This window comes from Vulpes vulpes, chromosome 7 (assembly GCF_048418805.1).
Source record: "Vulpes vulpes isolate BD-2025 chromosome 7, VulVul3, whole genome shotgun sequence".
Lineage (NCBI taxonomy): Eukaryota > Metazoa > Chordata > Mammalia > Carnivora > Canidae > Vulpes > Vulpes vulpes.
This window is the reverse complement of record NC_132786.1, coordinates 13,538,515-13,825,981: the sequence shown is the minus strand read 5'-3', so window position 1 is coordinate 13,825,981 and position 287,467 is coordinate 13,538,515. Positions and strand designations below refer to the sequence as shown.

General features: G+C 40.9%; 1 protein-coding gene across 14 annotated transcripts; it reads left to right on the top strand.

Moving 5' to 3' along the window:
• The first annotated feature begins 98,448 nt into the window (after positions 1 to 98,448).
• Positions 98,449 to 287,040, top strand: CALD1 (caldesmon 1). Of its 14 annotated transcripts, none has more exons than XR_003233001.2 (16): positions 98,491 to 98,776; positions 151,027 to 151,065; positions 164,859 to 164,952; positions 185,180 to 185,289; positions 245,995 to 246,141; positions 250,836 to 251,280; positions 258,226 to 258,368; positions 265,019 to 265,283; positions 268,263 to 268,403; positions 273,752 to 273,795; positions 273,902 to 273,980; positions 275,928 to 276,065; positions 276,725 to 276,820; positions 280,113 to 280,226; positions 282,073 to 282,153; positions 284,694 to 287,040. XR_003233001.2 is itself a non-coding variant. In XM_025984494.2 (16 exons), the coding sequence occupies exons 4-16, from the start codon at positions 185,219 to 185,221 to the stop codon at positions 284,697 to 284,699; spliced, it is 1,734 nt and encodes a 577-aa protein (XP_025840279.2). In that variant the 5' UTR covers positions 98,491 to 98,776; positions 151,027 to 151,065; positions 164,859 to 164,952; positions 185,180 to 185,218; the 3' UTR covers positions 284,700 to 284,826. The 14 variants fall into 14 exon arrangements, 12 of the variants coding, with proteins under 12 accessions (XP_072619093.1, XP_025840277.2, XP_025840275.2 ...); XR_012002475.1 differs by having other exon boundaries at positions 284,691 to 287,040; XM_025984494.2 differs by lacking the exon at positions 280,113 to 280,226 and adding an exon at positions 253,184 to 253,258 and having other exon boundaries at positions 284,691 to 284,826.
• The last annotated feature ends 427 nt before the right edge of the window (positions 287,041 to 287,467 follow it).

Below are 287,467 nucleotides of genomic sequence, written 5' to 3'. Positions count from 1 at the left end.
CACCTTCCTTCATGTAGTTAGAGTTCTTCGTTTTCCTGGCCCCTCACTGCTTCTGACAGAATGGGCTAGGGGAAACAGTTTTACTAGACAGAGGTTGCATCCTCCCTGGTGTCATTTTTAATTCATTTTCTTGCTCTTGCAAGCAACAGTCTATTCAAAGTTCAGCTTTCCCATTACCTGGAAAGCCTTTCCTATGTTCTTCTTCCCTCAGAAACATACCAAGATTGCCTCAATGTTGCAGTTCCTGATTATGTTTCCTGCTTTTGGGTTTTGCATAATTGGATTTTCCAAGTTTTTGGCTGTTTGTGGTATTGAATCATGCCTTGCCTCACAATAGATCTGGCTGTGGCCTGAGAGTTTTCCACATTGGACTATGAAGGGAATTTAAAACACTGATTCCAAGGGGAAAAATGAAACATCCAAAATATAAGCTTATTTTAATCATTCAATCTTCCTCCTACGACAAAGTTAGTTGGCCAAATAATAGGCAGAAATGAAAGTCACTCTTTTTCCACAATTGGTAATGTTTTATTTGTTGGAGGATAATCCAGCTATATAGTCTAACCTTTAAGACACTGGGACCTTATGTTGCCAAAAAATTGTAAGTTCCCTTGACAATTTTCTAAAGGTAAGCTAGGGTGTCACTATCTCTTCCTACGTATAGACAGTAGAGCCACATACTTCTTACTTGCTTTTTATTTAAGTCGGAGCTGGCCATTTAAGCTTACATTTACTCTGATTTGACAGGAATACATTAAAAAAACTTTTTATTATAAAAATCATTATGGACACCTGGGTTGCTCAGTGGTTAGCATCCGCCTTTTGCTCAGATAGTGGTCGCAGGGTCCTGGGATCAAGTTCCACATCGGGCTCCCCGCAGGGAGTCTGCTTCTCCCTCTGCCTGTGTCTTTGCCTCTCTCTGTGTCTCTAATGAATAAATAAATAAAACCTTAAAAATAAATTAAAAATATAAAAATCTTTAAACATCCACAAAAGCAGAGAGTGTAAATAGCACAAAGAACACTCATGCCTGTCTATCACCCAACTGCCACCTCTGTCACCTGTGACCACTGTTAGGTGTATCTCCCCTCTCTCTACACCGGCCCCCACTGGATTTTTCTGAAATAAATGCCAAAGATTAAGCAGTATAGATTCTGAAAGGAAAACAGCTTAAATAGTCTGCACAGTTTAAATGGAAGCCATCAATAGTCTCTTCTGAACTTTGTCTTTTTTTTTTTTTTTTTTTTGGTGCTTTAGAGAAACCACATGGCAGCCTTTGCTAAGTTGTCCAGTTTGAATCTTGGCTAGTATATATTGTCTGTATTACCTCTGGTTGCTGTCTAGGGACCTGTTAGTCTGTTATGTGTGGTTTCTGCTGAATAATGTGGGATGATTTGGTGACTCTGGTGTTAAATTCAACTGTTTTAAAGATGAAAATGTTCCTGAGACTACTTTAAATAATTCTGAAGCCAATTCCATAGATTTAAGAAATGAGCACATTTGCTGATGTTCTTGTGAATCAGGTTACTCACTATGGGAGAAGGGAGATAGAACACAGAAACAGATAAAAAAGAATGCTCTTTTATTGGTTTTGAACTGGAGATATTTATATGAAGGGGTGTGTGTGTGTGTGTGTGTGTGTGTGTGTGTGTGTGTTTTCTCTCCCTAACACCACCTTTTCTCACCCTCAACTCCCCATCCTCTGAAAGGACCTAGATGCAAAACCCTAGTAATAATGAGGACACCTACTGTCCTGAGCTTGCTTTCTAATTACTATTCCACTGAACCAGGGATGTTTGGGAAAATGGTCGATTCCAGGTTTGGGACAGAAAATATAAAGAAGAAAATGCCCAGAGACTGATGGGACACAAAAATTGCCTTCAAGTGCCAAACTTGGGACAATTTGAGATTAAAGACAAGAGTGATGATGATCACGAATAATGAAACATTTGTCTTAGTCTGCTCAAGCTGCTGTAACAGACAAGGTGGCTTAAACAACAAACATTGGTCACAGTGCCAGAGACTGGGACGTCCGAGATCAAGGAACTAGCAGATTTGGTGCCTGATGAGGGTCCTCCTCAGATGTTTTCTTGACAGACGTCTTCTTGCTCTCATGTGGTGGAGAGAGGAGGGATTGGGGGTGGGTCTACCCTCAAGACCTCATGTAAATCTGAGTATGTCCCAAATACCTCCAGACACCATCACATTTGGGATGAGGGCCTCGATATTTGAACTTTAATTGGCTATTTTAATTAAAAGTTAAAAAGGACATTTGGGGCCTGGAGATTATAAGGTGATGTGTCATGTCTGTAATTCACTTCTGAATGGTCTGGCCAACACAAGGTCCCTATATATTTAGAGAGAGACAGGAAGCAAATGTAGTAAATGTTATAATTGATAAACCGAGGAAAGCATGTATAATTTTGTACTATTGTACTATTCTTCCAGCTTTTCTGTAGGTTTTGAAATTTTTCAAAATGAAACCAGGAACAATAAAGTGACAGGAGGAAAAAAATTGACAAAGAAGCAATTAAAACAGCCTACATGTAGTGACTGGATAAAGGTGCTTGATTTCTGTGCTGTTTTGCTCTTCTTGAAATCTCAGTCCTTGTTAGGTAAGAGAAGAACTTCTCAAGCCTGTATTGTCAAGAAACAAGTTGTACACTCATTTCATTTCAATTATGTTTGGCACTGCAGTTAGGCATTACACCGACAATTAGCTTTTCTGGTGATAGAGCAAATCAAGAGCAGGATTATGGTTGCCATTACTTTGTAGCTGAACAAATAGTAACTGGAATTTCTTTCTCTTGATGCAAAACCTTCTATTTTAATCTCCTTTACTGCCTTGGGGTGGCATTCCTTCTTACTGTCACCATTTGGCTCCTGAGCCGTATGTAACGTCTGGGCCTGTTTCCTTGAATGTTAACTCTGTGCAGCAGCCAGCTTGCAGGTGTTCCTTGTGTCATTCATCTCAGTGTCCCAGTCCCTGCCTGAGTCCATGTGACTCTGAAGCAGCCTTGGTTTCTACTGCTATTCCAAACGTCCTTCTACTAAGACTGATGAGGGTCAAAGGCCTGCAGTGACTGGTTCTCATTGCCCCAAACAAAAGGCAAATGGATTGTGTTGGCACTAAAGATTTGCCTTTTATTCATCTTGTTATTGGCCACATAAGCCTTCAGTCTAGTCTCACTTAAAAAGCAAGGTTCATGGAGTGCTTGGGTGGCTCAGTCGGTTAAATGTCTGTCTTCAGCTTCGATCATGATCCTGGGATCCTGGGATCAAGCCCTGAGTCACGCTCCCTGCTCCGCGGGGAGGTTGCTTTTCCATCTCCTGTCTCCCCACTCGTGCTCTCTGCCTCTCTCTGTCCTTCAGATAAATAAAATCTTTCAAAAAAAAAAAAACAACAACAAAAGACAAAAAAAACAACAACAACACAAGATTCACGAAAGGGAAGAAAGGAAGCTGTTTTCATGAAGGAAGCTCTACCCATCAAGCCAGTTTTATTGCTTAACCTGTTCATGGATTTCTCTGCAAAGCCAAGTGTTTAAAAATTTCAGCATATCCCACCATATGACATAAACACATCTTCAAAGAACCAGTGCCTAGTTTCCAGTCTGCAGAATATAGATGCCCAATGACAGTAATTGTAGCAACCGTTGGCCAAGATGTCAGGTGGTCACTTTCTCAATAAAGCAACTGCAGCTGAAGGAGTTAGCTTGCTGCAGAGTTCACTCAAGAATTTTTCATGAATTCACTCTAGATGCATAGCTACTGAAAAGGGAATGTCCACCAACAATACTGCCTTGCATCCACTTGAGAGGAAACTTCATTTTATGTAATGTTGACCTAGGTTGGGAATGAGAGGTGGAGTTTTTATTAGTGAAATGAACCGCATAAAACCTACCCTGTTAGTGATCGGATTCTTTGGAGTAATTGAAGCTGGACCCTGGAGCAGAGAGGACAAAGTCCATCACAAAGTTAATGTGCCCATTGGCCACTTGAATCGAGGTTACTTAATCCATTCTGACACTTGTCCTGTATAATATCCCTTGGAGTTCTCCAGGCAGTCACTAGCCATGGGTTAACTAGTGAGCATTTTAATTTCTGAAGCGCACTAGGATTCTCAACTGGATTGTAGGGAATGTGATTTGTACCTGGATTCCAGGTTCTCTCCCAGGAGTCTTGGTACTTCATAATCTTTGTTTTTTAATCCTTACGTAATCTTTATTTCTTCACCCAGACACTGGGGGTCAGTATTTATTCATAAATGCCTCTGGATTAGACTGCAAACCTAGTTCTGACAATTTACAAGAGGTCATGGCCAAAGTGGCCTTTCTTTCTTTGATTATGTAACTGTTGAGCTCCGCTGATGTAAACATAAAATGTAAATATAGACATCATGGATCCCCATGGGACTGTAACCTGGGAAAGAGGCAGACATAAATAAATATAAACTTAGATTTTCAATCTAAAATATAAACTAATACCAAATCCTTACTGGTTTCTGGAGTCCTGCTGGTGTCTGGTAACAGTGGTCCTACCAATGCACTCAGATACTCAGCCAGCATCCTGCCTGTTGCCCTTGACTTTCCTTCTGATCAATTACAGAGTCCTGTTGATTCTCTCTCCTGGTTCCTTTCAAATTCATTTCTATAGCCTCCGTGCTGAGGTCCTGGGTCACATCTCAGCTTTTCTCTCTTTAGATATTTCAAAAATTGATTTCCCTCCTTCTACTTTTATTCTCCAATCCTCTTCAAAAATTTCTTGGGTGACTTTTCAGAAGCTCTGCCACACAGAACTTGATGCACAGTTTCAGGGGCACCAACACATTTGTAAGGATCTGCCTTTGCCTTCATTGTCTCTCCATCATATGCTCATTGCCTGCCTAGTATCTGCTCATCCCTCAGGACTCTTAGGGTGCCTTAGAGTCTCTGACTTACCTATGCCAGACCTCACTTGTCCCCTTGTCCCTTCTCTTTGCTGGCAGGAGAACTGAATGAATCCAAAGTCTTCAGCCTCATGAAGCTGAGTGCCAGACAGGGTCATGCAAACTTACTCCCCCCACATTTCAAAAATATATCCTCCTTGAGTCCTGGACTATTCATTTTTATAGATTCTTTAAAGTATTTCTTGTCTAGCAGATATATGATCTTAATCTGTACAGTGCTCTGTGGCTGTCTTCCCACTATGTCAGTCCACACAAGCAGACGTGGAAACCCTGCTGCTGGTGGACAGAAAGCTCAGAGCATAATAATGGTGTGGAAACAGGCTAGTGATTTGTATTCTTGCTTTTTACTCAAATTATAGAGTTAAATGTAGCAGTATAAATATTTTGAAAATAAATAGAGAAGATTCCTTAATCCTACCATCCTGAGAACTATTTCATTTATTTCTTTCTACATGCATTTTTCATATAGATTTATTCTTACTTTACATTATATTTTTAAAATCGTAAGTATTTTTCCATGGTTCATGGGCTTCAAACAATCTAAATATATGGATAAATATTGTTCCATCATTTGGATAGAACTTAAATGTCCCAACAAGGAATAAAATTAGATGTTTTCACAATCCTGCTGTAATAAATAATTCTGTTTATATAACTTCCCTATAGGCCCATCTTAAATGTATGTGAGTTTCGGTACAAGAGCACAATGGCAGCCTGCATGCTACTTGTCTAAATATTTTAAAATACCAATCAAGCTAACAAACAGATAAAATGTTTTGTATGTTTTATATAACTTGACAAATATACCTTCAAAACAAAAAGTATTTTAATATATGTAAAGACATTTTATATGATTGAAAGCCAGCAAGCATTAAGAATGGTTCTGGAAATCTCTGGAAAGATTTAGTGTATACTAAACCCTGAATAACACAACATGTATGTCAATGTGTGCTCATGTGCATATGCATGTGTGTGTGCTAAGGCAGAAAGGGGTATTAAAGAAGTAGAGAAAAGCTAAGGTCAGGGTAGGCTTGGCACAGTAATGAGCCATCATTACATAAACATCATAGAATGGGATTAGAGAAGCAGACAGAAGCTACATTGGGCCATGGTGAGAGGGATGGAAGTATAGGGAAGGTCTTCCAAGCAGAAGAGTGGTCTAGTGTCCCAAGCCCTTCTGGCCACAAAGAGCTCCAGCCATTTGAGCATAGTCTCTCCAAGGCAACATTTTACATTCCACTGTTGTGAAATATGATCCTTATGAGAATTGTAAATCCTATCATCTTTAAAGAGAGATTAAGGCTCCCAAATGTATGACTCATTGAGAGAACTGAAGGGAGAAATGGACAGCAATACAATAATAGTAGGAGACTCTAATATCTCCCCTTCCATTATGATAGAACAACCAGAGAGAAGATCAGTAAGGAAACAGAGGACTTGAACCAAACAATGGGACCAACTGGACCTAAGAGACATATACAAAATACTGCACCCCAAAACAGCAGAATACACATTCAAGTGCACATAGAACATCCACCAAGACAGACCACATGTTAAGCCATAAACTATGGAACTAGGAATCAATAGCAGAAAGAAAACAGAAAAATAACATAGAATATGAAAATAAATTCACTTTAAACAATCAATGAGTCAAAGAAGAAATCACAAGGGAATTTAGAAGAAATCTGGAGATAAAATTAAAACAGCATGCTGAAACACATGGAATACAATAAAACCAGTACTAAGAAGAAAGTTTATAGTGACAAGTGCTTATATTAAAAAAGAAGAAAGATCTCAAATCAACAACCTAATTTTACATCTCAAGGACTACAAAAAGGAAGAGCAAACTAACCCAAAAGCTAGCAGAAAGAAGGAAATAATAAAGATTAGAGGACAGATAAATGGAATAGAAAATAGAAGCAATAGAAAAATTAACAGGGCAGCCCCGGTGGCTCAGCGGTTTAGCTCAGCCCAGGGCCTGATCCTGGAGACCTGGGATCGAGTCCCATGTTGGGCTCCCTGCATGGAGCCTGCTTCTCCCTCTGCCTGTGTCTCTGCCTCTCTCTCTGTGTGTCTCTCATGAATAAATAAGTAAAATCCTTTAAAAAAATTTTTTTAATTAAAAAAATTTAACAAAGCCAAGAATTGGTTTTTTGAAATTATCAACAAAATTGACAAATCCTTAGCTAGACTCAGAGAAAAAGAAATGAGACTCAAATAATAAAATTAGAAATGAAAGAAGGGACATTACAACTGATGTCATAGAAATAAAAAGGGTTAAACAGACTACCATGAACAATTATATGCCAATAAATTGGATAACCTAGAAGAAATTGATAAATTCCTGGAAGCATACAACCTACAAACACTGACTTGTAAGAAATTTTAGAAATTGGAATAGACTTATAACTAATAAAAAATTTGAAGCAGTACTCAAAAGCCTCCCAACAAAGAAAAGTCCAGGACCAGAGGCTTCACTGTAAAATTCTACGAAATATTTATTTAATTATAAAGATCTTATTTATTTATTTACTAATGAGAGACAGAGAGAGAGAGAGGCAGAGACACAGGCAGAGGGAGAAGCAGGGTCTCTGGGAGGAGGCTGATGTGGGTCTCAATCCCAGATCCCAGGATCATGCCCTGAGCCAAAGGCAGATGCTTAACCACTGAACCCCGCCAGGCATCCCTCTATCAAATATTTAAAGAATAATTAATACCAATACTTCTAAAACTTTTCCAAAGAATTGAAAATGAGGGAACATTTTCAAACTCATTCTATGAGACCAGCATTACTCTGATGCAAATAAATAAATAAATAAATAAATAAATAAATAAATAAATACCACCCAAATTGGAAATAAAAAAAAAGTAGAATTATATCTGTTTCACAGGTGACAAAATTTTATATGAGAAAAGTATAAAGATTCCACAAAAAATCTTGAAACAAGAAATTATTTTAACAGTTACAGGATACAAAATTACACAAAAATCAACTGTTTCTATACACTAACCATGACCCTTCTGGAAAGAAAATTAAGACAACAAACTCATTTACTATAACATCGAAAAGAATAAAGTACTTAGGGATAAACTTAACCAAGGAGATGAAAATCTTGTACAGAATACTATAAAACACTGCTCAAAGAAATTAAAGATATAAATGTATGGAAAGACATTGTATGTTCATGGATTAGAAGACTTAATGTAGTTAAAATATCCATATTATCCAAAGTTATCTACAGATTCAGTGCAATCCCTATCAAAATCCCAATGGCATTCTTTGCAGGAATAGAATAAAGTATCCTAAAAACAAATCTCAAGGGCCTCACAATAGCCAAAGCAATCTTGAAAAAGAACATAGTTGGAAGTCTCACACTGCCTGATTTCAAAACATACTACAGAGGAACAAGACTTTGTAGGACTGCTATAAAAACAGGTCTAGAGACCAATGAAACAGAATTGAGAGCCCAGAAATAAAGCTTTGCATAATATAGTCAAATGATTTTTGATAAAGATGTCAAAACTACACAGTGGGGAAAGGACAGTCTCTTAAATGATATTGGGAAAACTGGATATCCACATGCAAAAGAATTAAGTTGGACCTTAAATAAAAATTAAAAATTAAATCAAAGTGGTTTGAAAACCTATCCATAAGACCTAAAATATAAAACTCCTAAGAGAAAATGTAGGGAGAAAGGTTTAGGACATTGGATTTAGCAATGATTTCTTTGGTATGACACTAAAGGCACAGGGAATGAAAGCAAAAATACTAAATGGAACTATATCAAGTGTAAAAACTTCTGTGCATCAAAGGAAACACTCAACAGAGTGAAAAGGCAACCTATAGAGTGGGAGAAAATATTTGCAAACCATTTATATAAGAGGTTATATCCAGAATATGTAAGGAACTTCTACAACTCAACAACAGAAAACTCAATATAAAAATGGGCAAAGAACTTGAATAGACAGTTTCCAAAGAGAATACACAAATGGCCAACACACATATGAAAAGATGCTCTATATCACTAATTATAAGAAAAGTGCAAATCAGGGATGCCTGGGTGGCTCAGTCAGTTAAGCATCTGACTCTTGATTTTGGCTCCATATCCGGCTCCCTACTAGGTATGGAGCCTGCTTAATATTCTCTCTCTCCCTCTCACCCTGCTGCTCCACACTCTCCTTCTCCCCTCTTTTCTTTTTAATATTTTATTTCTTTATTCATGAGAGATACAGAGAGAGAGGCAGAGGGAGAAGCAGGCTCCTCAGGATCATGACCTGAGCCAAAGGCAGATGCTCAACCACTGAGCCCCCCAGTCGTCCCTCTTTCCCCCTCTCTTAAACAAAAAAGAGAAATGCAAATAAAAACTACATTGGGATATCACCTCATATCCATTGGAATGGCCACTATCAAAAGAACAAAAAATAACAAGTATTGGCAAGGATGCAGAGAACTCTTTGGCACTGTTGGTGGGGATGTAAAATGATGCAGCCATTGGGGGAAAAAGTATAGAAGTTCCTCAACAAATTGAAAACAGCATTACCATATGATCCAGAAATCCCACTTCTAGGTATATATCCCAGAGAATTCAAACCAGGATATTGATGAGATATTTATACACCTGTCAATTGCAACATTATTCACAACAATCAAGAGATGGAAGCAACCCAAATGTTCACTGATGAATGCATGAAGAAAAGTGATATAAACATACAATGGAATATTATGCAGACTTAAAAAGAAGGACATTCTGTTACACACTACAATATGAATGAACCTTGAGGACATTCTGCTAAGTAAAAAGAAGCCAGTTATTAAAAGACAAATACTGTATGATTCCACTCAAATCAAATATCCAAAGTAGTCAAAATCATACACGCAGAAGTTAGAAAGGTGATTGCCAAAGGCTAGGTGGGGAGGGAACTAGTATTTAACAGTCATAGAGTTTCAGTTTTGCAAGCTGAAAAGTTCCAGGGATCCTACTGCACAACAGTGTGAATATACTTAACTAAACTGTACACTTAAATATGGCTACATTGGTAAGTTCAATGTCCTATGTTTTTATCACGATATAAAAAGAAATTAAGAGAAAGACTTCACTTCTATTTTTTTAAAAGATTGATTTATTTTAGATAGAGAAGCATGAAGGTGGGGGAGGGGTAGAGGGAGATGGAGAGAATCTCAAGCAGATTCCCCACTAAGCAGGGAGCCCACTGCAGGACTCAATCCCACGACTCTGAGATCACGACCTGAGCTGAAATCAAGAGTGGGACGCTCAACCAACAGTCATCCAGGTGTCCCAAGACTTCTACACTTCTAAATGCACTACTTCTGGAAATGATGTCATGAGAAGCATCACAATGAAATGAAAATGATGACTATTTTTATGACTCTTAAAGTCATGCAAAAATACTGTATCTGAAATCTTGCTTTTAAATTTTATCATACACTTATCATGAATTACTCCCAAAGATGACTCTCTAATGCAAAGAAAGCCAGGTCTTAGATCATGTTAAATCCTCACAGCAATGCTATGAGGACGCATTTTCATCTTACAGAGGAGCCTCAGAAAAGCTGAGTAACCTGCCCAAAGTCACAAAGCTAGTATATAGCTGCAGCAGGATTCAAATCCAGGCCTCTCTAACTCCACAGCCCATGCTCTTAGCCACTATTCCATACTGCTTAGTTTGAAAGCAATTTTTTTGGTAAATTTATTTTTTATTGGTGTTCAATTTGCCAACATAAAGAATAACACCCAGTGCTCATCCCATCAAGTGCCCCCCTCAGTGCCAGTCCACCCAGCTGCCCTCACCCCCGCCCAGCGGCCCTTCCCCAACCCCTAGTTCGTTTCCCAGAGTTAGGAGTCTCTCATGTTCTGTCTCCCTTTCTGATACTTCCCACTCATTTTTTCTCCTTGAAAGCAATTTTTAATTTGAGATGTCCATTTTAAATTGGCCAAAGAATAAGATTGTCCAAGGAAGCTATAGTGAGTAAATTCCATTTACATTCTCTTATACACTAATATGGTGCCACATAAACAGAACACTGAGTGGAGCTAGAGAGCTTAGGTTATTCACGCAAAATTGAAATGTTTGCTTTTTTCAGTGAGAGAAATAGAGTTTGCTTTCCTTCTTTCCTTAAACCATCTGTGTTGATATTTGGGGAGTCCAGAGCTTGTGTATTAAAGCCTCTCTGGATTATATGAATACATACATAGGAATAGGTGAACCAAACATTTTATTTGCCAAAAAGGAAAACAGAGATCACGTCTTCTTCAGTGTGGGGTATGTAAAGCCACAGTGCTGCAACCTTAGAAAACTATGTGTCTGGACGCCTGGGTGGCTCACTGGTTGAGCGTCTGCCTTTGGCTCAGGTTGTGATTCTGGGGTCTTGGGATCGAGTCCCACATCGGGCTCCCTGTGGGGAGCCTGCTTCTCTCTCTGCCTATGTCTCTGCCTCTGTTTGTAAGGTCACTCAGCTGAGAATGACACCCAAAGCACAGAATGGGATGGCTCCAGCAAGGACTCCGATGCCCCTGCCACTGGGCACAGATGCTGTAGCTCCCAGTGATGACGTGGGACACTGAATGTTAGCACATCTGCTACTGTTATCTCAATAGGCAATGGTCTGAGGATTGCAAAAATGGCCATAAAGTCTTCTTTTCTCCTGTATCCATCCTTCCACGCTCCTTTACCATCAAACTTAGAATGATCTCCCACCTGATTCTGGGTTCAGCCAATGGGATGGCAGAGAAGTGACCCTAGCAGAGACTTGAGAAACCTGTGCACTCTGGAGCTGGTCTTCTTTTGGAACCCTGAAGCCACCACGTGAAGAAACCCAAGCTTACCCCCGGGATGATGGGATATACAGGCACAGTCACTCCACTCCTGCTACCTGAACCTACAGCTTGACAACCACCAGACATGTATTTTGAGGCCAACTCAGATCTTCCATCTATTAGGCAACTTGCCAGTTCACCATGGACGCATGAGTAAGCTCAGTGATGGCCAACTAAGCTGGCACAGACCACACAGTCTGGCCAACCCACAAAATCACTAGCTAAATAAATGGCGGTTATTAGAAGTCATTACGTTTGGGCTATCAGCAGCAAGTTACCTGATATTAGTTTACTAAATTCTTTCACATACCTTATCTCACTCTACTCTGCTCACAATTCTCTAAGGTGGGAGAAGCAGGTACATTGTCCACATGTTCCAACGGAGAGGAAATTGAGCCCACAGAAGCTTACTGATTTGCCAAATGTAAGACTGCCAGTAAATTAAAAAGATGGATTTAGAATAGAGGTTTCCTTGACCCCCTACTCAAAATATACACACCGACCATATTGTTTTGTTTGAAGCAAAGCAATAGTACAACATGGCTTCTGCTTAGCCAATGGTTCTGTTAACATATGCTTATGTCTGCTGATTATCATCTAAACTCTTAAAGTTCAAGAGGGGATCCCTCTGTCAAAATCTGTTCCATCAGTTAGCGACAACTCTCAAGTAGGCAGACTGGGCTGGAGTTTTCAGGTGATCACAGGAATAAGCAGGCAAATACCTCCTGTGAAGAGCATACTTTGAGGAAATCATTTTTTTTTAAATCAATATTTCTTAATCTCTGTGGATCTGCTAAGGTCTCCCACTTGCTGATAAATTCTTACAGAAGCCAATGTAGGTAAAAGGACTGAGCATGTTACAGGCAAAGATCTTAGGATGGAATCTTGGGCAGTACCAATAGGAAGGCAAGCTCTTGGTTCTGTTAAGGAGCTTAACTCAAGTTTGTCATTAGCTATGGTTCGAGGAGGAATGTGCATAACGTTATGAAGTAGGAATAATAAAATACTGTCGATGTTCATTAGCAGGGTTCACAAAAGCTTTCATGAGGGACACAGCACTGAAGCCGGGCTCTGAGGATTGCAGCAGAAGGATGGGAGGGTAGGGAGGTGAACGAGTCTGGCAGGAGGCTGGCTAGCTAGAGGGGTCTGAGAAAGTGGGAAGACCCAAATAGACTCAGGTAAGATTTAAGCAGGAATGACCAGAATAACCTTAACCTTGTTTCTCTGACTAGAAAAGAGACGTGGTTCAAAACGCACCAATTATAGGATTTGCTAGTGATCAGAATTCAATGAAACAGGTACTAGCTTATAGTCTAAAGAAGAAAGAAAGGGGCTAGTGTAGGGAAACCTAATGAATTTTGAGTATGTTGGGCTGGAGGTATCAGAGATAATCTTTATGGGCACGTCTGTGACTAGTGAAAACAGCCCTGGACCACAAAAGAGAAGCCATTGGGTTCAGCTCAGCTGTGATTCCTACCCTGTAGAGTTTTGTGAGAATGGAATAGGATAATATATCTACATGTCTAGCAGAGTGCTTGGCCACAGAAGAGAGTTTAAATTACCATTCAGCTCCTAGAATAAACAGTTTCCTTACCCACATTTTTCTTCTCCCTTGGCGATGGGGAAGCCTGACTTTGAATGTTTCCTAGGATCAGCCAAGACTACCTGAAAGACTTTTGCCAAGTACCCATCATCATGAATGGGTTGGGAACCCTGTTCTAGAGAAGACAGTATGGTGGTTTTTAAACAATTAAAAATAGGATCACAATATGATTCTGCAATTCTTACTTCTGAGCATATGGCCAAAATAATTGAAAGTAGGGTCCTGAAAAGATATTTGTACACCCATGTTCTTAGCAGGATTATTCAAAATAGCTAAAACATGGAAACAACCCAAATGTCAATTGACAGATGGATGGATAAACAAAATGTGGTATGCACATACAGTGCAGTGTTATCCAGCCCTAAGAAGGAAGGAAATCCTGACATATGTTACAATATGGATGAACTTTGAAGATCTTATGCCAAGTGAAATAAGCTAGTCACAAAAAGACAAATACTATATGATTCCACTTATATGAGAATTTAGAATAGTCAAAATCGTAGACACAGACAATAGAATAGTGTTTGCCAGGAGCTGGGGGAAATGGGGAGTTAACATTTAATGGGTACAGAGTTTCAGTTTTGGAGGTAGTTGGTGGGTGACGACACAGCACCACGTGAATGTACTTAATTCTACTGAACTGTGCAATTTAAAATGATTAAAAATACTAACTTTATATGTATTTTACCACAATAATTTTTTTTTTTCTGAAAAAAATCACATGGTCTGGAGAGCTTGGTAAAATATAGAATCCTGGGCCTCACCACCAGAGGTATAGGTTCCATAGCTCTGACGTGGGGGCTAAGATTTGAAATTTCTAACAAGCTTTCAGACAATGCTTGATGCTGCCCAAACCTGGCAGTACTTTGAATAGCACTGCCCTAGGGGAAAACAGTTTAACAATAAGGAAGGAATTTGAGTCACCAAATGATCTTATGTAACAGGGAAGACAGAAATCAACTCCCTTAAGTGTGAGCGTGAGTATGCCTTTTTGTCATCCAGCCTAGCTTCCATCCTAATTCAGTTGGTACTCAATAATTGCTTGTTGGGGCACCTGGGTGGTTCAGTCCGTTAAGCTTCTGCCTTCAGCTCAGGTCGTAATCCCAGGGTCCTGGGATTGAGCCCCACACCAGGCTCCCTGCCCAGTGAGGAGTCTGCTTCTGCCCTCCCCACCCCCACATCCCCTCCTCCACTTGTGCTCTCTCTCCCTCGCTTGCTCTGTCTCAAATAAACAAATAAAATCTTTCAAAATAATAACAATTGCTTGTTGGATGACTGAATAAGTGAACCACTGTGTTCACAGGGCAAAAAGTCACAGATTGGTCTGGGCTGCTTGGTTCTTCTGGATCCACTCCCCTCTCTTCCTACATGTGAGTTCCAGACTCATTCTGACAATGAATGGACTAAAGATGGATAGCTGGGGTGTGGCCAAGGGCAGCCGTGCTTCTCTGCAGGAAGACACTCCACGGTGAAAAACTCCTACTTCTTGGCTCCAAGGGCTGCTTGCTGCTGCACACACCCGGCCCTCTGCGCGGGACAGGTTGTTGCTGATCCCCTATGCCTCCAGCTGCCACCCCTTCCCACAGACAGTTGAAGGACAGCTTATCTCGCAGGGCATGATGGGTGCACAGACTTGCTGAAAGAGCTTGATTCCAAGTCCATGAGATGAAGAGACTAATGGGCAACGTCAGACTGGGGAGGCGCTGCTGTGGTGGGAAAGAATGCTGGTCGCGACCACTTCCTTCTCTTTATTCTGCATAGCAGTTAAATGCTGGCCTTGCCCGAATATCATGCTGAGACCTGGACCTCAGTAAGTCCAAAACACACACCCTTTTCAGAAATGTGTAATGTCATCACTTCTTGACCAAATGACTCCAACCACAGAGAGGCGCAAATTTTCCATTGGGATTCATTCTGCTGCTCCCTTTTGGTGAGTATGCTCTTTCCATCTTGCCTTTGAAACCCCAATTCATTATCTGAAATATAGGTTTTTAAAGTAAGCTTGTTATTAAACATACATATCTCGCCCCTGTCTTTCTCACTCCACTTTATGGATTTGAGAACTGGGACATAGAACAGCCGATGGCTTAGAAAAGCTAAATTCGCTTTTTATTTGGACCATGGACCATAATCTGGGCTTTGAAGTCTAAAGAGCTAGGATTACCGGCCCTCTCCCCAACCCTCAGTATGGCCAGACCCTGATGCAAAAAAGCCAGGAACCTCATTCCCCAAGCACAAGCAATCCAAGACTTCCAGTTTCTGGTTGCAGTTGAAGGCTAGTAAATTTGGAGAACAGAATGGAACTGTTTCTTGTACAGGCAAACAACTTGTAATCATTAAGAAGCATGAAGCTAATGAAAAGCAATTAGTCCAACGGCAAGTCTTGCCGTAAGTTTTATCCCCAAAGTGAACGCATGATACAGGCATGATTCTTGATTTCAGATAAAACAGAAAACATGGAGCTATTATTAAATACAAAGTAAAACGACATGAAAAAAAAAAATGCCAGGAGATAGAAGGAATGCAAGCAGGAGCCCTGGGGCGGAGGGAGGGAAGAGCTAGCTGGAGAAGGCGGATGTGTGGGGAGGGCCAGGGGTGAGGGGCACTGGGCCAAGTGGAGTCAGTCTCCTGGCTGGCGGCTGGTGATGCTGAGGGGCCAGGGGCAGAGCCAGCTCCCCTCCCCGCCCCCCCCCCCAGGAGTCCTGAGCTTGGGTCTCTGCAGCTCTGGCCAAGCCCCTCAGCCTCCCCACCCTGCTGCCCCTGCCACAGGGAGTCACATGGTGCCCTCCCCTTATGGAGCAAGAAATAAAGAATGACTCCTCATTTCCTGGAACACTTGAGACCACAGGGGAGTTGGCAGAGGCAGGGGAAAGTTAAGATTTTTGGTGAAATGGGGGGCAGGGTGAGAGGACACTGAAACTACCTATGTATCTCTCGCTACCGGACAGATTTCTGGCAAAATGCATGCTTTTGAGATAGCCTGTGGTTGAGAAATCAGCCAAGGATGCTTTAAGTTCTACTCATGGAACCAGACTGCCAGGGAGGGATTTCTTCCTTTGGGAAATCAGAATATAATTTGGCCTCAGGCCACCTTCAGTGTACCTTGAATGAATACCTAATATGATCACAAAATCTTTCCAACCACTAAGAAAAGGGGGTCTTCCCTTTTTTTTCCGACCCCAGATGCCTGAAATTCCTCTAACACGGGACAAAGAAGTCTTTATGAAATCATAAAAGATGACATTCTAAAAGTGAATACCACTAAGGAACAGAGCCTACCGAAGACGCTCATCGGCAGTGGAAAGGTAGAACACGGAGCAACAGGTGAAAATTATTGGCAGCAGATTTCCCGGTTTTGCTAGAAGGGGCCCTACAGAAGAGGAGGGGTTTATGTTGAAGAAAGACAGAGACTTTGTTAAGTTACTGAGCAGCTGATTGTACGAAGGGCTGGCCTTGTTTATCTTCAGATGGGGTGGAGGAGAGAGGCCTTTCAAGCTGGGAGTGAAGATATCCTTGTCTCATGGGGCTGTTGACAATAGATAATCTTTTGTGTGCTTTAGGGAGATTTGGACACTTTCTTCTTCATGTTCTCTGAAAAGCATTATTTGAGCCTTCCGTAGCAATGAGATATATGCGTACACGAGACAGTCGGTGGCACAGCACAGTGAGATGCAAAGGGCCTGGCCTGGAAGCCCAAGATTTGCCTTCTACCCCAGGCCGTTGCCACAAACTAACTAAATGACCTGTTACCAGTTACTTCATCTGCGATGCCTCTTCGTTTTCCCAGTTCGTGCCCTGGATCGGGGTTTCCTTCTTTCCAAATCAGGAGGCTTTCTTTGAAAGCAGAGAGCGGCTGCAGTGGAAGTAGAGGAGGGCTCCTAGAACCCTGCCCATCTGGCTCCCTACTTCCTGCCCCCCCAAACCCCGCCTGTGAGCCACCTCAACAGAATCCCCAATAGTTTGAACCACACTGCCTGAGATGGTGGCTCCTGTTTCCAGGAGCTTGTGAAAGAGTAGCTTCTGCTGGAGGAGTGTCACAGACCGGCTTGGAGAATCTGGCAATCCCGCTCTAGACTGAGATCCCATGGGATCCCATGAGCCTTGTTCTGCCCAGGGGCTGTGCCTGGGAGTCAGAGGGCCTTGAGATTCCCTCAAGAGGTAGATCACGTCTCTCTTAGCAGCACAGGCTGCCTGACTATATTGGAGGGTCTAGGAATTTCTTATTAACAATTCTCTTATTAAAACAGCTATACAAAAACAAACAAAAAATAAATAAATAAAAACAGCTCTACCAAAAACCCCAAAAAGCAAACAAACAAAAAACCCAACGCAGCTCTACCCATTGCATCTTCAATTAATGAGTATGTAATCTGCCTTCCAGTTCGGCTCCTCCTTACTCGCCCAGGCTATCTCTTGTCCTTTTTCATCTCTGCCATCCTGCTGGAGCCTGATGATAAATGTCCCATGTGTCATAGGTGACTTACATGGTTAGAATGACATACTCCTTGTCTTACCTGACAAAGTTATCATCCATCTGCACCCCACTCCCGGCAGACACAGAGAAAACGGAGGTCAGTGCTCTTGTCCTGAAAATTATGAAGCTGGAGGAAATTAGAAATGACACAAAAAAATAAGAAGCGATGGAACCAGTTCCTTACGTCTCCATGAAAATGAAAGGCATGTCCAAAGCCACATCGCATAGAGGAATCCCAGCAGATCCTTACGCCCTGGAGTGGGGGGGGAGAGAAGATGGTATTTGAGAAAACTTGCTCTGACAAAGAGATGGTAACGGGCTCAGGGCAGGGAAAACTCAAAGCAGGGAGATGGGTGGTTGCATGAACCCAGACCCTGGGTGCGGTGCAGATCAGTGCTAGGAATGAGGGCTCTCCCCTCTGAGAGCAGCACCAGGCAGTGGGAAGAACTTGGTCTGGGAGGGGAGCCTGGGAGACCTAAGAGCAGGGCTGCCACCTGTCCTGCCCTCAACCTCTCAATGAGAGGCTTTTAAAACGAGGGGTGGGCCCCCATAGTCTGTGAGGACCTCCCTGAACCATAGAGTCCCTGGCTGTTCCCCCTTCATTGGCCTTTGTGACCCAGGCATGTTTCCCTGCATTCTCTGCATGTATTTTAGCTTGCCCTTCCAGATCCTTCTAGACACTTCCCACGTTGATGGTTGAAAGTCATTAGAGCAGTCCCCAGTGGCTGAAAGTCCTACCTAGAAAAATTATGCAATAGTAACTAGCACTTGTGTGCAACTCGTTCTGGGCAAGTCTGGCTTCGTTGCTTTACATATTAACAACATAGGGAGTACATGCCATTATCATTCTGATGTTACAGGTCAGGAAACTGAGGAACAGAGCAGTTAAGTAAGCTGCTCAAGGTCACACAGCTGCAAAACCTAGGCAGTTTGGCTCTGGAGCCCATGGGTTGGTTAAAAAGCCTCCTTCACCAGCTCTCCCTCATAAAACATACAGTAATAGGAGTGATACAATAACATATATGGTAACTTCTTGACTATTCTGAACAAGAAGAGTTTTGAGCCCTTAAGAGCAAGCTGATGCCTCCAGGGGCTGGCAGGGGTGGGGGGCAGTCGGGACATCTCAGAGTGTGCTGGGGCTTTGGAGGATGGCACAGCTACTGTGTACATACATTGCTGCCCCTGTATCTGCTTCTCTCTGCAAATTAACAGCAACAAAGAAACATGCTCGTTCGCAGCTTTAAAAAGGAGCTCGGCAGCTACAGGAATCTGGAAATAATACGCTCTTAACTCAAAGGACTGATGCATTGGTTTAAAAGGGGTTGACTTTAAAGCTGGTATGTGAGTTTACTGGGGCCGTTGGCAGGGATGCTAACAATTTATGGAACGCATTTTTGGAAAGGATTAGGGGAAAAAGCATGTTGTATCTTACAAACCCCGAATGAGGCGTACAGCTCCAAGGGGTGAGCATTCAGGATCAAGCTCGCAGTGTGCATCGTTTTTGGGGGAATACGTTTGACTTCTCTCCTCTCCTTTTCTTTTGCAGGTCTTACCCAAAGGATCAGATTCAGGCCATACCGGATGTGCCCAAATCATTTCCATCTGATGTCTGGGATAGCCCGGGAGGCCTGGCCTCGAGGAGCAGTTCCCCGTGACCCCACGAGAACTGGTCAGTTGTTCCTGTGCAGGCTGGGCCCAGGCCCTGCTGGTTTTCTTCTGACAGCCGAGGCTTCCAATTGGGCTGCTGTTTACATTCTGCCTGTGGAGTAAACTGAGGGAAGAAAAGCCCTTCAAAAAAATTTAAAAAAAAAGAAAAAAGAAAAAAAATGAGTGAAAATATCAGTGAGGGTGACAAAGCATGAGAGACACCTAACTCTGGGAAATGAACAAGGGGTAGTGGAGGGGAGGTGGGCAGGGGGTTGGGGTGCCTGGGTGATGGGCACTGAAGGGGACACTTTGGCGCGATGAGCACTGGGTGTTATGCTAAATGTTGGCAAATTGAACTCCAATAAAAAAAAAATTAAAAAAAAAAAAAGAAAAGCCCTTCACTCCGGTTGTTTCCCTCCCAAAGTCTCCCTCCCCCCAGTATTGATGACGTGCTTCCTGCAAAGCAGAGGTCGTTTACACAGATGGGTAAACCAAGGCACAGAGCAGTAAGCTGCTGTTTGATTACTGTATAACAGAGGAAAGGACGTCTCTCCATCCGAAACTAAACCTGTGGAAGCTAAGCAAGTGGTTTTTTGTTTGTTTGTTTGTTTGTTTGTTTTTAAGAGAGTGTTAAATCAAAAGGAAAACACTAGACTTTGTAAAGAATCCCTCTGCCACTATTTCTGGGACTTCTGCTTGGACCCCACCTGCCTGGCCCCAGGGCTTCACTGCTCCCCAAGATACAGAGAGCCCTTTAGTTCCTTGTTCACCTCTGCATTAGTTAGGCACGATCAGACAACAGACACCTGGCAGAGAGGATTTCCAGCTGCTTCTGAAGGGCAGCAGTGTTCGCAGCAAGGATGGGGGCTGGACAAGCTAGTGTTTAACAGGGAGGCACTATCGACCCCGAAATGGGACAAGGAGCCGTGACTGCAGCCCCACGGCACCAGGCCAGGCCCACACAGGACCGCTGCCTCTGCTGGCTTGTGACATCACAGACGGTGGTTCTACCCCAGGAGGGGCCCTTACACATCCCTGGCATATAGCCCTCTAGGTTGTTTTTTAAAAAGGCTATTTTGGGGGGAATCCCCAGGTGACTCAGCAGTTTAGCGCCTGCCTTCCGCCCAGGTTGTGACCCTGAGGTTGCAGGATCGAGTCCCGCATCCCTCATCGGGCTCCCTGCATGGAGCCTGCTTCTCCCTCTGCCTGTGTGTCTCTGCCTCTCTCTCTCTCTCTCTGTCTCTCATGAATAAATAAATAAAATATTTTTTTAAAAAAAGGCTATTTTTTTAGGGCAGTTTTAGGTTCATAACAAAACTGAGAGGTGGGGCAGAGATTTCTCTTATACACCCTGTCCCCACGCATGCCCCCCATTATTTACATCATTCACCAAAGAGATATATTTGTTACCAAGAATGGACCTACCCTGACACGTCGTTATCACCTAAAGTCTAAGACCCAAAGTGTTAGGCTTTATTCTTGGTGTGGTGCATTCTATGGATTTGAACAATGTGTAATGACATATATCCATCAGTATAATATCACATGGAGTATTTCCACTGCCCACAAAATCTGTGCTCTGTGTAAACATCCCTCATTCCGTACCCCCCAAGCCCTGGCAACCACTGATCCTTTTACTATCTCCATAATTTTGTTCTTTCCAGAATGTCATATGGTTGGAATTCAAGTTGGCTTCTTTCACTCAGTCATATGCATGTAAGTTCCCTCCATGTCTTCTCATGGCTTGATAGCTCCTTTCTCTCTCTCTCTCTTTTTTTTATTGCTGAATAATATTCCACAGGCTGGATGCACCACAGTTTATTTGCCCATTCACCCACTGAAGGACATCTTGGTTGCTTCCAAGTCTTGGAGGTTATGAATGAAGCTGGTATAAACATCCATGTGCAGGTTTTTGTGGGGGCGTGTTTTCAACTCCTTTAGTTCAATATGGAGAAGAGTGGTTACTGGAGCACGTGGTGAGAGTGTAATTAATTTTACAAGACACTGAATGCCAAGCTGTCTTCCAGAGTGGCTGTACCATATTTTGCATTCCCAGCAGCGAAGAATGAGAGTTTCTGTAGCTCCACATCCTCACCAGCATCTGGTGGGGTCTGTTGTTCTGGATTTTGGTCAAATAGATGTATAGTGGCATCTCATTTGCATTTCCCTGATGTTATAAGCATCTTTCCATCCATATGCTTATTTGCCATCTGTATGTCTCCTTTGGTGAGGTGACTCTTTAGGTCTCTGGCTCACTTTTAAATTGGGTTGTTTGTTTTCTTATACTTGATTTTTAAAAGAGTCCTTTGTCTACTTTGGATAATATTTTGGATAATAGTCCTTTATCAGATGTGTCTTTTGCAAATATTTTCTCTCTGTCTGTGGCTTGTTTTCTAATGCTCTTGACAGGGTCTTTCACAGAGCAGAAGTTTTTTTTTTTTTTAATTTTAATGAAGTCTGGCTTATCAATGATTTCTTTTATGGGCTATGACTTTGTTGTTGTGTCTAAAAAGGCATTACCATTCCCAAGGTCATCTAGGTTTTCTCCTCTTTTATCTTCTAGGAGTTTTATAGTCTTGAATTTTACCTTTAGTTCTATGATCCATTTTAAGTGTAAGGAATTTTTATGAAGGCTGTAATGTCAGTGTCTTAGAGTCATTTTTTTGCATTGTGGCTGTTTGGTGGTTCCAGGACAATTTGCCAAAGAAACTGTCTTTGCTCCCTGTATTGCCTTTGCTCCTTCATCAAAGATCAGTTGACTATATTTATGGGGGCCTATTTCTGGTCTTTCTATACTATTCCACAGATCTATTTGTCTATTCTTTTCCCATTACCACCCTTTGGTATTGACTGCTGTAGCTTTATAGTAAGTCTTGACATTAAGTAGTATCAATCCTCCAACTTGGTTTTTCTTCAATATTATGTTGGCTCTTCTGGGTCTTTTACATCACCATATAAACTTTAAAATCAGTAATCATCCTTGCCTTGTACCTGATCTTAGTGGGAGAGCTTTAAGTTTTTCACTATTAGGTGTGATGTTAGCTGTAGGATTTTTGTAGATGGTATTCATCAAGTTGAAAAAAATCCTCTTTGTTACTAGTTTATTCAGAGTTTTTATCATGGATTGGGGTTGCGTTTTGTCAAATATATTTTCTAGTGCCAAATGTATTTTGGCAGTTTTCTTCTGCATCAATTGATGTGATTATATGATTTTTCTTTTTTAGTTCATCGAAGTGATAAGGTATTTTTAATAGAAAACTTTAATACTATGAAAAACATTACTTTTAAGAATAAAATATTTCCATCATCTCTGATTCTTTGTTCTTGCTATTCAGATGGAGAGACTTTTTTAAAAAGATTTTATTTATTTATACACGAAAGACACAGAGAGACAGGCAGACATAGGCAGAGGGAGAAGCAGGCTCCCTGGGATCATGCCCTGAGCCAAAGGCAGACACTCAACCACCGAGCCACCTAGGCATCCCTAGATTGAGAGACTTTATAGAGAGATGTTTGTTTTCATGTTACACAGAATAATCTACTTACTACATTTTCTAAAAATCAAATCACATGAAAAAACCATTTATTGAGCATCACTTATGTGCAAGATACAGGTGACAAGACATCATGTAGCAAATCCTTATAGTAGTATTTAAACTTTCTGCTTTGAAATCACTTTAGAGGCTTCAAAGGAGTTACAAAACTAGTTCAGAGGGTACTTTTATCCTGCTTTCCCCAGTGACAACATCATACACAACCATAATATTTATTGAAACTGGGTGAGAAAAAAATGGAAGCTTGGGAAGCCTGGGTGATTTGCCCAAAGGCACATGGTGAGTGAAGTAACTTGGTGTCCCCCAGCTGGCACAGTCCCCGGGGGCAGACAAAGTGTAGTTGGCCAAATCAAGGTTCTGTTTGAGTCTTATCTCTGTCACTGATGAACTGAGTGACTTCAGACAAATTCCTTAAATTTTGTTAGCAACAGCTTTCTTACACATACAACTGAGATAATAATAATAATAGCATCTAACTTAAGGGGTTTTTCTAGGTGAAGTTGTATGCAAAATGCTTGGGACAGTGCCTGACATATAATAAGAATCCACATTCATTGAAGGCTTTTCTGTTCCTGGCACTGATCTAGTGCTTTCCATGCTAAACTATTTGATCCCTATAACAACTCTAGAACATCTCACCACGACTATCTTCTAAATGAGGAAATGAGACACAAAGAGGTCATAGACCTAGTGACAAACAGGGCTGGGACTCAAAATTAGGCAGTGTCGGCTGAGATTTCATGCTTCCAGCCTCCCACAGTCAAGACTTAATGAGCAATTGCAATTCCAGCACAATGGCACCCACCTGGACTCTGGCTGGCTGCGCTGGCTTCTGTGAGCCAGTCACCGGTGCCACCTGTGTGTGAACTTGAAGCCAGGCACAGAAGCAATCCCAAGGCACTTATCATTGGGCCATCATAAGCTTAGTGGTTAATGAGCTACTGGACTCACTTCACTAAGTGCTTGGGCTTCAAAGGAGCTCCACAATCATCCAATCCAAGGATCCCTACATTTCCATTATCAGAAATGCCTTCATTACCTTCTTCCTTTTCTCCTCCTCTTGCGCTCCCTTTGTATCAAAAGATTTTGCCATCAAAATCAGATATTTATTAATGAGCTGGGCTATTTTTCCTCTTTAAAAAATGGATCAAAGATATGTGTGATTACCAAACTTGAGATACTGAGCAGCAAAGGGTAACCAATGTCATCATGCAGGGCTAATAAAATTCTGCCCTGAAGAAAACAAAATTTGACCTTTTAATGAGCCTACACAGGCTTAGCAGGCAGGGGTAGGACTTCAATGTGATTTTTAAGAGTATTGAAAATAGTCTGAGGACTCCTAAGGGTTTAGGAATCCCAGGGACTTAATCCAGTCCCAAAAGATCCTAAAGATTTCAGAAAATCCCCTATAAAATGTAAATAAACTTTGTTATGTGTGCTGTATGTTGGCCTCAATCCCTTTTTCGATACCTTAATCCCATTTTGATATTTACACAGGAATCTCTAAAATTTAAGGGTATCCAGTTGCATTAAAATATTTCTGTGCACATATGGTACCCAGGTGCAAAATAAATATAGAAATAATTATTTTAAAATAGCGGCATATAGTTTTTTTCCCCTTGGTCATCAATTTCTGTCTACCGACCCACATACTGTCAGCCTTTTTCCCTGTCCTAGCCAGCTTGCCATATTCACTTCTTTGCTATTGAGTTATAGTCCAAGAAACTCTTAGTAAACACGTACTGTATCAGTCAGGGTTCTCCAGAGAACAGAATCAATGGTGTGTGTGTGTGTGTGTGTGTGTGTGTGTTTGTGTATGTGTGTGTGTACGTATACACATACACAGAGTTAGAAATAGAAATAGATCTGTTTTAAGATATGAGTTTGCACAATTGGGGCAGGTGGTGGTGGACAAGTCCAACATTTGCAGGACAGGCTGGCAGGCTGGAAGTTCCGAGGACTGATGTTAGCAGCTTGAATCTGAAGGCATTCTGGAAGCAGAATTCCTTTCTTTTCCAGGGACTTCAGGCTTTTCTCAAGACCTTCAACTGATTGGATGAGGCCTGCCCACATCTGGCAAAAATGAAAAAAAAAAAAAAAGTGAGCCAAACAAAATTTTCCTTCCTCCCTTTTTCCAGGTGGCTCTTTCACCATGAACCTAAGTTGCCTCCTCCACATTAACATGAAATAGAAATAAGACCAAAGGAATGGTCGGCTACAACAATGAATGTTTTCAGTCCTAGATACGGAAATCGCCGTTTAAGTAAAATAATGCATATGGTGGGACATCTTGGTGGCTCAGTCAGTTAAGTGCTTTCGGCTCAGATCATCATCCCGGGGTCATGATTGGGCTCTCTGCTTAGCGGGGAGTCTGCTTCTCCCTTTCGCTCAGCCTCTTCCCCACTGCTCATGCTCTGTCTCTGTCTTTCTCTCAAACAAATAAATAAAATCTTAAAAGAAAAATAATGTATATAGCAAATTATGAAAAAAACTTTCAGAAAATAATTTTTACTCTCTTGAAATATTAGAAAAGCAGAAGAATAAAGATGCCCTATTCAAAAAGGTAAGCTTCATCAATAAAGAAGGAGAGGAAGGTACAGGATTGGAATGCTGGGAGGACAGGAGTCCACAGATGAGGATTCTGGCTCAGAGAGGCTATTTGTGTCATAAGGTCACACACCTAACGGGTAAAAGTAAGGGAAAAACATTATCCTGACAAGTGCTTGCTCCTCTACCTAATGTTGCCATTTAGATTTTTGGACACTGTTTATCCATTTTGGAAACTTAATCACCAACATAATGGAAATTTCTGGAATCTCTACAGCAAGAAATGAACCAATTTCAATTTTTCATTCACTTGTTTTGGTGGAACATGCAAGCTACTCGCCACCAGTCATCATTGCACGGTGTGATTGGAGAAGGGGATGAAAGAGATTTTTGTGCTCCGCCTCTCAGAAGAGGAAAACACCATGACACCCATACACATGGGTCTGGCTGAATTTTTTGGAGTTTTATGTGTGTTATGGGATTTGGGGCATGAAAAGAGGTAAAGGAATAATGAAAAGGAATGGATGCTTTCTGGAGACAAGAGCTCTGAGGTCAGACAACCGCACTGAACTCCGATCTATCTCTCTTCTGGTAGGATAGATACCATCGAGTGGTTACTTTTGTGAGAAAGAAAACTGTCCTAGCTAAAAAAGGAACATAACTAGTTTGTTGAACTAAATGAATCTTGTTCAGACTGAGTGTTGGCACCCGCACAAAGTTCATAAATTCAATCCTAATCTCCAATGTGATGGTAATAGGAGGTAGGACTTTGGAAGGTGATTAAGTCATGAAGGTGGAACCCTCATGAATGGGCTTCATGCCCTAATAAAAGAGACCCCAGAGAGCTTCTCACCCCTTCTGTCATGTGAGGACACAGCAAAGACACAGCCATCTATGAGCAGGAAGTGGGCTCTCACCAGAGCCTGAATTTGCTGGCAACTTGACCTTGGACTTTCCAGCCTCCAGAACTGTGAGAAATAAAATTTCTTTTTTCTAGCCTCCGAGTCTCTGCCACTTTTTGTAGTAGCCTGAACAGACGAAGACAACTCTTTGTGAAAGCATGTCGTAACAAGTCAACAAAGAATGGCCACACAGGAGATAGGCAAACAGCTGGATTATGCAGAAAGCTGGCATATTTACAATGCATTCTACTTCCAACTCTGCCTCCCTTTCCAATTGGAACACTCAAATTTTATCCATTTTTTAAATATAATGTCAAAGCAGAATTTTACCTGGACATGAGCGTAATGAAAGCACAAAGTAGGAACCATTCTTTCCTTTAGAGCAAATGCCTTTAAAGGTTCTAGACAGACTCAGCATTTGACGCCGATCTTCCTAACTCCTTCCTTACCCACCTCATTACAGGATCAATATTAACATTTCAGATTGTATTGGGGTAGTAAACAGCTTGAGAAAATTTAAGGTGCAAGCTCTCTTTTCGCTTTTCCTTTTGAATAATTATGCTGAAATGCATCATGTTGCAGCCAGTGGTGGGGTCTGGGCCATGAATTAAGCCAAGCTCATTGGCCCATCCAGGTGTCCAAGCATTTAGCCCACATTCTCACCACTGAATTAGACATTAGAGGTCTAGAGTTCTGAGACTGGCTTAGAACAACCCTGTGCTTCAGGTGGCATAGCTCCCAGAACATTCCAAGAGGATGGGTGTTTCACTTGCACAAGGACAGATGTTAGGCCCAGGAAGATGAGAAGTCTCACTAGTGATTTCTCCTATGTGGCAGTCCACGTGCATCTCCTCTCCCATAGTCATCACCGAACATCATCGTGGAGACCCTTTAGCAGCTTTATGGAACCAGAACGGAAGAGATGATGGAAAATATGGACATTGCAGATGAGCTGGAATTGACTAGTTATTGGTGATGAAGGCATTGTCACCAGTAGGGACAGGGGGATACCTGCAAGAAATCGAACACTTTCTGTTTTATCAAGGAAACCCAGAGGCACCCCAGACAACCCAAGTGAGGAGCAAAATTATCAATACTTTGCTTGCAGCCGGATATCCGTGTGAGTCAGGAGGAGCTGGCTCACAGGAGTCGGGGAGATACTGTCTTCTTGTCTCGTCACCATGAGGTCACAGGGCCTCTCAAACTTGCTGTTGAATCCTTGAGTCCCCCTAAATCCTAGGGTGGACTCCTGGGTAGAAGGAGAGAGGGAGGAGCTCTGCACAGGGTCAGCTTTATCATGCACTGGGGGCCCCCTGCTGACTCTGGCCCTAGGCACAGCCACTCAGCAGTATTTCCTAAATGCCAGTATTTCTGTCATTGACAGAACACTGTTCCAGAACCCGAGAAGACTTACGAGGGCTATACATGGTCTCCCCATTCCTAAAGGTGAAAGTATGAATCAACACAAAACCAGTCAGGAGAAATGCAAGTACAAAGACATTGGCCATCAACTTCAGGTGCTCGGAGATCTCACAAACGCCCATGCCAGTCCCTCAGTGGGACACACTCCTGATCTTAGCACTGGGAAGCAGCCCCAGAAACGTCTCGAATAGTCCTCTCCCCAGTTTGCAGAGGAAGGAACAGTATCCAGCAAAGGGAAGCTCTCGGCCCAATGCGGCCAGGAGGAGACACAACTGGAAGCAGAACCAGGGTGCTGGGGCGGAGGGGGTTCCCCATCTGCCTCTTCTGGAGCATTCTAGAAAAGAATCAACTGATAGAAGCCAAGTCATCCAACAATTTGGGTTTGAATCCCCTCGCCCATGTAAGTGGTATTTCCAAAGTATCCAGATAACGTGTAGCATGGCCATTCTTTCTTTCCACAAACCGGCAGAAGAACAAAATTATAGGAGCAGCATGAGGATAGCTTTGCCCCCAGACTCTGCGTGTGTCTCCCCAACGTAGTCCTGCCAGCCTGCCTTCCACTCCTAGCACCGCTTTCTTAGTAAATCTCTGTGCTGTCAAACAACCTGGTTACAAGCCCAAGTGCTGGAGCCAGACTGCCTGGGTTCAAGTCCCACCATTACCGCTGCTGACTCTCTGACCTTGGCCAAGACCCTTCTGCTCTTTGTCCTTTCGTTTCCTTACCTGGAAAGACAGGACAGAGCAACAGGTTCTCTGGAAGGTGCCGCTTAGCCCTGATATGCTTGGCTTGTGCTTTTATGTATTTAAAAACTCAAGAAATGGTAAGTGTACCAATTAGAAGAGGGGATGGAGGTGGGCAGTGGTGGGAGAAAGTTCAAAGATCCTTCTCACTCAGCTGAAAATACGCTTCTCTTCCTTCTCTTTGCCTTGCTCTTGGGGTGTCCCTGCCGCAAAGGAAGAACACAAGGACTCTGAGCTATTGTCACAGAGGAAGACGGTATGGTCAGGACTTTGGCCAGGAGGCCGAGGTTATAGTGAATGGGCCATGAGGCAGTGACTGGCCAAGGGTTTGAAGAAGACTGGATGGGATGCCTGGGTGGCTCAGTGGTTGAGCACCTGCCTTCGGCCCAGGGCGTGATCCTGGGGTCTGAGGATCGAGTCCCACGTCAGGCTCCCTGCATGGAGCCTGCTTCTCCCTCCTCCTGTGTCTCTGCCTCTCTCTCTGTGTCTCTCATGAATAAATAAATAAAATCTTTGAAAAAAATTATTAAAAAAAAAAAGAAGACTGGATGTTCTGCCCCAGACTGGGAAGAGAGGGCATCGGCGAAGTGGAAGATCTGGCAAGTGCCAGCGGGGGTGGACTGAGTGATCACCAGTCTGGAAGCCATCTGCAGGGGAACTGGAACCCATGAACTGGAATCTCTGGAAATGGGGCCCAGGAATCTTAACAACACCTCAGGCCAATTTTAGTTCAGGTTCTATAACCGCTGATGTGGGGAGCGGTCTACTCCCTTGCCTACAAATGAGGAGGATCAACTATTATTTTTCCTGAAAGACAGAAGTCATTCAAAGCAGGGAAGTAGTTGGGTGCCAGTGTCGCTTCCTGTTTTAGGTCACCATGCTCAGGGAGCTGGCAAGGAAGCGTGAGGAAGAGTGTGGGCGAGAAAGAGCCAGACAGCTCTCCAGGCTTCAGGAAAGGTGGATTTGATTCCCTTTGGCCTCATGGCCCGGAATGTGGTAACCCTGGTACACACATGGCCTCGGTGTCACCGGGTGAGGAGAAAGTCTTCCTGAGAAGAGAAGCCCTGATTCTTCACAGGCCAAGGTTAAGATGCCTTGGACCAGCTTGTCCCAGAAGCAGCTGCCCCTTTACCTCCTGCTTCCCTGCCTCCCCAGCAGACTTCTAACCTCTCTCCAAAGCAGTTTCTCTGAGGTCAAGGACCAAGAACAAACTGCAGGGACGCCTGGGTGACTCAGTGGCTGAGCGTCGGCCTTCAGCTGACCCGGGATCCCGGCGTCCTGGGATCGAGCCCTGAGTCGGGCTCCAGGTAGGGAGCCTGCTTTCTCCCTCTGCCTGTGTCTCTGCCCCTTTCTGTGTCTCTCATGAATGAATAAATAAAATCTTAAAAAAAAAAAAAAAAGAACAAAGGGCAGATAAAAACATCTGTTTTCTTTGCAGCTGACTCATTCAAGGTCACCCCAGGGGCCAGGCAAACCACTGCATAAGGCAGGAATGGTTTGATTTGGGCCATGTATAAATTAGGAAGTGTGTAGAACTTAATGGAAAAAATAATAGTAGTTTTATTTGCAGAGCCAACAGACAAATTTGGCATTCTGTGTGCCTGGACTTTTAAATATTTACAACCCATGACCTACCAGAGCAATGTTTCTGCAGAGACCTTTTTGACAGAGCATCACAGACTTCAAAGGACCCTTTGCTGACTTTTTCTGCAAATTTATTCAGCAGCATTTTTGTAAATAATGGGTAAATTTTTCTCCATCACCTCAGTAAATACTGTCTGGGGACACTTTGAATGTTGCCAGGGACCCAGAGGCCTTGGGATGTACCCCAAATGCACGGTAACTACCCAGCGAAGAGTTCCCTTTGCTAATAAGCAGGTGGAGGTGCTAATGCCATTTAACACTAAGGACCCTTAGAACCTCCTCCCTGATGCATTTCACTTGACATGAGCCCCAGACATCCATTCTAGAAATGAGTCTTATCACACTGCAGTGAATGACCAGTGCCATGGGGACACGTTCAAGAATTTATGAAAGTAATATCATGCTTTTAATTATTGAGGATTGCTTTGCCAGACATCAGATTTCTTATCTGTGAATCTGGGCTGATAACACCCACTCAGAGAGCTGTCATGAGTACTGAATGAGGTAACGTGTGTGTCGAGCACCCAGTATTTTTTCTTGAACATGGAAAACTCATAAAATGTGAGAGCTATCATTTTTATTGTGCTTGGGGAGTGAAAACAAGTGACTTAGTTGAAGTGTGCACATCATTTTCCATGACCCAACATAGAGACCAATCAATGATCTTTGGGAATTAAAGGGTCACAAATTGTCTCCCTATCCAATGTGGACTTGGCAATTCTTTAAACCAAGCGACCAGCAAAAAAGAATGATTTTTAGGAATAGTTGCAAGAGATGGATTGGGGATGTAATCATGAAGTAGATATAAGTTGGAAGGAACACTTTTACCTGAAGCCAGAAGTTCTGCTTTGTTATTTCCCACCTATATGCTCTAGGCAAGTTACTTTAAAGCTCAGGGCCTTGGTTTCTTCATGCCATGGAAGAAAGATAAAGTATTGGGGATATTTTGAGGATGAATGGGAGAATATACAAATAGCATGATACGTGATATAATGCAAAGGGATATCCCTAACCTCTGAAAGTAATTTCACACAAAGCTTTCTGAAAATGTTTGGATGCGTGGAAGTTCATTGGGATAAGTTTTTGTCTTCACAGAGTAGACAGTTCTTATTTGATGCATTAGTCTTGGAATGTTAGTTAAAAACCTAGTCACATTATTGTAATTTGAAGGATTAACAAAACAGGCAACAATGTGACAAAGACTTTTGTGATTCCTAGCTTTTCCATGGCCATTTGCAAAGCACAGGAATGCTCTTGAGACTGAAATGAGGAAGGAGATAGAGATTTACATGGAAAGTACCATGACAGGCATCTGAAGTTCCTGTTGGATTAGGCTCTGATTAAAGAATGGAAAATATTTTTGCAATGAAAATTCTTGTCATTAGGCCAAACACCTTTGTTGGATTAGGTTCCTCTTGGGAGAGGCTGAAGCTCCCTCCTGGCCAAGGCACCTTATCTCTTTAGAGGCTGACGTTTCATCTGTAACCAATAATCTCAATATGGGTCTGTCTGAGCCCAGTATTTGTAGGGTTTGATTTTTGAAACAGATTCATGTAGGATTAAATGGCCCAGAAATAGTTAAATATCTAAATATCTTCAAAGTTGCCCTGTTTTTCAATCACAAAAGTTTAATATTTTGTACATTTTTACAAAACGTGTCTATTTGTAGAAATTTAGAAAATGCAAGAAAGCATAAGGAATAGAATAAAAATCACCAGTTATCAGACTTCATCATGAGCTTATCTTTTTAGTCTTTCTTCTATGTATCTACATGCACACACTCACCTACATTTATATGTTACGTATGTATCATATATGGAATACACACTCTTAAGGAACTCATATTTACAAACTGCTAGGAACTGGCTTTTTAATTTAGTTGATCATTTACCATGAACATTTAACATTGATGATGTACTGGATGATTGTAAGTGGTTGGAGAGTGGCCCATTGCAGTGGGGTTGGGTACAGTCTAGCCACAGGATTCAGGGAGCCCTTCACTAGGTCAGCACTTCTCTGCCTCTGTTGTGCTAGACGAATGTGTGTCCGGTGAGGACATGCCATGGGGACGCTAGCTGGCATCCTCTGCTATGCCCACCATCATGCTCCCTGTGCTTTCCCATTCGGTTCAGAAGAATAGGCAGTACCAGCCTCTGATCCCTGAGGGCCTTGACAATCTAGATCTGCATTCCTGGGTCTTAGTGTGCCGGCTTACCCTGCAGATTTTGGACTTACCAGCCTCTAATCACATGACCCAATTCCTAAAAATCTCTCTCAAAAGGAAAAAATATATATATACATCTTCTTGGTTTATTGATAATACATATACACATGCACACACACATATATGTATATATACGTATACGTGTATGTATGTATGTACGTGCATGCGTGCGTATGTGCGTATACCCTATTGATTCTCTGGGGAGCCCTAACTAATACAGGCTATTATGTAAAGTACAGGAAACAAAAAAAGGTAAAATGGAGGAGAATGTTCAGGTAAGGTCAGTGGAGGAGAGAGAGGGGAGATTATCAGATATATTCAGAGCAGGAGCCATGTGCTATTTATCTTTGTAGCATTCACACAGTCCCTGGTGTATTAGCAAATTAAAAAGAAGAAGCAAGAGAGGCAGGAAGGAGGAAGGGAGAGAAGGAAGAAGGAAAGAAAGAAGAAAGGAGAGTAGGCAGGAATGGGAAAAAGAGGAAAAAAGGGAAGCCCTAAGGAAGGCTCCAGGCTGCTCTTGTTGTCCTTCTCTCTCTTTAATCCTTGACCCAAAGTCCGAAGTGTTCCTTTTCCACAGGCTTTAAAATCAGTCAACAAGCACAAATCTCACGCCATTTCTTCCAGTTATCTTTTGCTACGTCAGACACCTCTATCACCTCTATCGCTTGGGGATCCAGCCAGCATTGTCTTCTCTTTAGAGTACTGAGTCTGGAATCTGTTTTGGTGCAACCACGGTGCTCTTTGGTGGTTCTACTTAATGCCTGCCTGGAACCTACACCAAACTGTCCACTTCCTCTCCAAACCAGACTTACCTGACCTAGGTCCCAGTCATTCTCCCCTGGAAAACAACAACAGTAGACAATTTCCTTTTGGCTGACGATGGGATTGGCTCCCAACATCCAGTTCCCCTGGGACGTGGAGAGGATTGTGAATGATACACTGTACGTGTGACAGAGCAGAGGCCTCCAGGCATGAGGTATTTCTCTGTGTTTTGTGGAGCAAGAGCTTCTGGAGATATTTACAGGTACTCTATGAAGAATTTTTCTTTTATTTGAATGAGTGTGGGAAACATGACATATTTTATCCTTCCTTGGAAATTTCCGAGAGATATTAGCATAGTAAAGGCTTGCTATCCATTGGGTGCCTGGGTGGCTCAGTCTGTTAAGGGTCTGCCTTTGGCTCAAGTCATGATCCCAGGGTCCTGAGATCGAGCCCCACACTGGGCTCCCTGCTTGGTGGGGAGCCTGCTTCTCCCTCTCCCTTTGCTGCTCCTCCATCTTGTGCTCTCTCTTTCTCTGTCAAATCAATCAATCAATCAATCAATCAATCAATCTTTAAAAAAAGAGTAAAGGCCTAATATCCTGCAGTAAAGACACTCATTGAATCTAGTTTAGCTTAGTTATAATCCCAGGTGGAAATTATTGTTCCCTATGGAATGGTGGTCCCCAGCACACTAGTTGAGAAAACACACACCCAAGCTCATGAGGTGGAAATGGAGAGATTTCAGATGACTCCATATAAGTGGAGAGAAGTGTCTTGAACTGGAGAGAGCTGGTTTGGAGGAATTTCCAGCTGCACAGTTACATGGATCTGCACAACCACAGAGATGGATATTCAATGTCTCCCTTCATCTCTCGATGGATTTTCCCTCTTCTGGCAAGTTCTTTCCAGTTCTTTTGGGTCACTCCTCTTCCAGGTCTCGGTCCACTTCTCACTCGGTGAAGATTCTGCGGAGATCTCACTCCATTGTAGCTGCTCCTTTCTCAGACCATCTCTTTGCTGCAGCTCCACATGCTGGTACCAGCTGTGGTTTCATGTTTGCCTAGTGAGGGGAGGGGGCTTCAGTTTTCTGATTGTTTGGCTCAGGTTCATCCCTGCATTGTCATATATTATCGATGGAGCAAGGCTAGGCCTTGCTGCAAGGATTCTGTAAGTATAGAACTCTAGCTTCGTTTTCAAATATATATACTTCCACTATTTAAAAAAGAAACTGTGATAATAAACACATTCTCTAATTTGACATGCACCAGATTTTAACATATTAGAGACCACCACTATGATGACTTGAACTGCTGGCTGAGCTCGGTTTACTTTAGACCTGGAAATAGCATTTCTCTTGATGTGTCTGTGTGTATATTTTAATATCTTATAGATATGCCTTTGAACAGAGCTTGTAGCTCTGCCCTGATCTGTTCCTGAATTCAGACCTGTGCGTGTCTCCTAGGGTAAATTATTGCAAGCGTGTACCCTCCGTTTACATGGTGGTGATCATGCTCCATTAAATGCTGGGCAAAGCTTGGGGGCATATGTGCAGCACATGCTCTCCTCATGGGGTGGAAATCAGTTGTGCAATAACAAGTGGACATGTAACACATTGCATTACGATAGTATCATATTATGGTGGTTTTAGTGAATTAAGTTTTCTGTGCTCCTGACCTTCACATTAATAAATGTTATACACATGTATATGAGAGATAACTTATATTTATATTTATATCCTCCCTTCATGGGATGAGATGATTATGCTTATAACAAGAAAAGAATCAAGATAATAAAGACAAGGCTGACCAGATGAAGCACCTGTCCAGAAAACAAAGGCCATGTGTGGAAAACTCTCTCATAACGTCTAGCAGACAAGAAGAATGGTAATAATTATTTGTTACTGGGGTTCACCTTTTATGGTTCTAAAAGTTACTGGATGTACTTCATGCAGTAAAAATTTGCAAAATAGTTCTATGACTCCTGCCAAGTTACAATGGTATCTTGAAACAGAATATAGTAAGAATAAAAATAAGACTATTGACATCTTACCTCTTACAGTCTTGAGATTACTGTTCCTAGAAAACTGAATATGAACTAAAATTAAATCTGACAATGAAAATTCACATGCAACATCATTCAAAGTAGATGTGCTCTATGAGAGAGAATGGAATGTTCCACCAGGGAAAACATTGTTAAATGTTCTGTTACTAACAACGCAACTGGCTACTATAAAAATTCAACCACATAAAAAAAACAAAAGAAAGAAAAGAAAAGAAAGAAAGAAAGAAAAGAAAAAGAAAAAAGTTCAACCACTATCATTGTCTGACAAGAGCATACTGTGGAATGCAAGAATTATCACCCAATGTACTTGATGAATTAATTCAGAGGTAGAGATTTTATAAAATCTTTATAGATTTAGTGAATGAGAATCTGCTTTGTTTGTCTTTGTGTTAGATGTTCACACAAATACGAAAAAGATTTATTACTTTTTAAAACTTTTGACATGTGCACAACAGAAGAAGAGATTTTTAGGTGTTTAGATCAGTTTTTAACACACCATCAAGTAAATTGGCAAAAATATAAGCTAGTTGTATGGACAGTATGAAAACAATGGCAGGGGAGAAAAGTCAGAAGGAATCGTTCATTTCGAAACCATTACCAGAGTTAATTCACACATTCACTGTACACTGAGTGGGTCTGCACCAGCCATTGGTAAGATGACAAATTCTTTCAAAACCGCATTGAAGATCAGCGTGCCTGGGTGGCTCAGTTGGTTGAGCACCCAATTCTTCATTTTGGCTTGGGTCATGGTCTCAGGGTCATGAGACTGAGCACCACAAGGGTTTCCATGCTCAGCACGGCATCTGCTTGAGATTCTCTCCCTCTCCTCTGCCTCTCCTCATGCAGATGCCATCTCTCTCTCTAAAGTAAAATAAATAAAATCTTTAAAAATACTACATTGAATAGTGCCATGTAAATTGTCAATTTTATTAATAAATATATTTATTTACATTGTAAACTTTCCTTTTTGATGGGAACACAATGAATAATAAATTCTGGAATTTACTTTTTTACACCAAAGATCCATCCAAAATGAGATAAAAAAAAAATCACCAGTGTTTATTTGTGATTATCGTTGTTGGTTAAAAAACTCTGTTACCATACTATCTCTAAAATATAACAAGGTTGGACTACTATAGTTTTAAAATATATATATGTATGATACATTTTATTTATTTTTATTTTTTCTTGAAGATTTTATTTATTTACTCATGAGACACACAGAGAGAGAGGCAGCGACATAGGCAGAGGGAGAAGCAGGCTCCATGCAGGGAGCCCAAAGCAGGACTTGACCCTGGGACCCTGGGATTGCTGTCTGAGCCAAAGGCAGACGCTCAACCACTGAGCCACCCAGGTGCCCCTAAATTTCATTTTCTAAAGCAGTTTTAGGTCTACAGAAAAACTGAGCAGAATGTACAAAAGTTCCCTCATACTCTTTCCTCTACCTGGCAACAACTTCCCCTTGGATTAACATGTTGCATTAGTGTGATGCACTTGTTAGAACCGATGAACCATCAATACTGATATACTACTAGCAATGACAGACCAGAGTTTATGTCAGGGCTTACACTTTGTGTTGCGCAAGTTCTGTGGGTTTTGACAAATGTATAATGTCACGTACCCATCGTTATCGTTACAGTGTCAAACAGAATAGTGTCATCGCTGTAAGGATCACTGCATTTTTAAGAAGCTGGAAGAGTCCAACTGAGAAATTAAAGTGACATTGTCGGAAGATCAATGGATAAAGAAGCTGTGGTCTCTGTATACAATGGAATATTCCTCAGCCATTAGAAACGACAAATACCCACCATTTGCTTCGATGTGGATGGAACTGGAGGGTATTATGCTGAGTGAAATAAGTCAATCGGAGGACAGACATTATATGGTCTCATTCATTTGGGGAATATAAAAAATAGTGACAGGGAATAAAGGGAAAGGAAAGAAAATGAGTGAAAATATCAGTGAGGGTGACAAAGCATGAGGCGCCTCACTCTGGGAAACGAACAAGGGCTAGTGGAAAGGGAGGTGGGGGGGTTGGGGTGACTGGGTGATGGGCACTGAGGGGGACACTTGACGGGATGAGCACTGGGTGTTATGCTAAATGTTGGCAAATTGAACTCCAATAAAAACAAATTTAAAAAAAATAAAGTGACATTGTTACCTTGCTCACAAGAGCAAATAAAGCACCAGCAACTAAGATGAAACACATTTAATTTCCACTCAGTTCATCTCATTCAATACATTTCATGCAGTACCAACTACATTTACCTGTTTGGGCCGTGAGAATGAAGAAAGAGGAAGGGAGAGAAATTGGTGGAGCAGAAGGAAGGTATGATATGGAGCATCAGCCAGCCCTGGAACGCAGCTTCTAACTCTGTCACTCACTGCCTGGGGCATTCTCCTGCCATCGCTGGCTCAGTTTCCTGGTCCTCAAGGTCCTCAAAGCGAGTGGTTTGATGCCCTGATGGCAAATGCGCTTCCAGCTCCAAGTGATAGAGGGTACATACAGACCAGGGCTAGTTTGTGTTCAGTGGGTTGAAAAACATTTTCTTGGAGCCTCAGGATTTCTTGTGCTGATTGCCTTTGGAGAATTTAAGAATTAAAAAGAAAAAAAAAGGCTAAGAAACTATAAATAGATTTCTATTTGGAATTTTACCAATATTGTCATTAAATGGCATGTTTGGGCTACAGCTAAAACAAAGAGAAAATAATAAAAACTCTGCTTATTTTTAGATGACAATCTGGAAGTGTGATTCTCCTCATCTCTCCTTCAGCATATGAACAAAGTCAATACAAGAGCATTTTTCTTGGAATACAAAAAAACCTCAATACTAAGTGTATGAATTCTCAGAGAAGGTGGGCCTTTTATCTGATGCCAATCTGTCTTTCTTCTTATTGACACAGAACCATACTAAAGTTGGTTAGTGGTAAGAAGCAGAAAAGTGGGAGAGTAGTTTTGCTTATAAAGTGCCTGTGGCTTTATTGTAAAATCCTAGGTTCTCAGCCTGAATACATTTTTAAAAAGTCTTCCACTTAGGGAAGAACACTCCATCCAAACGATTGGTGTGAATATTCACTATTAAAAATAGCTGACATTTATCTTAAGCCTGACATTGTTCTAAGCACTTTACATGGATCATAACATTTTACCCACTCCTCAATCTTATGAAGTAAACACTATTATAATCTCCATTTTGCTGAAGCAGAAGTAAAGCACAGAGAAGTTAAATAACTTGCCCAAGATAATTCTGTATGGTTATGTTGAGATTTTGAACTGAGTAGGCTGTCTCCTGAGCCTGGGTTCCTAACCACTCTACTATACTGCTATAAATTATGTATTTATATATTATGGGATAGGAAGGAAAATTTCATATAACAATTAACCTCAGATAGGAGCTAAGATAAGTGGCCAAATATAGTCTGTAACACCTGTTCTGTACTTAGGAATGTACGAATCTTACATTGTAGTGAATTACTGTTCAAAAGGTTGTTGGAATTAAAAGACTAATCTTCCATCCTTTAATATAGATTTGGTTACAATGCAGATGGACCTCACAGACTTGAACTTGCATCTGAACTTCAAATATACTGTCCATTTGCTGCTAGGATTATGCTAATGCTTCACAAACAATATGGTCTTGTTGGGAGACAATTCTCCAGGTCTCCAGGTCTCCTACATTTCCGGATGTCCTGCAAGAAAAGGCACTGACTTTCTTCTAGATTATCTATTCAAGGATGTTCATATGGCCTTGGAAGACAGAGATGGTGTTTTCTCCTGGAGCCAACAGAGGGCACACTTTACTGACCACTGTAAAAAGTTTGGGTTCCCTAAGCTCAGAGTTCCCCTCCTGTAGCCTGACTGTGTGTAGGTGTCCTCTGGCCCTCTCCATGTCACTCTATGGGGACTGTGATTTAGGAAACTGATACAAGAAAAATGCCAAAACATTTGACTACTGGTATGTCTATGAATAACGAAGTCCCTTGTCTCTGATCCAGGAGACTTGTGTCTTCACCCAGCATTCGTGCAACTCCACCATGCTAACTTGCTAGGGTAAAACCTCAGACCTTTCATAGTTATTGACACCTATATCTAGATTTTTTACATTATGAAGATGCCATCACCATTACCTAGATCAATAACACTTGTCAACTGGATCTCTGAGTTAAGCTGAACAAATGAATCACTTTTTAGCGAGAACCTACCAGAGGCTTTCCCTTGTGCTAGCCTCACAACAGCTCCATACAGTATAGACTATTATCTTCATTTTTCAAATGAGGAAATTGACATGTAGGAACATTAAATATTTCCTCTTACAACTAGTAAATGTTGGAACTGAGCTTGAAATGAGTCCAATATTCTTGCTGCCACTATTGCCTCTTGAAACATTTTAGCTATAGAAATGTTAATTTTCAAAATAAAGTATAAAGGCCACTGGGAAAGGAAAAATGATTGTTGAAAGAGAAAAATATGAGCTTTAAACTAGAAGGAAAGGGAGAGGAGAAGAAAAAGTGAGCATGAAAGAAAGTAGAAAGAAGAGAGACAGAAAGGATGAAAATTATGTTCAGATACCTTTTAGTGCAAATGGTGGAGTGAGGTCCCTAAAACAAGGGTTGGGGTTAGGAGAGGATTATGGGTCTGACTCAGAGGAATTGGTGTTGATCAGTGGAGAATCTCAAACCTAGCACTGAGAGTAGAGCCTGGAAGGAGCCAACAGTCAAGTAAGCAAGCTAATGGGGCATTCACCAGAGACAGAGAAGGAGATCAAGGTGTTGGTCACTGGAGAGAGCAGATAGGAGAGATTTCTCAAGGCACCGGATCATTGTGATGGGGGCAATCTTTTGTCACTATTGGGTGTCTGTCTGCTTTGTTTTGTTTGGACACCAACAGCCTTACTTGTGTGCAGAAGGAAACCATGGAGGACCCCAGTCTGATTTGGACAAAGGAACAGCAACCACCATTTGCCTTGGCTGGCCCTTAGGGGAGTGGACTCTATAAGACACTTGTTCAAAAGTCAAAATGTTTAGAGTCGATCCTCAAAGGTACCTGCAGTGAGTTGTTGTGCCCTTCTATTGATCTGTTTCAATTCAGTTGTGCTTTGAGCCACAAAGAACCTTGAAAATAATAAAGGTTGCTGCTTCTTTTTACCCCCACTTTGGGTAGTAACTAAAAACATGGTGTTAGCATGTAGCCTTGTAAGCATTGCATCCATACTTTGTTTTGTTCAGACCTACACTTTGCTCACTGACACTCTGCAAACATTTATCAGTGATGATGGCGACGTGCTGGTGAGCCCCCCGGTTCTTTGTTTCCTTGCAGGGCATGGTTCAAATAATTTGGGAAAGTTTCTCTTCTTCAGGGGGATGGGAGAGAATGATGAATGGCTCCCTTGTTCTGATGCATCATTCTGTCTCCTACATGGGAATAAATTGACAGCTGCTAATCTCTGTGTTTTCATGAGCCGCACCTTGCTCTCTCATAGGATAATTTACCGTTGTGGAAAATGTGTGCCCTAGAGGTGAAGCAGAGTTTCATATTTTTCATTAGGTTTGAGTCCTCATTAGTAACTCTTTTATAAAATAAACACTAGGCTCTGAAGAAACAAGGAACAAGAGCCCACTTCATACAAAGTACAATGATAAATGTCTCCTGTGGCCCTAGATTCCAACTCTTAACATCTGTGATCTCCCCATTTCCATGGCAACATAAAGTAAATAATAAAAATAGTCCAAATCCAGGAAAAGCACAGCAGGGAATGTCTGTCCTGAAAAACAAAACAAAACAAAACAAAACAAAACAAAACAAGTTCTTAATGTGCACTCACATACCAGCAAGAGGACCCATGTGAAACTTAGCAGTTGATCGATAGGAGAGCAACAGTGAGTGGATATTGCAGAGCGTGAAAACAAGCAGACAAAAAATGTCAGGTTGTTTGAAGAAGTGTTGTCTGCTTTCAATAGGAGGCCTGAAGGGAACATTGCTTCTTACATTCATGGGCTTGTACAGTATGGATTTTACATTTTGTCCAAATGTGTTTTGAATTATAAGCCTGTTATGCTACATGGTATTTAAAGGGAGCCATAGATTATAAAAGTAATAGTATCGAGCAAAGAGTTGGGAAGTGCTGGTTCCTTTCGTTTTTGCCACAGAGCTTCCTAGCAAAGCTGGGGTCTGCCAAATAGACCTCCTGGGTCTTCTCAACAGGGGACCTGCCCCTCAACACCAGGGAGCTGCTCACCGTGTGCCCCCACCCACCACTGGAGGGGGGCAAAATCGTGCCCTGGAGAGGCTCTGGAGGCCCCATGATTGGTGTGAAAGTGGCAAAGCAGCCCTCTGAGAGAGAAGAATGTGCCCTCAGGGGCACAACAAAACCCACAGGAACAGGGTATTTTCAAGAATGAGGGTTCTGAGTTAATTTAATATTCTAGTTAACTGTAACAACTAACGCTGTGATTTTGTTCCTTTCGACTCACTGAGCCTGGTATAGGTCATCTGCAAAAAAAAATAAATAAATAAAAATAAAATAAAATAAAATAAAAGAGAGAGAGAGAGAGAGAGGGGGACTTTATGACCCTGATGTCTCTGCCAGCCCTGGAATTCTGTAATTCTATGAATTGAGCACAAAGCATGATTTGTTTCAGCTTCTGTGGATAAAAACTTAGAATTTCTGGGTTTACTGAGCTACTGTAGCAAAAACTGTGCATTGAATACAACCAGATGGCAGTGCATGACTGTGTGATTGTGTGTGTGTGTGTGTGTGTGTGTGTGTGTGTGTGTGTATGGCAAGGGGAAGGTGAGGTCTTGAGCCAATCCCAGTGACTAGCTGTGTGAGCTTGGGTAAGTTACTCAACCTTTCTTGACCATGTCTCCATCCCTAATGGGGTTAATGAGTCTCATCTTATAGCATTGCTATAGGAACAATTATAAATGATCAATAAATGGCAACTATTATATTTTTATGGATTTTGGATCAGTTGTTGGAAGAGTATTATTTATTCGTTTATTTGAGAGAGTGAGACAGAGAGAGAGTGTGAAGGGGGTTGGGAAGGGAGAGGGAGAGAGAGAATCCAGGCAGGTTCCACGCCCAGGAAAAGAAAAAGAAAAAGAGGGTGGAGATGGAATAAAAAGTGGTAAAACAGCACTACATTAACCAAAATTGTTCAGCTGTACTCCATTTTTCAGAGAAAAATGGAAATAATCAGAGTAAAAAGCTGCTGTTAAAAAGTCAAAAGAAAAACCCCCATGGTGGATCTCCAGTATAGATTCACATACTTAGTGCCAAATGGAATCCCCATCACAAGGTCCTGAGGCTGCTTTCCATAAATCATACTAAACATGTGGCCCCACTACTGTAAAATTTTACTTGCATGATCAAAAATATTCTTCAAAGGCACATGGGTGGCTCAGTCCATTAAGTGTCCAACTCTTGATATGAGCTCAGGTCATGATCTCAGGGTCCTCAGATTGAGCCCTGCATTAGGCTCTGTGCTGGGTGTGGAGCCTGCTTAAGATTCTCTCTCTCCTTCTCCCTCTGCCCCTCCCCCCTTCTTGTGGGCAACTGCTCTCTCTCTCTCTCTCTCTCTAAAAAAAAAATTTAAAAATAAATAAAAATTGCAGACTCTAGTTCATTTTAAATCTCATACCGGATCTGTTTAGAGCAGTAGTTCTCCAGTGGGGGTGATTTTGCCTCCCAGGAGACATCTGATAATGTCTGGAGATATTTTTATTTGTCACAACTTGGGGGTGGTGTGGGGCATTGCTACTGGCATGTATCAGGTAGAGGCCAAGGAGGCTGCTGAACATTCCACAATGCAAAGAATTGCCCTAATCAAAATGTCATAGTGCCAGAGTCGAGAAACCCTAGTGTAGAGGTAGCCAGTTACACAAAATCATTTTGTAAATAGGGGGATCCTTTTGGCTTTAGTATCTTACTATTTATTAAGCCTGAGAAACATCTAAATCAAGGAGGCATTCAATGGGATTTGAAAACCTTTAAACTGAGCCGCTGTTATGAATCACAGAAGCATGTTTGCCTTTTGGACAAAAAAGATCTGTAGCCTTTTACGTGCCAAAAAAATGTGCTCCAGGTTTGCTATGCAGGGCAGGAGAATCTGTCCATAAAAGGGATGGACTTTGCTGCCCAGAGGGATTCCCTTCAAGGGTTTCCCTTGCAAGCCTGAAAAATCACTGGGAAAGGGCAAGACTGGCCAGCCTTCTAGTTCCAGCCCTCCCTGAGGCTGTGGGTGAGAGACCTAAAAAGGGTTTGTTTGGGAACCATCCTCTGTTCCTAAAATATGAAGATCAACCAGCTTAACTCTGAAAAGCCTCTACAGTGGGAACCTGGGTTTTATGTTCAGGGGAAGCTGAGAAGAAGCTGTCAGGGAGGGGAGAGCACCTGGATTCTGGTCAGGAAGACCGGGCTCCCAACTCCACCTCCTTTTGCTGGAGGAGAAAAGAAAATAATTAAAGTTACCACCCACCTACCATATGCCAGACTTAATGCTAGTCTCACATGCGCAGTATGATTCCACTGTATTTTTACATTTAACACTTTGGAGCAGCTTGGCTAAATCATACATAGTCAGTGGCTGGCTGAGTCACCCTAGATTTGTTTGACTGCAAAGCCCATGTTTTTTCCACCATAACACACTCAAATCCTCAAAGCCTCTTTGACCCTTGGTTTCTTGGCTTGTTAAATGGACGCAGTCAGACAACCTGAAAGGAATGGAATAATCTTTGATGCCTCTGGCAGGTAGTTGGCCCTGGCCTAAGGGGGACCTCAACTCGCCTCCTGTCCACTTCCCTCTCATCTTCTGTGGTTGGTGCTTCAAGGACATTTAAGCCATTGAATGGCCATTGCACCTGTTGGAGACATCAGTATGCTGAGATAAAGGTGCTGTGCCCAACTGGGGGACAGGCTTCTGCTTCCAGATCTCTTTGCGAGACCACAATCAACTCCCTTTGCCTAGGGAGTCTCAGAGGTGGGTACCTTCAACTCCCTCCCTTTTCTCTTCCACTTCTGGGGATGATGGAGTTAGGTGGCATAGGGCTTGCTCCTCAGAACTGGGAAGACCCCTGTCTCATTCCTCAGCCTGGCCCAGGCGCCTGTGTGGAAAGCCCAGGTTAGCTCCCTCTGTAGGCCTCAAAGCAAAGGCCTCTTTTCTTTCCACTGGGTGGAGCCTTTCCTTAATCCAACACTTTTCGGACCTCACTGCAGATATTGATGGAGCTAGACCTCCTCAGGGTTCTCTTCTATGGAACAAATGGAGGCTTCCACCGGTTTACCCTAGCTCCCTGGATTCTACGTTGCCTGTGGGATTGAAACTCTGCTGGGAACAGCATTACTTTGTCTGGTTCCATGATTTGTACACTTATCTCTCTCAGGAAGGCTTTCAAAAGTGGATGATTTAGGGCAGGATTCAGCTATTCCTCAGTTTCTAGACCAAATATGGCATTAACATCAGTCCCTTAATTCCGTGGTACTCCTATTGCTAAAAGTTGGTGCTTGACAAATGTTACCCCTCCCTTCGTCATGAACAGAGCCTGAGAGATCGTATCATTGAGGGTTTTTTGTTTTGTTTTTTTTTTTAAACTTAGGATCCCACTGGAATAGGTACTAAAGTGAACAGTACTCTCCCTAGTTAACAGCTCTCCAAAAGTTTTGGCCAGTGGAATAAAGCATGAGACAGAAGGAAGATAATTCTCTATGTGAAAAGGGAGGGGCACATTCATCATTATAGTGCGGTAGTGTTGTTGGTCAATTTTGAAGATTTGAGGGGGAACCTCAAGAATATTCTAGTTCTAAATCTGGTGGGCTAAATGAGTACAAAACCCTGGTTGGGCTGTGTGCTCCATGGTGGTTTGGAATCCCTGGAGAATAGCCGTGCCCACCAGCTGTGACTGTAGTGTGTGAACACTCTTGTTCACAAGCTCCAGAACCGTGAGTGAGCTTGGTGTCTATGGCTCTGGGTTCAGTCTCCCTTTTATCGTTTCCTGAGGGCTGTAAGTGAAGATCCTCTTTATGTCACGGCACAATGCCTATGAAGTGCTAGAGCTTGAGTTTTGGGATTGGTATACGTTCTCTGCAAGGGTAACAGTAAATGTGTTGGACTTTGGGTGCCACATGACCTCTGTCACAGCCGTTCATCTCGGCCACTAAGGCATGGAAGCAGCCACAGACAATACACATATGAGGGAAAGTAGCTGTGTTCTAATAAACCTGTACAGATGGACACTCACATTTGAATTTTGTATCATTTTCACTTGTCAAAAAAATACTCTTGATGTTTTTCTACTATGTAAAAAGGTAAAAATCACTCCTAGCTGTGAGCTGTACAAAACCAGGCGACCGACCGGCTTCATTTAGCCCACGGGTCAGAGCTTCAAGGCCCCCGAACTAGGAGTTAGAAGTCGTAAAACGCCACTAAGTAAGTGTTATTTATTGTGCTCAAAAATTTTGTTAGAAGTAAAAATAAATTACAGTGCTTGTTGATTTATGCAACACACATGCGTGCACACGCGCACCACACACATTTATTCCCATGGGAGATTGTGGATGTGACTACATACTGCTCTTGTGGTCTACTGGCATCATTCAGTGAAAATCTGTACCAGGGCCACCTGGGTGGCTCAGTGATTGAGCCCCCACAGGGAGCCTGCTTCTCCCTCTGCCTATGTCTCTGCCTTGCTCTCTGTGTCTTTCATGAATAAATAAATAAAAGCTTTAAAAAAGAAAACTGTATCAATTTTCAAATCATTCTACCAGAAAGGGCAAAACTAGAGGACACTATGACATTTCATAAATCACTTCTATTGAATAGGTACCGAACTACAGGCCCAAAGACATCTGAAACTATGATGGCTTGAACAAGGGAGAAATGCGTCTCTCTCCTTGCAAGCATTGTATGGACAGTGAGGGGCTGGTACTCAGGTCCCTCTACCTTGTTTCTCTATTGACCTTGGCTCTTACCTCTTAGCCCACGATGGCCCCTCCACCTCACAGAATCACATCCACATCCTAGCCAGCCAGAGGGGAGAAAGTGGAAGGGAAGGCACCTTCGGTTAGAGTTTTTAGTTATAAAAAACATGCTTTGATTTCCAGCCAAGATGGAGTAACAGACTAGATTTATAATCTCTCATCAGAAAACAAGAAAAACCAAAATGTTCTAAGTGATGGTTTTCAAGATAGTGAACATCAGGTGACAAAGTACAGGGATCCCTGAGAGACAGGAAACAAGTGAGGTGAGCCCTACAGCGGCGCTGGATGGGGAGGATCCAGAGTTGAGGATTGGGCTGGGAGTCCCCAGAAGTTAGGATGCAGAAGGTAGAGTATGGGAGAGGAGGATGCCTCATGGGGACAACTCTGGAGATCTGGGTTGGGTCCACCCCTCCCCACCCCACCCCACCCCACCCCTGCCCAGGTCTCATCTGAACCCTGATTACTTCACATGTGTGAGAAACCAGCCAAGTGCCGGGAAAGAATCACCTAAGTGTTTTAGAAGGATAATTCTCTAGAGCTCACAGTCAGGAACAGCTCCTCTACTCATTAGCCAGAGCAGAAAACCTTATAATTCATGGGGTATATCAGGATCCCTGGGTGGCGCAGCGGTTTGGCGCCTGCCTTTGGCCCAGGGCGCGATCCTGGAGACCCGGGATCGAATCCCACATCAAGCTCCCGGTGCATGGAGCCTGCTTCTCCCTCTGCCTGTGTCCTGCCTCTGTGTGTGTGTGTGTGTGTGTGTGGGTGTGTGTGACTATCATAAGTAAATAAAAAAAAAATTCATGGGATATAGGTAGACTCCTCATGGGCTTTTGCATCAGAATGAGGCAAAATGAGCCCTCGATTAAACACTGCTCGGGTGCCACCACAGCTTAAAATAAGACCTAAAAGGATCACATTGTTTCTAAGTGTAATGGGGTGAATGATGGCCCAAGGATACCAAGTCCTGATCCCTGGGGCCTATCAATGTTACCTGATTTCTAAAAAAGATCTTTACAGATGTGGTAACATTAAGAATCTTGAGATAAAGAGATCAACCTGGATTCTCCAAGTGGGCCCTAAATATCATCTCAGTGTCCTTGTAAGAAGGTGGCAAAGAGGGTGCCTGGGTGGCTCAGTTGGTTAAGCACCCAACTCTTGGTTTTGGCTCAGGTCACGATCTCAGGGTCATTAGATCAAGTCCTGCATCTGGCTCAATGTTTAGTGAGGAGTCTGCTTGAGGATTCTCTCCCCCTGCCCCTTTCCCTACTTGTGTGCTTGCTTTTTCTCTTTCTCTCTCTCTCTCTCTTAAATAAATAAATATCTAAAAAAAAAAAAAAAGAAGACGGGATCCCGGGATGGCTCAGTGGTTTAGCGCCTGCCTTTGGCTCAGGGCACAATCCTGGATCCCCGGGATCGAGTCCCACATCAGGCTCCCTACATGAGAGCCTCTCTCATGAATAAATAAATAAAATCTTTAAAAAAAGAAAACAAAAATAAAAATTAAAAAAAAGAAGAAGGAGGAGGCAAAGAGAGATTAGATTCACAAAGAGGAGAGAGCAATGGAAAGAAGACAGAGTCTACAATTGGACTGATCCAGCCATGGAATGTCAGGCGCCACCGCCATCAGAAGCTGAAAAGGCAAGAAAAGGATTCTGTTCTAGACCCCCTGGAGATAACCTGCTGACACTTTGGTTTCAGACTTTTGGCCCCCACAACTGTGAAGGAATAAATTCCTACAGTTTAAGCAACTAAATTTGAGATAATTTGTTACAGTGGCATCAGGAGATTAATATACCAAGTGGCTTAACCATATCCCAGAACAAAACTCAAGAACATTTATAGGAATACAAAATTATTCAGCACCCAACAAGATAAACTTCACAATGTTTAACATCCAATCAAAAAATGACCAGGCATGCAAAAAAGTTGGAAAAAAAAAAAAAACCCAACACATAATGAGAAGAAAAATCCATCAATTCAACTGACCCAGAAGAGACACAAATGAAACAACTAGCATCCACTCTTTCTTTTTAAATCAGGGCCTAGTGCTGCTGAGGATACAGCTAACTTCCAAGTTCTATTACCAAAAGACGAAATGGAGAGCATTGGCAGACAGCTGGCAGTCCCAGCCATCATAGTAAAAATCTTGCCTCACCAGTTGTATTAGTCAGGGTTTTATAGTTGCAAACAACTGAAACAGATGTGGTCGATTTAAGCAGAAAAAAGCATTTAATAAAAGGATATTGTGTATTTCACAGACTACAGAACCTGTCTTAGAAATCGAGCAGGAACAAATGAGGCCTGGCAGCAGTCAGGACCACAGCCAACATCTTGCTCCAGAGCCCATCTCGCGAGGATAATGTTGGAGGCCACAGCCTGTGCTCTGAAGTCCTGTCCCAGGTGAAACTGCTGCTTCTCAGCCTCTGCTGCCCCTAGGAAGTCAGCTTTGTTGACACTGCTGCTGCCAACTCCCAGCAAGGATACTCCTCACCTCTGCCTCTTTGTACCACGAGCTAACGGCTGTGTCGCATGCGTCCAACTGACAGTCTTGGTCATGGTCTGAGCTCTGAGTGCAAGAGAGGTTGGGAGAGTGGCTTCAGCTTTGTGATGGGAAGCAAGTTTTGCTTTGCATTAAGATGTATAGGGAAAGAAATCTCCAAACTAGGAAGTGCAAAATGTGAACAGCATGATGATGATGATGATGATGATGATGATGATGATGATGATAGTAATTGACAAGGGTCCATTCCATGACTTCAGATCTACCAAAGTTAGGGAGTCATGAGGGCAGGGCGAAGGGGAGATCTTAGCATTAGTGACCCATCTTGTACTCTTCAGGACCTAGTTTTGGCACGCAGCTAAGCTCTTCTTTCCTTTTATTCCTAAGAAATACCTTGTAGTCAGACATATTTGAGAATTATGAGGTCATTTGGGAATAAATTGTCTGTGTTATTAACTTCCTATTTCTGGTGATTTTCTTTACTAACACTTTTTTCCTTTATGGACATCCTATTGGCTACCAATTTTTGTGTCCAGGATGAGGAAAAATAAAATCTAAAAAGGGACTGAAAGGTAGTTATATGTACTCCTAGTGTAGGGAATGACTTTGACCCTGTTTGAGTCCTGACCAGCTTGCTTCCTGGATTAATTAAGTCTTTGATCTGTAATGATTTTTAAGCAGGCACCCTCATTCTCCTTGATTGAAAGGAAGTATTAGATTAGAGAATATCTGGCTGGAAAGGCCAGTGTTTTGGACAGCTGCATTAGTATGATTTAAGAGTAATGGAAGATCTCTGCATTGTCTCTATTGTTTTAATTCTTTGAAATTAATTCCTTGGACCTTTTCCACAAAGCTCTCATTAAAAATACAAAAACCATGTAAGTGAGAAGGCATAAAACAATTATCACTTTTAACACCTTTGAGGAGTGAGTTTTTCAAGTAGTAACTCAGACTTCTTTGGTACTACAGAGTGCTTCATGCACAGTTTAACTCATCATTCCTCATAAAAGCCCTGTCATAGGGTATTATTATTATTATTCCTTTTCTACAGATGAGTAAAGTGAGGGACAGAGAAGTCAAATAACTTGCCCAAGGTTGCACAGTTGCTAAGTGGCATAGCTGGGATTCAAACCCTCAGAATTGGTCTCCAATGCCCACCTGTTTAGCCTGTGTCCTTTGCTGCCTCTCACCTAGGGAGGAGCGACAGAAACAGGACATGGCAGGTAAATGCTGACGCAAGGGAGGAAGGAGCCCAGGTCCAGTGCATGGCACACAGCCCATGGAGGGCAGTCCTGAGTCCAGGTAGGAACTCTTCTAAAGGGACACGTAGGAAGGATTTGGAAGGCTGGTGCAGCATAAATCACCCCTTGGCCAAGGGCCTCCTTCTTCTTGGCTGGTGGACCTTAATCCTTGTGTGCAGACTGGTTCTGACTTTAGGGCTCTGAGGGACTTACCAATTACCTTCATACCTAATAAACCTGGCAGCCTCTGTCTGCCACCTTGAGAGCCAAGGATAAAGTGGAGGAAGAGGGGACAGTATTAAGGGATATGTGAGTGATCCTTAAGGAGATATGGAAAATTATTTGCTGCCTATGGGAAGCAAAGTCAGCAATATGTACCACAGTGAGGCAAGCTCCAGATGAGAGGAAATGAAAGCTATTGGTGCCACTGCTACATCTAGACGTCTGGGTGAAGGATCCAACAGGTGGATGGGAGCCTCTGGAAGGCGGGCTCTGTAGATTGTAAGCCCCAGAGCCTTCTTGCTGGAGAGAGGGATTCACAAAGCTCCACCTAAGCCTGAATAGTCACTGACATGAAGCCAGGAGGTTACCACGGCTGTTTCTGCTGGGGAATTTACTAGCCCTGAAGTAAAGGGTGAGTTTTAGTTCTGGGGGACCACCCTTTCCCAGAAAAGGCCAGAATCCAAACCAGGATTTAAATCTCATCCTGATTCTCTTTCTGTTCTCCCTCTTTGTCTCTCTCTCTCTCTTTCTCCAGCACCCACAGTGTCTGATTCTAAATATAACTCAAACACCAGAAACATTAGAAGATCCATAAGGAGAAGTAAAACAAAAGAGCATCAAGTAATCCTTCGGTTTTCCCAACAGAGCAGACAATGGTGGAGAAAGACAGAAATGCTTCTGTCAAATGCATCATGCCATGACTCTAACTTCCCAATTTTTTCATCATCAGAAGAGAGTCAGTCAGGTACTATCAGCAGAAACAGGCTTTACGAGTAGTAATGCAAGCATCGCGCCGTGATTTAAGCCTCTTAAAAAACTCAGACTTAGGGCACTTAGACTGATAACAGATTATATCTCAAAAGATGTCTCCTATCTGGCATCCTGTGTTTTGAAGAAACGCAGAAACTAGTAATGTGGGTTGGTCTATTTATAAGTTTTTGGCCTTATTCATCTTCTAGCATTAGAAAAAAATTAAAACATTGACTGGTTAATACCATAATTAGGAATAACACAAGTTACAAAATAGCAATGGAGACGGTAATTTTAGGATTAAAATAGACTTTTGGCTTTCATGAGTCATCAGATTTTGTATGTCAGACAGGCTGGCATTTGTGTGGGGGTGGGAGGGGAGGGAGTGAGGGTGGGGGGGTGGTGAGATTTCTGGATTTAGAGTGCAGAGACCCAAAGGAAAGCCTTTCTCTCTCTCTCTCTCTCTCTCTCTCTCTCTGTTGATGGGATTTACGTGATTTAAATTTATTTTATTAACATTTTACAGTAAGTGTGGGAAGTAAAGATAAGGATGGAGTAAGGGAAAGGAAGAGACGTATCTTTCAAGCTCCTTGAACTACTGGAGAATGTCCTAGAATAAGAAAGTTCAGTAAATGTCATCATGTCCCGATTACCACAGAGTGCTCAGGAGAGATATGTGATAGGGACCCGGCAGCTCTTTAGGACTGGCGGAAGTGATTGTGGACAGAGAATCAATCCTACATCATGCTTGGCATACGTGGAAGACTGTGCCATGCAGCTGCTACACAGTTGGGCAGATGAAAAATGGACTCTCCAGAATGTACTTCCTGGCACATGCGTTGGAACTTGCATGGCCCTTCTCTGGTATGTGTCTCTTCCTCTTTAGTAAGGAAGGGAGACCCTACAAACCATGCAGCAATGGTGACGCTGTTGGGCAAGACTCTTTTAGAAAAAAGAAAGATTGCTTTTTTATATTTGCCAGTGGTGATTGATTAGAAGTGACTTCTTTGACTTTGGGGCAGTAGCATTGTGTCCTGGTGATAACAGACTTTACACTCAACACTCTTAAAAGGCATTGGAGAGTGAAAATACGGTCTCTTTAGGACCGAGACTAGTAGGAAGGTTAATATGTGGATTCTGTCTAAGGGTAAGGGTACAAGAGAGCTAATTCTAAACCCACAAATGACCTGCCACAGATGAAGGGGACCTGGGCCTTTTCCATTCACACACAAATTCACCTTTCCTAGCTTATTACTGTGAAATCTAAGGTCAGTTTAATCACAGCTTGGGATACTATTATAGTGTTTCCACAATTAAAGTGAAAATCTACATTCTTAATAGTTTTTTCCCCCCTAATTAAATGGATTTGAATAAACCAAAAGCCTAAAATTTCGGGACTCTTTTCATTATTTTATTTATTGCCAGCAACTCTTAAAACTTTTACTGCCATTTTTTTTTAACTTACAAAATTGTAGGGTTTGAAATGGGTAGGGAGAAGTTATTACATGAATCACAGAAATATCAACATTTATCTAATTTCATCCATTGAGCAAAGACAGCTAAAAGGGGATAAGTTCTTTTAAGAAGAATCGAATATGTTTAAAGTGAAGAATACTACATCAGACTTCCCCCCGCCCCCCGAATTGAAAAAAAAAATAAAAAGATACAGGAATTGAACAGGATGGGAAGGAGAGTGTCCTTAAAACAAACACCTACCATTTGCGTAGCAGCTGTGCCAGAGTGGTGGCATGGATCACTGGTTTATCTTTGGCAGTGATCTCATGTTTCAGGTACCCAGAGTGAGATTATATAGCTGGGTAATGGCTAGGTAGAGAGAGTGGGTATAGATTTTCATGTCAATTCACAGCAAGTAACAATGATCACAGAGTCAGCATTTTAGTTTCTACATCCTCGGTACCTGAATCATCCACTGCGTGAAGCTTCAGCTTTAGGTGAGGAAGCTGGATTCTTCGATATCTCCTTTGTGATTACTCAAGGGCTACAGCTTGCTCCCTACCTAAGTGGTTTTCTTAGTAGAGAAAATACTCAATGCTAGATAGGAGACTGAAGCCTTGAAAACATATTACAGTGGTGGTAAGTGTTTTGGTTCAGGAATAAGCTCTTTAACATGTCAAATGCATATCCCCTCCCCCTTACACACACAGACACCTTTTAAAACTTTTTAAAAAGATTTTTATTTATTTATTCATGAGAGACACACAGAGAGAGAGAGAGGCAGAGACACAGGCAGAGGGAGAAGCGGGCTCCATGCAGGGAGCCTGACGAGGGACTTGATCCCGGGCCTCCAGGATTAGGCCCCAGGCCTAAGGCTAAACTGCTGAGCCCCCGGGCTATCCCCAGACACCTTTCAAAGACTATTTTTTTAAAAAAATTTTTTTATTTTTTTTATTTACTTATGATAGTCACAGAGAGAGGGAGAGAGAGAGAGAGAGGCAGAGACACAGGCAGAGGGAGAAGCGGGCTCCATGCACCGGGAGCCCGATGTGGGATTCGATCCCGTGTCTCTAGGATCACGCCCTGGGCCAAAGGCAGGCGCTAAACCGCTGCGCCACCCAGGGATCCCTAAAGACTATTTTTTTAAGGAGTCTCTACACCCAAGGTAGGGCTTGAACTCACAACCCGGAGACCAAGAGTTGCAAGCTCTACCAACTGAGCTAGCCCAGTGCCACTGCACATTATCCCCTTTTAAGCATTACATTAAAATTTTATTTTTATTTTTATTTATTTATTTGAGAGAAAGAGGAGAGAGAGAGCATGAGCAGGGTGAGGAGCACAGGGAGGAGCAGACTCCTGGCTGAGCAGAGAGCTGGATGCGGGCTCCATCCAGAGGTTCCTGGATCATACCTGAGCCAAAGGCAGACACTTAACCGACTGAGCCACCCCGGGGACCCTAAGCATTACTTTTTTTCTTTTTTAAGCAACAGAATTTTATTTTTTTGGCTCAAAGTAGTGCTTCCTTCTATACTTGATTTCTCAGTTTTTCTCAGTAAATATTACTGTCTCCTCTAACAGTCTTTGTTTTTCTTTTTTTTTTTTTCAGAATCATATGAACCTTTATTTTTTTAATAATAAATTTATTTTTTATTGGTGTTCAATTTGCCAACATATAGCATAACACCCAGTGCTCATCCCGTCAAGTGCCCCCCTTCAGTGCCTGTCAACCAATCACCCCCACCCCCCGCCCACCTCCCCTTCCACCACCCCTAGTTCATTTCCCAGAGTTAGGAGTCTTCCATGTTCTGTCTCCCTTTCTGCTATTTCCCACTTATTTTTTCTCTTTTCCCTTTTATTCCCTTTCACTATTATTTATATTCCCCAAATGAATGAGAGCATACACTGTTTATCCTTCTCCGATTGACTTACTTCCCTCAGCATAATACCCTCCAGTTCCATCCACGTTGAAGCAAATGGTGGGTATTTGCCGTTTTAATGGCTGAGTAATATTCCATTGTATACATAAACCACATCTTTATCCATTCATCTTTCGATGGACACCGAGGCTCCTTCCACAGTTTGGCTATTGTGGACATTGCTGCTGTAAACATCGGGTGCAGGCCTCCCAGTGTTTCACTGCATCTGTATCTTTGGGGTAAATCCCCAGCAGTGCAATTGCTGGGTCATAGGGCAGGTCTATTTTTAACTCTTTGAGGCACCTCCACACAGTTTTCCAGAGTGGCTGCACCAGTTCACATTCCCACCAGCAGTGTAAGAGGGTTCCCTTTTCTCCACATCCTCTCCAACACTTGTGGTTTCCTGCCTTGTTAATTTTCCCCATTCTCACTGGTGTGAGGTGGTATCTCATTGTGGTTTTGATTTGTATTTCCCTGATGACAAGTGATGCGGAGCATTTTCTCATGTGCATGTTGGCCATGTCCATGTCTTCCTCTGTGAGATTTCTCTTCATGTCTTTTGCCCATTTCATGATTGGATTGTTTGTTTCTTTGGTGTTGAGTTTAAGAAGTTCTTTATAGATCTTGGAAACTAGCCCTTTATCTGATAGGTCATTTGCAAATATCTTCTCCCATTCTGTAGGTTGTCTTTTAGTTGTGTTGACTGTATCCCTTGCTGTGCAAAAGTTCTTGTCTTGATGAAGCCCCAGTAGTTCCTTTTTGCTTTTGTTTCTTTTGCCTTTGTGGATGGATCTTGCAAGAAGTTTCTGTGGCCACGTTCAAAAAGGGTGTTGCCTGTGTTCTCCTCTAGGATTTTGATGGACTCTTGTCTCACATTTAGATCTTCCATCCATTTTGAGTTTATCTTTGTGTCTGGTGCAAGAGAGTGGTCTAGTTTCATTCTTCTGCATGTGGATGTCCAATTTGCCCAGCACCATTTATTGAAGAGACTGTCTTTCTTCCAATGGATAGTCTTTCCTCCTTTATCGAATATTAGTTGACCATAAACCTAACCAAAGAGGTAAATGATCTATACCCTAAAAACTATAGAACACTTCTGAAAGAAATTGAGGAGGACACAAAGAGATGGAAAAATATTCCATGCTCATGGATTGGCAGAATTAATATTGTGAAAATGTCAATGCTACCCAGGGCAATTTACATGTTTAATGCAATCCCTATCAAAATACCATGGACTTTCTTCAGATGGGGGCAGCACAATGCCAGATTTCAGGTTGTACTACAAAGCTGTGCTCATCAAGACAGTGTGGTCCTGGCACAAAAACAGACACATAGGTCAATGGAACAGAAGAGAGCATCCAGAAGTGGATCCAACAGTCTTTCAAGACTTCCCCCTACCTGGGAGGTTTCCTTAGAGGCTTTCTTAGAAGCCTCCTCCTTCTCCTCCTCCGAACAGGCCAGGGGACGAGGCTTTGGGGGCTGCAGACCTGAGCATTCCAGGCGGGCACAGATAAGCTGGCCTGGGAAGCGGATTCAGACCCGCAATGCCGAATCCACGGTGCTGAGCCGCGCACGCTGCCTCCCAGCGGTTTCCCACCGGCGGCTACCTCAACCCCGAGGCCAGGGGCACGGGGGGCGCCCAGGCACACCTGAGGCTTGCGGGCCGTCTCGGGCATCGGCGTTCCCGAGACCCCTCCCCATCCCGGCCGGCCCCACGCGTGCCCTCAGCCCCACGGTGCTGCCCGCCAGCTCGGCAAACTTGGACCTGTGCGCTCGTCCCCTGACCCGGTGGCTGGGCACTCAGACTGCGAGCTGATGTCGCTGCACGCCGAGGTCACACGTCTGCTTTGGCCATGGCCACCTGGGCAGTGGCCTGCCACTCCATAATGATTTCTTTAAAGGTCACTAGCTGGACACCAAATGCAGTGTTTTTGCCTAATGGTTTTATGTGATTGACCCTATGGCGCACCCTACTCACCTCCCCATGCCTGTGAAAATCTCACCTCCTTAGGCTTCCCGGAGAATAATTTCTCATGTCTCCTTTTATCCCTGTGTCTCATCTTCTTTTCCAGCTTGAAATGTAGGTTTCCCCTCAGAACCTGCCCTTGGCCCTCTACTTCATTCTCACTTCTTTCTTTTTTTTAACTGTTATTTTCATTTTTTAAAAAATATTTTGTCTAAATTCAATTTGCCAGCATATTGCCTAACACCCAGTGTTCATCCCATCAAGGGCCCTCCTTAGTGCCCGCCACCCAGTTACCCCATCCCCCTCCACCCTCACTTCTGTAAGGCCTCTTGGTGAACCCGTTCAGTCTTGTGGCTTTAATTCTTCCTTGATTGTGACTCATTTCTGAAACCGCGTCTTCATCCTGGCCACCTCCTCGCTGGAAGCTCTACACGTGTGTTCTACCTATGTGTTGCTTTTAACACTCAAATCTCAATCGTTATTTTCTTTCCTGAACATTTATTCCTCCCATTTCTGTTAAGATCTTTCTCATTGCACCAGCTCAAAACCTTGATAGAATCTTTAATTCTCCCCCTTTCTTTTGTCCCACATCTGATGAGTAGTCAGGTTCTATTAATTTTGTTAGAAACACAGATCTTTTGTGTTCATCCTTTCCTTTTTATTCCTAATACCCTCTAGTTCAAAATCTGACTTCCTCCTGCTTCCTGTCTTCCCCTCCTGAGCTGAACCTTATGCCCCCACACACCACTACCATAGAGATCCCTGAAGCACACAGCTAAGCTGGTTATTTCTCTGCTCAACCACTCAGGGGTTGCCTAAGGCCTAAAGCATAAAGACTCAAATGCACATAATACATATAGGATCCTCTACCTCTAACTTCAAACTACCTCTCCACTTTTATTTCCCATGAGTTTTTTACCCTTCAACCAGTTTTTTTTTTTTACTTTATCCACCAGTATACAATCACATGCCGTAGTTTTACACCCAACACCCAACAGCAAGAGACAAAAACTCTAACTCAAAAATGATTTAATGTCCTTATTTATTGATGATTTAGTTGATAACTAATTCATTGATTGGATTATATACTGTGTATAAAAAATTATAACAAGCTCTGAAGTAGGATGCCCCCCAAAAGGTCTCCACTGTGATTCTGCTACTTTGTAATTCTCTTGAGGGACATGAGTTCTCCTTTGCTAAGGATCTCTACTTTGGAACTCACACCGCACTGATCACAGTGTGCTTTGTATTATAATTACCTGTTACCTGTCTTATCCCTGCTGGGATTGGCGAGGCCCCAATAAATTGCACCCTTCTCCCCACTTGAGAGGGACAAGTGGCAGATAAGATCAAAACAATACTTTATTATTGAAAAAACTGGTTCTGAAAAAAGGTGCCTTGTTGTGCTCCAACAATAGGCTTCCTAAGACATGAAACACAAGAATTTGACAGACTCCTCTGCAGTCAGGGGTAGGGTTAGAGGATCCCAGGCTCCTGCAGTGGGCGGGACAGCAGCACACACACATACTTGTCAGCTTTGTAAGGTCCATCCGGGCAACTGGCTCCCTTCCAAGGACTCTTCTATGCCATGCAGGGAGTCAAAATGCTCTCTGATAAAACTGTGAATTTCTTGACATCAATGACTATATTTTGTATACATGTTGTAGGTGACATACTGGATGCTTAATATGTCAGGTAATTAAATTATATACCATAATTATGACATACAAGCTATGTAATTATTATATATCATTGAATCCATACATTATTATATAATAAATCGGATACAGTGTTATACCATGGATTTAGAACATATTATGCAGTTATTTATATTAACAAGTATTAAAATTTAAGAGGCTGCTGATCTGCAACAGTGACATTACCAGAGACTTATAGAGGGGAAGCTGGTTAATACACAGGAAAACAAATAATTCTTGGGCCTGCAAAGCCTGAGGAGAGGCACATACAGAAAATGAACACACTTCTAGTTCCTTTGTATATCCAGGGGTAATGATCAAATGAAACATTGTTTCCTATAAATAATTATTTCTAAAAGCCATATCAAAGCTGCTAGATTTTAATTTCTTTTTTAAAAATTCATGAGAAAACTTACTCATTTTGTTCTTCAAGAGTGAATCATTTTGTACCACCCAGACACTTCAGATGATGCCAGCCATCTGGACACATAGAAAATTAGTGTTTGAGAGTCACTGTTTTCAATTTTCATTAAGATATTTGGTGTCTAGTAGATGCAGCACAAGTGTTTCTCTTTGAAGTGCCTTAGTATTGATGTATCACCTCCTCATAGCACGTAATTCAAAATTTATACACATTAGTTCATTTGGAGGGGTCTTGCTAGAAAAATATATAATAAACTCCATTCAGGATATTTGAATAACTGAGTTTGGGTGAGTGAAATATTGACATAAACCTTAGAACTTAAACTTGGATAGTAATACCATATATGAATATTATCTGGTGAGTGTGTGTGTGTATCATGCAGGACACTTATTTGGATAACTGTCAAACACTCCTAAAGGAATGGTATTTCTCTCTCTCTCTCTCTCTCTCTCTCTCTCTCTCTCTGTGTGTGTGTGTGTGTGTGTGTGTGTGTGTGTGTAGGTGGAGCTTTGTGCTCTTAGGGGAAATAAATGTATACACTTATTCTAAGTACTATGGGGTCTCTATGATTGCTCCTGGGACTTAGTTTAACACGTTATCCTATAACCATAAGGGACTTGAAAGTTGAATTTGAAATTTTTTGTAAAATGTTGTGGCTATCTGAGATAGTTAAGGGAAGTAGAGATATATAACAAGCCCCTCAGAGGAAACCACTGAATAAAAAGGGATGTCAGTTGAGACAAGGCAGCATTTGTGGACATTGTGCTGCTTCCCTAGTCTGGCAGTGTGTGGTACCTGGGGGAGAGTGAACTTCTAGCTGGGAGAGTGCTGCCTGCAGACCTGGAAGCTCACTGTAGTCTTCTGAAAAAGCTCAGTGCCCTGGTGGCTCCTGAGATCACAGCTGAGGTCCATGTTATAAGGGGTCTGATAGAGTCCTGGAGAGTAACCTAGGAGAAATATCTCGGGGACACTGATGAGTGCCCTAGGGGAAGCTGGTGAGAATGCTACTAAAAGGAAAAAAAAATCCACAAAGACACTGACTAGAAATCTAGAAAAGCTACTCATACCTCAAAACCTAGGAAGGAGAGGAATGACCAGATACAGTGTCATTTTTTTTTTTTTAAAACAGTCCTTTTTGAGGGGCTTTTGGCCTCCTGGATATAGTGCTTTCCACAGGAAATGTAATGTAAGTTTTTGTCCTCTCTGTGCCTCGTGGAAGAAAAGGAGTGAAGGCAGAGGACACTTTCTGCTCTAAGTACCATCTCCACCAAAGGACAAACATTATATGGTCTCATTGATTTGGGCAATATAAAAATCAGTGAAAAGGAATAAAGGAGAAAGGAGAGAAAATGAGTGAAAATATCAGTGAGGGTGATAAAACATGGGAGACACCTAACAAGGGAAATGAACAAGGGGTAGTGGAAAGGGAGGTGGGCGGGGAGTTGGGGGTGACTGGGTGATGGGCACTGAGGGGGGCACTTGGCGGGATGAACACTGGGTGTTACGCTATATGTTGGCAAATCAAACTCCAATAAAAAAATTTTTTTAAAAAGAAATTCAGGTTAAAAAAATAAAAAATAACCATCTCCACCAACATCAAAAGCCCAAACCAAATATCTCCCTTAAATGGAGAGAATAATAACTGGATTATATCTGGAGCAGATAGATGAGGTCCCCAAATCTCTTAATGGAGGGCAGAAGATCAGTGACAACCTATGAAGGGAGTCTCAAATTCTGGTTTAGAATGTGACCCAGCCAAAGAAGATAGCGCATTTATGTACTTAGAGCTCTTTGTACAGATATGCATGTACATGTGGAGGTAGAGCTATAGATGAATGCACACCCCTGGGTGCACACCCCGGCTCCTGCCACTGCCCTCATGCTACTCCACGTCCTGTCTACTCCCAGACGGATCCTTGCAGGGTGGAGCCACTAAGAAACAGGATCCCTCCCTTGCGTTTCATTCATCACTCTTCAAAGAGCAATTTCTATCTCAAACAGGGACCAAGTGAGTGCCGCTCACCATCCCTTAGAGAACAAAGCTAAACAATACATTGTCTAGCCTGTGGCGACTGATTCAGCTAATGACGACTGTGTCAAGATGGCCTTAACTCCTTAGAGAACTACCACTGGTGGTGTTCGATGGTACACTACATCACCACCAAAAAAGATGGCCCTTGGCAAATTTTTATATATGGTACCCAGGATTCATTTATACATACATAATGTTTATACACTTTTATAAATATATAAATATAAATATTTATATATATTTATATATATATAACTATGTTGTATATCTTTATACATATATATATACACATACCACATCTTGAGGATTTTTTCATCAAATTACAATAACTATAATAATTACACTATAAATAAATATCTTTTGTTTATAAATATATCCTAATAAAGCATAAATATATTTTAAGTATATATTATAAATGTATAAAATATATACAAAATATAAATAAATATGTAACATTGAAAGATTATAGATAAATTGTAATTACAAATAATTATAAATTATATATAATATAACTTATATACATATAAGTATGTTATAAATAACAAATATATAATATAAATAAACTATATTATAAATAATATAAATATGTTATAATATATATTTTAAATAATATATGTTTTAAAATATATAAATGCATTTGTATATAAGTATATTTTATATATATATATATATGTTGCTTCATTGTGAGGATTTATTTTTTCATCAAATTAGAAAATTCTCACCATTACTTTTTCCAGTATTGCCTCAGCCCCATTCTTTCTCCTTCATGTCTAGAAATCCTTTTAGACTTAATTGAACCTTCTCATGCTAGCTTTTCTATCTTAATCTCCCTTCCAAATTTTCTATCTTGTTATTTCTCTGGGATCCTCGTTCACAAATTTTTCTTCAGACATGTCTAATCTACTGTTTAGTCTGCCCACTGAGTTTTTAATTTCAGTAACTATTTCTAAAATTACTATTTCATCTTCAAAAAAAAAACTTTTTTTTTGTCATGGCACCCTGTGGTTTTCTTTCTTTTTGAAGTGTTTTTATTCTAAACATGCCTTTTTAAATATTCTTTTAGATTGTTGTAGTAGCTCCATTCTCTTGGTGGTGGGAGTGATAGTGGTGAATTCCTACTGATTCTTGCCCATGATGGATTTGTCCCTTCAGTATTGTGCCATTTCTTTTATTGTGAGCTCATCTCGTGTGGGGCTTGCTTATTTTTGTGAAACTAACTGTATTCTGGACCATGGAATGTCTCTCTAGAGTGTTTTTGCAATTGCTTCTGCCAGGCACTCCCAAAATATTACTAGCCAGGGACCAGTTTTTACATTAATTTCTTGGCTTGAAAGTTTCTGGGCCATTCCAATAGGGAAATTTTAAAAACCAAATTCATGTGTAGACCGGGTCCAGGGTTTCATATTCTCAGGAAAGACTTTTTTCCACAAAGAGAGACAAATGAATTTCTGTGTCCTCTTACTGTGCTGGTTGGGGAATTTAGAGGGATGGTGGCAGGGAGGGGTCAGTATTTTCCCCAATGGGTTCGGGCCTACAAGGGTCTTGGCTTCGTATAATAGTCTCATCCCTACCCCCATTTTGTGAAGGATCAAGGCCTGATCTCCTGTGGTCATTAAAATCCAAGTCCTAAGGGTTACGAAGATGTGTGACTCACTCCAATTCTGAGGGCAAATGGAACATCACTTTACATGTTGACTTACTTGGTTTCAGTCTTTGTCCTTCTGTGATTTTCCTTTCTTTCCTATGATCTTGAATTTGCTTTTAAAATATTTTTTTGTTGGGGCACCTGGGTGGTACAGTCGATGAAGTGTCTGATTCTTGGTTTTGGCTGAGGTCATGATCTCAGCGTCATGAGATTGAGCTCCACATGGGGCTTCACACTCAGTGCAGAGACTGCTTGAGATTCTTTCCCTCTCCCTTTCCCCACTGCCCCTCCCCTCACTCGTTTGTGTGTGTGTGTGTGTGTGTGTGTCCCCATTCTCTCTCTCTCGAATAAATAAGTAAAATCTTAACTGTTTTTTTGTTGCATTTTATCCTGCCATTTACTTGAATAAATAAGTAAAATCTTAACATTTTTTTTGTTGCAAATATCCAGCATATTTGAAGGGACAGTTTTCAAGTTATGTTAGCATGCCATATTATCAGAATTAGAAGTCCTTTCATTTATGCTTTATTTTTTCCCCCTGCTACAGCCCCTATGACTTATGCAAAGACTCCTGTTTTAGCTCTTTCTTGCATTTTCCTCTGAGTTGTCTAGGATACCATCTCTCAGATACATCTTTCTAACATACGACTTTGACCATGTGATTTTCTGGCTTAGTGACTGTTCATAGCCTCCCTGTTCCCTGTGGAATAAAGTTTAAATTCTCTGTCCTTGCATTTAAGGTCATCTATAATCCAGCCTCTAATTAAATATATTTTCTACTGGCTTTAGTAATGTTTTTGATTTTTCTCTGTTGAACAGTTCAGTGTACTTTTTAAAAAATTAGGTAAGTTCTATATGGTATATAAAACTATCAGATGGATCCTCAACTACAGGACAAGTATTTTTATCTGTTTTAGTGTGGGTTGGATTAATTCCTACTTCACCCCAAATCTTACCATGTGTCCTGACCTCAATAGGCACTTACACCTGCTTCTGAAATTTAACTAGAGAGGAGACATTGGTGAATTGGACTTTAAGCCATAGAAAAAAACAACTGGGGCAGAACTTTACCTTGTATGGTTTTAGAGATTGTCTCTTTTCTACTGCGTGCAATAAGGGAAAACCGCAGAGGAGATCAAACATAGAATGTGAGGCAGCCTGGGTGGCTCAGCGGATCGGCCACCCAGGGCATGATCCTGGAGACCTGGGATCGAGTCCCACATCAGGCTCCCTGCAGGGAGCCTGCTTCTCCCTCTGCCTGTGTCTCTGCACCCCCCCCCCCGCCCCCATGTGTCTCTCATGAATAAATAAATAAAATCTTTTAAAAAAACATAGAATGTGACATAAATGGCACAACTTTGTAGAAATATGAGTAAAATTTATACTCTCTATTTTGTATAATGACTTTTAGCTTTCAAAGCATTTTTATAGCCACAGCCCGTTTGATCTTTACAACAGCCTGTATGGTAGTTAGAGAAAATTTGGAAATAAGTAAAGTCCAGAAAAGTTATTCATATACTCACTCAATGATTGAACAAATACTTATTGTGCCACCTATGTGCCAGGCACTGGGCTAGGGCTGGATGAAATGTGCTAAGACAGTACTTCATAGACCAAGAAATCTTACAGTTTTGTTACTCAGTAAATGATGGACTTGAAATTAGAATCAAACTCTTACAGGTCCTGATCCATCAAACCTCCTTCTGGCAGGTTTATCCCCATACTTGACCTGAAATAGAATGTATATTCACCTAAATTATGTTTGCTGTCTCTTTTAGAGCTAGGTTTAGTGTTCCTCTTACTGATTTCCTCTTTTTGCTGGGCACATAATTAGACTACACTTCCCAGCCTACCATGGAGGTGGAGGTGATCATAGGACTGAGTTCTAACCAGTGACATATTCAGAGGTGACGTACAATACTCCATGCCTGGACCATGTGACATATTCAGAGGTGAATATGGAGTGCAGAAACACTCCACCTGTAATTGTCTCTATTTTTTTTTCCTTTAGCAGTTAAATGCAGAGGTTTCCAAGGACCAAGAAAAGAGTGAAGTCGTAGACAGAAGAAACTAGGTCTCCAGAATGACACAGTAGGCAGCCTGTCAATCAGGAGCACTTCATGTGACTTCATGTGAGAAATAAACTTCTGTTGCCTTAAGGCAACTTGGATTTGGTAGTTTGTTTTGTTTTGTTTTAACATCAGATAGCATATCCTAACAAGTACACCCTTCAAATTAAAGCCTAAAATGGGACCCTAAGAGTGGTAACCAAATGGCATAACTTTGAAGTGATCTATTAAACTAGACCTCCTAGGTTCTTTATCGGTAACGTGGATGTAGATATCGACATTCTCATCAAGTGTAAAGGAGATTCCAGCACTCCAGGACATTTTAAAATTTAAAAATGATATTCAACAATGTTATAGATGCAGTGTATCTTGCTGTCAGCAAGGCTTCTCTGGGTAGTCACTTTTTAATAAAAGTGACATAGGGGTACTACTCAATGAATTCAAAGCTGCTTAAACAGATCTCATATGATTAGTGGATGCATTCAAGTAAGCAGAGGGTTCTGCAATTGAAATATTGGGCTATTCTCTTACACTTGTTTTGGTCCACATTTTTATCAGTGTTTTGCATGAGGATGTAGCAGGTATGCTGATCAAATGTGCTGGTGACACAAGTCTGGAGGGGATAGAAATAAGATATAAGATAGTTGACAGAATCAAGACTCAAAATTATCTTGACATGCTGCAATGCCCGGCCAAAACTAACAACATGAAATGTAATAAGGATAAATGCAAAGTCTTTTTTTTAGGTCCCAAAATGAATTATAGGAATACAGGCTGGAGAACATGTAACTTGGCGGCAGTTGATGTAAAAAGGCCCTGGGGGTCTTATTTGACCAAAAGCTTGATTTGAGCCAACACTGTGATATGGCTCCGCAAACTGAGCTGCATTAATGGAAGCATTGTGTGATCATCATGAGACACATTAGGCTCTGCACTCCTTGGATGAAATCTGGGGTATTATTTTTAAAATCTGTGTATGTTGGCACAGGGACAAACTGGAGACTACACAGAGGAGGTGGTGAGGATGGTGAATAAGATGTCTCCTCCCTCTGCATCCATAGCATACTGCTGGCGACCTTCTTGGTGTTTGTGTTGTTCCTCTGGCCTTCTACTACAATCTTTCTCATCTACTGACCGCATACCCCATTAAAAAAAGGGATAAATAGGGGCACCTGGGTGGCTCAGCGTTTGAGCATCTGCCTTTGGCTCAGGTCAAGATCAAGATCCTGGGGTCCTGAGATTGAGTCCTGCATCAGGCTCCCCGCAGGGAAGTCTGCTTCTCCCTCTGTCTATGTCTCTGCCTCTCTCTCTCTGTGTTGCTCATGAATAAATAAATAAAATCTTTTAAAAAATGGGATAATAACAACAATAACAATAATGATAGTACCAACAGTGGTTACAGGTAATATTGATTGAGTTCTTCCCATGTGCAATCACTCCTTTGAATGCTTTACATGTATGGTCTTTTTCAACCTTCGTGGCAGCCCCATGAAATGGATTCTACTAGTCTCCCCATTGTATATTGAACTAGGTATAGTGGGGTTAAGTTCTTTAGTAAGTGGTGGGATTAGGACCCATACTCAGGCAATTTGACTCGAGGACTGGTGCTCTTAACCATATGCTGTCCTATAAAGCTCTGAAACTCCCCAACCTCAAGCATTCAGTTCAGATGGGGGAGACGAGAGTGGCACATAGAAACCAAGTTACAGCGACAACCAAAGAGGGGAAGAGCTCCTCCCTGATTCGTACTGGGGATTTGTCTAGTGCTCATTGCATAGAAGAGAAATAGACTCATGAGGTTTTAATATGCCTATAGTAGTAGTCACATGAATAATAATCTTACATAATTACGGTCAGTTTTTAGTTTCCAAAAGCATTTTATTTATTTTACAATAAATTGACATCTAAATGTATAATAAATATTATGTTAAGTATAACATATTTAAATATATAATAAATTGACATTACATATAATTGACATATAATATTATATTAGTTTCAGGTGTCAAAAGCATTTTTAAAAAGCTTAATATCCTTTAATCTTCTTAATGCCTTGTGAAGCAAGAACAGCAAGCTTAGAATGAGGAAATAAACCCAGAAAGGTTACATCTGTCCATCCATCCACATATTTATTCCACTAATATTTATAAAGTGTCCATTATGTTCTAGGCACTGCAGCAAGAACACAAGAGCTTTGTAAAGCGGATGTTATCTTTATCTTATAGGTAAGGAAATGGAAGTCCTGAAGACTACACTAGCATTGGTGCCCTCTCACACATACACTCACACACACATGCACACACATGATAGATGTATGATATATGTCTGGGCCCCACATTATATATTTTTCTTTCAAAGGACAGAATTGGAGCAGTCACTTGCTACCTCATCGTTAAATTTCACAGTCCTGTGTGCTAGAAAGGAGCTTCCACAATATCCAATTGGTAGTTGAATTCTTGGTTCCCATGATGAGACTCTAACCATGATATAGGTAGGTTATGTGAAACAATCAAAGTGACATTCACGCAAAAGGGAGTCATTACTAATAGTAGGAATGAAAATAGAAATAAACACCTATCAGAAAATGAAATCATCCTTGGAGAGTGCTTTGAGATCTTTGGGGAAATTTGGTTGGGGTGGGGGAGCATGCTGGGACACCTTTCCTCTGTGGGTTCCAGACATTCCAGGCTCCCAGCCTCCCAGCTATGGAATGTCCTGGAATGTGTTTGAAACAGTGTGGGCTGTGGAGCCTGGGAGCAGAAGGGCTCTGCTAGGAGGGGCTGGTCTGGCCCACCGGGGATCTCTGGTGTGGTTCAGCAGCCCCCAGGGCTGGGAGGGGAAGAAAGTAAAAGGAAATACAGAACTTGTCACTGCAGGCCTCCCAGAGAGCAGAGGTCAGCCTGGAGCTAAAAGAAGATAGCAGTTGCTCTGTCCTGTCTTATAAGTATCCACAGTGTCAGCATCATTTCCAGCAGAGGCTATCCAAAATGCCTCCCTCACCCCTGTGGGTACTGAGAGTTAAAAACAAAGTGTCACCCATCCTTCTTTCTTGGAAATGGGCATCTTCTCTCTGAGCAGTTTTCTATTTCTTCAAGGTGAGGATTGAAGAGAGATCATGGGACCCAGGCAAGGAAGGGTAAAGAGTGCTGGTAATGGAAGGAGAGGCAAAGGGTTTGGTTCTCTGTCCCTGGACGTTCCTGGGGACGCTCCTGCCTACCTCTCTGCCCCAGTTTGTACAGACACAAAGGCCAGCCTCTCCACAGCAGCCTTTTAAAGTGAGTCAATAAAAGAGGAGGGTTGGTATACTTATCAGGGGAAAGCTTTCTGTTTCTCTCCCACGGAGGCCTTAGAGATTTCTACATTTCCCAGCACTTCCCAGAAGCGAGCATGGGGGAAGGAAAATTAATGCTTGGAGTGCAGTTGGCAGAGGCCTGAGATCAACCCCCTTGGGCCTGGCTTGGTGCCTCTATGGAGAAGCATCTTTAACTTTCGTTGCCAGAGGGTGTTTTGCTTCTAGTGGGGGGAGGAGGAGATGGAGGAAATAAAAGAACAAAAATGAAAAACAAAGAATTCCTGAAGGTCCGATAAGCGGTTCAACTATGCACCAAAACATAAATATTTGGCCAAATTAGTTACTCCAAATGCTTCATATTTCTAAAATTGAACCACAGTTTTGTTTTACTTTGAAGTTTTTCAGCTCTTGACAATCCTGTGCAAATCTAAGGGGCATGAGGATTGGAGTTCATTTCCTTCTCTGAGATCCCAGCAAATACTTAGTTGTTTCTTCTTCTTCTTCTTCTTCTTCTTCTTCTTCTTCTTCTTCTTCTTCTTCTTCTTCTTCTTTCTTCTTCTTCTTCTTCCTTCTTCTTCTTCTTCTTCTTCTTCTTCTTCTTCTTCTTCTTCTTCTTCTTCTCCTTCTCCTTCTCCTTCTTCTTCTTTCCTTCCTTCCTTCCTTCTTTCTTTCTTTCTTTTTCTTTTTTTTCCTCTTTTTTCCTCTTCCTCTTCCTCTTCCTCTTCCTCAATGCATGGTAAAATGATGTTGCTGTTTTTTGGTCATCTCTTTCCAAATGGAGATGTTCTCTGGGTAGTCACTCAAGTCAGCCATTTTATCAGTGAGCAAGCAACAAGCAACATGTGCTGCAAAATATTAGATTGGAATGGAACAGAAAGGCTCTAATGGTTATTAACATATCTGCATCCTAGGATCTGAGGTAGTACTATTACTGCTACCTAATTTCTGTTTGCTTTGTGTTGAATTCACCTTTCAAGATTTGCATGATGCCAGTCTTAGAGCTTCTCACAAATACAGTTCTCAAATCTAATTCATTTATGCATGGAAGAAATCTTTTGTTCCCTTGGGCAGAAGAATTAATGTCTATAAAACTGAGTATTTTATGTGATCCTCAAGCAGTTGGTTAATTTCCTCAATGCAGTCCTCTAACAAATTCTGAGAAAAACAGCCAATCAGATCAGTTGTTTGCTGTCACTTAAAAAACAAATGGAACATATTAAGGTCTAGAAAACAGAGGACCCTCTTTTCCTTTAGCACCCGTGTTTGAGGGTATTAAATTAAAGAAGGAGGTCATTAGACAGAGGGGACTTTAATACCTTAGTAGCCTATATAAGCAAACCTAAAACCTAAGCTTGCAGTGCTTCAAGGTTAAGAAATCAAAACCTAAGGACAATCCATCAAAAGTGAGGCTTTCCCAGATAAAGGAACTCTGTAAGCTGTAGACACCCTAGTAATTTCCATGCTTTGCTTCTGCCTTTTCTCTATAAAGTCTCCGCCAGGGCTCCTATAGGTGCTGGAGTGCTCTTAACTACTTTTGGGTTCACACAGCCTACTATGAATCCATTTTCGCTCAAATGAAGTCTTAGAAATCTAATATGCCTCAGTTAATTTTTTTAAAAGATTTTATTTATTTGTTTGTTTGTTTATTTATCTGAGAGAGAGAGAGAGAAAGAGAGACAGAAAGAGCACAGGCCTTAGGGGGAGAGGGAGAGGGAGAGAATCTCAGAGACTCCACACTGAGTGCAGAGCCTGATGTGGGGCTCAATCTCATGACCCTGAGATCATGACTTGAGCCAAAATCAAGAGTCAGAGACTCAGCCGAATGAGCCATCCAGGTGTCCCTGCCTCAGTTTATCATTTAACAAGGGAAGGTCAAGGATCTTGGCCAATGGGAAACTTTTCTTCTACTAGCAGTTAATTGTACTTCATAGTAATGAGAACTGTTTTCATTAAAGCACACAGAACTGTCACTTTCTAGGCAAAGTGGCTGAGGAGATACTAAAGTTTGCTCTTAACCTGGAAATATTTTACCTAATTTCCAGGAAACAAGTACAGGGACTGCCCCAGATGTTTCTGATGGGAGTCAGTGTGTAGCTTAGGGTTCATGTTAGTTATATAACGGAGAAAATTAGAGGCCTTGCATCTTTAGACTTGGCTTTAATTATTCTCTCCTACCAGGAACTATTTGCGGGGGGGGAGGGGTGCAGATGAGAGAGAGAGAACAAGATCAATTGCATAATTTTATCTAAGAAACGTTGGATACATTGAAAGCACAGAAGGTTCATCTACGTATGCAGACATCACCTGCATTACTCTGAAACTAGGCAAAATAAAAGTAAGCCAGTCCAGATGAGGTCCTGGGTGGCTCAGTCAGGTAAGTGTCCTGACTATTGATTTGAGCTCAGGTCATGATCTCAGGGTCATGAGTTCAAGTCCTGGGCCCAGCTCCAAGCTGGGTATGGAACCTACTTAAGATTCTCTCTCACCTTCTGCATGCCCCACCTGCACTCCCTACCTCCACACTCAGGCACACTATTTCTCTGAAAAAAATAATAAATATTTTTTTTTTTTAGAGTAAGCCAATCCAAATGAGCTCAGAGGTACAAGATTCTTCAGGAAACATTACCTGTTAGTCTTCCACTCACTACAACATCCTTTCCCTTCCGAAGCCTGTGAAGGCCCTTTTCTCTTTGCTCTTGAAAGGGCAGTTGAAATGCCTCTTTCTCCAGGAAGCCTTTCTTGGAGAAAAGAAGCGACACTTCTCCCCTTCTCTGGACTCTCACAGAACCTTTCTTGTAGCTTTTTACAGCACTTAACTTAGTTGGACCACATATCATAGGGTTTTATGTTCACATCTTATCCCCTCTACCTATCTCATCTGATTTATAAATTTCTGAGAGAGAAGATCTGTGATATATTTTACTTTTCACCTACACATTATTTAGCACAATATGTTGTACCTTACAGGGCACAGTAAATGTGGGTTTATTAATAAAATGAATACATCCAGAGCAGCTCTACTGCACAGCAGTAACCTGCAACCTAATGTTCTTACAAGTGAGGATTAAAAAACAAACAAACAAACAAACAAAACTAAAGGCTTCACTGGTTAAGTTAGTTAAATATTCTCTATCAAAACTGGGTCCCAGGCATCTTAAATTTGGTGAGAATGGACTGAGCACTTTAGGGTGTAATAGTTTAAGTAAACATTTTTCTTTTTCTTTTTGTCTTTCTTGGGAACAGATGACACTTTGCTGGACAAAAATGAAAAATATCTGGGTGGGAGAAATAGGGTGTGGCCAGTGAAGCCTGAATTCTGTTACTGGATTTAGTTGAAAATACCAAGCTGTGCTCAAGAACTCTGCATTAAATGGAAAGACTTCAAGGGTGCCTGCCGTGAAGACTGGAGTTGGGAAGATTTGGGAGCTGAGAGTCAAGCAGAACAAAAGGTACTTATTTTAAATCAAAACATATGCAAGGTGAGAAGAGCTTAACCTAAATCCTAAGGGCAGTTGCCACTCAGCTCCCACACCTTAGACCTATCTTCTCTGATAAATTTTACCCAGTTACATTAAAGGGAGCATAGGGGGATTGTTGCTATTGTTTTGTCATCCCTTAGAAGTAGCAATTTAAAATACACTTGATCTCCTGTAGTGTTCTAGAAGTTATGCCTTTCATCTCCAATTGTTATATATAATACCTCGAGTGAGGTGATTTTTAAAATTTTTTTAAATTTTATTTAAAAATATTTTTTATTGGAGTTCAATTTGCTAACATATAGCATAACACCCAGTGCTCATCCCGCCAAGTGTCCCCCCTCAGTGCCCATCACCCAGTCACCCCAACCCCCTGCCCACCTCCCCTTCCACTACCCTATGTTCATTTCCCAGAGTTAGGCATCTCTCATGTTTTGTCACCCTCGAGTGAGGTAATTTTGTTTTGCTTTGTTTTTTTGTAAGGTGGCCTTGATATTGTGGAATGGGTAGATGGAGAACAAGTGGTGGAAGAATTAGAAGAAGAAAGGAAATAGGAAAGACAATTCCTGTCCTTTTTGCTCCATGTCCAAGAGGTTTGGAAGACGTTGGAGCCTTTTTGTTGTGGTGATGGTGGAATTTATTGTTCAGTTTGTGATATATTGTGCCATCTGTCATGGTTGTTGGGTTTGATGAAGCAACTGCTGTTAGTTCGGGATAACTGGAGAGAATCGGTGGGCAGTCAGTGGAAAGAGCCTGATTGGGCTGGAATCTCCAGCAATGGCACCTTCAGGGCTCAGAGCTTGAATTCTGTCATGTGAATATTACTGCAGTTTGGACTCTCTAGGAAGGAGGAAGCTGGTGAGAAATAATAACTGAATAATTGGAGATTGGTCTCATGAGGTGAGAGAGATGTAAAGAGAAAAGAGATTTGTTTATTTCTCCTCACAAATACAAAGAAATGCCTGTCAGCCCTGGGACTGATAATGGAAATGACACAAGGGTGCAGAGCAGGGAATGGGACTTTCAAGGGACAAGTCCAGAAGAGCAAGATAAATAAATGGCAGTTGTGGAATGAATCTAGCCTCAGAGGATTTCTGGAAGCAGAAGGTCAAGATACCTCTGTGGTCAGGAACTCAGGTGGTCGCTGTGACATTGTGAAGGAATTCTGTTTGGCCAACTCTAGAGGGGTGCTTTTCAAAGTTCTGGAAGACAGCAGGAAAGTTCAGTGGTGCCTGAGCGCTGGGAACCCTGGGGTCATGATGGGTACTGCCTCTCAGAGTCCTGAGACCTAATGGTCACAAGAGTGGACACCTCTCCAATCTCTGACTTCCTCTGCCAGGTTTCTACTCATTGATGATTCAGCCTCAGTCCTAAATCCCCCAATAAAATGACACTTACCCCTTTACCGTCCTCTTCAAACATCTGGCCTTTCCTTGATCTTCTTGATTAGGAAATTCCTTTTAAGACCCCACTGGTTGCCCTGGACACTTTTTTGCTATTTTCTGCTCATTTAAAACTTTCAAATTCCCAATATTTTCTCTATGAGTTCACTTCTGTTCAGGAGACAATACCACTACTGGTTACTTGAACAGAGAGAATTTAATAGATTAACAAATATGTTAATGAAATATAGAGCTGTTAACAAGGTCAATGAAAGGGTAAAAGGAGAACTGGAAGATATCATGGAGGAAACCACAACCGGAAGCAGCTACCACCCATAGACCCATAGGATTGAAAGAACAAAGGGAAGCAGCTGGGAGTGTTAAAATTGAGAATTTAAGGGAGGGCTCCAACAGAGCTGAAATTCAGATTTCTGAGGAGAAGGGGCTGCTTGGCTGATGGTGGAGTCTCTGGGCTTAGAGGAGCAGCCTCAGGAGACCTGGATTTTTTAAAAAGATTTATTTATTTATTTTAGATTTGGGGAGACAGAGGGAGAGAGAATCCCAAGCAGACTCCCAGCTGAGCTTGGAGCCCAAAGCAGGAATCCATCCCGGGACCCTGAGATCACGACCTGAGCCAAAATCAAGAGTCTGAGGCTTAACCCACTGAGCCACCCAGGTGCCATGGGAGACCTGGATTTTTGAGGAGAGAGTTCAGATAGGAGTCTTGGAGGTTTGGGTGGAGGCTTGATAGGGCATCTGTTGGAAAAACTGCAAACTAGATTCAGCTGCCACTTCAGGAAGGCTGTTGCTGGAATGGCCTCAGGACCAGCTAGTGGATATGAAAAAGCAAGCCTCTTCTCTTTCTTCATTCAGTCCTGTGGTCTCCCTCTGGCGCCCCTAGTTGGCAGTGGAGCAGGAAGCCATGGGTCCAAGCAGAAATGTGCTGTGCAGAGTCATAGCCCTAGCATCACAAAGCTCAAGAGGGAAGCGTGGATCTGGAGGTGAGTAAAACCTTAACCAGCACACTCTCCTTCTAGATGGTTGGGAAAACACCTGGTTCTTTCCTATTAGAACCACGTATTATTGTTGACAGCTAGAATTGTGTTTGAAGCCTTTCCAGGGACCTTTTCTTGTGGGGGAGAGCCATGCCTTTCTTCCCTGGACTTTAAAAAATTCTGCCTTCTTAAAGTCTCAGGTATATGCTTGATGATGCTTATCCTTTCATTCTTAGCTATTAAAAGAAAAAAACATCAACTTCCACTTTCTTCTGAAAGGTGAAGACAAGTCAAGAACATGTCTACCCCTCCTATACATATATTCAACAAACAATTCTAGGTCTTGCTCCTGTACTAGTTTTATCTGACAGAGATCGGTAATTTTATCTTTCTGACCAGGTGGCCTCAGCAATCAGACAACGAAAAGACATTAAAGGCATTCAAATTGGCAAAGAAGTCAAACTCTCCCTCTTCGCCGATGACATGATACTCTACATAGAAAACCCAAAAGCCTCTACCCCAAGATTGCTAGAACTCATACAGCAGTTTGGCAGCGTGGCAGGATACAAAATCAATGCCCAGAAATCAATGGCATTTCTATACACTAACAATGAGACTGAAGAAAGAGAAATTAAGGAGTCAGTCCCATTGACAATTGCACCCAAAAGCATAAGATACCTAGGAATAAACCTAACCAAAGAGGTAAAGGATCTATACCCTAAAAACTATAGAACACGTCTGAAAGAAATTGAGGAAGACACAAAGAGATGGAAAAATATTCCATGCTCATGGATTGGCAGAATTAATATTGTGAAAATGTCAATGTTACCCAGGGCAATATACACGTTTAATGCAATCCCTATCAAAATACCATGGACTTTCTTCAGAGAGTTAGAACAAATTATTTTAAGATTTGTGTGGAATCAGCCAGGGGAATTTTAAAAAAGAAAACCATAGCTGGGGGCATCACAATGCCAGATTTCAGGTTGTACTACAAAGCTGTTGGTCATCAAGACAGTGTGGTACTGGCACAAAAACAGACACATAGATCAATGGAACAGAATAGAGAACCCAGAAGTAGACCCTGAACTTTATGGTCAACTAATATTCGATAAAGGAGGAAAGACTGTCCACTGGAAGAAAGACAGTCTCTTCAATAAATGGTGCTGGGAAAATTGGACATCCACATGCAGAATAAAGAAACTGGATCATTCTCTTACACCAGACAGCAAGATAAACTCAAAATGGATGAAAGATCTAAATGTGAGACAAGATTCCATCAAAATCCTAGAGGAGAACACAGGCAACACCCTTTTTGAACTCGGCCACAGTAACTTCTTGCAAGATACATCCACGAAGGCAAAAGAAACAAAAGCAAAAATGAACTATTGGGACTTCATCAAGATAAGAAGCTTTTGCACAGCAAAGGATACAGTCAACAAAACTAAAAGACAACCTACAGAATGGGAGAAGATATTTGCAAAGGACGTATCAGATAAAGGGCTAGTGTCCAAGATCTATAAAGAACTTATTAAACTCAACACCAAAGAAACAAACAATCCAATCATGAAATGGGCAAAAGACATGAAGATAAATCTCACAGAGGAAGACATAGACATGGCCAACATGCACATGAGAAAATGCTCTGCATCACCTGCCATCGGGGAAATACAAATCAAAACCACAATGAGATACCACCTCACACCATTGAGAATGGGGAAAATTAACAAGGCAGGAAACCACAAATGTTGGAGAGGATGCGGAGAAAAGGGAACCCTCTTACACTGTTGGTGGGAACGTGAACTGGTGCAGCCACTCTGGAAAACTGTGTGGAGGTTCCTCAAAGAGTTAAAAATAGACTTGCCCTACCACCCAGCAATTGCACTGCTGGGGATTTACCCAAAAGATACAGATGCAATGAAACGCCGGGACACCAGCACCCCGATGTTTCTAGCAGCAATGTCCACAATAGCCAAACTGTGGAAGGAGCCTCGGTGTCCATTGAAAGATGATGGATAAAGAAGATGTGGTTTATGTACACAATGGAATATTCCTCAGCCATTAGAAACGAGAAATACCCACCATTTGCTTCAATGTGGATGAACTGGAGGGTATTATGCTGAGGGAAGTAAGTCAATTGGAGAAGGACAAACATTATATGTTCTCATTCATTTGGGAAATCTAAATAATAGTGAAAGGGAATAGAAGGGAAGGGAGAAGAAATGTGTGGGCAATATCAGAAAAGGAGACAGAACATAAAGACTCCTAACTCTGGGAAACGACCTAGGGGTGGTGGAAGGGGAGGAGGGCAGGGGGTGGGGGTGAATGGGTGACGGGCACTGAGGGGGGCACTTGACGGGATGAGCACTGGGTGTTATTCTGTATGTTGGTAAATTGAACACCAATAAAAAATAAATTTATTTAAAAAAAAAAAGTACCACTCAGTCTCACCTTATTATAAGGCTGTTGTTTAAGAAGAGGATATACTCTTCTATTGTTGTATTTCAATCTGACATCTCTTTCCATCATGTCTCAAAGATCACATGAGGGTATAATCCTAAACTTACTTTGTTTACAACATGTGCTAGACAGTTTAGGGAGACAATATGGTGTCATGTGGGCTCAGGACCAGATTGCTTTTGTCTAAAATCAAGTTTTCCTACTTCCCAGCTATGCATGTCCTTGCACAAGTTACTTAGCTTTTGTAAGCCTCATTTTCTTCTTCTGTAAAATGGAACTCACAGTAGTGCCTACTTTATAGGATTATTCTTCAGTCTAAAAGCCATACACACATAGTCAGTGCTCAGTTGATGACAGCTATTATTGGCATAAAGATTCTGAGGCTCTAAGTATTATTTCCATCTCCCATCTCCCTTCCAGTATTTTTGGGGTATAAAACACCTGGCACTTTTCATATTTTTATTCATTTCATCTTGCTGTCCTCTAAAGGTGCCACTTTCATAGGTTTATCAAAGTGATTGTCTCCTTTTCCTTCTTTATTTAAAGGCTTTCAAGGAGGTCATTTAGATTCTGATTGAATATCCTTCCTATTCATCCCAGTGCCAAAAACCATGGTTCTGTCTTTTTAATCTCATGTTTCATTATCATCTTGTTATTGGGACACTCACCTCACGGATCTTCCTTTCTTGGTCATAGTCTTGACTGTCAGTAGGGAAAAGTATAAGTCCGTCATCTCTGCTATTGACTCCTTTGATTCCTTGCCCAAGGCCTCATAGTTTCTATTCAGATAATGTCATTCATGAAGCATTTTAAGCTTAGGCTGTGCTGGGAGGAGATTTCCAGGAGCAAGTTAATAGGAATCGTCAAGTGGCAGAGGAATCAGAGAAGCAGACCTGAGAGCTTAAGGGAATAGCCTTCAAGAGCTTGGTGATCCATCTTGGGTATGTGACTTGGATAGAATGCTTATTTCAGACAGGTTAAGTAGGATGTCTTGGGCCTGTCAGGAAATGAAGCTATCTGCAGAATGCCAAAGAAATATTCTATTTAGTCAAAATAACCAAATAATTTCCAAGTTAATTTATTTTTCATTTGGTGTTTGCATTTGCACATCCAGCCCAAGACTCTCAAAGGAATAAATTATTATTTCAGCATGTAAAGGTTTAGTTTCTTCTCTTGGGAGAAGAACACCATCCAAATTATAAAAGTAAAACTGTATATTATACAGTGATACCTTCATAAATCTACTTCCATGAGCCAGAAAAAAGGCATCAGGAGTGGGGAATTTCATATGTGTCCATGCATGTACAGAGTGCAGGCTCTGGAAGATAAAAGTGTCAAGAATGCATAACTGCTGCTGAGTGATTATGCAACTTATATTTCTGCCAATAAATTTCGAGCCTGATTTATGTCAGATCAGACTATAAATCCAGTGTTTGCACCAATTATCAAAAATGCATTTTACAATCTTGAATAATTATTTTCAAAGAGAAAATAAACAGTGGAATGTCATGTTGGGTCTATGCTGCGAACTCTTTTGAAGGTTGGGGTGGGGTGGGGAATCTGTCTGAAAAGACTCAGCCTGAAAAGAAACTTTGTAATTTAAGGGTCCAGAAGTTGTGATGACTTTATGAACTTTGGACCTGAGCTCTCCTGTGAGAAAATAATGAGAGAAGCCATCTTAATTATTCTAGGAAAAAATGGGTGTAGCCTCTCATTTACTAAAGTAATGGGATAAAATTATTCTGTAGGGAATGAATTCCCAGGTTCTGCACCCTGTATGCCTCTCCCCTATGCCAGGTACCAATACCTAGTCTAAATTTGTAGAACCTGGACAGTGCAGCTCAGTGCTGAGAAGTAGTCTGGGGAGCTTTGTCTGGCTCTACCCAAGAAATCTTAATTTAATTGGGCTGGGGTGTCACCTAGGCATTGCTAGTTTTTGTTTTGTTTTGTTTTTTGTTTTTTTTCTAAAGCACACCTGGAGAGAAACATTGGCCCAGGTTGACTGTCCTGGGAGTGGCTTCTGCTTCATGGTAACAATAGCAAAGTCCATTGACAGGGATGTGAAACAGAACTACAGTGGAAGCTCTTCCCCAGTTGTTGTCCTATCTCCTCCATGCTCCTCATTCTCCTGCCTTGCAGCCCTTGCTCTTGACTGTAGCTTGTCTTCTATCTGTTGCCTATGATTTCATGCTTCTAATTCCCAGGTACCTACTAGTCCCTCCCCTGCCTGCTCTGCCTCTGGAAATTTGTGTTTTCTTTCTGAGTGTTGGTCCACTCTGTTGCAAACTCTGGCCTCCTGATTTCCCAGCCACCTGTGCAAGCCCCGCTTGCTGCACTGACTGGAGGCAGGTGTCTGACTCAGCTCTCTCAGTCGGTGCAGGAGGATGAGACCTCTCCACAGGTAGTCCCTAAATATATTTGTTCAGCTTGTGACTTCCGAGGGATGGGATGAGGTCCAGGCCCATCCATCTAGATAGTAGTCTTCTTCTTTTAGGAGACAACAATAGTGTGATCCTGGATAAGGACAGCCTGGGTTTGAATCCTGGGCAGGGAAATCACAACAGGAAGAGGAAAAAAAAAAAAAAAGCCTAGGTGGTTAGGAGCCAGGTTCCTAAGCATGAGGCTGGGACATGGAAAGGAGGAACATTATAAAAGGAAGCAAGGAAAGAAATGAATGACGAGTAACAGAGTCTTCTTTAGGTTAGTAAATGTTAGTGTGAGTTACTGTAGCTTGGACAACTGCCACTGTCATTTAAAAAATTCTGAAATATGTCTTCTTTGTGGTTTTTAAATAGTATCCTTGTCTCAAGGCACAGATTTACACAATGGAAGTGTAAATTTTTTAATGTCAAGAAACTAATACATATATTTTTAACAATTCAACATTAGGAATAAACTAAGACCCACCATTGACTTCCATGCCCAATCCCAGTTGACTCTCAGAAGCACGTCTATTAACAGAGATGTAGGCCTTCTAGTGCTTTTACATACAAAAAATATATATAATATTTCTATATTATATAATATATAACATATATTTCTATATAAAATAAAATATGCATTTTAAATTTAAGTAGATATTATTGTAATCACACTTCACCTAGGACTGCAAGAGACTATCATTTCACCATACTCTAATTGGTACTGATAATCACACCACCATGGTTCATTATTGTTCCAGTATGTGTTTACTTGATTACAAGGGAGATTGAACATCTTTGTATATGTTTACTGTTACTTGGACTTTCTCCCCCATGAATCCACTTCTCATATCGTTTGCCCACTTGTCCATTGGGTGACTTATCGATCTTTTCTTTTTATTGATATGGGAATGCTTTATATATGATGGATTTTGATCAAGGCAACTTCAGGGACACTACTTATTGTAGTCTACTTGCATGGCTCCCCCTGCTGGTGTGCAGTACACAACCTGTGCTTCCATTCCTGGTGGTTCTTAATCTTTTGTTTGTGATGAATTGTGTAAATATTTTATCTGTAATCTGTCTCTGTATTTTAATTTTGCTTGTGTTATTTTTCATAGTAGCTAAATCATTTAATTTTCATCATATCTATCAGTCTTTAACTTTGTGTTGTTTGCCTTCTTGGTTTTGTTTAAAATGATCTTTCTTACCTAAGGTAATAAAACATTTTTCTCTATTTCCTCTGATTGTTCTCATAGTTTTGTAATGCTTATGTCTTTAATGTATCTGAAAACTATTAGTGAGTGATGTGAAATAGGGATTTTTTTTTCTAATTTCTTTCCTAATGGACAATCAAAAGTCCCAACAAATTATTGAATGGCTATCCTTTACCCCTATCTAAAAATACTACCATTATTATATACTTTTCCCCCTACATTCATGAATCTATTTTGGGGTTCTGAATTCTGAATATAATAAAATGATATTTGAAAAACTATTTAGCTACACTAGTCAGGTGTAATCACTATCAATAAATAAAGGGTTGATACTGAAACAAAAATATACTGTATATTGATTTTAATCCATAGATTAAGACTTGATGTTATGGTAAATTTGGTATAGATTATATGGAGTTCTTCTGAAAGGAAGTTCAGTCAATCACAGCAGCTTGTTTGTCATCTTTATAAAGCTCCACATTGAAGAGTTCCATCTAGAAACTCATATAGTTAGAACTGGTGGATCTTATGTGGTTATTGGACACAAGATCCTGGTGCCCACTTAAATGACCAACTTGTTTTATTTCTTCCTAAATATTATGCTTGACTTGAAAACTCTTAACTTGATTTAACCACATACATAGTGAACTAATAAAAAGTAATTCATAGATCTTTTCACTTTAAATGAACTGATCATTGCAACAAAAGTGCTGAGATATTATAAATACAAGAGCTTTTGCATGGGCCATTAGAACCTTAAAAACAGGATACATCTGATAGCACAGTCTGACAAAGAGTAGGCACTGAATAAATATTTGGAGGAGGAATGAAGCTCATACCTAGCTTCACTTTAAGAGCATCCTTTATGCTTTCTTTTTTCTAGGCACTTTACTGATGTGCTTCATTCAGAATGGCTATTTTGTTCTTACTGCTTTATGACATATGACATTAGCTTTATTAACCAGAAAACTCCAAGTCAATTTAATTCTTTTCTTTGGGATTTATTAAAGCCCAAGACTTAATTATTTGGTTACTCGTTAAAAAAAAAAAGCAACCTGAAATATAAATCTTATTATCTATATTTGCTTTCCACATGGACCAAAGAATGAATACTACACTTGCTTTATTCTCCTTTCTCTCCAGGTAGCACTATCTATGTAGAATAGAATGTGAAGGTCTCTGGAGTTGTGTGGTACAAAGTGCTATCCTCCTTCCATCCCGGGCTCTGCCTATATTTTTCTAATCAGAGCCACTTGGCTCTGACAACCCTGCTATCTGCTGGCTTGTGGACACATAGACTGTAGCTCTGTGTCCCTTGAAGACCCCGTTTCACATACTGCAAAGATTATTTGTGAAAATAGCCCAGACTTTTAGCAGTTTCCAGCTCTAAGTTGTTATCAGAGCTTTTCTTAAGAGTTCAAATTGTATCCTTTGTGACTATTTTTTCGACTATGGTAAAAACTCCTTTAGAATGACTATATAGAATGGTAGCTTCTACTCACACAAGCCTTAGTACTACTGACTCTGCATGAGCATTTTGATGACAACAGATGGTTTGCATCTGAAGTCAAACTTACGGCACAGATTCTGTTCAGTGTACAAGCATGGGATACATTTACCCACCAAGAAACTTCCCATGAGTATATTGTGCATGCTGGTGTTTTTTTTTTTAATTTTTAAATTTATTTATGATAGTCACACAGGGAGAGAGAGAGAGAGGCAGAGACACAGGCAGAGGGAGAAGCAGGCTCCATGCACCGGAAGCCCGATGTGGGATTCTATCCCGGGTCTCCAGGATCGCGCCCTGGGCCAAAGGCAGGCGCCAAACCGCTGTGCCACCCAGGGATCCCCATGCTGGTGTTTTTGAGTGATACTGACTTATTCAGACTGTGGTGTGCAGCTCTTTTTTTTCTTTTTTCTTTAGAGAGAGGGAGAGAGAGAGAGAGAGAGAGAGAGAAGTGGGGAGGGCCAGAGAAAGAGGGAGAGAGAGAATCTTAAGTGGGCTTCATGGCAAGCACAGAGCCCAGTACGGGGCTCGACCCCGCAACCCTGAGGCATGACCTGAGCAAAACTCAAGAGTTGGATGCTTAAGCAACTTGCCACCCAGGTGCTCCACTCTTTTCTTTTCTTTTTTTTCTTAAAGCATGCATGAGATAATGTAAAGTCAAAGTCAAAAGTCCTTGACATATAGATTCTTAGAACTGAAAATGCTTTAGAGATCTTCTGGTCTAATCATCTGAATTTAGAATTGGGATGACTTCCTTGCTGATTTGATTATCTATACTATATAACTATATTAATAATCATAGGGAATAAGTGAAAATTAATGTACACGTAAACTTTAAATGGAGTGATCATTTGGGATAAGAGTCCAAATATATCTATAAACACGTAAGTTTGCTCTCTTTAAAAAGGAATCCATAGCACCTATTGTGCATGTGTGTATGTGTGTGCAGTTAGAAGAATGGAAGGTGAAGAGGTTACTGATTACCACCCCGTCAGCTGATAGGAATAGTTAAAATGCGGAGCAGTTTCTAGCTACCCATGGAAATCTAGCTGACTGCTTCTTTCACTTCAAAGTCTGTTTTATTTTGTGAAACACTTTCTTATCACATTTATTTATTATTCCTCAAAGGGATGCTGGGAAGGAGACTGCCTTTATTACTATTCTCATGTTGACATGTGAGAAAACCAAGTTCACACAGAGCTTAACATTCTCTTCCTGGAAATATATACTTAAAATAACCTCCACGATCAAGTTGGCTCTGCCACTCAGCTCAGCACCCTCTTCTGCTCCCTTCTCTTCCGGTCCTAGGGCCTTTCACATACATGAAACTGATGTCACATGGAAGTTCCCCAAATCAAGGGTTGTGCAGAAATCCCTGTGGGACAGTGGATAAGGCATACGCTCATGTGGCTGGAAATACATGCACACAGAATGATACCTCTACACTTGGGAAGAAGACATGCAATACAATTAAAAGGACAGAACGGTTGCCTATGTTGGGGAGGAATGAAAAAGGGGGATGCTCTGGAAACAACAACAAGAAGTTTTGTTTTCACTTCTCCCCACCTGCACTGCTTGCCCCAACCCAGCTTTCCAAAAAATATCTTCTGCCAACATTTAAGAAAAACTTTAGTGTTTTCCTCTCTGCACACAGTGGAATTTTACCAATTTCTTTGGAATGACAAGTATCAGACAAAGTTTGTGGCTGGTGAGATCACTGTTTCATAATCCAGCAAGAGTCAAGATCTCATAGAAAGATAATTTGCAGCAGATTAATTTAAAGTTAAAGAAAAATGAAGCTGGTAGTCAGGAGGCCGCTGGGGTTTTAATCTCCATCCTATATTGATAATCACTCAAGGCTAAGTACCTCTTAACAGTTTATAAAGCATGTTCACATTTATTAATCTATTTGATCTTCACATCAGCTCCTCAAGGACACTGTTTTACAAATGAGAAAATGAAAACTCACAGAACTTAAGTGATGTATAAAGGTTGCTTTACCTGTAATCTGTATTCTTTCTGTGTTCTGAAGGCAGGTTCTTAACCTGTCTCACTCCCCATAAGTGAATATTATAATTTGTCAGCCATATGGGGGTGTGTGAGGGGAAAGTGGTGATAATGGGGGTGACATAGTTCCTTGGAAAAGAGTGCTAAGTAAACAAATACATAATAATAAATAAAATGATTTATTTTATAAATTATTTAATGCCTTAAATAATGACTTTATAATTAAGGCATTAAATGTATTAACACATAATAGGTGTATTAAATATATTAATACTGTATGAAATGAAGATATAAATTATATGTATAGATAGATATCATTATTTATATGTTTAGTTTGTTATTTATTCTTACTTCTGAAATATCCACAACCAGGTCTCTGCAGTTTATGAACTGACTTAAATGGATGGTATTTAGCAGAGCCTGTGAACACCCACAATGAATCCTCACCATCAGACACCCTTCTCTGTGAGTTTCCCCAGGAAAGTAATACGTACAGAATTCAGGGTCAGGCAAAGGATCATTTCATTTGGCCTGGCTACACTACAATTGATCTACAATTGAATCTTGAATCTTATGGCTCCGTTGAGGAAGAAAGACTAGTCCAAAGCCCACCAGCCAGAAAAAGGAAAAGGAAGTTGAAGAAAGGAGTGACCAGGTGCTCTCCCGGGCATACTCCCCTCTCCTTAATTCTCTAGCCTGGTAGAGGTAGAGCACATGACCCTAAATACATCTGCTCTAAGGCTTTATTTAGCCCCTAGCACTTGGAAGATGTAGCCCAATCAGTTTCCTTGAACTTGACCAACCTCTCGCATCGGTTTCCTTATCTCCTAGCTAATTTAAGTTTCCAAAGTAAGAAGAATCCCCAAATTTGGGGATGCTATCAGGAAATCGAAATTCTCAAAAATTCCTTTACTCATTCCATAACATTTTGTGTTAGGCACTATACCAGGTTCTGGGATACAGAGTTGAGTATTTGCTTAGATATACACACACAGAGACATACTGTGAATACTCAATTTAAATGAAAACTTCCCAGAAGTTATCCATTTAACAGAGTGATTAAGAGATACAGAGGTGACCTTTCTTATTTTAAAATATTTTATTTATTTATTACAGAGAGAGAGAGAGAGAGAACACACGAGCCCTGGGGGAGAGGCAGAGGGCGAAGCAGACTCTCCACTGAGCCGGGATCCTGACGTGAGGCTCTACCCCTGAGATCATGACCTGAGCCAAAGGCATATGCTTAGCTGACTGAGCCACCCAGGTGCCCAGAGGTGATCCTCCTAAGGAGATAATTTCTAAGGATGTGGATTCATATAGAATACCAGGAGGTATCTGGTTAAAATAATATATAAACAAGATCTATAACCTGAAAGAAGGCAATGTCCTGACAGGCAAAGAGAAACCTGATGCTTTAGAGTTTTAAGAAGGAGAATATGCCAGGGTTCCTCCATAACTGATTTAGGAGCAGTTCTCCCAGAACTGGGGTCTAATTCTCCAGACACAAATATTCCTGAAGAAAGTCAGTTTATCAGCCACCACTGGAATCATCCCTCCAAATTGGTCAGCTTCTTGGGTTTTGGGTCAGAGCTTCTCTCTAAAACCTCCTATCATGTCTTAAGGGGAGCTGCCTACTGGACAGGAGTTTTGGTTCAAATGGCAGTCTTAGTTTTTTTGCCTGAGGATATATATCCCACTTCAAGTTAATAAGTTGGCACTCTAATTTCTACCTCAACTCAGGCCATACTCATTTGTTCATTATTTTTGTTATGGCTATTACTACCCCGCCTCCCAAAACAATCATATGAACCAAGTGTCCCCAAAAGTCCATACATGGGTAGTTCTGTTTGAGGTATGCCTGGTATTCATAGGCACGTGGGAGGGCTGTAGTCCTTCCCCTCCCCCAGCCACCTGCACCTCTTAATTAGGGTAACAGCAACAAGATTCCAGGGTTCCTGGCCCAGACCCAAATCCACACTCACCATTCCCCAGGCACTGACTTGAATTCTCAGTTTTAGTACTGAGTTTGTATACAGTTGAACATAAATAGTTTTTGTCAAAGCATCTTAATATTTTATTTGTTCGTATTTTTAAATTCTGGCCCAAGAAGGCAGTGTTAAGAGAAAGAACAGGATAAATGGGCATAATATTTGGCCCATAATTTTAAGATATGGCCTCTATTTCTCAAAGTTCTGTCTGTCTTGTTTACCACTATGTCAGTTGGACCAAATAGAATTGACGACACATAGCTGGCACTCAAGAAATATTTGTTAATTATTAATTAACTATTAATTAAACAATTAGCCACTAACCAATCAATCTAGAATACACACACACACACACACACACACACACACACACACACACACACATATATATATCAAATAATTCAAGTCAGTAATTGATAAAAAGGAAATGAAAGGGTCTGACAGCAGATTCTGTATGTAGTCCAAGAAGGGTTATTGAATGAAAGCTGAGATTTTTGGGATGGCATTTAGGTGCATGTGGAGCTGGTGCCAAGTGAATGGAAAGGCCTAGATCATTGTGAAGGTATAGAAGCCCATGACTGAGGTCAGGGTGGGCAGAAGGTATGCCCTGGATGACAGTGGGACAGGGAGGGGGAGTGGGTTTGTGTTGAGAATCTAACAGAGGCAAGAAGAGGGGGGATTGTAGATACTGATAAAATACTAAGCCAAGTTTTGACTTCATTTGGTAATAGGATGATACTGAAGATTTCCAAGCAAAGGAATTCATGATGAAAGCAAGAGGTCAGGGCTAAATATATTTTTTTATTTTTCATATCAGAAGAGGTCATTATTGTAGAGATGAGAACAGATGAGATTTTTTTTTTAAAACCCCATTAAGACAAAAATGATCTCTCCCTCCTCGGTTGCCTAGTGTGACCTCCTCTGTATAGGATTTTATGACAACACCTGCCCCACTTCACTGCCTTTATGTGAGTACCAGCAAGAGGCAAGGACCTTTTACAGGAAGGGAGCTACAGTGTCTTATACGATGTCACTGTATGCCTAAGACTGGGAAAAGCTTCAGGATGGCAAAGGTGCTTTGTAAAAGTTTGTTCCATCCCTAAACGAGCAGTTAGTTCACAAAGCAACTCCACTGACATCTTATCTCATTTAATTCCTACATCTGCCTGGTGAATTAGGGGGTATTTTTCTCTAAAAGAGAGATCAGGCCTGAGCACGTGGATGTCCACACTGAGGGAAAAGAGCAAGAGGAAGGCCCAAACAGGCCAGAGAACTAAGACAACAGGCCAGTCACCAGTGGCAGGAGCTACCAAAGATAAAGGCAGAACCCAGAGGAGGTAAGGGATGCCAGGGAGGACTGCAAATGGATCTAGCTGCTGAGAAGTCACAGGCAGAACCTCCAAAAGAGGGAGGGGACTGAAGTCAAGATGTTTGGGGTCCAATAAGTGAGGTCATGGAAGAAGCTGGAATGGTGGGGGCTGCATCGTAAACTCATCATTTGGAGAAATTTGACACTGAAAGAAAACACAGTGAAGCTAGAAGAAACTAGTGTGTTAGAGGTGATTTCCCCCGAGCACTGGGTGTGTTTATAGACAGAGGGCAGGGAGCGATGTGAAGAGGGCACAAGGGAGCATGACGTGGGTTGAAGCTGAGTGACACAGGTTGAAGACTCAGAAAGAGGAGCCTCGTGGGGGGGGGGGCGCGCTGCAGAGGGGGCTCAGGTCTCATGTGCCCTCTCTCTGTGAGACAAAGAGAGCAAACCTCTAGCAGAGCTTGATGAGTGCTCGGATGCATGTGTTACACAGTTAGTTTGCTTGTTCCAAACAGCCATCTTTCCCTGTGTATTACTAGACTCCGCTATCTCTGAAAATAGGTTTTCTTTGTTTCTCTCTCTCTTTTTGGATCTTAAAAATATCTGCTCCCCCCACCCCCCTGGAAGAAATCACTGCCTCTCAGATGACATTCCGCTGGGCCAAAGCTACAAAACCTCACCCAAAATAGATCAAATATTTTAAATGTTTTCTTATTTGCACCCCTCGCAAGTATGTCTGCAATGCAAAGCCAATTATGAGATTGGCTTTTTTTCCCCCTGAAATGAGAGAAGGATATGCTTTCTGGTTGGGAGGGGACACCAGGTCTCACCACATGGTCTTGGTTGGATTAGACAGCCTTCATTAAGCATGAGACAGGAAGAGGAAACACACACAGCTGGGTAAACACATGCAGAGCAAGGGGGTCTCTCCCAGCACTTGCCATTTGGGAGTCCATCTTGTGCACATTCCTGCACTTCCCCTTTACAATGGCAGTTCTTTAAAGTCATGTGTGATGTTTTTTACAAGATTGTAAAAGGCACAGAGCCTAACAGTAAGCTTTGCAGGTAATGCATGTTAGGAGGTTGATTGAATGAATGAACTAACAAGCGAATGAATGAACGTAACTGTCTGAGAAAAATGCAGTTATGGCTCTGAGTGACTCATACCCACTGGAGACCAAGAGGGATTTCTCATGGATGGAACCATCTTACTTTCTCTGAGGGTAGAGCAGAAACCATAGAGACATCCAGTTATCTTCCCTAGCTCAAGAAATAGGGAGACAGTGATCTCATTAGGGAGACTGGAGGAATTGGCCAGTCCTGTTCAGCAGAAGTGGGAGAAGGTTACACTTGTCTCATCCACACTGGGTCTTCCTGGATCACACACCCTCTTCCCATTTCGTCAGATCTTCACTCTTATCTCAGACAACCAATGCCCTTCTTCTTCCACCTGGCATCCCAAGAGACCAGCCCCTCCTCCCTCCCTTTGTGCCCATTAAAATGGATCAGAACTGGCCATCATTTTATCCGAACCCTATTCATAAGACAGTTGGCATTAATGCGCTAAATTAGGCTATGGCTTAGGGTTTTAGCCCTTCAAGAGTAACTATGGGTTCTGCTATGTCAAAGCCTTAATACAAAGTTGTGATTAACTTGAGAACATCACGTTCAGGGCTAGTCAGACTGGTCCTGAGTGAGGGACACCACTGCCCTGGGGACAAAAAGAGCAGTAGCCTTCCCCAGTGTCACATGGGTAACCAGATGGTAGTGCCATGGGAGAGAATTCTCATTTATACAGCAGTTTCTTAAAAAAAAAAAGAAAAAAGAGAAAGAAAAGTCTAAGGAGAGATAATATACAACCTGTGTACATATCTGCAGAATCAACACATGTAATAATTATGTCATCATTACTCGAGGTCTTCTTTAACACACTGCAGATAAATTCCAAGTTCCTTGATTTTGTGACCAGTGTCATTCTATGTTCTTATGGGCAACTATGTTGAATTTGGAGTGGTTCTAGCCTACTGTTATACCTGCAGCCATAAATAATTTGTATGAATGCAATCATTTCTGCGGCCACTTGCTTTTCCCCCACACACAATATGTTTTTGAGACCTAAGTACATCTAATTCATTCATTTTAGCTACTCCTAGTTTTCCATCCTCTACCATAGTTCATGTACCCTGTCTCCTGCTGATTGCTAGTGGCATTTTTGTGGTACTGCACTGGCAGCTAATACTCTGATGAGCTGCCTTTCACATGTCTCCTTGTTAAAGAATGTGAGTTTCCCAAGAGGATACACCTAAAAGTGAGATTGTTGGACAAAGAAGCCATATGCTAAACATCACTGCCAAATCACTCTACAAAGTGAATGTGCCAATTTGCTTGCTGATCCCAAATGCGTAGGAATTTCTTTCTGTACATTACCAACATCATTTAGTTTTATAAGATTAAATATTCTATTCTTTACCAATTTGTTGGCTGTGAGCTGGTGTCAATGTCTTAACTTTCATTTTCCTGATTACTTAAATGGTTGAACATCATCATTTCAAGGATTTTGGCCTTTGTGTTTTCTCTTCTGTGGATGATAGATCCTATTCCCATTTTTTATTGTGTTCTCTCTCTCTCTCTCTCTTCCCCTCAGTTGATTTATAGGCATTCTTTGATATTCTAGACTTTGTTTTATTTTTTTAAAAGATTTAATTTACTTATTTGAGTGAGAGAGAGCAAGCAAGGGCACAAGCTAGTGGGAGAGGGAGAAGCAGACTCCCCACTGAGCAGGAAGCCCGAAGTGGGGCTTGAGCCCAGGACCCTGATCTTGACCCGAGCCAAGGCAGAGGCTTAACTGACTGAACCTCACAGGTGCCCTGATATTCTAGATTCTAATCCTTATACAGTGCACATCTTCTCTGGGATCATCTTTTCACTTTGTATATGGTGACTTTTGTTGAATAGAAGTTTTTACATCTTAAAATAACCAAACTTTCTTTAGTTACCTTAATTTCTTTAGTTTAATTCTCACTCAATATATGCAAATATTATTCACATTTTTCTTGGAAAAACTGCTACAAAGTCTCAGTGACTTACAACAAACATTTATTTCTTATGCCTTTTGTCTAAAGCTTGGGTAAGTAGCAACTCTGCTGGTCCCGGCTGAGCTCAATGGCCCAGCGCACTTCCCCGTGTCTCCTCATTGTGGATCTCAAGCTGAAGAGCAGACACGATCTGGGGTATATTGTTTTCCTGTGCTGCTGTAACAAATTACCACAAACAGGGTGGCTTAACACAACGGAAATGTATTATCCCAGTCTTCTGGAGGCCAGGAGTCCAAAATCAATGTGTTGACAGGGTTGCTGGCTTTTTCTGGCGGCTCTGGGGGAGAATCTGTTCTATGCCTCTGTCCTAGCTTCTGGTGGTCACTGGCAAACCTTAGCATTCCTTGGTTTGTAGCTGCATTACTCCAGTCTCTGCCTCTGTCCTCACATCCCATCTACTCTGTGTCTCGAATCTCCCTCTACTTTTTTCTTACAAGGATATGCGCCACTGGATTTAGGTCCCACCTAAATAATCCAGTGTGGTCTCATCTTGAGATCCTTAACTGAATTACATCTTCAAAGACCCTCATTTCCAAACAAGATCTCATTGACAGGTTCTGGATGAATGGTGGGGGGTGGGGAGTGGAGCACCATTTAACCCACTCCGTGGGGCTTGTTGTCAAAGGGCAGACACTCAGGGGTGAAAACACAACATGTGATGCCTCATAAAGCTTCCACTCTGAGGGGAGGAGAAAAGCCTCCACTCTGAACAGGCTCATCATCACTTCTGGTACATCCCATCATTCAAAGCAAATCACAGGCCAAGTTCTCCTACAGGGAGCATTGCAAAGAAGACAGTGTTTAATCCCATTAAAAGAGGAAGTGATTAATTGGCTACAATAATCCAATCTATCACGAATTACACTTATTTTTTATTTTTTAAAAAGATTTTATTCATTTGAGAGAGAGAGAGAGAGAGAGCAAGCACAAGCGGGTGTAGGGCCAGAGGGAGAAGGACAAGTAGACTCCCCAATGATCCCAGTTCCAAATGCAGGGCTCCATCCCAGGACCCTGAGATCATGACCTGAGCCAAAGTCAGACACATCACTGACTGAGCCACCAGGTGCCCCTACCTTACTTTTAGGGTCAAATAATATTATGTGGCTTTTAACAAAAAGTAGTAACCATCCATCCCGCCCATTCTTCTAACTGACCCCTGCCTCCCCAAGCAATGGCTCTTAATTTTTTTCTCAGTCTCTCTTTCTAGGCTTTAAATGTTGGGTGTCACGTTCTACAACCTGCTCTTCACTGTTTGCAATCTTCCAGGTAACTTGGTTCTAGTTTCAAACATGACCTATAAATGGATGACTCTCCAATGTATACTTCAAGCCTCATCCTCTCCCCTGAACGTCAGATTTGTGTATCCCGCAATCTACCTGCACTCCCACTTAGCTGTGTTTGGTCATCTGAATATGCCTCAATTATGTCTAACGTGATTCCCACACCTCCTTGCAAATGGGCGCTTCCCGCAGTGGTCTCCATTTCATTAAATAACACCACCACTCACTCAGCGATTCGGCCCATAAAAGGAGACAGCCTTGATTCCTCCCTTTCTCTCTCATCCCTCATCCAAACCAGCACTGAGTCCGGACATATCCAAAATTCAGTACTTTCTCACAGTCCCCTGACCACACCTGCCCTGGTCCAGGCCAGCAGCTCCTGCCTGTAAGGAGGCTACATTTTCCCACAGCTTCTACGCTTGTAGTCTCACTGCTTTTTCCACACAGGACAGCCAGAGTGATTTTTTTTTCTTTTCTGCTCAACACCTCCCAGTGACATTCCATGTCATTTAGAACCAAACCCAAAGTCCTTACCATGGCTTGAAGGCTCTAAGTGATCAGATCTGCTGGTAGCCATCACTCTTGCCCAATTACTCTGTGATCTTTCTTATCCTTTAGTATGCACCTGCTGTATTCTTTTTAAAAAGATTTTTTATTTATTCATTCATGAAAGACAGAGAGAGAGAGAGTCAGAGACACAGGCAGAGGGAGAAGCAGGCTCCATGCAGGGAGCCTGATGTGGGACTCGATCCTGGGTCTCCAGGATCACGCCCTGGGCCAAAGGCAGGCACTAAACTGCTGAGCCATCCAGGGATTCCCGCCCCCCCCCCCCCCCCATTTTTTTAAAAAAGATTTTTTATTTATTCATTCATGAGAGACAGAGAGAGAGAGAGATGCACCTGCTATATTCTTGCTGTTTCCTCATATCATCATTCCACTGCTTGCTCCTTCATTTTATTCATCTCCCCATTGAAAACTTCTTTATAGAGGACTTCCCTGATTTTTTCTACTCCTTTATAATTTCTTTATAGCACTTTCTACTGCCTGACATTAATATATTTATTAGTTAGTGTGTTTATCTGTCTCCCTCCATCAAAATGTGCTTTGTTCACAATGCCTTGAACAGGCCCTGGCATGTGGTAGACACTCAATAAATACTTGCTCATTGAATGAATGAAATGCTTTTTTTTTTTTTAGAGGGAGGAAGGTGGTATTTGTTTTTATACCCCTAAATAATAATGCTAAATCTACTGTTTATTAAAATTGCAATAGTAGACATTAACTCTTGATTTCCTGCTAAACAAAATGAAAGCTTAGTGCTCTTATCCACTATCATCCTACTAACATGTTCTTGCTCGTTATCCTCTGAATCTAATTACATCATTGTTTTGGTGAAATCAATATGTTGTATTTACATTAATATGACTGTAAATTTTTCTCACAGTTGAACACTGTAGTGTAAAACGATCACTTTTCCTTTCTCATACAAACATCTTGTTTTTCCTGAAATTATAATGACCTCAATTTCACATTTATTTATTTTCTGTATACCTATCACAAATGCTTTCCCAGAGAAAATATTAGGTAATCTGTCTACCTGACTTTCCTGAAACCATCCTTCCTACAGCTTTCTGCTCCAGTCTCTACTGGTTGCTTTCTTGACCAGCTGTTGTCCTAGAATTTTCTTTCACTGTCATCATGGGACCACCCTTCACTTCTGTCATGGGTTTGTACTCTATTTTCTGATCCTTATCTTCTGTCTTGGTTTCTAATTTCAACCTCAATACTTTTCCCCCTTTGGGTGGAGGGTATAACCTCAAGAGCTTGATAACTTCAGAATTAAATATATCTTCATTCATTGTACTAGATGCCAAGTGGGCCCTTTGGATTTGGAAACTTGTGTCCTTTAGTTTTGGGAAATTTAAATGTTTTATTTCTTTGATAATTTCCTCCTCACAATTTTCTCTTTCCTCTTTTTCTGGAACACTCAGATGTTGGGTTTTTGATTGATTCTCTGATGTTACTTTCTCTCCTTTTTTTTGTCTTGTCTTTTTCTTCTAATTTTCTAGAAGAATTTTAAGATTTTATTTATTTATTTGAGAGAGAGGAGAGAGAGTGCAAGTGGGTGGGGGGAGGAGGGAGAAGCAGACTTCTCACTGAGCAGGGAGCACGATGTGGGGCTCCATCCCAGGGCCCTGAGATCATGACCCAAGCTGAAGTAAGATGCTTAACCAGCTGAGCCACCCAGGTGTCCCTGGAAGATTTTTTTTTAAACCTTTTCTTCTATTTCTTAAATTGAATCTTTATAACTTTCCACCGTAGTACTTCTCATTTACAAGACTTTTTTGTTTTGTTTTGTTTTGTTTTGTTTTTTTCTTCTCTGCAAGTGCCTTTTTAAAGCATCTTTCTTTTATGTGTTGGCTCCAGTATCTTTTCTTACCTCCCTGAGAATAGTCATTAGTTTTCTTGAAGTTTTCTTCTGTTTCTCACCTTACCTCTTTTTCCTGAGTTCCTTTTTCTGTTGTTCAAGTCTCCCTTTCAGAGCCTCTCCTTAACTTGATGTTCATATTTAAGAGTGAGGTGCTAAACAGCCCAGTGGGAGTTCCTGTGCATAAGTTCACTAAAGAGCCTTGGGCAATGAGCCAGGTATTTCAGGGGTCTCTCAGTCTCTGTGCCTTTGGTTCTTTTTCCCATGGGCATGCCAGTCTCCCCGGAGTGGAATCCACCAATTTCCTTTATGCAGAGTTCAGACCTGATTGTTTGTGTCCTGAGAGCCCCAGAGAGCGAGGAGACTGGGGGTACTCCAGTATTCACCAAGTAGATTTTCATTTAAATTTTGTTTTCAGGGAGTGCCTGGGTGGCTCAGTTGGTTAGGCATCTGCCTTTGGCTAAGGTCATGATCTCAGGGTCCTGGGATCCACCCTCCCATTGGCCTCCCTGCTCATTAGGGAGTTTGTTTCTCCATTCTGCCCCTCACCCCACTTGTGCACGCTCTCTCTCTTAAATGAATAAATAAAATCTTAAATATATAAATAAATAAATTTTGTTTTCAGTATGAAGCCTTTCCCCTGCCCATGGCTTTGCCTGATATTCTGAGAGCAGCACTTGTCTTCAGAGAATAAACTTCCAGCCTTTGTCTGATTGAAAGAGAAGTGTTCGCTAAGTTGCTTAGGGGGCTGGGGGGCTTCTAGAGCTGGGGTTTTAACTGTTCCATACTCAGATTTGCAACGATATTCTGCTTTCTGCTTCATCCTTCACTGTCAGAGATTCCTGGAGCTTCCAAATCCTGTTTTTCCTGGTTCTGAGGCTTGAGTTGGCTTCCTTCTCATCCACCGGCCTTCCACTCTCCACAGGGCCAGAGATCAGTTTCTTAGTTCTGCTAAGTCACTTACCAGCCATTCGTCCATTTTCCATATTCCAAAAGTTGGCTGACATCTAGAGCCTGTGTTGACTCCCTTCCAGTATTCTTTGCCTTGTAGGATTTATTGATGATTTTTTTATTTCTGTGCTATCATCTTGATGGGGTTTGGGAAACAGCAGAAGTAAATGAGTGTTGTGCACTCTGTCCCATCTAACCATCTCCTCAGAGTTTCCAGTCTTTTCATCTGAAGTTCTGTTTTTCGTGATTGAAGAATCCTTCCATACCCCATCATAAAAGTATTCACCTGCAATTTTCCCTAGTCATTTTAAAGTTTTGTTTTTCAGGTAATCTGGTTTCTTTTAGTGTGGAGTGGGAATTTTGAATCTAATTTTACTGTTTCTACATAATCCATGGAATCTTACCATTAATTGAAGAGCTCATCCTTTTCTCCTTGATATGCAGCGTCTCTATTATTATTTTAGAAGTTTCCATATATGCTTGGGGCTGTTTCTAGATTTTCCACTCTATTCTACTGGTCTATTTGCCTATTCCCAGGGCAATAACACTCATTTTAATTAGAATTGCTCTATAAAAACCTTAGTACTTATTTTTAGATCTTTACTTTTCCATATGAATTTTAGGATTGTTTTTGTCAAGTTCTACAAAGTATGTCATTAGAGATTTTATTTTTTTTTCATTAGATATTTTAGTTGGAATGCATAGGTTAATTCAAAGACAATTTATATCTTTATAATTTTGAGGTTTGCCATTGGTAAAAGTGACATATTTCACAATTTATGCAGGCCTTTTATGTCCTCAAATCCAGCTCTGTAATTTTCTTGCACTATTGTGTTACATTTATTCCCAAGTAATGCACACTTTTGTTATTAATATGAATCATCTATTTTCCATTATATTTTAAAATTAGAGACAGCTGGTTACAGGAACTCTGGAGTTTTGCATACGAACTTGATTCCAATAATCTTACTAAACTCCTTTATTAATTCTAATATCTTTGTGGATTCACTTGAACTTTTTTGCCACATGACCATATCATAGTAAATAAAGATCATATTAAAGCAAAAAAAAAAAAAAATCTAATTCCAACAGTTCTTCTTCCTCTTTTTTTTTTCTTTTTCTTTTTCTTTGTCTTGGTTAGGCCCTCCAGCCCATTTTTTAATTGTAAAAGAGATGGTAGGCATCCTTTCTTTTCATTGATTATAATGGGAGTACTTTTACCATTTCACCATTAAACTTGATGTTTGTGATAGCTTTCTGATAAAGGTCTCTTACTGTATGTTTAGAAAGATTCTGTTGCTGGTTTTTCAAGAGCTTTTTTTCCTATATGTAATTGCTAATTTCACCAAGTATTATTCTTTATTTATTGAGACTATCTTTCTCTCTTTTTTTTCTCTTTCAACTTTTAAACTGCTAACATTGAATAATATATCACTAGATTTTCAGATTTTGACCATCTCTGCATTGGCCTTGTCTTGTTTTACACTTGTTGGATTCGTGTGCTAATTGTTTGTATGTAGGTTCATAAATACACATAGTATAATTCTCTTCTTTTTGTGCTGTCCTCATTGTCCAGTTTTGGTATCAACATTTTACCGGTCTGATTTTATTGTTTTCTAAGCTTGAGTTTCTGGAAATACTTCGAGTAAAAGAAGATGTATGTGTGGACGGGGTAGATTTTGCTGCCTTTTAAAATATTCAAAAGTTCTGTTTTAGTCAATAAAACAAATATTTTAAGCTGGAAAAAAATGTATGTTCTTTATGGAACTAAATGAAGTGATTTTAATTTTGATTGAAAAAGGTGTAGCCTGCTTTTGCTCTTCCCAGTCTGACTCACAAGCAAAATTTAATTGCTCACTACTGATCTACATGATTGCAAATTCTCAGTTGGAACTGAAAAAATATAACGAATCATCCAGATGTTTCCAAATGTCTCTTTAGAGTTGTTATGGTTTGATTAGGTAGATATATCCTATGCTAGACAAGCTGTTCTTTATCTGGGATGGTCTAAGTGGGAAATATATTCCACAAAAAATTTCCTGTATAAATCTGGTGTATTTTTAGTGTTGTTTACAAATGACTTCTGGAAAAAGTAAATTCTATGAAAGTGAAGTTTCTCATGGCAGAGATGGGCAACATATATCTTTTTCTTTCTTTTTTTCTAATGAAATTTGTTAAATTATCCTTCCGAGGTTCTTCCACAGTGCCCATTTCTAAATACATAAAAAAGGCTAAATGGTTGCTCATCTACTATACCCCGAGTACGAGGTATTCTGAATTTATCTAGGGAAACATACTTCTCTTTTCTAAAGACAGAACCCAAAAATATTCAGCTATTTATCTTCTAAAAACCATGCAAAATGCATGTCCTTTCTATGTTTCCTGCTGATAATATTTTCCCCATTTGTAGTGCAACTTTTCTTTCCTCTGGAAAGCTGGTACTTATTTTATTCATAGATTGCAAATTATGCCCTGATGCTGTTTAACCAAAAGGCATTACTCACACAAGCGGGAAGAATGTGGCTTAGGATTGAATCAGCATTGGCCATGGAAAACAGTACATTAAAACAGGCCTCACTGAGTCACAGACCATACAGCCTAGAGATCATGGGCCTCAAGCATCTCTGGACACAGGTCATATCTTCACACAGATGTCACCAACTGAGTTGTTTTCAGAAGTCATTGATGTCTGCACTACAGCATCTCCAAACGCAGCAAGTTACCAGACTGTGAACTATTACTCTGTCTTTACAACCTGTCCAGATATGGGACATCCCCCGTGGCAAAACTGGTTGTGTTCCCAAAGCTTCTTTCCAAATCATTCATTTGGGATCAGAAAACATTTTCCCATAGGAACAATTTTATAAATGGTGGTGCTCCACCAATGCCTGGTTGAGCCACAGTGTCCTTGAAATGCTGCGTTGACTGTGCTATTCCCACCAGCCATTATTTATTCTGTTTCCCTGGCAAAGTGCATTCTGACTTCTAACTTGGGATGCCTGAAGCTTACCTCTCGCTCGCCCTGGCAGCCTTCTCTGTAGCTTTTTTTGGGCTGTGCTGCAGTAGCAGTTGGGAAGAGGGGATAGGCAGCCTTCCCAAGAAAGAGATGAGCATAGGGTTGGTACAGATGCTTCTGGGTAACTCACTAATGCTGGATGGCTGAAGGAGGAAACCACCCACATGGATCAATTCCCAAGTCAGTGTAAGGCACAAAGGGACTTTTTCCTAAGTAGAGATCATTAAGTCAGATCTTCATAAATAGGTAAAGGCTTATATGGTAAAACCTAAGGTTTTTGAAGACCAAGCTTATGGACTCGTAGTTAGCCAGGGGAAAACATTTCAAGTCTCCTTGGCCAGTGATGAAACAGTTTCCAAACACATAGCAATAATGAGACAGAAGTCTCCCACCTAGTTCCTGGCCTGACAAATAGTAACTGCACATAATGTGTTGTTGTTGTTGTTGTTGTTGTTGGATTAAATACTGATGGGCTAATTTAACCAGGAATTCTTTATCGAAAAGTACAAGACCACAGATTGTATGCGCATGTGGGCCAATTAATTTCATTCTAACTCAGCATCTGCTAAATCTGTCTTTCTCATTGCACACATCCTGTCAATGAAGACTTGGTTGGAGCACTTTCAAGAAGTCACTAGAACAGCAGTGTCATCTCTGTGATCATGTGCATCATTTACACCAGCCCCAAAGGAGGTGCTGGTGTAGATACCCTCTCTGCTGTGCACAGTTGCTAGCAATGTCTCCCTGTTGCCAAATCCAAGGAAACAAAGGGGAGGTGGAGAGAGAGGGGTGATGTGGAAAACCAATGACGATAGCCAAGCTTGTAGGACCCTGCGTAGCTGAGTTTCTGGCACTACACTTATTCTGGAAAACATTACCTACTAAAAAAGACCTAAGCTTTTTTTGTCAGTTGTTTTTATAACACATGTCGACATATTTTTAGGGGGCTGTGCCTCTTTCGGGTTAGAATTTAGTTTGTGCACCAGACCTGGGTCTTGGCTATCGCAGGCTTTAAAAGTGTACAACGATTTAATTTCATTTTGTATATACCATTACTTTTAAAGGAAATATGCTATTAGGGCTCCCTCCATCAAAAAACCATCCCCACCCCCACCCCACTAAAACTTACAGACTATTAAACTTTGAGTTTCATCAACTGTGCTTTCTCTTTAAAGTTGCATTTGCGTTCTGCAAGACAGCCTCTTTCTCCAAGATTAACATTTCTTATGATTGTTCCTGACAATGGATTCACTTCCAGAGGCCCTGCTAAGGATAACCAAAAAAGGGCATGTAGCTGGCTGGTTTTGGCAGCCTGCACGCAGTTTCAGAGCTTTTTAGGTCTTGGTTTTTCTGATGAGTGATTTCCTGAGCATGCCTAGAGAATGACAGGCATCTCCACAGGCAGGCTGCATCCACCTCGGCCGGGGTGTCGTCATTGGCTGCCCTATTAGAAAAACTACAGGACAATGCATACCACCGACTGCCGACTGTAAACATAGGGGCTATGTGTTCACTTAGCACGGACTTCTGGGAGGGGCCAAGGAAGGGCGGTCTGGAGTTTTATTGAATAGAGCAGTGTGTATTAGGCTGCCTGCCTGCCTGCCTGCCTGCCCTCTTGCTGTGCTCCTGCTAGAGAAATCAGTTCTTCCTTTCCGATTTAGTCCCCAGGAAGAAGTTGCAGCCTGCGAGGTAAGCCACAGAGGGCTTTCTTTCCATCTCTTGCAGAGCGTCTGGGGGCTTTCTCTGTGTTTCAGTCAACATGCCTGTGTCAGGTAGCTGCAGAAGCAAGATAGTGAAAGCCAATAATAAAGCCCACAAATTCTCAGAGCCAGGCTGGGCTTTGCTGCCCTGCAGATGGTCCCCGGAAGACAAACAGGATGAGATATCAAGTTCTCTTCTTGGAGCTGGGACGAGAGTTGAGATCACATAGAGACGTGGGCTCTGGGCTCAGGGACCACCGGGCTACCTTGATAAGAAGCTCCTTTTGTTCAGGAGTGCAGTGGGGAGCTTACCTGAGCACCACAGGCCAGGGGCAGCAGGCGTGCTGGGCCCGTGTGCCCACACCAGTGGTCCTTCCTGCATCTTCTACTACCAGAGACTTAAAGAGGTTTTACCTTTAAAGTAAACTTTTAGGTTAACAGGCAGCCAAAAAGGAATGGTTTTTAACCAAAGCCATTTACATATTATTCTCCTACCAGTATTTAAGCCTGGACTTCTAGAGCTGCAAGGAAATAAGGTCAGAGATGGAAAGAACCGTTTAGCACCAGTTGGGTTAACGTAACTGATATGATATTTGCCAAGACAGGAAGATGCCTACCATGATCTGTTTCCTATAAAACCTAATAATGAGGGAATGCATGTGCTAGTGGGTGTGTTTTTTAGAAATCGCCTTTAACATCCTACCAGTCTGTTTCTTAAGAAATCTTATTTTCTGTTTGAAAGTGTGTGCCTGTGATTAGAGAGCTTGAAGAGATGTAGTTCCAGAAAGGGAGGAAGCAGGCTTTCATTCCAACATAGTCAGACATATTTGGGCATCTTAAACAGTAGTACAAGGCAGCCAGTTGGTAGTAGTCTGGAATTCCTTTTAGAAAGAGCTGATTGTAAAGGGTGGGAGAATTTTAGTGCTATGGTAATACATGGTTAAAAAAAAAAGTGGATGAGAACAAAGTACTTGGTATTCATAGATCCCTTCTGTTAACAGGGCTATGCAGATGGACTTGTAAACTGGAATAGTAAAATCTTTCTAATGCGTTTGGCAAAACCAGACGTGTATGGCTAGAGCTTCAGAGAAGACTAGGTGGTATGTGGCAAGAAGAGCAAGTCTGATAATTTTTCAATAAGCCTGGGTATTGAAGGTTTTTAGCTCCAAATGACTGCATTTGCTTTTATTCTGTCAAGTGAGGTGGTTTTGTGTTGAGATCCATTAAATAATCTTTTTTCTTTGTATTTAGAATTTTGGGGGTAATTTTCTTGAGAATGCCCTTCTCTCCTCCTAGGAGATGATATATGAGAACAGAGTTCCCTGTGAATTTCTTTTCCTGGAACAGTTCTGAGTAAGTGTGGGAGAAAGGGCTGCAAGTGAAAGCTATAGTTTGATTATCGTCCTTCGCTCAAAGAGATCAAGTTCCAAACTATTTTCACAGTATTTTTAATGTCAATCAAAATATGGAGAACAGTTTCTTTTTCAACTGTTCTCTAAACCATGGAGGGAATGCAGTTTGGAAGGAAATCTATAATCTTGGGATTTGAGGATAAATTCCGTTTTGAAACAAACCTCTCCAAATCCCCGAAAGTTCAAACTTTGCTGCCACCACTCACCCCTCTTGTCCTCGTGCATGCCCCATCCCCCAACAACCACAAAAACCACATTTTTCAAAGTAAGTGTTGTACCCTCTGTAGTGATGTACTGGAGCAAGGGGATTTGATATTTCACTTTCTATTGGACTTTGGGCAGTTCTCTGTGCTCCTTTCCTCCAGTTGAGTATGAGCTAGAACACACCTCCCCAGATGGGGAGATAAACGGGTACAGTGAAACTACAGAGCAACAACTCCCAATTTTAATAAAAGCATTTCATAAAGAGAAATGCAATGGCAAAGGTCTGGAACAAAAAAAGTCACTAATAAAAAACTAACCTCAGTACACGTAAGGAATGTCCAATGGATTGATCCACTGGTAACAGGCAAGGTTGTTTTCCATCGGCTCAGAGCCAATGGAATAAATAGAGTAAATTAAATAATTCAGGTCGAAAAACTGCCTTAAATAAGTATGCAATTCTTGCATTAAAGTTAAAAGGAGAACCAGGTTCACACTGCAACTTAAAGGATTTAAATGGGATCCATAAAAGGATACCTGATGCTGAGGCTATTGACAATTTTCATTGGCTCCTGTGGCTGACCTGAGAATTTCCTGCTCTGTGGCAGATAGAATAGGTTGGTCCTGATTGTAGCCTGGGTGTTCTCTGATCTGATAAGCCTAAAAATGCACCTTGGTAGGCCTTTTCTTAAAAACACGTATAGTTGGGACGCCTGGGTGGCTCAGTTGCTTACGCGTCCAACTCTAGATTTCGGCTAAGGTAATGATCTCAGGGTTGTGAAATTCTCTCTCTCCCTCCCCCCACCCAATAAAAACAAAAAACGGACCCCCAAACCCCCACATATAGCTGTCATGGACACAAGCTCATGGTATCTTCATGGTAGCATAGCTGCTCATCAGGGATTCTTTAGCAAGGCAGAAAAGTGACATAGAGGAGGGCATGTAAAGGAATGAGTTGGATCCCCATCCGCCTGCAGTCTATCACATGTCTTGGAAATGTGGTGGGGTGAGGCCATGGTGGGGGGACGGGGAAAATGCTGACAACGTGGTATGCAAATAGCATGGTAGGCCTAAGTAGGTTAGATGTTGCCAAAGAACTTTCAGACTTTAAAAGGGTTTTCTGGGTAAATTCTCTCAGATCTCGAAAATAGAACCATTAGATCCTTACTGAAAGTCCTTCATCTATCAAGCTAATCCAAGTTTGTCATTAGAGAGATGCCCATAGGTTCTGGGTACTTGGGTAGTTTAAAGAGATATTTGTAGCTCAGGCTTAACTCAGGAGCACCACTCTAAAAGCTCAGCCTCAGCACTGGTTCCCCTATTCAGATAGCCCAGACCTTGGGGGAAGCCATCCACTCTTTGACCTCATGTGTGGAATGGGCATTATGACGCTTCTCCTACCTCCCACAGAGCTTAAGATGTCCAAATGAGATGAGGCTGTTTGTCCCTCTTTTCTGTGAGCTATAATCTGTGTACAATTTGAGGCCTCTGAGCGTTAGGCTCATCTTCACTTATCTTCCACTTCTTACCTAGTATTCTGTGCTCCGTCCACATATTTGAGGACCCTTGAGTGGTACCTTCTGAATCCTAGTTCTTTCTAGAACCTTAAGCCCCGGGTCCTGGGAATACTGGTCCCCCGCAGTGTTATCTAAATTTTAGCCCTGGTGATCAGAGATGAGGAGAACACAAATATCGGGAGGCAGAATCAGATGGGTTATCGGTGGTACCAGGCTATGTCCGGAACCAGGAAATCTGAAGATCCAGTTGAGTAGAAGACCAATGACAAGGTGCTGACAACAGAAAGGCCTTAGTAAATGAGGCAGCTTCTCTGCCTCCAGCCAAATGCATGGAACTAATCCCAGCATGTCAAGCCTGGGCCTTGTAGAGAGGGTGAGGTAATCAGGAGCACCTGGCTGCGGTTCCTGTTGGTATTGAGACCAGACTGTTCCATGGATCTAGCCTCTCCCTCCCCTATGCTTCCCTCGATCTTCAGTATCCCCAGCTGGCTCTCCTGGGACTGACCCTTGGTGGCTTCTCTTGCTTCCCTACCCCCAGTCCTCTGTCTCTACCAGCTTCCCTGGCTCCTCCATCCCCAGGCCAAACAAGGGCTTCCGTGATCCAGCACTGACAATCTGCAATTTGCCTTCTATGCCTTCTAGCTTTAGGGTGAAGCCCAGAGCCCCGTTATGTTCAAGGTAGAGGAAAGCCTCTTCGCTTTTTGTAGGCAGAGAGGGAAAGAGTTAGAGTGGACAGTGTAAACGTTGGAGCAGTTTCTGTGGAAAAAGAGTCCTCCTGCCTCTCACCCACAAACTCACAGTCGGCGGGCAGTGAGTGAGTGTGGGAGGAGGGCAGGAAGGAAAAGGCGGCTGTGTGCAGGAGGCAGAGGTGGTGGGCAGCCCTGCGCTCTTGCTGCCGTGGATACCTCTGAAACCTGATTAAAACTCTGAAACCTTGCGGTGCCTTGTGAACCCTCCTTTTGTGATTGACAGGTGAGAAACCTTGAGCCGGGGGAGGTTGGGGTGGGGAGTGAGGCAAAGTCTTGATTTCTGTTGGAGACAAGGGTAGGTGGGACCAGAACATGAGTGGAGGTGTCCTTTCTTGTTCTCCAGATTTTTTTGAAGGAAGAAGGATGGTGTAAATAGACATAGAGAGAAGGAGATCACTTCATATGGCCCCCATTCCAAAGAAAAGGAGATCATCTCTAGAGAAGCGGTTTTCTGGGGGGAGTTTGCAGGGGCTGAAGAAGCTGGGAATGGCTGCTGCCAAGCGTGTGCTGAGAGAGCACCATGAGCTTAATAAAAGGATTGCTAGGTAGCAGTCAAGGAATAATTGAAGGAAAGTAAATATTTGGGGGGAGGTATTTCAAATGAATTGAGTATTCTTAAGAAGCACTCATTTTAGTACATGATTTTTCTTTAAAAATATATATTATATATATTTCAGTGATGGAAAATTTGAAGATAAATTGCTTTTTAATCATTTCCTGAGGCTTCTGGCATTATTTGTGAATATACGGATGAAAGCACTTGGCTGTAAGGAAATCATCTTACTTGGCGAGGGACATATGAAGTAGGAATATGTAATTAGTTCCTTTGACACCCACATGTGACATTCCCTCTCACTTGTCTCAACCTGGAGAACGAGGCAGATTTCACTTGTGTGCTAAAGATGGGCAGTACCAGGGAAAAGGGGTCCAAGGGCCAGAAGCATCAAGGACGTTACTTCCACTGGGGTCAGGAGAGCTAGGCCAGAATGGATATAAAGTACAACAGTGGACTGATGTGTGAGTCCCAGCCAGCTAAATAAAAGAAAAACAGTGAAAACCAGAAGGCAGGCGGAAGCTTAGAAACCAAGATCCTGCTTAGCAAGGCAGGGTGCAGACAGGTAAAATAACATGGACTAGAACACCTGGCACAGTGTTTAGAACAAATACACCCTATGTTAGTAGGCTGCAGTAGCTCAAGTGAAGGGACAGGATTACCATATACATATGGAGGGGCGCCCAGATGGCTCAGTTGGTTAAGCATCCAACTCTTGGTTTTGGCTCAGCCATGATCTCATGGGTCATAACATGGAGCCCCGCCTGGAACCATTCTCAGCGGGGAGTCTGTTTGAAGATTCTCTCCCTCCGCCCACCCTTGCACATGCATGTGCACACACACACACACACATGTGCATGCATGCTTTCTCTCAGAAAAACAAATTTCAAAAAAAAAAAAGATACATATAGAATAGTAAAGGAATGGAATTGCGAGGAAATCCGAGAGCAGAAGTCACAATAGGATCCATAGAGAATGGGGTTGGAATCAAGGTGGGTCAAAGTATCTCCGCAAAGGTCTATGTGTTTCCATTAATGTGACTGAGCTGCAGCACATGTGACTGCTCCTTTCTCATATTCTACAGACTGGAAAGTTCCTTCTGTGCTTCCTGGTCAAATTCTGAGAGAGGAGACCTGAGTGTTCAGCTGATAACTAGTGTCTTAGGCAAATCCCTTAGCAGAAGGGTGTCAGAGGTTACCGGCATACTTATGGATGAATGGCCAGTGGGACTGAGCAGTAATCCCATCACCCCTGGGGAAAATAAAAAGCTGCGCGGGCAATTTTAGTTAGAAGAGAAGGTTAGGCATAGAAGGCAAATTAGCTGAAATGTCCAACAGCTATCGGTGAATGTCATTCCAGTTTTTATGTGACTGAATTCCTGGAGAGGCAAACAATGTCAGGGTCATACAGTATTTGATGACCACTTTGGCATTGCCCAATGAACCAGTCTTAAGGGAGGTTAGCTTGGAAGCTTGTACCGCTGATAATTGAAAAGATAAGAATTATCCATTTGAGAAAGATTCTAAAGGAAAACAGTTGAGTGTTTTTGTTGGCAAGAAACTTCATATGAGTCATAGGTGTGCTATGGCTCCTCCCAAACTAAGGCAATTTTTAAAATTCAATAAATAATGACTTAATTGTAATAAATAAAAACTACCGCACCTCAAATGTAAATTACAGTACTTCATAATTTAATGCATACAATCTAGTGTGCTCAGTCACTGGAAGTTTCAGTTCTCTGCAATGCTTGGAGTGTACTCTTTCCTTCGCTGAACACCTTTCTCGATGCCTGTCATGGGAAGTAAAAACAAAACAAAGCAAAACAACATGCTCTACGTGCTCTGGGCTTGTTCTTTAGAGAAGCATTCACAAATATGCATCCAGGAATGAGCATCAAGATGAGGAATAGATAAAGGACTAATCCCAAAGGAAGGAAAATTGGGGCCACATGGACGTCTTCAAATATTTGGAGTACTTATATATGGAAAGGGTACAGGGCATTCATGTTTCTCAAGACAGCAGAACTGAATATGTGTATCCTATATAGTTAATGCTGGGCAGGATCTGAGGAGGCATTTAGCCCAGGGAATGCAAATCATTTATCATCCGTTTGCCAGCTCCAAACAATTAGTAACCAACCACCTGGAACGGTGTGTTGAGAAGGATTCTGAGGCCCAGGCCCGAGCTCACTGAGGGCAGCAGACGCTGTCATTGACAGTGATGTCTGTTGTGAAAGAAAAGGGACATTGCTACTTGGGTACCATGTATTTCACATCATTGATGTGGCCCATAGGTTCCTAACCTCTGCACCTTGGATCCCTGGGAGGACACAAAATTATTACAAGAGCTAAACAAACCCATATATGCAGCAAATGGTTGTGACAAACTGAGTAACTGATACATCTTACACAATATGTGCTATTTTGCTAATTATATGTGCTATTTTGCTAATTATATAGATGCGTTATGATGATAAAATATTAATTTACTTAAAATAGTTACTGAATTCATAGTAGCTTTTGGTATTGTATTTTCTGTCAGTGGACTTAAAACATATAATTCTCTTACATGGAAGTTGGGACAAAAAATTTAGAATTTTAAGAAAGATTCTTTTTAAAAAAGAACTCGTGATTTTTCATTTTCCAGATGAGAGAATAAAGCCTACCCATAGCAGATAAAATTATGCATGTATTTGTACATTTCTTTGATTAATGTCAGTAAGATTTATATGGGCGGGAAACAACTTTTTTTTTTTTTATTAATATATACCCAGTTCCTGGCACATTGCAGAAGCCCAGTATCTGTTGAATGAGAGAACAAACCAAGGTCCTCCCAGTTAATTAGTGGCAAAAGTGGTTCCAGAACACACAGCTCCTAAGTCCCAGGCTGTAAACTATTTCGATCCACTGGATTGTTTCTCCCAAAAGAAGGGAGAGAGAATGTCCCATTTTAACAGTTCAGGAATTTGGATTACGCAATACAGCCCGATTATAGTAAGATTATAGATTATAATTATATCTATATAATCCGATTATAGATTATAATCTATAGTCCAGTAGATCTTAACCAGCATGTTCACCAGGAGCAATTGTAGGGCTTTTAGAAAACGTACATCCCTGAGTCCCATTCCCTGGAGAGCGTGATTCAGCAAGTCTAGACCAAGGTTCAGCATCTGTAGATTGTAAAAACTCTCTGGTGCTTCTGATAGAACACCCTGGCTCAGAAGCAGTGCTCAATGTCCTTGCTTAAAATAATCTATAGTCGAGGTATGGAGTAACTTAGTCCCCACAGGCCTAGTTGTTTAGTTCTGAGTAATTTCTTTCGGAAAGTTATAGCTGTATATTCCAAATAATCCGTTTTCCCGAAGAGTCTCTTCGGAAGAGCTAGAATATTTATCTGAAAATTCCTCCAGCTTCCCATACTCTTTTGGTTTGGGTGCAGAGCTATCAACCCTGTAAGGTCAAGCTTTCTGATGAGATTTCCAGTATTTGCTTTTGTAAAGCATTGGAAATGTGGCAAGAATAAGATTTCTCATGGTATTTCCACTTCCTGTTCCAGCCACCATTACTAAGTGAAATTTAGGCTTTGGGGGAGGGGGTGAATTGACGAAAAATGTTCTCTTTTAAGTATTTCTGTCCTTAGGGTGTTTTTTTAGGTTACTTTAGGTATTTTAACTTACCAGGAAAAACAGAAGATGTTTTTCTCTGTTCTCAGCCTTGGACTAAGAAATGTACAAATCCTGAGCAGAAGAAGGGAGAAGCTTCCTCCACCCTCACCCTGTATCTCTTCTGAGGGCCAGAGCTATCATAGCTGCTGGCTTAGAGGGTCCTAGGGATGGCCCTTTCAGCAGCACGTGAGCCCTAAGAGACAGGAGGCCTCAGGTGAATGCTTTTGCAGAACTGAAAACCCATCTCTGGGGGCTTCCTTTACTCAACAGTCAGGAGTTACATCCTGAAGATGTAACTTGCACAGAAGAACCACCCTTATTCAGGGCAGCAAGTACATAAATTATATTCACTAAGGATTGGAGAGCTAAAAGTATCTCTGCAAGAATAACCTGATCCAATAAGAATGCCAGAATTGCTACTATATTTGTACAGATGCTATTTGGTTTACAGAGCAGGACTTGCGCTGGGTACATGAAGGCAGGGCTCACTGGAGAATAGCAGCTAAAAAGGAATTAAATTAGGATCCACATGCATAATGACATCACACAGACTGGGGCTCATTTCCCTCCGGCCCCATCCCCCTCTCCATGCACCCTAAACAGTAGTGTGGGAAGCCAGCTCATCCTAGCTCCCAAAAGCCAATTGTTAAATTTTTAAGATTTTGCGAACCAGTTGTTGAACATAGTCATTATTAGAAATTAAATTATATCAACTTACAATCATATTAAAACCCAAGGTAATAAATACTCAAAACTCATTCCTTCCCAATTATTTTCTTACATTTTATTATTATCTGTGCTCTGGAGGTTAGTTGCATTTATTGTGTCCGTAGGAGGGAAATACATCACTGGAGTTAGCAAATGCCACAAATCGGGCTCCCCTCCCCTTGAACCCCCACCCCCGGAGAGCTTGTTGTGAAATATTTCTCTAAGGTATCAAGTTGATAAAATTTGCCTCTGTGTAGGAGAGCCCAGCAGAATACCTCTGTTATTTTATCGCATGCAGATTCATAACGTATGCTTATGATTGCATATTTCCTTGTTTACTTGTCGGTTATTTCTTATGCTCTGGAACGTAAGTGCCATCAGTCAGCGACTATGTCTGGGTTTTTTCAGTGCTGTGATTTGAAACTAAAAAAGTGCCTCACTCCACACAGAGTAGAGAGTTAAAGGAGTAAAGAAATAGATGTCCATAATTTATTTCTTCTTGGTAAGAAAGCTGAAGTCAGAATTCATGTTTGAACTCATTGATTCCTCTCTAATCATATTATTATTGAGTGTTTAGAACCGTGCCTGGCACATGCTAAGTAACATATAGATGTTTACTAGATAAAAATCAAACAAGTCATCTCCCCACAACAGCCAAATTTACAGATGAGGAAATTGAGTTACGATTAGGTTAGTAACATATCTAAGGTCTCAAAGCTAGTAAGTGGCAGAGCCAGGATTCAAACCTGGATAATCTGGCTCCATAGTCCACGTGCTCAGCCACCGTGCTGTGCTGCCTATGGCTAATTAGTCCAGTGATGGAGACGCCTGGTTTGTGTGTGGCCCATCGGAGAACACACTTTGGAAGCTGGAAGACTTGAGTTTGAATCTCAAATTTACTATTTTTGAGGCTGTTTCTTCACCTCTAAAAGGGGGATTATTATTCCTCCAGTTTTATAGTTATTATAAGGATTAGAAACAATATCTTTAACCTGCTTTGCCCATGCTGGCACTAAATTAAAAATCATCAGCTATCAGCTGTGACTTTGGTGAGGCTACCTATAGGCGTGGACTCCCTTTAGTCCTCAAGTCTCAAGCCACATTCTCCCAGCATGGCTACTTCATGGCTGTTATGTAGATGGAACAAAAGAAGCCACCTTCTTTTCTTTTCTTTCTTTCTCTTTTGTTTTTTTAAGATTTTATTTATTTATTGATTCATGAGAGACAGAAAGAGGCAGAGACATAGGCAGAGGGAGTAGCAGGCTCCCTGTGGGGAGCCCAGTGCAGGACTCGACCTCAGGACCCCGGGATCACAACCTGAGCCAGAGGCAGACCGACGCTCAACCACTGAGCCACCCAGGTGCCCCTTCTTTGTTCATGTCAGATTCTTCCTGAGGTGGGACTAGGACTAGTAGCCAACAGTTATAGGAAACCCTGCTCAGGTCCACATAAGCACTTTCCAGATCTGTCTGTCTCTGGAGCTCTGCAGAAGCAGATGACCTCCACCACCCCTTTCAACCACAGAGTTTCCCCCACTGCCCTTATCACTGGATGTGTGCTGCCTTTCTTTATCTAGTATGGCTAAAGGGGTTTATTATTCCTGACACTGGGGCGTTTTGTAGGTTTTAGTGTTTGGGACCTGGAATGAGAGAGGGAGACAGGAAGGAAGGAAAAAAGGAGAGAGGAGAGAATGAGATACAGAGAGAAGAGAAGTTGAGAGTCATCAGAAGGAAAAAAAAAAAAAACAATGCTGAATTTGGGAGGGACAGTGAATCAAAATGGATGGAGAGTTATCCCAAGCCCTTGTGGGTTAGAGATCATTAAGAAGAAAGCTGGCTCATCCCCGTATCTTGCCGGCAGTCTTGCTATGTGACAGGCACCATTCAAGTTGAAGATGACTTTCTCAGGGCAGTGAAATAAATTAAGGAACTCCTCCAGAGTCATACAACTAGCAAATGGCAGAGCCAGATTCAGTGCCACTCCCCTGAATCCAGCCCTTTCCATTTCCCTACAGCTGTTTGTTCTGTGTCTCTCCTCAGGAATACGATGGAAACCAGAGCAGGAGGTTTCCATAACCAATCATTATAATTTGTCAGAGAGCCACACTGCAGTTCAAATAGACAAGCACATTGTCATTCCCTGCCATATAAGGAAGCAGGGCTAAACACCATTTCTTTCGCTACTGATAATTCGAGTGGGAGACAGGATGAGAATCTAGGACTATAGCAGCTTAAAAAAAAAAAATTAAAAGAAACCTGCAGAAATACTTCTGTGTTCTCCTTTCCTGGTAGCAGAAATAGTTTAACAAGCAGGTTACACACTTTTCCCTGATTCAAGGGAAATATTCTGGAATTATGTACTGAAAGATGAAAACTCTTTGGCCAAAAGTATGAGTTATTTCGTTTTTGATTATGTCACATTTAGAAATTCAAAAGGCCGAGACAGAGCTGGTTCTACGAGGCTCAGGTAGGAAGTCAGGGGCTGTACCTCTCTGCACGGGTTGCCTCAGGAAGTTAGAGTCCACTCATCTTGCCAGCTGTTCTGAGAGATAGTATTTTTTTTTAAAAAAATTTTATTTATTAATTCATGAGAGATACACAGAGAGAGACGGTCTCCCTGTAGGGAGCCTGATGCGGGACTTGATCCCAGGACGCCGGGATCACACCCTGAGCTTTTTTTTTTTTTAATGTCTTTTTTTTTCTTTTTCTTTTTTAATTTTTATTTATTTATGATAGTCACACACACAGAGAGAGAGAGAGAGGCAGAGACACAGGCAGAGGGAGAAGCAGGCTCCATGCACCGGGAGCCCGACGTGGGATTCCATCCTGGGTCTCCAGGATCGCGCCCTGGGCCAAAGGCAGGCGCCAAACCGCTGCACCACCCAGGGATCCCACACCCTGAGCTTAAGGCAGATGCCCAACCACTGAGCCACCCAGGTGTCCCTCAGAGATATATTTATTAATAAGTCTTCACATTTAAGTTTGACCTTCCTGCCTCAAACTCAGAATATTCATGTGATCACCCTTGGCCTTTAACAATCAGTCACAGTAGGGGTTTGAGAACATAGGCCCTATAACCAACTTCATGGAAGGAGAAGCAAGGCATGAGCAATTGAAATTATTTCCTAAGGGTCAGCCAGTTCAATCTTGCCAGGGGGAGTGCCCACTCTTTTAGATAACTCAAAGAAGCATTACTTTGTCTTCTTGGGATATGGAGAAAATATAGTCTGGGCAACTTCTCCTAGCTCTCATCTTTGACCAGATTACATCTGAGGTATTAGTTCCCTAGGGCTACTGTAACAAAGCACCACAACCTGGGTGGCTTAAACAATAGAAATGTACCGTCTCACAGTTCTGGAGGCTAGAATGCCAACATCGAGGTGTCAGCAGTGTCGGTCCTTCTGAGGGCTCTGAGGGAAGGATCTGTTCGAGGCTTCTCTCCTTGGCTGGAAAATGGCCATCTTCATGTTCACCTAGCATTCTCCCTGTATGTGTTTCTCTACCCAAATTTCCTCCTTTTAAAAGACACCAGTCCTGTTGGATCAAGGCTCATTCTAATGACATCATTTTTACTTGATCACCTCTGTAAAGACCCGATCTCCAAAAAGGTCACATTCTCAGGTACAGGGGTTAGGACTTCAACATGAGAAATTTGAATTCAACCCATAACCCATAACATGCTCCAGTTCAATCCATAAGGTGCTCCAGTTCAAAATGGTGATACATACAGCTCTTTTCTGAACCTCTAAATGCCAAAGACCCTATTGCTGATGGTATTCCATCTTCCCTCTGGGTTCAGGAACTGCTTAGCTAGAAATTACTGGGCCTTTTGAACTTGCCCTTGACATTTACTTTCTGCCTTTTGCAATACAAAATTCGGACCCAGTAAAAAGTCAAAGGAGGTCTCAGACGTGATGCACTGAAACGCAGCTTCACAGACTGTGGCCTATCTGTGGACACCTGTGAAACCACAGTAGCAGACTCTCTGGTAGGCAGCCATCAAAAGTTGGGGAGAGGGCTTGATGAGAAGGCTTGGCGGAGGCAGCCTGTGAGTCTGAGAAGCAGAGCCCTAGGAGGATGTAAGCAGCAGCTGAGAGGACATCGTGTGGGCCACTTCAGGGCAGAAAGCAGGGATGGCTGTTTTCAGCCATTTTTGTACGTGCTGACTATAACTACGAATCCCCACATTCAGGGGAAAATACTAGAAGCCTGTGCATATTTGTGCTCTGAATCATTTGTCTTTTGTCTTCTATTTCTTCTGAATTCATCCTTAAGTTTTTATACACCCTTCCTCCCAACGCTCTTCCTAGGTTTATCTGTGTTGATTACAAATTGCCCACATGTGGGACACCTGGGTGGCTCAGTGGTTGACCATCTGCCTTTGGCTCAGGTCATGATCCCGGGGTTCCGGGATTGGGTCCTGCATCGGGCTCCCTGAAAGGAGCCTGCTTCTCCTTCTGCCTGTGTCTCTGCCTCTTTCTCTTTGTGTCTCCCATGAATAAGTAAATAAATAAATAACTTAAACAAAATGCCCACACACATCATACCTTGTCTCCCAATCCCTTTCTTATTTAGCCATTGTTTCCCATAACCCCTTCTTTCAAGCTTTCTGTGGTTCCATTTCCTAGTTCTAGTCTTATTTATGGCTATGTCCTGCCTTAGGCCAGAGGTGGTGGATAAGAAGGTGACTAGGCCATTTATTATCCAAACTGGGACACTTGGGAGAGGGAAAGGAGGAGCTATTAATAATTTCCCTAAAATAACAGTCTTAAATGGCGGCTGTCCCAGGCAAGCCGGGTTAGACAGTTATCCTAGCCATCATGCATTTTTCTGTGTCCACAGACCTCACTTCACCTAGCAACCACTCCTTCTGTTTCTGTACCTTAAAAACAAAAGAATTTGCATTCTGTTTTTTTTTTTTTTTTTTTTTTAATTTCCACCCCAAGAAACTCAATGTCTGGTGTTGTTTTCCCTTATCTACTCCTCACTTCTTGTCTCTCGGGGCCTCTTATCTCCCTTTTGTTTTGTTACAATCTTGACTGCATCTCAGGGAGGCCACTTTGTCTGCCATTAAACATGCAGGACAGATTTCTTGCATGTCTGAACACGCAGATACACAAAACCACCACCACCACCATCAAATGTTGCAAGCTGCCTTGGGTCTCAGATGAACCCTTATGGGACTGTCCACCACTTCAGCACCTTTGCCCAGAGACTAGAACAATCTCTACATTGTGTAAACAGCTGTGTCTAGCACTGTCATGTAGACACATGCTGTGTACATGTCTGGGACGTTACAGGATGTGTTTCTGATGTGTGTACCTGTGTGCAGAGTTGAAAATATATGGCCTGAAACATGAAGAGAAAATAAGAATCCAAACTAACTGCGCATTGCCTTCATTATGGCTTCGGTAATCTGGGTTGTTTTCTCTTCAAAGGCAATAATGTACCAAAAAGCCTGGCAGTGCTGTTACCGGTTTAATCTAAGTAGAAATAAACTTCAGGGCAACAAGATAGAATAAACATTGGCTTGAGTCCCTTTCAAGTGTAGTTCTTTTTATGATTCAGTCATGTGCAACTTAGGGTTCATTCTGAAAAATCACTTCCATTATCAATTCAGGCCATGCCAGGAAAGCCTGAACCTCCTTCTCAACTCTCAAATGAGCAAGGCAGACATTCTCCTTTCACAAACCAACCCAGAGCTATCTGAAAAACTTGCCAGTTAGAGCACTATGTCAACTGGATAAAGCTATTTTCCTTTTTATCTATTTGCTTACTTATTTTAGGGTTTTGGCCATAATTTTCTTTCTCTCACAAATTAATGAATGAAGGAAAAAACAATGAAAGAAGATACTTTGTGGAAGGGAGTAAGGGTTTTGTTAAAGTTTTCTCCTTCCTTTCTTCTGACCACCTTCCCTTTGCTCTCCCCATCATCCTTCTCTTTTCTTCTTCCCCTTCCTTCTCCTCCTTCCCTTTTTCCTCCTCCTCCACCTTCTATTTTTGTTTCTGCTCCCATTGAACTGTACAGATTTGGAAGCGTTCTATACTGTTGGCAGCCATATGCTTTAGCCATGATGCCCTCATGTCTCTGTTGCTTAGATGTATCTTTTTAAAAAGATTGATGATAAGAAAAGGAAAAATCAGAATACTTCAGCCACATTCTACAGGGTAGGTATACAGTTTACAGTAATGGTGGAATGGAAATATATACCCAAGAAGCTCTCTGATGCTGTAAAACTGGACCGAATGATTATATCTGTCAACCTGGGACTGCTAACCTACCTGTGTTTGAGGAAATGAGAAGTATGGGAGTTAAGTTTTTTTTTAAATTTTCATGCTTTTCCATATTTCTGTTCTTAGATATGCTGTTGAAATAAAACAATTACTCTTTCTGTTGGGAATAGTTTCTAGCTTGCTTGTTCTTTTTCCTGAGAGTACTTGCAGTGAGGTTTAAGTTTTTGAATTTTGGCTCTTACATTTTGCAGGGGCCTCAGATTCCAGGTGGTGGTCTGGTAGAAAAGTGGCCCCAGTTCGTGGCTCAAGTCCACAGCTGATAGTCCATGTGACTTCAAATCAGACTACTTGTGCCTCGACAATGGCCTTTCCCCTTTTCTCTTTTAGGTGGCAAAAGATCTTCAAGACATGGTTTTCTTTTTCCTTTGAAATATGAAGACTGTTGCTAGTTAGATTTTTTTTTTGAAGCTATAAGTCATATATTCATACAGGAAACTCTCTAGATTCAAAGTTTAGAATTTGAGATTTCCAAAACTACCCCAAGCATGACAGCTTCGGGTGACTCTTTCTGGGGCTGCCCAATCACCAGTTTCAGCCTCCCCGCCCCCCCCTTTTTTTTAGCTCCTCGGGCAAGCATATTCCTTTCCATCCTTGCCTTTGAAAGCAATATTGACAATTATCTTGTTTGAGACCATCTGAAACTCCAAGGCAGTAGTGAAAAGGGATCATTAAGACAGATTACCATCCAAATTGAGCTTTTTTTTCTTCAGAGTAGTCAGAGAAGTTTTTTATAAGCTTTATCTGAAACCAAAGGATCTTGTCACTCTCAGATTTACTAAAATTGCCTTTCATCAGCATTTACATTTCTAACACATGAGATCATTTATGTGAAAGTGCTATGCCTTGTAATGTCGATGATTATAATATCTATAGCCCTATATATTAAAGTTTAAAAATGCTCTAGGAAAATAAGAAGAAGAGTGGAAGAAAAGCACGTTTGATCCTAGCAAATGTGTTTGGGGCCAAGCTTGCACAAGCAATCCTATGGGCAGGTCAAATTGTATATTTTTATTATTTATAACATAAAATTTTATTTTGGAATAGTTTTTGGATTCACAAAAGAGTTGCATGAATGTTAGAGTCTGGTATGCCCTCACAGTTTCCTCTATTGTTAATGTTACTGAGCACATTTGTCACACTAATGAAACGGCATAGATGGCATCATTAATACAACTTCACACTTTACTTGGATCGTCTTAAGCTTTGCCTAATGTCCTTCATATTTTTAAGTCCCTTAAAGCAGAATAATGTTTAACATGTACTTTATGGAGATATTGATGGAACTTGTACTCCTTGAGTGAGAATTGCATAAGCAAGCTCTTTTCTCAAACATATGCTAACCAGCAATCTCCTGAGGACTTTGCACCTGAAATACCTGGGGCTACCTCTCTTCTCTGGTTGGTTCCCCTTGAGAACATTAGCCGATTCCTTAACCTGTTCCTCACTGATGCCAGATACTGGAACCCTATTGCTGCTGTTTTTGAGGCTGGCCATCCCAAACATATGGCAGTATCTAGCAGCACCCACCACTGCCATTTTAGTTTTAGACTGACACATTAGCATGACAGAGTTTGCCTAGTTGTTGAACAGCTGAAACTCTGTTCTTAAGTTGTATCCTTCCAGTTACTTCTAAGAGCTTTGACACTAATGAAGGGAAAAAAGACCTGATCCGTGTTCCCCCCAAATCTTGAAATCTATAGATCTTGGCAACTTAAAAAAAATCACACAGCTTATGAAAAACATCTATTACTAAAATATAAATTATGGAGGGGCTTGCTTTATAGAAATCATCTCAATATATAATAGCCTCCAATATAAAACTTTCTTTAAAATATGAGTTAGCAGCAGATGATAGCTGAAAGAATCCATTTAATTCAGTTTCTGCCTTTGAGCAGAAGTCAAAGGCAGGTGACTCAATCCTCTGGGACATCACTTCTTATAGTGAATGTGTTGAACTAAATATGGTCTCTTCTAGTTCTATTGTTGTTTGGATTTGTGGCTTTATAACTTTCCCTCATCAGAGTCATCATTGTCCTTTCAGTCAGGGTTGCTTCCTTTAGGGGCAAATCACTTTTTGGAGGGGAGGAGCTAAATTTAGTTCAAATAGTAATTACAGATGAGTTGCCTTCAAGGTAACTAATTTTTTTGATTCATTGTAGTTGGTTTGTTTTTAAAGTTGTTTTGTATAGAGATACAACACATACAATGGAATCAATAAAGATTAAAGTATATAATGATGAGGAATTATTGGTATCTTTCTTGGTATCTCCATATAAAGAATAACTGGAAGAATCCATTTATCAATGAGTGAAACTAATATTTTTGACTCAAAGGTAGTCTTTAACACCTCCCAGAAGCAACAATATCAGCACTTTGAGTTTATTATTTAAGTATAAATGAAGCTGGTAACAGACACCTTTCATAAAATGAATGATTGGATCAAGTCTCTGCAACATATCAAAGTCACAGAGGAGAGTAAGAGCTCAAGGCTTGGGGTGGAAATGGTTACTAGATTTAGCCATCTGCTTTGGTGTCTCCTGTTCCACATGTAGCTATATAGTTTACATAAAAATATCTCTCCAGAGGATCAGAAAGAACAGATTTATGGAACCAGATGTGAGTTAGCATTTCTACAGGTGTGGCTCTGCAGCTGAAAGAACATGTTGTACCAGGGATGGAGTTTCTTATTATGTAATCAATATAAATTACCACTAGACTTTTATAGAGGTTGATAAAGCAAACATGTGTCATTTGGATTGGCCTTCTGGTATATAAAGAGAACCTACTTCACTTGGGAAATAACGTGAAAAAATGCACCATTTAGTATTTATAAAAGACTTGGTAGCAAATACTGTCACAAGGATCAGACAAAGTGGTTCCAGTTTGCACACAGAGGGAATAGCTGGTGATTTGATGGAAATGGTGTTTGCCTGTTCTTCTTCATCAAGAAAAACAAGGAATGGTTCATAAATATTTATAAAATCTCTCAATATCTTATAGGAAAGGGCCAGTAGGATGCAAATAACTGCAAGATTGGGGAAAAAAAGCAGAATATGAGAAAAATTATGAAAATGAGTGGAATTAGGTAAACTAAAGAGGCAAATACCCTATTGAAAAGGTAGAGGGATGCCTGGGTGGCTCAGCGGTTGAGCCTGTGGCTCATAGCGTGTTCCCGGGGTCCCAGAACTGAGTACCACATCAGGCTCCCTGCATGGAGCCTGCTTCTCCCTCTGCCTGTGTCTCTGCCTCTCTTTCTGTGTGTCTCTCATGAATAAATAAATAAAATCTTTTTAAAAAATAAATAAATAAAATGGTGCAGAAAGTCAGGGCCATAAAAAGAGATTAATTTGGTAAAAAGCAGATCATTTTGACAAACACAAAAAGAGAATTTAAAAAATTCTAGACAGAGTCAAAATGTTGCTGGTTAATTAACTTAGTGTGACTAGTGTATGTAACACACTGTTTTGACTTTTTAAAAAGACTGGGTGCTTTTATGCTAGATCATGCAATAAAACAAAAATGAACACTTCAACACTTTTCATTTGCTTAAGGCTCTTTTGATTTAGTTTAATTGTATTGTTCAAATCTCTTATATTCTTACTCATTTTTAGAAATTTCTTAATCATTAAGTTCCAGTATGTCAGTATCTCCTGGAAAATTGTGAATCTGTCCATTTCTCCTTATAAAGTTAGTCATTATTGCTGTTAAAATTAGTTATATGTTTCAAGACTATATTGTTTGATACATATAAGTTCATGATTTTCCAATCTTCCTGAAGTATTCATTTCATCAAATCACCTTAAATTCTATTTTGCCTTCTATTAATATTGCTATGTCTTCCTTTCTATTGCTACTTATTAAAATTTATAAATTTTAAGCCTTTAATTTTCAATATCTTTTGTAATTATTTTAAAGTGGGCCTTTCGTAAATATTATGTGTATAAATTTCTAAATATAATGCAGAAAGATTTTTGTCATTTGCTTTGTGAAATAAAACCATTATATTTATTATGGTTAATGATATATAGGATGTCTGAAAAGTCAAAACATAGGATAAACTTAACTTTAAACAATGTTACATTTTCAAATAATTTGTTCAATATATTTTTCTTCAAATGTCAGACAGCAAATTTAAAGCAATGGGTCCAGGGGCACCTGGGTGGCTCAGTGGTTGAGCTTCTGCCTTTGGCTCAGGTCATGATCCCAGGGTCCTGGGATTGAGTCCGGTATTTGGCTCCCCACAGGGAGCCTGCTTCTCCCTCTGCCTAAATCTCTGCCTCTCTCTGTGTGTCTCTCATGAATGAATAAATAAATAAAATCTTTTAAAAAAATGAACCAATGGGTCCAATTATTAATTTTTTAAAAATACAATAAATACACTATTTTCCCTGGCTTTCCAGAATTTTTAGGTTATAGGTAGTATATTTATTATACAAGACATATTGAACATATTATTTGAAAATGTAAATAATCTACAGTATAAAAGTGCTAAGGCCTTATCTCCAGTTGTAGAAAGTTAACAAGTTATGTCTAACATTAATAAAGCCACTGTAATCAAGACAGTTCAGTATTGGTATAAGAATAGACAAATAGATCTTTGAAACAGAAGAGAAACTACAGAAATGGACACTATGTTTCTCATCCTTCCAACATTATTATGACTGTGTAAATATTGCTCCTAGCTGACCACATAGTATGCTGTGATTACATATAATATTTTATTTTTCTACCTTTCCTGTCCTCCCAGTCATGATTAAATAATTATTCTATTTCTTTTACTTGCTTAGTTTGGTTTTCTATCACTAAGCAAACATCAAGCCCTTTCCCATACAGCCAGACACATCAGGTGTTTGTCAATTTATTTTTTTCTTGAAAGATATCCTTCCTGGAAACATCTTGGAATTTTCTAGGGTTGTTGCACAGCTAGCTGTTCTAAATCTTTACTTCACAGTCATCTTAGGAATTTCCTTCCTAGGATTGAAAGGAATTTCCTTTCCATGTGGGCTGAAATTTGAATCCTCTGCTTCCTAGATCCCACTCTTCCTCTTTCTTTATTCCTCTGTTTTGATGGAGAGGAGCATCTAGGAGTTTCCCCGCATACGGGTGCAGAGGAGACACAATTTTTTTAAGTCCATTGATTTATCTTCTACTTGACTGATTATTTGGTTGGGCATAGAATTCTAGGCTGAGAAATCGTTTTCTCTAAAACTTCTCAAAGCGTGCCTGCATTATCTTCTAGGTTATCAATGTTGATCTTAAAAGTCTGATGCCATTTTGATTCCTAAATATTTGTATCTTGGCTGATTTTTCTTTTTCTCTCTGGAAGTATTTAGGATCTTCTTTTTTATTTGCAATATTCTGAATTTTCATGTCCTAGTATCATTTGGATTTGTATTCATTCTCTTGAACACTTAGTGGGCCTGTTGGATCTAATTTTGATGTTAATTCCTTCTCACCATTTCCCATGTTTTCTTTCTCTCTTGGGTCTCCTAAACTGATCCTCTGATTTTATATTTCTCAAATATTTTCTACTTTTCTATATCTTAGTCTAGTAATGGGAAATTTCCTTAATTTTGGCTTTATATTCATTGTTTTAAACCACAGTAATTTGAATTTCCAAGAGTTCTTTTGTTGTTATTGTTATTTTAAATGTTCCCTTTCTGACATCCTGATCTTTTTAAAGAAATACAATAGTTCTCTGATCTCTCTTATCTCTTATTTCCTTGGAAATATCACTTATATTTTGTTATATGTTGTTGCCTCTGTGTTCCTATTTTCTGTTTTTATTGGTCTCTGTTTTTCCTTCTTTTCTCAGAATCCTGGTGATCCTTGGCTTGTAGTCATATATGGGAGAGAGGCAATAAAAAGCTGAGTGGATCCCATTCTTTGACACAGAAAGTAGCTTTCCCCCCTTAGCCTGGAGTTTACCCATTGCTGATAGATTGCTTCTCCATTAGTAGCTTACCATGGGTAGAGTATTTCTATTCCTGTTCATAGGTGGAACATCACCTACATAGCTCTTGGCTTATGTAGGAACTCAGTTATAGTTTTGTGCCATGTTACCAATGAATGTTGCCACATGTTTAACTCATGCTAATCTCCCTGTCTTTGAATTTCCTTGACATTCTGTAACCTGGAGATGTTTCTCTCTTGCTTTCAAGCTCATCTAAGTATTTCTAAATACTTTTCTTCTTTTTTTCTGCAACATTTTTGTGTTTGGAACAAATAAGAACACTTCTTGGCTCTGCTTGGTCTACCATGTTAAACAAAAATCTAAAGCAATTGATTAAAAATTCTTGCCTCTTAGAGAACTGAGTACATTATAATATTATAATGCTTAAGTCTGCTTGTGTATTTGTTATCAATCCTCAGCCATCAATTTCATCCATAAAAAGCTTTCCTATTTATAGCATATATGTGTCAATTAGGTTAAGTCACTAGAGAGATTGGTAACTTTGGGATGTTGGCCAGGGGAAATTTTTTTCTGGTAGTTTTTGTTTTTGCTTTTGTTTTGTTTGTTTTTAAACCACAATTTGGCATCTAACCTGATAGATGAAACTGAATGCTTTGGAATATTATGATAGCTATTCCATTGCTACCTTTTTTTTTTTTAACTTTTTTTAAATTTTCACCTACTTCTTTATTCAGCCTGCATTATTAGAGGAAACTTAAATTACTCTTGTGGATATTTAGCCTTGAATATATTTGAAAGGTAATTTGTTGCCTTTCTCTGAGATGATAGCTATGGTGGGAAGAAGACACTCAGAAGGTCAGTATTCTGTTTGTGTGCAAGTAGAGAACACTCATGATGGTCAGAAGAGCTAACCACTGGTTCTTATCTGTTTTTCCATGCCCAACCTCTTAAATAGGAATGATTCTTCTACAATGGGAGAAATGAAAATCCTCCTCTTTGAGGGTTATGAGGAATATGAGACTGGAGACCTCAGACTGTATATATCTTACAGCATTAGTCCAACCATACAAAATTCTCTTCATGATACCATGGCTGGTTTATTGAGGAGTCTCAATATGTTGGGGGTATTAAGACAAAATGATTTTGTTTTTATTTATCAGTAACTCTAACTCCTCCTTGTCAAACTTCCTTTTATCACTGAGAACAGGAGTCTCTTAATTACATCTCTACCCAGCTCCTAAACATGAGGAAGGGAAATGTTTATTTTAAGGTTTAAATTTCATCTCATATCTGATTCAAAGCTCTGCTCCCACCTCCACCCCATTGCTCTGAAGCTCAAGTCCAGTGGCTTAGATTTGGAGGGCTGTGGCTCTTAAACAACTTCCCTCCTTCCCAATGAATAACTCTGGAATGCTGGGGAAGGGGATAGGTGGAAGAAGGGGTCTCTACTGGACTTCCCACAATGAAGTGATCTAAGCTGATCTGTCTGGCTCTTTATGGTGAATGTCAATATCCTTCAGTTATTAGATGTAGGCACTGCTTCCTCCCAGATAACCTTAATACCACGTGGTATGCTACAATGGAAGCAAGTCTCAGAGACTGAATTCTTCTTATGTGCAAACATTTATTAGCAGGCACAAAAACAATTACAAAACCTGTTCTGTACACTTAGGGAAGCTTTTTCTATATTCTTTTAGTTGCTCCTTATGCAAAAGGTTCACTCCCTGGTAAGTGTTATGGTATTCTGATGGCAAAATCAGCTTCCCTTCTAGCCAGTCTCAAATACTTTATTAAATGGGCACAGGCCTGAACAGAATTCTGGATTTCTGGCACTCCTCTGGATGCAGGGTTTGTCAGATTCTTAATCCCTGTATGCACAAGGATGGAGATGTCTATGCAAACCATTCTAGTCAACCCAATTACATATATTGAACACCTAATCATTTGCCAAGTAAAAAAATTATGTCTATATGCTTTATGTTACTTAATATAACTTCAGGTATGAATTTAGATAATGGTGTTTGAATACCAGTATTCTGCTTTCTGGAGTATGTACTCTTAACCTGGGGTCCTTCATGTACTGATAACAGTTCCTAGGGCATAGATTAATTTACACATGTACAGATTACATTGTCTACACTGTAATATTGAAAAACAAATTTACAACAATCTAATATTGATCATAATTTTGAGCTCTTTGAATATAGATAAATGAGGGACTCATTCCCACGGGATAAAAAGATTTGAGGATGAAAATAAAATAATGGCAAGAAAATAGTATAATCAGGGGAAAGGCTAACTCATATAAAATCTATATTTACTCAGAGAATAATATTAAGGCTAGAATCCAGGAGGATTTTATATTCCTCCCAGCTTCCTACTTTCAAGCTAAAATTACCAGTGAAATTTCATGTATAATATAGGGGATAAATACTATACCTGCAAATTATATTCCTGCTACCAACCTTGCTCCTGGCCATAGAGTGGCATTGCTCATTAAACATAGTATTCTTTCTCATGGCTTCAGAATTTTTTTCGACACAGTACCCAAGGCAGCTGAGGCTGATAGATTAGATTGACAGACAAAAGAGGACCTGATGTAGTACAAAAAGAGGTATATACTAGCTCTAAGACCTAGGTAAAAGTTGAACCTTTCTGTACTTCCATTTCCTCATCTATAAAATGACACGGGTGGGAGTGATATAAAAACTAAATGAAATGATATAAATAACTTAGCATGGAGCCTGAAGAGGTTCAATAAATATCAGTTCCCTCCTCTTGTAGCCACAAATTTTTTTGCCAAGCTGATATACGTTACTTTCAGCTCATGTCTTTTCCAGAATACCATTTCATCTAGAACAAAATGCACATTCAGCAGGGTACAGTTGTCTATATTTTGACTGTCAGTTTTAGCCATGTCTGTCATTTTTTATTCTCTAACATGAAAAGAGAGGTTTAGAGTAGTGACATTAGAAAACAAAGAAAATAAGATTAAAATTCTCTCAAATCAACTTTGGAGCCACTAAAATATTAATGCCTTGACAGCTTACTCACAATTGCAAAAGGCTGTGAGCCAACATTTTGCTTTGTATTGTAGAGGTGATGAGAACATATTTTCATTGCTAGAAAAAAATTAAGCTATACAGACAGAAATGGGACATGGGAGCCAAATTCCACAAGAACACCCTTGAGTTTAAGGGCTTTTCCCCCCATCTTTTGACAATATTTAGAAAACCAAAGACTATAAACTTTGAAAAGGAATCTTGGATGGCTTACAGATATAGTAAGGTCACAAAAACACTTAGTAGATACTGAATTTTTCTAAAAGTATTTAATTGATGAATATTGTTCTCAGAAGTAGCATAAACTTAAGAATCATAAATGCTAACTAAAAGTGAACATATTATGACTAGTTGCCAATTGCTGTCTAATCAACCCAATTTGGCCAAATCCTGCATTTTTAATAAATAGACTTAAATCTAACCCATATGAAATAAATCGAATGGTTAGAGATGACAAATCTTTCTATGGGTTACTCTCAGCTGCCTTAATCAGTGTTTTCTAAATTTTCCCAGTTTCTGACTCCCCTTTGAACTACCAGATTATGCCTGTTGAGGGATCGAGTCTCCTTCTTTCCAGTTGGTTATAATTAATTATACCATGATTTCTTTACAAGAATATATAATTCTGAATTCACTATCAGTAGAATATATGTGTGTTGTTTTTCCAATAGTCATTAGACTCTTGCCCAGTGCCCTAGGACAAAATTGTGCCCTCTGAAATGGCTCCATGAGGTGAGAGCTAGTCTGCAGCCATTGAACTGGCCATTGAGAGTCTCAAGCCATTGACATCTTCATTAGTGCCCCACCCCCACCCCTTGTGGTGGGAGAAGGTCTTCTGTTTTCCTGCACCCAAATGTGTCCCAATTTTTGAAATGGTTAGCAGTTCAACAAAACACCAAGTTTGCTGTGAGAGCTGTTCAGGCCTTTATTCTGTTCTCAGCCTTTGTATTCTTAGTCTGAGAATGCTTCCCCATCCCCTTTTAGCGGAGAGCGCAGTGGCTAGGTGCGTGGGGACAAGCCTCCTGGCAGCTCCTGGGCCTTACAGGAATGACTGACCACCCAGATTGTATAATTTGCCCAAGAACGTGTCTATTAATATGAGCTGTCAGCTAAGAAGACTGTTTCCTTGGTCTTGAGTGATTTTTATTCATTCTCTACTGATTGAAAGCCAATCTATAATTCAAGTCATGCTACCTCCTTATTGTCCTAGTCACAATTAATTGTTTTCCTCCTGGGTTCCCATAGCTTAAACCTCTTTTGTGATATCTGACCAGCATGATTTACTACTCTTCTCTCTATGTCACCATCAGGCAGGAATCATTTTCATTGATCTTTGTATATTCTGCCCTCAGTTCTATTGCCAGGCACAGCTCCAAGCACAAAGTAGAGGGTTAACAAATGCTGAATTGAATTCAATTAATTGAAGACAGGAATGTTCGCTGACACTGTATTAATATGTCTAATATTATCCTGCCTCCCTGGGGAATCTTAACTTCAGAGATGGGTTGCCAAGTATAATCAGAATTGCCTGGAGAGTTTTTTTCAGACTACCCAGGCTGATAGTGTGGATTGTTTTGCTACTCAGGACGCTAGGAAATCAACCCTGCTCAGTCCTCATCAATCCTCTCATCTTGGTTCACAACCTTCAAAGACAACTCTTTTAAGAGGTATCTTTTGGAACCTCCTATTGACTCCTATTCATTTTAATGAAATCTAAGAGATGTTTTCATCACGTTTGAAGTTTAATTGATCGCTTGAGCGTAATGGAAATACTTAGATTATCTTAAATGTAACATTTAAACAAAACTCTTTACAAGTGATCTAGTAAAAACCAACTTCTTAAATGGGCTTTTTTCAAAATTCCCTAAACAGGTCATTGCAGGTGGGCCAATTTTCCCTCTTTGCTTGTCACTTTAGAAGCTCATTTGGACCTGTTGTGTCCCTGAACTAGTTCTCTCACCCCACTGGCTACAGAGTAGTGCGTTTTTGTTTCAAAGGGTCAAAGCATTCACATTCTGACATTCAAAATATGCGCTTGGGTTTTTTTTTTTTTTTTTCTAGAGTCAAAACCCCTGAAGTATAAATCCTTTTTAAATGAAGAAAGCAGTGCCAAAAGGAATGAAACATTTTTGGTCCCTCTCCAAAACAGAGAGATAGCACTGAAACAGGAAGTGAATGATTTAAATATCCACTCGGCATCTTGGCAACATATTTATATTTAAGGGACTTAAGGTTAAAAGGTTTTAGTCTGGCCTGGGAACGCTCTATCTTCCCCTAGGGTTTGGAGCTTTGGGGAAAACTTTTAAGCACTTATCAAATATTTGCAATTAGCCATTTTTTTGAAGCCAAATTGTTACTGGGAATGTCATAGGACAATGTTCTTGGTATGCAGCATGCCACCATTACTCTCCTGTTTCTTATGATTATCTCTTTAGCAATCTAGCTTGGTATGGTGGAAAGTTGCCTTATTTTCTATAAAGAAAGAAGAAAAACGAAGTCCCCCATTCTTCTAACTACCGCTTTCAAAGCTAGAACTATACAGAATGACCGAAAAAAACGGAATTCAAAATTGGGATTCAATTGATTGTGTATCCCACACTTGTCTCTAAACAGGATTTCTTTTTTTTCTTTCTTCCTTTCTTTGCTTCTCTTCCATTTCTCTTCTTCTTTCTCCTTCTCCCTTTTGTTTCATTCTTTAGGTAGTGCCTCATAGGCCATGTGTTGAACTTTGGATTTTACTCTGTATAAATCGGGAGGCAGTTGGAAAGTTGGGATTGAAAGAGTGGTATAAAAAAAAAGAAAGAGTGGTATGAGTTGAATCCCTATGTTGTATACTTGAAACTGATATAACATTGTGTGTCAACTATACTTCAGTTTATTTTTTTTTAAGTGTACAAACTGATTTAGAGTTTACATCTTGCTATGATGTTGAGAACAGAATGGCAGGGTAAGACAGAGGTGCTGTGTGGAAGCTGATATAACCTGGTTTTAAAAAAAAAAATTTTTTTTTTAAGATTTATTTATTTATTTATTCAGAGAGAGCGAAGAGAGAGGCAGAGACACAGGCAGAGGGAGAAGCAGACTCCATGCAGGAAGCCCGATGTGGGACTCGATCCTGGGTCTCCAGGATCACACCCCGGGCTGCAGGCGGTGCTAAACCGCTGTGCCACCAGGGCTGCCCTAAAAAATATTTTTTAAAGATTTTATTTATTTATTCATGAGAGACAGAGAGAGAGAGAGAGAGCAGAACAGACAACAAGCAGTGGGAGAAGCAGCCTCCATGCAGGGAGCCTGACTTGGGACTCAGTCCCGGGTCTCCAGGATCACACCTTGGGCTGAAGGCGGCGCTAAACTGCTGAGCCACCTGGGCTACCCTATAACTTGTAAGATAATGTTGGCTTGAACTAGGGTGTCAGTGATGGAGACAGCGAAAAGCAAGCAAATTTTAGATATGTATTTTGAATGTAGGGCATCAGGATTTGTTAATGAATTGGAGAGGTAAAGAGAAAGAAGCCTCTCAAGAACCCACAGTTAAGTTTTTAGGAATTTTGTGAGCCAGTTGTTAAATATAAGCTATACTAGAAATTATATATATAATTATATAAACTTCTAGTTAAATGAGTTATATTAAAACAAGGGCAAAAATACTAAAACTTAGAAGACATACAGATGGCCAGCAGACACATGAGAAGATGGTCATCACCACTAATCATTACGGAAATGCAAATCAAAACCACAATGAGATATCACTTCACAGAATGGAAGTCAGAGTGGCTAATATCAAGGAGACAGAAATAACAAGTGTTGGTGAGGATGTGGAGAAAAGGAAACTCTTGTGCACTGTTGGTGGGACTGTAAATTGATGCAATCAGTGAGGAAAAACAGTATAGAGTTTCCTCTAAAATTTGGAACAAGACACACTGTATGATCCAGTAATTCCACCACTGGATATCTATCCAAAGAAAATGAAAACACTAAATCAAAAAGATACATGCAAAATAAAAAGATACATACACCTTATGTTTATTGCAGCATTATTTACTATTGTAAGATATGAAAGCAACCCAATCATCCATCGACAGATTTTCTTGGTATAGAAATATGTATATCACATATTTATATATATTTCTATATTCTTATACATATAATATATAATATATATTATATTTTGTATATACATACACACATACACACACACACATATATACACATATAAAATGGAATAACACTCAGCCATAAAAAAGAATGAGATCTTGCCATTTGCAACAACAGCATGGATAAACCTAAAGGGTATTACTACGTGAAATAAGTCAGACAGAGAAAGACAAATACTACATGATTTCACTTATGTGTGTAATCTAAAAAACAAAACAAATGAACGAACAAAAATAAATAAATAAAAACTAAAAATTCATTACTTCTTAATTATTTTACTACATTTTTTACAATTACCCATTCTCTTGAAGTTACATCCTTTGTATCGGTGTGGTGAAAATACTACATAATGGTGCACTACTACTATGCATCTCTTCCCAACTCCGTGTCCAATGATGTGATATTTATAGGTACAAATGGTTAATGGTGGTAGCATTTACACAGAGACGTTGGGCCTTCTGCTACTGCTAACTCTTCAGAACTGAGAATCTGTTACACATTTATTAGCATACCACTAGAAAAAGGCGTAAAAAATGAGCTCAAAGTTTTTGGTCTAGAAACTGGAAGAATGTAGTTTCCATTACCAAGAAAAACATAGAAGGAGGAATTGTGGGGTGGAACTCAGTGGTTTGCTTTTAAACATTTTAAATTTGACATGAAAATTATGCATATGATTGGAATTGCTAAATGAGTAGTTGATACAAGTCTGGGATTGAGGGAAGAGTTTATAGGTGAAGATAAATATTTGAGAGTCATCGGCATTTGCATGATAGTAAGTGCCAAGAGGCAAGATGAGATCCACACAGTGAGTTAGATGGAGGAACACAATCCCAGGACGATATCTGGGATCCCCCCAGTGTTTAAAGATCAGAGTGAACACCAACAACCAGCAGGGGAGGCCAAGAAGAATGGTCAATGGGAGTAGGAAAAGAACCAGGAGGGTGTGATGTGCTAGAAGCCAAGCAAAGAAAGGAATTCTAAAAAGAGGGACCATGACCAACGTGTCAAATGCTAATAGGTTAAATAAGACAATGACTGAGAATTGGCCATTGGATTTGACAATGGTGAACTATTGATGATCTTGAAAAGAGTCAAAGGGGTGGTTGAGAAAAAGTCTGATTGGCTTGGGTTCAGGAGAGGATGGGAAGAAAAAAGGTAGGAATAGTAAGGAGAGATAATTCTTTCCAGAATGTTTGTTGAAAGAGAAGCTGAGGATTGGAATAGTTGCTGGAGAAGCATGTGGGGGCATGTAAGTGAAGATTCCCTTTTCCTAATTTAAGATGTTATATTTAGGCACACTGGTAAAATGACGAATAATCCAAAGCAGAGAGATAAATTGATGGTGCAGAAGAGGAGTGACAATTGCTAGAATAATGCCCCTGGGTAGTTAGTTGAAAGAGGATGGATGGTACCAGGGCATAAGTGGAAGCATTGACTTTAGGTAGGATAATGGGCAAATAAGGCATCATTGCAAGAAGAAAGGCTATCTGGAGTCAGCTATAGGTAGATTGAAAAATATGGTGGTGGGAATCTGTGAAATTTTCATCTAATTGCCTTCATTTTCTCAGTGAAATAGGAAGCAAGTTTATCAGCTAAGCCTAGGAGGGAAAGAGGAGGATCGGGAGGTTTTAAGAGACGATGTTTGGACTTGGGAAAGACAGAATTGCCAGGTAGCACCAAGGACTCACTTGACGTTAGTAATAATGAATTTTAAGTAAAACCAGTCAGTTTAGCTGTGAGTTTTCCTCCAGCTGGGTTCAGCTGCCTGCTTGCTATGTGGAAAGTAGTGTTTAGAATGATGAATCATGGGATGTCATCTGGGGAAGGAGGTGGGTGGCTGAAGTATGTCAAATGACAAGATCAGGAGAGGAGTGCAAGGAGCTAAGAGGCCAGGATATTAGAAGGATCCCATACATGAATATTTGAAATCACTGAGAATTCAGGAAGAAATTGTACTGAAAAGAGTTACAACCAGGAGCTAAAATCTTCTAGAAATGAAGAGGAGTGATGCAGGGATCAGTAAATGACTGCAATAAGGAAGGGTAGTGGGTGATATTTTTAGAGAGAAAATGAAGGATGAAAAATGGCAAAGAGGAGCAAGAAGGACACCTCCTCCACCTCCACAAAGAGAGCTCTTTGTCCAGGATTAGCTGTTAGTTGAAGTTTAATATTCTGGCCTTAGACTGAATACATGACAGTCATTTATCAGCCATCCTGAGATGGCTACATCCTGATCTGGTTCATGGCCCAGATCCCTCATCAAGAGGCACCAAGCGGTTGGGCTATAGCGCGTGCCAAAAGTCAGACAGGCAAGAGGTTAAACATCTTAAGAGTCCATGCAAGCCAAATACTTAATCTCTCATTGCCTGATTCCTCCTAGCCTCTGAGCAAGGAGTGGATCACACAATCTCAATCCTTCGGTCAAGTTAATGGAACTGTGGGTGGATGCTTAGCCCAAAGTTGACCAACTCATTCGACTGACCAGGGGCTTGAGACATGGCATATGTAAAGAACTCTCTGCCCAGACATGGAAAAGTTGAGCCTAGCAGATTCTGTGTCTTGAGAATTTGAACTAAGAGCAGGAGTTGGTAGGCACTCGTGGGTGCTGAAGCTGAGAGTTCGTGAAATGGAGTTGAGGTGAACAACTGTACAGGGACATTTGTGAGATGCATAAGTCAAAACTTGATCACAAGAAAAGAAAGAAAGACTCTCAGATGATAGCAACGTGTGGCCCAGGAAGAAAGAATAGCTGCAGTTCCTGATTTTCTCATTTCCTGTCCCTGCACTCAGTGAAATCTTGGTATCTTACAAAAACTACCACTGTCTTTTTACATTGTACCTTAAATCAAAAGACCCTTGGATTGAAGGCCAGGAGAGTCGAACAGAATGTCTTATCCAGATATTCATACAAGTGGATGAGAGAGTGTTACTAGTCCATAAATGTTTGCTGTACTCAGAAGAAGGTCAGAGAACAAGGGAAAAACATACCCCTTTAGATAAGGCAGCAGTTCTGGGATCTTGGATTTTTTTTTTTTTTTTATACAGTCTCTCTGTGCTTTTGTTCTTCTTTTGTCTAGTGCTTCTAGACAAAGAATAAAAAATCCTGAGTACTGGTCTTTCCTGCACTGCTACCACATATCCTTGGATAACTGCCTTGCCCAATTTCTTTTTTAAGACTTTATTTTTAAGCAATCTCTATAACCCAATGTGGGGCTCAAACTCATGGCCCTGAGATTAAGGGTCCTGTGTCTTCCAACTGAGCCAGGCAGGTGCACTGCCTTATCCAATTTGAATTTGGATTTCTTTATCTATAAAATAGGGAGCTGATCATATGACATCTAGGTTCCCTTTAAGCCTTGAATTCATGAATCTATAACTGTGTGTGCTCATTTTCTGGATTTTGACCCACTAGGTGCATGGACCCTGGCTTTCATTCTCAGCTTCACTTGGTCTAGCTTTTCATTTCTTCTCCCACTGCTAGGAATGGGTCAAGACAAGTGTCAGGAGCAGGGACCATCTGCAGTACTTTTGCTGCCCAGTAGGTGACTGTATCGACATCATGTCCAAATAAGTGATACCATGAATTCCTCATCCTCTTGGTTTCAACTCTTGCTGACCGCTATGTATTAACTGGGATACACACAGACACAGCTGAATTTCGACTGTACATGTTGTTTGAGAACTATCAGTTTTCTTCCATGTGTGATGAGAAAGAACAAGAAGGAGTGAGAAAGCAATGTATAACACTATATGTTATCTCTATGGCTGGTCAGCCTCACCATGCAGAACTACTGCCTCTTTGCTCCCAGTACTAGTGGGGCCTCCCAGAGGAGCTCCCCATCATTGATTCTAGGTAAGGAAAGCTCTGTTTCAGATTTTGGTACACATCACTCTTGCTTTGTGAATATTTACTAAACATGGTTTTAGGGAGATAGATCTAATGCAACATAATATTATTCACCTACCTGAAGTCTCTCTTTCAGGCATTTGACATTATCTTAGGTTCATATCACCATCAGCGTTCCTTGAATAAGCTGCTCTATTTCACTGGCTCCTGCTGAATCATCAACATTATATTCTAAATGTTTTAGAGGGGTGCCCCATCCCATTTCTTAGTTTATAAAACTGAGGAAATGGTTAGGTCTATGTAACCCCATCCAGAGCTATATTTTAGCTTCTAGAAGCTAGGAGGGTCTAGGGTTTTGACTAAATTACGTAAATCTGGTGAGCTAGTTGAACTGAAAAAATCTGGTGTTTGAACCAAATGTATAGAAAGAATGAAAGTAGAGACAGAGTACTTCCCACAATTTATAAATATATAATATTCTCAAAAGTACTTGTTATCAAATAAAACATTTTAAAAATCTATCCCCCCAAAAAACAAAGTCTATTAATTTTTTTTAAAGTCTGTCCTCTATTTGGCATATATTCCTTTTGTGAAATATCAATTTCTTAAGAATCTTCCTTTTAATGGGCAGTCATGTCAACCAGGGTCATTTAGTTGTGGATTCATCTATTTTCCTCTTGACTAGATAAAGAGGATTAGTTTTTTTCAGTGCTGTTCTGTTTCCTCTTAGCCTAGCTAAAAGGTTTGCTAATTTATTTCAATCAGATCATTTCTTTCCAGTGGCAGTCATCCTTCAGCCCTAATATTAGACTTTTCTGGAAAAGTGCAAGAATTGTTATTGTATTTTATTTAAAAGAGAGCACAGTGGGGTGGAGCAGAAGGAGAGGGAGAAGCAGGCTCCCTGCTCAGCAGGGAGCCCGATGCAGGGCTTAATTCCAAGACCCCAAGGTCATTACCTGAGCCAAAGACAGACACTTAACCCACTGAGCCACCCAGGCACCCCTAGACTATATTAAATTGGAGTTTGTCTCTGTCTGGCTATATGTGTGATATTTCAAATCAACAGATGTATTCTTAGCACTTACTAAATAAGGTTGAAGAATGCAGGGACCTGCCACGACCTTCAGCCTAAGAGTCTTAGAGTTTATCAATTAACAACCATTTATTGAAGAAAATTACTGCAATTTCTGCATTTTCCACTTATTAACCTCCACAAGGTGGACAAAGTGGGAATTTAACTATATTTTAGTTTGCAATTTAAAAGCTACTCCAGAATATTTAAAAGAGCTTATGATGTCATTCTTAGATCACGTGTATATTCTCAGTAACAAAACCATTCCTGAATAGCCTCTTTCTGTTCAGCCAATTTAAGTTAGCACTTGGCTGTTTTGTATAATTTCAGTTAGTTTGGAAGATTTGTGTTCATGTTTCTGCTTTGATTGAACTGGCCGGAGGATTTTTGGAATCTCTAAATGAATGGGTAAAATTTAGAAAGTAAGGGCACTTTGAAGTGAACTATACAGCCAAATGATCAGTGCCTTCAGCCAAGTACTGGAGAAGACCACTCCAGTGGTATTGATGCTAGTTACATTTCAATGACAGTCCCGGGCTGGAAGCCCGTAGGTGAGGTTCTATTGAGTCAGAAGGTAGAACAATGAACTTAACTTTCCTTGAATATCTTTGATGGTTTCTGTTTTCTTCCTCACTTTATAGTCATTTACCTTTTGTTTTGTAGGAGCATGTTAGATAGATAAGGACAGGAATCACTGAATTGGATTATTTGTTGTAGAGAATGTTAGTGTTATAACCAAAGCAATAAAGTGCCGTTTACATTTGCTAAAAATTATGATTGCTTAAGTTTTATTTTTATTTTTTATTTTTGTCTGCAGTCATCTTACATAAAGTTAAAATTGTTAAGAGTGTGCCTCTGGAGAAGTACAAGGTAGACAAGCTTATTGGTGGGCTTTTATATGTCAAAGAAGACTGTCAAAAAAGGTTCTGTTTAACAAATAGTTACAGTCTTTACAGATAGATATGTACCTTCTTGTAATGGTTAGAAAGGACTTTTTTCTTTATTTGCTCTTTTTGACCACTGCCGTTTCTTTCATTTTTAAAAAAAATTTTTTAACTTTCTATTTTTAAATAATTATAGATTAGCAGGAAGTTGTAAAAATAGTACAGAGAGGTCCAAGAACCCTTCACCCAGTTTTCCTCATGATAACATCTTACATAACTGTAATATAGTAGCAAAACCCAGGAAATTGAGATTGGCACAATCCACAGAACTTACTCAGGTAGAAAAGACTTTTTAAGACAAAGAATAATTTAGAACAACCAGAGCCTTCCTCTAGCACTTGTCCCTTTTACAGAAAAGTACCTCCCTCTTATTTACTGGGCATGGCACTTTGCAGAGGCAAACTCACTTAAATTCACTTAAACTTATAGAAGCGAACTCCCTTAAAAAAGAGCTGACCTCTTTTCTAAAATTACGTTTCTTCTAAAAGATTATCTTCGTAAAGCTCTACCTGTTAAGGACAGAACAAAGTTATTGTTCCATTTTGTGAGGTATACAAAAGCTGAATGGTAAATCTCTATGGGAAGGCAGAAATCATTTGGCACAAAGTAGTTAGAAAACTAAGTGAAACAGGAATTCTCTTACTCATTCCATTATTTAAGGGGCCTTTCAAGATAGAAGACATTGTTTTTTATTTCCCCATATAGGAGTTGCCTGAGAAGTTACAGGTATGTAGCAGCAAGATTGAAATTTTCAAACAATAGTTTTCCTCCCTGTAAACTTCAATCCATTTAGCTATAACCTCAGCTGCAATGAAGCCACAGGTGTTTACTCTTGTTTCTTGGTTAACTATTTTTGAGTCGTATACACATAGATCACATTCCCTATAGAGGAGGCACCAAACACACATGGAGCTGACTTATTTTGTTTTGCTCTTACAGTATACTTAACACTGTTCTGAGAACAAAGACCAAAATATTCTGAGAACACATTATTTTATTTCTCAAGATTTGTATTATATTTGAAATGAATTTAGTGAGGGATAAGGATGAAATACCATAAATGTGGAAATACTCTCCTGGGTCAATAGTAAAAGTGATACTGTCTAGAATAGATTGAAGACCGATTTGAGGTTTCACTATAATTTCATCCAGTGTACTTTTTGCTTTTTGGATTTAATGCTGGTTGATAAATGGGAAAGTAAACTGCTTTCTGATAACGAATTATTGCAGAAGCCTTCTATTTAAAACATAGATGCATTTTATTCATATGCTTCTCTGGTTTTGAAGGGTTTAGTGTTTATTTGAGGGATGCTTATGTCAATTATCTAATCAGAAGCAGACCCCAGACACTGCCAGAGATATTTTGGAATGTATGGTCTACTTCAAAGGAAGATTCCATGTTTCCTTGCCCACAAGAACCCAATTTTTCATAGTGAGAAGAGCAAGGTAATTAGATTTTCTTTTTTCAGAGCAAAAATTATTTTTATATAATTTAGTGGGTCATATTTCTCTTCTCAGTAAATATGAACAATTATCACTCTACTCTAGAAAATGTAACTCAATGACCCATCACTGTGCCAAAGCTTCTGTGAGGTACCACAAAAACAGGTCAGATGGTAGCCATGCTCCAAGAGGCAACTGGACACAATGTGAAGTTGGTATCTATGACACACTCCAAGATTGAAACCAAGCAGTCAACTGGTGGCAGAAGTCCATATGCCTACATTTTTGGTTTTTTGTAATGGGCAGCTTTAGGAGGAAAAAACAGGAGATTGGGTACCAGTGTTATGTGGTAGAGATTTCAGTCACTGAGGAAAAATCCAAACTGGCTGGGTTTTTCTTTAAAAGGAAAGACAGTAAATCCAGATCCAAAATCCCAAACCAATTTCTTCTCCTCTCTTCTGTGAGCTCTTCTGATTTTGCACAAAGCAAGAGGGACTGAGAACAAGGAATCTGACCAGATGGAGAAGTAACCCCAGGTGAGGCCCAAGAGAAAGAACCAAAGGCCTAGTGTGGAGAACACACTTGAATGACACTCTCTGGGAAATTTAGAAGGACTCTGCACCCATTCTACCCCTTCCCACTCAGTTACCTTAAGTCTCAGTGTAGATACCATCCTCAGGAAAGCTGAGCAGACCCAAGTTTGGCTAATTGCCTTTCTCTCTATGTTCTGACAATGCCCAATACTTTCTCTAGAGCAAAACTATCACTCTGCATCGGGCTATTTAATTTTTATATTCCCAGCAGACTGCAAACTTAATAGGACTAGAACAATGTCTCTCATGTTTATAATTTTACCCTCTTTGCATAGCACTGTGTTGAGCACATAGTAAATATTTTCATAAATGTGTTGTGTTGATGTTATGAGGCGAAAATGATTATCCATACCCTTAATGTTTGGGATACTTCAGATTGCTTCATAAAAGCGTTTAAATACCTTCATAGCCTTAACCAGGTCCAGTAGTGTTCAAATAATCTCTACCAAATTTTGGAAAATTCAATCATTAACTCAAAGCCATTGTAAAAATCATGGTAGTACCCTATGATGACTATGCCTAAACCAACATGGTTTTAAAGAAGAGATTCAGAAAGCCATGAAAATACACACTGGCCTAAAAACTCACACCCTAAAAGAGAACAGAAACTGAAATAATGGATCTAATGAAAATCAGACATGGTCTTGAAATTTTGTTAATGTGCTTTCTCTCAACCCCCACCCCTACTTCTACTTGCTTCTGTTTGATATACATGAGAATTTAGATCTAAGAGGGAATTTCTAGTTCATGCATATGCATATGGCAAGCAGGGACTTCTAAGATATATTCTAAAGGTCATTTCAGTCCATATTGCTGAGGGTGGTCTGTCCACTGTAATGAGATAAACTGATTCATCTGATGGCCTTGATGCTGTGTAGATAGACAACGACCTGAAGGTGATGAATACAACTGCCCTTTGGGCCATATTACTCCCAAGTCTGTTGTTTCTATGGGAAAATATTAGGTTCTATCTTGTTGAGAATGGGAGCAGTGAAATCTAGGAGAAATCTGGCACAGGTAAAAATGGGTAGAGCACATTTGATTTTCCAGATAAAATGCTTCTGGGCCTAAAGACTGCTGAAAGATATTTGAAAATATAAATGCTGGTCTTATCCAGATACCATTATGGAATATAAAAACATAAAAACAAAAAAAAAAAAAAAAATAAAAACATTAGAAGAAAGATTATAGTACGGTGAGAAAAATTGTTGCTACTGGAAGAAAGCTGTTTGAACACATTATCCTCTAGAAAGGTTAAGATGATTTGCAGGTCTACCGTGCACCCTTAGTAATTAGTATAATTTATTTTATTTTTTTTTTTAAAGATTTTATTTATTTATTTGAGAGAGAGAGAGCTCAAAAGCAGAGGAAAGGGCAGAGGGGGAGGGAGAAGCAGACTTCCTGCTGAACAGGGAGCCTGATGCAGGGCTGGATCCCAGGAACCTGGGATCATGACCTGAGCCAAAAGCAGATGCTTAACTGACTGAGCCATTGAGGCATCCCAGTAATTACTATATTTAAAATGAGATTCTCTGTAGACACTAGATGCCCTAGTTGCCCAATTAAAAAAAAATCAGTGTGTTATTCTGCAATATTGCTAAATATTTTTCCTGGGAGATAGCATAGGAGGAAGCAAGTAAGAGCTTTGAATTTAAAGTATATATTAGCATTTCGTTATTTTAAAAGATCTATTTTAAAAAAGATGAATAATGGGATATATTCCTTAGAAAATTTTAAATGGTACCATGAAACCACAGTGACCAGATGATATAGATCATCTAAGATTAATCAATTTAAATATAAAACTAAGGCTAAGCAACTGTTAGCATTATGATTACAAAATATAAATATTATATACTTCAATAATGTAAAAAGATAGTAATATTTTAAAATAGGGAAGGGAAGAACTGTAGGAAAAAAATGTAAGTGTACAGATTTCCCTCTGTTTTATCGTAGAGAGTTGGATGATTTCTAATGATGACATCTGTAGTTCAAACAACAAAAATTACAACCCCTGTCTGTCTTTCTGTCCACCCATTCACCTATCATTTCCTTGTTTCCGTCAAAGATTTAGCAATTAATTCTTATAGAAACAAGTAGATGGAGGCACACTGAGCTCTCCTGTTGGCCAGACACATATTATAGGGAAAATTCTAGGCCATTAATAAAACTGTTGAGACTAAAATCACAAAACAACTGATAGTTGTGTGACTTTTCACCAAATTCTTATTCAAGATGGTGCCAATCCTTGGGCAATTCTGTTATTTTGGCCACAGTATTGCTTATTGAATTTATATACTGAATAGAAATTAGAAATGTTCACTTCTAGAATTTTCTGTTTGGTGAGGTGCCAATTGCTATCTTTTACTATGTCAATGTCTGGGCCCAAGATGAGGTTTGCCAGAGATGTGGGAATATGTCATATCTCCTAGCTTTGTACTGACAATTAATTTATTTGCTGAGTGGTAACAAGTAAATAAGATGAAGGGAGACTCTCTAGATTTTCTAGAATCTAGAATGCCTGAACAAAACATAAATTTGATCAGTTTGCTTGTCAAACTTAACTGTCCAGCATGATATTAGCAAGACATTTAATTGACTGAGGTTTTATTTTTCAGTTGAATGTCATAATATAGTGATTTTCATAAGAAATTTGAGAAAATTTAACATTACAAAATTTTTAAGGGAAGATACTAACTTGCCTAACACTCCTGGAATGCTGTAGGTGTTCCATAATTGTTATATGAATGAATGCTAACACCCAATATTTTATGACACTGATACCTCCTTATGTAGAAGTATTTCAAATTTCTAAAACATCTCCTCTTACTGTCTCCTTTGCAAAATTTCTCTCCAAATCCTAAAACAAATTGTTCTACTTCATTTGAAGAGAATTAGGTATGTTCTTATTGCATTATTCATACTCAACTTGCTATTTTGTGATGTAGTGTAGTTTGTAGTTGTGTCTGTCTCCCTGATTACATTGTATGTTCTTTTGAAAGCAAAGATTATGCCTTAACTTACCTCCCTGTCTAGTAGACTAACTTAATATAGTAGTTTACATATGGTAGCTCTGTACCTAAGTCAATAATTGTTGAGTTGCCTTGAGATGAAATTAGTGGGTAGGTCTATAAAAAACTTTATCTATGTAATGGGTGTTTAGTAAAGTTCAAAAGTGATCATGAAAGTGAAAGAAATTTTGACACTGTGAAGTTCTAACCCCATGTTAGTGGTTATTATCACAACCATGCATAGGTTGGAAAACCACCAGCGTTGGAGCCCTTAAGCAAAAATTCTAGAAAGTCTCCATTCATCCCATTTATTCATTATAATTCATGAAATAAATTGATTTCCCCTGGAGTAGTCCCTCCTCTGGGGGCATCCTGTCCGCCCACCTGTTCTCTCGTTGACCTTCCTTAAAATGCTAGAGTTGCTAAAAGCTTGGGGAATATTTATTTTTCATATTCTCTTCCTATATATACATAGACACCATCTCAAAAGTAAAATTTGTATAATTGTTATTGAAAAGTTGTTTATGAGAACAAAATCAAACAAGTAGCTGAGGCCTTAACCCCTCAGTAGAGTGAATACAATGTTTAGATATTTGCATGTTTCACTGATTCTTTTTGACTATAATAATCACAGGGCAGCAAACTTCTGCATGAAAAGCAAAGAACTCAGCCCCTTAGATGACTGATTCCAAATAGTCAAACACTGAGTATCATGTCATTCACATCTGGTTGATAGGATGTGAATTTACCCTTTTTTATCCAGATGGCTTCAGCCATATAGATAAAGCATGGAGGCTTTCCCACATTTTACATGGTACTTGGTGTTATAGAATTCAGCTTTTGTGCTGTTCTTTTCCTCTCTTCTTGCTATTTGCCTGGATCTCATTAGAAACCATTAGTGATGTAATACTAAACCTATGGAATCTTAAACATGCTTTTAAAATCCTGTGGAATAAAAAAAAAATTAAAAAAAATCCTGTGGAATAAAGATGTCTCCTACCAAACCAAAAATGCAGTGGGAATAGACAAAAGTTACATTTCTTTAAGAAAAAAATGACTCATTTCATAGTTTCCCAACTGTTTTGACTGAAGCTTCTCAAAATAAACTTTCTGCAATAATCAGCTTTGATGTCTGACTTTGAAAAAAAAATCATTTCTCAAAGATACAATCCAATCCTTTTTGGGTGTTCATGTATTTTTGCAGATTAACCTACTTTTATTTCAACCAATGAATGACACAATATTAAATAGCCATCAGACTAAGAAAGAAAAGTATGTTTGAAGTGGTCTTAACTCCTACATAAACCAAATATAAAGAACATGCTGTATGATTTTTTTAAATTACCACAAAAATAGAATTTCCAGAACATTAACAGAAGGGGGATTTGGTCCATTAAGAATAACAAAACAGTTTAGATGTCATGAAAGTGGAAGATTAGGAGTGCAGTTAAGCTTAGTAATGATATTTTTGATTCATACGCTATTTCCTAGGCTAGGCAACATTTTTAATTTTTCACAGTCTTGAACCTTAATCCTTGAAGGATAATTCAAGTTTTAGAGCTTACATACTGCAATTTGTTTGGAGTGGCAATTTGCCATTGACTTGCCTCAGGGTTCTTTTGTACTCTTCCAGCTGGGGGACTTAAAGGTGATCATTTATTAACTCCAGGTCTACATATGGCCACTGAAACAACTGGTTTTCAATCAAATCTTTTAAAAATCCAAACAACCAGTTTTTGAGCTGTTGGTCAGACTGATTTAAGGCATCAGTTGCTTCTGTTCAAACAACAGTGAATGAAATAACTGGATAACTGACAATCTTTTCTTTCTTTCTCTTTCTCCTCTCTCTCTAGCTCTCTGTGATTTTCCCTTTGGAGCAGCAGAAAGAACATAGAGTAAGATCTGCATTCTAGTACCAACTCTTCCCCCTTTATCTAATGCTTGACAAGTTTCTTAACCTCTCAGGCCTCCATGTTCTCATCTGTAAATGGAGAAAAAAAATGCTCACCTCATGGATTTGTTTGGGACAGTAAATAAGAACTGTGTGGCACTTGACATGCATTTGGAATACAATGAATGTAACTATATTCCCTTTTCCTCTTCAGTTGCACACATGGAGCCTTCTGCTTTTTCCATTTTCTTTTTGATAGTATTTTCTCTACAAAAAGAAGAGAAATTTGTGGCACCCAGTTGGCTCAGTCAATGGAACATATGACTCTTGATCTCGGGGTAGTTCAAGCACCACATTGGGTGTAGAGATTACCTAAAAATAAATCTTTAAAAAAAGAGAAGAGGGGTACCTTGGTAGCTCAGTCAGGTGAGCATCTGCCTTGGGATCAGGTCATGATCCCAGAGTCCTGGGATAGAGCTCTGCATCAGGCTCCCTCTGCCTGTTGCTCCCCCTACTTGTGCTCTTTCTCTGTCAAATAAATAAATAAAATCCTTTAAAAAGAGAGAGAGAAAGAGAATATTTGACACCAAATCCATTAGATTACTATAAATATTAGAATCTAAGATATATCTCAATTGGTCAAATCCGAGTTCTAGAACCTAATGTTTCTGATGATGGCAAGAAGTGACCATTGTTGGAATTTGTGTTATTCCCTGTGATTTTTAAAACCTCCAGAACTGGGGTGCCTGGGTGGCTCAGATGGTTAAGTGTCTCCCTTTGGCTTAGGTCATAATCTTGGTGTCCTGAGATCAAGCCGCACATTGGGCTCCCTGCTCAGGGAGCTTCTCCCTCTCCTTCTGCTCCTCCCCACTGTACTCTTGCTCTCTCTCTCTCTCTTTCTTTTTCAAATAAATTAAATAAAATCTTTAAAAAAAACCAAAAACCTCCAGAACTCAATGTTATCTTACAACCTATCTTTTCTTTCCTTTAGAGGCCTTATTAGTTACATATTTTTTCCTTTTTTCAAGTTTTAATTTGAATGTGTTAGTTAACATACAGTGTAATATTAGTTTCAAGTATAGAATTTAGTGCTCATCACAGGTGTACTCCTTAATCCTTACTGCCCATTTAACTCATCCCCCTCCGCCCCCCCCACCTCCCTCCAGTAACCCTTCAGAGGCCCTTTTAAATCTATTAACCAATAATGTCTCTAAACTCCTCTTGATCTAGTATGCATTTTTAGCCTTGTACCAGCACTTAAAGTAATGCATTCTGAGTGTTTACTAGCCACAATGTGAAAAGATTGTATTATGTGGCCTGAAACTATCACTTAAACACATTAAGATAGAAATATAGTGGGGAATAAGGGATGGGAAAGGCTCAAGGCAACTAACTTTTTTTTGTTGTTGTTCTTTTCTTTAAGATTTATTTATTTATTTTAGAGAGAGCATGTGCAGGGTGGGGGTGAAGAGGGAGAGTAAGAAAGAGAATCTCAAGCAAACTCCTTGCTAAGAGCAGAACCGAACATGGGGCTCAATCCCAGGACCCAAAGATCATGACCTGAGCCTAAATTAAAGCTAGATGCTTAACCAACTGAGCCACCCAGGTGCCCCAAGGCAACTAACAGTTGTAAGATGATAGCAAAGCTCAGTAGGAAAGGAATGGACTCTTAGAGTCAGGTAGACTTAAACCCTGACTCCAGCTCTGTCTTATTCTAATGCTTAAAGTTGTTGAGAGAGGGACAGCCCGGGTGGCTCAGCAGTTTAGTGTCACCTTCAGCCCAGGGCATGATCCTGGAGACCCAGGATTGAATCCCACGTTGGTCTCCCTGCATGGAGCCTGCTTCTCCCTCCTCTGTGTCTCTGCCTATCTCTCTCTCTCTCTGCCTCTCATGAATAAATAAATAAAACCCTAAAAAAAAGTTGTTGAGAGGGCATTATATACCTAATCAAAGCAAATTTGCTTTGACAAATAACTTTGTTAACACTATTAACTGTTAGTGTTTGATTTGTAACATCATACAAAGTTGATGATTTGTAGAAGCCATATGTATATTCTTTCAGGGTAATGTGGAGATTTCTGCTTTATCGAAGTCATTTATAGTTGATTGTTGATTTGTACAACTTGTAAAATTATATTTAGCTATGCAGTTAATGTAAAGGCCTCTAATCACAAAAAACCTCAAGGTCATTTTATGATTACAATAAAAAATGATCTTGGTCTTTCCTGTAGATCGATCTCCCAAATGATTTACTAGTTGTCGACAGCACAATTCTTTGACCTGGGGGTCAGAGTTCAGTATTGCATCTGGGCAGGGACTCCTCTCTACAGACTAAACCAGAATACACTGGAATGTGTTTAGGAGAAATAAATGCACATTTCTAGATTCTTCACTGACTTTATTTTCCTTCACAGTTTCATTGTAACCATGAGTCAGGTTTCAGGAATCCCCAAACTTATTTCCATAGCTCTTCTTTTGGTCAGCCTCGGTGGCCTATCCCAATCTATATTTTGAATCTGATTTTGAATCTTCCCCAACTACCATTTATATCAAAAGTCCTAGCACCTGCTGTCCACTCCAGAGAAGAAAGCTCAAAATTGACTACAGATATGATCAATACAACTCACTTCCTCACTCCCCTCTCAGCCAGGCTTTAAAAAAATATATTTTATTTAAATTCAATTTGCTGGGCAGCTCCGTGGCTCAGCGGTTTAGCGCCACCTTCAGCCCAGGGCGTGATCTTGGAGACCCAAGATGGAGTCCCACGTCAGGCTCCCTGCATGGAGCCTGCTTATCCCTCTGCCTGTGTCTCTGCCTCTCTCATGAATAAATAAATAAAATCTTAAAAAAAAAAATAAAATAAATTCAATTTGCCAACATATAGTATAACACCCAGTACTCATCACATCACATGCCCTCCTTAGTACCTGTTACCCGGTTACCGCATCCTCCACCCCCCTCCCTTTCTGCAAACCTTTGTTTGTTTCTCAGAGTTAGGAGTCTCTTATGGTTTGTCTTCCTCTCAAATTTTTCCCCACTTAGTTTCTCTCCTTTCGCTTATAGTCCCTTTCACTGTTTCTTATAATCCACATATGAGTGAAGCCATGTGATGATTGTCCTTCTCCAATTGACTTATTTCACTCAGCATAACACCCTCCAGTTCCATCCACATTGAAACAAATGATAGGTATTCATCCATTCTGATGGCTGAATAATATTCCATGGATACATAGACCACATCTTCTTTATCCCTTCATCTGTCAAAAGACATCATGGCTCCTTCTGCAGTTTGGCTATTGTGGACACTGCGGCTATAAACATCGGGGTGCAGGTGTCCCGGTGTTTCATTGCATCTGTATCTTTGGGGTAAATCCCCAGCAGTGCAATTGCTGGGTCATAGGGTAGCTCTAATTTTAACTTCTTGAGGAACTCCATACTGTTTTCCAGAATGCCAGCCAGGCTTTTGAACATGATCACCTATGAATACAACTTGTGTGTTTCTGCCCAAGTGACTTTTGTCCTTCCTGAGCACTAGTGAAATATCCTCACTCTTCCTTTCTACTTACCTGAATCTTAACTGTTCTTTAAGAGCCAGTCTTTTTTTCAAAACTCTTCCTGAGTGCTGCAGCCCATTTAATCAACAGACAGCAGAGCTTTTCTAGTCCATTCCTCATCCTTTTATAGAGACTGAGGCCTGTAGAGTTCGTGACTTGCCCAAGGTCACATGGCTGGCTAGGAGTTTTAGCAGAACTAAAAATCAAGGTCTTTTAACACCTTGCCAGGACTTTTCACCACGCAGCAACTGTTGTATGAGTTACTTAAACTGATCATGATGGCAGACATTTTACTTATGACATTGTTTTTGTATTATTGGTTAATTGCTCTTAAGTGTGTATCCCTGAGTGACCAAGTCCTTCCTGGGCTGCTCCTTGCTTTCATAGCTGAATAAAATTATTGGGGTCTCCATCTCAGTATTTCTGGGAATCCCCAAAAAGAGACAAAATGGTGGGAATGGCCTTGTTTTTCTGTCAACTCCTGCTCCAAATCCTTTAGTCTTTCTCATTTTCATCCTGAACATGGAAAAACTCTTCCCTTGCCACTTTCCCACAAAGTTGCTATGTTTAACGGACTTTGATGAATGATTTGAGGTGATAGACGGTACAATGCAGCTGAGACTAGATCACAGTTTAAAATTAATATTCGACATGGTGTTCAGTGAGGCTTACAGAGAAAGAGGCCTAGTAAGTTACCTGAGACTGGTATGGCTGAAGAGAAAGTCAGCTTTTTAACTCTTCGCCTTAATGCTCCCCCAAGTGATTGCTGGGGGTGGGAGTATTCACCTTTTACAACCACAAAGGAAGTCAGGATGTTTACATACAAAGCCATCATCCATCCTGGGCTTCTGACCTTATTAACTCTAGGAAACAACAAAAGTTTTGATGTTAGTTTTTCTTTAACTTGGGTCAGGTTGAATATTTAGGCAGTGCTCCCTTTCTCACTGACAGGGAGGGCACATTCTAGGGGTCAATGGGTACATGTTTCCCTTTCCATTTCTACATACATAGTTGGGGAAAAGAATCCAGCAGTATTGTGCAGGATGTATGGGGATTACAAACAGGACAGAAGCAGAACAAAGGAAGGAGCTTCCTAACCTTTACTGAGCCCTTTCTTCATGTCTGGTACCATATTACTTACTGCATGGCCCCTTATTTAATTGTCACATCAGTGCAAGGTAGATATTTCCCATTTTCTTTATTTTGTTTTTAAGATTTTATTTATTTATTCATGAGAGACACAGAGAGAGAGAGGCAGAGACACAGGAAGAGGGAGAAGCAGGCTCCCTGAAGGTAGCCTGATGCTGGACTCAAACCCAGGACCCCAGGATCACGACCTGAGCCGAAGGCAGACGTTCAACTGCTGAGCCACCTAGATGCCCTGATATTTTCCACTTTAACAGAGAAATTAAACACTCTGCAAACGTCATCCAGCATATCTGGACTTCAAACCCAGGTCTGTCTGACTTTAAAGCATTTACTCATGCTTCAAAACAACTAAAGAAACTGCAGTGCCTGGCCAGAGGACAGTCGTAATGGTCTGGGCACAAAAGTGTATGAATGATGGAAAGTATGGTGGAGAGGAAGCAAGAAAGCCCTCATGACTACAGCGGCCCAAGTAAAATCCTAGATTTGGTGCCTACTGATTGTATTTCTGGTGAGAGAAAGGGTGACATTTAAGATGGTACTGATATTTCTACTTTCAATATACCTCTATCCGTGTACTGAGGGTAAGAAGAAATAGGAATATAATTCAGAGATGCTGTTTGAGGAAGGTGATGGTAAATCCATGATGGGCTGAGATGGGAGACAGACGAAATGAATTTCCTTTCATCCTTCCTTCTGTTGAAAGCTATTTGATTTTACATGAACTCAGAGGACCTTATACAGAATCTGAATTGGGTATCCCCACTCAGCTTTTATAACCCAAGAAGGGCAACATGTTCAATAAACTGTCACCAAGAGCCTTTTTGGGCAGCTTTTATTTATTCATCTTGCCTGTGAGTGGGCAAAAGGGGCAGGTATCTGGTTTTTGTTACTGCATAGAAGTACAGTTACCGTGCCATTGATGTGAACGTGTAAGCATTGCATCTGAGCTGAAATTGCACCATGTCTAAACAGAGGACTCTGTGGCACTTTTCTTACTAAAAGTTGAGTTTGGCAATCCTCACTCTGTTCCAGTCAAACATTTTCTTAGCCATATTAGGTTATATGGAAAAAAGCCAAATCACAGCTGGTGTATGAGTAGGTCCTCGGCACCGATGAAATTTCCTGAGAGTCTTTCTCACTGGTTTAAAAGGAATAGAGACAAATGTGGCTCAGAATATATTTTGAAACATGGCTGGAAAGAATAAAATCTCACCAATCCCCAAAGTATTACTAACAGCAACTGAGACCAAAATCAGAGTTTTTAAGCTGGAAAACTTGGAAAGATTTGGGTATTTGTTTGTTTCTTACTGAAAGGCTGAATCAATTTATTAAAAGCCCAACCAACCTTATCACAGATGCAGGGAAAGAAATCAGAACGAAGTCACATCAGCCATCCCATGATGTTCCACTCTTGCTCTTATGACTTAAGTCTCTTGGGTTATAAAGCCAGCATTTGAGTTCTCGATCTACTACATTCTGAAGTAATCATGGACACTGGTTTAATTTCATTTTTTGTCAAATGGAGATGATATACTGTCTATCTCACAGGATTCTTATAAGAATCCAATGAGATAATGCATGATCCAACTATGACCATGCAAAGCATATTTATGTACTTTCTATACTTTTTCTCTTAAACTGCAACTTTTGATGAAAAGTTATAGCAGCAGAGGAAAGAACTTTTAGGGTGTTTACCTGATTGCTTTGGTTTAGTTATCTGCCCTTCATTCAGAACTACCTATATTCTTTCTCAATAGCTCAGGGATACTCATCCACGTATTCATTCATTTGTTCTGCGTATCAAGCACTTAGCAAGGGCCAAGCTGTCAATCAATATCCTCCCAGCAAATAGGTGTTGAACCTATAATGCTTCCCTGTCTCATCATTAGATATTCTTTTTGAATATTTTGACTGTTGGCCACTCATTTGCTCCACTCCTATTTGTTAAGTGAGTAATGTGTTGTAGGTGGCGGCAGCGTGCTAAGGAACCAGCAGTTACACAACAACGACAAAACCCAGACGTTCCCTCATGGAGCTTTCAGTCTGGTAGGGAAGACAAACAACAAAAAATGTCATTACAAACAGTGATTGTACATGAAGATAAATGACAGAGAGCTGTCAAAGAATAACATGAAGGAAAAAAAATAACATGAAGGTAAAAATCTTAAAAATCTATGTACGTAACAATTCTTAATTTATCATAACTTAGAAAAAAATGGCTAGGATACTTGAAGTCTTTAACATACGTCCTATGCTTGTGTTTTAACACAAAAGTCAGTGTTTGGGGGGTATTGCAAATACCATTCCAGCTTTGAGTTTGTGAGTTTAGGGAAAGGTAAGAATTACCTAAACAAGAAATGTGCTATTGTGGAGACGAGGGGTGGAGAAATCATTGCAGTGTTAGAGAATAGCATGTCCCAAGACTCTGTGGCCTCCAAGAGTTGGATCCATGCAAGAAATTGAAAGAAAGCTAGTGTGACCAGATCACAGCTGGGGCTCAGGAGAACACTGGGAAGGTAGGCAAAGCCAGGTCATATACAATATTGTGGGTCATGGTCAAGAATTGACTCTATATTCTGAACGTGCTATCAGGCTATTGAAGTGCTTTAAGCAAGGTAGTGACATGATCAGATCAGTATTTTCAGAAATGCCTTTATTTACAGAAGGCCAGAAGATTTGAACAGAGAGATGAGTAAGGAGGTTCCTGGAATGGCCCAGATGAGATATAGTAACTTGGATTAGGGTGGTAGCAACAATGATGAAGGTAAATGGACCATTTCAAGTCAATATTCCAGGGGGAGAATCACCTGGATTTAGTAATTTATGACATGGGGAGTGCTATAGATTGGATGGTAAAGAAGTGATTGGAGTGACTCCCAGGTCCAGGGCTCAAGCAACCAGTTGAATGCTGGTGCCCTTTACAAAAATGGGAAAATCTCAGGGAACATGGACTATGTTCAATCATGTTCTTCTGGCTGAAAGAAAAAGAAGTGCTGGAATGTCTTGTGAGTTGTAGAGAGGAAACTAAAGTATGACATGCAATCTCCATCTTTAGAGTGCTTGCACTCCAACATTAGACCCACTTCTTTAAGAGAGCTTCTCGGGGCACCTGGGTGGTGCAGTGGTTGAGTGTCTGCCTTTGGCTCAGGGCATGATCCCAGGGGCTCCTGGGATCCATTCCATCATCAGGTGCGTCGTGTGGCGTCTCTCATGAATAAATAAAATCTTTAAAAAAGAGAGAGAGAGACCTTCTCAATCCACCAGAGGCTGTCCTGTGATGGTTTGGATTACTACTACCAGCCTGTGTTTTCTCTCCTGCTTTCCACTCTGTGTGTCTATATATAATGTGCTTGATTTTAATGGCTTTAGGTTGCCTCACCTGTGAATGACTTCATTTCTAAAGGCTCAATTCTGTCAATGTTTATTTTTTTTAAGATTTTATTTATTCATGAGAGACAGAGAGAGAGAGAGAGAGGCAGAGACATAGGCAGAGGGAGAAGCAGGCTCCCTGTAGGGAGCCTGATGCGGGACTTGATCCCAGGATCCCAGGATCATGCTCTGGGCCAAAGACAGACACTCAACCGCTGAGCCACTGAGGTGCCCCCAATTCGGTCAATCTTTCAAATCATGTTCTTCAGTACAACTTTATTTGGCAGGGGGGGGGGGGGGGGGGGTCTTCTCTAATCTTGACAGTAAATGGATGATATTCTCTAGCTATTTGTTATTTGCTGTAACTCAGCTCCAGATATTTTGGTGGCATTACAGATACTGTCCCAACTTTTCCAGCTGGTAATCTGAAACAAGAAGAATTCACAGAAAGAAAGTACGATCAGTCTGATCCCCCAGTGTCACTAAGCCCTCTGTATTACTTAGCGATTTGAAACAAAGCAGTGGAGATTTAGGGATAATGATTTATGTACAAGAATGTCCATCACAGCATTATTTGAAACCTGAAATACTTTACATGCCCAGTGATTGAGGAATGTTTATATAAGCGATGATGTTATTAATCATGTTACAAGAATGATGTAGGAAAACATGCATAAGTGAAAAAATTATACATGACATTAAATTCACTTTTAAAAGAGAATCGTTTGTGTGGCTAAAAAAAAAAACAGAAGGAAATATTTTGAAACTTTAATCGTAAGGCAGAAGGGATTAAAAGAGACTTTATAACTGTTTTTTACATATATTCCTGTATTTTCTAAATTTTCTGTAATGTATACTTGTATATTCTCCAAAATAAGACGTTTGTCTGTACAGCATTCAGAGATATGTCTGACTTTACAGATTTGATGATTCGGGACCTTTTATAATGAAGTAAAACGGAAACAAAAGTAGTCTTGAAAACCATTCGTATTTCATTCTGTCAGTAAATAATTGTCGAGGACTGTGTGAGTTACTATGAGGACACGAAGCAGTATAAAAATGTAATTGCTCACTCAGGGAGCTTATGATCAAGTCCAGCACTCCTGGATTTCCCTCCTTTGGATTCAAACAGCCTAAAAATATAATAAGGACAGTTTTGGTTTTCATTTCTGAGTTTTTCCCCTTGAGCTGTATCAGGAAATGAAAGGGCACAGAGGGGGAAAAAAAAAAAAAAGACAACAGCAACCACTCTCTAAACAGTGTATCTCTGCAGCCTCAAAAGCATTTAAATTCTGGCTAAATGTAATGTTTTTCTCTCTCAATCTTCTGGTAGATTCCATGTAATATATTTATAGTTCTGTTTGAGGTTCTGGGATGGCATTCATATGTAGCCTCAGTTCTGTTACTTGCAGTCATTTGTTTTTCATTCTTGCACAATAATTTGTCACAATCACATTTTTATATTCCAAACATGTAAGAATTGTTGTCTCTGGAAAACATATTTTAGAACTGTTTCCTTTTGAAGCTGCAAGGCATGTCTTACAGTTATATATTTCAGCTCTGTTTATCCTGTAATTGTGCCTGAATTTTGGCAGAATTGCCATTTCAAAAGAGAGACACAGAGCTACCCAGTAGTTATTTGGTGACAATTGCCCAAAAGGTTTTCTTGAATAATTTGTCTTTTTCATTTAATTCAGTCAACTCAGCTATTAATGTTAAAACTGATGAGTCTTCTATTGGTATTTTTGTCGGCATGTAGAGGCATCGCTATATTTAAACAGTGCTATTTTTTGAAGATAAAACTATTATGGACTGTTCAATCTGAAATGTCGTATTAATGTGAGAATGGTTTCATTGACCCATCTGTATTTTCACTCCATCCTCCATTTGGTTAATAAAGGACATCATTGTTTATTTTTATTTTTTTTAAGATTTTACTTATTTATTTGAGAGAGAGAGAGAATGAGCAGAGGAGAGGGGCAGAGGGAGAAGCAGACCCCCCCACCCCGATGTGGGGCTCCACCCAAGGACTCCAGGGTCATGACCCGAGCCTAGGGCAGATGCTTAACTGAATGAGCCACCCAGGCACCCCTAACACACATCATTTTTTAGAAGATAGCAGCCTGGTTTTAAGTTTGTGGCTCTAACAGATTGAAGTTGGGATATTGTCCACATTACCATCAACCATCTAATATAATTGCCAATAAAAATGTCAGTACCAGACTTCAGTAACACTCTGTCCACCTTGCATCGGCTTTCTGTCTGGTCCCAGGAAGAAGGACACTGGATAATGAATCAAGATTCAAAAATGAAAAAGTATGAGCATCGGGGGACCTCATTTATTATTTATGTAACATATATTTATTGAGAAAATAATATGTATTCAGAACTATGCTAAGCACCGGGGATGCAGAAGTAAGACAGCAAGAGGGTAGATCTCATATTTAGTGTTCTTATCACAATAAAAAATTTTTAAAAAAGGACTCACCCAGGGGCTCCTGGGTGGCTTGGTCAGCTAACTGTCTGATTTTTGGTTTCAGCTCACGTCATAATCTCTGGGTCATGGGATGAAGCCTGAGTCTGGCTTTGAGCTCAGCATGGAGTTTGCTTGAGATTCTCTCCCCTTTCCTTGGTCTCTCCCCCCTTGCTCATGCTCTCTGTCTCTCCCAAATAAATAAAAAATTAAATTTAATAAATAGAACTCAACCCAAAGAAAGAAGTCAATAAGACAGAAATGGAAGTATTTATTTCCTACTAAAGAGTTAGCTCTGTGAGGACAGAGATCTCTCTTAATCTCTGCTATATCCATTTTGGGTTTTTAAAAAGATTTTATTTATTTATTTATTTGAGAGAGAGAGTGTGTGCACAAGTGGGAGGAGGGGCAGTGGGAGAGGAAGAGAGAGAATCTCAAGCGGACCCCACAGTGAGCACAGAGATCAGTGTGGCACTTGATCTCATGACCCTCATGATGTGAGTGGAAACCAAGAGCTCAATGCTTAACTGACTGAGCCACCCAAGTGCCCCCAACAACTTCCATTTAATAACTGGATATAGAATCCTAAATTGGGTCTGACTTATTGTCTCATGAAATAGGAATACTATAAGAGCCAATTTAAATTTTTTTTTCTCCATAGGACATACATGAGGAATGATATTCACAGGAATACACAGAGGTAGGCCTTTTTCTTCTACTCAAAAAAGATTCCTAGAATGTAATTGAGTGAGAGTCAAGTTTATAGGGGTAACCCTGAGTACCTCCTAATGTTTTAAAAAGTAAATCATGTGGAATCTGAAATTTCTGATGACACATAGCACCAATACTTATGCTGTGGTTGAGACTCCATATGGAAACCCACAGTGGTGTGCCACCATGCCTTGACAGATCTATTTGATGTTCAAGTACTTTGAAGTAAGGACAGTTGCTTGAAGGATTTGTCACTTGTTATACTCTCCCCACTAAATGATTGCTGCAAAGACAGGTCAAATGGAAAGGCCCACAAAGAATCAATTCTTGATATTATTATTTCTAAAAATTTTAGCCCATGGTACCAGGTGGGAATTAAACAGTGGATTGATCTGATTTCTAAAAACAAATGTAGTGATTGATTTGTCCTAAAATGAAAAATAACTAGCTCCTGCTAAATGAACTTTGTTGTTAAACACCAAATAAAAGAAGAATGGTGTTCTGCAAAAAGAATAGATTTGAGGACCCTGATCTACCCACCACTAGCTGAAAGAGTTTGGGTAAATCCTTTAACCTCTCTAGATCTTTCTAAGTCCCATTTATAAAATGTTGTAAATGATACTTGTCTTACTGACCTATGGGGTCACCATGAAAATCATTTGAGGGAAGGGATATGAAAGCTCTGTTTACTATAAAAGTGCTATGTATTTATATTCTTAACCCACTTGTGATGTCACTAGTCACTTGAAAATTAGTTCACAAACCAATCTCGTTGATGATAGAAGCATAATTGTCCTGTGACCAACCCACTTTGTCCCTACCAAGCATTCCAGACATTTCAGTGCAGGAACAAGGTCTATGGGAAAAAGTCAAAAGGAGACTGATCAGAGGAATTCCACTGGCCCTTCCCAGGGCCCTGTGCACAAAATGGTCCCCCATGCTTTGTTATTTTGCTGTTTTGCCCATGTCCACAGTTTCCAAGACAATAACAGACTAATAGCTGGGTGATGATGAAGAGAGTAAGTGTGATGTTACACCAGTTTTCTAGTGCAAAGGACTTGGCATCTCATCCATGGGATTGCAGCCTCCACTGTCTACTTTTCCAGCTGGGTGTGCAGACAGATAATGCAGAGGCTGGTTTTCTTTAAAATGCTGAGGAATGACATCAACCAGTGATTTTTCTCAGCGCTACCCACACAGATGGTTTCACCTTTTGTTACATGGGTTGGACAAGATGATTCTAGGTTCTGGAGTAAGCCCTGAGCCCTCCTCCTGTCTAGGTTACCTAGGTCAGCATTTTATCCTTCACACCAACTGAGCTCAAGGCTCTGGATGAGGTCTCAGTATATAGCTCTCGGGTGGAGGAGAGTGGTGAGCCGTGCTGGCTGGTTAGAAAGTGGAGAAGAGGAGCAGGATCATTCCACTTTGGGTATCATTTTGCTTTGTGTTTTTGCTCATCTGAAACAACTGGGTGTAATAGAAATATAATATGTAGCCCTGATCTTAGGTACTTAAATTTCAAGCAGCAATGAAATGAATACTAGAAAAAGTTTTAATAATACTTTAAGTAAACAAGTACATATTGTACAGTGGAAACATAAAAATCAATTCACTGAATCAATAAAGTTTAATGAGTTGACTAAATTGAATAAATAATCCAATTGTGTGGATGACCTAGCATCTCAACTGGAAAGTACTGCTCCTTTGTGAATATCCAAAATTCCTGAAGACCAACTTCATGGATAAGACTATCAATAAAGTGAGAGTCTACTGGAATTAAAGGGATTCAATCATGAGCATTCTAATTTTTGTAGTTGCTTCTTTGTGTAAGTTCTCTTTGTATAAGAAGCTATGCACAGTTTCCTTTTGTGTAGGTATGTATGTGGTAAGGACATTTAACATGAGCTGTACCCTTTTAACAAACTTTCAGGTGCACAGCGCTGTATTATTAACTGTAGGCACTGTGCTGGGCTGCAGATCTTTACAACCTATCCATCTTGCTGGCAAGGACGTAGAAAAAATCAGAGCCCTCATACACTGTTGGTAAGAAGATAAAAATAGTGCAGCCACTTTGAAAAAATGTCCTCAAATTATTAAACACAAAATTACCATATGACCCTGCAATTCCACCCCCAAGAGACATGAAAAAATATGTCCACACAAAAAGTTGTACACAAATGTTTACAACAGCATTAGTCATAATAGCCAAAAAATAGAAACAACCCAAATGTCCATTGGTGGATGAGTGGATAGACAAAATGTGATCTATCCATACATTGGAATAATATTTGGCCATAAAGTTAATGAAGTACTAATACCTGCTACCATATGGATGAACTTTGCAAACATTGTGCTAAGTAAAATAATTTTGTCACGAAAGACCACATATTATATGATTCCATTCATATGGAATGTTCAGAACAGGGAACTTTATGTAGAGACAGAATATAGAGTAATGGTTGCTTCAGTCTGGGGGAGGTAGGGGAGACTGGGAGGAGAGTAATGGCCACAGGGTATAGGGTTTCTTTTGGGGTGATGAAAACATTCTATATTGATTTTGGTGTTGGTTGCTCAACTCTGAATATGATAAAATCTTTTGAATCATACACTTGAAATGGATGACTCGTATTATGCAAACTCTATCTTAACAACAGTATTATTTTAGAAATAGAGTAACATTTGATAAATAATAGATTCTTAATTTCAAAAGCAAAGAAGCCATACATAAACACATGGAAAGAATAGATGCAGGAAGACTACATTTGTTGGAAAATTAAATATACATAAAAATCAAATGCAGTTTCTTATCATTCATTGGAGCCCAAACATTTAACATAGCGCATTATAAACAATACAACAAGCATCAGAGCTTGTTGATAATGATAATGATGACAGCGATGATAGTGGTGGTGATACCAGTGCTGGTGTTGACAACAAAAGCAACTACCTCTCCACAGTGTTTCGGCCTTTTTTTTTTTTTTTTTTTTATCATAGGCACACAGTGAGAGAGAGAGAGAGAGGCAGAGACACAGGCAGAGGGAGAAGCAGGCTCTATGCAGGGAGCCCGATGTGGGACTCGATCCCGGGACTCCAGGATCATACCCTGGGCCGAAGGCAGGCACTAAAGCACCGAGCCACCCAGGGATTCCCTCATCAGGTCTTTCTTAACGTATGGTAGTTATACCAACGTCCAGCTGCAGGTATACCAGGATTCTATAGAGAGAAAGTTACATTTTTTTCTCAAGAGTTAATGTCTCTTATGTTTGTAGCCACAGGAAACATCACACGCTGACGTCAGCTGCTTTCCCATGAGAAGTCTAGAAATTTCATAATGCCATAAATGACTTTCTCTTTCCTATTTGCTTCAGACAAGTAGAGGACTTTTCACAAAGCTTAAAAATAAACATCTGACCTTCACCCTGCCTTGGATACATTCTTACTGCTTCTCCAATCAGAAATTATCTTGCATCTAAAATTCTACTCTCATTCTTCTATTAACAATTGAAAGATTTTAGCCAATACAAACAGCATCATGGATTATTCTTAATTCTGTAATTGTTCAAGGAGAAATAGGAAAGGTTGCAGCAAACAGATACTGTTTAAAGGCATCAAGGCCCCCCCTTCATACTATTATGTAATCTTGTTCTGTTGCTTTCAGAATTTTTTTTTCTTTCCATAGCTGTGTAAACATGGCTCCTCTGAGAACATATATCTGAGCTATATCCTTTGTATTCCTGGAAGTTTTAAGGGAAATTCAACAACATTCTATACCTATAACAGTATAGAAATAAGCCAAGGGTTGATTTGATTCATTCTGCTTTCTGGATACAGAATAATTCAAGGAGGGTGGTAAAGAAAGGATATAAGTTCATTTGGGGCCAATAGCATTCTAGGTCCAATACTAGGTTCATTATGTGCATTCTCATCCATTCATTGCCTCAGTCCCCTGACAAACTTTTATGGGATATATGTCATATGCCATGGAATATGCAAAATGCTCGGGATAGAATTATCAATAAAGACTGTGCATTTTATTCCCATGACATATTTTGTCCTGTAACTGGAAGCTATGTCTCCCTCTCCCCTTCACCTGCTTTTCCCAAACTTCCACCCCCTTCTTCCTGGCAACCGTCAGCTAGTCCTCTGAATTTATGGGTCTGATTCAGCTTTTTGTTTGTTTATTCATTTGTATGTGTATGTTTTTTTAGATTCCACTTATGAGTGGAACCAAATGGTATTTGTCTTTCTCAGTCTGACTTCTTTCACTTAGCATCATACCCTCTAGATTCATCCGTGTTGTCTCACATGTCATGATCTCACCCTTTTTATGGCTTCATAATATTCCCATGTCTGTGTGTACATGCATGCATGTATGTATCAACCAAATTTCCTCATCTATTAATGGACACTTAGATTGCTTCCATGTCTTGTCTATTGTAAATAATGCTGTAATAAACATAGGGGTGCAGATACCTTTTTGAGTTAAGTGTTTTTGTTCTCTTTGGGTAAATACTCAATAGTGGAATTATTGGATTATATGGTATTTCTATTTTTAACTTTTTGAGGAACCTCCATACTGCTTTCCACAGTGGCTGTACCAATTTACATTGCCACCAGCAGTGCACAAGGGTTCCTTTTTCTCCATTTCCTTGCCAGCACCTGTTACTTCTAATCATTTTGATTTTAAAATAAATAACTGATATCCAACAAAGAATTTCCTTAAGGTCATACCTCTATCATGACCCCACAACCTGTACTCTCTCACAATTCAGTGCTGTTTTCAAGGGAAAGACCAATATCCAACCCAACTGAATAGTTTGAAGCTTTGTCAGCAATGCAGTGAAACTGTTGCAGACTGCCAAGAGAACTTTTACTTTCATTGAACCATTGACTTTTTCTTGAATTACATGAACAATTTCCTTAGTTTCTTGCTTTATTTAACCTGCTTGGCTAAATAAATTCCTAACATGGTATTCTATTAAATGCACCTTGTCTCTCTTATCTACTAATATATATGAATATTTTTATATGTCCATATGCAAAATTCCATAGTAATGTGAAATACGTTCGTCATGAGAACCAAGAGACTCTCCCACAGACATAAAAATTCACACTGAAATGCAAGCGTACTCTGGATGAATAGTACTCAAGATACACAGGCAAAAACTTAAATGGAAACATACGATTTAAATAAGTAAAGAAGAGACCTTGTGCAAGAGCTTGATGCACATGTACACCACTGGAGGTAGATCTGGGAAGGTGGGTGGTTGAAAGGAAGAAGAGAAACAGTGTGGTTAGTGAGCAAGGGGCTGAATGGATGTGCAGTTTCACCACATCTTAAGATGATAAGTAGCCCCTATATTTGAATTGCTTTGGTATGGGCCACTTGCAATAACATTCAAACTTTCCCTTCTAAGATATAGTAAGCCAAAATATATCTATGGAAAGTTCACTAAGTCATTGGTAAATAATCCAGTGTTGACTTTTAATTTAGAAATAACTGGCCAAATTGATCCCAGCCTTTCTGACTACAGCTTTCCCCCTACAGAGTACATTGATTTGTATTACCTTCTTGTTTTCTCTCTTTGTTTGTCTTTCTTTTTATTATTTTATTTTCCTACTGGTATAATATATGACCAGAAATATTGAACTTTCATGATTTTATATATTTTGAGCTCATAAATTCTCTTAGTTGTCATCTTTTCTAACTGAGCCTTCATCTTTTTCTCTTCACATATAGTAAAAACAATCTTATTGATACATAACATACATAAAAGTGTACACGTCATAATTGGACTGCATAATGAATTTTCACTAAATAAACATAATGGTACAGTCCCCACCCAGATCAAGAAGCAGAACATTACAGGGCACCAAGGTGCCTCAGTTGGTTAAGCGTATGCCTTCGTCCCAGATTGTGTTCTCAGGGTCCTGGGATCGAGCCCGAATCTGGGTCCATGGGCGGCAGGGAATCTGCTTCTCTTTTTCTCTCCCACTGCCCCTACCCCTGCCCCCACCCCCGCTCAGGTGCATGCTCTCTTTCTCTCTCAAATAAATAAATGAAATATTTTTTAAAGAAAGAAACAGAACATTACTAGCACCCCAAAAGCTCCTCTTGTACCTCCTTTTACATTCAACCTCCTCCCCTTACCTCCACTGCCTCAGGATAACCATTATTCTGATTTCTAACACCAAGTATTAGTTTTGTTTGTTTTTAAATTTTATATTAATGGAATCCTTCTGTGTGTATGTGTGTGTACGTGTGTGTGTGTGTGTGTGTGTGTGTGTGTGTGAGACTTCCGTTGTTTAACATTATGCTTCTGAGATTCATTGCTTAAGCAATACTTAGGTTATTCTAATTGTTATACAGTATTTCATTGTTTGCCTGCCACAACTTATCCACTTTACTATTGGTAGACAATGAGGTAATTTCCTGTTTGTGGCTATTATAAAAACTGCCACTGTCAGCATTCTATTCTAGTTCACGTCTTCTGATGAATATGTGCATGGATTTTTAAAAAAGATTTATTTTTTGAGAGAGAGAGAGAGTGTGTGTGTGTGTGTGTGTGTGTGTGTGTGTGTGTGAATAGGTGGAAGGGCAGAGGGAGAGGGAGAGAGACTCCTCAAGCAGATTCTCCACTGAGCATAGAACTGACATAGGGCTCAGTCTCCGGACCCCGAGATAACGACCTGAGCCAAAAACAAGTCAGACGGCCAACCAACTGAGCCACCCAGGCACCCCTAGATTTTTGTTGTGTGTATACCTAAGAGGAAGATATCTTGGTTACAAGATACACAAATATTCCATTTCAGCAGCTGAAACTGCCAAATATTTTTCCTAAGTGATTGTACCAGTACGTTGCCACAGCAGTGCATGAGAGAGTTCCAGTTGCTCAACAACACTGAATTGTCAGTCTTTTAAATATTCTAATGGTGTGTGGTTTTAATTTGAAATTTTTTAATGATTAAAAAGATTGAGCACTTTTTCATATGCTTATTGGTCATTTTTAAAAAGATTTTATTTATTCATGAGAGACAGAGAGAGAGAGAGAGAGACAGAAACACAGGCAGAGAGAGAAGCAGGCTCCATGCAGGGAGCCCGATGTGGGACTCATTCCCAGGTCTCCAGGATCGCGCCCTGGGCCGAAGGCAGGCACTGAACCACTGAACTACTCAGGCGTCCCAATTGGCCATTTTAGTATCCTCTTTTGTGAAGTGCCTATCAAAGCCTTTACCCATTTTCCTATTGGGTCATCTATCATTTTCTTACTGATTTGTGGGAATTCTTTATATATTCTGACTGTAAATCCTTTGCCAGATATATGTATTACTAATATTTTTTTTCTCAACCCATGGCTTGCCTTTTCATTTTCTTTGTGGTTCTTAATTTTAGTGCAGTAAAATTTACCAATTTTAATGCTTTATGATTAGGGATTTATAAAATCTTTACCTGTCTCAAGAACATGTACATATCTTCTGCTTTTTTTCTGAAATCTTTTATGTGTAAGCTTTCACATTTAGATCTACACTCAATCTGGAATTTTAAGGGGGAGAGGGGTAGAGGATTTGGTGTTAAACAGAAGACTTAGTTTTCTTTTTTTCCATAGGCATACCCAATTGAAGTGCTCCATGCTGTTGCTTTCTCCAGATGGGGTTGCCCTATGTTCTGGGAGTTTGATAGATTTGGAAAGTTCACTTTAGTTGAATTAGGGCTGAGGTGAGTTTGTATCACTCCATGGACCTTTGGTCTGCCCCCTCTCTGTGGGTGAGCCTTCCAAGGGTCCTATTGAGATTGTATCCCCAGGCACTTCTTATTTTTATTTTCCTTGCTTCCATTTTTATTTTTATCGAAGCATAATTTACATATAGTAACATTTCCTCCTTTTAATAGGGTTACATAAGTTTTGACAAACGTGTACAGCTGTGTAAAAACCACTCCAACTAGACATAGAGTAGCTCTGTTGAGTCCAGAATGGTTCCTCCTTCTGGAAGCTTTTCCGACTCAGCTCTGTGCAGCTGCTGAAAATTGTGGTGTGTAGATGTATCCTGCTTGGTTTCTTATTCTCTCTCATGCTTTTGTGTCTTAAGGATTCAGCAAATGTCTTGAGGGAGAAATAACTGAATGTGAGGCCACTTTTCCAGGCCTTCCTCCCCTCCAGAATGTTGACCCCTTAAGTCTTGGTTACTGAAGCAGCTCTCTGATGCCTTCGAGCAGATTTTTGCTTTTGGAATTTTATCCAGATTTTCTGTCTGTTCTCAGCAAGAGCACTAAACTGCCACAAGCTACTCCATTATAGGCGAATGCATAAGTCAGTCTATCTGCATTAAACAGACTCATTAAGAACCCCCTCCAAAAAAATTTTTTTTTGTATGGATCTCAAAAGAGTAAAAGAAATGTCATTGTTGGCAGCTATGACTACTCCAAGTGTTCAGTCATGGGAAGAGCTTTGGAGTCAAACAAATCTGGGTACAGTTCCAGCTCTGCTACTTATTAACTATGTGTTAGTGAATCTGAATCTGTTTCCTTGCTTTCAGATGGGGCTAATAAAAACAACCAGTTTCATAGTTTTCTTTTGAAGATTAAATGAGATAACAGATGTCAAGTACCTTGCACATAGTATGCATTCAGTAAGTGATAGATATTATTTTGTAATATATTATCATTTCTCTTAGAGTTATCAAATACACTCATGTCTTAGAAATGATGGGGAAGGGGTAGGCGAGGTCATGGTCCCTGCAAGCAGTACCCTTCTCTGAGCAGCCTATTTGATGCTGAAAGGGATGAGCTTGTTTTATTCACAACCATTACAAAGTCATTCACAGATACTGAGACATGCACAAGACATTTTTTCGTTCCAGAAGGTCATAGAATTCTATGCAAACCATCTGAACTGGAAGGATCTTAAATCTCTATTCCAAAAAAATTAATGTTACAGATGAGGCAATCAAGGGTCCTAAAGTGGTTAAATGACTTGGTCAAGGTCAGTTTACTCGTTAGTATTTATTTAAGTGACCAAATTCCCTAAGAGCACATATTTCTTCCCTCCTAAAAGCACTCCTAGCTCCCATATTCAACTATAAATGAAAAAGAGAGACAATTCACAAGGGACAATTAGTGATGTTTTATTGTTACTGGCTCATTCTGACTAAAGCCCATAGATCTATTTTAAAATATTTTATTTTAATTTCCATCCTTGCAAATTATGTGACTTCCTGCCAACTAAGACTGACACAGCTACTTACCATTCCTTTCCCATTCCAAGGATCATATCCTGTAGCTTCTCGTTCTTCTGTTATTAAGAAATATTCCATCTTATCCCCTGATGCACAAGACTAATAGGAGCTCACATAAACCCACAGAAAACATCTCTCTTCAAGGTTGCCTAGTGAGAGGAGGTGCAGGGGGCCTCCACCATTCTGAGCACTGAATGCAGGGGTGGCCATGTGTGGTCCCTGGCACTCTTCTCTATGGCGAGGGCCAGATCACCAGCAGCACTGCCACTGTCATGATTTCCAGCAAAGGTCACACTTCGAGGATCGTTTTTTGGTAAGTCCCCTTGTTCAGCACATCTTTCAGCATTGCATACTCTGCCAACAGACAGATAAGCCTGAGTCCCATATGGGTCAAGTAACTTGAAAGAGTATCATGATCACAGAGCACACAGTCATCTCATAAAAGCCTCTCCCTCATGCTAGGATTCTCAAGGGCTCTTCCTGGAACACTTTTCCCTAGATCTTCAGATGGGCTACTCCTCCCTGGAAATGCATTTTCAGCCTCCATGTCTTCTCTTCAGAGAGACCATCTTTCACTACACAATCTCCAGTGGCCTTCCAGTGGCCTTCTACTACAACATGCTGTTTTATTTACTCACGCTCAGAAACATGTGTGTTGTCTGTACTCCACCAGAACACAAGCTCTGGGAAAGCAGCCCTTGCTCATTCATCTCTGTGTGCCCCATCCTGGCTCAGAGTACCCACTCAATGAGTGAGTGAATGTGGGCATGGATCCTTTCAATACACCCATCAGGCCGAGTCAGCCCTTGGGTTTGAATACTTGCTTTACCACTTACCAGCTGGGTGAATTGAGGCAAACGACTTAAAGACAATGAATTTCTTCATGCTCACCCTAAGATAAGAATACATACCTCACTAGGTTGCCACAGAGATCAGATGACATCGATGTGCACCATGTGCTTAGCACAAGGGCTGGCACTGGGAGTCCTTAATACATAGTATTTATTATGTCCAAAATGAAAGCAGAGCATATTATAAAAGAGTCATGGGGGGATTTTTAAAGGTCAATATTAATGTATTAACATTAATCAGTATGAATGTTAAAATCAAGGGTCCTAATTCAACCACATAAGATAAAATTTTAAATTAAATTAAAACCTGCTTCTTGTTGGCTAGACAAAGTGATTCATTTTTGTGAAAGATCCCTAATTTAACCTTTGCAATAACTACCTGTTATTGTCATTATAGATCATTTAAGACCCTCCCCTTCACCCAACCCTCTGGTATCCATTCAGAAATGGCATCTTTTCTAGAATATTTGTGGCAGGAATTTTCAGGTAGAATTGCAATCACTTCTTGCAAATACACACTGGCAATGGTTTTTTTTTTTTCATTTGGGTAACCTAGGAAGGTGCTGGTTTCTGTTTCTTATGCTACCGACTGGCTTTAAGCTAGGGATTTTTTGAGGTTTTTAAGAGAATCACTACTCTTGGAGGACTAGAAATCTGATTGAGGGGAGAGACATTTCTCCTTTCCTTTTACTACACCTTGATTCTCCCAGAGCAAATTTTCATATAAAACCCAAATGTCCCCCCATGCCTGAGCAGATGGTTCAGTCAAAGGAGCAATGAATAGCACCTGGCTGTTTGCCACGGGTTGGGAAGGGGGTCATGGGAGGAAGGGAAGCCCACTTGCCTAACGTAATCCTGCTCTCTCTCCTTCCTCTCCTCCTCCATCTCACCTCTTTCCTTCTTTGCCATCTGGTCTAGACTCAGCTTTGCCTGCAGACAATCTCAGTAACTGCCTCTGAGCCAGGTCAACCAGAACCCATGTGCTGGGCACTGAATTAAAAAGCTTAAAAGGGCCCAGTGAGTCATAGTTCACCCAGAAATCTATTTGAAGTTGCAAAGTAACTAATGGTAGAAAAAGATCTTAACACAGGGAGGAAGAGCTTCCATCAGTTTTGTGGCCCTTGGATTCTAACTTTCTAACTTGGAAAACAGGAAAGCGTATCTGAAGACAAACTCCACTTCCAGTGACTTTGCCATTTCTCCCAAAAGCCTTTCTTTTCTGTCTCACCAACAAGACAGTTCATGAACATAGACCCAGATACTATAGAGCAAAACCAAATTTTTTCCCACCGATAGCATTTTCTTCCTCTACTTTTCCTTTATTCCTTCCTAAATTTAAAAAGAAAATTGAGGATGGTGAGAATTGAAAGCAGGGAAAGGAAAACTAGGCAAATAAATACTGATCCTGCCAGAGGGTTTAGGAAGGTAATGTCGATTATTTTCTCTGCTTATTTAAATGCCTCTCAGTATGTTTAGTTACAGTCTAGGCACATAACTCTTGCTTTCTTCTAGTCTGATGTCTTTGTTAAAGCCCAAAGGCCAAGGATGGGAGGCTTCTCTGGGGAGGGTACTATAATCTACATCACATTCCAGATATAGGCAGCTTTTTTAAGGTGCAAATTCCTGGGCACCTCTCTTGAGTGCCCCATATATTTTTTAAAAGCAACCCCCCTCCACCCAAAGATTCTGTTGTGCAGCCAGTCTGAGAACCCATATTCTGGGAGTTCAATACACCATAAACACCGTAAGACCAAGTACCACTGCTGTTTGTTCATTGGCATATCCTTGATATGTTCCTGGCACACAGAGGGCACTCAATCCATATGTGTTTGTAAACTGATTTGTAGGAACACTCTTTGTTATCAGGTCTCATCTAAACTCCATCCTCAAGCACTCTGCTAATTAATTGTTTAGCATGTGGTTTTTATTTTGGCGGGAAGACAAATGGAACAGAGACTGCCTTGAAAGCTAATGAAGGTTAATATGCACAAAATTTGGCCTACAGTTTTGGGAAACTCATCCATCGTTTACATTCATTTATTCAACAAATATTTCTTGATGTCCTCCTGAATGCTGGCAGGGGCTAGGAGCTCTGAGGAACTGGATGATGAAGCAGCCTTGTACCAGCTTTCCACCTAGGAAATGCCTCCCAATTTTATTGTCCTCTTCTCCTATCCCCTCAAGTTTATAGAAAAGACCTCCAAACTTGAATCCACCATAGAAGAAAAGGAATTTAAATGGGATCTGGAGCTCTTTTCATTCTCTGGCTTTGTAACCCAGAAGTGTAATTGTAGGTTTTATCACTCCAACTGAATTTTAGTCTCCTTAAGATGAGGGCCCACATTCCCGGAATACTGAACAAAGAACTTTGAATGTATGGCAGTACGACAAGAGATGTTTGTGCTTGAGACCAGTGGGAAGAGGTGATAGACCAGTGGGAAGAGGTAGAGAGAAGGGAGCTGTAGACAGCCTGAGTGGCCACTCAAGATTAAGGAAAGGGAGGCATCTAGATTTGCTGATGAATTTGTGAGCCCCTCAAGGTTCCTTGATCCGACTTTGCAAAATAGTCTTCCTCAGATGGATACAAACCATAAGTAACATGCTAAGCATGTTTTTGTGTTGTTTTGGTTTTTATACCTGTGAAACCTGAAATGAGAATCTAAGAATCTAGGTCCAATTTCTAGCAGCGAGATTCCAAGCCAGTCCCCTCACCTCCATGACTTTCTGTTTTCTTCCAATGCCCGGTGGCAGAGGCTGGGAATGGACAAAAGCAAACTATATTCTTAAGGTCCACTTGAAACCCATTATTATAGTCAATTAAAGGCAAACATTAAATGCACAAAGTTGCATTTCATACTCGTACTCATTAGAAGTCCTTGTTGCGTCGTGTTGGAGAAGGTTTAGGGTTATGATGGTAATTTGCTTCACAGTTGTTATTTCTTGGTCTTTGTAATGTTTAATATTTATTGCTGTGTTTTAAGTGCAAGAGAGTTAATTCTAGATTATCTACTAGTACATTTCTATATATTTGTAATCCTCCAGTCTCTCTTCTTCTACCAATTAGTTAAGCTCCTGAGACCATCACCAACAGAGAAGACTCTGGACAAAGCAAAGGGTCCAAATGGTTTTTGAGAATCTGAAGCTTAGAAGGATTGAGGGTTGAGCTTGGAGATGAGAGTGTCCTTGACTATGTTCTAAAGTCTTTGCCTTTGGTTATTGGCATTTGTACTACTCCCTGCTTTGTATTAACTATACCACCTTCTCTACCCCCATTATTTCGAGTAAATTAAGGGTTGACTCTGGAATCATTGTATTCATGTTTGTTTTTTTTAAAGGCAAGTGCACAACATCCTTTGGTGCCTTATTTCCCCTTTAAGGCCCTAACTCATAATAGTACCCAAGGAAGACATATTTTTTTTTTATCTTTATTTTTTTAATTTTTATTTATTTATGATAGTCACAGAGAGAGAGAGAGAGAGAGGAAGAGACACAGGTAGAGGGAGAAGCAGGCTCCATACACCAGGAGCCCGACGTGGGATTCGATCCCGGGTCTCCAGGATCGCGCCCTGGGCCAAAGGCAGGCGCCAAACCGCTGCGCCACCCAGGGATCCCAAGGAAGACATATTTTAAAACAAGTAGTCTACATTAACTAAAATTCACTCCACTTAATCACGTTTCCATCCTCGTTTTATACCAGGTGTCATTAAAACATTTTAAGAAACTTCAATCAAATTCTACAGAAATTGGTGATCAACCAGAAGGCTCAGAAGTGGACATTTGATCACTTACCTGTGAGTAGCATTTATGTGATTGAGGGGGAGGAGGAAGCTCTGTTCTTAGCAATTATACAGCCTCTCTGCATAATTTTTTACATTCTTGCACCTAAACATGCACTGTGAGAAGCCAGGCTTTCTGCTATGCTCCTTATAGTTTATTTACCAGTTAAACTATCAAGTTTGGAAGGAATTATTTCTTCTGCTTTATAATTTGATTTTTTTTCCTTAATTTTTTCCTGCATGTATAATATCTTAAGCAAAAACAGTCCCAGATCAATAATAATGAAGTCCTCACTTCCAGCAAAGAATGCTAATGACTTGAGGAAATAGATGAGTCAGTCTTCCGCAGGGAATAAGCCCATCTTTGCACAGACACTGGTGATTTGGGGGGCAGTAAGTACCTGTCACTTCCCATGAACCCACCTCAGCTAGAAGGTTCCACAGGCAGAGGGTCTACTGGGAAGCAGAAAGAGAGGATTTTAGAAGGTAGAGGATGGAGAATGTAAAGGAGACTTCACTTGTTCACCATTTTGCTCAGGCTGGCACCAGTAGGAGGGCAAGTTTTTTCAAGAACTGAGCATGGTTCCCAGACATTTGTTGTTTCTGGATTTTTATCCCTTGCACCCTGTATTAGTTTGCTTGTGTTGCTATAGCAACATACGGCAGACCCAATGGCTTAAGCAACAAAAATTGCCTCACAGTCCTGGAGGCTAGAAGTCTGAGATAGAGGTGTCAGCAGGGTTGGCTTCTCCTGAAGCCTCTCTGCTTGGTTTGCAGATGACTGTCTTCTCCCCATATCTTCACACAGCCATCCTGTAGCATGTCCATGTGTTTGGTTTTTCTCTTTCTCTCTCTCTCTCTCTGTCCAACATTTCCTCTTCTGATAAGGACACCAGTCATATCAGATTAAGGCTCACCTTAATCATTTCATTTTAAGTGAATCACCTCTCTAAAAACTTGATCTTCAATATGGGTTACATTCTAAAGTACTGGAGGTTAGGACTTGAACATATGAATTCGGGACACCACCATTCAATCCATAACACCCTATCATCATTTGTTTCTAATATGAGGATCTTTCATTTGTTGAAGATGCATTTCCCTCTGATTCTTCTCTCCTGAACTTCCTTAACATTGATGTTACTCTCAGAACATTTGGTTCTGCTGGGGTGTGGTATAGTCCTTTGTGAACAGCTCTCATTTTCCAATGACTTGGTGTAAGTTTTGAAATTAAAGAGTGTGCCTTTTATATCCCTCACAGCACTAGGGAAGTTTTGTGTATAGTAATACATTTAATAATAATATCTATTGAATGATGAATACATAGATGATTAGACGTAGCCTCTGAACCTACAATTTATTTGCTTCAAGACTATCTCCAAATGATGATTATCAGTGGTACTTTCTCTTCCTTTGCTGCCCTCTACCCACAACATGTGGAAATAAGACTGGAGAGGGGCTAAAATAAAAATATGATTGGTTGACACCAGGAGAGTTACCTGTCTCCTCAAAAAGGTAGGAGAGAGTAGATAGCAGGAGCCTGCCCCAGATCCCATCACTCATGAGAACACTGTTCCAGGATATAGGAGGGAAGGACAATGAGTTTAGATTGGGGTTTACTGAGTGTGAGGACTTGTGGGACTTCAAGGGCATATGCTAGTCTGAAGCTCAGGTGAGAGTGAGGGACAGAGATGTTCCCAGTCATAGCCTCTACTTAGGAATTAGAACCATGACAATGGATGAGGTCATCCAGTGAGATTGTGTGAAGATAGAGGAGCAATGTTTCCAAAATGCTACCAGAACTTGTACGCAGAAGATTTTCCTGGCAAATAACAGAAGAATCCCTTCCATGAAGGAGAAATCCACATGCTACTTCTCATGAGGGTTTGTGAGAACATGTATATCAACTAACATGTATGTCTATCTATTTCTTTCTCCTCATTTATTTGGCTCTATTTCTTCTTCTATCCTCTCCTATGGGGCTATGCCCCAAACCATTCCTGTGGGACTTGCCCTCCTCAACTTTGCCACCCTCTTGCGAACTAGCTGTACCCATGAGCATGTGTTTGCCCAAGTTTCTGCCATGGGGATCTCAAATATCAACTCCTTCCTTTGTGGCCATTCTCTTCATCAGCCAAACAGAGCTGATCAGACTGGACAGTAGGGGAGCGGGATTAGATTCCTCAATGCCCAGAGAGACAGAAAGTAGATCCTTCTCAGGGTCAGGTACCATGGAACATCATCTTATCTAGACAGCCAGTAAAGGGCTCAGTAGAGCGGAATGGACCACTTTTGCACTGAACTCCTTCCTTAATCCATTGATTCTTGCCAGTCCCCGCCCCCTTCCCCACCTGTGCTCTTAAGAAGGCTTTGGCAATATTTTAGAGTTTCACAGCCAGGCTAGAATTGGGGCTGGTGGAATGTGGAGAGGCCATGGGCCATGACAATCTTCTTTCGAGTCCCCACCAGCAAATGTCATTTCTAAAGGCCATGTTTATCCCAGCATGTTTCCTTAATTTTTCCTGCTTTCTCTGATACAAATAAAAGAAGGAAAGTATTTGTTCATTTCTTTTATTTTTGAAGTATTACTTTTCTTCTTTTAAATTCTCTCCTTGCAATTTTTTTCCCTTTTTCTCTCCTCTCTTTGCTCTCTTTTTTAGCAGAACCTCAATCTTTCCCTGAATTGTCTGATTAGTAGTGGAAGAGACTATCTGAAGCCTGGAAACTTCCTCCTTCTCTGCAAACCCCACTTGCTTTCTTTAACTATGAGATGCCAGCTTTCTTCATATACCCACTTCCACACTTCCGTCTTGATATTCTTTGAGCAGCCAGGAAAATATGCCAATTTTTATGCAGCTACCCAGAATATCAATGACACCTCAGTGATTTTTACTCAAGTTGCTGCTTACATAACATGAGAAAAGAGATATTTTGGAGTCAAGAGAAAATAGCTCTACAATCTATGAATGGCCTAGATGGGGTGTTCCAAATGAATGGTGGCCAGTGGCCAGCATAGGTGCCTCCCAACTGCATTTCATTAATTTCAGTCAGCTACAACATTTGGAAAGAAAGATGATTTTCCTATGAGCATGTAAAAGAAGTGCTTTGAGTTGTAAGGCTTTGCCCTTGCTTTAGAACAGCATAAATGGAAGATTTTATAACCACTGTGGGCCAATATTTTTGGAGTCAGTTGAAGCTCCAGATGGAGTGGAAAGAGAAGTGCTTTTTTTTTTCTTCCTCTTTGCTTGAGTTTTGCAGAACAAGTCTCCCTGGACACCTTTAATAAAGTGTTCAGTCTCTTATGTAGCTCAATGTGCCCAAACTTGTTATCAATGGGATCTGAAGGAGTCTTTCTTACACTAAGAATCTTTTCTATAGATTTCTGGTAGAGGCTCTAGAACCAGCCTCCTATATGAGAACATCTTGAATCCATTCCCTTCCCAAAAGTCTCACCTTTAGGAGCCGGCACTTAGGTCCTTGTCACGAGGGATAAGGAAGAAAAATACGCAATAAGCACAAGTTTGGTTAAGAATTGAGAGGACGGGAAGAACACAGTCCCATGGTCTTCTCAACATTCTGGAAACTTTCATATGAAGCAACGTGAGAGGACATTCCAGCATCATCATATGCAGATTTTGTAACTTTGGCCAAATGATGGAGTTTTCTAGGCCAAGGAATTGCACCTTGCTTTCAGAGGTACCTCTGTGGAAGCATGAATTCCTGCCCAGCACAGCTTGTTGGTAGAGGTTAGTTGTGCCAGTGTGGACAAGCCAAGATGAGCACCACAGAGGGCGAGGAGAAAAAATAGACAGTGATGCCAGGAGCTCGTTCTGGAAGAAAGTCTCTTCTAGAACTCCTTTCTAGACTTTGGTTCCAATGGGCATAAATAAAGGGAAAAAGAATGATTGTGCTATTGAATAGCTTCCAACCAAAATGATCAAAAGTCTTACCTGGGTCTCTAACTATGAGTGGATTTTTATAGTTCAAGGACACAGACCCAGCTGCTTCTGAACTCTGCTTTGGGATGTTTAACAAAATGAGCTTGTGAACATCTTGTACTACGTGCAGCCATACTCCAAGAGGATTTACGTAGAACAAACACTCAGTTGAAGGGGACATCTGAAACAGTTTCTTTCCTACGATTCTCTACATCCCAGGGCCAACTTAATGCCAAATTAAATCTATATATTTTTTTAAATCGACTTTTACTAAGGAAAAGGCAGAGCTGCATTCCATGAAACAGATATTTTAGGCCAAAATTATTACTTGGACCCCTTTTCCCTCCTCCTTTTTGCTAATTCAAAACAAAATGTCTATCATTCACTCTAACACCAGCATTTAAGAGCTGGAGACAAATGGAGTCTGAATATTCACGCCAATGTGGTACAAATGAGCTGTGATTTCAGGATGCTGGCTGTTTCTCTGACAGGAGAAAAGAGCAGTCGACTAGTTTAATATCTTTGGCTGAAAACACTTTTTTATAAAGGGATGGAGAAGGCCAACATTAATATTGAGTCCTGTTATTTAATGGCCAAAAAGGATACATCACAGAAGGGGGCATCGTCAGTCCAGGGACAGTGTGTTTGTCACACCCAGAGGATGCAGAGGGGGTGCGGATACACACACAGGGTGGGAGTAAAGAAAGGAGCTCATCTACAAGCATTTTCTCCACGTTCTTCAAAGAAGTCCTTCCAGAAGTCTATTATACTCATGATTGTGAGTATGATTCCCTCACAGACTTATGCAATGCATAAACATGAAGACGTTTGTTATAATGAGAGTTTCTGGGGATAGAGTTACCTGCCTGGAGGATAGGAGGAGGCTTGTGACCCCTGTTAGCACCATCCGTCCTCCTTCTTGTCCCTCAAACATGCATTTTCAATCATTCATTAATTCACTATTTCTGTAGTACATTGAACTGGACCCTCTCCATCTCAGGTGCTATGTCAGATCTGGGCTACATGAGTAATTCTAGTGTTCCTTTATTCTCTCCTATAAAACAGACTATTTTTTTTTATTTGATGCAATGGGAAATTTAGTGAATCTAATAATGTGTTCATTGACGTAAATTGTGATTTCCAGTACTTTTGTTTGTTTTTCATTGGCCCCATCTTGGCGAAGAGTCATAATATTTTAAATTTCTCTGCCCTCTCGTCCACCTGTCATACTTAATTATGTGGTTTACAGGCAAAACATAGCAATGCGGTGGTTGTAACTGTAATTCGACTTTTCTGTGAACCGCTTTGAAAAATGATGCATAATTGTGCCCAGCATTATTTGTTTCCTAAATTCTGGTTTTCAGGAAGCATTTTTTTTAAATTTTTTTATTTATTTATGATAGTCACACACACAGAGAGAGAGGCAGAGACACAGGCAGAGGGAGAAGCAGGCTCCATGCACTGGGAGCCCGATGTGGGATTCGATCCCGGGTCTCCAGGATCGCGCCCTGGGCCAAAGGCAGGCGCTAAACCACTGCACCACCCAGGGATCCCAGGAAGCATTTTTTTAAAGGAGGACATAATTGTAGTTTCAAAGTAATAAAAAATTAAAAGCAAAGTGAGAGTACTGCAACATTTTTATGGAATGCTCAAAAGACCCTAAGGTGAGAAATCCAAAGCAGACCTACCATGAAACCAGTGGAGCTAGGACACCATTGGGTGGCTCAGTTGGTTGAGCATCTGCCTTCAGCTTGGGTCATGATCCCAGGGCTCTGGGATCGTGTCTTGCATTGGGCTACTTGCTTGACAGGAAGCCTGCTTCTCCCTCTGCCTGCTGTTTCCACTGCTTGCACGTGTGCACTCTCTCTCTCTCTCTCTGACAAATAAATTTTAAAAATAAAATAAAAAAGAACCAATGGAGCTGAAACCCTTAAACACGTCTCTATCACGACCCTTCTGCCGATTTTTTTACATTGAATACTGTATTTCCTTAAAGAAGGCCTCCCAAATAATCTTCAGATTCCACAAATGTGGCTCTTCCCTGAGACAGACACAAATGGATAAACTTAGATGATTGATCTTCATGTTGAAAGCTAATTAAATTTTAAAAATAAATCGTCAAAGTGTGAAGTACTGTATTTTATTTTTTAAGACTTTAGAATGAATTCAGCTAATTTTCTAAAGTAAGCCTCACTTAAGTGAAATAATAAATCAGTTTGCCAAAACACAAATGAACATAAATAGGAGATTCATCTTTACTTCATAAATAAACGTCAAATATGAGCTTACCCTAAAATGGAGCAGACCAATCCTCTGGACAGGAAACAGCTCCTACCTTTGTTGAGGAGGTAGCTGCGAGTTGTGTTTTCATGTTGGGGATGGGGTTGGGAGTGGAGGCACGTGAAGGATGTAGGGAAGCCACTTCATGGAAGGCCTCTGGGGCTCACAGAGAGGCAGGATGGTGGCATGTAGGAGGCAGGTCATTCTTCCTCCTAGCCCCCTCAAAAACCAAGGCATTTAGACCCCGCAGTCATCATCTCTCACCTGCTTATCCCCCAGACCAGGAATCCTACCTGCCCAGCAGCTTCCCAGACCCACAGGCCATCACTGAGTGGAGATGGTAGTAAACCTTGGGTTGCTCCAGTTTCCAGCTGAGGGCAGCTTTAATTGCTCCTCCTGCTAACAAAGAATATTCAAGTTCAAGTGTAATAGCCTCTCATTGCTGGGGTCTACTCGGCCCTTCTGCTATGTAACATCTGTTTTTGAAATTCGGCTGAGACCCTGACTTAAATCCATTTAACTTAAAAAGCAGCGAGAGAACATCTTGTTTTCATGGATGTCCAGGGGCTGTATGTCAACAAATAAAAGATCTGTTTGTGGTATTCAAAGGGGAAAAGCTGGTTGTGAGACATTGTGTCACTGGGGTAAATCTATTATGGCCTGTTCATTTCTTGGAATTGTGAAGCAAATTTGACAAAACAAAGTGGACCAGCTTCGTTTCAATCAGCAAATTTTTGGATTAATGGTGGTAGGGAAGTGTGCTTTTCTTGTCAGAGGTCACTGAGCTGGGTGGTTTCCAGAAAGATGCCCTCATTCATGCCTCCTACATTAGCCATGTGAAGTTAATATCTTAAGTGGATTCTCTATATAAATTGTGGCAGAAAGCATCTGATATATCATTATTTTTATATTACTTACACAGGACCTGAGGTGGGAAAGAAGGGGTGAGAATAGTTCATCCCTCAAACCTGACTACTACTACTTTACTCCCCACCCACGTCTTTAGGAGAGACAGTAGAGAAAAGCTTGATTTATCAGCACCTGGAAGAGTGAATGTCTGATGCAAAAGAGATGTCTGTATATATGTATTTGTTGAATGAATATAAACTCTGGTCTTATAGACTCATGTTCTCTTTATGAATGCATGACTGTATGGGTATTAACATCATTCCAGTTTGAAAAAGCTTTCACTGCCTATGTCCTGTTCTAGCCCAAAGAAAAGCATTAGGTCACTCCTGTCGCTCTCTCTTGCAGCAGCGTGTTTTTCCTTTCTAACTTTATTCCAATTTGTATTTTATTTATTTATGGCCTGTCTCCACCATCAGACTATAAGCCCAGCAAGGGCAGAGTCGTCGTTTTCAGAGCTATATGCCACACTAAGCAAGGTGGCTAGAACATGAATATTTCTTCACAATATTTGTTGAATAGTCCTCCTGACATTTTCATTGTGATGATGGCTGTAGGGCCTTAACCACTTTTGCTTATGTATGAATTTAATCACAGTGAAGAAGACAATAGGGCTTATAATGCAGTTGAAAATGCAGAGACCTTTTGTGTGATGACACGGCCACACTCATTTGAAGGTCATGGTGGAATGGGTTAGTCTAACCATCTCTATTTTCTTTTTTTTAAATTTACTTATTTATGAGCGCTAGAGAGGGAGAGACACAGGCAGAGGGAGAAGCAGGCTCCATGCAGGGAGCCCGACCTGGGACTCGATCCCAGGTCTCTAGTATCACACCCCAAGCTGCAGGCAGTGCTAAACCGCTGTGCCACCAGGGCTGCCAACCATCTCTATTTTCTTGAGTTGATGTTGTTGAGCCACATCTGCCATTAGAGCTGGCCAAGATTAATGTCATAGCACATGGCAATAGTTCTAAGATTTTTTTTTCTCTTAAATAGTTAACTCATTCCTGGTGGTCTTGAGTCTCTGACTTCAGAAAATTCTGGCCCACCAAGCCGCTTGGTAAAGGCAGTTAAAGGTCTGTGGTCAGAAAGAAGATACTTTCGGTGCCCAGTAGACTTGGAGGTTTGATATGCATATTCGCTTGTCTGGTGGTCACTGTAGACCTTTCCTTTTTTTTTTTTTTTTTAATTTATTTATGATAAGCACACAGTGAGAGAGAGAGAGGCAGAGACACAGGCAGAGGGAGAAGCAGGCCCATGCACCGGGAGCCCGACGTGGGATTCGATCCCGGGTCTCCAGGATCGTGCCCTGGGCTAAAGGCAGGCGCTAAACCGCTGCGCCACCCAGGGATCCCACTGTAGACCTTTCTTATGGTCAAGCAAAGTAGGAATACTCTAACTTGAGTAGGAACAAAGTAGATTCACTGGCTCCATTTTGCTTTGGCTGTCTGTGTTGACGGGACTGACATGGGAATGATTTGTGTGTTCCAGAGGATCTCAAGAGAAATGCTCATTCGTTTACAGAAGGTGCAATTCCACAACAGTTTTTTGCTTTGTATACTTGAAAACATTCCCAAAGAAACAAAGTCGGATGCAGAAAAAATAATGGGAGAAAAGAAAAATAATACTCTGAATTCTGAACAATTCTACTTTACTGGGCTGAGCCGTCTGCCAGCTGGCCACGGTGCTGACTACTTGTAATATATACTTTTGGTAGGCTGCATGTAGTTCTTGGAACTGTTTATATTAGACGGCAGAAACTTAATTATTCTAAAATTGGCAGGATTTGCTTTGGTCACTTAATACAAAACTGCTTAGTCATCTTTATACCTAGTGTGGACAGCGTTGTTTGAGTGTGAAAACCTGGGAAATGCACACATGCTCCAAAGAGCCTTCAGAGAAGGTAGCAAAACAAGAAGGTATCATTTTTTGCAAGATGCTTACTTACCAGGTGGTTGCCACATGTTTTGATTGGACAGGCTAGGTGCCTGTTGAGTTCAAGTCCTTGATTACAAGTATTTTTCTTTCTTGTGGATTGTGTCAGGAGTAAAAACCCACTGCTGCTGCTTCTCAGATTGGGTTCTACTCCTGCTTTTTTGCAAAGTACAGGTTTTCCAGCAAGAGGGTGAAGAACGCCTGAATCAGCGGTCAGGAAAGCTTTCTTGTTCTCCGAAACCAACCAGGATGTCCTTTCAAGCTGGTCGTCACCAAGGTCCTCCCTTTGACTCTTTTGGTTTGGATCCCTATCTTACCACATATGAACTACTGCCTTCCAAAGCCAGTACAGATTTATAGAGCTCCAGCAGGGAAGTGGGTAGGCAAAATGAGTCTCTTCCGTGTGTTTCAGAGTTTGAGGTGGCGCCAGAGGTCTCCAGGTTTTTCCAGGAATGCCCGTGGCAACCTCACACTCTTCCTGTGACCTGGACTAGGGCTCCTGAGAGAGATGGTGAGAAAAGATAAAAGTCCTATAGCCAATGGGTAATGACACCAGGCTTGGGAGGGGTGGGTTCCCAAGCCAACATCCAGAACAGTGCCTTATGTTTCTAATTACTGAGTATGGTTAGAGAGCAAAATCAGGCAACACTTTTTTTTTTTTTTTAGACTGATGGAAGCATTTAAATCAGCTCTGAATGTCAGTGTTTTCTAATTATGATGGAGGAGTGGCAAGGAATCTCCAAAGGCCTTGGCAATTTGGAAAGTTTCAGCCCAACCCTGATTCTCTTCTTTTCTTATTCATCATATGTCTTCTTTGTCCTTCTTTTTCTTTGAACACCCCAGAACTAGCCTATCCCCTGAGTTACAAAGGCCTAGTACTCCTCTTCCTGAAACCAGAATATCTTTCTAAGACGGGGTTCTTTTCCACTAGAGGAAAAGAGCTACAGCTACAAATCGCATTATAAAATAGAGCTCCATAGTGTACCACGACCACCCCCAAGGTAGTACTAAAAACTCTCCTAGAGGCATGGCCTTTTGAAAATGTCTCAGCCAAGTTCCTCTGTTTACCAATTAAGTGCAATGAAAGAAATGCCCTGGAATCCATTTCAGTTCAACAGGTATTCAACTTTGCTGACTATAAGAAAAAAATAGTCAGTTAAGGGACTATTTGACAGACCCCTCAAGTACAACTTCGAAGGATCACAAAAATGAGTAATAACCTCAAGGAACTTACCATCTTCTAGGAAAGACAGGTATGTACTTGGCAATTTAAATACAAGCTATAGACTAAGCACTCCAATAGAATTATAATATGAGTATCCGTACAAACCCATGTCAGTGAGTGAGTGGTTCAGGGACCCTGTAGTCTTACGCTAGCCTTAAGCCTGTACTGTGAGCCATTTCTTACATGAAGAAAAGTCCAGAACTCTCCAGACTAGCAAATGAGGGGAACTACCATCTACATGATTCATGCAAAAGGAAAGAGGAAGCAGTCTAGGCACTTCTCAATTTATTATTTAACTTCTATGTAGCTTTATATGTTTAAATTGTATATTTATTATGTCCAAGGGATATCTTGGATAATGTCCCTTGGTTTGGTTGCAAAGCTTTTCATTTAAGATTATAAACTGCTAGAAGATAGTCTCTAACTTGCTTCATAATTCTAGAACACAATAGATGCACTTGAGGATCATGATGAATAGAAGTTGAAAAATTCACTAGGGAATGATTAGTCCCCAATTAATAAAGCAGAATAGAAGTTGAAAAATTCACTAGGGAATGATTAGTCCCCAATTAATAAAGCAAGTCCTTCGTGTATAAAATTGTTACCACTACCAAAGCACCTCTAGCACATAATTTTTAATTATCTCCAGCAATGTAATTGGATTTATATTTTACCATCTAAACTCTCTCACCTTGCTACACCCTGTATCAACAAGATAGCTGGCTAAGGCTCTGGATATAGGTGGTGGTGGTGGTTTTTAGAGAAAGACGGGATAGGGGAAGTAAGGGAGAAAGAGAGAGAGAGATTGAGATTCTTTTTTTTTTTTTTTTTTTTTTTTTTTGAGATTGAGATTCTTAAGCAGGATCCATGCCCAGCGTGGAGCCCAACATGGGACTTGATCCTTGATCTCATGACCCTGAGATCATCACCTGAACCAAAATCAAGAGTCAGTTAACCAACTGAGCCACCCAGGTGCCCCTGGATCTAGTTTTGATCACTAAATGGGAAATGTTAGTTGGAAAACCAAACACAAAGAGCATACTCCTGGGTTGTGGATATTTTTATAGCTGAGGAGACCAGAAAGGCCAAAGGGTCATGCAAGTAAAACTACTATTGTGTAAAATATGATGATCTTCGTACCATGTTTATCATTGGTAAAGACCTATGAGTTCTGGTCTTGCATTCCAGATAAAATGCTCACGGTCCCTGTTATACAATTTGAAGTGTGACCTCTCTTCAGACAATGTCTCTGCTCCTGCCTGTGCTGAACATTTTACTCATTCAGTAGCAAGTGCTCATAGTGAGATTGTCTGATCCAATGACCCTCCACACGAGAACAGAGATATTACTCATCAGGGAATTAAAAGAGCACAGGTAGGCTTCCAGAAGCTGCCATGTCTTTTACACCATCTTACCTCTGAACTGCATAACATGACTTCACACAGTACAGTCATTTCATGTGGGGGGTTGGAAGGCCTTCCAGCAGGGCCCTCCAATAGAATTTTCTGTGGTGCTGAAGATGCTGTATGCATTGCCTTATATGGTAGCCACAGAGCACTTGAAATGGAGCTAGTAAAGCTGAGAAACAAAATTCTTCATTTTATTTAATTTTAATTATGTTTCACTTAAATTGCCCCAAGTGATTAGTGGCTACCATATTGGACAGTACAGCCATAGAATCTTAAAAACTATCTTTCACTACAGCCCTAAATAAATGGAAATTTCTCCTCTACCTGACTCTTTTCAATAATAGGGGTTCACACTTTCTCAGCAGCCCTACCTACTGTTGGGTAGTTCTGTTGGGGCAAGGACCCCCACCCTTATATATCAGAATTAGCCTCTGTTATCCGGCATACATTTAGAGAAAACACATTTATATGTTTCTTCTGGCAAAGCTATGCACCTTTTTGTTCTCACACAGATACAGGCTGGCAGAGACTTTCCATCTTTGCCTTAGCATTCATGCCTATGCCTTTTACTTTTCTCTAGGGGCCAAAAGAAGAAGTGGCCACATGCCCGTTCTGATTTGGTATTAACCTGTGTCTTTCAGGGTAGTTTCCTTGAGTTTGCTGAGATAAAGTACTTTAAACTCTGAGGGAAGAGGGCACAGAAGTAATTGGTCCAAATTTTCATTTCTCCTTGCTCTTCTCAGAATGGTGTAGAGATTATTCTAAATACCAGTGGTGGTTTTCCACTGATTGGCTGTGGTTCAGGAGCTGGTGCCAAAGATCTATACATCTCAGTCTTCTTTCTTTAAACAGAGGTAAACCTACTTCTCTTACCTGAGGGTTAAACAATGATTGCCATAGAATTTGAACAATATGAAGTGTTCAAAATAAAGCAGTAGCATTTGTGATCACACTAAGATGCAACCTGAAGTCCCTAAATGTGTCATCTTCCCAAGTGTTGGAGTCAGTGCATATAAACACCATCACTTCACAAATCTAAAATGCCCAAACCACCCACTATTGCTACGGTGAAGAGAGGCTGCAAAGATCATAGTCACATTAAGTCTGTCGGTGTTTTGCAAATGGAGAAATACAAATAGAGAAAAGGTAATGATAAAAGACTGAGCAGGAATGGAGAGAAAAAAACAAGCCACAACCTGTTAGCCTGTTCTTAGCATGGCTTTGTGTTCTGGGTTCTGCTGACTGGAGAAAAGACAACTTGAGAAGGCACAGCTCCTCCGATTGATCCCATTCATTCTTATTTCTGTGTTGCTGGTCTTGACAAATGTGCCTTGGTGATTGCATGTATTTTTCTCTCTTAAGTAGCACAGACTTTTGGAACAAGATGGTGAAGGTTGAGCTAAAGTTAAGTCCAAACTGTATGTTACAATCCATGTGTTTATTTGGTTTTTGAGTCCCAAATGAACCATTCTGTTCAGAAAAGAGCAAAGCAGGTTGATAAATTGAATTTTTTTAAAAAGGACAAAAGTTCATTTTCTACAGTCAGAAAGAAAACACTGCCAGATTTACTGTGTAACTACTGCAAATGTGGGTTTATATAACTTTTGAGATCCATATATAGTCTATTACCAATGTCTTTAATTCACTTTGTAAACACTGATCAGTCAATAAAATACAGAGATGAATCAGCTTGAGTTATATTTTCCATACTCTGACTGGTAAAAATCTAGAATAAAAATCTAGCAGTTCAAATCAGCTATGATTCCTGAGTGCCTACTACATCCCAAAGGTAAAGAGATTTTTTTAAGCAGTGGTTATCTTTTCATAATGGCCTTAAAAATGAAAATATATAGGGGATCCCTGGGTGGCGCAGTGGTTTGGCACCTGCCTTTGGCCCAGGGTGCGATCCTGGAGACCTGGGATCGAGTCCCACATCGGGCTCCCGGTGCATGGAGCCTGCTTCTCCCTCTGCCTGTGTCTCTGCCTCTCTCTCTCTCTCTCTGACTATCATAAACAAATAAAAAAAATTTAAAAAAAATGAAAATATATAGAAAATATCATATGAATAAAATAAGTAAATACTAGTTCAAACAATTGAGCTGTGGCAAAGCAGTACATATATTAGTTACCAAAATGAATGATACATATTTGAGGAAAGAGATAATCACTTCTAAGCTAGAGTCCCCAGGAAAAGGGAAAATTTGAGCCAGGAATTCAGGACTGAATAGAGAAATGGACAATGAAAAGGATAGGGAACCGCTTCCAGATGAATGCAATGTATGAATTAAAAATGCAGAGAGAGGGGCACCTGGGTGGCTCGGCGCTTGAGCGTCTGCCTTTGGCTCAGGTTGTGGTCTGGGATCGAGTCCCATATTGGGCACCCCACAGGGAGCCTACTTCTCCCTCTGCCTATGTCTCTGCCTCTCTCTCTCTGTGTCTCTCATGAATGGATAAATAAAATATTTAAAAAACAAATAAAAGTGCAGAGAGAGATAATTGAATGATGAGGTTGAGAAGCAATAAAATATTTTTATCTGGGATGCCATGGGATGATGTGCTTGAAAGGAAGGCTAATGCTTTCTAAATTAGAGAATTAGAAGAGAATGTACTTAGCATTTAGACCTGGAAAGGAAGAAACACCAATATACTATGTTTGATGCATCCATCTTTGCTGGATGAGAAAGCAGGTAGGAAATCATAGTATCATATAGAGCAGGATAAAACCCTGGACATTAGCTAGTCCAACCACCTCATTTCACAGATTCCCAAGTGTGAGGTCAGGTCACTGTTTACCAAGGGTTTTTGGAGAAAGACATTTGAAGGATTGAGGTGAGTGAAGATAATTTGAGGAATCTGCTGAGGTGAGGAATCTGTTGGAATATGTGACACTGAGGAATCACCCAGTACATGTAGGATGAAGGGAAGCATCACTGAACCACAGTAATCACCCAGCTGAAATTAACACAAACCTTTGGGATAGACAAAACATGGTTCCTGACTTTCTCCCACAAAGCCCTGAATCTTGAGAACAAAATCCGGAAACCAGATGATAGTTGTGATTTGAAATTGAAGAGGAGTATGATAGACCTTGTAGAAGTTTGAAGAAGCAAGAAAGTCTGAAATACAAACTCCAGGAGGACAGGGACCATTATAGTCTTGTTTACTGTCATATCATATCCCCAATGTGTGGAACAGAACTTGGCACCATAGTAAATGCTCAGTAAATGTTTATTGTGTGTTGATGGTATAAATGTTTTTTTGTGGGACTTCACTGAATGAGTTGAACCATGAAATTTACAACGAGTAAATAATGGTGACTAGTCAGAAAGGATCTAAAAATGGTTATGAGTGTTGAAAGACTAGGGTTTCTTGCACTAAAAGAGAACCAGTTATGTTGGGGATGAGGGTATAGTGGTCAGAAAAGGAAGGTGTATAATAAGGAAGATGCAATGCAAGAGAAGAAACTCCAACATCACAAAGAAAAGTATTCAGTGATGCTGGCCAGAATCTGAGCATCCTGGTTTATGAATCTTACAAAGAAGTAACAATAAAATAATAGAGGCTTAATTAATATTTGCAAAGTTTAATTTAATTGAGATCTCTGAGACATGATAATTCTATTATTTAAACCAAATGGATATACAATTGAAGAGGCATGGGTAATTTTTAAGATCACTTCTTACCTAAGTTTATATGATCCAATGAATTAGACCAGAGATCATTGACAATGGTCTTCTCAGAACTTTCCTGGGGCATTCTCACATGTTTCCTGAAAGGGAAAATAATTTGTACAGGGCAATAGTGGATTAGTTCAAGAATATCATAATGATTAAGAGCACACACTTTGAAATTCTAGTAAAATGGGGATTTTAATAGCTACTTTGCAGGTTTATTATGTAGATAAAATAATGCAGCATAGTTTTAAATGGCCCAATAGAGCTATCAAGCCACAGAAAGACATGAAGGAAACTTAAACGCATATTGCCTAGGGCAAGAAGCGAGTCTGAAAAGGCTATCTGCTGTATGATTTCAACTATATGACATTCTGGAAAAGGCAAAGTTATTATAGAAACAGTAAAAGGATCAATGGTTGCCAACAGTTGAGGCAGAGGAGAGAGGGAAGGATGATTAGATGGAGAACAGGGGCTGTTTAAGGCAGGGAAACTATTCTAATACTACAATGGCTGATGCATGATATTATGCACTTGGCCAAACTCATAGAATATACAACATCAAGTGTGAAACCTAATGTAATTTATGGACTAGTTAACAATAATGCATCAGTATTGGTTCATCAGAATTGGTTTTCATTTGCTATTCAGTTTGTGATGATTTGATGATTTGTATTGGTTCATCATTGCAACAAATGTACCGCACTGCTACAAGATGTTAATTAGGCTATATTAGTTTTCCAGGGCTGCCATGACAAAGTACTGCAAACTTTGGGGTTTAGAACAACAGAAGCATTGTCTCACAGTTCTAGAAGCTAGACGTCCAAAATCAAGGTGTCAGCAGGGCTCCTTCTGAAGACCCGAAGGAAGGATCTAGTCCATCTCTCTCCTAGCTCTGGTCATTCAGGCGTCCCTTAACCCCCTACCTCAGGCATTCTCCTTATGTCTTCACATGATCTTCTCTTTATGTATGTCTGCTTCTGTGTCCAAATTTCCCCCTTTTCATGAGAACACCAGCAATATCAGACTAGGGCCCATTCTAATAGCCTCATTATAACTTGACTTACATATACAAAGGCACTATTTCCAAGTAAGATCACATTCTGAGGGGTTAGATCTTCAATATATTTTTTTAGGGGGAGGGGATTATACAATTCAGTGCAAACACAGAAGAAACTGTGGGCAGGGGTGGAGTATATGAGAACTCTGTACTTTCTATTCATCTTGTCTTTAAAGTTGAAACTACTCTAAGAAATAACACCCAATTAATTTTTTAAAAAACATTAAGAAAAAATAACCCAGCACATTGTACATATTCAACAAACGTTAGTGACTCTCAGAAGCTGCATTAACTTATCCAGTGTCCCTAACACAGTAGATTTTATTCTTGTTGTATTCCAAGATGAGTAGTAGGATGGCCCAAAGTTCCCAAAGACTTTCCCCAACCAATTTGCTATTCAGTTTTTGATGATTTGAATGTAGACAGCTCCTCTGGCTTCTCCCCCTAATAACCGAGTGGTGGACTAGAAATCTATCTGCTCACAAAGTTCTCCTGCCCTTGACTAGGTTTTGTGGTGTCATTACCAAAAGAAGATGCTGTGTGTCAACTGATTTGGAATCTGTGACACTGACTTATTATTTAATTACAGCAGCATGTGTCCTGTCTTAAGAAAATCTAGTGTTTTGGGGGCCCATATTGAAAAGATATATCAGTAGGTAATGACTCATCTGCCTTTGTAAGGAGTTTTTTATCCTTCACACAGAAGTCATGTCAGAGTTCTTTTATTAGCATGACAATAATCCTCTCCTACAACACAAAAATTTACACTTTTTTTTCATAAAACTTTCAAGAACCCATCTGTCACATCCATGGGTACATACCTTCCTCAGACTACAATTCTCTTTCAGACTAACCTGTCCATTTGTGTCCCTCTAGAGCTCCATGGTTTATACAAATCTCTTTGCTTTGACACTTCATCACTTCATTGGTTGAGAAGTTTGTTTCCCAATCAATGTTGCTGGAAGGAATTCATCACTGACTGAAGTTAGGGAAAGAAAGGAGAGATTAGGAGCTGGGGACATGGAAGCCACTGCCCCCCAAAAAAGGGAAAAGACCACTTACAGTTCTACCCGTACATGACTCCCCTTAATAGGACAGTGCCAGAGAAGTTCAGAGGAGCTCTGTGGTAGGGGAGTGTGATGATTAAGGAAGACCTCTAGCCCCATCCTGGTGGGAGACCAACTGAGAACCTCTTCCATAAATCTACATCTTCCCTTCCCTGTGCCATCTCATACACCCAGAGCAGAGTCATACCACACAGTACATAGATGTGTGTTCTCTCCCTCGGATACACTCACTACATGTCCATAAACTGCAACCCAGAAAGGTTGTGTAGATGCATCATACACTGACCACCACCCCCCACCTCTAGTGCGCCACGTATATACTCAGCAGCCTCCAAATGAGTAATTCATAGACAGATGGACTTTTTCTGTGGTTGGGAAAGAAAAAAAAAATAGTGCCCAAGTAAGTAATAAAAGGTGAGGAGTAGGTGGAGAGAATGGATAGCAGAAAAAGAATTTGGGTGGGGAGAGAGCCAATGAGTGAGGATGGGCAGCTTACTGAGTGAGTGCTCCAGGACACTGCCAGGCTTGGCCAACCCTGTGCATCTCCAGCCTGTTCGTCGCTGCTTATTAGCACCTCCACCAGAGGTGCAGGCTAAGGAACTCTACTAACAAAGCAGCATGCACGACTGCTTAGCTTGCGTGAGGGAGGAGCACAGGCTTTAGAGGATGCTTTGCAAGCTACTTGGATAAATTCAGAAAAGTGAGATTGTTTACTTACAGACGGACCTCTCTCTCCCATTTCTGTTTGCCGTTGCTATAGTTATTTGCAAAGTGGTTCATCTACAACAAAAGAGTGCACTGAAGAAAGAGACCAGAAGAGTTTAGTCTCTCACCACACCTAGCATTCAAATCCCCAAGTTCAGCCCCACTGTCCACAGGGACGGTCTCACCCTGCACTGTGCTCAGAACAAGAGCCCACCCCAGGGTGAAAGACACCCCCCCACACACCCCAGCCTCCACAACCTCTGAGTGATGCTCAAATCACTTTTTTTCTCCATTCTCATAACTAAGGGGAGATCAAACTGGAGGACAAAGAGACATTTATGGTTGATGAAATGGTAAAGGAAAATGGATTCTTTTCTTCCCAACCAGCAAAGTACTTAGAAAGTACTCTTGGGGGATCCCTGGGTGGCTCAGCGGTTTAGCGCCTGCCTTTGGCCCGGGGCACGATCCTGGAGTCCTGGGATCGAGTCCCCCGTTGGGCTCCCTGCGTGGAGCCTGCTTCTCCCTCCTCCTGTGTCTCTGCCTCTCTCTCTCTCTCTCTCTCTCTCTCTATGTCTATCATAAATAAATAAATAAATATTTTTTTAAAAAAGTACTCTTGGTACGAGTAAGACAGAAAAACACCTTCAGATTTTAAAATTCCCAATAAACACCAAAATTTGAATTTCTAGAAGATTTATAAGCAGTATAAATAATACCCTAAGGGATAAGAGAGGGGGGAAAATGCAAACATTGTATAGTTGTGTTTTTATTGGCAGAGATTTTATTTTTGTTTTTGTGAGTTTTTTAAGGGGAAAAATGCTTGAGAATAAAAGAATCTGACAATTTATATAAGAAGCTTTCTGAGCTTGGCTTCAAAATCTCAGTTTTGTTTTTTGCCCCTTGCAACAAAGATGTCATTAGGTGATGGCTTTAGGTTTTGCACAGTTCCTTACTTTCCTATGCAGGGCAAATGGCTCGTCTCATGTGCACAGAAAGGGCTGGAAAATATTTTTTGTGATCTGAGTGCAGCGGAGAGTCTAGGATTCCAGAGGAAGTGGAGGCCTCCCGCTCCACACAGGAAACAATCTTCAAGCAGGCCTTAAATGCCAGATTCCAGGCCGAGTTTAACTAACCACTGACAGCTCTGTAAACAAAGCAAGGACAAAAAGAGCCCGCTTCCCCTTTTCTGGTAGTCATTTTGGGTTTGGGGGCTGCAGGGGAATTCTGGAATACTTGGCTTCATGGCACAGAAGCGCAAGGGAAGCAAGCTCCTCAGCTGAAGAGCTGGAAAGGGAAGATCTTTCTGGGATTAAAACCATCACGGAGGAGGTAGGAAAGGATAAAATGGTTGGGTCACAAAACGAGCTGGGACTTTTGAGCTCTGAAAACAGCTTGATCATATGCAACTGCTTTTAAAAATGCTGCTAGCTTATATTTATTCATAGTAGTATTGCTGTGGTCTTTTTTAAAAATCATTCTGATGTTAATATTCTTTCAGAATATACAAATTATGCCTGGATACTTCTATTATTTTATTACTATTTTCCCTCTTTTCCTTTTCTCTTAGTACCCACATATTTCCTTTTTGGCCACTCTTCTTTTTCTCACACTTTTTTCCTCTTTTCCTCTTTCTTTGTTCACTTTTTCTTAACTTTTGTCTGTGGCTCAAGCAAGTTATAAAGAACAAAATCATTCAGTAGCTCTTCAGCAATCTTACCAGTATTTCAGATCTTCAGAGTCTTTCTGTCTCCTGAGGTTTTTATTTATTTATTTTGAACTGTAATCCTGGGATCTTACTTATTTGTCCCTAATAGTTTCATGAATGAGACTGAATTTAACACGCCAAGGACTCAGCTCAGGAGTCAGAAGCTGGTCACTGGCCACCTTGCCAGTCTTCTAAGGTGTTTTTCTTCAGAGCAAAGAAGAAAAGAGAGGGTGAAACAATGGTGGGGATGGTGGGGATGGTGGGGAGCCAAAGGTGAAAGTGTTTCATGGGAAACAATACTTAGATTCATCTGTGATATTGACCTACCTCCTCCCTGCTAGGTCCAGATTCTCCTGTCTCTCTAGACCTGAAGCCACACCATGGATGATTTTGAACGTCGCAGAGAACTTAGGAGGCAAAAGCGGGAAGAAATGCGTCTCGAAGCAGAAAGGTAAGGATCTAAGTTGAATGGGGTTTGTGTTCTGTTATTAACAATGGTGGTTTCAGGCTTCAAAGATCATCACTCTAAAGGGCCAAGTCTATTGCACACTAAACTGTTTTTGCAAAAATAGTTATGGAAAATGTTCCTGTTATGACTCTAAATTGTGCATTAAAAAAATAAAAGAAAACCAACATCAAGGAAAAGAGAGATTCTGGAAGAATCAAAGAGTCGCATTAAATCAGGAGCCTTTCATACTAGAATTTTTAAATGACAAAGACAAGGTGTGGATGAAAGTTTAAAAAGCAGTTATAATATTGAAATGACAGGGAAAATGACAAATGCTGACTATTGAAACCAACTAGGGAATGGGAGTCTTTGGTCTAAAAATAAAAAGGCAGTAAGTCCCAGATGGATCTTGTGACAAATTTTTATTCATATTAGAAAAGTAGCCAAATTCGGTAATCCACATATTAAAGGTTAATAGTTAATAGAGATTCTGAGTCTAGTTGGAAGCTGTTCTGTTGTGTGAGGCCTCTATCATGGTGAGTTCAAGGGCAGGTTGGGGAAGTAAAGCAATTATATGAATGAAGCACGGGGCATAAATACATCTTGTAAAATGGACAGTGGCATGTAATGTGGCTCAAATCAGATAGAGTAGGCATTCACAGGAAGAAAAGTAGTGCACGATGATCTTACAATCAAACTGATTTTGCCTCACACCAATGTTAATGCACAGATGAAAAGATGGTAGTAAGGTGATCCCTTAGCAATCCTGCAGTACAAAACGGGAAACTTACACCTATAACCAAAGTTGGTGGGGACATGAGCTTGATATATGTATCTGGGGAACACAAAAGAAAGTAAAATTACCGCCTTTGATTAATCTGGTCAGAGTAGGCCGCCATTCATGGGATGACAATGTACATACATGTGACACCGTGACTGGTACCTGCGATCTGTGGGCTCAAGTCTCTGCTCTGCCTCAATGAGTTGTGTGGCCATGAGCAAGTGACTTCCCCCTAAGCCACAGTTCGCTTATTTGCAAAGCAGGCATAATAGCTACAGAATCTGTGTGGTGGTTGTGGAGATTGTTGAACTTCGTAACTGGCCTAGCCAGTACCTGGCACATGGCAGATATGCTTCCATAAATGCTAGCAGTCATTGTTGTTTCTGTTTTTTAACCATTTTCATTAACTAAGCAAATAAGAAACAACAATAGAGCCATATAGACAGCCAGAACTAAACATCGATGCCAAGGAAAGGCAGTCATCTTCCAGCGATGAAACCAGTCAGAAAAAGCTCCTTGAAAGTGATAGGCCATGGAGGATGTTGTAACAGTGATGAAGAGTAAAAGGAGAGCCATCTCAGGGAGGGAATGACACCAGCAAAAGCTCACAGGTGGAAATGAGAATCCTGGTGTAGAAAACCTATTGATCACTCAATGAGGAACGAGTTGGACTCACACATCTTGGGTGTTCCTATTTCCCACACAGGGCAATAGACAGAGACTTATCAGGGGAGCCGTAGGTGATAAGATGCTTGAAGAAAGTGATCTACAGTGCACTAGAGTGTGGGAAGAGTGAGTATATGGTAATGAGGGCCTGAATCAGGGCAGCAAATATGGAAATGAGGATCAAGTATGAGAGTTTTAGAGGGAAAATTAGCCAACCTTTCAGGAAAGGGAGAAACTCAAAGATAATTCCAAAGAATGTAAGTCTGAGGAGCTGGAAACTTCATGTCCTAGATGGAGAAACTCATTCCATTCTTGAGTGTACATGGCCAGGGGGAAGTATTTAATTTCAGGGAGAAACCACATCCAAATGGAGATTCTCTCCAGGCAGTTGGAGATAGAAATGCTCTGTCTTTGTTCAGAAAGGGAAAGAAATTATTATTAGAGGATAAGTTAGGGCATATCCAGTGTGGGGCTGGTTATACAAAAGCTGAAGGTGGATGGTAATGATGGTGTCAAGAAAGCAAGCATAGAGAGAGTGAGAGGTCATAAAGACAACAGAAACCATCAGAGGAGACAAAGGTGTCAGGGAGATGGGGAGAACCGAGGAGAGCCTCCATGTTGAGTGGACATCACCACCTTATAAGCAATATCCAGGCCCAGTGGGACAAACCTCTTACTCTTCTCTGTGATGTGTTATATGGCCTCAGATCCAACTGAAAGTCAATAAAATATCTTTATCCAACAAATATTTATTAAGCACCAACCAAATTTCTGTGTCTATGCTAGAGACAGGCAAAGCAATGGTGACATACACACAGATATGGTTTCTACCTTTATGTCCCTCATGGCTTTCTAGGAAACTAATGTACAGCAAAATAGAAAAACAGACCAGGCCAGAGCGTGGAGCTAGAGGGACTCAGGAATGAATACAGAAAATTGGGCATCAGACACCATCAGTATCTCCAGTGTCTTTGCCTTCTAGCAAGGAGGGAGATGGGGAGTAGATGTGAAGGAATGGTACTACCACATTGCTGTGGTTAGAGCCATACTGTAATTACACTGAATAAACTCAGTTTCTTTAGAACCAGAATTTTGCCTAAGAATTTTCTACACACCTATATGGTTCCTTCCTTCCAGTTTTCTATTTTGTGTAGTAGGACATGTCTTCCTTTAAAGTCAATCATTAAAGAAATGTACTAAGTGAAACTTAGTTGGGTACCCTTAATCATCTAAAATAAATATACACAAATTTATCCTTTTAAATTTACATTTCTGTCTGTATTAATTCTTTTGGGATATTATGTTCCATCTGGTTCCTTTTCTTTCTCTCTTTCTTTCTTTCTTCCTTTCTTTCTTCCTTTCTTTCTTCCTTTCTTTCTTTCTTTCTTTCTTTCTTTCTTTCTTTCTTTCTTTCTTCTTTCTTCTTTTTTTTGAAAGAAATACTTAAGTACCTCTACATTTGTACCGATCATCTTTTCCTGTTTTAAGATGAACTTTCTATATAGTTTTGTTATTCCAGGATGTGTTAAGTAAGTCCATCCTCCCTCTTTAGGATTTTGTAAAATCTGATCACTTATGGAAAGTGAAGGGTAGGTTTTATGGTCCAGCCAACTTTGATGGTAAAGTTAAGGGTGTGTACAGGAAATAGATGGTCAGAACCAGAAATCAAGGACATCCAAATTTGTGATTTTGATCTGAAGATAAAGGACTTGGAAGACCCTGGGCAAATCCTTCTTCCTTTATCTTTAGACCATGGCTTCCTCATCTGTAGCAGGAGTTGGTCTTTTCTCTGGGGGACTGATGGTCATTTTTAAGTTCATTTTACTTTTGATATAGTCTAACTTTTTAAAATATAATGGTCTATATTACTTTATTCAAAACAATAAAGCATTTTCCATTTTGGAAAATGTGACCCTATGGCCTTACGCATAATTCCCTGGGGCCAGACTGGAGAAGACCTAACTTTCCTTTGGATTTAGGGAACAAAAAGAAAGGACTCAACCCAGATCAGGAATGCTGGTGGAATAAATTAGTAAAAATAGAGTGGCGCCAAGGCTCAGAGCTGCAGATTCATTCATTCACACTTTCAGCCAATTTCTGTTGGGCATCTACTCTGTTCCAAGCCCTATTTTGGGCATCAAGCGTAGAACAACAGAAAGACAGACTTGAGAAAAGTATGCTTAACGCTTTTCAACCTGTACAAAACCAAGTGTGGATCAAGAAACTACATATTGGGATCCCTGGGTGGCTCAGTGGTTTAGCACCTGCCTTCAGCCCAGGGCGTGATCCTGGAGTCCCGGGATCGAACCCCATATCAGGCTCCCTGCATGGAGCCTGCTTCTCCCTCTGCTTCTCTCTCTCTCTCTCTCTCTCTCTCTCTCTCTCTCTGTGTGTGTGTGTCCCTCATGAATAAATAAATAAAATCTTAAAAAAATAAACTACATATCTATATCCTCAAGTATAATTTATACCCTGCTATTCATTGATACTTATTAAAGATGAACTATGTCCATTGTGTGCTATACCCCTGCATACAGTGTGAGGAAAGGGACAACACAGAGAAGAGAAAGTCAGTTTATTTCCACTTCTTGTACATAAGTCTTTCCAAATAAAAATACCCTGTTATTTCAATTAGTTGTTATTGAGCTTGAGTAGCAGGTGCAGTTCTATTTTGCAATGATAAATAATTTAAAACTCGTACTCTTACCAGATGTTATAACCACAAATTAAAACAAGCCAGATTTTATACATTTCATTCCTCAGAATAAATTTAAGAGGCTGTTTAAAAAGCTAACCATACACTTTGTACCGTGCTGGCTTTCTGGGGTTTGCGACTGGCATGTTCTCACTGCGTCACACATGCCCTGAGACTGTCATACACCTACCTCATTCTGCAGGTTGTCCTCTAGTGCATTTCAGGTCATGTGGCTTTCCATAACCTAGACTGTGAACCTAGTCAATCAAACACATCCTTCCCTTCCTTGTCCTACCGTTAGCCTGTGCATCATATTGTTATTCACCTTGTCCTTCATTTGGCTATCACTCTTGAGTCCTTATGGTGACGTCTTTAGATTTGGTAAAAACAGGTACTTCATTTGATCATCAAAAAGAAATGTATTGATTATCTATAAAGTGCAAGATACTACACTGAATCAGGGGTATGAGTGGCCACCAGGCCAGGCAGTGTCCCAATAGTGATGAAGCTCACATCCTTGGTGGATTAGTGACTTCAGAGCAATCCTGAGCAATGGGGGGAGAAAAGATTCAGTAGATAAAATAAATTTGGTAAGTAATCAATGAAAATTCTAAATGCATTGTTTCTAAGTAAAAGATACTATTTGTACACATCTCAAATTAAACTGGATTTTTAAATCAGTTGCCTATTTGAACAAATGATAGTTTTGTTCTTTAATATTCTTCACCTATAGCATGAGATTTAAAAAAAGTAATGGGTATATTCTGCTTCCCTTTCTATAGCTATCTTTTATTTCAATCCCTCTCTGCCTTTGTCTCTATATTTTCAATACATTTTAATATATTTCACCCTAGTCTATGTACATCTTCATTAACACATCTTGATTCATGTGTTTCTATTTCTCCTCCCATCCGTGTACGTAATCCATCTTACCCTGGATTATTTATGCAGGTGCTTTTGTATCATCAGGGAATACATACATTACAAGGGGAAAAATGGGGGAAGAGGAAATACTTTCAAAGGGGTCAAATTCAACTCTCTTCCTACTCAAATAGAAAATAGCAGTAGAAAAAAAATGCTAAACTTTTCACATGTATCTAGTAAAGATAGACTGATCACAGCACCAGCATGAGGTATATCTGAATAGAACATATATGTTCTACACAAAGGAAGAGACATAGGAAGGCACAACAGTGGGAGACAGTAGATCTTAGCAGTTAAGGGTGTGGGCTGGGCTGTCAACTCTCAGGTCTGCCACTTATTAGCTATGCGAGCCTAAACAATATTTGATATTTCTAACCTTGTTTTCTCCTCTGTTAAATGGGGGAGATAATACTCACCTTATAGAGTTCTTGTGGGGAAACAAAGAGGTAATACAGCAAAGTATTAACCCAGTACTAATCATCTAGTGTTTATTACATAATCACCTTTGGAATGACCATTTTTGTCTATTGAGTGTTACTCAAATAAACATCACTCTTCACTATGACTGTAGTTATCTAATTTGATTCTCTGTAACACACAAAGAATTCAGGACGCTCTTATACATTTACCACAAAACAAAACAAGATAAAAAATGTGAAGATTTTCCTTCTGTGCTTCTAAGAGGCTACAAGAACCTTAGGCAAGATGAAGAACAGTAATTTGCTACTAAGTGATGAATTTTGAGTGGAGGTGACAGGTATCAAGGTCTGAAGAAGGACTGTGTTGCCCCAGCCAGAAGGAGCCAACACCAGCTCAGGTTGAGCTCCTCTTTTACATGAGCTTGGGTTTATCTGCTGAGAACCCTGCAGTGATGTTTTCTCCATGATATCGTCAATGGATCACACTCTTCCCCTTCCTGGGCTTGTTCCCACAACAAGCAGCTCCCTCAGTTCTCAAGACGTGAACTCATTGCATTCCCAGCTCAGGCTTTCCACATCCAACATTGAGTTTCTCTTTCTGATCAGAAGAAAGGCCCCTATTGTAGAGCGGTGTTATCAGATTCAGAGGCTCTTAGACATAAATAAAGGGAATGAAAACACTGTTGCTGTTGTCATCATTCATACATTTTTACGAGCCTCTGAAATATACCGATGATTAGACATTTGAAAGTAAATATTTTTACTGTAGTACAAAAACAGTTTTTTAAAATCCACTGAGTCTAAGTAGTTCCCACCCAGAACTCTGTCACTAAAACGTTTTGCAAGATTTAATAGTGTAGTCAATCCATGGTTCTACAACATCCATACACAAAAACACTTTTATTTACAACGCTTAGAGTTATGACCTTGACATTTTAAGTTGAAATCTTTTAAATGCAACTTTTGTTTTTCTGTAATCAGAAAATCATTTCTCATTAGGAAATTAAGTAAAATATTCCTTTGAAACGGTCTAAATTATTAGAGCAGCTCAATTGGCTCAAAATTATGCTGCAGTTCTCTCTGAAAATTGATCACTCCAAGGGGCAAAAAAAAAGTGTTAGGATCTATCTCTTCATTTTTACTTTAAGTTAAAAGGGTTTTTTCAAGTAGTTCGTTTGAAACAGATTTTAAACTATTTCTGTAAGGTTTTTATATATTTGATATTGGTTAGGGTCAGCCCAACTTGAATGTAGGGGCATGGACAAAATGTGATAGATAATTTTCACCTAAGAGATCTTTCTTTATTTATTTGTGTCCAGCCATGTGAAGAATCAATCCTCCCTCTCTTGTTCTCTCTCACTCTAAATAGACGTTATTTATTGCCTGTCAGTTCATAAATGGTCAGGTTATAAACAGTAAAGATGGCCTACTTGGACCGGTCTCCACTAACCTCATAATTCCTCTGCTGCTAAAAGTATCCTACTTTAAGGTGACCAGAAGGGCATCAAGAGTCTAGGATCTACCCAACATGACGGTCATTCAACAGAACTTGAATATCTAGATTCTTTTAAAAAACGCTTTAATTGGGACACCTAGGTGGCTCAGTGGTTGAGCATCTGCCTTTGGCTCAGGTCATGATCCTGGGGTCCCGGGATCAAGTTCTGCATCAGGCTTCCCATGGGGAATCTGCTTCTCCCTCTGCCTATGTCTATGCCTCTCTGTGTGTCTCTCATGAATAAATAAATAAAAATATTTTTAAAAAATCTTTTAAAAACACCACTTTAATATGTTTTTATTCAAGTATAATTAACATACAATATTCTATTAGTTTCAAGTGTACAATGCAAATCTAGATTCTTGAGGACCTCTAATGCTGACTCATAGGTTCCTTCCTAGGAAAAAAATTGAAATATGTATATATAAGTCAGTACATTTAACAGTTTAAATAGTGAATTTTCTTTATAGGCTGTGTGTGTGACACAATTTATCAGTCTTCAGTCACTTCAGGAAAGGCAGGATGATGTGTTATTTAGGCATATGGGTGACAAAGTCTGATAGACCTGAGTTCAAATCCTGACCTTGACAACTACTAGTTGGATGGCCTTGTAACAAATTGCTGAAACTTATCTTTTGCTTCTATTTCTTTATGTATGAAAATGGGGATAATTATACTGTCTCATTGTGGTTGTGGAGATTAAACTAGTCAACCTGTGTAGAGAAGTTAACACAAAGTCTTGTGCATAGTATATGCTCAACAAATGTTAGATGTTACTATTAAAACCATATTATTGAGGGCGCCTGGGTGGTTCAGTCGATTAAGTGTCTGCCTTCAGCTCAGGTCATGATCCAGGGTCTTGAGATTGAACCCTGAGTCAGGCTCCAGGCTCAGTAGGGAGTCTGCTTCTCCCTCTCCCCTCTGCTCGTGCTCTCTCTTGCTATCTCTCTCTCTCTCAAATAAATAAAATCTTTTTTAAAAATCATATTAATGTTTTAGTAAGCCTTTGGCACAAAATAATATTTTACTGAATTTGAATCTTTATTTGTGTCAGTTCATTCATGATTTGCCACATTCTTACTACAAAGCTTCTTTCCTGCACTGAATCTGAACCCTTGCTTACATGTTTCTGTTGAGGCTGGGAAAGAATTTAATCTTTTGGCCACATCTAAGTCTACTGCACAAATGAAATAAAATAAGTAAAATCACATACTGTAGCCATGTGGTTAATTTTTAATTCATTAACAATATGTCTTTTATTTAAAACATTAAGTATGTAAAACGGAACTCAGAATTTTTCCGAAAGAGTTCAGTTCAGCAAAAAATGGTTCTCAAATGGAAAAGCATGTCAACCAAATTTCTCATCTAGTGTTGTAAAGAAGGAACCATCATTTGTTTAGCATCAACCAAATGCCAGTTAGGTGATGCACTCTCTATAGCTTATATAATTTAACTGTTAAAACAACCCCATGTCCTTAGATAGTTTGCTTAGGCTGAATAGTATAGATTGGAGGGCTGGCTTGTAAACAACAGAAGCATTTCTGGAGGTGGGGAAGTCTAAAATCAAGGTGCCAGCAGAATTGGTATCTGTGAGGTTCTGCTTCCTGGTTCATAGACAGCTGCCCTCTTGCTCTGTCCTCACGTGGTGGGAGGCGCAGGGGTGTTCTCTAGGATCTCTTTTATAAAGGGCACTCAACTCATTCATGAAGGTGCCATCCTAATGACCTAAATCCCCAGCTCTAAGCACCATCACACTAGGTGTTAGGTGTCTACATGTGAATGCGGAGGGAGGGCAACTAACATTTAGTCTGTAGCAGACCTGGATATTATTGTTCCTATTTTACAGCTGAGGAGTCTGTAGGTCAGAAACATTAGGTAACATGTCCAACTTCTTATAGCTAGGGAGTGCAGTCCAGTTCTGTGTGCCCCAAACCTCAAAACCTTTCTACTGTAACAGATGATCAATGGAATTTTTCATGTTTCAGCTGGTTGTCTTGGCTGAAGGTCCATCATCTCTATGATGCCAAAATAACTCCTTAAGACGGGGGAAGAAATCATTCAAAGAAACAAACTGTAAATGAGGCTATTAGGTCTAATTGAACTGTTCTTTATGCTTATTCGGGTAAATTGCTTATGTGTGTAGACATGGTCATTGTTTACTTGGTCCTCTAAAACTCTTCTGTGTTATTCCCATTTCATAGAAAAATAGAACCAAAGGTTAAGTTTTCCCCCTAAAGCCAAAGAAAGCCATTGGCATCACTGCTCTTGGCTTTTCTATGGATTTTTCTCAATAAGACTATAGTCACCATTAGGACAGGGACATAGTCACATCATCGCTCATAAAAGCTCGCAGCTGTCACTGACCTTATAGATAATCTTCTGCAATGGAATGTTACTTTTTCATTTTTGGACCACACACTACTTTGAGTCTTTGAAGAAAGCTGTAGACCCTCCTCCAAGAAAAATGCATATATGCACCCATAAAACTTGGCTCTTACTTTCAGTGGCGTAATGGACCTCCATCCACAGACCTCCTGGGGGCCTATGAAACTGTGGGCCAAGAATCCCTGATCTAATGAATTTTAAAAGCTTTATTTTACATATGAAGAAACTTAAGTCTAGGGGTGCCAATCTTCTCAGAATCACCCAGCCAAAGCTGAAGCAGAGCCTTCTTGCAGTGTGCACTTATTCATCTCCCTGGATAAATGGAGCTGTCTGTAACAAATGCTCTGGCTACTGATTAGGACAGTTGAGCATACTTCTGGGAAAATATATATGCTAGAATGTATTGCATGCAGAGTGGAGTTTTTTTAATTTGAAAACGATTTGTGGATAATATTTCTAAATAAAAGGGGATTAGGTCAGATTACTTCGTGGGAAGTAAAATGAAAAGCAAAGGAAGAGAAGTGGAGAGGCAGAATGAAAACAACTAATTGTTAAGAACTGGGAACCCAAGTTTGCCAAATCGAGAAGGAAAAAAAAAACCTGTTGATTTTGCAAATAGAACCCTATCTGCCGTCAATTTTAGAATTCTTCTGTTTGGCATATATTATCTTGGCAAGGTTTCTTTAAGCAAAGCTTAATTGTGACACTAAGTTATCATGTAGGATTTCTTCATCCTTAGCAGTTTCATTTAGCAACTCAAACTCCTCAAAGGATTTTTCTCACTAAATATGTAAAAGACAAGAACTGATTTGATTCCTTTTTTTTTAAAGATTTATTTTTATTTATTTATGATAGACAGAGAGAGAGAGAGAGGCAGAGAGAGAAGCAGGCTCCATGCAGGGAGCCCGACATGAGACTCGATCCCAGGACTCCAGGATCAGGCCCTGGGCTGAAGGCAGGTGCAAAACCGCTGAGCCACCCAGGGATCCCCCTGATTTGATTCCTTAAGGAAGATTTTGTGCTTCATTTTTGTTACTACGGTCTTTGGAGAGGATGGAGCAAATTGGAGGGGGACACAGACCTGATGCCCTCGAGGAAACAGAATTGCTCAGACTTGGGTTTGAATCCTAGCCAGTTTACCAAGAATAACCCTTAGCCTCTCTAATCCCATTTTCTCATCAGAAAAATGGCCATCATAGCAGCTCATAAGATTTCACATAGATTATAAAGCACTAGATGGATAGATGACAGAAAGATAAATGGTAAGTAGGTAGAAAAAATAAACAAACAAGAATATACGTGACTATTTGGCTGGTACTCAGTACTCACAATCTGTTGTTGCTATTTTTTAGCTGGCTAAGGGGAGGACAGAGTAAGGAAGGAGCTGTCAGGAAAGCCATCTCTGGGTCATGTCCCCAAGAATCACTGACTGTGTATAGTTCCCATGTCTTCAGACATTTTGATCGAATCTTCACTCTGTTTCAAATCTAAGGTGTTTTAGCACCTACCTTGAAAGTTATGGGAGAAATGGATATGAAATCTCCACACAGAAAAGAAAATCTACCTCCTTATTTCTAACATTCATTTTCCCTACTGGTTTTAAATTAAGATAAAAAATACAGGATAGTTTGGTAACTTATATAGTGGGGTCTTTTTTTTTTTTAAAGTCATATATCTAATATTTAATTAATCATCTATTTTATTTTTATTTATTATTTTAAAGATTTTATTTATTTATTTATTTATTCATGACAGACAGAGAGAGAGAGAGAGAGAGGCAGACACACGGGCAGAGGGAAAAGCAGGCTCCACGCAAGGAGCCTGACGTGGGACTCGATCCTGGGGCTCCAGGATCAGGCCCTGGGCTGAAGGCAGCGCTAAACCACCAAGCTACGCAGACTGCCCTAATCATCTATTTTAAATAATTTTCTTTTGCCTTATGGAATTATCACTTTTTTTTCATATTACATAATTGTGGTTTTAGTAACCAAAGGCCTCTCAACCACATATATAAATACTATACTAATAATGTAAAGAAAGTATGTACCCATTTTTCACAAAATAATTCTTAATCATTTTTTTCTAAATTCGTGATTTTATTCATTTTAATTTTGAAAAAGCTGATACAGGCAAAATTATATTATGTAATGTATATAGAAGTTGTAAATCATTATAATGCATATATTATAAACTTATCACTGAGCTTAAGATCTAGGACATTTCTGTTACCACTGAAATCCCTCTCTAATCCCATCCCCTTGCTTCTCCATCTACAGAAATAATTAATATTCTGAATAATTTGTTTTTTAATGTAGGCTCCATGATGGGCATAGAGCCCAAAGCAAGGCTTGAACTTACCACCCTGAGATCAAGAGTGGGGTGCTTAATGGACTGAACCACCCAGGCACCCCATAATTCATTTATTTTTAACTAAAATTCTAAATAAGAAAATATGAATTAGGTACTAGTCTTTCTAGGACCTTGTGATCCAGAGCATTCCAAAGATTCTCTCCAGAGTCTCTCCAGGTGTGAATGGGAAGCCTCCGTTCCCTGAGAGCACAAGAAGTTTGCCTCTCTAAACACAGGATCAAAAGGGTCTTTCTGCTGTGTAAGGAACCTTGGAGAAGTATTACAAACCAAGAATTCTCTACAAACCAAGAATTCTCATCAAAATCAAATGAAAATGTAACAAAGCATATCAAATACGTATATTGAATCTATGTTCTGCCCATTGGTTTTCTCACTGACCAGCCAAATATAAGAGATCTGCATTTATAGCCTTCATTTGGTCAGTCAGGTGGGAATGGCACACAGGAATGATTACAGACTATTCCAAATTCTTAGTCAAAGGAAGTCTATCTCAAGTGCTTTGAAGTCTTCTAAGGAAATTCTCGACCTTTATTATTCCAATGCTCCTTAGCAGTATTACAAGAAAGTACCATTGGAGATGATACATGAGCATATTGGAATGATGTAGTGGCTGTATAACTAGATTTTCATTCAGCTGTGAATGAGGTTAAAAAGGAATAATGTGCATACTTTGTGAATCTGATCAGTTCTTTTCACTAGTGTGCTATCTACTAAGCAATGTTCATCAGCAGTTTTGTAAGAATGTAATTTTTAAAGAACTTTGGAAACATTCGCTTATTTTTAAAAGTTTAATTTGCTAACTGTAAATCATTTTCATGTATGCAGTTCTTAAACAAGTTTCTAATGTTTTTTTCACCTCGTGGAAGTCAGCAAGTATGTTCAAACATAGTTTCAAAACTCAATTTATTTTAAAATATTCCAGAATTTATACGGCCTTTCTTCTAGTTAGTCCAGATTAGTGAGATCTGACGTTGCATTTGAGGTTAGTACCAATTGACTAAGTTAAAATGTGGGAGTTTATTTTCCATTTTAATAACTCCCTACATCACATACAGTTCCTTTGTTGGAATAAAAATCTTGGTAAAGTACACATCAGCCACTATAAATAGCAGCCATAAGCCTGTACATTCAAGAGAGTCTCCAGAGAGTGTATTTTAAACTGCACAATGTTTAGAATAGGAAATTCTTCCAATGTTCATATTTTCCATTGTGGGTGACATGGACGATCCCCTATCACATCTTCACAGGCTTCCATTTTCCTGTACCATTTAGGAATCCAACTGATAAGCTTCCAGAAGATTGCTCAATATGTGCTATTTATTTTCCTAAGGCTAACCTGTGTCTTATTGTCCAGTGAGAATGTTGCATAATTAGGGGCTCTCCAAATGAAAGCTAGGTAACTCCCAGAGCCGGCACCAGCAACTAGATAATGAAAGGGTCCTTTCTTTCTGGAGTTTGTAGCTATACTGTATCTACTTAGCAGTCAACGCATTTTTGATTCCCACAGAAAACCATTTACTGTTGGCAGGTCTTTTGGGGGAACTCAAGAAACTAATGTGGAAAATAACTGAGCAGGAAGTGAACAGACAAGCAGGATGAGATGATGGGTTTTCATACTAGTTCAAAGACAAGAAACCTCAGCAGGTGTAATGACAATGACATCTTCCCCAAGGCACTGCTGGCAACTCTACTTGATGTATCCCTCTGCCCACTCCTTCCTTGAACTGTCCTTCTGTTTCTCTAATCAACTGTTATGTAAATCTTGATTTTTTTTTTAGTGGGGCCCGTTTAGGGGATCTAATATCCCCCATTTCTCCTCTCTTGACGAAGAAGATGAGAAGCTACTGTTGAGGGGCCTTGGACAAAATTGTGATATAGAAAGAGTTGATACCTGATGCCCTTCCTCCCTCCTACTCCCCTTTTAAGAGCCTGTAACTCTTCCTACCCAACCATGAAGGCCAAATATCCCAAATATGTGTCTGCTTTCTGAGTCAGCATCCTCAGAGTGTATCCTGGCTACCCAGAGAATATCATAGCTACAGAAGCTCCATGGCTTACAAACTGAACGGAATGAAGTTTTCAAAACTCAGGGCTGAGGCAGGTTGGAAATTCCTAATGCTTCCGTTTCTAAGTACTTCACATCACAGGAATTTGGATATAAATTCTATCTCATTGCAGCATTTGTCAGAGCTGTGGTAGAGCTGAACTGGGGAGGCATACCCTGTAGAAAGGAGCTAGTTTTCCAGGAGAACTCCTTCTGAGTGCAGAATTACTGCTAGGAGACATATTCTGGTATCCTATTGGGTTATATGATCAGAAATTAAGACTCTCCTACATTCTCTGGTAAGAGTTTGAAAATCCAAATCACTGGACCCACACTCGCAAGGTAACATGTCCAAGAGCACACAGTCAGTGGCCAGGCCAAATCTGGAAACTGTGTCATTTCTTCCAACTCTGGTGCTTTTTCCTTTGTGTTATGCTGTGCCCAGCCCTTACAACTACCTCTGCCTCTACAAAACTCCTTTTAGATCAAAGATAAAAGAGGATGCTGGGTAAAACTTTAGCAGATCTGAACTTCCTCACCTTTCAGACAGAACTAATGCTTCTTAGGGTGACTGAGAAAATTAAATAAGATATGAACAGATGCCATAAAAAATATATAGGGTGGTTCACATGACATGTTTATTATTTAGAAGAGCCAGTATGATTCATTAAATCAGATTCACTTCTATTTCACTCTACATTGAGTTGCAAGTTTCATTCTGATCATATACTGTGTTCCAAAGGAATTTTCATACTTCATGCTTAGCTAACTTATGTGATCTAACTGGCCCTCAGGCATTCTTGACTTCCAAAAAATGAGACACAGACAAAATGCAGTAAAATGTTACCTGTCACTCCCCCTAGAGCCTGTCATCCTTGGAGAGAGCTTAGGACTTCAATTGCAGATTAGAAAAAGCAAAACCGTTTTATCTGCCCCTTCCCTTAGTCATGAATTAAGGAGAAAATTCAAAAGATTTAAAATGATGGCTTTATCTCAATCAAACTTCAACCCAGCTGTTGGCCATGTAAACTGTCTGGTTTTGCATCTAAGTTAGCAAAGGTCCTCAGACTCAGTGGGATTCTATGACTTTCCACACCACTGTCTTCCTTTCTGAACCTCTTATAACTGGTGAACTCTGACTCAGCTGGAAGGCGTATCTCAATAGTCATCCTCTGGAAAACATCTTCCCAGAGGTCCCCTGTCAAAGAAATTGATTTCCCACCTTGAGTCTCCCATGGCTCTTTAAATGTATATTAATTGTTATATTATCATAGCAGTAATTAGCTATATTAATTATGACTTTTTTAAATGGCTGTTTTGTATGCTTATTTGTTCATATGTCTGTTTTCCCCCACCAAATTAAGAGCAACTCTAGGTTAAAAACTACATCTTACTTTTATTTCCCCAAAGACCAGTAAGCAATATGAATAAACGAATGAGCAAATGACTACTTCAAGCCACATCCGTGTTCCAAGGCAGAATTTTGCTCAATTTGCTAAGATATTGGAGAGGGGGTAGAAATGTTAGTGACCTTTGTGGTGGTCTCCAAATACTGACACCATCCATGTCTTCCTTGGGGTTCCATCACTCCCTTGCTGAGCCACTGGAATTTTGACTCCTTTTTCTCTAGAGAAATGAAGAAACTCATCTCATGTATTTCTCTGATTATTAAGGATAATTGGATTGCTACCTCATATAATTTTGACTATTATGCTTACTTAGTTGCTTATGGATGCAAATGATATTAATGTGGTAAGAATCAATTCCCTTTGTTGGCCTAGTTGCTCTAGTCCTCAAACCCTTTAGTATTACTTGCAATTAACATTTGCATTGTAAGACCGGATAATTATCAAATTATAGGATTCATACCAAACCCAAAGGAATCCAACAGTGAACAGACTATTTAATCAAAAATCTAACAGAAGACCCAAGTCTGCTGTCTTGAAGAGTAACCTTCACTTAATGCAGAAGGATGGGCAGAAGTAGATGAAGGGTAGGGCCAACAACAGGGCTAGCATTTATTAATACTCTTTCTGAAATGGGGTGTTTAACATGCAAGTTGAATCTCAAGTTTAGACTCTAAATAGCAGATTGTTTTCTAGTTTTGGGATGTAGTGATGAATCAAGAGACAAAAGAATGAAGAAATGTATGGGGATAATTTTGTTTTTGGTGAAGTGGGGCATTTTTTGTTTTCATAAATACACATACCTCAAAAAAGTCTGATTTAGAAGAAAGGAATTATAAATAACAGTCAAAACTCTAGAGTAAGATTCAGATTAATTCGGGCACCTGGGTGGCTCAGTGGTTGAGCCTCTGCCTTTGGCTCAGGTCATGATCCCAAGTTCCTGGGATCGAGTCCCACATCAGGCTCCCCATAGGGAAGCCTGCTTCTCCCTCTGCCTATTTCTCTGCCTCTCTCTCTCGGTGTCTTCATGAATAAATAAATAAAATCTAAAAAAAAAAAAAGGATTCAGATTAATTCACTTTCTACACAAGGCATTGAGTTTCTTAATTATAAACGTATGACCTTTGGTTAATTTGTTAACATAAAATTTGAAAATTTGTAGTTAGAATAAAATTAGTAAATTGAAAAACCCAGAACATATTATACCAGAAGTACTAAAGAATAGCCTTGAAATCGTCTTTTTTAATTTTTAATTTAATTTTTAATCCTTAGATCCACTGAAAAGGTCAGAAGGAAAGATAATTTGAAGTTATCCTAGAAAGACACTGAATTCTGAAATACCTAGGAGAATCTCAAATTACATCAGCACTTTCTACTCTGCAGCATATTTTAGAAAGCTGGATGCATATTTCAGATCGTTGGCTCTCAAATTTAAAATGTCTGTCTGCTATTTTTTGTATATGTATTATCTATTTTCTTTTCTCTGTTGTCTTCTTGAGGTCTTAAGTTAAAAAGCTTTCCAGCTGGATTTTTGGCTCTTACATGAGAAAAATGAATATGCTTTTTTATTAAATGTTTTCACTGAGAAACCTGCCTGGTTCTATTCTATAATTAATGAACAACAACAACAAAAGAGCTCCATTTGCTTTTCCTGCCTTGATGCTAATGATAACTTGATTTCATTGTTCAATAACTTCAAATTAAAATAGCATCTTCAAGCTGCAAAGCTTTTCCCCTAGTCTATTTCTAATCTCCTCTCTCAAGCTGCCACCATAAAGGCCTCCAAGAATTCTACAAAAGACCATTTCCAATAAACTCAATAAATTCAACACATAAGTGTTGAATTACATTAGATCTCCCAGATGTAAGCCAGTGTAAACTCACTGTAATCTATTGTCTTAATCATCTGGGACTGCTATAACAGAATATGATAGACCGGATGGTTTAAACAACAAACATTTATTTCTTGTAGTCCTGGGGGCTGGGAAGTCCAACATCAAGGTGCCAGCAGATTCAGTATCTAGCAAGAACCCACTTCCTAATTTGCAGTTGGCTGTTTTCTCGTTGTATCCTCACTTGGTGGAGAGAGAGAAAAAAGCAAGCTGTCTTGTGTCTCATAAGGACACTAATCCCATTTGTGAGGACTTCACCTTCATGACCTAATTACCTCCCAGAGTCCCCACCTCCTAATACCATCACACTGGGGGGTTAGGATGTCAACATATAAATTTTCCAAGGACGTGAATATTCAGTCCACATCATCTATGTGTTAGCAAGTCTGAACAAAGAATGGGCCAGTAGAAGAGGTTTGCATGAATGCCGAATCCAAGACCAGGATTGGCAGTGGCATCTGGGACTCTCCAAGTGAGACAGACTTTGAATCTCAGGGTTTGTTCAATCCTGTGACATGAGAAGTATTTTCTCCACTGAGGGAGGTGTTTTCTCATGTCTTCCCTTGGCTTGGGTAAAATATTCCTTGTGACGATTTTACCTCCCTTTGCTCTGACTTCATACTCATGAAGCAGTCTCTGGTGACTGTGAGGCTTCCTGACATTATGGCTTTGGGGAATGGTGGGAATATGAGTGTTCTCTGAGCACTGAAGAGGGAGGTCATTCATTCTCTTAATTAACTGGCATTAATTAGCATTCTGATGTGTACATCAGTGTCTTGTGAGTCTGGAAACCAGTCAGTCTCCTTGAGACCTATCAACTTTAAGAATTTCCATAATCCAGTTGGTGGTACAGCAGAGCTTCTAGATCCTGTACTATGCTGAATACTCAAAAGAAAAAAAAAAGGCTTCGGGGGAAGCCTCTGAGAGGACTTCTTCAACAAATATTGTTGTCCCTCTTCAACCCAGGGAGCAAATGACAAGTATTTGTTGAGCATCTGCTATATGCCTAACACTGTTCTCGGCTTTATCAGGTGCAAACGAGGTATTAGAAAAAATCCTTGCTGGCAAGAAGGTTATAATTTATTTGGTAAGAAAAGGTATGTACATATAAATAAGGAATAAATAAGACTCTGTGTGTATATCCATCTATTTCTGTCTATAGATAGGCATCATAATTGTGTATCGGTTCATGTGATCTGTTTTTTTTTTAAATTTTTAAATTTATTTTATGATAGTCACAGAGAGAGAGAGAGAGGCAGAGACACAGGCAGAGGGAGAAGGCAGGCTCCATGCACCGGGAACCCGATGTGGGATTCGATCCGGGGTCTCCAGGATCGTGCCCTGGGCCAAAGGCCGGCGCCAAACCGCTGCGCCACCCAGGGATCCCTATGTGATCTGTTAATTACAAAATAGGACAGTACCCAACAAAGTGTCATTTTTATAATATAAAGAGTAGTAAACACTACACCCTAAGTATCCAAAATAATGGACTATTTTTCTAGCAATAAGAACAAATATATGCTTTAATCCAGGCCTGACCTCCCCCCACCCAAAAAAAATCTGGATTTGATTCCAGCTATAAAAGCCATGTGTAAATTTAATATCCAGATGCAGAAAGTGGACACCAGCAAATAAATTTATAGTTGTGGAAATATTTAGATAGTTTGAATAAGAGTGATACACAGTGAGAAATCTGTGGCTTATGAACTAACATGCTTCCTTTGAAGATCTGACCTTGTCTCTTACACTGGAATTATATCCTTAGAGTCCTCATGATTGTCTTTTAATTTCCTTCTGGTTCAGTTGTATCTATGGACAATAAATTCCACATTCTTTTTTTTCTTTTTTTTTTAGGGGTAGGTGGAGGGAGAGAGGGAATCTTAAGCAGGCTCCATGCCTAGTGCAGAGCCCAGCGTAGGGCTCAGTCTCACAACCCTGGGATCACAACCTGAGCCAAAAGTTGGATGCCTAACCAACTGAACCACCCAGGCACTCCACAAATTCTACATTCTAAAGCATATCACTAGGGCCTAGATTCAGCTTCCTTTGAGTAGAAATCATATCCTTTCTGTACATACTTTTTCCTAGAATTATATAGGATATATATAATTATTTTCACTGAGACCAGAACCAGGGTTTTACAGATGTGCACCAGCAACCATTCAGTCAAGCAACTATTGCTAGAACCCTACTATTTTCAAGCACAATTTTATTGTTTTTAAAGTTGTGTTTCAAGCTGGAGGGCAGAGAGGGTTGTTGGAGGCATGATCCAAGTTAGATAGAAACTTTCCTCTCTAGGGGAAAAGAACAGTCTAGTTGGTTAAAAAAAAAAAAAAGCCCAGATTTTAAAAAGAGCTCAGAAAGTAGACCTAAATAATCATTGCAAAAGAGTTTAAACAAAATGGGGAACTTCACAGCAAGTTAGCTAGAAGGGCTGACTCATACATGACAACGTAACTATTTCTCAAATGCGCGCAAACAAGAGTGGGCTCAAATATTCTCATCCTTCCTCCTGAAATGGCAAAGTACAAAGACATAAAGTCACACGTGGGGAGACTTCACACTGGTGTGGCTAGACACTGGTTCTTAAAGAATCACTGGAATTCGGAGAAGCAAGGGGAATTTTAAAGGGATTCTAGGCAAAAGGAGAAGGAACAGCTTTGTAGGGTAAAAGCAGAAAGCTTCAGGAAGTATCAAGCAAATGGTGGCAAATGCTAATAATCTTTTCACCGAACAAAAGCTCCCTTTATAATAAATGTGAGGGTGCATTGCACTGATTGAAGGTGTGTGTTAGGTTGCCAGTGAGGATACAGCTAGAGGTCAGGATATGCTTCGGGGGAAGAAGCCAAGTAGGAGTGGCTTCAAGATGGATCAGGATTGGCCTCAGGAAGGAGAGAATGCCCTCCTTTTAACAGAATGGGAGCACCGCAGGAAGGGGACCAGCATTTCACTGCGAGAAACACAGAAGCCTTAAGACAGAGCGAAAGGAGTCACTCCTATGCTCAATCCTGAATCATCCTAGAACCACATACACACGATGGTGGCATTGATGGTGTTCCAACTGGAGTGGGACCAAACGTGAAAGGGAGACATAGTTCAAAGGAGTAGCTCACAAGAAAGTGGACTGAACACAGGTTAGGGAAAAGAGCTGCCTCCAAGTGGAAAGGGAAGCTATTCTAAAAGAGCACACAGAAGGCACTAAGTTACTTTGAAAGTTTTATTTCTCAACCCGGATGGTGCGCCCATAGATGTTCATTATGATTTTCCTTATTCCGTTTAGTCTAAAAGATTTTAGAAGAAAGGGACGCCTGGGTGGCTCAGGTCGTGACCCTGGGGTCCTGAGATAGAGTCCCACTTCGGGCTCCCTGCATGGAGCCTGCTTCTCCCTCTGCCTATGTCTCTGCCTCTCTCTCTGTGTGTCTCTCATGAAAAACAAATAAAATCTTTTAAAAATATATTTCAGAAGAAAATACAATTTTAAAAAGGTAGAGAACACTTATAGTTGTTACCCATGTATCTTTAATCAGAATCTGCCTGTGGGTGACAACAGAATCACATTATTAATAATATGCTTCTTAATGCTACCTCCTTATGCAGGAATACCACCCCACCGCCAGTTAAAAAAAAAAAAAAAAAAAAAAGACCTCTCTGATTGTTTCTGGAAGTCTATCTCCCAGAAGCCCATGAATAGTACACTCAGTCACCAAGTACAACCTCCTTGCTGCTAGGCCCCTTCCCAGTGAGGCCCTGCTCTGACTCTGCCATTAAGTCATTTCAGAGGATCCCCCATCACCACTGCCCTGGGGTCCACCCTGAGACCCCTGGCCTCTGTCTCAAAGGCACTGTCTGGTGTCCTTGTGCTCCAAACTTTCAAGGTACCAAAGCAGCCCTGCATTCCCTTCAGTCCTCTGGAATTCTAGAACAGTGCTATGCTCTGGGACAGAAGTAGGGATGGTGACCCTGTCCTCTGCTCTGTTACTCTTTGTCACTCAAGCACCAGAGCTTGGCCTACACTCAGCAAACATGTTGTAGAAACAGTTTCAGCTTCTCTGCGGCCCTCCTCTTCTCAGGGCACAGACATGTGACAATGGGTTTTGGGTCTGGGGACCAATCCCAAGGCATGTGATAGCAAACAACTATTCAGACCCCCTTGCAAATCACTGCCCACCCCCTCCGGCCCCCCAGGCCCACTCCACCACTCAATCACAATCAGATGCATCTCAATTCCAGTGGTGGACACAACGAAACTTAGGGCCGGGCCGCCACTCACATCATTTATCTTTCCATTTTGACTCAATTCCAGAAAAAAATAAATCTGCTTGGCCAAAGTAATGATGTGCTCATTATGAAGCCCCATGCACTAATTCATTTATGCAGCACATACTCCAGAAGGCCCACCCTCCACCAGGCACTGTGCTAACTGGAACAGCAGGAGGGCTGGAAGGACCCTGTCTCAACAACACTCCACCTCGGGGAGCTCACAGCCTAGCGAGGGGAGCAAGAAATACATAAGCACACTGTTAGTGCAATCTAGAACCTTGAACCCCGCGTTGCCTCAACCAGATAGACTTCCCAGGTATTGAAATTCGGGGAGGTGCTCTTTGGAAAATCTTTTTCTCCCTTTTGGAAATCAGATTCTGTGTTCCTCAGTTACCAAGATCCTGGACAAGAAAAATACAGTACAGAATATCCCGAAAGACCTGAAAATGGGCCTCTGAAAACAGTATGAAGTTCTCTATGTGAGGGTCAAATAATAAATTATAACAACAAAACTAGCTTCACCATAAGTGCTGGAAATAGGCCGACAAGGCGACAGATCTGGGGAGGAAGGAAAAAAAAAAAGTCCTGGATTTAGCACAGAAATGAATGAACAATCTCTGTAAGAGACGCTATTATCAATGCGAAAACGATGTTAAGATGTGTTAACAGGAACGTGGCAGGCAGCACTGGGCCTTCATCCAGGCACATTCAGCCCTGGTCAAGCCTTTATTATGTCCAATTTGGGTTTCCCGCTTGAAGAGTTGTTATATTTCAGGCTGATATTAAAAGAATGGAAAATAGGCACTGGCATCTAGCCTAGCAGAGATAAGGCTGAAGGATGATTTAATACCTGTGGCCCTGATAGAGATCAGTGGATTTCTATTTCAGCGACAGGAAGTATAGTTCAGTAATAGAATAAATTGAGCATAAGACCGATTAAACAGCAGGGCCTTGATCACAGGATGTCGTCTTTGAAGTACGGTGCTAGAGCAGCCCTGCTGCTTTCAGAGTACTCTTCACTTTCTAGCTTGTGTTCGAATTTTTGTACGCATATCTTTACCTCCCTTGGGGGCTGACCTTCTCATCCTTGGATCCCCTACAGCATGTCCCAAAGTGACTGGGCTTGTAGTAAATACATAAATGGTGTTAAGTGCAGGGGGACAAGCTTGCCCCCTGTTGGGACAAAGGACATGGCCACCATGGTAAGGGAGTAAGAGAGTATAGCGCCCAAGACCTGTTGCAGGCCTAAGGACAGATCACGCAAGAATAGTTCAGAGAATTATGACAGCAGAGGCCACAAGGGTACCAGTTAAGGACAGGCTGCTGTGAGGAAAGGGTAGGGTGAGGGGTAAATGATGACTTTCCACAGCAGTCCATTCACTCCTCCAGCCCAGCCAGCCCCCACATATCCGTCAAGGAAGACACAGCCAGAACTAGGAAGACATTAGCAAAGACACAGTGGGGCAGGAGAGGCAAGGAAAGGGCACTACCAAGAGGTAGAAAGCAGGGGAAAGGAGGAAGAGGAGTCTGTAATTTCTGCATTGGGATCTGGGTAAAGAAAAGAGTATTTCATGGGCAGATTTCTTAGGAGGACCCATAAAAATGCACTCTCACCGGACAACAGAAAGCAGTATTATTCAAGTGAACATGTTCAATGCCTTGGCAATAGTAAGATGCCACGAGCTGTGGAGGGAAGACTACAGGGGGCCCATGGAAAGTAGAAAAGAGGGTCTGCCTGCAGATATGTAGTGAGCCCCTTCCCTTCCATTGCTGTCCACCCCTTGATTAGCAGCTTTCTAGGTAAGACGTTATTGCATCTTGCCTATGCTCTTAGAATGAGGCAAATGCCTCAGGTCTTTATAATGATTTCTTTATAAGAAAATATTTCTTTCTTTCTTTTATAACAATTGACTTTTTTTTTTTTTACATTTTATTTATTCATGAGAGACACACAGAAAGAGCCAGAGACACAGGCAGAGGGAGAAGCAGGCTTGCTGCGGGGAGCCAGATGCGGGACTCGATCCCAGAAGCTCGGGATGGCTCAGGTCAACCACTGCTCAGCCACTAAGCCACCTGGTGCCCCTCTTTCTTTCTTTATAAATGATTTAATGAGAAAATATTTTTCAAGAGGCTTTTTTAAAACCCCCTTTATTGAATGCTGCCTCTCAAATGAGTAGATAACTTTGGGGTTTGAGTTTCTGTAGGAAGTAAGTGGCTGTGTGTGTGTGTGTGTGTGTGTGTACGCACATGTGTGACTAAAGTGCATTAGGGCGGTGCACAGGCGCTTCCCACATGCCTCTTTTTCTCCCCAGGGAATTGTTCCAAGGTAGAAGCTGTTCTCAAACAACCATTGCAGACTGTAAAGTCTGGAACAGATCATGGGGGCCAGTCTCCTACCTCCATGAAGTTATTTTTTTAAATCATATTTTATTAATAAAGGACCACCCTGTGGTGGGAGCTATCTCCCTCTATTGCACTGACCTCCTTCAAACCGTCTCAGCACAGAATCTCTTTGATAAAAAATTAAAGTAGCTAGAAATTAAGGATGCTATGAGTAATTTGAGACTGGCCCAGACTTCCATTTTCCCTGGTAAGGGAGTCCCGAAATGGCCTATGGGGGACCCCTATTATCTTGCTGAAGGATGGTTGACTGCCTCAGTTGTTCATGGTGCCAATGAATTAATCCAGTTCTCAGAAACACCAGTTCTGGAAGCTGGATTCTGAGTACCCCTGTCTGTGCTACAGGGTGAGAGCACAGGTAGGTACCTGCTGGTCTCTTCAGGAACCCAACACTGGCTACAAATTAATCATTGGTATGTTCTTCCTAATTTCTCTCGTCTCGCCTCTCCTACCCCAGAGGGCTACCTGAAGTCTTTTGTCTACCCCAGCCATGCTCTTAGCTCATGATTCACTTCTCTCCTCGCCTCTCAGATGCATCCAGTCTCTTTCGTGGGCCTTTGTGTTCCTCCCATTCCCCACTGGTATCTAACCCACGTCCAAAACTCACTTCTCTCTTCACTATCAGCACGTCGCTACCCTACCAAGTAGCATGAGTTATGACACCTGCTAGTTTTACTATCACAAACTGTAGACAGACAGCTACTTCCCAGATGCATTCCATTAATAACAATGGGGCCCACAAGGAGTATGCATGATTTCCCTCTTCTCATCTTTACAGCTAGGAAAAGAGTTGGGTGGATAGCCTTTATACAGCTTGCCATTTGCATGCTTTTAGTATATGAATGTCAGCATATTAGTGGACAGTTACTAAATTCTTGCTCTCTTCCATGGAAGGTAAGGTGTGTGTGTGTGTGTGTGTGTGTGTGCGCGCGCGCGCGCGCGCGTATGTGTGTGGTGAAAGAGATAGAGACAGTACTGGCCTGGAATAATCACAGAATTTTTTTCCAAGCTATTCCATTTTATGAGCTTGTCTCAAATATACCAAAGCTATACCTGCCACCTCAAAATTGGAGCGTATTGGGAAGAGGGGGAAATCAAGAGTTGAAACGAATTCCCAAGGTCAAATGAGCCCCATAATCAAGTATGTTTCTGTTCAAGTATCACTGCTGTAACAAATAACCACAAACTTGGTGCTTCAAACAGCACAAACCGATTCTCCACTGTGCTAGAAGTTCAAAGTCCAACACCGGTCTCCCTGGGCTAAAATCAAAGCGTGGGCCGGGCTGCATCCTTCTGGAGGCCCTGGGGAGAATCCATTTCCTTGCCTTTCCAGCTTCTAGAGGCTGCCCTGAATCTTGGACTCGTGGCCCCCTTTCTCCATCTTCCTCGCCAGCAACGTTGCATCCATCTGAACATTCATCTGTAGTCACATCTGTCCCTGACCACAGCCAGAGTGGACTCTCTGGCTTTAAGGACCCATGTGATTAGATTGAGCACATCTGGAAAATCCAGGATAATCTCTGTCTCAACGCCTATAACTCAATTCCATCCGCAAAGTCCCTTTTTGCCATGGACTTATTCATAAATTCTGGAGATTAGGACATGGATGTCCTTGGGAGGAGCCTTATTCTGTCTGCCACAGCAAAACACTGAATTTTTTGAAGGGGGGAAAAATCAAATGGGCGAAATTTGGTAGAAAGGCAAAGAGCAGAAGGTCTCAGTCCATGTTTCTATCTTAGCTCTGCAGCAATAAACTCGAGCCAAGTCAGTGAGTATTCATTAAGGCCTCTTGTGTGAAGGCAGAAAGAGCTCTGTTTTTATGAGAGTCTCATGCACTTTATATACTCAGCATATGTTGAGTGACGATACATATATATATGTTCAGAGATACTTAAATGTGTACATATCATGATATATGGAGATAATTAACTTTGAAATTCACTAAACTATATTTACTCTATAAACCATGACTTTGATGACAGCATAAAATTTAAGCAGGAAAACAACCCAAATTTTCTAGTTACTTGAAATGACAAGAGCATTGAATCTAACGGAATTAAACTCCTTTAAGTTGAGCACAAGAGGCACTGCTGTAGCTCTGCTCCATGACGTCTGGTGAACTACATAAATGCTCTGTGCTTCTGAGCCCTTGTTGGTGACAAGAAATATCTCAAAGATGTCTTTCATTCTGTGAAGGGGCTCTCAGTGTGTGACGCTGATTGCTCCTCCTGCTATTTACCAAAAGAATCATCTCAACCTTCGGTTGTGGAGATCTGAGTTGTTCTACTCATTGGACAGAAAGCCAGTCCCACAAGCATCCGCGTTCCCCAGCACCAATCTGATCATTGCCTGTTGGAGATGAAGAAACGTATTCATAACTCAAGCCCAGACGGAGTCTTCTCTAGATAGAATCAACACCACCCCCTCCTCAGGGACTGGAATTTGGTTGCTTCCCAAACTGTTGCTGACCAGGCTCCCTTGCCTGGCGTGGCTGATGAGATCATCACACCAGACTGCCATGGGTACGGACCAGGCCGGCTGTTGCAACATGCTTCTAGGCAGGCGGTTGCCCTCGTTTTACTGAGGGGCGTGAGCACCAAACACCCCTATGATCCAGCAGTTCACTGACAGAGCCATCTCTCTTCTTCCCTTTGCCTTTGGTTCGCATTTTTTATATCATGCATCCATCTTTCCCTGGACGAAAGGGATAAGAGGAGTTTTCCAGATTTGATTTCTCAGTGGGAACTGTTTGCTTTGGAAAGCACCTACACCAACGCTAATTGAGAACAGAGCTCAGAATGAGGGCCTGAGAACTGCACCCCTGTGAACTACTCGGTGGGCCTGTGTCTGTTGATCTCTTCTGCATTGCATTGTGCCTGCAAGTGATAACCAGGATCAACTCTTTTCCAAAGGGCTGTGCGCAGGCAGGGGATCAGTGTCTTTTCCTTTGACCAGGTCTCGACCTTGGAATAATTATTTGTAATTAATCATGTAAAGGTCTTCATCGTGAGAGCTACTGAGAACACGGGCCCCTCAGACCCAGCAATCACCGCCTGGGAGATCTCTAAGCCATCTGCACCCTTTACAGTCTAAACAGGATGGGCCTCTATTAGGGAGATTACAGTAAAAAATAACAATCAGCTCTCTGGTGATCCCATGCAGAGGGAAAGGGTGGGGAGGAGTAGATTTGGCGCAGGACTAGCCCAGACTTTCGTCACAGGGACAGACCAAAGTGTTAACACAAAGGGAGCATCCCGCACACCGCCTTCCAGCCGCAGGACACATGGCACCTCCGGGGGCCCGGCCCGCGCCCTGAGCGCCCCAGGGTCGAGGGCCTGGGCACCGCCTGCCCCCCGCCGCCCCTCCAGCTGCAGACATGCTCGGGGGACCCGGATCGCAGGGAAGACGCAGCCTGGCGGTGCTCTCCCAGTGAGTGCTCACTTGGCCCCTTCGGGTTAAATTTTTCTTGCTTTTAAAAAAAAAAAAGAAAAAAGAAAGAAAAGATTTAATGTGGGAATGGGAGGGAAGAGGAGAAATCAAGAGGTAAAGGCAGGCAGGCAGGCAGTCTGGAAACTTCAGACGTGTATGCAACTTTCTGGTCTCAACTTTCTGGTGGTTCTGATTGGTTTTCCTCGTTGCCATTTTTATGGTGGTTCCCAGACCATTTGCGAGGGTTTAAACCCAAGGCGCGGGGCTTCTCTACTGCGAATACTGATCCGCAGGGTATTGGGTTTCTAGAGATCTGCTGTTAATTTAGACCTGAGCCCTTTGCTCAGAATGATCCATTCGCAGGAACCAGATCTCTTGGCTGAAGCACACATTGCCCAATCCTTAAAAGTCAACAGCCCAAAGCCCTTAATAAACTGACCCTCTGACTGTGACCCAACAAGATTGAGAGCACATGCCACCGATCAGGGAATTGTTCAGATAACAGGCTCCAAGGTTTAGGATCATGAAACCCTGGAATGTTCGAGCTAGAAAGGGGGCCTCTAGGATTGTTTGCAGCGATGTTCTCATCCTATAGATGAGAGGAGATGAAACCCAGAGGGCTAACTCAACTTCCCCAAAGCCAGACGACAGTCGGAAACGGAGCCGGTGTCTTTGTACTCGCAGGCAAGAGCCCCTTACACGCTGGTGTTTATGAGGTTTGGAAAACTTAGTGGGTCTTGGGAAAAGGTACCGCACAAGAGTTAGATACCAAATGGCTTCTCAGTAAATCTTTCCCATTTTTGAGACTTCTGGCACCGATTCAGCATGACAATTGTTGTTCCAGTTGTTCCAGCATTTGGGTAACAGTTAATCAAATAAACAGAGGGACTCAATGGGATCCTAAAAAACGAGACCTATGTGTGCTACGTTAGCAGATCTCCTGGATCGGCCCTTTCTCTAAGTGTGATCACTCAACTGTGAGAGCTCAAAGGGGTCTGAGAGGCTATCTGGATAAGCCAGTGATGATCAAACTAGTCGTTTCTGTTTTTTGTTTTGTCTTTTAGCAAATTTCATCTTGCGAGGAATTCTGTTACATAAAAGAGATGTTCTGGTTGAATGGGTGGTTTTGGATCTAGAGCTCCTCACCCGCACAGCACTCCCAAATCACGCCCATTGCTTACCTCTGCTTTGCTTCGCATCTCTTCTCCACCCCACCCCACTCCACCCACTCCACCCGTCCTTCCCTGGAATCCTGGATCTCCATGGCACAGTTCAGAAACCACTGGTCTCGTTGAATTCCTTTATTTTATTGAGGAAAGTGATGTACACAGTAGGGAAGAGTTTGCCTGGTGTTACGCAGCTGGTCAAGAGCAGAGCCTGGAATGCTGGGCAAGAGCCCTGTGTGCCCGCACATGCACGCCTGTCCGGCGTTTCTCTCCCAACTCCCAGGTTCTGAGTTCTCCCACTCCATCAGGCCCGTGGTTCTATCAGTCTACTTTCTCCATGTCTCTCTCACTCTTCGCTCTCTCCATCATTTCCTGAATTTCGACAGTTATTGCCTCTCACCTGGACAATTATAATTGCCTTGCGTCTCACCCTGGCCTCAGTCTTCCTCCTCTTTCTGACCTCGTCGCCTCCCCCCTCCTCTGCCCACCTTTAAGGATGGAACCAGTTCTCCCCAATGGGGGATTCAGAGTTCTCTGCAGGCTGCCTCAGTATCCCTTCTTATTTTGACCCACCCTTGCTGCAGAATCAGACCACTCACTGTTCCCCAGACTCATCACGTGTAGGCTACCTCCATGCGTTGGCTCCCTCTGTTCCCTACCCGGGAACACTCCGTGTGCCTCAGTCCTCTCATGTGGAATAAAGGCCTTACACAAGACCAGGAGTTCTGGAACCCAACCATGAACACGTGGGATTCCAGAAAAGCTTGGGAAGGGTGGGTAGGGTGAGGTGAGGTGGAGAAGGTGTGGGAATGGCGTTCAGAGTGAGGTCTCCCTCACCTGCTTCTACTTCCCTCCTGTCCTCCAAGGCCCCAGTCAAACCTTACCTTCCTCCTCAAACCTTCCTCAGTCCTATTTTCTCTCTGTGCTAGTGAGTTGTGGCCAACCTTCTGTGATTAGGCTTGTAGTAAAGGTAGAGGGCCCCCCCACCATAAGCAGCAGTGTACTGGCCGGGCGAGGACTATTTTGAATCTTTGAATCTTCAGTTTCCAGCACGGTGCTGTTGCTAAAAGGAAAAAAAAAAAAAACAAAACTTCAAATTTCTCCTTACTGGGTAAACCTAACTCAGTTCATCCAAGTTCACACTTTTTTATTTGATTCCTTTGAACACACGAAGCTTCTGCACTTTTTGCTTTGGAAGAAGTATGAGGTTAAATGCCAAACAGGTGCCCGACAGAATGAATTCTAAATTCCTTTGCATTTGCATCAGATAATTTAGCCGAGTTTCACTGCCTACAGAGCAAGATTGGCAGTATTTTTTTTTTTTTATGAGGCACATTAAAATTCTTGAATGCCAAGACCTGCACAGAGCTGTGTTATCTTCAGGACAGGTGTGAATGGCCTCTCAGTTCTTTAGATTTCGAGGTGCTGTGTCACCTGTTCCTGGTGAGATTATTGAGACACTCTGTCACTTGCAGTCTAATGTCTTTCACCACTACTTTTCTCATCTCCCCAAAGCCTTCGTGAAGTCTCAAGTCAGAATTTCGCATTTCTTGTAACTCTTCATGCTTTCGTCCATTAAGAGCAATGCTTCTCATAAAGAAGTATGCTTTTTTTTTTTTTTAAGAAGTATGCTTTTATATGTCCTGCCAATGAAAACGTTTTGTTCTTGTGTCACATTTTGTAACAAATGTGGAAGGGTATATAAAGTTTAAAACCATGGAATCCAAGAAACGTAGGAAATTGTATAGGAAATAAGCTCTCACTTTATGCTGCTTCTCACATCCTCCCAGCCCATCACAAATGACTTTGCAGAGGCAGGTCCAGCTTGCAACTAGAGGAATGGGGTCAGGGGAGGTGCTCCTCTGCCATCTGGAGGCTCATTTGCTCCTGGCATTCCTAACTGGAATGATGAAGATGCGTTTTTCCCCTGGAAACGCAGCCTTGCCTCTCAATATTAGCTTTAGATACATCTCGGGCTTAAAAAAGGTGGTTGTGGGCTGGCCTGCATTCCTAACTGCCATGTATAATGATGTTTGAAGTTCCAAAAACCAATTTGCAAATTAAGGCTTGGAAACAAGCTTTTCATAAATGTAGGACTGCTTGGATTCATTTCCAAGCCTAATTGAATTTTTAAGAGGAGCCTTTAAAAATCTGTAAACCTTACTCATTTCGATGCATTCATTCAACAAATATTCATTGAGGGTTTCCTATGCCAGTTGGTGGTGTTGGACTAAGCACTAAGAACACTAAGAAGGACAAAGCACAGGTTCTGGCTTTAGGAAGATCTAGTCTTTTAACCTCCCACCCACTGCAGGACTGTAGGAATCTTCTTTCAGCCCTCCTGCCCCCGACAGCGCGCACACTCCCTGGTCCTCCCAGGGCGGTGGCTGCCGGCAGAGCCGTCCGGACACCTGATCTCTCCCTTAGCTACATTGCTGTTTTCCTCTTTCCTTTTTTCCTCTGACCCTCTGAAAGAAATACAAGTTTCTTTTAGCTTATACTTAAAATAAGCACAATCAACTTATACTTAAAATAAGTACAATAAACTTAAGTTCATTTTGTGACTCAGTATCCTATTTATATAGACACACATACATATATCTAAAACGAATATTTTACAAAACAGTGCCCACTCTATGTACAATGCCCTTGAGTATTTTTTTTTAAGATTTATTTATTTATTTGAGAGAGAGAGCACGGGGAGAGGGAGAGAGAGAATCTGAAGCAGACCCCACACTCAGTGGAGCCCTCAGAGGCCCTCAGAGGCGCTTGATCTTACGACCCTGAGATCACGATCTGAGCCAGAATCAAGAGTCAGATGCTTAACCAATTGAGCCACCCAGGCAACCCTATATTTCTTTTTTTTTTTTTTTTCAGGAAAATTCTTTTTTTTTCTTTTTTTTTAAATTGTACTACAGATTTCTCTTTTTTCCAGCTTTATCGAGGTATAAATGACAGATAAAATTGTAATATATTTAAAGCAGATAATGTGGTGATTTGATGTACATATATATCGTGAACGATTACCCCCATCGAATGAATTAACATGTGCATCACCTCCCATATTTACCTTTTTTCACCCCTTTTTTCTTTTTCGGTGAGAACACTTAATAAGTTCTACTCTCTCAGGAAATTTCAGTTCTGCAATACAGTATTATCTGCTGTTGTCACCATGTTAGAGGTTAGATCCTCAGACCTTATTCATCTTATAATAGAACTGAAAGTTTGTACACTTTTACCAGCCTCTCCGTTTCCCCCACCCCCCAACCCTTGGCAACCATCACTCTAGTTTGACCTGTTTTTTCTAATTCCACATATAAGTGATTCCATACAGTGTTTGTTTTCCTCTGTCTGGTTTATTTCACTTAGCTTAATGCCTTCCAGGTTCATCCATGTTGTTGCACGGGACAGGATTTCCTTCCTTTTTAAGGCTGAATAATATTCAATGATATACATATATAGAGATAGATAGATAGATATATTATTTTTATTATGTTATATAAATTGAATTCTAGAAAAGGTGAGTATAGACATTTATATATATATAAATTCCTTTAGCCATTCATCCATCAACAGACACTTAGGTTGTTTCCATACCTTGGCTATTGTGAATAATGCTTCCGTGTACATGGGAGTGCACATATCTTTTCAAGATAGTGATTTAGTTTCCTTGCTCTCTAATATTTTCTGTCCTTTTTAATTTCCTTTAAAACTGCCAGTCATGACCCATTAAACAGATTTCAGAAACTGCAAATGAGTCACAAACTGAATTTCGAAAAGCGCTGACCCTATTACATGATCTTGGTTTAGCTGGCTGCCTCCAGAGCAGTTTAGGAAGCTCTGCAAGCCTAGCGACCACACTGACTCCAGGCAGGAGTCAGCCTGGATGTTCAAGAGAGGCTTTTGAGATGGGAATCAGAGGCCCTGGATTCTGATACAGCTCCTTCGGTGATCAGCACCGTGATCTCAAGGAAGCTGCTTCAGGTTGCTCCCACGGCTATAAAATGGAGATGGACATGCCTGCTCTGTAAAACTAGCACAAGAGTATATGGAAAATATTAAGTACAGAACTGCAAGTTATTGTTGAATAGCCTTATTTCTCTCAATTAACATTTAATATCAGAGGAGCAACTTGGAGGGACCATTTGTTCTTTATAGACTTGGAAAAAATATCCTTGCATGGGCCCTAATATTATGCAATTTCATAGATGAAAATCTCAGAGTTGTGATTTGTTTGTGATGTCGTAACTAAGTTTGTATTTAGGCTCAGTTGGGTCATCCTCCCTCCTCTCCCATTAAATACTTTTTCTGGTTGCAAAACCAAGGAAGCAACTGGTGGTCAGTGGGTTTTTTTTTTTTTAATTTTTTTTTTTTTTTTTTTTTTTATGATAGTCACAGAGGGAGAGAGAGAGAGGCAGAGACACAGGCGGAGGGAGAAGCAGGCTCCATACACCGGGAGCCCGACGTGGGATTCGATCCTGGGTCTCCAGGATCGCGCCCCGGGCCAAAGACAGGCGCCAAACCGCTGCGCCACCCAGGGATCCCTCAGTGGGCTTTTTTAACTCATGAGCCCCTTAGTGTACAGGAGTACGCTTTGCCTGATAGGGTGGGCTCCAGTCTGCTGGATTTATAAACACTAATTTCTACTGTTTTTAAGACTACTTTTTTTTATTATTAAAAACAACAGACATTAAACAAAAGTAGCCAGCATAGGAGATAATTTTATTAAGGAGGATTTAAAACAATAAACTTCTAGAGAAAAAATGGCATTTTTTTCATTCATCTTCCTCTTTTTCTTTATAACTTTATTGCAAATCTCATCTCACACAGACATTGATTAGAATGCATCTGTTAAGTCGTGATATTCCTGATTAAAGCCTGGCATTCTAGTCTGATATTTTCTATGCTGGTGAATTTCTATTAGCACCTAGGTATTTGCCTCTTACCTGATAGCTCGGTCTGCTATAACTAGCTCTCCATGTCTGTTCTTTACCTTTCTATGACTGCTGCTTTCTGATCCTTACAAGGGATGTCTATACTCACCTTTCCTAGAATTCAATTCTCCAACATACCCTCTCCTTCACTTTGTATGTAACAGAGAGAAAATAAAATAGCAATATAGTAAGGATGGTATTCACTCCAAAGAGAAGGAAATAAATTTGACACTTTTCCTCTCCAAAGAGTGAGAACATTCTTTACACAGACCAGCAATAAGCCACAGCTCATAACTACCCTGTGTTTTCCAGAGACAAAATACATGAAGTGCATAAAATTTAAGCAACTTCTTAAAGCTAGCTTTAAGCTGATTTCATGACATTCATAGCTTCTCCATAGATCATCTCCATAGCTATTTAATACATTTGTGTGATATGCCTAAGAACTGAATTGAAAAAGACTGTGTTCACACAACATTTTAATGGACAGGTGAGGCCCGGCGGTGCTTAGGCCATCCTGGACCTTTGGAGAAGGAAGGATGACTTTAAAGAGGAGCCTGTTGCTCATTTCTGCCATCTACCTTTCCCTTCCCTCTGAGCACCCCCTTTCTAAAGACCCCGGAAAAGAGGCGGCTTGATATCTGACTCCAACTGAACTACTGATGTTGGGGCAAAAGGCAGCTGAATTTGGTTTGTGACTGATACGTATTCACTAAACCATCCAGAAAAATCAGAGGAACTCTTCACCTCAGATTTTAGTTGTCCCATTTACTAACTACTTAAAGGTGATAACCCCAGGGCGCCTGGGTGGCTCAGTTGGTTAAACATGCAACTCTTGGTTTCAGCTCAGGTCACCATCTCATGAGTGGTGAGATGGAGCCCTGCCTAGGGCACCGCCCCCCCCATGCTCAGCGGGGGGGGGGGGGGGGGGGGGGGGGGCGGGCCGGGCGAGAATCCTTCCCTCTTCTCCCCACTCCAGCCCCCACCCCACCCCTGCCTGTGTGCACACTGGAGCACTTTCTCACTCTCTCTCAAATAAATAAATAAATAAATAAATAAATAAATAAATAAATAAATATTTTTTGAAAGATGATACTCCATACCCTATACTTCAGATAACTCTGAAGTTAAAGGAAGCTTGCTAAAAGTGGACTTTGGGAGCCAAATACAGAGTTACTACTTTTCATACTTGGCCTAAACCAGGCACATTGTAAAGGAGGATGTAGTAAGAAGTAGGGATCAGAGATTTGAATGCCACCAATCTTTAAGTGATCCTCACAAGTAAGGAGAGTGTAAATGAAGGATATCGACTTCACAATCCAGATAAACTTGGATTTGGATTCTCATTGCATCATCTTATTAACTGTATGCCCCTGAGCAAATGACTTAATCTTGCTGGGTTTTTCAGTGTATTCTTTTTTCAGTTTATTCATGCACAGAGGAAACTGTATGTGAAATTGTCAGCACAGTGCCTGGCACTTCGTAAGTGTTCGAAAAGTTGTGTGTGGGAGTGGGGGGGGGGGTGGGGAATGATCATTATTGGCGTGAACTTGGTGCCAAGGAGATGAATCTTAGGTAGCTTCTGGATAATCACGAGAGGCCGTGATGATTGTAGTAGAGTCCTAGGGCTACCATAACAAAGTACCACAAAGTAGGTGGTTTAGCACAACAGAAACTAATTGGGTCACAGTTCTGGAGGCTAGAAGTCTGAGGTTAAGGTGCCTGCAGGGCCATGTTCCCTCTGAACCCCGTAGAGGAAGAATCCTTCCTCGCCTCTTCCAGATTCCAGTAGACTCCAGACATTTCTTGTTTTGCGGCCGCACGGCACCAATGCTTCCATTAGCTCATGTGACCTTCTCCCTGTTTCTCTTCACGTCATCTTCCCTCTCTGTCTGTCTCCATATCCGCATTTCCCCCTTTTCCTGAGAATGCCAGACAGATTAGGTTAGGGCTCACCCCGACGACCTCACCTTAACTTGATGTGTCCGTAAAAGTATTATTTCCAAATAAGGTCACATCCTAAGGCACGAGGGTTAGAACTTCCACATCTATTTGGAGCGGACACAATTCCACCCACGGTGTGAGTGTATACAGACTTCTTAGAAGCAAATGCAACAAACCTGGCCATTACTTCTACATTTTACCGTTTGCTAAGGTTTCCAGAAGTTGAGCAAATTGACGCATCCAAGGGAGGCCTAATGTAACAGGGGCGTTTGGGTATTGGTTGAGTAGTGAACACTTCCTAATCACAAAGGGGCAAAAGCCCCTCCAACTCAAGCCCAAGTGGGAGCTCTCATTTTAACCTCACTAAGTCAAGGGCAGCCAGGAAGTCTGTACAGCCTCTACTCATCCCAGCGGAAACAGCCCTGACGTCATAGATTGAACCGTGCCAGCTCCATAAGGAGTTAGTATAATGGGAAAGATTTATCTTCCACTTTCTCTCCCTCCCCTGTGTCCATTTTTTAAATTTCTGACCTTACTGAAACATCAGATTTGACCCAGGGACATACTATGAGTCTGCCTCTCCCAGATCTGAAGACATAGGGGCTGGGAGAGAGATCACGTAAAATATTCCCTCCCCCCAGGGAGTGGAGGCTCCTTCACCAGCTGCTCCTGGGAGCCGGAGAAGGCCAGAGTTTCATGAGCCCACCTCAGAGCTCCAGGGAAATCCCTAACCCAGATCCCCAGATACCAGAAGGGCAAAGGAACACAGCAAAGGGGGAAACTTTGCATACGAGGGGATAAGTTTACACATTACAATAGAAGGTATTTTAAGAAATCAGGTGGACTGCTGGCCCAGTGTGATGAACCACTCATCTAAATAACAATAGGAAATGCTGAAAATTGTGAGGGGAAAAAAAGAAAACTTTTACTAACAAAATAGAACCGTTCAGATCTTAAAGTGAATACTGTATTAGTTTCTGAGGGCTGCTATAGCTGCTACGTATTGGGTGGCTTAACAAAACAGGCTGGGTTTCCTCCCGAGGGCTGAGAGGGAGGATGCCTTGCACGCCTCTGTCCTGGCGGTTTGCTGGCAATCTTTGGCAGCCCTTGTTGTCTTGACTCCTCAAGTCTAATCTCTGCCTTCACATGACAGTCTGTCTTTCTGCGCATAGTCTACCCTCCACGAATGTCCTTTCCTCTGTCCACGTGTTTCCCTTTTATAAGGACACCAGTCAGATTGTGTGAGGGCCACCCTAATGACCTCGTCGTAACCTGATTGCCTCTGCAGAGGCCTTATTTCTGTATAAGATCAGATTTGGAGGTACGAGGGAGGTAGGACATCAACGTAGCATTTTTGGAGAATGCAGTTCAATCCGTGACAAGTACCGGAAGATTTAGAATAGTTTAACATGACAATTCCTAGTTTAATTCCTAAGTGATACATGGGATAATTTTCCAGGACAATTCAAATGCCAGCTGGCTGAAGGATATTGGGGCCTTGGGGACATCTGGGTCTTCCGCTGACAGGCTGTCTGTCTAAAGCCATTCCAATGAAAGTCAGACCCAGCCTCCACACAGAGAGCTCTGAACCATCAATTCTTCACTGAGGTTGGGTATTAAGCCAGCCCCCAAGATGAATAGAGAGGGGGATTATCCTCTTCCAGTAGGACACGTGCATTTTCTGGCATGGGAAGATAAAGCTGTCTGATGATAAATTTCCACGTACATTTTAATGAGAAGTGACATGGATTATGAGAGCGACAGAGAAAAGGAGAGATAAAAGGCATTCCATTTATTGGACATTTTTAGCCACAGCTCTCCTCCTCCACCCTCCTGTCCTCAAACTAGAAGCCAGAGAAAAGGTAGTCAATGGAGGAGGGAGAAGGGAATACCCAGGGAGGATCAGGATCTTCCCCTGCATCTATTCTGCATTTCTGGGCCTTCTCTAGTGCTCACGTTTGCAGGGCAAAGGAGTTTAAGGTTCTCGAGATAGAAGAACCATTCTGCCCAATTATCCCCTTCACGCTTGGAGACAGTGGCATCCTTTGGAAAATGTACAAGCACAGCAGCCATATCCCACATGATGAGGAGGATAGTGAGAGCACGAAGCTAATAAAAATGGCCCATGCTCATGTCGTACTTCCTGTGTGCCAGGCCCTGCTCTGAGGACTTTGCAAATGGCGGTTCACTTAATCCTTCAACAGTACTATGAATTAAGTACCACTACTTCCATTTCACAGATGAAAATGAAGCCAGAGAGGTTGATTGACTGGCCCAGCCACCTCCTCCCTGCCTGGGTGTGTGTAATGACTGGCCCCTGGCCCCTGGCTCCAGGCTGAGCGGCTCCTGGTGGTTCCCTTGCTCTCTCCAGCTTAACACTTAACGGATGTTATTCCCTGCCTGTGCTCTCGCAGCTCTAACCTCTGGTCTGTGTGGGAGAATCTGGCAGCAATTGTAACATGACATCAGATCCTGCTTGATGAGCAAGTTTCTCCTTCTGGCAGAGCAGGGCTGGAAGACGGTGGGAGGAGTGGTCTCAGAGGGTCTGGGATCCTCCGTGACTCTTTACCTTAAATCCCCAGCCCAGGACACTAAATTCCTTATTTTCCCTTTTTCCTTATTCCTTATTTTACTTTAAGAGTCCCACAAAGAGGTTGTGAATACGCGTCTTCTCCCAATGGGAGACCTGCACTTCCACAACACTAGCAACTCCTCTCATTTCACTGTGATTAGTATCACATGACTTTCTTATGCCAATGAAGAGCAAATACACTCTCCCAACGAGTTTGAACCTCTCCATTGTCTTAACTTCTAAATCCTGTCTTGTCACAGTTAGAGAATCGAGGCCTGCAAAGAAGTGGAATGTGGTAGGTTGTAGTGGTGCAAAGAGCCCACACTTGGGGCTCGGCGAGAAGGTGGCTACAATCCTATGTGTGTTAATCTTGGACAAGTGACTTGACTTCTCTGTGTCGGCTTTGCCCATCTGGACTGTAAGGTAGGAGTAGTCATGTCTACCCCGTGTTACCGTAAGGATTAGCTGAAATGCATCCTCTCCATCGCCTGGCACCTAGTGGGGTCTACGCAGAAGGGAGTTATCACCATTAAATAAGCTTCTTTGTCATTTTAAATAATTTGTTGGCTTCACTCTTTCAAAGTCAAGGTTGGCTGGTCTAAGACATCCCCCCTCTTTTTTTTTTTTTTTAAATCACCTGTGTTACTGTTTATTTTTAAATATTCAATGGCTGCTGTGTTTGGCTTTTTAGCCTTAGAAATGTTACCTACAACTTGACAAGGAGTCAAATTTAGCAGAGTTAGTTGTTAGCAGCAGACCAACCCCAGGATAGGTGACATGATTCATGGGGCCTCCTACAATCTCCCAGGGGCCTGAACACCCTTTGTATAGAGGTCCCTGGGGAAACTTAAGGACTTAAATTCTCTTTGGGAAGCTTCAGAGCAACTCATATGAGCAGAACACCACGATATGATGACATCTTTGAGACAGATAAAAAGCACCAGTCAGAAAAGCCCCAATTTATAGTGATGTCCTAGCTCTGAATACAAGTGGCTTAGCTCCACGAAGACCATTTCCTCAACTGCAAAGTAGGAAAGATATTTGTGTCTATCTCACTGGTATTCTAAAGATCCCATTAGAACATGTACATGATGGAAGTGTTTTGTAAATTGCAAAAAGTTAGAATTGTAATCCGTTATTGCTTGGCTAGATCTGAGTTCATGAGTTGGCTCTGAAAGCAGCTTAGCCACTAAACAGGATGGATTAACAGGACAGCCCTGCTGACACAGATTATAACAGGGCAATGTCTTGTTTTGACAGGAAGCCATTCCCACTTGCACTAATACCATAGAAAAAGCCTAGTTTGAATGGTGGTGCCTTGCGAGAAAAGGAAGAAGGTAATAAGGTAGGATGAGGTCAGAGCAGGAAAAGGGCACCCCTGTAGACAGGTGAGAAGCAGAAAGACAGGAGGAACAGGGCTTTTATTTTGTTCCAGGTTAAAAAAAAAGGGGGTCCCAAATGACACCTCTGGGTTCAGACTGAGTGCTCCAGAACTGGGACAGTCCTTCTCGAAGGTTAAGACCAGGTACTGATTATACATATTTAGCTCCCTGGAAGCTTTCAACATAAAATTTCCTTGACTGTATTTCTAAGTTGCAAAAACACCCTTCCAAAAAAATGCATTAAAGAAATATTAGGATTGTGTTTTTTTGGTTTGGCCCTTAAAAAAAAAATTTTTTTTTAATCCAAAACCATAATTGTGGCCTACCAAGTTGGATTCTCCTCCCATAGAGCGAGGATTTAATTTTTCCAGTCCCCTCCCTTGGTGCCTGTTATCCTCTTCTGGTTTTTGATGAACTGCACATGTTATAGAAGCCACTCTTGGGCCTCAGACATGAGCGGCTCTCTCGCCACTGCCAGTGTCCTAATAAGGGAATGAACATGCTCCTGTTGCTGAGGTAAGAGGAGTCAGGCGGTGGAGGATATTTTTGCTGATTGAGGAGGATAAGGTGTGGTTTGGCAGGTACCCCATTGGTTTGGCTGGCTCCCGACCGAGTTTTTTCTCTTTTTACAGTTCGAATTCCGTAACAGACTGTAAGAATTGTTGCCTCACAGATCCTTAGCTGAGTTTTTAAGAACATCATCCTGACACAGATCATCCACGATAGGGAAGAAATAGGAATTGGGGGTTATATCATGTTTTCATCCTGAGAGGAGGTGAAGTGCTCCCAGCTGCCAGGCCTGCTCCTCCAAGGGACTGCCACCAGCCAACAAAGGTGGCATCAGACTCGGTCAAATTTGGTCAATGAGGAGAATGAGTGGCTTGATCCGGAGGTCCTGGGATGGAGTCCCACATAGGGAGCCTGCTTTTCCCTCTGCCTCTGTGTCTCTCTCTGTGTCTCTCATGAATAAATACATAAAATCTTTAAAACAAACAAACAAACAAACAAACAATTGGGAGAACAAGGAATATACCACTCAGGTATTTGGCCAGTGTTTAATGAGTATAAAAAATTTATCTGCACAATATGAAGTAACACCTACTTTCTGTTTATAAATACTGATATACTTCAATTTTGAAAATAAAAGAAACAAAAATAACATGGTATTAGGATCATAAGGACAAGTGGCACCATGTTTTTCTTCTCTGATCTCAAATACTTGCCCATGGCCTCTCTCTCCGGTCGTATTTTCTGAATGATTCTGCACTGCCTTTTGACATAACTGCAGCAGGTCCAAACACTCCCTAAGGCGCTCATTATGGATCAGTGTTTCCCAACTTGGTTTTCCACTAGTCTTACTCGGGGAGCTTTATACCCCCAGTGGGTCTGGTTTAATTGGTCTGGGGCACAACCTGGGCAGAGGAATTTTTTTTTAGAGGTTTATTTATTTATTTGGGAGAGAGAGAGAGAGCAAAGGGAGCAGCAGAGGGAAAGAGAGAGAGAGAATCCCAAGCAGATTCCCCACTGAGCATGGAGCCCGACACAGGGCTCAAGCCCAGGACCATGAGATCATGACCTGAGCCAAAATCAAGAGTTGGCTGCTTAACCGACTGAGCCACCCAGGTGCCCCAGGGCAGAGGGATGTTTAAAAGCTCCCTCAGCTGATTCTAATGTACAGCTGAGGCTGAGAACCAGTCTCATCCTCTATTGTGTCATCCAGCCTCCAGACAGCAGGAGCAGGCTCTTTTCCTTTCTGATGTTTTGAAACCTTTAAAGAAAATACAGTATATATATATATGAAACAGGTCAGACAGGTTTCCTCTCAGATTGGGAGGTTCGGTTCAGTTGTTTTAAGCCTAACAGTAGGGAATTGTGCTTTCAACCAAAATCAACTTGTAGACACATTGGGTATTGTCTCCACTTCATTTCTCCTGCATACAAGAAGTGAAATTCTCTGCTGAGAGGTAAAAAAAACAATGTATCCTTTCCAATGTCAAATAGTGAAGTTACAATCTTAATGTTTTCTCTGTGTTTATGGAAATTATTCATCCCTTGATATTTAAATTTAGTTAATAAATGTTTCTTTATTTGGCTTTTCTTTTAATAGTGAGTCAATTTTACATCCTGGAAATTGTGCAATTGTTATCTGTGGCAAGGATAGAATGATATAACTGAGGAATAAAAAAAAATATTTTTAACCCACGATCTTCTGGTACTGGGAGTGCGGTACCAGCATGGGGAGGAGTTTTGAACTCTGAAAGAGTCACAGATTAATTTAACGTCCAGAATAATTCATTGCTTTTAACTTCTTTACTGGAAATTTCATTACCAAGGAAGAAAAGTCATATAGAAATTCAGGAGAGCAGCCTGAGCAAGGAATATGAATTAGAAAATCATCACCTTAAAACTGGCTAGCAAGTTATTAGTATAGATGAAATTACCCTGAGCACGGATGTTGAGTAAGAGAAGAATAGAGCTCAGGAGGAGATCCAATGGAAGACACAAAAGAAGCTACAAAATAAATGGTAGGCAGAGAATTTCAAAAAGGAAGCTATGGCCAGCAATGTCAAAGGCCTCTGTGAGGTCAAATACAGTGGGGTCTGTAAAGGGCCATTGGATGCTTTGTTTCGAAGTATAACTCTAGAGAGCACAAGCCTGTAATCCAATGTCATTTTGAGGTCGGGCTACTAATGTCTGGATCAAAAATAATGTGCTACTTTGAGACATTTAATAACACAATAGAACTGTTCTTTTGGCTCTTTCATTAAACAAATTTTAAAAGCCTAACTCTGATATTAAATGTAAAAGCGACAAGACAGCCTGTGGTACAGTGGAATTAGCTATTTTTGGCTATCTTGACAATTTAGCCAATGAATTGCAGAATCAGTTTCGACTAGAGCACTTGAAAACATTTCTAAAGGCATTGCTAAATCAAACTTGCTTAGTTCACCTACTTGTACTGAATTATTTGTGCTTTCCATAGGCATTGCAGAAGGCCCAAACCAACACTAGGGCTTCGTAGTGAGAGGAGAGAGAATATAGAGGGGTATAAGGAATTTATAAGGGAAGATGATACAAGAGGAGTTATGGGGGGAAACACATACCCTAGAGGGGCAGGGAAATATAGAACATCTGCTCTGTTCATAAGCCAAACCAAGGCCAAGGCCAATCATCTGACAAGAACAGAGATAGGCTGATGGCAGGTGTACACAGGCACACACACTCACACACAAGCTCTCAAAGCAGGCCAGGGTCCCCAGTCAAACTGGAAAACACCAGTTGACTCAATTTGACTTTAGCCCCTGATTATTGATTCAGTTTAAAAGTCAAATATCTTTCCTGTCCTTAACCATTTGGTTCTTCTTAACTAGGAAAACACATTATTCAGCTCTATCTCAAGGGGACTTTCTGTGTATAGTTGCAACATAATGCCACCTACAGAGAAAGTAGCATACAAATGAGAAACAGATTTATAATAAATGCATTAAAACTTCTGCATTGTAGACCACTGAGCAAAATTCTCTAGGTACCTACCCAGGCAGATATTGGCCAGAAGGCTTTAACGAATGGTTGCTTACAACTTCCGGTGGAGAGGAATTGAGAGAAATGTTAAGGGTTTGGGTTTTACTTCCCATATTTTTTGCTAGTCCTCTTCTGTCTCCATAGAGACATAGAGCTATCGCTCTCCCTCCTAGGTTGGTTTAATGGAGCTCTGTTCCATCGCTTCATATAATTAAAGCTTAAACCTGAGAGATTATTTCTTCCCCTGATGAATGATCAGGTTTCAGCTTCTAGAAATCATGATCTGAGAACAAGCCCCATGGCCCATGCAGCATGGCAGTGGGCAGAGCCAGGTTTTCCTGGTTCATATTCACAAGCCAGGATGGAGCATCTGCCTTCTTGGAAACCCACAAAGCTTCTGAATATGCTTTTGGAAAATGACCCCACCCTGCGTGCTTTTGTGGTCAAAAAAGCACATGCATGTTTGGAACACACTTTGGGTAGACTTCTCCCATTGGTAAAGCTTCGATAACTTTAAACATCATGTTTCAGTAAATACGCAAGAGCCTGGTATAGAACTGTTGATCTTTCCCTGGTCATGAAACGGAGTCACATTTCATTGATCTTTCCTTTGGGGCATCATTGTTCTGTATTTGACTCTAGAATTAAAAAAAAAAAAAAGATATATTTATTTTAGAGAGAGAAAGAGAGCATGAGTGGGAGAGACAGAAGGAGAAGGAGAGAGAATTTTAAGCAGACTCCACACTGAGCACGGAGCCCGACATGGTGCTCAACTTCACTACCCTGAGATCACGACCCGAGCCGAAACCAAGAGTCAGATGCTCACCAACTGTTGCCACCCAGGCACCCCTGACTGTAGAACTTTTAAATGGCTGCACATTGGCCTAGCTATCCTTTCAATGTCTGACTTAGATAAATCCATGTGAACTTAGGCAATGCACCTCACATGCAAGGAATTGAATCAGGCTTCATCGTTGTTAATTAGCCTCCATAGTTGCCATTGCTCAGTGACTTGTGCCACATGCCTTTCTTGAATTCAATTACAAAAAACAAACAAACAAATAAAAACAAAAAACCATATTAAATACCTACTTTATGCAAAGCGCAATTGGGGAGGAAGGCTAAAATGTGTTTATAAAACATAACTCTTGCTTTCAATAAACAGGACATGAGAGATAGGATGATATACAAATAACAAGGCAATATGTGACAAATGTCTGAAATGACAACAGAGATTTCACAGGAGGGCAAGAGTTCCTTGCAGTTGACTTCCATTATGGCTGGTAAGACTTCACAAAAAAATGTAGCACTTGAGCTGGTCTTGGGGATGGAGAAGATGGCTCTAGGTAAAAATGGAGAGGAGGAAAGAACATTCTAAGTAGAAGCTTGATCAAAGGAAAGAAAGCAGGCAAGTATAAAATGGAGTTAGGAGAACAGGAAAGAAAGCCTGACCAATAGTAATTATACCTTCTTGCAATGGCACCTTCACTCAGTCTGTCTTTCCAGCCACATGTGACTGGTCCTGAGGGAAGAGCAATAGTTCCATCCCCAGAGGGGAGGACTGCCATTGCCTTTTCACATACTGGGACTCCTTGCAGTTTACTTGTAACTGGATAAGGGAATTTGTGGACAATATAGTTTATCTAGTTTAAATGAAATTGACCTTCACACAATGGGCTTGCATCTCTGGACTTCAAAGAATTTCTACAGGGGCAGCTGGCTGGCTCGGTCGGTAGAGCGTGTGACTCTTGATCTCCAGGTCATGAGTTTGAGCCTTGCATTCGGGGTAGAATTTACTTTATTTTTTTAAAAAAGATTTTATTTATTGATTTGAGAGAGAGAGAGAATGAGCAGTGGGGAGGGGCCAAGGGGGGGGGAGAGAGAGAAGCAGACTCCCCAGTGAGCAGGGAGCCCAATGCGGGGCTCTGTCCCAGGACCTGGACATCATGACCTGAGCCAAAGGCAGAGAATTAACAGACTGAGCCACCCAGGCGCCCTGGTAGACTTTATTTTAAAAAGAGAAGGGGAGTGAGGTGGGGAGTGGAATTTCTGCAGAAGCTTCAGATTGAAGGTAATACTAATCCTGTGAGCCCAAGAAGACCATGAGATCGTGGCAGACCTGTCACTAATGCTGTGAGCACATATGAGTGCTTGCTTCCACAGCCACATGCTTGTTTCTTTCAGTGAAGGCAAATTTTCAACAGAAAGGGGGAACATAACTGCATTTCAGAAGAAACTCATGCCACAGAGAGGTCTTTTGAAAAACGACCCCATTTTTTGTGGTTTTGTAGTTGAAAAAGAGGTAAATGTGTAATGTAACCTACCAGGACTATCAGAGCTTCACATCTCACCTTGGAAACATTTTCTAAGCTCTTCAACAATGTCCCAAGTGGAGCATTTCAGTAAAATTGAAGCTATTTACTAAACATGTAAAATAAAACACCTTTGGATTACTCTGGATGAACAACTGGTTGACATCAGGGTAGATATAAATTTTCTCAGCAGGTTTCATCAAAAAACTGCATGGTTGGTGGGGGAGGTTGGATATATCCATATCGTGCATCAATATGCCAAGCCAATGATATGTTCTTTCCATTTGAATCTACATACCTTTTAAAGGCTCTTTAAAAAGTTAAATTTTGGCTGTCATTTAAAACCAAGTGTCAAAATAAATTGAACTTACAGCCAGACCTTCAAATTACTGATCACAACTTATTAAACCAAGAGTTCTTGATAAATTAAACATTGATTATTGGGGGTTTTTTTGTTTGTTTTATTCTATCTTTTTAAAATTTCTGTTTGTGTTTTAGAGATCTATAAAAATTTAGGACAACACTATAAATAAATACTGATTTATTTATGCATATGCACATATGTGTGTGTATATATATGTTTATATATAAATATATGTAAATAAATAAAATAGGCATATTTGTGTGTACACTTAATTTTTTTGACTTAATTTTACACTATAAAATTTCTTGACACCATTGACTTAGATCTGGGATCAGTACACTTTTTTTTTGTGAAGGGCTAAATTGTATGTATTTTCGAATTTGTGGCAAATACGCCCTCTGTCATAATTACTCAACTGTGGTATGGGAGTGTGAAAGCACAGACAATATGGGCATGGCTATGTTCCAGTAAAACTATTTACAAAAAGAAAATGTGGGCTGATCTGGCTCTTGGGCCATACTTTTCTAGTCCCTGGCGTAGATGACTGACCCTCTTTGCTGATCTGGAGTGCCCTAAGCAAGCCCATACAGTGTCATAGGTTAGAAAGAGAACAGTGATGGGAACTGCATAGACTTGCATCTGATGTCTTGATTTTGTAATTACTTGAATGAATCACTTCACCTCTTAGGCCTAGGTTACCATGTGTAAAATGTGGAGCTTGGGTTGAAAATAACCTCCAAAATCCTTTCTAGTTTAATTATTCCATGGTCCTAATATCTCATCCCTTCACCACATTTGTGGATTTTTACCTGGGACCTTATTTACAAGCAGAAGTGAAAATCTGATTTAACTCTTTGGGCAAAGTGAGTACAAGACAGTGGAGAAGGTGGCAAAAATAAGAGGACAGAGATGCTGTTCTAGAAAATGGAAAGTCCTAGTGTGTGGCTCTTGAAGGATCCTTTGCAGTGCTACTGTTGTCAATGGTGGCTGGATTTGCTGAACTGAAGCAGCCTCCTCTTGCAGCTAAGATATATGGAGCCCTTGATATTGGGGAGCTGGCCCTTTATCTGTTGGGAGAGCTGCAGAGTGAATGAAATACCCGGAGTGGAGACAGAAACTAGGAAATCCTCTCTGTGCGCTTCCCTGGGGCTACTGCCATGGAAGGAGCCTCTCTCCTTAAGCTTTGTAAAATGTTTGGTTTACTCTTCAGTTATGGGGAGCTGCCTTTCTGCGTCTGCCAAGCACAACTGGAGCTTCACTAATGCCCTTCGTGAACTCCGAGCCCTGGCCAGACTGAATTGTTTGCTTTTCCACATCCATATTTCCTGACTCTGCAACCTCACCATTTGAGCTCTCTGTATGTGGGTAGGGCCTCTTCCGTTCCCCCACCCCCTCAATCCTAAAAGATCCAGCTCAAATACTGCTTCCTCCATGAAGCCTTCTCTGATCTCTCAGCTGGCAATACCTTCTTCTTCCTCTAAACTTTAGATCACTGTATCAGTAAGTCTCCTATGATATCTACCACATTTTATCTGCTATTACATTCTCTCTTTTTTTAAGATTTTATTTACTTATTCATGAGAGAAACAGAGAGAGAGAGAGGCAGAGACACAGGCAGAGGGAGAAGCAGGCCCCATGTAGGGAGCCCGACGTGGGACTCGATCCCGGGTCTCCAGGATCACGCCCTGGGCCGAAGGCGGCGCTAAACCACTGAGCCACCCGGGCTGCCCTGCTATTACCTTCTTACCCCATGTCTTTGCTTCCCTACCAGATTAGGAACTCCTTTCAGGAGTTTAATTCATCTTGGTTTCCACTTTCAGTGTCTTGAACAGAGGAGATGTTCAATAAATATCTGTTGAGTGGATGTTCTGATTCTGGCCACTTGAGGATCTGTTTGCAGTTTCCCACTACCACAAGTCAAGACCCTATCTTCATAACTGGCCCAGAAACCAACCATGTCATCCTCAGAATCTAGACTCCTCAGGCAGCCCCTTTTGCTGCACACAGCTCCCCACCTGATGTCCCACCTGAATTTAACTGTCCTCTCAGAGTTTAGGTCCCACATGGACCAACGCTTTGACTGGGTAGAAAAATGTACACAAGATTAGAAACCGATCAGCCAGTGCCAATGCTATAACTCTGTAATTTGTGGTTAGAAAATAGGATATCTTTAGGGTAAAGTCCGTTATCTCCCCTACTGAACCAGTGCCTCCTGTACCAGGTAACAGTTTTAAGGAACTAGTGATTGCTTTAGTATCTAGTCGGAAGTCAGCATAAGCTTGTTGGTTAATAATCTATCGTTGGGATAGAAATCTGCTATCCCTTGAGAGATAGCAGATACCCTTGAGTTATTTAAATACTGTTCCAGAATGTCTCTGATGCCCGTGTCTCCCTCTCTCGGAGCCCAGGCTGTCTGATTCTTAAGCTGTTGGGGATTCTAATTCAATTAACACACACAAATGGAAGTGCTTCATCATTTAATATTACTCTGTTAAAATATTCTCATTTTTATAGGAGTCTTCTATTAACTCAAAGAGAGTCTTTCAGCATGGAAGTCTTTTGGTTTGGTCAGGCTGGCTCTTACCCAAGTCCAAACAAATAGGTGTTTGCTTTCTCCCCTCTGCAACGAGCAGGCCCAGTATTAGGTAAAATTTCTGTTGACTTAGGAAGATGATCCACCAAGTGCAGAGCAAACTCCTTGACTTCTTTTCCCAACAGTAGGGAGATTGGACCCATTAGCAAGGGTTGGCTCCCAAGTCCCCTGCAAGAATAAATGTTCTTTCCAAAGGGCCAAGCATCCAGGATTTGGCCCATCATTTTCCATTTCCTGTCTCCACTCAAGGCTTGTCTTTCTCTTTGCTACCACTTATAAACAGAACTTTGCAGTTCTAGCACTTGGAGGAGAACTACTAGCCAGCTGGCGTTAGGTAAGTTTGTGCAATACCTCTGGGGTCAGGAAGGTAGTAATCACCCCAAAATATGCTTTCTTGTCGGAGTGATATGTATTTCAGCAAAGGTGCTAGAAACAATGCTCCAGTGTCCTATTTATCAGTATAGTGGAGCTTTCTGTTCCTGAGGAAGAGAGGAAGGATGAGAGGGGGTTGGGCAGGGGGATGGAAGGCTATGCCACCGAACGGAAAGAAGTGGAGCCAGCAGAGAGTACCGGGAAAGAGGAAATGAACAGTAAATCTTTTTCCAATTAAGAAAAATGAGAGTGGAAGCAGAAAGCTCCAGAGGGTACTTTTGGGGGAGGAGAGGATCATAAAAGGCCTGTTATGAAAATCTATTACCCATAAATTTTCCTGCAGTAAGCACTGCCTGTCTAGAGAGGATGCGGAGAATCCTCTCAGCTGACATGGGACATGTGACTTCAGTTAGCACTATCCACATGCCATGTACCATATCCGTCGGCATGTCTGCAATACCACTTTCCCCTTACCAGGGATTCCCTTTAATTAATCACAGGTTCATAATCTCCATTTAAGGACATCTTGTTTTCATTTTTTCCAATTGCTCTATTGATAGTACTGTAATTAGAATCTCCACCACGTGAAATTACAGACCTTTGTACCACATCACACAAATATTTTAAATTTGGGAGTAAGACCTGAATTTCCAGATCACACTGAGTGTAAGATTCATATAAAATGAGTTTGTAATTTTACATTCAAAGATGAGAAGGGCAATTTCTGTTCTTAAGAGTCTTTGGCTATGAAAAGAATCTGCTTGTATATGTATCTGCGGTCAGATGTGGTTGTTCCAAACAGGCCAGTGGGATGTGGAGGTCACCCTACACCCTGTTCTGGGGCAATGTTGAATGAGTTATATATCCAGGTCCAGACCCCTGTGGAAAAGATAGAACTGGCAAAAATGTAGTGTTGCCAGTCATAGGTACTTGGGTCTGAATTACTTTAACATGTTTTACTTGAAAAAAAAAATTCAGCCCAAGGTTGATTGTTCACATCTACTGTGTTCATGAAAGCAAGATTGTCCTTTAATGGATACAGCAGTCAGGAAATAGCCTCAAGTCATATTTTACTTTTGATTGACAATATTTTTAAAGGCCTATGTTAATTAATGACCATATTTATTTAAGATTCTTATTAGTATATCTTGTTAGACAAAGAATCCTAGGTTGAGGATGAAGAAAAGGTAATATTTATGAAAATACAGTAAACGGGTTTATTGCTATTAGCCATGCTTCATACCAGTTGAATAAGAGTTGAAAGAGAGGAAAGTTTGGTTACTTCATTTTAATTCTTTTACTGGCCACTTGAACTTTTCTCTTACTCCTTTTCATTCATTTTGACCAAAGTTTATCTTGAATAACCAAGTGAGGAGCAAAATAGATCTTCTCCATCATCAACCTGCTCTTTCCATACCTACGCCTCCTAAACATTTATAAATGAAACAGTGACCTGTTTGGATGTGACCAAGCTTATTATTTTAACAGGGCAGGATAGCAGGAGTGGTGCAAATGCAGTCCTGTCTGTGTGTGACAAAATAAAGAGATTTTATTTAGTTTTATCTCAGGAAACTGTCATGGAATTATTCCTCCAAAATCTGTACTAAATAGGTTTGACAGATGCCTTGTTCCTTTCAAAAATAACTGTGATAAAAATAACAATTCAATGGGGACTCCTGGGTGGATTGGTCGGTTAAGCATTGGACTATTGACTTCGGCTCAGGTCCTGATCTTGGGGTCCTGAGATCAAATCCCCTATTGGGCTCAGAGCTCAGCTTTGCATTCTCTCCCTCTTCTCCTCCCCATCATGCTCTCTATCTTGCAAATAAATAAATAAATAAAATCTTTTTTAAAAATAGCAATTCAATAAGAAAGCAAATCCAGATTCTATTCCTTTAGTTCTACTGAATATCACTTAACCTCAATGTACTTTCAAAAAGAAAATGGTACCAACTGAATAAAGAGTTAAATATTAATCCCAGTCTCAAGAAATGTTTGGAAAACCCTGTGCCTCATCTGTCATTATAAACTACAGCTGTTCATATAGGCATAGATGAATCTCGAAAACACAGTTTTGTGAAAGAAACTAGTCATAGAATGCATATAGTGTTATTACATTAAGTTGTAAGAAGGCAAAACTAAAAAATAAATTGTTGAGGGATGCGTATAGTGGGAATAAAACTACAAAGAAAAGTAGGAGAATAATGAAAATAACCCCAAATTTGGGTTAGAGGTTATTTGGATGCACTTAAACAGAGATAGGGGGAAGAGAGTGATGAGGGCACATAGGGGTCTCCAGGATGCTGGTGCCATTTCAGCTGGGTAGTCCGTTTCATTATCTTTTAAAGTGGTCATGTGTCATACACACTATACGCTCATTTACAGATACAACGTATGTTATGTTAAATACCTTTTTCATTAAAATATTGATCGCAAATACAAATCAAAACCGCAATGAGATACCACCTCACACCAGTGAGAATGGGGAAAATTAACAAGACAGGAAACAACAAATGTTGGAGAGGATGTGGAGAAAGGGGAACCCTCCTGCACTGTTGGTGGGAATGTGAACTGGTGCAGCCACTCTGGGAAACTGTGGAGGGTCCTCAAAGAGTTAAAAATAGACCTGCCCTACGACCCAGCAATTGCACTGCTGGGGATTTACCCCAAAGATACAGATGCAGTGAAACACCAGGACACCTGCACCCCGAGGTTTATAGCAGCAGTGTCCACAATAGCCAAACTGTGGAAGGAGCCACGATGTCTTTTGACAGATGAAGGAATAAAGAAGATGTGGTCTATGTATACAATAGAATATTACTCAACCATCAGAAAGGATGAATACCCACCATTTACACTGATGTGGTTGGAACTGGAGGGTATTATGCTGAGTGAAATAATGATTGAATAATGATTGAATAATATTCAATTGAATAATTGAAATAATGATTTCTCAGTCAGAGAAAGACAATCATCATATGGCCTCACTCATATGTGGAATATAAGAAATAGTGAAAGGGACCATAAGGGAAGAGGGGAGGGATGCCTGGGTGGCTCAGCAGTTGAGCATTTACCTTCAGCCCAGGGCGTGATCCTGGAATCCCAGAATCAAGTCTCACATCTGGCTCCCCACAAGGAGCCTGCTTCTCCCTCTGCCTGTGTCTCTGTCTCTCTCTCTCTCTGTGTCTCTCATGAATAAATAAATAAAATCAAAAAAAGAGAGAGAGAAAGGGGGAAAATTAGGAAGACAAACACGAGAGACTCCTAACGCTGGGAAATAAATGGAAATAAACAGGATTGCAGAAGGAGAAGTGGGTGGAGGGGATGGGGTAATGGGGTGAGGGGCATTAAGGAGGGCACTTGATGGGGTGAGCACTGGGTGTTATATGTTGGCAAACTGAATGTAAATTTTTAAAAATAACAAATAAATTCTCTGGTAAAATAAAAAAGAAATAGGATAGTATGCTTCTTTTAGCTTAGAGAAAAATTAAAATTAAGCAAGTATAATAAAATATCAATCCCAAACAATTCAAATCCATATTTTAAACAATTTGCTGTGCTACCTGCCTTGATTCAGAAATGAGTCTCTCAACTTAGGCATCTGCCGACCTGAGGGCAAGACCATTCTGAGAATCATGTGCCCAGAAGCCCTTAGTTACCCATCAAGCCCTTACAACCCCGAATCAGAGTCAGAACTCACAGGGCCCCCAGGTCTCTTCCGACCACATATGCTCAGTCAGACCTGATGTCGTTTTTAGAACAGGATGTTGCAGTCCTCATGATGCTAAGAACCAGCTAGTTGCAGTGTAGAGAGAGGCAAGATGAAGAGGTTGGTCTTTCACTGTCTTCTGTTGCTTTCTACCTGCTTCCCCACCATGGTCTGTGGTTATAAAGCCTGTGTGATTATGGAATGTCACCATCATCTGAAGCATGTGGAAGGGGGTGACAACTGGCAGTGATGACATGTATAAGAACGCTGAAGGATGGAAGCACACAGTGTCTTACTATTGGGATGCAAAACTTATGTTTGCTGTGCAGACTTTAGTAATTCTCAAAAGTGGGGTGGGGGTGAGTGGAGATGGGGTGGGACAAGGGGGAACAGATGAAATAGAACATAGCTCTTGTCCGGGATGAGTTTCTTCAGAGTACTGTACCATCCCCCTTATATGCCTTCACCCTGAGAAAAGGCACACCACTGATATACCAATGAATTATACAGTGATATTCAGCTTATTTTTACCTTCTTTTCCTACCAAAAAAAAATATGTATATAAAATATATCAATATCTATAATAAACAGTAACAATATTTTTCAATATAAATACTCTAAATCGGGATCCCTGGGTGGCGCAGCGGTTTAGCGCCTGTCTTTGGCCCAGGGCGTGATACTGGAGACCCGGGATCGAATCCCATGTCAGGCTCCCGGAGTATGGAGCCTGCTTCTCCCTCTGCCTGTGTCTCTGCCTCTCTCTCTCTCTCTCTCTGTGTGACTATCATAAATAAATAAATAAAAATTTTAAAAAATACTCTAAATCAAAGGAATTTTCTTTCATTCTATCCTATAATGACTAACACACCAATAGACTATTAGCTATTAATCTGTTTCTAAACATGTTCTGCCTTGAAAAATCTCTTTTTCTCGATCTTTTTTTCCTCCGTTGTAATTTTTAATGCCTTTCTTTAAGGAATTCAAGGGGAAGACATTCAGAATTGGACTTTATGTGCATTAAATGAAACCACAACATCTTGCAGACACCACATATAAACAAAATCATATTTAAGAGCCTTGGAATGTTGCTATAAACCTCTTTTAACTTTCAAACATACAGTAAATCTACAGGGCAAATATGACTCATTTCAGTAGCTTGGATTTTCCCTCCTGATCACAGCATTGCTTGAGATTTTGCTAAAAGCTTTTGAGCAATTCACAGAGCTGATTGAATATGTTTAGAGATTCTGCTTGCATTTCATATTATGAAAGAAAATCACCAGGGTTTTTTGGTACATGAAAAAGAATAATGAAAGTATGTATGAGTCATCTTGCCTCCTAACAGTTGGTGAGTACATCTTCAACCCACATGAGGTTTTTAACTCTAAGTTGGGTCCTATATTGAGACCCAGGTTAAAACAGTGATGTAGAACCAAGAGTGTGGGAAATCAGAAAAAAGTAATTGACTAAGAAGTTGTTATTTAAAAAAGAAGAAGAACAAGAACAAGAAGAACAAGAACAGGGGATCCCCGGGTGGCTCTGTGGTTTAGCACTGCCTTCAGCCCAGGGCGTGGTCATGGAGCCCCGGGATCAAGTCCCACGTCAGGCTCCCTGCATGGAGCCCGCTTCTCCCTCTGCCTGTGTCTCTGCATCTCTCTCTCTCTCTCTCTCTCTCTCTCTCTCTCGCTCTCTCTCTCATAAATAAATAAAAAATCTTAAAAAAAAAAGAACAAGAAGAAAAAAGAGAAGTAGTAGTAGTAGTAGTAGTAGTAATTATTTCTTGAGGTCTTCTCCTGGATCTGGCCTATGTGAGGAGTGTAGAGCTGCAGAAAGCTGGGGACAGGAAAATGTTAGTGGTTCAGTGTCTCAGTTACAACCTGGAATTTCCCTCTCTACCAGCGCCCCCTTCTCTTGGACAACTCCTTATATGAGAGTAGAAGTGGTGTGGGATGCAGGGAGGGGAGAGCCCATCTGAGAGCTCAACTAACTACCTACTGGCCTATAAGTGAATGTGAATTTGCAAATGGTAACCTACTGGTAGGATGCTTTCTTTGAGGTGGCAAATTTATTCAATCTGTTAGAATTATAAGTGCCATATTTTCTTTTTAAAATATAGGAATGTGGCACAGGCAATTAAGGAAAGCAGGTAGACTTAGAAACTGATCTGAATGGGGACCTCTTTAAGTCTTTAATAAAATCGTGCTGGCTTTAGTAGCACATACACTCAAATTGTGATACAGAGATTAGCATGGCCCCTATGCTTGCAATTTTTGTGCAAAACACACAAATTCGTGAAGGGTTCCATGGTGGGTTTTTTTTTCAAAGTGTTTAATAAATAGGCCTCATTTTAGTGCCTTGAGCCTTTTATTTTCTCTGTGGCTTTCCTCACTTAACCTGTGGATTTGCGTGTGTATCTGTGTATCGGTGTGCTTACGAAGCATGGGGAATGTGGAAAAGCAAAAGGGTTGGAAGGTGACAGTTCAAAGTCTATTCAGTGGTTCCTGTAATCTCTTGCTGTGCACTGTGGTGCTCCAGTGGTGAAGGTACTGGAAGAGATTTCCAGATTCATATCCACACCAAGTATGTCTGGTCTGTAGTCTGACAAATAACTGTTTTAGGTATGAAAGACTGTGCTTCAAATATATATAAATGCAGTGGCTTGTAAGACAGATTCTCTTTTATGTAGTGTGCATTTATAGACACTTTATAGAACATTTTATTAGTAAACATCAAAAATAGAAGCAATTGTCATGATATCTTAATGTTTCTTGATATTTTATTTTTTAACTTTTTTTTAGGGCAACTCATTTTAGAGAGAGAAAGAGAGAGCACGAGTGGGAGGGGCAGAGGGAGAGAGAATCTCAAGCAGACTTCCTGCCAAGCACGGAGCCTGATGATGCTGAGATTATGACCTGAGCGGAAACCAAGAGTCGGACACTCAACCGACTGAGCCATCCAGGCACCCGTCTTGATATTTTAAAAGGATCCACATTCTCAAAATAGTAGAAACCATTACCATGCAAGATATAGAAGATTCAATATGTTCTCTGGTCCTGTCAGTTAGCAGTAGCCTTAGCAGGCTAAGTAACATCTTAATATACGTTGCTGTGTCTTGGTTATTTGAAATGACAGAGCATGGGGGAATTTGCCACTTAGAACAACCTGGAACAACTACAGAATCTTTCCAATTTAAATGAACATGTACTATTCCACTTCCCAGTATCTACCCTATAAAAACACAGGGGTGCACAAGAAGGCATTGCAGCACTGTAGACAGCAGAGAAAAACTGGGAAAAACCCAAAAGTCTGTCTGTAGGAAAATGGTTAAATACACTGAGGGATCCTGTGCAGGATACAATAAGAACAAATTGTGTCTTGGTGAACTGATTTTGAAAATCATCAAATATATATTATTAGATTTTTTTTTAATTGTAAAATAATTGCATCATATATGCCACATGTGTTTAAAGAAAAAAAAAAGACTAGCAAGATTGCAAACCCAAACATGATTAACTATTTGGTTGTCCAGTTAATTTCTCAAATTAGTACTGTGATTATCAACATAGAATAGGTAAATTTGTATTCATTATAGACTCAGTCATACTCCTTTTTCACTCTCTAGGTCTTTCATGCTCCTAAACATGCAATAAAATCAGCTTCCTCCCCCTCCATGAAAGTGGTGATTGCATTCCCTTATTCTATTTTTAAACACGATTTCCAGATAAGATGTCTTGTTTGGTTAATAAAATACATTGCCAGCATTTTTGCTTGGAAACTTTGTACTGTAGTCTCAAATCAAAAGTAGCAAAATGTAAAAAAGACAAGATAAAAAGAAATAGGGCAATATTCTTCAGAGTGTGGGGAGCACGGGATAAAAACAAAACGAAACAGCCTATACCATAGGTGAAATTCTAAGAATTTTGCTGATGTTGTACAATTCTTTTTTTTTTTTTTTTTTGATGTTGTACAATTCTTGAGAAAGATTTGATGGGGAAAACGGGTTGAGGGGAACACTGAGGCGAGATGACTGGTGCCTTGCTCCGGTGTCTTACTGTGGAAGCTTCACTGCTTCCTCTTTCTCTCATCTAGTCTCCATTTAGACCATGGCCCATCCAAACGTAGACACTCATTCCTCAGTGATTTCCTTATTTGCCATGTATGCAGTACTTTTATTTATTTGAACTTTCTGTCTAAATGGCACAGCATGTAACATGATTATCTTGTTGCTTGAATATACTGAGGCAATAGAGCTCTAGTGGTAAAAACTTAAAACGTCTTTGGTGTGAAAGCCATAGCATTCCAAGAAGGTTTTCCCATTGCATAGTTGTGTTTTTTTCTTATAACACCAGAGCTTTTAAGCTGCTGGTTCTGGGAATGAAAGAAAAACCAGTCGTCTCTGCTTTTTTCATACCACTGACACAATCAAATAACATCATGTAATTTTTATGGACTTTAGAGATTTTTTTAACATGTATTCACACACACACACACACACACACACACACACACACACACAAATATTTAATGAGCCATTTTGCTCCTAGCAGCACTAGCTTTCCAGTGGTAATGCTGACCATATCTTTCCCCAGGTATTCTCCAAGAGAGGAGCGAAGGTAGTTAGCAGAAACAAGGTGTAATACTCCATGGTGAACCTGCTTACACCCAGCATGGATGGGAAAATCATCAATTCTGGACAATCAAAAATTTTGTTTGATAGAAGTGCCTTCCCTATCATTTTTGAATTACCAGTTTCTTAAAAGAATAGATCACAGTCAAATGATTAAATTTTTAATAAACATAGTTTAGTCATTCTCAGATGATTCAAAGGAACTTTGAGTCCCTCTGAGGGGGATCCCCCAAGTCATCTGGGAGCAGTAGCAGCATATCACTGGACTGGTTACTGCTGGCATCTGCTGAAGTTTCACAGAAGGAACAAAGGGATCAATACACTTTTATTATTACAATCCAGTGGGTGGTTGGGTATGATTTTTACTAGTCAGCATCTGGTGTGCGGAAAATCAGAAATGTTAACATTTTGGTTTTATCTGAGTGTAAAGCAGAGAGTGTGCTAACATTTGGATTTATTAAGGATGCTGTGTACTCATCTGTCCTTTCGGACAAATTCTGCTTATGGTGGAACTAGCACTCACTTACATTGCTGGTGCTATATACCTTTCTGAAGAGCAATTTGCTGACATGCCTTTTAGATGAAGATACTCTTAAACTCAGAAATGCTAACTTCTAAGAATTTTTCCTAGACAAATGATAAAAGTATATCTATAACGATGTCCTTTGCAGCCTTGTTTATAAGAACATAAAGTTAGAAAAATCTTAACTATCTATAGAAAATAGGTTGCATTATAGTACATCCATATAATATAATATAATTGCTGTGTAGATCTAGACATAGAATAATACTATGTTGCTGTTGAAAATTAGGTTTTGCTAATTTGTTAAAAATAGTCATAAATAAAGTAAAGAAATTATTTATGAAGTGCTACCTATAACACAATCCCAGTTTGTTAAAAATCGAAATATCAGGACACTTGGGTGGCTGAGTCTGTTAAGCGTCTGCCTTCAGCTCAGGTCATGGTCTCAGGGTCCTAAGATCGAGCCCTGCATCACATCGGGCTCCTTGCTCACCAGGAATTCTGCTTCTCCCTCTGCTCTTCCCCACCCTGCCACTCATGCTCTTTCTCTCTCTTAAATGAATAAATGAAATCTTTTAAAAAAATAAATAAAAGTATGCATGCATAACAAGATGTCTGGTAAAATATATCAGATATTAGCCGTGTGCATATCTGAGTGGTGTGATTAGGGAGCTGATTTTCACTTTCTCTTTCATGCATCTGGTAGTGTCTGGTGTAAGCAAATAAGAAATGTATGTTACTTTTAGAATCAGAAAAATGAAACAATTGCGTTGTTTTCCATTTTGAAAGAAAGATTAAATAAACGTGTGGTAATCGTGTGAAGGGTAAGCTGCTATGGGAGAAACCTAAAAGCTGAGCAACTACTGAGGCTCATGTAGGGAGTTTAAGAGTCGAAGAATTTCCACACATAGCAAGCATCTGGCATGGACAGAATTTCACTTATAAAGTCAAGTGGGCAGAGCCAGCAACTGGGCATGTTGTGATTCAAAATACCCTGGAAGTATTTTGGCTCCCTGTTTGTTTTTAACTTTGAAAAAAAACATTAATGTGTTTCTTTATTAGTAGTAATAAAAGATCCTTAAAAATCTAGCTCTGATAACTGTGTATCCTAGAAAAGGAGCTATCAATGAAGAAAATCAAAACAAGAAGAGTTAGAAGAGACAGAGGAGTGAGTGATCTGGTCCTCAGGCCAGCCCTCTGAGGAGAAATCCAAGGTGAAGAAATGTGGATAGGAGGCAAATCTAGTTGGGCAGATGGGAGATTGAAGACAGTAACTTCTCAAATTGTTCAAATGTAGTGGGAAATTGAGGGTTCCACGTGAGATTCCATTTAGGGGAAGGTGGGGGATGGGGGAGTTGTTTTTAGCCTAGGATGTCCCAGATGGAGCTTTTAGGTCTCTTGCTTGTTTTGGAAAAGAAAAGCCCCAAGTAGTAGCCAAGACCTCACGGCTGATCCAGAGATGTAGAAGAGCGAATTAAGCCTTTCTGTTTGATTAGCTTGGGAAGCAGTCATTAAGGACTCATTCTCCCTGCTGTGGTTAAAGCTGTCTACTGAGAAGTAAGCCAAAGTAATATTAGGCCAAGAATCTGAAGGCTAAAGCCAAACCACTGGGAAGGGCTTTTGACTGCAAATTACAATGTGATTGAATTTGAAAGGAACACTCGATTCATGTCGTGTTGTCCCCTCAAATTCAACCAGTCTAAAATTGAACTCCTCTTTCCTCTCAAAGCCCCTCCTCAACTGAACTTTGCTAATAACAACAAAGTATTGCACTGTAGAATGCCTTACCGTGACATGTCCAAGATTTCATTGGATTGTCATGCACTTATAGGCAAGGGACTTTAACTTAGGTTAAAGGGCTGCCAGCTAGGAAGAGAGCATTTCTAGGAATCAGGTTTACTGAGTCCTCCTCTAACGACATCACACCACCCTCCTCTCCATATCTGGTAGAAATAAACCAGTCAGTTTCACAGAATTACTGTGACATTTTATTTATATTGGCATTTGAGTATTGTACACCGGCAGATTTTAGTAAGGATGAAGTCAGATTTTCTGAAGTAACAAAGAGCAAACCAACCAGCCTTTGGGATTGTTAATCTTGTTTTGTATAGGTGAAAGACATGCATAGCGTTCTTATTATTGAAGTCAGAAGGCAGAAACAGATGAAATAAAGTCTGGATCTGAGCCTGAAAATGTCTAATTTGTAATCTAACACAAGCATCATCAGCTCTAGCAGGTACCTATTGTTGGTACCAATTATACAGTTCTGCCATTTTATTTTCTTTTGTTAGTAAATTATTTTAGGCTTGTCATTATTAAAGAATTATAAGCATGAAATGTTCACATACCTGGATGTCTATTTGTGGACGTGTAAGGAACATGTAAGGAGCATGATAAGGAACATGATAAAAGCACTTTAACTGCATAAAGTAAAAGGCAGGGCCACCGCACAATGCAGCATCATCCCAACCCATGGCCGCACCAGGCTGGCTGTCCCAAGGCCAGGGGGCCAGCCAGCCCAGCCATGCGTCCTTGGCTCTCTGTATCTCAGTATGAGCTCCTCCTTCACAAGGAGCCAGGGTAACCATGCAGGTCATTTCCTCTTGAGTTTGGACATCTATAGTTCCCCACCTCCACTTCCTTATTTGGGAATAAGTATTAATGGAAATGTATGCAACATAGAGATAGTATAATTTTCCTAAATTGATACTTGATTCAAACGAATCTACAAAAACTGAATAACACCTATGTGTGCAAATCCCTCCATGCATCTTCTATGTACCTCAGCTCTTGGGTTTCTATGATATACACCTGGGACTACCATGGTAGGCCCAACGTGTGGGTGGTAAGATACCAGTGCATGTTGTAAAGGAAAGGAGGCAGCCTTACAGAGAGCCACACTCACCGACTTGGAAGCCCTTGTCTCAGTTGTCAATAGCACCCCCTCTCACCAGTGAAAAGGAACTGAAGGGAAAAAATAAAATCCAAGCCAACAAGGAAGGTATCATATTCTCAATTTTAATTAGCAGTTTGGGCTCATTAATGCCAAAATCCTGGATTGATGACTTGATTCTTTTCTGTCCTTTGTGACAAAGTCTACACAAATAATCCATACACCATGCTGAACCTTTTAAATACGTGTTTTGATTATTTTTTGGTTCAATGCTTTGATTTCTGCTTCTAAACCTTAACATGTCAATAATCAGGTTGGTTAAAGAAATCTAAAGATGCTAACCCACTGTCTCCTGCTTGTGTGTAGATTTTTTTTTTTTTTTAGCTTCAGCTACTATTTGATCACTGTGAATTATCCTCTGTACCTATTAGACTCGTGCTTTTCAGATACTTAAAAGTTTGAAAACTATTCAGACCAAGTCTTTATATGGAATAAAAGGATCCATTTAGAACTCTCTGGTTCATTCAGTGGTTGAGCTCAGGAAGGGTCTCCGGGCTTATCCTGCAAAGAAGCTGGTGAAAGTGGCCAGCAGCTGGCATGCTCAGGAGATTGTCCTTGTCGTATTGCAGGATCGCCTACCAGAGGAATGACGACGACGAGGAAGAGGCCGCCCGGGAACGGCGCCGCCGAGCCCGGCAGGAGAGGCTGCGGCAGAAGCAGGAGGAGGAATCCCTGGGGCAGGTGACTGACCAGGTGGAGGTGAATGCCCAAAACAGGTACCATCCTCTTCAGAATGGACAATTTCTAAGTTATTTCTCAGCCTGTCTAATGAAGGAAATATGTTGGGCGAAGCGTTCCCTTCTCAGCCCAGCTCAACTCTCTCGATCCAATTAGTTCAGTCATGTGGTGGTCATTGTAGGTGCCTAATGAGATTGGACAGTCCAACTGATGGATAGATGGATGGATGGATTTTTATTTGTTTTTTGGACAGCCAAACTGATTTAGATATTCAGACACCACTACTCTTTTCTCTTCCCCTTCTCATCCCTTCAACACACCCCACTTGAAGGTGTTCTATTTTATTTTATAGTCTAGTAATCTTTTTTATTTACTAAATATGATGGGTTATACCTTTAAATAAGGAAAACTGTATTCATTCTTTAGGTATTGTCATCTGTTTTGAACTGAAGATTTATTAGTTTAGTAGTCCTCTGTGCCTACCAGTAGCAAGTAAGACGTGAAAATTTTTAAAAGATTTTATTTAATTATTCATGAGACACACAGAAAGAGAGAGAGAGAGAGAGACAGAGACACAGGCAGAGGGAGAAGCAGGCTCCATGCAGGGAGCCGACATGGGACTCGATCCCGGGTCTCCAGGATCAGGCCCCAGGCTGAAGGCAGACGCTTAACCACTGAGCCACCCAGGTGCTCAAGACTTGAATAATTAAAGTAGACATAAGTTACAAATGTCTTATTTCTCCTGATCTATAGCCTCAATCAGTATTCTCTGATCACTACAATATTCGGCAAGGTTCAGAATCCTGCTTAATGTAATGTAATTATTCAAACAAGCTTTTGAGTTCAGTAGCACATTTTTTTCCTCTTACAGGCCTTGGTAGTGAGCAGGACAGTTGAAAACCCTTACTAGGGTCAACTTCTTCAAAATGGGCTTTTATAAGTTCATACATGCAAGGGCATATAGTTCGTCATGCCACTTGGTAGTATATGTCACTTATATGCCCCAAGGTAGAAAACAGATGAGAATATTTTGGGGTGGGGATGGAGAAAAAAACTAAGTTTTATTTGCAATTATGGATTGGTTAAATCTAATGAAACTACCACACAAGATCTCGTGTGTGGTTTTGGTTTTAGTCTATTTTATTTTGTGTAGATTGGGAGGGCATTGCTGATAGTTCCTTTAAGTCAATCTAACGAGAAAATCTAGAGGAAAACGGTTCTGGCCTCTTTAACCTCAATATGAGTGAGTGGCTACACAGGTTTCTGAAAGTCTTGAAAATACTATCAGGCAGGATGAATTCAATAAGGAAAGCTATTGGTTAGATGGAGAAGTCAAGACCTTGTTTCTTGGGGAGCAGCTCCTAATTAGGGAGGAGATATGGCAAAGGGCTTGTAGGTATATACTCTGGCATTCACTATCTGGCTCTGAATTCCAACTTGGCTTTTTCCTGTGTTTCTTCAGTTAAATGGAAATGAAAATTGTCTCTCTCTCTCAGGAATATTGTTAAATTTAAATGAGATCACTATATATGAAACACAGAGTGCCTTGCACATAATAAGCACCTAATTTTAACTATTATCAGGAAAATCGTATCAGAGCCTTACAGAAGAGGCCTGCATAGTCATTACCGCCTTTTCTGTTTTTGAGCTGAAGGGGAAGGGAAAGGAAAAGTTTTAAAATGGCATTCTAAGGCCTTTTCTGAATCTGGTTATTAGGGAGTGATCAACAGCAGCTTAAAAGTCACTAGTAGTATTCTTGCTTTTAAATTCCTGCTCCTACATGGGTTTCTCTTCTTTTTTTTCCCATTTATTCTAGTTATTTCATGCTGTTGGTTGATTCACAAGTTCTTCTTTTTCAGAAAAGCATATTCTTTTTTTTTTTTTTTAAGATTTTATTTATTTGTTTGAGAGAGAGCATGAGTAGGAGTTGGGTTGAGGGGCAGAGGGAGAGGGAGAAGCAGCCTCTCTGCTGAACAGGGAGCCCAATGCAGGACCCCAGGATCATGACCTGAGCCAAAGGCAGATGCTTAACTGACTGAGCCACCCAGGTGCTCCTTCAGTAAAGCATAGTCAGATCTGAGAACATATAATTTGTCTCTGACATATTAATTACCCAAGAATTAGCATTCTTTTTGGGGCTGGACAACCCCAAGGGGTACTCAACTTCTACTGACAATCACTGTTGCAAAGGAAGATCCAGTAGAATCTCGTTTGCTGTTGTTGTTTTGAGAGAGAGAGCATTGGGAGGGCAGTGCAGAGGGGGAGAGAGAGAATGTTAAGCAGGTTCCGTGCTCAGCATAGAGCCCAAAGCAGGGCCAGTGGCACAACCCTGAGATCATGACCTGAGCTGAAATCAAGAGTCAGATGGGTAACCTACTGAGCCACCCAGATGTCCCTATCTGTTAGTTTCGTCTGGCTAACACTTTGGAATTTGTGGAACCTTTTAAAAATTATTTTAATTCAGTTGATCCAAATTCCTTACATATAGACTTTTCTCCTTCAATTTTAAGTTATTTGTATTTTTAGGGAAATTTAATACTTCTGTCTAATTCATTGAGGCAGTTCCTACAGCACCTACAGCAAAAGTTAAAGCCAAGAAAACTTAAAATCTAACCTTTCCTCTACCATTTCTTATTGTTAAATGCGAAATGTTTTTCCAAAATTAAGTGAACTCGAACTTCAAATGGGCCCGGTTCAGTATGAACCATGAAATTTGATGGAGTTTCTAAACAGTGCAAGACATATTTTTCCAACTCTGGTCACAGTTTCTGGTATCACATGACTGGTGGTTTCCTTCCAGTGGGAGACCAACAGCCCTGGCTTTGAGCTAGAATAGCGAGTGAGGGGATAGATATGGTCCAGTTTAGTTTTTAGAAATTTTCTTTTCTTTTTTAATAAATATCAAATTTAACTATTCTTTGTCTACTATAGAGAAGGATAAGAGACCGTTTCTTCATGGAACTCTTGACAAAGAGTGCAGATGGTATACGTATTAGGGTAACGTCAGCTGCTCCAACAAGGAGCTCCAAACTTTAGTAATTTATTTTTTCTTATTTTCTTATTTTTTTAAAGATTTTATTTATTTATTCATGAGAGACACACAGAGAGAGAGGCAGAGACACAGGCAGAGGGAGAAGCAGGCTCCATGCAGGGAGCCTGATGTGGGACTCAATCCTAGGACTCCGGGATCATGCCCTGGGCTGAAGGCAGATGCTCAGCCGCTAAGCCAGCCAGGCATCCCCAAACTTTAGTAATTTAATGCAGCAACACAAAGGAGCCCAAAGTGGGTATTTTTGAGTAGTAGACAGAACTGAGTAGTAGAGAGAACTGGTCACCTACTTTCTTCTTGTGACTCTGTCAGATCCTGGGGCTTTGAAATTTTCTGATCTAGTCAGCAGACAGAAATAGTAATGGTAGAGAATGCACTTCTGATCCTTTTTTTTTTTAAACAATTTTATTTATTTATTCATGAGAGACACAGGGAAAATGGCAAACACAGGCAGAGCGAGAAGCAGGCTCCCTGCAGGGAGCCTGATGCAGGACTCGATCCCAGGACCACGGGACATTGCCCTGAGCTGAAAGCAGGTGCTTAGCCACTAAGCCACCCAGGTGTCCCTGCACTTCTTCCGAATTGTGTTGGTATAGAGCATCACTTCCGCTCACACTCTGTTGGAAATTACTGGACATATGGCTCTCCCTAGGTACAAGGAAGAAGGGAAGGCAGGAAATATAATCCTTGATGGGCAATTACTTCCCTGGGGCTGTGGAAGGAGGAGCACGATTTGTGATGGACGGCTAGACGTCCGTGCCACGAGGGTCACCGACCTAAGGACAGCATCCCCACACCAGGATGTACACGTGCTTCCTTTCTGAGAACCTTGCGCCCCACAGATCCAGCTCAGGAATTCTAGGTGACGTGGCGACAGGTAGAAATACTCTATGATAATAGAGGCATTCACTCATTTCTCAGTTTGATCCTTATCTTAGTTTGAGTCACCCAAGAAGCAGATTCTGAAACAAAAAGATGCAAGCAGGGACGCCTGGGTGGCTCAGTGGTTGAGCGCCTGCCTTTGGCCCAAGACGTGACCCCTTGGGTCCCAGGATCGAGTCCCACATCGGGGTCCCTGCATGGAGCCTGCTTCTCCCTCTGCCTGTGTCTCTGCCTCTCTCTCTGTCTCTGTCTCTCATGAATAAATAAATAAAGACTAAGAAAAAAAAAAAGGATGTAAGCACAAGTGGTTCATCTGTGAACGGTTCCCAGGGGCACATGAGGGCATCTCGGGTGAAACGTGGAAGGGATAGCCACCCAAGAAAGATCTCGTGGCCAACGCTGGACTCCGGGGCTTGCTCCTACCCCGGGGGGTGCTCAGAGACCCAGCGGGCGCAGGCACCTCAGGGTTACCCAACTCCAAAGACCGAGGGGGCCGAGGTATATATACACTAATGCTCCCCCCTTTTGTTTGATGGTTGCTCCCAAGAGGCCTTAGCCCCCAAAGCGCTTCTGGCCAGTGGGGATGATGCCAGTGGCCAGAGAAAGACGGGGGACCAAGGCCTGTGTGTGTGTGGGGGGGGGCCTGCCGAGAGCCAGGCGGGCCCGATGGTGGTATGGGGTGCTGGCCTGGGGGGGCAGGGGACCCCAGCCTCCCAGCCTGCGCCCTGGGCGCACCAGGCCCGGCGATCCGGCGGGCGCGCTGACCCGCCCCCTGTCCTTGGTGTCCTTTGTGTTGTGCAGTGTGGCCGACGAGGAGGGCAAGAGCGGCGCGACACCCGCCCCGGTGGAGGGCGACGACGAGGCCGCGCTGCTGGAGCGCCTGGCCCGGCGGGAGGAGAGGCGCCAGAAGCGGCTGCAGGAGGCCCTGGAGCGGCAGAGGGAGCTGGACCCCACGGTGGCAGCGACAGACGCCAGCGCGGCGCCGGGCAGCAGAAGGCTGCAGAACAACGCGGCCCCCGGCGAGGCCGCCGAGAAGGAGGAGCAGAGCGAGCAGAGCGAGCAGAGCGAGCGTGAGCCTGGCCAGGAGGGGTACGCCTTCGCGGGGCCCCCGGGGGCCACCAAGCCCCAGCAGAAGAACGACTGCAGGGACACGCAGGAGAAGCAGCAGGAGGAAGAGGAAGAAGGGAAGGCGGAGGAAGAGGAGGAGGAAGAGAAGGCAAAGCCAGGGAGCCGGGAGGAGAATCAGGTAGAGGCGGCGGCGGCAGGTGCAGGCCCCGAGGCAGCGGCCCTGCGCTGGGGACCCGGGCAGCGCGGTGCAGAGGAGCCTGGACCCGAGGAGCGGGGGGCGCGGGGTCCAGCCGAGGCCGCGGCCAGGCTGGAGGAGGAAGGAGGGGACACAACGAAGGCCGAGCAGGAGCGCAGGGAGGCGGCCGAGCAAGTCCGGCGGGAAGCCGAGGAAAGAGCAGCTGAGCAAGAGAGGGCGAGGAGGGAAGCCGCCGAGAGGGAGAGGGAGATGGAGATGGAGAGGGAGAGGGAGAGGGAGAGGGAGAGGGAGAGGGAGAGGGAGAGGGAGAGGGAGAGGGAGAGGCTTGCGGAGCAAGAGAGAAAGGCGGCCGAGGAGAGGCAGCGGGCCGAGGCCAAGGAGGAGGAGAACGCTAAGCTAGAAGAGCAGAAACTTCGGCAGCTGGAAGAGCACAGAAGTGAGATGCAAGAGAAAAAGCGCAAAGGGGAAAAGGTAGAGGAGAAACTAGAAGGGAGACGGGGAAATGAAAAGACAGCACCAGAAGATAAGCCCCAGACAGCTGTGCAAAAGAAACAGGTACAGTACACATTTTGCACCAACTGTGTGATGCCTGTGACTTACGAGAAATGTAATGCACATCAGATTTGGGAGCGAGGCATGTTCCTGCAGCGCCCCCCCCCCCCCCGCCCCCCTGCTTGCTGGTCTGGCAAGCTGTTCATTTTTCTCGGCTGTAGCAATATGCAAGCAGGAAGCAATTAGTGCCATCAGTCCGTCGATGGCTAAGTATTCAATCACCCAAATTTCCCGGGACAGCCAGAGAGAAATTATTTGCTCTGTGCTTGCTTGTTATGAATACCGGAAAAATGAACTGACCCAAAGATGATAAACCTGGAGGTGCTGTGTGGACCTAGAATTCTGCGCCTGCATCTACATTCATTCCTTTTAACAACTGCCCTCTATCATAGGTCTGCATGAGGCAAGAGGACCAGAGCTCTTCCCCTTATCCATGTGTTTGGCACTTAATTAAAAATTATAAAAGCTGGGGAGGGAAAAAAGATATAAAGACTCATGATCAGAAATTTCACCTTAAGAAGGCAAAAATAAGCCCCTCAGTATCAGCTGGTAATAAAGGAGGGGAAGAAGCTGGTGTGGAGCTTTCATTAAGTATGTCAAAACCATGATTTGCCATCATGTAGACCTGAGCTTAATGTAGACTTGCAGAAAGCCGTTCATGGCAGGGGGGGGGGGGGCAGCATCAATTTATAACTGACTGGTAATTAATAGCATACATTTTGCTGTTTTTTTACCATCGGGATGACACAAACAAATTCATGAAGCCTGAGAAGGTGAAAGGGGGGTGGAGGGAGATGTTTGCAAGCTGTGAAAGATTTTTTTTTCTGTCTGCAAGCCTACATTAAAACACTCTACTTAACCACTACCTGCATCCCTACCTCCACAAAAAAAAAATTAAAAAAAAGAAAGAAAGAAAGAAAGAGATGCTTGCATATTCACCTTTGCAGAGAGAACTCTCTATCACTAAGTCTGCATTGTGCCGAATTTGTCTTTCACTCTTGCTTGTTACAAGGGGCTCATGAGCACAGCTACATTTGAGACGATCAGAAACAAAATGCACCAGACCACACATGAGGTTTGCAAACATGCGCAAGGACCACCACGTCACGCTAGATTTCAGTGAGCATGATGGCAGGCACACGAGAAAAAAAAATGTGGTGGAAAGAAACCATCCCACGTTGCTGTTTAGAATCACTGACACTGAGAGTTATGTGAGCACCGAGTCAGCAGCATCCTAAGCCACATGCAAAGTGACCTGAGCACCCTCTCACTCTTGTAAGCTAGAAAGGGCTTCTTTTAAACGAGTGACCTTGCCACTCTTGAAAATAAAAAGGAAGAAGAAAAGGGGGCCAAAGCACAAGCTCAGAGAGAAAAGTCCCAAGAAGACAAGCCTGCCTTCAAAAAAGAGGTAAATATTATTGAGAAATGACCTAATCATAAAGCAACAGAGAGTAGTGTTCCATGACATTTCAGGTCTGCTGATCTCAAAATTATAACCTCTGATCCAGTGTTTTTCAAGCCCTGACTTGATTTCGTGATTCATTGAATGGTGAGATCAACTTAGAGCACCTCGAAGGTAGTTAAGTGTGCCAATGGGCATTTTAGAACACGAAACCAAATAGAAAATATCAGAGGGCATTGGAAGCTGTATTACAGCGTGCTGGAAATTGTCTTTCTTGCTGTGGGTCACAGAAAGCTTGAAAAACACTGCTCTGATCAATTTTTCCCGCTTTCTCCTCTTCTAACTGCTTTTTTTTTTTTTCTCCTTGAGCCACCCTACTTTCATTTCAATTGTGGAAATTGTCCCAACTGGCTTTGATGAATGATTTAACTTTCCAAGGGAAAAACACTCCCCCACATCTCAGTAGAAAATTCGATGAACTGAAGATGGTATTTGGTTTTCAAAAGAAAAGTTTGGCCGAGGGTTCTGCATTGCATTTCTGAGGCACACACAGGAGCTGGTGCCAAGGTGTTTGAGTGTAGGTAAGTAAGCGAGTCAGTGGAGCCGGGGCAGCTGCAGAGAGAGGGTCATTACGCCCCACATACTCAAAACACCACATAAGAAGGCCGGGCCTCACTTTAACCATTGTGCTTACGTGAGCCCCCATGTAATCCTAAAAGTTGTGACGATGTCTCATAAGTTCAGAGTGCGTATACATGGCCAAACTAAATTATCAAAGGTAGGAAGGAGGATTCGGATGCCTTTGCCCACGGGAGCGCATCAGAGCTGCTGAGGGCCAGCTAGAATCCTGCTGCCCTTCTCTGCTCATGATGGGACATATCAAGACACAGAAAAATCCGTATTTAGAAAATTAGATAACCAGAGGAAGCGGGGGGGATGATTAGTTTCTTAAATACCTTTTCCTAAGATTCACAGGGGAAAAAAAAGCAAGAACCCTAGATCATGTTCTATTTACTTTAAGACGGATGGGCCTTCCTGTTTCTCATAGAACCTGAGGGGGTGTGGGAGTAAAGACCAAATGCCAACACCACTCATCTACAGGAAGGTGGGAGCGTGGGTGCTAAGAACTAGAAAGCTGAATTTGGCTCGAGTGAGCAGCAGCCAAGGAAATGGTTGAACACGTTGGGAAGCACTGTTCTTGTTTCTTAGCAGAAGAACCCCTACAGATTCATCTATGAAATATGAAAAGTTACTGGGAGCTAAACTCAAACAGAAACATCCCACTTGGGCTCTTGAGTGAAGCTGGTGTTTCGTGGTGAAGGTCTTTATGGAAGGAAGAGGACGTGAGGTCGGGATAGGGATGACGTTCACGTGGAGATGGGGAAGCTGAAAGAACACTGTTTGGGTTCTGTATTTATAATTTAATTGGCTTCCCGAAGATGTGACTTGTTTTTAATGACAGAAACAGTCCCTGTCTATATTAGTGCCCGTGAGCCGGAAAGGGCTCTCATGAACGGTCACCCTAAAGCATCCTTCTGACTCTTTTCAGAGAAGGCCCAGGTCCAGCAGTGTGGGTGGGACAATGATTTCAGACCAGCCCCCTTCCCAGCTTGCTCTACACTCCGTCCTAGAGTCCCAAAACTTTGGGCCTCTTTTTTACACAAGGCCAGATGAGCCACTCAACCTAGCTAAAAAAAAAAAAAAAAATCTAGCATTCCTGCTTTGACATTTCATCTGTAAATTACTAGTTGAATTACTAGATTTCCCCCCTCCAGCTAGTTGTGTGGTTACTTTATGTAAACAACTTCGAATCCTATTTTACATGATTTCTCCATTTCAAACACCCTCCTCCCTCTTTCTTTCTTTTTTTTTTTTTTTAACCTTTTTGTTAAAAAACAACAACAGAAAATTTCCTTTCAAGGAGATATGCTGGATTGGTCAACCGCGAGTAAACACCAGCATCACAGTGAGACTTCTTCAAGAAGACATTTCCAGAAGTCACTCCCATACCTCAGAAAAAAAAACTCAGTTCTCCCCTGCAGCCCTGCGGTTTTAATTGTTTGTGGCGCTGGATCACAGAACGTCACCAACCTTGACACTTAGCTTTCTTTTTCTCTTCTCCACTTAGAAAATGCCTCTTGTTAGGTTCTTCTCCCTAGCTTTTTATTCTTTTCCTGGCCTCTGACAGAAAACCTATTTCTGGGAGAACTGTTCATATGATATTGAAACTGATATTCGAACCAGGTACCACACTTGCCCAAGCATGGGCATGCATATAAATCACCTGGAATCTTATGAGAGGCAGAATCTGACTCGGTGGGTGTGGGGGTGGAGTCTGGGCTTACTGACGAGGCCCTCTTGTTTGCAGAGCCAACTTACAGGGGCAAAGACCATGTGGTAGGCATTGGACCCAGAAAAGGAATTTGAGGTTTCTGAGCCTTAACAAAAATGACTCAAATCTAATCTGAAATATTGTAACTTGCACTAGTTCTTGTCATTCTCCTGAAATCGGGTGATGCAAAGCATTGATCTACAGACTGCCAGCTCAGTCTTTTTGACTTGCTCACTTGATCTTTTGGGTGTCTCTCTGGCACAAGGGCATGTCACTTGAATCCCCTCACCCCCACCATACACCCACGTGTTATCCCACTGGATGTCCCAAATATCCAGAGTTTTATCCACATGTCACATTTGACCAGGGCACCTCATAGGCTAATATTTTCTGAATGTGAAGCACATGAACTCTTCAGGATACTTAGCTATCTATGCACCCATCGGCACAGATTTTCTTCATGGTAACATTCTGACCTAGCAGGTCAAATACTTTTCCCTCAGAATCTCATGAGTTCAGGTTGAATCTATTACTATGCTCCTTAAAATTTAAAGGCACTAAGGAATGAGTTTGTTTGTTTACTGCAAGTAAACACAAACATCACGATGAGACTTCTTCAAGAAGACATTTCCAGAAGTCACTCCCAGACCTCAGAAAAATACTTTCTAAGAAAGTCTTCCAAAGAGCGTATAAGCATACCATCCTCGGCAACTTTTGCCAGTAAAGCAGAGCTTGAAAAAAAGAAGAAGGGAGATTTTTCTTGTCTTAGACATGGATTGTTTCACAAATCTACTTTATACACATTTTTGGTCAATAAATCAGATAAGGCATTTAGGGAGAATGGAAATATCTCTGACTCCAAAATAGGAGAAATGAGTTAAAGGGAATGTCTCTGCATAGTGCTTCCCAATCCATGAAATTTGACTAAGAATGTGTTTTGTGGGTTCCCTGAAATGGGACACTCCTTCCCCCCAAATTTGCATCCCCAGATACTTCTGAACCAGGACATATAAACTCCAGTCCCTGGAATCTGGGGCAATATCCAGCAGCGATAGGTCAGGATGAAAACAGGCATTGCCTCCTCCTGCCTGCCCAATGAACGTTGATTTTCTGTTGGGCAAGAACAGCCACTGGGGAGCTGCAATCAAGCTGTAGGACAAGCCAAAGTGTCCCTCTCTTCTCTTTAGCCTTTCATGGCAAATCAGGAGCTAAGAAGGAAATGGCAGGATGAGGGATTAGGAAGGAATCCTCTGGTCCAACCTCTCTTACCGATGTAGAGCCAACATCCCAGAGAAATTAGGTGGCTTCATTTTAGCCAGTTTGTTGACAATACTAGAACAAAAACTCAGGTTTCCTTTCAGATGAAGCTCTCAGAGGGAATGGTAAAACAACAGCTGCCTTTTTCAGCATGTCCAAGGGACAGCCTTTGAGAAAGATTAAAGTCTTAACTAATTAGGGCAACATGGTAGTCCATCTGTGGTAATTTACTCAAATACCATCCAAAGAAGACAGTCAGGCAAAGGACTACTCCAGGCTCATCAGTAAAGAGAAAAAAAAAATGTACTGTGCTTAGTAAGGCATGCACTTTAGCAGTAAGTGTTCAGAGGGTATCAGAGGAATAGCTGGAAAGAGGTGAGCAATCAGATAAGGGGAGGCCATCCTGGGCAGCCCCTGAAAGCCCAAGTACTTATGCCTATCCTTCCTCTGTTGCTTGCTCTAGAACGTTAGTGTCTTGTCATGGTTGTCTTGAAATGATCAGTAATGAACGAGACTCTCCTGTTTTCACACTCATACTTTAAGAATGGGTGAGCTGATACAGGTAATCTCAACCCCCTATCAAGCTATGTAAGTTCGCTTTACTTGGAAATAACGTGTCTCACTTACTGTGAGGATCTTGTAACACAAGATTCATAAAAATTAAAGCTAACACCCACTCTCCATATATCATCTCCCTCTGTCCCCCCAACAATCACAAAACCACTTCTGGTTTCCTATTCCATTTGAACTGTAGTGGTTTAGATGACTACAAACATGGTCCCACAAATCTGAGTCGTCTCCCTAAAGGTAGGGTTATTATGTCTTCTATCCTCAGGACCCTAGTTACTCCTTTGATTAAAATACAAGGGTGGGCTTCCCCTGCCACCTGTCAAAACTGGCTTGGCAGATCTGGTAGGTTTCTTCTTTTTTTCCTCAACACGTCTGTGTCCTTTTCAAAGACTCAGTCTTCAACCAAGAAAAATACCTGTCCAACCGACCTGGCTATTCTCCCATCAATGCCACACTAATGATAACTCTTTTCAGTGGGAACTACAAAGAGCGACCTTCCATGAAATTTCCAGTGCATAATAGTTTCCAAACAGTAACACCTCCACTGCTCTTGAAAATAAAACCCCAGTGAAATCAGGGATGATCTTGACTTCCTAAAATTGTGGTCGAGGTCTTTGCACAGAGACTAGAGGACCATAGCTCAAGTTCTAAGAATTTCCTCTGAGCCCAGCTCTACGACATCATTCTCCGGCGGTTTGTTTTACTTCTGAGTTTTCTGACTTCCTAATAATTCTGGGTCTTTTTCGGTGATACCAACCAAAACCTAATAGGATTTTTATCGTTATGTTTCTTCCTGCTGTGTACCGTTGGTCAGATCAAAGACGAGAAAATTAAAAAGGACAAAGAACCAAAAGAAGTGAAGAGCTTCTTGGATGGAAAGAAGGGATTTCCAGAAGCAAAGTCACAGAATGGAGAATTCATGACCCACAAACTTAAACACACCGAGAATACTTTCAGGTAAGAAGCAGAGACAACTTAACAATGACTGTGTCCACTTGTGAAGAAAAAATAATAATTAGCCTCCCTCTCCTGTGCCTCCAGACAGCAATGTGCTAAACGGGCAACATATTTCTGTTGTGAAGTCATTGGCCATTGTCTTAGAGATATTCAGTCAGCAAGTCAGACTATCATCACTAACATAAGACCAGCAGTCATTGCTCAGACAAGGTTTAATCTGCTTTTCCCATCATGTAGCAAAGCAGATCATGCTTAGGATCCATGTTTTTGTTCCCTGACTTAATATGTTCCTGTAAGATCAGTTTGTTAGAAGACATTATGACGGGGGTTAATGTCATTGATTCTCTATGTGGCTCAGCCAATTTCATAAGAGATGCTTGTTGGTACCATATTCAAAAATATATTTTTTAAAGATTATAAATAAATGTTGCTTAAAACTGAGATTGTCCTGTGGCCAAACACTTGGGAAATGTAGTTTAAACTAAGTTAATTAGATCTCTTTAACACAGGTCTTTGAGAACACGTGATGTTAATTTGCATTGGGAACCTCAAAGAGGTAGGCATAGGGCATAGCACTAGTGCTCTATTTAATACCCTTTGGAGACTCCTCCTTTTTTAAAAAAAATTATTTATTTATTCATGAGAGACAGAGAGAGAAGCAGAGACATAGACAGAGGGAGAAGCAGGCTCCCTGTGGGGAGCCCAATGCAGCACTTGATCCTGGCAGCCCAGGATCACCCCCTGAACCAAAGGCTCAGTACTGAGCCACCCAGGCGCCCCTTGGAGAACACACTTGCATACCTTCAGCTTCCCCTTCTCACCCCGCCATCCCCCATCATGTTGAATATCTGGACAACTGATTTTCAGACAGATAGATACGTACATGCAGATAAATCCTTATTTCTAGTGACAGTGAATACTGAGAGCTCCCCACCAGTTCTGTAGAAGGACTCAAGTTACAGAAGCCTGCCGTGGACACCTGGCTACATGATTCTTTGTGCCCCACTCCTACAAGATACACCCCCTTCAACCACTGGTGCCAAATTCCTACCTCTGTTATGACACTGGGTGCTGTGCCAGATTCCTGGAAGAGTCCTGGGTCCCTGAAACGAGGGTTCCCATGGGTTGTTTTGGCAGCAGTCTTGCCTCTAGACCTTGTTTTTCTGAACAGTTCAAATAAAGTCCACAAGCAAGTATTGAACATATTCCTTACACCAAAGCCTTTGTAGCATTCAGAAGCAAGCAGAACTATTAGGGCTCTGCTTCTCTAAGCAGGCTAGAGTGGGGAAATATAATTGCCCCCAAACAATTTTTCTACACAAAAACTTGAGCAGAAAGGTAGTCACATTTATCCAAGGGAGAGCCTAAGGAAGTAAAAGTGTACAGAAAATGCCTCAGTAAACTGATGAAAGAGGATGTGGAGAACCTATAGATGTTACTTGGCATTGGCAAGAAAGTAGACTTTAAGTAGAACATCAGGAGTTTATTAAGAATTCATAGAAAATCTAGAAAACGAGTTGATTCCAGCTGGTTAGCTGAGTCCAAAGCTTGCCGAAGTGCCAGTAGTTTAATATTTCAAAGTCCTCGAACAGTGTCAGGTTCATGAAAAGTATCCAATGAATATTGCCTAATGATATTACTGTCTTATTATTTGATTGTTTAAAATATGTTTTGTGGTTTGAGTGTATTTTTTGTTAAGAAAAATAATGTTTTGTTTTTTTTTTAAGAATCTGTCAGTAGAAAGAAATTTAGTTAACAATTAGCAAACTTGCCAACCAGCTTTAGTCAAAACTCACATTAATAATTAACATGCCCATTGTGTGGAAATCCAGGGAGCTGGGAATTCAAAGAGAAAAATCACAAGGATGGCAACAGGTGTAGCGCTGAGAATTCTTAAATGTGACCTTGGCCCAAATTTTTCCATCTTTGGGCAGAAAAAAAATGACAGCAGCCACCATATCATTAGCTTTTGTTTAGCTGCCAACATAGATTAGTTTTAATTTCAATTCGAAGTTGATGCCAGTGGAAGTGGAGATGCCTGGGTTTGCTGTATGAACTTATAAAGCAAGCAGCTTTGTAGTAGGAGCCTCTATTAGAATAGCCAAGTGCCTACTAGCCTAACTGCAAACAAACTGTGTTCATGGTGAAAGGTCTGCTTGTTCATCTAGACTCACACCTAAGGAAGCCAAGGATAGAGGAGAGACCTGGAAAATTTTCCATGTTCATGGCACCATAGTGCTGAGGGTATACCGGTACCTCCGAGTAGAGATGACAAGGACAAAACTCTTGCTACTGTTTCGAGCATAGCTCATGTTTGATTTAATTACTGCCCCCTTTGATAATTTTGTTTTCTGTGATTAGATAGTTTTCTCTAAAACATGACATAAAAAAAAAAAATCTCAACTCAACGAGCAAGGCATAGAAAAAGCAGATTATACCAAGGATTCTATAGAAAGTGCAAAATAGGCATTTGTTTTACTTTCCATCTATTTTTAATGAGGTAATTAAAGTTTTTTCTGATTATAGGAAAAAAATGATACTCATTTTGAAACACTCAGAAAATAGAAGCACAAAAATAAGTACCCACCACCCACCAGTAACATTTTATCCAGATATTTTTATGTGCATATATTCAAAATAGACAAATATATATAGTATATGTATGTGTGAGTGTAACTATAAATATATTTTTGAGTCTTGCATTGTACATAACAGTATATCATAGTTACCTTTCTTTTTTTTTTTTAAGATTTTATTTATTTATTCATGAGAGACACAGAGAGAGAGACAGAGGCAGAGACACAGACAGAGGAGAAGCAGGCTCCATGCAGGAAGCCTGATGTGGGACTCAATCCCGGGACTCCAGGATCACGCCCTGGGCGGAAGGCAGGCACCAAAACGCTGAGCCACCCAGGGATCCCCTATAGCTACCTTTCTGAACCATAAGCTTACAGTTAATAATGATAGTTTTCCACCAGATGGATGTACGTATATATAAAATGGATGGATGGGTGTATATCAAACAAGTCATGATTTATTGAACAGGCCCCTAATGATGGACACTTTCATTGTCCAAAATAAAGACTGAGTGACACCTAGTGGAATCCAAAGAAGTTTCCATAGGCGTGTGTTCCAGGCCAACTCCTGTGCACTAACATGATGAACGCAAGGAGTGAGCAAACTCTTCTGAAGATGGAAAGACCTTGAATTAACACAGAGAGATCTTCTCTCTGGAGTCACAGACCTGTGAACTTATAAGAGCCTGAAACAGCAACATCAAGTTTTAAGGGACCCTCTGACATTTGTTTGAGTTCAAAATGAAAGAATTTAACTGTCAAGAACTTAGAACAATATTTTAAAGCCTTCTAACCTCAACTCTTAGTAAGAAATAAATTTGACATCATTACCCAGGACACAGCTACATATATACTTAAAACTGAAACAAACATGTCAAGAAATGGTGCTTTCCCTTGCTCTGCAATGCACTGTGATGTTTTCTGTTTTGTTTTTTGTTTTAATATTGATTATAATCCACAATATTGATTTTTTTCATCCTTCACTTTAAAAAGCTTGGAAAGGACATAATATACTCAGAACTACCTCAATGTTTAGGGGTCCCTGCGTGGCTCAGCCAGTTAAGTATCTGACTTTGGCTCCCATCATGATCCCAGGGTCCTGGGATCAAGCCCTGAGTCAGTCCCCTGCTCAGCAGGGAGTCTGATTCTCTCTTTCTCTCTCTCAAATAAATAAATAAAATCTTTTTTTTTTAAAAAAAAGAACTACCTCAATGTTTAAAAAAGCATGAGATGTACACATAAGATCGGTATTCGTAAATATGTAGTCTTGAACTCATTTTCTGTTTTATTCTTTTTTTCTTGTGTCATCTCTAGAAACACTGAGCCCTTCTCCATGTGGAATAAATGATATCAGACAGTGGTAATTCATCTGTTCCTTAGACACAGCATTAGGGATGGGCTACCTGTGTTCAGGGCTAGTTAAGCATGACCTCACTGCTTGTTAATAATTACTTAAGTAGCTGGCAAGTTGTATCTTTGTCTCTTAGTTAAGGACTATCTGTAACTAGGCACACTTTTAAGGATACCACTAAATTATCCTAAATAAGTGCCAGGAGGATCCAGCTCCAGTGAAAACATAGTCTCTGCTGCAGTTGTCAATACCAATATGTTTGGAGACAATTATCAATGTCAAAACTCTACTAGATAGCAAATTTATTAAAGGAGCTCAGGGTCAATAGGTGGTAATGATCTCCCTCTTCTTTTTTTATATGATTTATGTAAAAACACTAAGAATACCAGTTCTGAAATAAAATTTTAACATAAGGACCCCTGGGATAGTGATCTGTCTCTAGTCTTAATATGTTCCCAATTCTACAATAAAATCCCTATGCCCAGAGAAAACTTCAACATAATTTCAATCTTTTCTTTTTTTAAAAAAGAGTGATTTTCTTTCTTTTTAAATTTTTTAGAGGGGCATGTGGCAGAGGGAGAGAGAGAGAGAGAGAGAATCTTAAGCAGACTCCATGCCCACTGCAGAGCCCAACGGCAAAGCTCGATCTCAACAACTCTGAGATTACGACCTGAGCCAGAATCAAGAGTCAGATGCTCTTGATGCTCTTAACCAACTGAGCCATCCAGGTGCCCCTAATTTCAATTTTATTTCTAACTTGTAGAAAACATCCATTTTCTTGCTGTTTTATGAGCTGTACCATCTGATGAAGCACTGCTTCCACTGGAGCATGGAAGGTAGTTAGGCCTAGACTGTAGAAATTCTAGAGACTTACATGTAGGAAACATCCCTCCCAGACTCTCTAGTCCTCAGGGTAGTTGGTGAGAGGTAGAGGCTAACATGCTGGATTCCATTGATTTTTTTTTTTATTTTATGAAAACCATATTTAACTCTCCATATAATTATAGTTCAGTGGAAAGAAAAGTAGAGAAACCTTAGAATCTGGTAGAGAAACACTTGAATCTGGTCATGGCTCTGACTTTCTTACTACCAAAAGTTGGGGCATACTGTTGTCTCTCTCTCACCCATCGCTTCCTTATTCATAAAATGGAGATATTAAGGTAACCTGCAAACTCCTTAGTTATTGTGACTACTAAATGAGCTAATAAATATGAAAAGGGTCTATAAAGCATAAGTAACAACCCTAACTACACCACATCAGAGCTAATTTAGTAATTTTAAGTCCCAATTAGGAATATTTGTGTCCTGTTGGACCACACAAATTGAAGCTGTAAGGTAATGCCATCATTACGAACTGTCTTGGAGCACCTATGTGAGAATGGACATATATTTCTGTATTTATAGCTCTTAATCAAGAGGCAAAGGGTAATTTCATCTGCCAGAGATCAGCTGCTAGAGTCAAGTTCAAGACAAGGATGTGGATAAGCACATTTTTATTTCAGTGCCTCCCCTAGTTTCAGCCATCTTTTCCTATGTCCAGTTACTGGGCCTTTAAGTCTTCCCTCCTGATCCATGATTCTAGGCAGATCCAAATTAACCGGTAACTTATGGTAGAGAACTTTACTAGGGTCACACCTAGATTTTAGTCCTCCATCTAATAGCATTGTTTTGCGAAACATGCGTTTCTTTCCAGTAACGACTAATATTTATGATGATATAGAAGTCAACATTTTTTTAATATGTGATCTCATGGGATCCTAAGAACAGGCCACTGAGGCAAATAGAACAAATAATATTTGCCCAGTTTTTCCATATTGCATCATGCATGGATCATGGATTTTTTAAATTGTAGTAAAACACATACCATACAATTTACCATCTTAACCTTTTTTAAGCATACAACTTGGTTGTATGAAGTACAGTCACATTGTTGTGAAACATCTCCAGAACTTTTTCATCTTGCAAACTCGAAACTCTGTACCTGTTAAATAACTCCCCCTCCCTACAGCCACTGGTAACCACCATTCTACTTTCTGTTTTGCTGAGTTGACTGCTTTAGATCACTCCTATAAGCAGAACTGTGCAGGATTTGTCTTTTGGGGACGGATTTATTCCACGCAGCGTAATCTCAAGGTTCATCCACGTTGTAACATGTGACCGATTTCCGTACTTTTTAAGGCTGAATAATATCACACTGTGTGTATGCACCACTTTGTTTATTCATTTGTTGAGGGATATTTGGGCTGCTTCCACCACTTGGCTCTTGTGAAGAATGCCGCTGTGAACAAGGGTGTGCAAATACGTTTTCAAGTTCCTGCTTGCAGTTCTTTGGGGCATATACCCAGAAGTGGGATTGCTGGAGCATATGATAGTTTTACTGTTCTTTTTTTTTTTTTTTTTTTTTCTTGAGGAACCTCGCCACTGTTTTCCATAGCGGTTGCACTATTTTGCCCATGTTCCATTTGCCATGTTGCCACCAACAGTGTCTGTTCGCCCGGCTGTACAGCTGGGAAGCCAAGGCCAAGTGGCAGAGAGGAACCCGATTGGGGCCTTGAGATTCCAGGCCCACCCCGAGCCCCCCTGGGCTGGTGTGAAGAGCCACTGTGTCCTGATGGGCAGTGGAGATTTCTTTTGGCCTGGGATGCAAAGCAGCGTGCGTGCTGGGCGGCGGGGAGGGGTGCCCGAATGGCCTGTGTCCAGCTCCTGTGCATTTGCCCCTGCAGCCGCCCGGGCGTGGGAGCGAGGGCCGGCGAGGCCAAGGAGGCCGAGGGAGCCCCGCAGGTGGAAGCGGGCAAGCGCCTGGAGGAGCTTCGCCGTCGCCGCGGGGAAACCGAGAGCGAGGAGTTCGAGAAGCTCAAGCAGAAGCAGCAGGAGGCGGCCCAGGAGCTGGAGGAGCTGAAGAAGAAGCGGGAGGAGAGAAGGAAGGTGCTGGAGGAGGAGGAGCAGAAGCGGAAGCAGGAGGAAGCAGAGAGAAAAGTCAGAGAGGAGGTAAGCAGGGCGCAGCCCCTCCACCTGGTGACCCTCCCAGCCCAGGGAATGAGGTGGGTTTTTTTGTTTTTTTGTTTTTTTGTTTTTTTGTTTTCCCCGTGGTGGAATGCTCCTGCTCTTTTGAGCATGGACTCTTACAACTACATTTTAAGAATATTAAAGTTGGGGCACCTGGGTGGCTCAGCGGTTACGCATCTGCCTTTGGCTCAGGGCGTGATCCTGGAGACCTGGGATCCAGCCCCGCATGGGGCTCCCCGCTGGTGGCCTGCTTCTCCTCCCTCTGCCTGTGTCTCTGCCTCTCTCTGTGTGTCTGTCATGAATAATGAAATCTTAGGGGGGAAAAAAAATAATAAAGCTAACGCGCTTGGCACAGTTCTAAAACCTTTATGTGTAGTAATTTATATCCAGTTATAAGAACTTTCTGATGTGGGTGGTCTTATTATCCCATTTTTCAAATGAGGAAACTGAGGCACAGAGTGGCATTGGAACTTTCCCACATCCCATTTGCCTTAACCCATTCCCCTGTACTGTCTCTCAGTAAAGAACAGAAAGCAGAAGGGATCCCTGGGTGGCTCAGCAGTTTAGTGCCTGCCTCGGGCCCAGGGCGTGATCCTGGAGTCCCAGGATCAAGCCCCATGTCGGGCTCCCTGCATGGAGCCTGCTTCTCCCTCTGCCTGTGTCTCTGCCTCTGTGTGTGTGTGTGTGTGTGTGTGTGTGTGTGTGTGTGTGTGTCTCATGAATAAATAAATAAAAATCTTTAAAAAAAAAAAAGAAAGAAAGAAAGAACAGAAAGTAGAGATCCAGGATGAAAAGGTCTACAGATTAGACCCAAGAGTCACATGATCATTATTTGCTGATAATTGAAGAGTTTTGATAGATTTTTTTTAATAGTTTTTCTTTTTTTTCATGGAAGAGTAAGGAGACAAGGGCGTCCGTCACAAGCAGGGGCAGTATCTGCTTTGTTCATTACAGTAAACCCAGGACCCAGCACAGTGCCATGCCTGTAGCGGGAGCCCAGTAATAATGAACAGATGAAGGTGCTCCATCTTTTAAGACAGAACTAAAAACAACAGATAGAGTTACAAGAAGGCAAATCATGAAAACTGAAAAAAGCACTTAACCAACTACAACTTTACAAGGTGCATTCTTTCCTTTCATCCTGAGGTGCGTTATTATTCTCATTTTATGGGCAAAGAATTGGATTATTTGAGTGGCTTATGTGAGCTACTTGACCGGTAAATGGTGGAATCAGTATTGGGACCTCAATTCTCCAAACCAGCTTAGAGCTTTTCCCTCTGATCTTAAGAGATGGTGACCTTCCAGCACTCGAACCATGCAAAAAGACTTCCGATGGCTTTCTGACACGGATCCTCTGCAACAATTCCCCGACCTGCAAGGGCGGTTTGATTAAATTATTCCAAGGTATCTTCCAACACCGGCTCTCAATGAGCCAGTTGCCTTTGGCTGGGAAGTGTTTGGGAGGCTAGTGCTTTAGAATTAAACATACCTAGGCTGGCATCCTTTGCCACTTGCAAGCTGGGGACCTTGGTGGAGTTACTGAACTCAGATAAGGTAAGACTTCTTCTCCTTACCTGTGAAATAATGTCTACTTACAGCATTGATGCCCGGATTAAATACGTCATTGCGCTCCCGATGCCTGGTAGTTACGGTTATTCTTATCATTGCTCTTAATGCTATTTAGAGGAGCAGAGTATCAATGAAGGCAGAAAAGAAACACTAACTCTTAGAATTGGATTGGACCTAGTTGATTATCTGGTCCAGCCTCCTACCAAACAGTCTTCAATCAGTGGAGCCACAATAACAAATCCCCGTAGACTGGGTGGCTCATAAACAACAGAAATTTATTCCTCACAGTTCTGGAAGTTAGGGAGTTCAAGATCAAGGCTTTAGCAAATTCTGTGTGTAGTGAAACTCCACTTCCCGGTTCATAGACAGCAGTCTTCCCACTGCGTCCTCACTCGGGAGGACACAGAAGAGAGCTCTGGGTTTTCTTTTAGAAGAGCCCTAGAAGGGCTATTCGTGAAGGCTCCACTCTAACCACCTCCCAGCTCCTAAAACCATCACTTTGGGGGTTAACACTTTCATGTATGAATGGGAGAAGGGCCCAAACGCTCAGCCCATAACACAGAGAATCCTTCTGCCGGATGAACAGCCAGTCTTTGAGAATAGACAGTTTGAAACTATACGATTATCTCAGCAAAACATTCACAGAGGATATGCAACTTGATCAGAGCTCTGAAATGTTTTGCCTGTGAGAGAAGACAGGGGAGGCTATTACAGACCAGGGATGAAGGCACAGAGGGCTTAATGAGACATAATGTGAACTTCTGTGGCTGCTGTGATGCAGTGTCTATGTATTTTAGTTTTGTCAAACCATCTAAAGCAATCTACTCGGTTTATTTGAGGCTGAAACAAGCATAATATCATCTCTTGGGCAATTTGGCAAGTATAATACCTTAGATTTATGTAACTTTGCACATCAGTTATCCCATCTGTCTTCACAACTGTCCTAGGAAGGAGGGAGAGAAGGGGCATTATTCATTGTACCTACACAGAGACGCAAGGTCTGCGTTAAATGACCTGACAGGATGGTGATGACAATGATAACGATCACCTTCATACTGAGCACAAGGTCCAGCGTTTCACACAGGCTTTCCTCCTGTAGCCCTCACGACAGCTATTAGTATCCCCATTTTACAGATGACAGACGGAGGCCCAGAGCAGAAGGTGACGTGGCCAAGGTCACACAGTTGGGAAGCGGCAGCTCCAGAGTGAATCAGGCAGTTGGAGCTGCAGGCTCCGGCCTAACCTCTAGCCACCGCCCTTGAGGAAGGGCTGGCATCCAGTCCAGAACCCGGCTCATTCCCTCTGGAACTAGTGCTCTTTCCCCTACAGCACTCTTTTCTTCTGGCATGAAGCTTGTACTGATGTCCTTGTCACTTGTTCTTTCTTTCCCAGGAAGAGAAGAGGAGGCTAAAGGAGGAGATAGAAAGGCGACGGGCAGAAGCTGCTGAGAAACGTCAGAAGATGCCTGAAGACAACTTATCAGAGGACAAGAAGCCATTCAAGTGTTTCACTCCTAAAGGTTCATCTCTCAAGGTATTTTTTTATTCCCAGAGTGCCTTCTTATTAACACCTGGGTTATAATGTGATGGAAACTTAATTTTAGCCCCTTATGTAGTTACTCATTGTCCAGAGCCTTTGCTTCGTTTATCTTTTTACTCCTTCTCTCAGCCTTTTCACAGCCTCTCTTTGTAACATGTAGGGAGGAGAGAAATAAAGTGGAAAGCTTTGTACCTCTTGTCCATTAGATGCTTTGGTCTGCATTAAAGTGACAGCGGTTATCTTGAGATTTTACTGACCCGTGCCCTCCAGATGCCTCCTGGCTTCAAGCAGTTGGAAATGGAAACAGAAAGTTTATGAACTGGGCAACTGTATTATAAAGGTTTGAGCTGCTTTCCATGCTGGCTGTTCACTTTTTCTTTGTCATTATTCAAAGTAGGGCAGCTGGAAATGGTACTGGTCAAATCTGAAAGCTGTTATCACTGGAGGGGATGAAATGTGACTTGGGTAGGGTCCTTTGCCAGGATGAGTTTGGTCCCATCACTGCCTTCAGGGAGCACAACTCCTGGGGCACTTGGGTAGCTCAGCGGTTGAGCATCTGCCTTCGGCTCATGTCATGATCCAGGGTCCTGGGATGGAGTCCCGCATCGGGCTTCCCTCAGGGAGCCTGCTTCTCTGTCTGCCTATGTCTCTGCCTCTCTCTCTGTGCCTCTCATGAATAAATAAAATCTTTCTTTAAAAAAGAGCACAGCTCCTAACTGATGGAAGCCAAAGTGCTAGCAGGAGAAAAGAGAGCAAGCAAGAGGGAGCCCAGGCAAGGAGATGAGGGAAGGGTTGACATGCAAGACAAAAGAAAACAGAAGCAAGAAAGTGCTATCTATTATTTATACTCAGTTTTCCAGTTATTTTGAAATAACATGTTTTGTTTTGAGAGTGAACGTTTGTGGAACACCCAGCACGGTGAAAACAGTCAATAAGTATTTGCTGAATCAATAAATGGATGAGTGAATCTTCAGAGATTGGAGCTTTTAACATTTTAATTTCTCCCTCATTTTCCATCAACCTAACTAGGCTAGCATTGACGATGAGCAAAACAAGTCGAGAAGCATAGCCAGGCTCCAGCTGCTTAACTATATGCATGTGTGTGTCTGTAATTGTGTGTGTGAGGTCATCTCACGTGGCCCACTGAAATGACCAAAAGCCAGTTACTTAACATTTTACAGTTATTACCTGTTTCACAGGAAAATCAGCATGTTTGATCCTTAAGGAGCTTCACTTAGTCTTTATGATCATCTGGGTCCCAAGCATAGTCTGACACCTGCCACAGAAGGTCCTTATGTTGAACCCTCTCTTCTCAAGATCTGCTGCAGGAAGAATCAGAACTAAGCCACAGGAGGATTTTATTGTTTAGTATTTGATATTTATAACATACCTAATGGGTGGTATGTACCATGAGGGAGAGAAGTACAAAACAAGGTCACTGCCCCTATGGCATTGCCCTAGTCAGCTGCTCAGGGGAATTCAAGAATTGCCAGGTAACCAAATGCAGACTACCAGCACAATAAGATCTCAGAGCCGAGCGAAATGAGTAGAGAGAGGCTTTGTGGAATGGATGGTTTTATGGGGATACACTGAAATTTGGATCTCATAAAGGTATCCTATGTCCCAAAATATTATTTTGGATTCTTAAACCATTTAACAATATAAAACTCAATCTTAGCTTGAGGGCTATGTGAAAACCATGGTGCACATGGGCCATAGTTCGCAGACCCTGCTGTAGAAGAAAGGGCAGGATGGCAAAACAAAATAAACAAATAAAAAAAAAACCAACCAAACAAAAGCAAAACACAAAAGCAAAGAAACAAAAACCCCAGTCAGTTCAGGCTATCTCTGTGCAGGAACCAGAGCTCATTCTGTTCCTAGTCTGGGTCCTCTGTGTTCGTGGCTCATCAATAATCAGAGAAAGCCATGTTCTCTCTTTCTTCCCTCCTTGAAGTCCCACCCAAACTAAGCTTTGAACAGTCTTGGTCAAAATAAGATGAAGAAAGTCGTAGTCATCTAAGCTTCTAATTGCTCTTCTTTGTAGGAGAAACTATATCCCATCCTCCTTTTCTTCTTCAAATGTCTCTTTTACTGAATTTTCCAACTTACTTCTCTGGTCCTTCCCTCCACCAGACTCCTGGCTTCTCATTTCATCCAGTGTTGCTTTGGAAGCCATTCATCCACTCCCTCTGCTAAAGAGGCATGTGTGAGCAATCAATTTATGTTTAAGAGAAACAAAACATTTTTAATTCCTACATAACAGAGACATACTTTCAGGAGCAGACAGTCTATTACTTTTCCCCATAGTATGTGCCTTGAAGAATTTGCTGTGGCTCTGGTTTTAGAGCTCAATTTCATATTCTACGACTGAATTCCTACAGTTGTTGATACTCTTGGCCCTGTGACTTTTCTAAGTGGTCATAAGTTAAGACTGTAGAATGCCAGTGTAAGGGAAAACATTTGCTATTTGACCTCAAAATATTATCAACTCATGTATTTTGTTAAGTTCTCATGACTCCTTGTATTCCCTGTCTGGGAAACGCAGAGCCTGGTTTCTCACAGTTAAATTTTGTTAGTGGTGAATGATTTTTCTTATGTAAAACATGCACAGAACAAATTTTAAGTAAATTAAATTTAAAATTGGGTTTTTATTATTGTTGTTTTCATATTTTGGTGGTGGAAGGGGTGTACAGTAAGGAGAGAGCCAATTTTCTAAAATTAATAGCGTGCTTTGCTTTTTCCCTTGAGTTTTTTTCGGGACAACAGTGCCACCTCTTGGTCTTCAGAAGAACCAACTGCTCTCCTTGTGCAGAAATTGTTAGGTGTATAAAATTTAGTACACTTTGTTACATTATCTAGATTAAGTTAAGGATTTTCCAATAGGAATGAATCAGTAAATGGATGGTGAGACCTGACAAAATGTGATAGTGAAGTCAAGCTGTATTTGATATTATAGATACAAAAGGAGATGTCAGGTTCTGAGAATCTCCATAATTTGAGTTAATGGGATAGCCAGGGTTAGCAAGCTCATCCTGGAGTCAGGAGGATGCTAGAAGGAACAAGCCTCCCCTCGGCTGCCCTTCCTCTCTCCTTCCACTATGTGTTACATTCCTGCACCCACCCCCTGCCCTGCATGTGTTCCCCCAAAATCTTCATGCATGGGTTTGCTCTGCCACAAATGTCCTGCTCCCCTGTAACTCATAACTCATGCAATCCTACCCCCCACCCTCACTTCCATAAACTCATTGATGAAATTCTGTAAACTATAAACTAAAACTACTCAAAAACTTCTCCACTGACCCAGAGAGTCACTTCTCCCATAGCCATGGCATTTTCTTCTTATCTTTACTATGGTTCCTATCATTGAATGTTAAGTATTTTATCCGTATGTTCTACTAATCTCCTCTACTAATCGTGTCCTTCTTAAAGAATGGGACACTGTCTTATACATTGTTGAGGGTTCAACTTTATAGAGTACTCAATATATAATTTATTGGTTAGTTGCTTAGCTGACAGGTTGGCAGGATCAAAAGTAGGATGGATGGATGGATGGATGGATCGATTGATGGATGGTTGGATGGTGACGGATGGATGGATGGATGGATATTAAAAGTGCCAGTGCATTGCACAGTTTCAATGTATTTCACCTTATTCACCCGGGAGCTTTTTCTCCAGCGGTGTACTTCTACATTATATTAAAATCAGAAAAATAAGATTTAAGACACTTTGCATCCCATAAATTCAAGGCTACTGGTAGCACTTTTTTGCATAAAGTTTTATTTTTAATGAGTTGCTTTTATCATTGTGAGAAATCATTGGAAAAAATGAAATGCCCCCGCTAACATCTATAAAAATGTTATTCAACTGCTATTAGAATGAAGCATTTTTTTTCCCAAAAAGCCTAATGTTGTTTATTAATACTGCACGAGTCCCAGGACTGTCCTGGCCAGAAAAGAGCCACTAACACCTCAGAAGACTCTAGGGAACACTGAAGCACACCAGCCTGGGGGAGCTGAGGTCTCATAGATTCCTTGGCTGCCCTGACCAGGGCAGAAGATGGACCCCTTTGGCATGTGTGTGCTTTGGCACAGGCAGTCATATACAAAGATTTTACTAATTGCTGATTTTGGTGGGTGATAAGTGCCAGTAAGTGCCAGAGGCAATTTCTCCCCTGGAGCTGGGTGTCATAAGGAGTCAACAGATAATTGCTGACTTACATAGAACATGTGATTTGAGTGATACAGTGTCAGTAAAATATAATGTCTGATTTAGTAGCTTTAGTTTTAGCAAAGGGAAGTTCCTAGCTTTGAAGAGAAAAAGGATTTTATTAAAGGCTACTGACCTTCCTGTTTCATATGTATCCATCAGTTTTTCTGGCCTTGTTTCCGTCATTCCCCCCTTGGCCTAACAAAGGTTTCACAGGAGCCTCAGCCCTGAGGAGCCATGCCCTAGTCTCGATCTACTCGTGTCCCTATCTTCCACATTCAAGGCAAATTAAGTTCAGCAGTAGGCTTGACAGCTGTCTGTTAGAAAGCCAGGCCAAGCAGGAGGTGAAGAGTTCACAGTTCCTAGTTACCTTTCTTACTTGATCCTATTACACATGTAATATGTAGTTAAAACACTGTGGGGAAATTTTGTTAGATAACATGGTCTATCTGTACTCATATAAATATGTCCTAAAGGGCAATAGCATGTGCTTTGGGGGGGGGGGGGGAGTTGTCTTGAAATGTAATTATTTTGCCACTGATTTGCATTATTTCAGAGGTATTTTTATTCCATTTCTGTCTGGTCTTTAATTTGCCTCCAGAACTTTGTATATCTTCACTCTTTATCGTTTTCCATTTGTTCTCTCCAAATCTCACTCTCAAATACCTCCTAAGTAGTTTTCTTCCAGCAGAATTACTGGGCACAACACCCTATTACTCTTACACACACTCTGGTGCTTTTACTCACTAAGCAACATAGGCTGAGAAACCTTGTATATATATATATATATATACATATATACAAATTTGTGTATATATATATATATACATTGTGTATATATGTATATATACAAATATATATGTATATTTTTTTTAAAGATTGTATTTATTTAATTGTGACAGACACAGAGAGAGAGAGGCAGAGACACAGGCAGAGGGAGAAGCAGGCAGGGAGGGAGCCTGACCTGGGACTCGATCCCGAGACTCTGGGGTCACGACCTGAGCCGAAGGCAGATGCTCAATCACTGAGCCAGCCAGGCATCCCAAAACATTGTTTATAAACAGCAAGCATGTGTGGCTGAGAAACATTGTTTATAAGCTGCAAATATTAACTGGGTTTTCTTTTTTAATTCCTAGATTGAAGAGCGAGCAGAATTTTTGAATAAATCTGTGCAGAAAAGGTAAATATGGTTGGTTGTTCAAATGAGAATCATCAGCTGTTATATATGGAATGATTCTCTCTTGTATTTTTACGTGTGTGTGTGTGTGTGTTTATTCACTTAACAGTGGTGTCAAATCAACTCATCAAGCAGCAGTCGTCTCCAAGATTGACAGCAGATTGGAGCAATACACCAGTGCAATTGAGGTGAGGTGGCCTAGGAGTCGGGGACAAACAGAAATTGACTCTGTGGATGAGGGATCGTAGAGGCTTAGGACAGTAATCAGGTCCAGGAACCACATTACTGTGTTAGAATATAAGTGATGCTTCATTATACTTTGAACTAGTTCTACAGAAGAGCAGTAACAAAGATAAATTATAGAAGGTTTTAAATAAATTTTCGTATTCTGCTTTCAGCCAGAATATTCTTTAATGAAGCTGTTACTCTTTTAATGAATGGGCTCATTGGTATAGAACTATATTACTTGTACATTCATAAGCATATCTAAAATTTCCTTAACGACTTTTAAAATATGTTCCCATATGTAGTTTTAACAGTTGCAACCTTGGTTAATCCTTTTTTTTTTTTATCTATAAAAACATTTAGTAACAAATAAAAGTAGTAGTATAAATTAATAGAAATGTGATAGCCAGACCAAGGTTAATCATCATCAATTTCAAACTGATTGCTTTGGGCTTGAAAGGCCACAGTTGTGTTTTTTGTTTTTTAAGATTTTATTGACTTATTCATGAGAGACACAGAGAGAGAGAGGCAGAGACACAGGCAGAGGAGAAGCAGGCTCCATGCAGGGAGCCTGATGTAGGACTTGATCCAGGATCTCCAGGATCACGCCCTGGGCTGAAGGCGGCGCTAAACTGCTGAACTACCTGGGCTGCCCTTTATGCTTCTTTCTGATCCAACTTTTTCCCACCACTTTCCCCCAAAAAAGGGGATGGATTCTACACTATTTGGATATAAAGTATATTTCCAAGTACCAAAGCATTTGGTACCTTGCCATTGATCAAGATGTATTTTTTTTCTCCTGTTATAGTTTTAGTCAATGGTTTTAGCCTTCAGATGTATATTGGAATACCTGCTATAAATTAATTGGCTCAGCTTGGTTTGATTTTTCTCCTCTTCTTTGAACTGCAGAGCAGAGATAGCTATACAATAGTTCACAAACAAATGATAAGAGGGCATAAGGAAGAAAGAGGTCTGGATGATTTATCAAATGAATACTCAAGTCCCAGCACTCAAGAGTTGCTTTTTCACAAGATTGAATGTCCAATAAAATGTAAGACAGATTGCAGATAGTGATTATCTGTGGTTGAGTCGACCAGAGCTCTAGCAGGCCTCGCAGCACGTGCCCCAGGCCACAGAGCAGGACCACCAGAGAAATGCATGATTCTGGTTATGCCCATCACTACTGCTGGAAACAGGTCTTGAATGCACAGCTTTCATTTTTACATCTGTTCTTTCCTCCTCCTGGTATATTCTCCATACACAGGTCTCTCAGGTTTCCAACACGTCCTGTCGTCGGTCCTTTGTATGTAGAATGGCATTGCTCCTTCTTTTCGCCTCACCATTTCCAAACCTTCTGTTGTCTCTCAGTTTAAATGTCACTTCTTCAGAGCAGCCTTCTTTCTTCCCTAAACTAAGTATTATTCCCCTCATGTATGTTCTCTGGGCATGCTTTATAGCACATTTGTCTTTCAGAACACTTACCACGATGTGAAATAAATACTTGTATAACTAGTTACTGTCTTTCCCTCCTATTAAGATGTTAAGTCCCCTGGAGACTACAGAGCAGACTGTCTTGAGTAGCTCTATAGCCCCAGAGCCTAGCACAGTGCCCTGCACACATAAAGCACTTATCTATTGGAGAAATGACATGAAATATCCCCTCCACAATCATTGGTGTCCCAGTAAAAGGTATCATTTCATTTTTGAAAGATCCTCAGCTGTAGGTATTATGGTTTATGTGAGGTCTGTATACCGTCCAAATGTAGCTTTACAACAACTTTTGGTGAAGGTGAACTTTTTAAAATATCATAATGAATTTTGAATGATAATGTTGAGGAAGACAAGCTCACCATAATTTTATGAGAGCAAACTTATCAGCACCCACCCTAAAAATAATTCACACATTTCAGGGAACAAAAACCACAAAACCTGTAAAGCCAGCAGCCTCAGATCTTCCCGTTCCTGCTGAAGGTGTACGCAATATCAAGAGCATGTGGGAGAAAGGGAATGTATTTTCGTCCCCCACTGTGTCAGGCACACCAAATAAGGTCAGTATAGGATTCTGGTCTTTTAATTTTAGAGGTTGGGTTTGTTTTTTCCTTTTTTTTTTTTTTTTTTTTAAGGAATCACACTACTTAATTATAAAAGCAGTGAAGAAGATGTTAATTCTTTCAGAGACAATGTGTTCAGGAGCCTAGACTGTGTACTATGCTCTGGCCACAGTATTCCAAATGAGGTGCCTGAAATTAATCGCCCACCCCTGGAGTTGGGAAGGGGGTGAGGTACAGGGGAAAGAAAACCAGATAACATGGTCTTTTTTTTTTTAAGATTTTGTTTATTTGTTTGTTTGGGAGAGGGAGAGAGAGCACAAATGAGGGGAGGGGCAGCGGGAGAGAGAGAAGCAAACTCCCCACTGAACAGGGAGCTCGATGCAGGGCTCCATCCTAGGACCCTGGGATCATGACCTGAGCTGAAGGTAGATGCTTAGTGACTGAGCCTCCCAGGCACCCCTAACATAGTCTTTAAATATCAAGCTTAAGGCTCATTTTATTCAAACTATAAAATATAGAGATCAATAATTGATTAGTGTCACATGATGGTTATGCAAAGTAATACCTAATAATAGTATTTTGAGGTTACTTATTTTGAGTCTTTTCCAAGTAAAGTTTTTTTTTTTTTCTGTAATAATGAATTATTGACTTTGTAGGAGACTGCTGGCTTGAAGGTGGGGGTTTCCAGCCGCATCAACGAATGGCTAACTAAAACCCCAGATGGAAATAAGTCACCCGCTCCCAAACCTTCTGTAAGTAGCTTCGAGTTATTCTGAAGTTTTTTGATCTCCCAGTTTCCAACACCAGAAGAAAACAAGCTGTTCGTCTATTTGCCTAGGAAAGACAATGCTCCTATTCTTTGCTGTCACCCTGAATAACAAACGAGGAGGGTCTCAGATTTAGAGAGCACATCTAGAGCAGCCCATACCCTTTGCCCCAGAGGGTAAAATGGAACCACAGTCACCTCTACACCCTGAGTGGAGTAGCTCGCTGGAGCTCGACGCTGTTCACATTTACACTCTTAACCGGTTTGTTTAGCTTCCATTTTATAAATCACAGTTAGGAATCTGAAAGTGAAAATGTCAAATTATCTTGGCCACGTCTCAGTCAAGAGCACTCCTAGACTTATTCCCAAAAGAATGTGTATGTTGGCTATTTTGAACACATATTTTCTAATTTGCCTAATTTCTGTAACTTAACACAAAAATATAGTTATTGGGCAGTTGTTGAAATGATTGCTTTGATTTTATTGTCAACACCTCCAAAGGAAAGTCATTTGGAGAAAAAGAGCAAACAACACAGTAAAACTGGAAACCATAAAAACGGTTATGAATGTTATTTTTGGAAATCTAACATTTTCTTATTAAGTGTGGCTATCTTACTATAAAAATGTCCTCTTAAATTTTTCATTGAATGTCTGTGATAATTGCCTTGCATTTATCATTATAATCAAAAGCCTTATGAAGCTCCCTACTATATATTTGTGGACTTTCTCTATTAAGTTGCTTTTATACCTTTGTTGGTGCCCAAGGGAGCACAGCTTCCATTGGTATAAACTACTCCAAGCTAGAGGTAAAAGAAAAGCCTTGCTAAATCATCAACCGCTGCATTGCTGACCATTTAATTGCATCGTTGGGCTCCATATTTAATCTCCAAAATCATCAGTACAGTTTATCACTTTTCCAATTTAAAACGAAAAAAAAAATGGCATTATTTCCATACATTTTGTGGGCATGACTCCATGTAGTCACTTGATTACCATTCAGCCTGAGATTTTTTTGCATGAGGGCTTTCAGGAAGTATAAAACTAATGTAAACCTAAGCTAAAATTGGAAAGTCTACATATTGAAAAAAAAAATTCTTTACCTCATCCAAATAGATACAGAAAGAGGGGCCTTTACCTAGAGAGAGTTTAGGCAATGGATCATACCCAAAAGGTCCGTTCTCTTTAGTGCTTCAAATTTCCCCCAGCATCCAGGGTAACCTAAGGAGTAGAAATTTCTTTTATAATGGTAACTTATATAGGTTTTGTGTGTCCAGACCAGTGATTATTATCCCTTCTGAATCTTGGACCTCTTGAAACCTAATAAAATTTAAGGACCCTCTCCTCTACAAACATGAATTTGATACAAATTTATCAAGTTCATGGACCCACTGAAGATCTCACAAGATAGAAAGGCTAAAGAGAAAAAGGTATATGCTTTCCTATTTGATGAGTAGGGCACATCACTAAATGAGATGATTACTTTTTCACATTTACAGTATTAACAATCTTGTTCATTTTTATACCATACTATATTCTTGTATTTGGCCCAGGACTTGACCTCTACTCTGTTAGCAGCACCTTAACTGATGAGTTTGTCATCAACTGTGTTATCCTAATGGGGAGGTTAAGAGATTTAACTTAGTTATTAACACAGCAGGTATAATAACTGTGCAGGTTTCCATTCAAGAAAAGCCCACTTTCTGGTAGGACCAAAAATTATTATAAGGAAATTAGAAAAACCATTGCCTGCCTTACCTGTGATTTAGGAAGCAATTCACTAGACCATCTCCTAGAGGAGGGAGAGGAAAGGAAAGAAGGAAGCAACAATTAGTATAGATTGTGGTGACATATTTTTTCCCATGTCCCATTGGATTTGGCAGGCTAGTGTGGGTCCTTGGATGAAGGTCTGATCAGAAGGAAACATATGTAATGATGTTGTAAATAAAAGCTCGTTTGAGTGTGCTTGGTAAGCAGATTTAAGCTTCATGCACATCCCAGGCTTGCTACCCCCAGTGCCATGTTAAAGTCTCAATAAACAACATGGCAGTCTCTTTGCAGGAGGACATGACTTGGACCCCAGCAAGGGCAAGAGGGTAACCCATAGACACCCTGGGTCTGGCAGAAAAGAGACAAGATTTCTGAAATGAAGAACAGGCTGAAAGGATCCTGCAGATGCATAAAACTTGTTAGGAAAAGGTTAAGTCTGGAATGGCAGCTTAGAAAGACAGGCTAGTGTGGCTCCTTGGATGAAGGTCTGATCGGAAGGAAACAAATGTAATGATGTTGTAAATAAAAGCTCGTTTGAGTGTGCCCAAGGATCTTGTGCAGGTCTTGTTCAGGAGGTCTCACGCTGGTGGCCTGCAGCTAAGATCTGTGTAGTTTGGGGGCTGGTGTGTTTTATTTCCCTTTATAAATTTGTAATTTGAACATGTTTTTGAGGTGTGGAGGCATACATTCTTGAATTCCCTGATTCCTTTCTTTCTTTCTTTCTTTCTTTCTTTCTTTCTTTCTTTCTTTCTTTCTTTCTTTCTTTTTTAAGTCTCCTTACACCAGGCCTCTTTAGGCACTTGTGTTTCCAGCCTGGCCCTTGACAGCAGGCATCTAAATTTGACACCCTTGGGATTTTAGGCAGCCTGAGCTTGAGCCCAGGATGTCAGAGGATTACCTAAAGATAACAGCGAATAGGAGGCCCCCCAACTGCGCCTTCTGGTTTGGGATCAGAGAGGATTTATCCTCAGCTCCTTGTTAATATTCCTTGGTATACATGGGTGGAAGGGAAAGCCTGAGTTTGTTTTGGCAAATGTGTGACATGTGGCCACTAAGGAAAAATTAGAGGAAAATTCTTTCACCAAAATAGTCCTCACCCAGTGAAACCTCAAGAAGGAAAGAAATAATCCATGAGACTCATGTTCTGTTCTAAAATTCCCTGAAGAGAAAAACCACCCTCTACCACTAGTTATGTAATAATTTTAATATGTGCTAAAAATTAAAAGTGTTCAAGGTAGTTTGTCAAATTAATATTTTTTAGGGTGCCTGGAAATTATTCAGAGTGAAACCCTGATCTACACCTGATTCTTTACTGGGACATCTACTGGGATTTGTGGGCAGAATTTACAGGATTTTGGTGTAACTTTGTAACTGGAATTCAGTTCTGAGTATGTCTGCTTTATCTGGTTTGACTGTTTTTTTCTGTCTAACCTACATGTTATATACAGCATTTTAAGTGCTAATTTGTCTTTCTTTTTGTTTAAACAAACCTCCAACAATGTCTTTCTCAGCTGAATTCTCTTCTTCATTTTCTGATCTCTGGTTGATTGGAAACCTGCTTCTCCTGCCTTCATTTCTCCCTCTTCTTCTGGAGTGGGTCTTTCTCTAGAATGTAGTCTGGTCAGGTAATTCCATTTATTTTTCCCCTTTGATTAAAAATGCCAACTTACCACTTGGATGCGAATATTTTCTTAAGATGGACTCCTTAGACTGTGTGAATGCTCTCAAAAGATTAAAGGGCAGGAGTTAAGGGAAATACAATTCACTTTCTTCAGTAGAACATTCATGTGAAAGAATTATAATTGTTTTATATGAATCAAATAAATAAAGTAATACTAGCCATAATAGCCACTTTCCAGAGCTTCCATTAGTATGTTCCTAATTATAGTTTCCCCAATTTTAAAAGTCTTCCAGACAATTTGGCAACTTCTACCTATATTGGCAAATGTAGTGGAATTCTTCAAAACAATTTGATTTGTTGCTTACTGGTTCCAAGTTAAATAGGTGTAACTCTCTAAAAGAATATCAGGAATCCATGCCACAACAGAAATCCAGAAACTCGGTAAGATTAAGGTAAATCTAAAATGCTTCACATGGTACCATTTAACCAGTGCGTTCTCAGTGTCAAGATTTCAATAGTATCTATCAAAAATATGTCCATTTAGACCAGTGTCTGTGGATAAATGCAATTGTTATTGGCTTTGCCTTCCTAATGAGAAAAGGTTTTGCCAAAATAAACATTACTATTTCAGTAAAACACATTTATTTTCTACGAACCACCTTTGCCAAGTACTAATGTAAGCAAATGCTGGAAGAAAAGTAAATGGAAACAGAAATTTGGATCCTTATCCAAACCAGATTAATTATGAGGTAGTAAATAACCAATCAAAGCTATGTAACTGTTGCCAATCGTATTTTAGGGTTTTCTTCCCAAGATTTCCACATGCTCTCACACATGTGATCAACTCAACCTCTCTTGTGGGTACAACTTGTGGTAAATCTTCCCTTTTGTAGGGCTAGGCTCTACTGATCCACTTCTGAATTACCCACTTACTCCTCAGGAAACCCAAAATGATTTTAATCTGAGGAAAGTGCAATTAGAAAAGTGTCTTAGATTGAGCTGCCCAGAGGCAGACCCTAATAGTAATTCAAGTATAAGTAATTTACTTGGGAGGCAAAGAAAACATTCCAGGAAGTGAGTCAGGGAAAAGAAGGTAGCCAATAAGACTATTAAGCAACTCACCACACGGGCTATGAAAACCTAACCCCACCGGGGCGACCCTGGAAGCCTCCATAGAACACATGCTTCACAGTTCTACCTGGGGCGTGAGTGAGCCTGAGAAATATTCTTGCACCAGATCTCATCAGTGAGTGATTGAGGACTGCTCCTGGGTATGTTAACTCTCTGAACTTCCAGTCTGCCTCCTGGGTGAGCAAAGTGGACATCTGTAGCCAGAGAAAGTCCTCACGCAAAGAAATGGAGTGTTGGCGTTTGGAAGGCAGGCTAGTATGCACTGAAATCCTAAGGGTTTAGGGGATACAGCAGGATGCTGAAAGAAAGTTCATCTGCAAGAGGTGAAAGAAATGCTTATCCGACCCCAAAAGAATTATTTAAAAGGAACGTATGTTCTATTCACTTCTAAGAGCATAGAAAGTTAAAAATGACTACATTATGTGAAGTGTGCTTGCATTCCAGTTCTGCTGATCAGCAAACTGTAAGTCTTTGGTGGAGGACGGGAACTGCATGCTGGTTAATTCCAGCCCATTCTCATATTATAACATAGATCCAAACATCATAAAAAGCAAACAGTGGCTAATGATCCTTTTGATTCTACCCATTTTGAATCACTAGGATCAAGTGTATCAAACAAGAAGCTGATTCAAACAAACAACAGAAGTGATGATTTATTTGTATCTGGCCAGAAAATATGAACGGCCACCTATCAACTTTTTCTGCTTTTTCTTCATTAGGATTTGAGGCCAGGAGACGTATCTGGCAAGCGGAACCTCTGGGAAAAGCAATCTGTGGATAAGGTCACTTCTCCCACTAAGGTAATCTACTGGGAAGATTTACTTTTCATAGGTTCTTCTCCTGCCATATCCTCCAGTGTGACATCCCAGGATCAAATGAGAAATATCACTGATCCACATAGCCTTTTCTAGGCAACCATCAGCTTCTAAAAACTTATATATGGTGCAATGAGAAATGAAGTCACGGGGCCTTCAGAATTGTAGGCTTGACAGTCATAACAACGTAAAAAGTCTGGACCTGTAGAGTGGTTCACAATAAGACATTCTAGAAGCACCACAGTGGTAGGAGTGTTGAGAACAGAGGTTTGTAGGGTATATACTTCCTTACACGGTCCAGGCTTGGAGCCACAGCCATTTGAAGATCACCTAGGGAGAAACCTCTATCTCCCTAAGTGGCTCCAGAGCTGCTTTCTGGAACCATTACACTGTCAGAAGCCTAGGACCCAAGGTTGCTATGGCAAAAAATTAATATAAGTCAGGCAAAACTTGCCCCCCTATAGAAACTCATGGCTAAGAATGCTTGGATTTGTTTGTGTGTGTGTGTGTGTGTGTGTGTGTGTGTGTGTGTGTGTCCTCTGGTCAATGGCTATGCTTATTCTTCATAAAGGAGGCTCTGAACAATATCTGAATGATGCTCAGACTGACCGTAGGACTCCTTGTTGTCCAAAGAGCTAATTCATTTTGGCTGTAGCCCTTCCCCATTTTGAGCAGTTAGCCCAGTCTCCTCCTTTCATAGAGGGAAAGTGGGAGAGAAATCAGAGAGCAACCAGAAGCAGGGTTAGGCCAGTCTGCTTAGGGGACGATTTAGAAGCACTTTTCAAGCAAACCCAGAACTGAGGAACCCCTCGAACACAACCAGAGGATCCCTACTGTTCCCTGAAGCAACAGAATCTCACTTCCCTTCTCCTCCCTTCTACATGCTCCTATGTCTGGCCTAACGTGCTGTTCCATCTCTCGATTCGTTGATTGCTCTTACATTCCAGCAAAATCCACTGGCCCAGTCTCTCTATTTAAGGCGGTTTTTACATAACTTTTCTAAGTCATTGCTAAACATATTAAAAGTATCTAGTAATAATTATCACCACTACTCACCACTATGTCCACTCTGCAAGGCGCTGCTCTACCTTCTCAATCTATGTTATCTCATCTGATGCTCCCACCACCCTGTGGAGTGGGTCTTTTTATTACTCCCCCCGTTTAGAGCTGAGGAAAACAAAGCACAGAGAGGTGAACTTCCCCAAAACCACACAATGAATAAGTTAGCAAAGCCTGCGTCAAAACTCAGGCAGTTTGGTCTGAACCTGCGTTCTTAACCACTATGCATGCTGCTTTCCTTTGAGGGTTGCATAGTCAGCAGAAAAGAGAAAGCTTAAAGTTCCTAGCACAATTTTCTCCTGGTGGAGGGGGGTGGGGGGTAGAGGAATGGAATCATTTATTAGTTTCTATTTTAAGACAAAGGATGAACTTCTATTGGCCTAAGCCATCAACGGCCCCTCTAGCATCCATGTCCGACCTCTCGGAAATGGCAGTCCAAATGTCTATATGGGCTGCTTTCTGAGAAGAGGGCGCCAGCTATTCATAGCCTATCAGCACGGGTTTCATGAAGCCTCTCTGAGTAATATTCCGCTGAGCCAGAGTTCTGGGAAATGGAGTATGGAGACCATCTGGAATGGTAACCACTCAAGAGAACACCACTCACATTCAACACCTGAATGGTTCTGCTTGGAACTGTGCAGTGTGGTGGTACAAGGTGGAAAGGTGACAGGGTGAGTCTTCACCTACACTGCCCACTCATCCTCGGTCTATACCAAGAAGCTCTCTGTACAGTGATCATGATCATGATCATGATCATAATAATATAACCGTGAGACCCAGAGCTGATTTTATGAAGTAGCAGAGTAGGTGACTCCTTCACTCCAAAATGTCAGGCTCACTACACCTCATGCAGTCACTCCTTTGAGATGGAAGTGCACATTCGAAAATGCAGACTCCCCACACTGGTATTCGTGAATATGTCAGCAAGGATTTCTAGCAACTAGCTGAAGAAAAGAAATGGTATGCAAATAAGAGTGTGGCCCAGATAAGTTTCAAGGGTCAGGGTGTAAGAATAGGAGGGAAGAAATAAAAAACAGGAGAAGAGGAAAGATAAACACATTCTACTTCTCCATTGTCCTTGACGTGGCCAAGACTGAGCCATTCATCATGTGTGCCTGTTCCAGAAAGCATGCTACAGATTACTGGCCCTTCGAGTAAAGTTTTAAAAAGAAAACACACACACACACACACACAACTCCTTGACTGTGAATGCCACAAGCAAGGCTAATGATCAAGATAAGGAAGGGGAATATAAAGAAGAAAGAGAGAGAAGTAAAAAAAAAATCAGCCAAAGAGAGGGTAGACTGGAAGGTGAGGAGCATATTTGAATAGAATACCAACAGTAATCCTCCCTTTCATAAATATTTATTCCTACCATATTTCAATTATTTTTTTTCTTCCTCTGACACAAAACATCTGGCTGGAACACCATGGCCTGTGAATTTAAAGCTCTCTTCTCTTAGCAGGTTTGAGACAGTGCAAGAAAGAACCCAAAGTAGCCGCTCAAGATGCTGGACCAGCTCAGTTGAAGAGGGGCTAGTTTGCTCTGTTTTATATTTATGTTGATTTACTAAATTGAGTTCATTTCCTCTTGTTTTATTTTTCATTATCCCAGTAAACCCATGTATATTGTCACTATATTTAATAATCACAGTCTAGAGATGTTCATGGTAAAAGTACTGCCTTTGCACAGGAGCCTGTTTCTAAAGAAACCCATGCTGTGAAATAGAGACTTTCCTACTGATCATCATAACTCTGTGTCTGAACAGTGATATCAACCACACCGGAAGTCAACAAAAGGAGCTTCAAGTTGAAAATTGCCTGAGGAATGTGTGCAGTGCCCAGAAAAACAAAACCATGAGTGGTTTTGTTTTGTTTTGCTTTGTTTTGTTTTAAATACAGAAGTCATGTTGTTTCTGCACTTTAGGATAAAGCATGGAAGAAATTATCTTAGAAGGCAATTCTAACACTTTCTGAAAGTAGACCATTTCAGATTTGAGATACTGCAATAGTGATTGTCTTAAAAAAAAAAAAAGAAAAAGATGTACTGTTAAGGTATTACTTTTTTCATGCTGATGAATATCTAAATTGGATTATGATGTTAGCTGACATTGGTACTGATTCTTTAGGTTGGTTGCTTGTGGATTTCTTTGGTAGCAATAGCAAACCACATTTTAGATGACCTGATCATGTATGTATGTGCATACACATATGCAAACACACTAATGGTAGAAAGCTTTTTTATGTGCTAGACTATTATATTTAGCAATATGTCCTTGTAACTAGCCAATATCACAGCTTTTTAAAAATTAAAAATCACAATATTATATTAATATTTCATATTTGCCAATAGATTCATGGCAGGATAGGTATTGATATGTTTCCAGTGTCCAATAACCTGTAAGAAGAGAGATTAGAAGTGTCAAAAGTAGTTGACATTTTCTATAAAGCATAGTATTTAGTTTATAATTAAAAACAATCTTGAAGTCCAGTGTGTATTGTACTAAATCTGCCATCTGGGTCAAACTCAAAGCTGGCTCAGAACTCTTTTCTTAAAATCAAGTCCACAGTAGGTTGGCTTAGATGGTAAATGAGGTCTCTTCCTTCTCTAAAATTGGAAGACAAGAATTTTTGTCACAAAACTGTACAGATTGGAATTACACGTGTGGGTAATCCACTGAGACCAACTTTGGCTAATGTCTGGAAGCAGAGAAGAAAAGTAAGCAAAAGCCAACATGGAGGAGCCATGACAGTGTTTCCATTCTTAATAGACTGAACTATCTTTTAAATTAAACTTTTCTATTTTTATTCGTCATTGGTACTCATCATAAGTTGATACCACATTGAATTTTCAAAAAATATGTGTAACTTTTATTACTTTGACCATTTCCCCTAGAGTCTATCGACTTTCATTTTTAGATTTTACACACACAGTCTAGATATCACATCTTATTTTAGCGTGTAAGTATTCATCTGTTCTCCACAATAAGTGATTAAAGAGAACTCCAGTGTCTTGGCAATACCTTCTAGCATAGAAATATAAATGCAGTGTAATTCTATAAACTTATACCTCATTTGACTTAACCAAAATTGTCTTAGTCTCAATTCCTACCACGTTGAGGGAGCCTCTCAAATGACTCTTATAATCTACAGTATTGCCCTAGAAGAGCTAGCCAGGGCAAGGCTGGCATGAGGAGTGACCACTGCCTTCCAAAGTCTGTTTTCCTCATAAATCAGTAAAGAGTTGCTGAATCCTCTAGCTTTAGCACACCTGGGCCAAAGGAGGGAAAGCCAACAAGACTGCACAGGTCATCCACCCATGACAAAGTAGACGTGAGTCTATGATAAAACGAACTAGAATTCACATGCAGTGCCTGATTTCAGCATTGACTCCCATAATTGGAGTGAAATGGATCAAAATTTGAATTAAGGCCCATGGTGAGGGAACATCGCTTTGTTGTACTTTTGAATAAGAGCTTCTCCTGATCACTATTATATATTTTTTTAGAAAGTCTAAAGTTGAGAAGAGAGTATATCAGTCCTGACTTTTATTCCAATATTGGATGGAATAAGTTTTAGGGTAGAATTTTGTTCAGTTTGGATTTAATCTTTTGAAAAATAAATTCCTTGTTTACTTGTTTGATTACCATTCTCTGTTATCTTTAAGAGGTAAGACTGCAAGGTGACTAGCATGTTCTGTGAATCTGCCATTCCTAAAAGTTTTATAAACACTTGATATTTTTCACTGATAATTGATCGCTGCAATAAATATATATTGTGAAAATGCATCCACAATAAATGGAATTCCTCCAATGTCTGCCTTGCTTATTTTTATGCACTGTATTGATTACAAACAAGAGTTATATCTGTTTTAATAAAGATGGTGGCATAACAAAATATGTATTTCAGATCGAGTCTCAGTTTCCCTCTTTAAAAAAGAAAAGCCACTTCATGTTTTTTAAATAATTCTTAGTCCAGGCACTTTTCTAATGAAATAGTGAAACTTGCTCTAGTAGGGACAACTGATCAAACATGTATGGAGAAGGTTAAAAGGGGGTATTAAAAAAAATTTCTCCTTCCGGGGGATCCCTGGGTGGCTTAGCGGTTTGGCACCTGCCTTTGGCCCAGGGCGCAATCTTGGAGTCCCGGGATCGAGTCCCGCGTCAGGCTCCTGGCATGGAGCCTGCTTCTCCCTCTGCCCGTATCTCTGCCTCTCTCTCTCTCTATGTCTATCATGAAT

Bases quoted from the DNA above. Each gene is read 5' to 3' on its own strand.
- CALD1 (XM_025984494.2), top strand. From the start codon at position 185,219: ATGGATGATTTTGAACGTCGCAGAGAACTTAGGAGGCAAAAGCGGGAA. The intron at 251,281-253,183 runs GTAGAGGCGGCG...GAAAATAAAAAG, and splicing joins GGAGCCGGGAGGAGAATCAG to GAAGAAGAAAAGGGGGCCAA. The intron at 265,284-268,262 runs GTAAGCAGGGCG...TTTCTTTCCCAG, and splicing joins AGAGAAAAGTCAGAGAGGAG to GAAGAGAAGAGGAGGCTAAA.